This window comes from Spea bombifrons, chromosome 3 (genome assembly GCF_027358695.1).
Source record: "Spea bombifrons isolate aSpeBom1 chromosome 3, aSpeBom1.2.pri, whole genome shotgun sequence".
NCBI classification, from domain to species: Eukaryota; Metazoa; Chordata; class Amphibia; order Anura; family Pelobatidae; genus Spea; species Spea bombifrons.
Genome location: NC_071089.1, coordinates 74,514,390 through 74,757,694, shown reverse-complemented (window position 1 = coordinate 74,757,694; position 243,305 = coordinate 74,514,390). Strand labels below are relative to the sequence as shown.

Sequence of the window (243,305 nt, the reverse complement as noted above, 5' to 3'; positions counted from 1 at the left end):
CCTGCAAAAATAGTCCTATTTTATGTTAAATGTATATTGGGGTTTATTTTGCTGTCCTGTCTCTACTGAGACCAGGAATCATACCTAAGTACACTTCCTGCACATGCCGAGAGGTACTCCTATTGTTGTTGATGGAAAGTGATCTACCAGTTAAACCAACTGAAGTATCAGCAAACACTGATATTGAGCTAGAATGCATGTGATTGGCTGCTGCTACTGCCACTGATTTAAATGGGAGCTCAGTTTCAATGGAATGTCTACAGAACATGTGCAATAAGTGTGCATTGTTTAGCTGGTTAAAAAAGGTTGAGATACACAAACTCCTCTTACACACACAGTAACATACTTGCACACACACTAACAAATTAATATACATATACATGCAGTAAAATACATACACAAACTAACATGTACTTACACACACAGTAATATACTAACATACTTAAACACATACAGAGTAACATATTTTCACACACGCTAAGATACTTAAACATACTAACACACACATTAACTAACATACTTACACACATATACAATAACATACTTACACACAGTATTATACTTACAAGCTCACAGTAACATACACACACATACAGTAACATACACACACACTAACATATTTATTTCTCCTTACACACACACAACCTACTCTTGTTGGCTCAGTAGGCCATGCCAGTTCTGCTTCCTCTAGGTCCTCACAAGCTATGTCTGAGCACTGAGAAATTACGTCATATTCCTGGGGTTATGTCCGGGGGATTGGTACACATGGCGCTAGTGGCCCGCTGGAGACTCTCACACTAGTGTCTCTACTACAGCGGGGTCACATGACCCTACTGGGTGCTATATCCAAATGGGTATCCTCTCGCTTTCCTGTACCGTGTGGTCCCACGTGGAGCATTGAGTACTTGCCTGAAATAATTATAGAAACATAATAATATAATAGAATTTTAATAATTATTATTGCGCTCACATAGTTTTCTCACTCCTATAGATAACAGTGGTAAAGTCAAATGAAGATCCTAGTTGTCAGGACAGTCATAGTAATCCAATACTGTAGATAGTTTAGGTCGGCTACACTGAGTGTAAACACATATGGCAGCATCAATACTTTTAAGTTCTCTGTATTTTTAACGTATGATTTTAGCTCATAAGATCTGGGTAGTAGTTTTTTATTTTATTTTACATTTTAAAAAACATAATTTCTGCATAGCAGTTCTTTCAATATCTGGGTAGGGAGAGTGATGTAAGATCTGCCCCATTATATTCCCAGTTCACTCTTCCCTGAATCCTCTCCCTACCCACCTACAGCTAGCCATGTCTTCTTACAGCTGTCCTCATCTGCACAACTCTGATCCCTCAGAATTCCAATATGAAGTGGGAGATACAGGGCAAATACCAGTATCAGCCTTTTCAAACTGTGTATGCAATACGTTGTTGGCAAAGTGGCACATTGCTGCCATGCTAACCTATTGTGTAAAAAAACATTGCAAGATCAGCTGCATGCTATGTAGGCATACAATCCTGATCCCTATTAACACTTAATGGTTGTAATAACACAAGTGCCCCTCCACCACAGTCTAACATAAAAACATTGTCAGCCAGGTGGTGTCAGTTTATATTATGCTTTAAGAATCCATGCCACACCTTGGAAATGTTTGAAGTCAAGACCCAACACAGAGTGTTGTAATGCAATGTCATATACCAACTCCCCACAGTTAGCATTCTTGTTCAAATTCAACAATGGGATACTTTTCTTGTTTAGTTTTTAAGTGTTTTTATGTGAATGCACATAGACAACCTCCGCAGCTGCTGCTGGCCGGTACTTCCGCCAGGGCTTCTATGGTGGAGCATCAGAAGGCCATGTCACGCCAGTGCTCCATCATAGAAGTCTCGGCAGAAGTGCCGGCAGCAGCGGAGGTTGTCTACATGCAGGGGGGATCCAGGTCCCCTGCAGCGTTGTAGGGGACCTGGATCTTAAGTCTTGTAGTCCCAGAAAAAATCCTTGTCTTATAATTGAGCAAATACGGTACATCTGGCTAGGTTAACCCTCCCAATGCCAGACCCCTGCATTAGCCCAACACAGGCTCTGTATGACAAATATATTATTGAAATTGGTCGTGCACTATATTTTAAACCTTTCAAACTTGTAACTATGTGCTCTCCTTTAACAATGAAATATATTCTGGTGTAATCGTGAATCCTCCACAGACGTCTCTTGGCTTCAAACATTCCCAACGTGTGGCATGGATTGTTGAATCATAATATAAACTGGCACCCTTGCTGACAATGTAGCTCTAGAGATATATTTATTGGGTAACCCTGGCTTCACTCAAACCAGAAAACTCTGTGAAGTTGTTCCAACGCTCTGTCTGTATTATTTAGAATTGGGTGATTTTTTATAAAATGCTATGCAGCAACAATAATACTACAGTATGAGTCCTCTGTGTATTTTATTTGCGGATTCACTGGCTACTGAAGATCAAAGACATACATGTTTTTTTTTTTAGTTGATGTAGTGAGTTACTTTTAAACTGGAAATGTCCAAATGAAAATATATCCTATTCTATGTTCAAGAGCTGGTACTTTTAAGCTTAAACATCTGTAAACGAGAAACAGAATGTCTCAATTCCTAGAACTCTACTCTAACATATATCAGATGCTGAAAATGTATGAAGAATGGGTGAAATTGGTTCATAAAGAAATACTGAGCACTGTTTCCACTGAAGTATCTGTTTTTTGGATCCAATGTGAGTTCTTGGTAAACTAAAGGATTATGGTGACAATCCTATGGCACTCATGTAACTGTTTTGGCCTTTCAAGTTGTGCCAGTCACAAAGTTGCAAAAGCAGCTTGAGGTCAATTTATTACAGAAGTGACATTGCAGTGGCTTAAAAGACTGAAATGTGAACAGAAAATAAACATTGTGCTGTTTTATGTTTTTATGCTTCTGTCATTAATTCAGTGGCGCACACATTATTCCTCTTTTTAGAACTGTTGCGAGTTCTACAAGCTCACAATTCACATTTAACATATAAAACAATTAATTATAATAATCTTGCCACCCTTGTAAAAAAATAATCAAAGATATTTTAAAAGACCTGAAATGTACCTGTCACCGATAGCTTTGTGAAACCTCCTAGCATAGCTCAGTGTACTAAATAGCAGATGCTAAAAGCATTAACACAAGGCAAATAAATACGCTTAATAAGATTTCAGTTACATTGGGAGCAAAGGATGGATGTCTGAAAAGAATTGTTTATGAAATAATTTAAAGGCGAAATCCCATTAAAAGTATTTTTCACCTTGAGCATAAAATACATGTGTTTATACAGTAATGTAGGTTATCACACAAATAACAAAAACCTAGTCTCTGCTTCAATAAACTTTCTTAATCTGCAGAATGCCATCGTTATCATTCGTGTGACGCGCTGTTCAAACACTACACTGAGCTAATACTTTATGGCAATGCTGATGAAGTCCATTCATCTACAGATCTTCATTGGTCAGGGTGTTCAACTTGGTGATAGACTAAGCTGTTAAAGTGTTTACTACAAGACATTAGAGGCAAAGAATGGGAACCAGAGAGTAAGACTTTGAATTACCTTTATCGAACATCTTTTGACAAGGGACATGTAACATCTGGAGATTCCCTGAGATTATTTTACTTTTGTAGAGTGTAAAGTTTTCCTCCGTTTTATGTCTGTTTATTTTATGTTCTCTTTTATCATTATTTTTGTAACTGTGACCATTTTCGCTCAGATTAAAACTAAATCAATCAGTTCTTTCTTTGTACTCCAATTTTGACCTCATAGCTTTTGGGCATAGCCAGAGATATCACGTTATCGTTTTAAGAATTTTGGAGTTTTATCTTTTTTTTTTTTTTTTTTACTAAATTGGGTTTTCTATAGTTTGAGTAGTTCAGAGGGTTCCCAAAGCCTTAATTAGAACTAGGTGGGGGCAGGGAATAAAGTTTTGGGGTCATGAGGTGAACGGGTTAAGGTGTAGTTGCTCTGGACCCTGTGGTGAGAACAGCAAGTAAACCTGCAGACTGTTTTTTTTTTCCCATTAACCCTTTCATGCCCTCATTTCCCCTTAATGATACGGTGAGAGGTGACAGACAAGTGCTGCTGTTTTTTGGGGGCATTCATGCTATGTTGACAAGGTATTATAGCTCCATACCTCCTGTTATCAAATGTTTCATCCATCCTTGGCATTTAGGATCTTGTTACATATTGATGGTGCACTATAATGTCTAACTCATTAATGTACGTTTTTATTTCACATAGAATGTCTATTATTGGTGCTATGTTTTTGTGACTCAACACTTTACCAGTAAAATAATGTTAAAAGCAGATATATTGGATTCAATTATATGCCAAAGAGATATCTAACTACAGTAATTAAATACCAATCCTCATATAGAATGCAATAAAAAAATATATATATATTATTTCCGTCCAAAGTGTCCCTCAGAGGGACAGTCCCTGTTTTTTGGAGCTCAGGAGTTATTTGTGTATCACAGTGTAATACTGTCCTGAGTGTCAAAAAATATATATAGAATTGTGAATATAGTCCAATTCTGAAAATAAAAATTAATTTTTGAGATATACTGTAATTGTTGCTATACACTTTTTACATGTTATTTACTGTTTCTGAAAGCACACTTTACATAGTTTGAAGGAAAATTCAGTTCTAACTGTGAAAGCAATTCCTTCATCCCCTGACTCCCATATTTGAACCTTCTTCTTATAATCTGTTCTTTTATGAGTAGAATTATGATACAATCTTAATTGACTCAGGAGTTGGTGGCCTTTCTCAGACAAGAATTATTGCTCTTAACCAAAGGCCAATGCCTTCCTTGTCTGTGACCAGGCTTGTAGAACTCATTGGTGCCTATAGGGCCTATAATGAAATTTTACTGCAAAGCTTGAGCTGCTTACTCCTGTAGCCAAGTACTGCATCTCACTACCATTATAGAGAAAACTACTAATCTTGTGTCTGGTATTTATGTCATGCTCTTCAACTCAACAAGACAAAAAGTTCATGTTACGGTCAGGTAGACGAGGGATCCAACAATGCAGGTAAGCACAGCTAAAGAAAGTCCAGAACACAATCCGAGGTCGAGGGCAACAGCAGGCAGCAAGGTCAAAAACAATCCGAGGTCAGGGCAGGTAGATCAGGTGCAAAACGGTAAACAGGTCCGGGTTCGTAGGCAGGCAGAGAAGAATCGTGGTCGTTTAAACAGGCAAGGGTTCGGTACACAAAGCAGAGATCAAACTAGAAGAAGACCAATAGCACACCCAACGCTAGAGAACGTTTAGAACGGGCAAAGACAAGGCAAACGAATGGGGTTTAAATAGGAAAGGTAACACTCACGTCATCAGCCGCGCCGTAGAGCGTGTCGCGCCCTAAATTGATATTAGGTGCCATATCCGGTTTCCCGGCGTGTGCGCGTGGCGACGTGCCTGGAGCGTGAGCGGGTGGCGCGCTCGATGAAGAAGGACCACAAGCCCCTCGAGTACCCGCGGTAGCACCGGAGGCGGAACCACCGACGTCGGGGGACCCAGCGGCCAAGGTGAGTGCAGCGGCAGCGCGTGTAACCCGTCGGCAACCCGCGTGCGGGACGGAGGTGGGGTTGCCGACGCCCGGCGAGCCGGCGGTAGCAGCCGGAGAGGGAGTCGCGGCAGCGCGCGTGACAGTACCCCCCCCTCCAGGAGCGCGCACCGAGCGCGACGGAGCGGGACGAAGGGGGCAAAGAGCATGAAAGCGAGCGACGCAGCGGGGAGCGTGAACAAAGCGAGCAGGCACCCACGTCCGCTCCTCAGGACCGTACCCCTTCCAGGCAACAAGGTACTGGATACCATTCCGCACGCGACGGGAATCGAGGATCCGCTCGACGACGTACTCGTCATGGCCCCGGACGACAAGCGGAGCAGGAGGCTGGAAAGGAACGGAGTGACGGTTGGAGACGCAAGGCTTGAGCAGGGAGACGTGAAAGGACCGAGGAATCCGCATGGTAGGGGGGAGGTCAAGGGACACGGACACGTCGTTAAGACGTTTACTGATGCGAAAGGGCCCGATGTAACGGGGACCCAAGGACCTGGATGGTTGACGCAAGCGGATGTTGCGAGTCGACAACCACACCCTGTCACCCACTTTGTAATCCGGGGGAGATGATCGTTTGGCGTCAGTCGCTCGCTTACAGCGATGCTGTGCATTGGAGAGAACATTGCGAAGGGAACTCCAATGTTTCCGCATGTCAGTCACTCGACGGTCGACCGCCGGCACAGCAGAGGAGGAACGAGAAGACGGAGGAGGCAGGATCACCGGGTGGTAACCCAATGCCGCAAAGAACGGGGTACTGCCGATGGATTCGTGCAGGGACCCGTTGTACGTCATCTCAGCGAGCGGGAGAAGAGATGCCCAGTTGTCTTGTCGTACATTGCTGTACATCCTCAGGTATTGCTTGAGGGTTTGGTTCGTTCTTTCCGTTTGCCCATTGGTCTCTGGGTGGTAGGCAGACGACAAGTGGTGTTGTATGCCGAGCTTACGGCAAAGGTGTTTCCAATAGCTGGATACGAACTGCGTGCCTCGATCGGACACCATGTGTAGAGGAAGACCGTGTATGCGGACAATGTCTTTGATGAAGATGTCGGCCAGTTGCATAGAGGTAGGCAGGCGCGGCAAAGGGATAAAGTGAGCCTGCTTGGAGAAGCGGTCAACAACCACCAGGATGGTGGTGTTTCCTTGGGACCTAGGTAGATCCACAACAAAGTCCAGAGAGACGTGTGTCCAGGGAGCTGTAGGAACGGGAAGTGGATGCAGGAGGCTCTGTGGACGCGTCCGGGGGGACTTCTGTCGTGCACATGTATGACAGGCAGCGAGATAAGACCGGATATCCCTGGCCAGGGACGGCCACCAGAAGGAACGACGGATGAGGAACATCGTTTTCCGGAAGCCAGAGTGACCCGCCAGCAGGGAATCGTGAGCCCAGCGAAGGACGTCCGTGCGATATTTGGGAGGCACATGGAGACGACCTGGAGGAGGACGTTCATTGGCCGGGATGGTCCTTTGGGACATACGGATTCGGCTCATCGTGTGGGTAGATAAGCTGGCGATGAGCCGCGTGGAGGGTATGATGGGGTCGTCGCAGCGCCGATCGTGTTGATAATCGAATTGACGGGATAGAGCGTCAGCTTTGATGTTCTTGGTTCCTGGCCTGTAGGTGATGTAGAAGTTGAAACGTGTGAAAAAGAGCGACCACCGTGCCTGGCGAGGACATAACCGTTTAGCACTTTCAATGTACGCAAGGTTCTTGTGGTCTGTCACAACGACCACAGGTTGTTCGGTACCTTCTAGTAAGTGACGCCACTCCTCAAATGCCATTTTGATGGCCAGAAGCTCACGGTTGCCGACGTCATAGTTTTGTTCGGCTGCGGAAAAACGCTTGGAGAAGAAGGCACAGGGATGGTATTTCGTGGTTTGTTCTTTGCGTTGTGACAATATAGCCCCGGCACCGGTTTCAGAGGCATCGACTTCCAGGAGATACTGTTTTGTTGGGTCCGGACGTAGAAGGACAGGAGCCGAGATGAAGGCTTGTTTCAGGTTCTCAAACGCCTTTCTGGCTTCTTGAGTCCAGAGGGTTGGGTCAACCCCCTTTTTTGTCATGGCGGTGATGGGAGCCGCTATGGCGGAGTAATTCCGGATGAAGCGCCGGTAGTAATTAGCAAAGCCAAGAAACCGTTGGATGGCTTTGAGAGTACGAGGGAGAGGCCATGCTGTGATGGCCTCGAGTTTAGCCGGATCCATATGGAGACCGTCGGAAGAGACTATATATCCAAGGAAGGGCAGACTGGTTTTCTCAAAGGCGCATTTCTCGGCCTTGGCGTACAGACCGTTCTCCCGTAGTCTCTGTAACACGGCCCTCAGATGATGTCGATGGGTTTCAAGCGTAGGAGAGTACACGAGGATATCGTCTAAGTACACGATGACGTGGGACAGGAGCATATCCCTGAAAACGTCATTGACGAAGGTCTGAAATATAGCAGGAGCGTTACATAACCCGAAGGGCATAACGGTGTATTCGTAATGCCCGAATCTGGTGTTGAACGCCGTCTTCCATTCGTCTCCAGACTTGACACGGATTAAATTGTACGCACCCCTGAGATCCAACTTGGTGAAGATCTTTGCTCCTTTTAGGAGGTCATAGATCTCTGTGATGAGGGGAAGCGGGTAACGATTTTTTATAGTGATGCGATTTAATCCTCGGTAGTCGATGCATGGCCGCAATGAGCCTTCCTTTTTGGCCACGAAGAAAAACCCGGCACCAGCAGGGGATGAGGACGGACGAATGAAGCCTTTTTCCAGGCTTTCTTTGATGTACTGTTCTAAAGCCTTGTTCTCCGGTTCAGACAGCGGATAGGTGCGGCCCCGTGGTGGATCGGAGCCTGGCAACAGGTTGATGGCGCAATCGTAGGCCCGATGTGGAGGTAGTCTCTCCGCGTCTTTTTTGGAGAACACATCCAAATAGTCCCAGTAGTGTCTTGGAACGAGAGACCTGGGGTCAGTAGGAGCGATCTCGAGTATGAGATTAAGGCGTCGACAGGGTATGATGCAGTGGTTGTGACACTGGTGGCTCCATGATAAGATCTCGCCTCTTTGCCAGTCTATGATCGGGTTGTGGTGACGGAGCCACGGATATCCCAGGATAAGAGGGGCGTGAGGTGATTTGATTAACTCAAACGTGAGTCGTTCCTGGTGTGTGGCCCCTACTTGCAGGGTCAATGGTTCGGTCTCTTGAGTGACGATCCCTGTTCCCAAAAGAGAGCCGTCGACAGAAGCCACCAGAGAGGGTGCTTCCTTGGTGCGGAGTGGTATGCGATGTGTCAGTGCCCATTGCTGGTCCATAAAAACGCCAGCTGCTCCGGAGTCAAGGAAGGCCCTTGTGGCCACGGAGTGGTTCTCCCAACAGAGCGTTATGGGTACTGTCATGCGTGTTTTGGGAGGAATAGGGAAACGGCATGCACTTAGGGAGCTTCCTCCTGTGATCCCTAAGCGTTCTCTTTTACCGGTCTGAGAGGACAGGTAGGCAACAGGTGATCGGCTTGACCGCAATAGAGACAGAGTCCTTGTATTCTTCTGTATCTTTTCTCGGCCTCGGAGAGTTTGCGGACGGTTCCTATTTCCATGGGCTCATCCGAAGCGGAAACGGACGGAAGAGGAGACGAAGAAGATCTTGTGGGGCCTGGAGTGTAGGACCCCGGTCTTTTTCCTCTGTTGTGTTCTGATGTCCTTTCCTGGATTCGTTTGTCCACCCTGAGACAGAGGGCGATGTACTCTTCGAGATCCATAGGTGTGTCGTGGTACACTAGGGCGTCTTTGATCTTTTCGTTGAGCCCTTTTCTGTAGGCGGCCTTGAGGGCGCCTTCTTCCCAATTGGTCTCATGGGCTAGGGTGCGAAACTCCACAGTGTATTGGGCCAAGGTTTTACGGCCTTGCTGGAGGTCAAGCAGAGAGGACTCAGCGGTCTCCTTACGACCCGGAGCATCAAAAACAGTTCGTATGGCTTCCATAAAAGCGGGACAGTCCTCAAGCAGATAGGATTCTTGCTCCACCAGAGGCGAGGCCCATAGCAATGCATCACCCTTAAGTAGGGATATGATAAATGATACCCTCTTGGATGATGTTTGGAACGCCTGGGGATGGTTTCGGAAGTGGAGCATACACTGGTTGAGGAAACCGCGACATTCCTTCGGGTCCCCGGAATACTTCTCGGGTAGCGGGAACCTAGCAACAGCCCCCATGCCCTCGTGGGAGGCCTCCCTATGAACCGACGGGAGGGCGGTCAGAGAACGCAGAAGATCGGTCATGGCGTCGACCTTTTGTTCCAGCGTTTGGAGCTGTGTAGACTGTGCGGCAAGACGCTGGTCTTGGAGATCCTGTCGGGCTTGCAGCCGTGCCATATCCGCGGGATCCATGTGTTGGCCCGTTCTACTGTTACGGTCAGGTAGACGAGGGATCCAACAATGCAGGTAAGCACAGCTAAAGAAAGTCCAGAACACAATCCGAGGTCGAGGGCAACAGCAGGCAGCAAGGTCAAAAACAATCCGAGGTCAGGGCAGGTAGATCAGGTGCAAAACGGTAAACAGGTCCGGGTTCGTAGGCAGGCAGAGAAGAATCGTGGTCGTTTAAACAGGCAAGGGTTCGGTACACAAAGCAGAGATCAAACTAGAAGAAGAACAATAGCACACCCAACGCTAGAGAACGTTTAGAACGGGCAAAGACAAGGCAAACGAATGGGGTTTAAATAGGAAAGGTAACACTCACGTCATCAGCCGCGCCGTAGAGCGTGTCGCGCCCTAAATTGATATTAGGTGCGATATCTGGAACCACCACCAGATGGCGCACTTCCGCCGGTTTCCCGGCGTGTGCGCGTGGCGACGTGCCTGGAGCGTGAGCGGGTGCGCGCGCCCGACGAAGAAGGACCACAAGCCCCTCGAGTACCCGCGGTAGCACCGGAGGCGGAACCACCGACGTCGGGGGACCCAGCGGCCAAGGTGAGTGCAGCGGCAGCGCGTGTAACCCGTCGGCAACCCGCGTGCGGGACGGAGGTGGGGTTGCCGACGCCCGGCGAGCCGGCGGTAGCAGCCGGAGAGGGAGTCGCGGCAGCGCGCGTGACAGTTCATCTATAAAATGCACTCTAAAGATGAAAGATATGAGTTAATGACCCTCATTGATACCCCTGGATCGACTGTTCCCCTATATTTTAAGGAGCATGACAACAACTGCCAGTTGCAAATTCTTGTATCATCCTCTAGATATTTCTCAGCCTAGAAAATGGGATTAACCTATTAATATTTTTTTGGACCAAGTAATGTAACTGTATATTATATACCACTAGTATTGGCAATGCATGCTGTCTCCATCTCTCAAAAGAATAGACTCATCGAAGTGTGTTCTGGACTGTTAAGTCTATGAGTTGCAGTCTCAGTGCAGCGAAAACAAACCACTTTGTTAATCTCTCCCTTGGTATCCATCTGAAATCAATCTCTTCCTCTACATCTCTGCATATATATATAAAAAATGGAGATCTTGATAACAGTGGTTACTAACCTCCATTATGTTTATTTATAAAATGCATCAGACAGAAGTTTGCATCTGCTGTTTGACTAATTGATGGGCATCTTAACTATTTTATTTATTGTATTGTTAATATAAATTTAAAAATAGGTTGTGGATTAGATAAAAATTATAATTTTTATTCAAGAAATCCTCATATACAAAACTAACTTCTAAATTTGAAGCAGTCACTTTTTTATTTTTTACAGTTTCATTAAAATCTTGTGCAACTTTGAAATTCGTAACTGCTTGCAAACTACTACTGCTAAAGCAAAGGCCTTTCCTGCAAATTGCCCACTTACCTACTTCTCGTACAGAGTCTGACTTGTGCAGGTGTGCGTATCTATATACAGTGTGTATATATATATATATATATATATATATATATATGTATATGTGTATGTGTGTGTATGTAGCTTATATCCTCTCAGCCCAGAGCATTGTTGTCTAACTCACTCATCCAAGCTGCATAAACATATACGGTTGGCGACAACTGGCGTGCCTGGCACATCATGACTTTAAACAGATGTAGAAAGGAATCTGCGATCGCTTTCAACACCCAAATGGTGTTGTTGTAATGGCAGCAGGGGCAATGACAGTCACACTTGTGACCACCACTGCAAGAGATTTTGCCTCTCACAAGATGGCGATGTCCTTTAAAAAATAAACAGGTTTAGAAGACCCTCCAGAGAACGCTGAGCCCAGCTTTCTAATCACAATGTGATTAGTAAAATACATTTTTAAAAAAAAGAAACAAAGTCCTAAAATGTATGTGTGTATATGTATATATATATATATATATATATATATATACTATATAAAAGTTTATTTTGATGAGCTAGTCCTAATATTAGCTCTTTATCTTCACAAAAAATATAAAAAAAATTGAGTGTGGCATATACCAGGAGCTGTAAATTTATAACTAATGCAGAGCGTGTGTGGAAAAAAAATACTACTGCAAACTTTGAAAAAGGCTGGTGGTAAATGTGTGCAGGGAGTACCAGCATTTGAAATACCCTGGGGTGTCTAGTTTTCAAATATATATGGTGAATTGAATTAGCCGACTTCAAAGATGCCCCAAATAACACATGAGTGCAGGGTGGCCACATGTCAATATTCCAATTTGAAAAATGCACATTTCACAAATGTGTCTTTTAGCCCACAAACAAGCCAACAAACCCACGTAGGGGGTGTCACTGTACCCAGGAAATAATGCAGAACACATATTGTGGTGGTGTTTGGCTGTGGCATATACCAGGAGATGTAAAATGTGTGTGGGGAAAAAAACACACAAAAAATACTACTGCAAATTATGATAAAGTTTAGTGGTGATGTGTGTGCATGGAAAGAGTTAAAATGCCAGCATTTGAAATCCCTTGGAGTATATAGTTTTCATTTGGTGTTAATTTCATTTCCAGGTCAAAGTTGAGATGGTCTAAAAATCTCAGAATAGCCCTGGATGATAATAGTTGGAATAAGGCCTGCTTGGAGACAATACATGCAACTCATTTTTTTAAATTTACAGGAATTATATTTATAGTATCCAGTGGTGCCCCAGAGATTATACAATTAAACTAATAAATAAACTAATAAAATGAGTCCAAGTCTGAAAGAAACATGCTGAGGATGTGGTATCATACTGCAAGGTACCATGCTGCATATTTGGGGGCAATACGAAAGAGTATGGTGTTGGCATAAAGCCTTTGAAATAATTTCTAGTACAGTAGGAATCAAACTTCTTCCCCACATCACCTTACTACAGCTGGCTATAGAACCTTTGAATCGAAATGAACAATTTTTAGCTATTCACATTCTATTGGCTATTTAACTAGTAATCGCTAGGAAATGGAGATAGGATTCAGAGATTATGTGGACTCACGTTAAGAATCAGTTTTCAGATGGAAAGGGGTTTTTCTTCAACACAATCAATTTACAAAGATATAAACAGATCTGGAATTGGTGGATATCATGGCTTAATAAAGAGGTATGAGAGCGGTACGCCTTACAGCAAAATCTAAATCTTTTTATTTTCCTTTCCTTTTTTTGCCCAATTTGCAATTTGTTATGCTAATGTACTATTTCTTTCTATACTTAGGATATTTTATACTTTCTAAAGAAAAAAAAAAGTATAAAAAAGGAAAATTCTACCTTTGAAATCAGGAGGACTGAATGTGTAGCAACTAGCAGGGGGAGGCAAATGAATGCAAGGGGATTCTGCAGAATGACACCAATCCATTCTAAAGGGATCACTGAGTTATCATATGCATTAAAGTGCAAATGATGGCCTTAGTGTCCCTTTAACTTCTACCCATAATTTTAATAATGCCATAGCATCACAAATATTCCTTCTTATCAAGAACAAATGCAAGCTATAGACACTATATACTTAATATATACTTTGTGTTATATGTGTAGCTCTATTTAGCGTACCAAAAAAGAAATATGTTCTGTTAAGGGCTTGGAAATTCAAGAACACAAAATTGTCTTTGAAACTTAGCCCACTGTCAATTGAGTTATGTTTAAACATCCCCTTATGTTTCTGTAAACCATACTCATGAAGCATAAACAATATCGTTTGAAAAGCAAACCATGCTCCTATACGTGTATACAATATAGCAAGCCTTTTGTAATCATCTTTTGGTCTGTGGGGGATTAGTGTGTTTAATGTATCTCCGTTGCTGCACTATATCATTGTTACAGAAGATACAGTTTACCAGTTTCTTTACTAAATATTTGAACTGATCTTAAGGAAAAAGGAAGTATGACGTGTGGCTCCCATTTATCATCTATGATGGAACTACGTGAGGCCACACTGTTTGTTTAATAAAAAAAAAGTATTTACCGTCGTTTTGTCGTTATTATTTGTTATAAATGTCACTATGGGTTTTACATCTTTGTTTATGGTTTTCTTTTTATGCAATATAAAAATAGACGAATTAAAATGTAGTTTTAGACAATTAAAATGCAGAATGTTTTTGATGTTTTCATTGATTTTCCAAGTATGCTAAGTTTTTAAATACATTTTAAAAAACCAAAACACTTTAAATGTTAAATGACTGTAAGAACAACATGATTTGGGGGCAGGGCTGGACTGGCCTACTGGGATTTCAGGAGAATTTCAGGTAGGTTGTCTGCCCTGGGCTGCCTTGGGGCTACTGCGTAATATCGCTGCCACCGCGGCCACGAGAGAGCAGAAATCTGTGCATGCAGATAAACAAAACTTCATTCTTCACTGTCAGCAGCTGGCTCGTCTGTCCAGTTAAACTACAGGATATATGTTAATGTGGAGGTGGGGGGCTGAGGCAATTATATATTTCAATATTATATTTTTATGTGGGGAGTAGGAACTGTAAAAGGAGGAGGCTACTAGAGTGAGGGAATCATATTTTGTAATATTATATATTTATTTTGGTGGGTTATAGTGGGGGGTAGAGATTATAGGTGGGGTAGAATGATAGCGGGAGGGAGCATATGATTATCTGTATATGAATAGTTACTTGGTGCAAACATGGACTACCCTTTATGCCCAGCCTGGAAGCCATTTGGCTTGCTGAGCATCATAGGAACTGTAGTCTTCAGATGACATTGTTGATACTCTGTAGACATACAACTAGACATAACTGAGCTTTGCCATGCCTGTGGCCCATGTTTTGATGCAATGCTCTGTCCAGTTAATCTATATTCTGTATGTAAGAAAGTTCTTCTTTCTTTTCCCTGGATTGCTTACTTCGGATGAAGCTAGAAAGTATTATTTAGCTTTATAACCTCTAAATATTTATGCACTATTTGCACTATTTGCACTTTTTACACTATTACACTATATTTTGCACTATTACTGCTGTTTATGAGTAGTTTATAAAACTTTATATATGTTAATACAGTTTTGAAATGGTTTGTGTTTTTCATACTTTGAAGTAAAGTCATTTGATTATTCTTCATTTTGTCAAAATTTGTTCAATCCAATGGATCTATATGCATGGTATAATTGTCTACCGTGATATTACAAACAAGAGGGGGGTCTACATAAAGAGCTTTTTGGGGGGCAAAGTTCGAAATGCAATCTAACCACCATTCCACTCCATGGACTGCTATTGCTAATTGATCCACTTTTACCACTTCCCACCGGAATTTGCACTTTATATATAAAGCTCTATTTGCTTTTATGTCTGTCTTTCAATGTACTTTACAATGCATGGTTTTCCCTTTAATGGACAAAAAAACAATGGTGTTATGCTATAGGGCTGGTATAATGACACAATGCTATAGGGTGGTATGCAATTATTTCCAGGGCTGTTTGGGGAGGGGTATTTAAAACACAAACACTTATTTTTTTGCCAAAAATTGACCACTTGTTTATGTTTCTTGTGAAGTTATCCCAAATCTGAACAGAAAAATAATAATAGACTGTAGGTTTGCAAGAGCAGGAGCACCTTTTGCTAATATTCTCTGTCCCCTTTTACTAATGGTTGTGTGCAGTCTGCTCTAAAATAAAATTTAAAAAACTTTTACAACATTGTTTAAAAACAGTTTACCACTTTTTCATGCTTTCATTTCAGAAAGAATATAGAGACAGGCAGTTTCTGCTCAGTGAGGTCACATGACTCGTTATGTAGACAGCAGTAAAAATAATAACATTAGGAACAAGATTTTTCCCTAGACAGTGTGACTGCATCCATTTCTGTAGATTTCCTAGCTCTGTTCACAGACTTTTAAGACGTTTATAATAAAGGGACATACTAGTCATCATATACACTTTAATGCAGAATTCACATATATACGCTTGCCTCTTTTCCCGGCCCCCTAACTGTGCGGGAGATGTGTTCGGCCGTGGCCAGCCATAGATCTCTGTGGCAGCTAGCCATATGATGAGGCTTCCAGACCCACCCCAGGGCATGCAACATACTGGCATATTTTTCTGACATCTCAGCAGGCCAGTCTAGCTTTGGCTACAGCTTAACAGTATTTAAGTGTGCATAGTAATACATGTGTGAAATGATCTATGGAATACTGTATGTGGATGTTTGAAATGTGGTTAAATAGCCAGTGCTACTCGATACATCGAACTTTAGACCCACGATTTAACTGTTATTAGAAATCCAATAATACAATACTTCAATAATCTGTCTTTAACAGTACAAAAATCATACAATGCAACAGTAACGTATGCCTACTAGAATTTTTGTATAATGTGTGCTTCAATAGAACTCCGCTACAATCATCCAGTATGGGTTAATGTTTGCTTTGGCAGTAAAGTAGTAGAATCATATCACAAGGTATAAAGAAGCCATAGCTGCACATTTACGTAACAAAAGATTCATTTTGTTAAGAGCATGTGACCCCTTTTCTGTTTTAATTTAGCTTTTGATCTTTGCATATACATTTAAACTAATCTACAGTAGGATTTATGTTGCCATGTTCTTTTTATAAAGATTCAAGGCCATATTATACATGAATATAAAATCAGGCCTGGCACTTTTTCTTGCTAATTCCGATAGCTGTCATGTAATATGAACTCCACTGCGATGACTGAATCTTCTTCGGGTACACCAATGTCATCTTTTCACTCTGTCCTCGGTAATTTGAATCACAAATTATATTAGCTATTCATTTATGTAAGGGAAAGTCCGGACAGAAAGGCAAAGAATGATTACGGAGCACAGTTCTTTAATTTCTTACATTTTGCAAAAAGTTTCAAAAATTCTTTAATGCTTCTGGACTCATACCAGAGAAGTTATCACATTTTAAGCTATCACTGAACATTTTATTGGGTTTTGTAACAAGTATGCTATATTATATACAAAGTCATGTGTGATGCCACTGATGCGCCATTCACATAAGGCGGGGCTGTGACTCTTCTCAATGGGCCGCAATGTCATGGTCTCTGGGTCAGTCCCAAGTATCAAGCTGCATAAAGGAAAACCAAAAGAAGAGCATGTGTCTGTGTGATGATGAGCAATAGAGAGTTCCAATAAATTATGTTGTTTTTCATCTCTCGCTGTCAGAGACACAAACAAAAAGTTGGGAGAACACACAGATAAAGGGTTAAACCAGGGGAAAAAATAACTTAAGAAGAAAAGGGCATTCATATTCTAGGGGTAGAAAGGAGGTAGGTGGGTTTAAGCCTGAGCCAGATGAGCATTACTGTTATTTCTGCTATGCTGACCATTAAAGGAGCTGCATTAACACTTGCTGAAGTGACCCTGCTGAAAATCTCCACCGGAGTCACAGTTTAAATTGTAAACTTTGTCCCAAAAATCCACAATGAACCTAATGTTGTTAATATTTGCTTTCAGGGAGAAAAGGGTTTTCCTGGAGCTGATGGACATCCTGGCCTAAATGGCACTAAGGTAGGAATACTTTGCACAGCCTGAAATGCAATTTCAAACACTTAACCAAGTAATTGGAATGTAATACTATATGCATATGTGATCCATGTTATCATCTTAGATATGCGTGAGAATTAAAACCCCAAGGCTATGACTATAATTGGAAATAATATCTATTTTCCTACTTGGAATTGTGAGGCCATTATACATCAAACTTCGTTTGACATTCAGGTGGAAAACCACTTAAAATTTACCTTATTTCTTTCCTTTTGAATTTTCATACTGCCTTTTACCAAATATATGACTGTTACACCAATGCACGTTCTGCCTATATTTAGAATGATGTATGACTCAGGAAATTGGTTTCTTGAGACACGGAGAAAAATATTCTGTTGCCTATTTAAATGACCAAAAAAAATCTGAATTACATACTTAATGTTTAATAATAATGAGGCCAATTTAGCTTTTAATTAATACGCCAAGCACTCATTATTTTTAGTTAGAAACCTAGAATTTTACACATCTAGTTTGCCCATTTTTCCTGCTCTAAAGACTCAGACTTTAATCAGTCCTTAATTTCGTCTTAGATTCAGGATAGCTTGAGCCATAGATGTTAAAATGCTTCTACCACTATTGCTGGGGGCTATTCCAGTTGTCTACCATCTCTTAGTAAAGAAAAACTGTCTCACATTACAGCTAAACGTCTGACCCTCTAGCTTTAGATTATGACATCTTGTACTATAATTTCCTTTTAAATAAAAACTTCCATTCTGTACTTTGTTAAATCCCTTCAACTGTTTAAGCTCACAAGAACAGGGTCCTCCTCTGTACCAGCATGTTTTAACGTCTGTTAATGTTGCTGTTATTTTAAATTGTCTTTCTTAAATATTTCCACTCTCTTCTATTGTATCAAATTCTAGCTCCAAGCTTAAGATCCTTTCTTTCCTGATAATTTTTATCCTGCAAACCATTCACCATTTTAGTAGTCCTCCACTGAAGTCTCTTCAGAATGTCAATATCCTTCTGGATATGGGGCCTGAAGAACTCCACACAATAGTCTAGGCAAGGTCGTAGATCTATAAACTGGGACCTAACTGCTACTAATGCCTCTAGCTATACAACCTACATGTTTTTTCAGTGCTTACTTTTAACAAGTCCTCAGAAATAATTACACCCAAGTCCCTATCTTCTGCTTATTTTATTTCCAGTATTTCTGCTGGCTTAACTGGACGTTATTGACTTTGATCATTTTAAGATTATTTAGTGACAACAAAATACAAATGAAAAAAAGGTCAACAGTGCCAGATGTTGGCCATACTTATTCACTTATTCACATATTCTTAAATGGAACATATTCCCAAAAAGAACTGCCTTGAAGACAATGCATATTTTCCTAAGAATAATATCATGCGAATATGTAAACTGTGTGTATTAAAAACAAACAAGTAGACACAACAAAGCAATATTTTATTTTTCCAGTCAATTGTTGACATGTGGAATAAATGTATTTTTTTGTACAATATGCTTTTAACTCAAAAAATGCACGGCATTACAGCAGTGACCTTTTCACCAAACGCTTTTTTCAGTGCAATCAGCCTAACTGGGAACTCACTGGGTTTGACTAGGAGCCTATGAGTGGTGTTTTTGTGTTACATGACTTGATACCAGAAGAAATATGAATGAGGCACAATAATATGACATTAAAGAATATTTTCTAGAAGTGGTTTGGGCATACAAAAGTACTATAATTTATAATTCTAATGTTGCATTCAGTTACAATGCCTAATTCAGCACAGCAGGAACAGCACCCTTCATTCTGACCTAGATGCTGGAAAACTTTCACTTTCACTATATTAATTATATTATATTGCAGTTTGTACACACAACATTGTGGGTAAGCTAAGCACTAGACATGTGCATTCAGATATGTAGAAATTTTAACGAATTTTGCCAATTTAGTCAATTTGTACAAATCTCCAAAAATGAGGAGGGACAAATTAAAATAAAACAAACAGTATGAATTTTCATTTGAATGTCATTGGTTCTTTCACTCTCATTCACACTCTCTCACATTCTCATTTACTCTCTCTCACACTCTCTCTGAATGTCTTCCTACCCTCTCTGCCAACTGCTTCCGTGTCCCTGTTTCCTTGTGGCACAGCTCCACTTCTTTTGTATATTCTTATATATTCTTGTTCTTACTTTTTTGTTCACTTTTCCTTGTGTCTGCTTTCTTTGTCCGCTTTTGCGTGGACATGGCCTCTCAGTGAACTCCCAAAAAGGGGAGGAGCCTCTTGACACACGCTCTCCCCCAAATCTATGTTCCTTTTTAATGTAATTCACCCTGAGAAATGCCCAAAAAATCTTTCAATTTACAATTTTTACAATCTCAAAAAAAAATATCAATATTTGAAGTTGCAAAAGAGGGACACTTTGGTTTTATAGGGTTTGTTAGGGTCACTTATAGACTGCAACTCTATAAACTAGCTCTTTATATAATTTTAATAAGGCATTTAGACAAAGAATTGTGTATTTTATCTACGTAATAAAATTATACTTCTGCTATATATCCATAGTTGTGCATAGCTATAAAACACTAGGCTACATTCATACCTAACGGCATTCACAGTGGCCCTTAAAAAAGAGGGGCATCTGAAGAGGAAGAAGGAATGCATCCTTCCTAGAGAGAGACACTTCGGAGATATGAAGTAAAGTTTTCCAAAACAAGAGTAACTATATTTTTTACTTATGTGAGCTTTTGAACACATTTGGGTTATGAGGCTTTTGAATTCTATTTATTTCATTTTATTTTTTTCATTATTAGCATTTTGCAATTTTGCAGACTATTTCAGACATTTGCCTGTAACATATACCTTATTTTATCCTGTTTAAAAAACTAAACAAGCCCTGTCAACTTTTACGTGATCATTTGTATTACAATCAATAACGCCTAGTGTAAACTTATTAGATGTCCTTCTCATAATATAGAGAATAATACAGAGAATTAGAAGTGCCCTTTCAGAAAAAGATGCATTTCATTTAATCTTACTTTCAGTTTTTGAAAGGTTGAATGGTTTGTTCAAATGTTATTTTAGAAGATGGTAATGCAATATATTGGGAAAAAAAGGGAGTTTGTATAGACAAAACAGGAGTTACTTGAGTAATTATTTGAACCACCTGCCGGCCCAATCCAATAACAAACTACAATGGTTAATGAATGTAGCTCCAGGTCTGATTATTATTGAGTGATTAATTTTTCGAAAGGGTTATATAATAAACAGAAATCAAATTGCAGTGGAAACATTAACTTTAATCCATTAATAAAATGCTTCACACTTGTGATACTTGCACAGTACCGATAATCCTGACTCTGAAAGTCACTATAGACTTTAAATGCACATAGAGCTTAATAGTAGTACCATATTACATTAAAAATGAAGATAAAGATTTCTTACAAGTACATTTTAGACGATATTAATAAAGTTGAAGCAATCTTGAGATTGCAAATCCCAAATCCCATTAAATACCATAATACAGGCATGAGAAGAGTCAATACATAGAAAGTTTGAAGCAGAAGAGTTATGAAGCAGCTAGTAAAGAAGTTTATGTCGTTTTGTAGGTGCTTCTGTCTCGATAGACAGTGTAGTATTTTACAAATGTAGATCTTCTCTCTTTTCATTATACCCGGAGACCATTGCCTCTTGAAACCGTATCTAGCTGCTTTAAAAATATGCCTGTTTGGCTATCACATTTTATTCTGTATCATCTTCTGTCACCTCCGGTGTCATAGTGTCTAAGGATCTGGGTGTTGTGCAACTTGTTTTTTTCAGGACTTGTAGTAACTGTGAGAATATAATGCCATCTGCCACTGGTACATACCTCTATTAATAATGATAAATTAATACATGGATCAATTAAAGTAAATATTAACTCTAAAATTTGATTTTAATAGTAGTGCTTACAGGAACAATCATGTCATTTGTGTACATGGTTACTCCAGCTATTAAAGAATTAAAGTTCCTGCGCATCCCAATCACCTACAGAGTATTTTTGCCCCTTTTAGAGATATGGCACATTAACCTCTCTATTAACGGCAGTAAAGTTCATCTATTCAACTCAATTGGGGTACTTCCAGGGCATGCACAATGAGGTCTAGCTAGATCCCCCCCCCCCCAGAATCATTGCTAAGCAAGCACTGGCACTGATAGCACAATCTTCAGAAATGCATTTGCAGCAGAGACCACACAATAATTTAAACAGACCCCTTAGCTATCATCTTAGACAATAGCTCCAATATGAAGTATAAAGTATAAATCAGTAGAAAGGGTAAACATAACTTTTAACATTTTACTTATTTTGCTTATCTATGAGATTGAAGCAACCACTGTTCATTTGTTATTAATTCATTTCAGATGCAAATACTACATACTGTATCTGAATGCATGTCGGTGCAAGTAAGAGCTGTCTCTTTTAAATAAGGTTATACAAATGATCTGGAATTATGCAATTATTTATATGATGCAAAATCTGTTCTGAAGGACAGATGTCCCACAGATGAAACAATAATACAAGCTGACTCTGCCAAGAGAAAGACTACGTAATATCTGGTTTGGACATGGTAGAAAAACAATTGGGCTCCATTTACAGGATTAGGATTTCCAGATGCATCAAGTTCCCCTTATTATTTACACACAAAATCCTCCTTAGCATAGCACGTTTTGCAGGTGTTTAAAATTTAATAGGAAATAAAATTGCAGCTACTATTAGTCTGGCAATTATTCAAAATTGCCCTTCATATTGTATTTCCTTGGAAATAATGACAGAATTAAATACCAAATAGATATGTTCTAGTTCCAGATAAAATGTTTTAGAATAGCTTTTGTTTCACCTGGAAGTACATTCATGGCCAAATGTAAAGAAAAATGTTTCCTTGAACACAGTTGCAAGTGTTATGAATGCATGTTAGGATAAGGAAATTAGATAGTATTAACATACTAAGCATTTCAATGTATAAATATTTGGGAGAAAATGACAGATGTACTAATAACAGCGGCAAGCATACAGCAAACAAAACCTTAAAAAGTAGAAATGTCATTTAAACACCTTTTATTTATAAATGATTTATTATCCCCACTACTCACTTTTGTATAATAATAATATTACAACTAGGACAAATGAGCAGATTATGTTCCTTATTTCATATCTAATTCTATGTTTAGAGTTTGTTTCCATGTTTAATTAGAATATTGCTGGCTTGGACCTAACACAAATCAAGCCTGCAAACCCCAGGTAAATGAAAATAGTATGGAAAATATAAAAGTAGATTTTGGTGTGCCAAATGGGAGTGCCATTCTATGGAATGGAGCTCCACTGTTCTTGTGGGGTTTAGATGTTGCATTGATGTTAGCACCAACCGTAGAAAAAAGCTTTGCTTAAAGAGATAAATACATGGATGGATCTGACTCACTAAAACAACACAATATATAAAATGGAAATGTATTGTTTGCCATATCACACACATGCATATCTGTTGTATCTACTTGCATAGACATAAGGATGTTTTCAAGAATAAACTCATTAGATCTGCTTTATAGAGCTGTAACTGAGATGATCTAGAGCCAAGAGGGTAGAGATGTCTTCATTCTTTCTAAAGCAGCAACGCCAGCCAATAAATGCACAGGTTGTGGAGAACAATTGGGGTATATTCCATTCTTTGGCATAACAATTGTATCTCCATTCCATATTTCCTCCACAAGACCGCCATGTTTGGTTTGGTTCGGTTCTGTTTGGTTCAGTTGCTTGTTCAATTATTGTTCAATTGACTCGTATTTGTTTCTATATAACTGAAAACACTGTCTGATACACTGGTTCTTTCTTTTGTCATTGTGCAACTAATATATGTACAAGCATACTTTTTCATTACATCAAAAAATAATAAAACTTAATAGTAGTAGAAAAAAAATGCTGCTTCGATGTGTAGTATCTAGTTCTGTCCAACATACATTAGCCAAAAGGGACTTCATGGAAAGAACGTAAATGAACAGAAAAAAAGAACCAGTAAGAGTATTTTCCTGTTGCCCAAGTACTGAAATCTGAGCCATCCCACTGATCCCAGTGTCGTTTCCCATCCATATGGTCATACAACAACAGTAAACATAAAGCAATGCCAACTTTGAATACAAATATTCAACATTTGCACACAAAGAATTTCTAATGATCGTAATGCAAGTCCATTATGTCTTTATTTGTCCTTGTGTATTGAAATATTTTTTTTTACAAGCAGTACACATCCAGAATGTTATTAATTAAGAAAATGTCCCTTCCGGAGCTCCACATGTAAATCTATTTAGATCAGTTGAAGCAGAACATCACTCTGTGTTGCATACCTTCTGTTCACTGCCTGCAATCTCCTTAGTACAGTTTCTCGGCATCTTGTAATGTGTTAATCTTCATGAACCATGCATTAGGAACAAAGCAATAATCTCATTGCATAACAGAAAACACAATTTACTTAAACAAAGACAAATAAATCTTCTTACACGGGTAATCTGTGAAACAAATAATATCACATGTAAGCGCATCATCTGGAATCTTTCTATAAATCCTGTTCTGGACATAATATCCAACCTTTATTGGATCAATTTTAGATCATATTCTCCTCGAATAAGGTCCAATGCAAACCTGTTTGATGATAGAACGAACACTCACTTAAAAATAATAGGGGATCCTCAGCACAAATGCATGTTAACAAACATATTAGTATTGCCTATGAGTTTTGTTGTATAGCCTAAGAAAACTAAATGTTATTTATTGGGCCAGCATAAAAAAAGATATAAGGTTACTTAAACCTCAAATTTTTTTTTGAAAAAACCTCTTCAGGGCCTGAAATCTTATATAACTTTCTATATTTTTTAACTGAAGATTTAAGATAATACTCTTATTAAGACTGAGGCCCTCATCAAAACATAAAATGTATTTCTTTTTTAAAACCAAAGAAAATGTTGCAAAAAGAAGCAATCCAAAAATATCACTAGTGACACAAAACAAAATAAAAACATTAATATAGCAGTTCAGTCTATATACACAATATATATATATATATATATATATATATATATATATATTTGAACATTTTTCCATGGTCCCATAAGTTTTTAAGGTTCTTATTTAATGAGATTAAAACTGCTAAATTGTGAGTTGTACATTAGCATGAAACTAGAAAATTCTAATTAACGTCTACAACAAGTTCACAAAACTCTTAGCAGTTGTCAAAGTGTTGGATGCATTTGAACACACACTTATTAAACATACAAGCCAAAAAGTTTTATAGCATAGCTAAATTGTATGCTTATATCTAAAAATCCACATAGTTATTAGATGCTATAATTCTTAAAAAAAACTACAATTTTCACTTCTAGTCTAATCACAAATACATTTAGAAATGCTCATCGTAATTAGCCTTTGTAGAGTATTTGATGGGCTTTCATGTGAACTCTGACAACATAATGAAGTTTGTAGGGATACTGGGTAGAACAAGGAGGGAGTAGAAGTGGGAAATATGGCTCTAGTAAAGGAGACTAGGAAGATGCATCTACATATTTATTTAACCTTTCTGCGGTCTTGTTTTTAAGAGTTATCCAATTAGTTTTTTTATATGCCTTGTACGACTGTTTTATAAAAGCTTTAAATATAATATGTGGCTTAGTATGACAATTGTGACTGAAAATGATCTTTGAGGCTGAGAGTGGGTGCTGAGGTTAGGAGAGTATTAGAAGAGTGATCTGTGTGGCTAAGAGTGATTTGTAGAGCTGGTGGAGTGTGATTTATGAGGCTGAAAGTGGTTTGTATGGTTGAGTTGTTTGAGTAGTGTGTGTCATAAAGTTTGATGTTTGTAGCTGTGTGTGAAAGTTAAATAATTATGTAGTAGTCCACCCTACAATTCTTAGATTTATAAAAAAAAAGATTGCAATATGACCCCGACATGCAAAACGTCACATACACTTTGGCCAAGCTTCTATCAGTACTATGTTGGAGTGAGGCCAGATCATGGAGGCAAAATTTCATGTTGACATGGTTTTTTTCAGGCCTAGTGAGTAACTGAGGTTGGGGAAATGAGAAAGCATCCGTATAAAGAGACTATGTCCTTGTGCGAAGAAAAATGTACAACCTTTCTGAGCACGAAATATTTGACTTTATATAACAAAATTATGTTATATACAATTGCATCACAATAAACAATTGCATCACACACACACACTTGCATACACTCCCTCTGTCTCACTCCTTGTTGTTTTGTGGCATTTCCTCAGCACTTGCCCCTTCTCCCTATTTGTCAGTCACACACATGATCCAACTGGGCAGTGTCCTTCCCTCCTTCCAACATCATTGTGTAAAGGATGGTTCAGATATAGCAGCAAAGCAAGACATCTAATCTGTCCGCATCGCAACAATGCTGGACGCACGACTAAATTAGTATCTGTCTCCCTTCTTTCAGGGCACCTTCACTGCGACCACACTTTCTAGTGTGATGGTGAGCATACTGCTAGGGTCTTATGTGCAAGGATGTGACACCCTACACCAGTTTTAGCAATGCACAGGTGCTCCCGGCTAACGGATCCCCCAGACATACTCCAACACACCCAGAGGTGGAGACATATCAATTATCCCATTAATTAAAGGCTTTACATGCTTTATTTTTTACATTCCTAAAACAGCAACTATGCAGGTTGTAAAAGTAAAATTGATACGTGTTATCTCTCTGAATATTTATGAATAATTCTATTTCTTTTTAGGTTTCACTGCTTCAACGGGTCATTAGTTTAGATAGGTCGTACGTATCTATACCGAGGTTAGGTCTTTTAGAAAGGTGGTATTGTTCGCTCACTTTAGAAATAACGAAAATAGATGAAATATAAAGTCAGCACTTTGAAACTGGTGACACCCAATGTTAAAGTTCTTGATACCTCTTAAAATGATTACAATCTTTAAATGAGTTTAAGAGATTTAACAGAGAGAGAAAAATAATAGCTCAGGTGACATACTTCAAGTGAAATGAAATGGCAAAGTTCTCCAACCACCTATTTCAACTAGGCATTCCATAATCTATCCTTCAGTAAAATAGGGTCAGTATACCATTACAGCGAACCTTCCCATTAGAGATACCAAAAGGGGGTTATGTGTAAAGAAGACAAGATTGCTAATTGATCTAAAATATATAAGAACCTTGTTGGCTTAGATACTCGGCAATTAAGAAGAAATATAATAAATGCACATATATCATGAAATTAAAAGTATTATTATTTTTATTATTCAGCCTAGGTAGATAGTACTGGGTAGTGTACATAGTAATTCATTGTCTATGTCAGTAATAATTCCATACACTTAGTATAATATTCTCTGCACGTTTTTCAGAACACACAGTCCTCTAGTTTAAACATGTGAATAAAATATTTAAAACTGTCTATTGTGGAGCAAAGTCATTGATATATACCCATCCGTGTGATGTACCTCAATAACTTCCCAAACCTTTTAATGCATTATTCTATCTATTTATATTATATCTATAAAAGACTTGGGACACAGTAAAATGTATAAGAAAAAGACAAATCAATAAAAAATAAAAGTTATTGATTTAACATTAATCCAATAAAACGCTATAAAATTGTCATCACAAAAATTAAACATTAAAATAAATGATATGCAAGAAATAATGTGACCAGTCGTAATTTGGTCCTTCAGCAAAATGAGTCCATAAAAGGATAAAGCTCCTAAAACATCAAATGAATTGCCATCCTATCCTATTTAAACTAGAATAGCACAGCTTGATTATTGTACATGTTATCTTAAAATTCTGTAACATTATTGAAACACTTAGGCAATTCAGCTTTAAGTACCACACATAAGGCACCCTGGTACAAATTACTGCGTGTGAGGCAGTTCCATTTTATTGGTTGCCATGGTGTTTGCACCACTTTTCACCACATTGCCCCATAATTGGCCCGAAAAGTTTGTGTGCCAGTTATTTGTGTCTCTGATCTATCTTTTTAACAAATGTAGCGCCGATATAATTTTCCACCAAGGTGGTGGACTTTGTCCGTAGCAGCACTAGCAGAAAATATTTACCATTTGAGTAATTTTGGACTCCACCTACCTACATAATTTTCGCTAGAAAGCACTTTTAGTATGAAATAAAAATGATTTATTCCTATATAAATGTATACTTCTATAGAATATAGTATAAAACTATTCCTATGAGCTCCGCTGTCACAAGTCGACCTCTGAATGTACTAGGAAACCTTATCAACCAAAAAATGGAGAATTATGCAACCGTGCAGACAGCTGTTTGAAAGTGCAGAACTATTTTCTAGCTTTACAATTTGCACACCCCAAGGCTTTAAGCACGACTCTCAGATGTAGCACATGCTGCTGTATCAGTGTACTGTTTGGCAAATCACACAAAGCGTTTTCTGAAGTAGTTCAGATTCATGTCATGGCCACACTCAATGATTTGGATTAAGTGTCTTTTTGTGGTTCCAAAAGCAAATCAAGGAATTTGTAATATAACATAATTAATATTTACTGCAATGGGCAAACTATTTGCTGTGCAAACAAATAACATCCAAAAAAAGTATTATTATATGACCATATGAATCTGCATACATGGGATAGGCATAAAGCTGTTGTCAACCAAGGACTGTTGGGCTAAATGGACTGTCTGACTATATGCTGTCAAACTCTATGTTTCTCATATTTTATTTTTAGCCTTTTTTTAATGTTCATTTTTTTTACATTTTCATTTCTCTACAAATCTATACAAGTGTATACAGCATATTTGCTGTGATTTTATTTCTCCTCAGTTGAAAAAGAATGAATCATTCATTTTGTGTTGAGAGCTGCCACCTTTATCGTATGTATCACATCAAAGCCTCACCCTAAAGTTTGATAATAGCTCTACAGAGGAGCTGTTCAGCTGGATGACAGCAAAGGCAGTTTTATATAATTTTGCTATCAAGTCAATGCAACAAACAGTGTTCTGTTTCAATCTTGCTCTGATGTGTATCTTAACCACTTACAACGATTACAACTTTGTCTCAATAAAGCCAAATCCAATTTGAATCAGGTTCTGGTCCTGTCAACTAATTTAATGCACTTGTACTACTAAAGTGTACCTTTTACAATAATGTCAGGAGTCAATAGGAAACAAATGATTACATGAGTAATTACAATGATTTTTATAGCACATTTTTAACAAATATTTTACTTTTGTAACATAGGGTGAAAATGGTCATGATGGCAGCAAAGGAGAAATGGGAGAAATGGTATGTTTTCTCGTTGCATGTTCTTCCTTACTAATATGTTTATAGCATATGCCGTTGTTAGAGTATTTCCAGACAGTATTTCTTGTGCAGTACTGCTATACTGGGTCACATTACTTCCTCTAGTAATCACATAAAGTACCTGTTAGGGTCATTTTGCAGCATGGTTCTGTCAATTAAAAAAACGAGGCCATTCTCTCCTTCATGCAGCTCCTGAACTGTGTTCTTTACAGACTCACTAAGCCCAAGTAAAGCTCTGGTTGGATCATGCTGTACCTGGTATAATCAACCTAAATTTTAGAACACATATCAATGTTAATTTGATCCAGAATCCAGAAGAAGATTGGCTAATCAGCCTGGAGTACATTTTCCTTTTTTCAGGACCGCCATTGGAGGTTTTTGTGCCTAGTTTCAAGCTAGAACCTGTACCCCCTACCTGCAATGATCAAATATTGCTAATCCTCAAGTTTCCCTCCATGAGAAAAAAAAAACAGTCCAATCTATGCACAAGGTTCCACACCTTAAAGAGGAAAATAAGTATGGCAGTGGATGCCCAAAGATAATGTTGTCTTTGGCTTAAATTGATACAGTTTTTTGGGGCCAACATAGTATAAGATGTTACAAAACAGAGCAAGAATTCAACACATACCCAGTGCTAGCCATTCAGAATACACCTATCTAAGGCATAAATATTGGGGATTCCATCACACTATATCCTGATAAATTGCTTGGCCCACCACTACGTCAAAGTACCCCAAGTTTGGCGAGTCCTAATTTTTCATGGCTCCATAGCTTACCAAGGAGCTGAATCAGCGGGACTGCACTGCAGTTGAACAGAAACAAGACTCAAGCAATTAAAAGAAGTGGTTGGTATAACTAATATGCTAATCAAATTGTTCAGGCTACCATACTACTTATAAAGTTTAATCATCTCAAATGCTGTATTAAACATGAACCCCTTTGCGTCCTTATGACAAGTTAACTCGCTGATATATTTTTGTGGTCAGCAGTGGTTTTCTACTTGACAAGCAAAGTATGTGAATAGAATCTGCACAGTGTTGTGGAGCTATTAATCTGGAATATGAGTGTAGCAGGGCATATTACTATTACTGCTTTTGGCAATATAGAAAACGTCATTTATGGCACATTTATTTTGAAACTAACACAAACTCATAATAATATTCATGGTTTTTAAAAAGGAATGTGTAAAAAAGTCAACTCTCTTATGTTGCCTTGTAAATTTCTTACGGAATGTAGGAATTTAGCGGAACTCAAAATTATACTCATAATATAATCCATTGCTACACCATTTGCTGTGCGTATGGCCTTCAGAAACACCAACAAGACTAAACCATTTTATTTGGGTTCATTCAATAATTAGTTGATCTAATTAGACCAAAACCTCTGGGAGACTCCACTAAAATTTAGTAGAACCGAGCTTTGTAAGCTAATGAAACAGAAGCCCTGCATAGCTTCTCCTAAATTAAGCTCCTCAACAAAATGAAGTGAATTGCTCTCAGCTAGTTTTAAAGTTAAGTTTAATATTTGTTAGTTTTACATTTGACCAAAATGGATTTACCCTCTTCCAAGTTCCAGCTATTTAACGTGTTTGCCAGTACTTGCCATTAAGTGAATAAACTACTACACCAATTCTCCAGTATGTCTTAACAATTGATGGTGTACGTTTGTTATATGGATTTAAATGGACACTTGGAATAATTTAAACTTTGTGGTTATAGATACAAAGCTGATATGAAAGCTATTATTGCATGTTAGGTGTACCCCTTTGCTAATCTGCTGAAGGTAAAACAACTTTGAGTTGCTAATCTCCATGGCAACCGTATTAATTACATAGCAGATGACATGGTAATAGGAAACCAGCGATATAAACCAATACATTATAAACCACAGATGTGACGCAAGTGCCAGAGATAAAATGACCGCTTATTAAATCTTAAAAGAGGCTAAAATGGTGTGGTGGCAAGAAACAAGTAATGGAATCTGAGATGTCACAATAACACCATAGATCAGAGCGAACTATGCAGCAGTTCACCATTTATCAACTTCATATGAATACTACAAAAGTAACTCAATTGCATTTTGAGCCGTCATGGATGGAAATGAATTCACGTATTTATATTTTATTTTATGCTCATGGCGAATTTCTACTACCGGAACTGCTATCTTTCATAGGAATGCAAATTCCAATATCCATATTAAACCATAAAGAGAGAAGTTATATAAAGTGACTCGGTTTCTACACCTCTCTAGAGGGACCCAAAGCTCCAGGCAAGATAATTCCAGTTTCAAGAGGTTTCATGGCGTGATCGTCTGCATTTCTGAAAATAGCCCTTTTTCTTTCTTTCTGTAGTATCTGCTAAGCTTTGCAAATAGGTTTTGATTTCTTGAGATGGGTACCTTTCTTCAGCCTGGAATGACTTGTTAATTATCTACAAGTGCCTGAGCAGCTGTGTCAAATTTTTGGGAGATTCAAGACCCGTTGGCTGATGTCATGGTTTTAAGTGTGCAGTTGCTGCTGACATTCTTATTCATATTATTGAGAAGCGGTGTCATGGTTTAGTTTGAGACAAGGTGCCTTTATCAAATTATCTTGACTAAGATTGGTATTATCATATGTTCAACTCTTTGTCTATGGATAAAGTAAAAGAAAGAATGAATACAATTGTAATCATTTGAAATAGTTTAATATTTATTCTAGTGTTCTAGTTTAAATTATGTATGTATGTATGCTTAAATGAATAGTAAAATGTCTACCTAAATGTGTTAGATTAATAGATTAATCTTGACAGTACTGTCTTTTTTTAACAGGCCTATTCCTTTATGATTCAATGAATAGCTAAAATAATCCCTGTTTTATCTAACAATTAAGGAGTAGTAGGCCCATCTAATCTAATATCTATAACAAATGGTTAATTCACAAGGTGCCACAAAATAAAATTCAGAGGTTCGTGGTGCATTGTACAAAGCAAGCTTATAAAAATATTTTGTTAAATACCCATGTCATGTAACAGAGTTTACCCAAACCTAAAACTTCAAAATGATAAAAAAATTACATATACCTAAAAAAAATGGAATGAAATAAAAACCATTGTGTTTTAATAAATCTCCCCTTTTATTATATTTATTATATTTTATTTCTTTTATTATATCTATAAATAATTTTAAGATTATAACTTGCTCTCATAAGCATAACTTGGAATATGGTCAGGAGATGAGTTATTTTATATTCTTCTCTGATTTAATGATATACTACACATGCATTCCAATTATTGATTTTCTCAATTATATATCACAATTGAAAACCTTTCCTGTACTACGGCCAGTTACAATGAGTCTGCTGGCTGGCAAAGTATGGTTTACAAAAAACAAAAAACTGTCTGCGCTTCTTACCCTAATAAAGTTGGCAACAAATATATAAACATAATATAAATGAGAGGTTTTGGTTATATGAATTGGCCAAAGCATAATTAAGCTCACCCGCCACGTCACCCGAAGCGCAGACAGTTTTTGTTTTTTGTATACATGTACAGCCAATACACTGTTTTTGCAGCATGCTTACACCTGTTTGGTAGGCCTCGTATTATACATTTGTATTATTTGAGCCTGAGACTAGCTTAGCGCACCGACATTTTTTCTTTTCCCTGTTTGCAAAGTATGGTTTACACAAGGACTGTTATCAGAACCATCTGGTTGCCATACAATACACCACAGTATCACAGTGTTAATATTTGAAAGAAACCTAGAGTCAGCTCAAGTCGAAAGCTGACAGGTAGTTCTATAAGGTTGCTAACGAGATACGTTTTAAAAAGGAAACAACTTTCCTACCTTATAGTTACATAGTTATATAGGCTGAAAAAAGACATGCGTCCATCAAGTTCAGCCTTCAGATTTCTCATTGGATCAATAAGCTGTTTCCCCATAATTAAAGATTATATCCCCGAACATTATGTTTTTCCAGGTATCCATCCAGTTGCAGTTTAAGCGTCTGTACAGACTCTGATAAAACTACCTCTGCAGGCAGAGAATTCCACATCCTTATTGTCCTTACTGTAAAAAACCCTTTCCTCTGCTTTAGTCTAAATCTCCTTTCTTCCAGTCTGAACGCATGACCACGTGTCCTATGCATAGTCCTGTTTATGAACAGATTTCCACACAATGGTTTGTATTGGCCCCAAATATATTTATATAATGTTATCATATCCCCTATGAAGTGCCGTTTTTCTAAACTAAACAGATTTACATTTGTTAACCTTTCTTCATAACTATAGTGCTCCATTCCTTTTATTAATTTTGTAGCCCGCCTCTGCACCCTTTCTAGTGCTATAACCCTTCTTTGGAATAGGTGCCCAAAATTGCACAGCATACTCAAGGTGCGGCATTACCATTGATTTATACAGAGGCAAAATTATATTTTTATCCCTCCTTGTACTCAAAGTGTAGTTAAATAAAAGTTTAAAGTGAATCAGAATGTCAAAATAATATGTACATTACATTAAAAGCTGCCATAACACTGGTATGAAATTGTTTCCTGATTTTCATTTTGGATAAAGTAGTATGCTATTATTTTCGCACATTTCCAAATCATTAAACATAGAATATTGGGAGGCTGGCCTGGAAGGGCTACTATATTTAACATAAAGGAACAGGCATGTCAAGCAAAGAATGATGACATAACTGATCCTTTAGATGCTTATGTATTTGTCTATCTATCTATCTATCTATCTATCTATCTATCTATCTAGCTATCTATTACACTTCATTAAGTGTTTAATAGTAAATGCTGTTTAGTTGTATTTCAAGGAGTATATCTTGAAGGTCTAAAGTGAAACTTTACATCTTTTTCTAAGTTGACCAATAAAAGATATAATTTTTTTAAATTTGATCACTCATCTCAGAAGAAATATAAGAACTCAGAGATCCATATCAATGAAACAGAACAACAGAATGGCGGGCTAAAAAAAATAAACTTGTAATGCAGGCGTTTTACCGTATCAGCCCCGTAAACAACAATTTATGCATGATTTGTGCAGACTAACATTATGTAACAACTATATGCGAAAATACCATATTTGAATGACCGATTAATATGAATTTATACCTCCTATAATTATTGCATAAAACAATAATTGTAAGTAAACAGCCTAAGCCTGTAATTAGCAAATTCTACACAATGGAGAAAGTATTGAATATTAGTTTTGCTATTATTAAAATATCAGCTGTTATGACCCTTTCACAAAATATTTCCCAGTTGCCTTTTATTTATTTTTACATTTACCTTATAAAGACCAACATCAACACCATGCAGTGCAAATAAAGCTTAGAAAGTCTTTTATGTTTGAAAATGTCAGCCACCTACCGAGTCTCGCTTCTCAAAAAACCATTATATGTCAGTTTCTGATAACAAAACGATGTGGCATCTTAAGTCTGTCTTAAATTTTCCTATGATGACAGGTAAGCAACATATCATGTTACAGTTCCTTCCCCATACACCCTGTTTTCCAGTACCTTAATTGTATTACAGCTTGGTATTTTATAGTCTCTAGGTGTTCTTTAGTCATGCACAGTTTTTCTTCAGGAAAAGCGCAAAGCATGTGTTTTTACTAACGCTTTTCTTACAGCTGATAGAAGTTTTTCATTTCTTATAAATAGTGCTCATTTATGTTGCAGACAGCTATTGTCTGTCTCCTGTTTCACAAATAGACACCGCAGAGCCTCGAGAAGCATTGTATTAAAATATTTTATACCACAGTTCCTTAAAAATAGATGTCCTGTTAAATATCTATATATTCAACTTAATAAAAAATATACAGTAATGTATGTTCTGTGATTGATCTTATTTCATTTTGCTCCAATAAACTCCCTTCATCTGCAGATCTGGAGGCTGCCATTGTAGTTGGTCATGTGACCACACTGAGCCGATTCTTAGTGTTAGTATGAGTCTTAATGTCTGGCTGGGTGATTAGGCTGAGGCATTTAGGTTTAGCGCAAGGCTTTATGATAAGGAGTAAGGGTATTTGTCTTGTGAAACTAGAACACAAACAAATGGCTAAAATGGCATTGTCTGAAAACATTATATTATGCAAAAATTATTTAAAAAGACAATAGTACAATATTTTATAAAGCATATTTTTAGCTAGTAATACCAAATTTCTAATTTTAACAGTAATACATGTTCTATTGTAAAAAAAATGGAATTGATGAGTAGACATCTCAAGTGGCTCTCCCGTACTAATGTATAATTTAGTATATATATATATATATATATATATATATAAAAAAAAGAAATAACTAGTTTGCTACTTGTTACTTGACATTGAATATAAGTATCTCCTGAGTATGTTACAAGCTTACTCTGCCTACTCTAATTCAATGTCACAACGCCACCGTAACAATGACGTCCAGTACAAGGTACACACTTGACACTGTTATTGTCCATGGGATGTGAACAGAACATTTGTGGTTGAGTTTTTCAGCAGTGCAGCTGAGGTAGTGCTCTACAGCCGAATCTCAGTGGATAATAGCTAATACACAACGTCTGTCTTTATTTTTTTATAAGAACATTTATATTGAAGAGAGACAGCAAACAATATATAGATAGATGTGCCGTGGATCTTCCAGACATAATGACGTCCTTCTTAAAAATACATAATACATTTTTTTTAGAATAGTTAAATATGTCATGTTTGTCACAAATATGTTCTGTACAGTAAAGATCACTTCTTATAGCAATACTAATTTGACTTAAAATGAACATTACTGATTTGTATATTGCCATAAATGAGCTGGTAGAAAATGTCAGCCAGTGTGATGGCCACCAGAAGGGGCGTTGGAGAAGTGGGGGGTCTTATTTTGTTTTCTTCTCCTATTTTACTTGGATTTTACTTAAAAGCACTAGTGTGTCTTGGATAACAAGGCATGTCTCATTTCTTTCTATGTTGATTACCACAGTAATAGTAAAAATAAAGCCAAAATCCTGCTATTACATCCCTACTCTGATGCACAAAAAATCTCAAAGGAAAGAAAAACTAATAATAAAATGTAACTTTTACTAATAAATGTTAAACTCTTAAGAGAAATCAATGAATGCCTGTAGTAGAGTAGTGTAAATGCCCACCTAAAAGTTAAGTGATATCTAGTGTATTCTGAATCCTATCTATAATACCTTTTTACTAATGTAACTCCCTAATCTCCTAGTCGTGCAGTTTAGGTGGACAGTATAGTTGTCCATTTATAATACACTATTATAGGCATTCATTGATTTCTAGACGTGTGCACCAAAAACGATTCAAACTAATTTCTTAGTTTAGTTTTTTAGTCCATTGTTTCCGGACAACATTTTTTTTTCCTGCCCTTTTGGTTGACACAAAATTCAGAGGGTGTTTTTCATTCAAAAATGAAATTTGTTGTCACTCATCCTCATCCACAATAAAAGAAGAGGCAAGGCAAGAGGCTGAGCTATGAGAAAGGAAGTAGGGACACAGACGCAGTTGACAGAGTAGTTAAGGAGACATTCAGAGAAAGCGTGAGGGAGCGTGAGGGAGCGTGAGAGCGCGTGCGCAAGAGTGGAAAAAAAACCCTCCTTGTTTTTTGGACATTTTTTCGTATTGGCAATTTTCCATGAAATTTGCATGACTCTAAACTGACAAATCTATTGATTTCCCATAATTAAACTTTTTAATATGTTTTAGTAAAAGTTAAGTTTTATTATTAGTGTTTTTTTTTCCTTTAAAAAAAATAGGCATTGCAACTGTAGCTAAAAGGGGCTTTTACAACAGAGGAGGTGGGATATGGACATGTTATTGATATGGACATGTTATCAAGGAGAATGTTCTTGGGTATATAAAGGACATTCAAATCCCACATGCCTACTGATTTCTAAAAGTGACCTTAACATGCTATGGCATGCCTAAGGACCATAAACATTAATAAAGAATGTATTTTTTTCAAAGTGACCTTAACATTGTAAAAGGCAAAAGTATTTCAATCGATCTTGTATGTTCTGTATGACTGTCTGTTTTATAGAAACTGGTAGCAAGTTCCATCTAGCACTACAGTGCTATAAATATGTACATTACCATCACACAATGATTACAACACAAATGTGTTTCATATGCATTTTTATTTACAATTGCATATTATAATGTAGCTACATCATTGTAATGTTTAGAATGTCATTTTTATTATCACATCAAATTTTGTCACACAGCTCACCCTTGTAACAACCATTTAATTTTGGGACCATAAAAAATGAGAATTATTATTCTCATCAGTATTTTCTCAAAATGACCTTGCACATCTATCTTTAAGGAATTTGTCACACGTATAAATCATTTTATAGCCGTGTCAGGGATATGCCACTTATTGCAGAACTGGATCACATATTAATAGAGAACAGGTTTTATTATGAACTTTAATAATGCCACTGCCTACTGGGCTAGAGGAGCAAGAAATGATCTTAAAACATCACTGCATAATTTTGTCCACTTTTTACAGACTTGTCATTTTCTTTCCTTATTCGGTTACCTGTCTTTCTTGCTTTAATTTACTGAATGTTTATATGGCTTTTTTTTAAACTTTTTTTTTTTTATTGTATCTCTTTTTATTCCTATTCATATGTTCTTTAAAGAAACAGTCAAGCCCCCCCCCCAAATTGTATTTTTATTGTTAATGAATGACACATTGCATTTATATGGCACCAACAGATGTCATAACACAGTTGCAATAAGGGACAATGAAAATAGAAATAAGAAATGAAAATTGATTGGGATTATATGAGATTATTTTCAATAATATTACCACATATTGGCATTTTGCATGGACTCCAAATTAGTATCCAAATTAGCTCATTATCTGTGTCAGGAGCAGGCTGGTCCAAAGGTCAGTTGTCTTCAGGCTGGTCCAAATTCTTGAGAAAGGGCCAATCCGAATTGGGGTGGTTTACTGGAGGAGATGGGAGCGTAGTCAAGAAATGCGACTTTACATGACCATGCAGCTCTAAAGACCGCTAGGTGTGTGTTAGTTACAGGAGGGGCAAGGGCTGGAGAATACTTTACTTTACTCATATCCCCTGAGGCCAGAAGGTGTCAGCTCTCCCATGATTTGTGTGATTTTTCAAACAAATACCTAAGTTAAACAGCGTCTCAGTTTTTACCTGGCGTATCAAATAAATCGAATCCAAAGCATGTGTGTCACAGTTAGGTAATTTGCGTTGTGATTGCCTTGCTAGATTCTGGTTTACAATGAGGTTCTCTTTCATTAAGCTGGCAACTATTTTTTAAGGCTAGCTAATTTAGCTACATGCAGCTTAAGTAGTCACAAGTCACTTGACACCTATGTGGGTTATTTTTCATTAAAACATGGTATATATTTCTAGCAGCTGATTAGTCCACCAAATGACGAGAATTCTGAGAAATATCTTTTGTACAGTTAGCAGCATGATCCGGTATATTCATAAATTATCAAACTGAGACGGAGATGATTGCAGACTCTTAATTTATATGCCCACTGTTTCTTCTCAAGTTTACTGTTCCAATGAATAAGAGATATACAACCTGTTAAACTTGCCGCCATTATATATCATACTAATGATCTAATGGTCTACGGGCCATTATCAATGAAACATCAAGCTTTTATTATCATGCATTTTCAAGTATTTACTTTATTTCCAGGGTGAAAAGGGCGAGAAGGGAGAAATTGGTCCTGCTGGTCTTCATGGAAAAGACGTAAGTACAATTTAATTATATGATCCTCTTCCAATATGGAGAAAACATAATTTTAATACTAATTATTATAATTATTTGGCCTCTACATCATAGGTGAAAAAAGTAAAAGATATGAATTGTGTAGCGTTTAAATGTTTTGTAGTGCAAATACAGCCAGCTTCTGGATGGCAGATACAGCGAGTATCAATTGGATTACATGCCACAGTGATGAGTAGTCTATTTACACTGAAGAATATAATGACAGATTGAATTATACAGAGTGTTGAGTTTGCTGAGGTTAGTTTAGGGTGCCGGATTGTGAACTATGCCTCAATAATCAATGACAGGCATTACCATCTGCTAAGTAAATTGTTCTCATACCAAGAGGCATAGGCAGCATGTATTTTAAAACAAGCTTCCAATTTGGATAGCATTAGACCAATGTGCGGAAAAAGTCAATGTCACACTTTTTAGTACAGAACTATAAAAAATATTTCAACAATAAAATCAGATTTGAGTTATGCAGCAGCATGTCACTGAGTTAGTCTCAAACTTAAAGCATGTTTGTGCATTGTATCTCTGTTATCACCTGAAATCCCCTTATAAACATTATACCGTTGAAAATGTCGGCTGTCCTCTCATTTAAAGTGATAAAATGTATAACTGCCCATTGGGGGGAAAAAACAATAATTGTCATCTACCCTCCTGAATTGTAAATGGCACGTCAGAAATTTTAATAGTTTGATAATTTTTTTCATGTGGTTAGAACAAAGCACTACCAACATGTACATGCTTAACTGATATGGTGGCATGGACTATAAGTGCAACAGTCTCCTACTGTGAAATAATTCAAACATGTATGGGACATACATATACAGAAAAAAGGTTGGAATACAGCACTCAGTTGTGAGATGGTGCAAGAGCCAGGGTACCACCAAGTCCTTCAATAAATCCAAAATAAAGAAGCAGAGGCTCAAATTGTAAGGTGAGTTTATTTCACACAGGCAACGTTTCAACACACAGGTCTTTCTCAAGCTTGACATACATATGGCTATCCAGTATTTAAGGGAGATCAAGCACTGATTAAGATTTGCTTCTTTACATCAGGATACATGGGCCCGAATGTTTGGTATCTGACGTCAAACGCTATGTTTTTATATAAAAAGAGGTCAAGAAGTTAGCCCTACTTAAACATTCCTTCTGCTTGATAAATCTGGCAATGAGAGATACATTTGGTATACATTGCTGAAAATACAGGATATTGGATAAATAAAATATTTATTTGAAGGTTGCATTAGGTCAAAAACCAATGTTTCCAATCAGGTTTTTCTAGAGCTTCCTAGAGTCATGGAAAACCAAGTATATTCTTTAAATGACTTTGAGGATCTCCAAGTCAGCTCCCTTGTGTAACAATCAACAATAAATACTTGATAATTCTGATGTACAGTATCCAGTTTTATCCGTTAACTTATAAACTCTGTTAACTTGGCCACACAGGAAATTATAGCATTAAGAATATTTTCTTGGTTGACTATTAAGTTACAGGGAAACAAGCCAAGATTTATCTGTGTTATGTTATATTGTATGATGTAATACATCTTCATGCTGAGTGGTTCTATGTGGTTGATTAATCATACACGGTTCTATTGGAGACAGAATGATAAATCAACCCCATAGAACGTTATAGCAAGAAGTCATATGATGCATTTTGGGGTGAAACTGCTCAGCCTAAAAACTTCAAGATATATGGTTAAAGTCATCCAATGGCATTTTGTTTTCTTGTGAGATAAATATGTTAGCGTTGTTCATTTATTGGGCTGATTAATCAGTGTAATTTGTTTGTTTAATCAGCCTGTTTGGGTAGAAATGCTTGCATTTCTCCTCACCTGTGAGAAATAAAGATGACTTCACCCATCATCACTCATCATCGTGAATCAGTCCTGAAAAAGGTATCTGGTGTGTCTGAGCATTTCAATGCTATAGGAAGTGTAAGTGAATCTATTTTAGTTAAAAAGAGGTCTTCAAAATAGCGTACTTTCAACAGTATCAGCAGGGATAATTTAAAAACAAGGCAAAATTCCCGTTGTGCCAGTGTTCCTAGGCATCAAGCAATTAAAGCCTGTATTGGAGGCCGTGAGCCACCTACTTGTAGATTCAAAGAGGGCGAATATGGGACCCAACCAATCTGAATAAAAATGAATTGTTTCCTGCAGAACATAGTCCAGTTGTTAGTTTAGTAGATAAATATACTTAGTTTCCATCTTCAGCTCTTAGGGTGTTGTTATATGACATATTATATAATTATTATTCCCATATTCAGATTGCTATGAGTTGGAGATATAAGATTTGCATGTTCAAATATAAGTTAAATAAAAACAGAAAAATCTTTTTATATGTGCAACCACGCTTATATAAAGCACACACAGCACATGTTAAAATTCTAATGCAGACAAATGATACAAAGCATGTAACTATTTACAAGGGAGACAAGACACTTGCACACAGTGGATAGCAAATATACTTTAAGGCCAAATGTGTACTAAGTATGTTAAATCACACATACGTAGAAAATGTAATTTGCAGGAGTGGAAAAGGGATAATGAAGTGTGTAATCCACATTATAATTAAATAGAGTAATCCACATGGGACATTAACCTTAGTATTTCGATAATTTGTGATCTAAATGAGTTCCTTCCTGTGTATAAAAATACATTTTCTGTCTCAATGCATGAGGGAAATGCTGCCAGCGCGGCACGTCACACCATGGCCCCATTAAAGAGATGTCGGCTTTGGCTCCATCAGCCTTTCCTTTAATCTGGCCCTGTCTCTGTGTGATAAAATGTAACCAGCGATCTATCTATACGGTACACCGGCCATGGAAAGAGGGAATGTTTTATACATGCATGTAAAAATAATACCTACATACATTTTTATTTGAAGAGACCCTAACATGGGAAATGACACATCATTTTTATTCTTTCTTTTTTATACTTATTATTTCTTTATAAAAAAACAAAGCAGTTTGTTGTATTTGGTAGAACACAAAAAAATTAAGCAGACGTTACATTTAAACATAAATAAATATGAAAATATAAATGGCTAATTGGGATTTCTATGATGCTGTAAATACCTTTTAATGGCATTTAAAGCAAAACACTAGTTGCATTAGAAATATAAATGACCTTTACACTTGAAGAGGGTTTTTGGGGACAATGGGGGTGACAAATATAAACAAGAGGTTGTTTCTTTGTCAATCATCATAGTCTTTTACTTTTACACAAAAACAGAAAAAAGCACAAAACCCAATTATCCTACTTTAAGCAAATTGTATTGTCCAATAAACATTTTCTTTAAGAGTATTCATCTGCTTATAACATGGGACATATGACTCCGGGTACAACATAATAGGAATAAATACATTTTCATTATCTAAATTGCTTTTATAAAGACATACAAAGTTCAAAATGTTATTAAACTATTTTAAACAAAAGGATTATGAGGACGGAAAGTGAGAACAAGCATGCAATCACTTAATCTACGTAACCTTGTGTTACAGGTACAGAAAGGCCATTTAATTGTGTTATCCTATAGTGTCAAACGGCTGGTCTACATCTCTAAAACATTTCCAATGGGATCTGTGGCACATTTACACATCTTTTGTCTTCGCTCATATATCTTGGTTTGAATTACATATGGTTTGGTGCCAGTTGGATAAAGCATGTGTCTTTAACTGTGTTTCTCTATTGTTGTAGTAATCTAATCTAAGAGTAATGAATGGCACAATCATGTGTAACTGCGAACACTGACAGAGTGTGCACTAAAGAATAAAGGAAACCAGATCTCGCAGTGTACAGCAGTGATCTCAGCTGGTGGCAGCTGTTATACTCTATCTGGGATTTGAGATGCTTAACACCCGCAAACGGAAATTTAACAGTTCATAAAACGAGTAAAAAAAAATAATAGAATGGATATCATGTATTTTGCAATAATTAAAACAGATATTTTGTATTCATACTGGAAAGGCAATTGGAGGAATATATTGTCATGCAATAACTATTCTCTACAAAGTATATGGTTTCTAAATTACTGATCCAATTATTAAGGGAATGAATTAGACACATCATTAAAGTAGCAGCACCAGTCCACTGTATGGAGGCCAACAGGAAGTTTGCAGCTCGTTAAATTAAGAAACTCAATTTAGAGATGTTAAAATATGGATGGAGAGACGTGGGTGTTGGTGTAAATTATTATCCTTATTATGTTATTGTTATTGCAAACTATGCAAGACTTAAATAAAAGCTTCTTTGTTTTTAGAGTATACAAGACTGGCTCTACATTGACTAGACCTCTATGGGCATAAATATGTTGATTGGGGGTTGTGCTTTTTATTGGTGTGTATGTGTGTTTTTTACCGATGTTTAGCTTCTAAATGACATATAAAGTAATGCTGCCTAAATAAATAACTAAATTTAGACAGCCAACTGATGGCCTGATAAAGATTTATAAAGTATAACGTTGAAGTAGAACTAAAGTCTTGAGACAACCCAAGAAGTAATCGTCAAATTTATTGCTAGGTTCAGTGCTAGAGATCTACATAAAATGAAACATGTCATAAAATGTCAGAAGACAATTTTCCATGCAATTCTCTATATATGTAAAGTAAAAAAAAAGATGTAATATTTTTAATAAATATGTGCAGTGAGCTTGATGAGCTTGAAGAAGATTTTGTGCAAGTAGCAACTAGCAAGGCTGCAGACTCCTGCACGTATTCGTTAAATGCATTGCATCAAAATAACTTAAAGAAAGAACGCCTTTTCATACCAAGTGCTCACAACACAGTGTGAAACCAATTCTTATTATAGCTGATAGTTATATTTTCACATAAACGCTGAATTTGCATGGGCATTATAATTATATTTGGTTTGGAATGGTATGCTAGAGATTAATACATGAACGCCTCTAGCTATGTGTTAATGCATTATTGATTTTAAAGGTCCTTAAAAGTATTATTCAGAATGGTGGAAATCAAAAAAAAATGAAATCAATATTTGTGTATCATATGCGTGAAAATACTGCATATAATCAAAAGCAAGATAAAATGTATTATGTCTATAACAGTCCTACTCTGAATCTATAATTTGGTACAAGTAATGTCGCACTTTGATCTTTAATCAATTGTTGTATCAGTTCCCTTATTTGCACAAAAAATTCTGTTATGCCTATAGGCGTCATGTTTAATTTGTCAAGACAAATTAGGTTTAACCTTTAGAGTGCCAACAATATATGAGACGTGAGCAAGCTGAGCACAGTATGCCAAGCACATATCTCATCTGTGGTGAATTCTTACCCTTCTTCATAGCGCTTACCAAAATGATGTTTCTTGAGTCTTGTGAGATGGAGCAGACTCCTTCAGTTCTACACTACTGTGGTCATATAGAAGACTCCCAACTGGTGCTTTTGCTAGCAGAATGCTATGTTTGATATCCCTGCTTGAATGCAAGTGACTCAGTTAGGTGTATCTTTAAATAACAAGTCAAGGTTTCCTTGAGAACCGGTATTAGAGTTATTTAGTTAAAATATTTGGTGAGTAACTACGTAGAATATGGGCTTTTGGAGGGTTAAAATTCCAAGGGTCTCAGGGTTATCTCATTGAGAAAGTTCCCAGATATGGGCATAAGCGTTTGCTTGAGGAACAGTTGTCATTGCTGAACTGTCATTGACCTATCTGCAGCATCTCAGTAAAGTAGAAACAAAAACTTTGATCATACACGCAGGGATTTGTGTAAGGGAACAGGTAGCTTAGCGTATTTCTAGGTTCCCAAAGACCTCTTCATGTTGTTAGCTGCTTAATTGCCTGATCCCTGCTTACATTCAAAGAACAGCCAATAAATACATTTTAAAAAAAAATTAAAAAAACCCCACATACTTATACTTACATATATTTGAATTAACATTTAATAACAAAAAAGGTCAGGCGAGTTTTATGTCCTAAAACTCCTATGATCCAGGATGATAAAGAAGGTCATAGGAGCTGTAAATCCCACAAAACCAGGCGCCCCAGTGGTGCAGAAAGGGTAAAATAAAAACATTTTATTTTCATACTAGATTTTTGTTTATGGCTTAAAACACTAATCTTCTGTGTGTTTACCCTGCAATTTGTTGTTTATTTTCCCCTTTATGGGTTCACTATGAGGGTTACAGCTTACTTTATTTATTTGGTGTGGCATACTAGAATATAATGTGAAAATGTGTTTATTTGTTTTCTTTTTTTCCATTTTGTCATTATACCATCGCTGTCCTATGTTTCCTTATACAAAGTGAAAGGTTGTCACCAAAACATTCCATTCTCCTCATTACATTAAGGGGTTAAACCTTTAGAATACAAATTTGAAAAATTAAGAAATGCTAAAATTATGTTATTAATAAACAAACAATGCCAGTTGATCGTTTACCCGTGTCTGAAAAACAAAAATCCTCTTTCCATTTTTTCATCCGTGCAATCAGCATCCTTGTACCTATTAAAGTCACCATGTTGATAAATAATGCAAGATATATATGGGGGAAGCCTTGCTATTTAAAATATTTTAGATCAACAAAGGATCAAAAATCCAATTTACCTCGTGAAGTATTTTCTGAGCTTGTTAAAGGCCAAATAAGAGCTAAATCAGAACTATTTATTCCTTCACTAATTTAATTCAAGTGGGATTTAAAATCTCATAACTCTAAATGATGCTTCTTCCAGATGGTAAATTAATGTAATTTTAGCAAGAAGTGAAGTTGCACAGATATTTAGTATTTAGAACACTGGCTGATTTAATGTTCTGCACCCACCAATGCACAGATGATGCTTATCATTTTAGTGCCAGCCTGTCTCTATATTTCCATTCACTGTGATCTGTGGAATGAAGATTGGAGGGTACTGAACATCTAACTTGTTTTCATTACTATAAGCATGTTCATAATTCATCAGTTACATCTTCTGTTTGTAATTATATACTGTACTTGTACTCTTTCTTTTGCACAGGGCATGGATGGTGAACCGGGGTCTCAAGGGCCAATTGGTCCCAAGGGAGAGAAGGTAAGGCTATACATAACCACTAAATGATCTCAAAAAGTTATTGGTTTACCATGTATTTTTGTATTAAGTTACAGCTTATGGTTTAGGATCAAACGATGAGTATTCAATGTGCCCTATCAATATTTAGGTGCAGCTTAATTCTACATTTTTTATTATTCAAATATAAGGTTGAGTAACATCATGGGTAACTAATAATAAACTAACATCCTTAGACACAATGGTAGCACTAGCAGATTAAGCAGAACCAATTGGTCCATGGTGACTCATCAGAGGATGTGTGAGGTGTGACACAAAAATCATTATGCAGTATAGTTATATCATCATATATGAAAAGTAAACTTGTGATCAACGGTATTACTTTGCATCGTGTATTTCCATCACCCCCTTAAATCATATTACTTAGAGCCCCTAAGAACCTGGAGCTGTGAGCAGAGCCATCATCAGAAATCTTGGGGCCCATTACATGCTTAAAGCTGGGGCCCCATGCCCCCCCTCAACATGGGGATTGTTGGCTTAAGACGGGGTAGGCTGGTGCCAGCTGTTCATGTTATGTTATGTCTGTCCCCGGAAAATGAGGTCATATTCCTGTGTTCAGACTCAACGTGCCTAGCGGTATATCCATGGGGATGGTTGGGGTTCGTGGAGCTGGTGCTAGGGCTCCCTCCTTTACACCAGTGTCCCTACTAACGTGGTTTTTTACCTGATTCATGTTACGTGATTCATGTTACGTGACCCCTCTGACACTCAGGTAAGGGAGCTGGCTGTACCTACTGATGGCACCCCTGGCTGTAAAAGGCAGCTAAAACAAATTATTTATATTACATTAAGTGTATATACTGTACATTTCTACATTTGCACTTCACAAAGTTGGGGATGGATATCACAAGATATTTCTCAATGGGTCTATAATCACAATCACTTATACCAAAATGGATAAGGGCGATTAGTTACTTTATTGAAGAGATGTGAGTCACAGTCATTATTATCAACTAATTATACGACAGAGACACTGAAGTGGTGAGGAATATTGTAATTTTACTACCATTATCACTAGTATCATCTGAAACTGAGTTTGGATATTTGATTGATTTTGGCAAAACGTGAAGCTCATACACTGGTCTTAGATGCTGTCCGCTCATAATTTCTGCGTCTGTGTGTTCGGGCCAGTGGAGTTATTGAGTTTTATTTATATTTGATTTTGTTTTCAGGGTGAAATGGGCCCCCCAGGACCTGCTACCGTACCTGTAAGTATATATACTGTAGTACCTGAAATGCTTTATAAACAGATTATAAACAGATTATACTTTGTAAAACAGAACACAACCGATTTAAAGGACATTTAGGGAGCACGTTGCTATTTTAAACTAGATTTGTCCTTAGGTTTCCCTTTCCATAGGCCTAGAGGAAGCAAAAATGGCTTTTCTTCCTGGCATACACTTTAGACCTACATTGTTTAAAGATTAAATAAATATTTACTCGTATTTTTATAACCAACAATTTTTACCTCTAAACAATGAGTATAAACACTCATTGATTGGAAGAGTACATGCTGATATTTTAAATTGGTTAAACAGAACCATGCTTTGGTTGTTGTAGGAACAGCTGTTGGAGGTAACAAACAGTATTTCATCCCCTATCCGTAATATTCACTTGGGATCCTCATTTGCGGATCAAAGTGACACTTGAAGGGGGCTAACGTTCTAGCTGGCATGCAATGATAATAGTAATGATGGCAAAACATTAACCTAGGGATTGTACGAGGGGATTATATAATAAAAAAAAAAAACTTTTTTAATGGAATAAAGGCATACCGACTTCCAAACTCCGGATACAAGGACCTCCTATAAATTGTGCTACAAATATATGTTTCATATGGTTTTCTTTTGGGTTTTAACTCATTGTTGTAATATAAAGTGGGAAACATGTAAATAAATGAGCTTATATGCCTAAGGCTTGTGTAGGGAGATACTGAAAAATAGTTTTTTCCTTTGGTACCAGGGAGTAACAATATGGTTGAGGGTTCAGATCCTAATATATCGTGGTTAATTTGTTCAACATATGCGACAAAATAAAATCCCAGCTGACACCTCTGCATCTGTTTTTTCACCCAGAAATCACGTTGTTTTTCTTATTCTGGTAATACAACCTCTAAAATATGCTGAAATAGTTCATCTTTACTATTTAAGTGCCTGAGGGGAGTTCGACAAATTACCACGGCTCTGCTCGCCCCTTAGGCACTCAAAAGGTTAATGTACAGTTAATATCATTGGCTAGTAACATGTTTGTTGTAAAAGGCATATTGACTTCATTAGACGGTTCTCATTCTCTCATGTACCTAATTATTGATTCTGCTAAGGAAATCTAACTGGTCTATAATGTTTGGCCCTTGTTGGAAATCTCTGTCCACAGAATTTGCTGTAGGGAGTAATCTCAGACAATCCCAGAGTTAATTAAGGCAAAGATTGTATGAGCTCAATGCACAGATCTGCCACAGAGTTTTAATTGCTCTGCAGGGACAGATCAAACTACTCATTATTCAGTTATTGTTATAGAGATGCTGCTGCATTTTATTTTTTAAATTGCTTCACGAAGACAGGTGAGGAGAGGATACCGCACAGTGGGACATAGATGTGAAGGGGAAAATACAAACTTTCAAAATAAAAAAAGTTGCTTTGAAGTTTGGTTGGGAGAAGCAATTGTTCTTAACCTTTTTATTGCTACAGCAAGTATAGAATGCTTATTGGTATAACCTTGTTTAAAAAAAAATAGCTGAAAATGGTCTTTTTATTCAGGTGCTTTCATTTAGTGCTTTTCTCCGCTTGCTGTTGTAATGCGTCAATGTGTGTGAAGTTATGACGCTTGAGAATTCATTAGGTCTATCCCAGATGTTCCGGGTATGGCCGGTGATTACGATGCCCTAGGGTTAGCCTTCTTACTAGCCCAACCCAAATCTAACCCAACTCTAACCCATTTCTGCCCCACTATGTAGATGGCATCGGAGACCTCCAGGCCGACGTACATGGGGAGCTTATTCGGTCGGCTAATCCGTTACTGTATCATAAATGTGCATTCAGTTTTGCAAAAACCCTTGTAAAAATAAGTCATGAACTTTCATAATTAGCAATTTGCAGCCCTGCATAAAATCATTCATATTTTATGTAAATCCTGAGCTGATAGAGGACCTTAATATCATACATATTTTATATGTTGTGATTCAGATCATGGGGATCACAGGATAATATGCTGTATTATGTAATATATAGGTTTTAACAGTAAAATGCAGTTACTCTTTTATACCAAGAGCTGCCCATCAGTAAACCACCTGATTTATTTTTAGTCAATATTATTGTGTTCATAATGCTATTAATCAATAACAATTTCACCATGATTTATTTAAGATTTACAAGTTAATTAATTGGGACCACTTCTTATAATTGTTTTGATCATTAATCAACAAATCATTTTAAATGGATCTATTTACAAGGGGGTGTGTTTATGAGTAATGTAGCGATTGTCAGACTTTTCAAATCACCTTGTCATGTCAGTCTCCATGGTCCACCTCTTTAGCCTGGATGATAAAACACATAAAATACAGTTTTGATTTAAGTAAAAAATACTTTTTACACCTTTCTATCGTTCTGCTGCTGAAAAACATGTATGAAGGTAGTGTGTACCGTCACCTATAACCCAATAAAACACAGGCCACAGCATAAGTTCTCACCTCCCCCCTTGTCCAAACAACAACAATGCTAACTTCCGCTGACCCACACCAATGCTAACCACCAGCAGACCATACCTTTGGTGGGCACGTCCAAGGTCAGTGGTGGCTGGAGGTTGAACCAGGGCCTGCCTTAACTGATTAGCCACCTTGCATTGTATTGAAGCGGAATTCCAAGACATGATTTGATAATGTGGCACTCATCTTCAATAGATTTTAGAGTTGCCACATGGAATCTGCAATTGAGGTCTGTTCTGCAAAAGCACATATATTGATCAATTTTGCAGCTTAATGGGCCAGTCAGAGGAGATCCTCTTATCTCTCTAACCAAACCATGATGCCCTCTGCGGGCAAAAGTGGGAATGTGGGTGAGAAGCCATGGGACAATAAACAAAACAATTAGAAGATGGTTATATATAACTGGCATGTGTCACCTTTCTCAAAGAAACATTATTTTCAATTGTTTTGTAAACTGAGATTTTGGCAGTTAGCCGGCCACGTACTTTGGTGATGGCAGCCATAATGACATATCACAAGATTTTCATGCATATTCACCATTAAAAATATAAAAAAGGTAGATCAGTTCAGGGCAGAAAGTATTTAGTTACTTAGCAGGAAAAAAATAAGACTGTTTACCTGCTGTTGGTATAAAACCATTTCTAGGATATCTCTTTGGGTTTCAATATAAACCCTAGTAACTTGGGAATGAAGGACAGGCATGGAGTGATAGACATTAGTAACCAACTAACTAAGTAACTAACACTGATTTTAGATTGATCACGAACAGTGTTTCTTAAATAAAGAGAGACTGAAAAATATCAAGTGTAACAATAACTATATATATATATATATATATATATATATATATATATATATATATAAACTTTAAAGCTTTCCCTTTTTGGGACATGTGCCGCTATTCAATGCAGTTGCGACTTCTATTTATCTTTGTAGGTACACTTGCAGTATGTATAAATGTTTCAACTTGTACAAGATAATGGGTTCCTACCATCTTTTCTAGAGAAATCGCTTAATGATTTCTTACAGAAGCAATTTCTCTTTGGTCCCTTGAGAATAATATGCCATGTTTTAACTCAAGAACATGATGACATTACTCTAGTAGTCTGCTATAAAACCTGTAACAGATTCATCAATGGAACCACCTTCCACAGCATGCAATGGATATCACTGATATTTGTCGACGTGTTGCCAGCTTTAAAATATAGAATGACGAAAGGTAGTTAGATAGGTGGAAGCTATTCTTTAAATGCTCTGATGTGAGAAGTATTCCACCCGTTCTGCCAGTGCTTGTCTAGGACCTACTTATTCACTTTGCTCTGAGAATTTTCAGAGTAGCCAAAGCTTCTGAGCATTCAGTGCCAGGCACATCTTAAGTGATTTTGATTATTCTGAGCAGTGTTAAACCTTAAGACAGGAAAATGTCAAAACACATTAAAGGTGGCATAAAATATTTCATTTATTATCAGCAACACTTTAATACAGTGAGACTTCTTATTTGACCAATGATTGTCACTATTCAGGTGTACTATGCTATTCAGCTTAGTGACCTACCTGGTATACTTAGTGCAGGAGTTCATATGTAATGGAAAAACTCATGAACCTTCCCCATTCTTAACTGCTTTACTGCTATAGTGAATATAGAATACATATAATTACGGCTTCCAGAGGTGATTTTATCAGATAAATAAAAAGTAACAGTCTTTTCATTATGGAGTGCCATCATGCATTAGAAATACCATAAATATCCTTTAAATGACTGTGCTAACTTCTGTTGGCATACAATATATATGATTAACAAAAAAATGTATATAATATGTATCACAAGTATATGATAATCTTTAAAAATAGGGTATTCCAAGTATTTGTCTTCATTCACTTTTAGTATGTAATCATGTACCTTCTTTTACTTTTTTAGATTATTACTGCAGGCATTAAAGGGGAGATGGTAAGACAACAAAATCTATCTGTCAATCAATCTATCTATCTGTGTATATATCTATCTGTCTATATGTACAATTGTATTTTCATTGACAGGGTGCTACTGGACCACCTGGACCCCCAGGAAAGGAGGGCCAAAGGGTGAGTAATTAGAAATAGTGAACAAGAACAAATTTTCTGTTAATTAAAACATCCTTCATTTCATTGATTTGCTTCCCAATACCACTAAATCAATTGTATGTATCATATAAATATCCCATCTTATCACAAAACAAAGGCATTTTATTTTAGAGGAAATTAGTCTATATTTAACAGTAACGTCAGTATATTTTGTAATAAGCAAATATATAAAACATGATAAAAACCTGTAAGTTACTAACTTTACACAATGAAATATTGCTTCCATGAACTGATAAACCTACCAACTTTGAATATTATGAACAGTTACTAAGACATACAGCTCAGTATAAACAAGATATGTTATGTATATTGTATATGCCAATAAACATAAACTGATTTCACTACACCTAAATATATATATATATATATATATATATATATATATAACTGGTGAAGTTGATGTATTTTTTTTTGAACATTGGTGTTTTACCACTAAAGACACATTTGGATGTTGCATAAAGGTATTGCTTGCAATGCTTAAAGTTGTGGTGGTTGATTTATTAGGCAGAAAAACTTTTTTGTGCGCCTTTTCATTCTCAAATACGTTTTTTTAGATGACTGACTCAGTGTCCCAAACAGCTTGTATATTACCACAATTGCACATTTTTATTTCTTGCCAGTGACATCTTAGTGAATCTTACCTTTGTTGCCTCAATATAAAAATAACACTAGATCATCCATCTCACTGCTAATGAAGAATAAGTAACTATTGCACAGTATTACATACATAACAATGTAATACACAATAAAAATGTTGAGTAATACACTTGTGCATTCGGATTTATACAAATTGCAAATCTATTGAATTTTGTTATATTTGGTGATTTGTACGAAAACAAGGCCAGACCCCCAGACACACACGAATCGGATCAAAACGAAGCAAAAAGCTGGGACCAAATTTAGTGGGCCCACATTCACTCTCACTCTCTCATACTTTTATTCTTGTTCACTCTCTCTCACCCTCTCTAAATGATTCCGCTCCTACATCTTCTTCCGCATCTTCTATCTTCCTGTCATTTTGCCCTAACTTGAACTCAGTGTAATATGGCGGTGCACCCGGGGACGTCCTCTCCCGATCTGCTAATTGGGGGAGAGAACGTCACTGTAAGTACCATCATTTTGCCCTAACTTGAACTCAAGCAATATGGCGGCGCTTCCGGTGACCTTCCCTTTCTCCAATTGGAGGAGTAGTTCACGACACTGGAAGCACCGCTATTTTGGCAGAAATTCCCTTCTGTTTGTATTGACGGAGATGTGGACGAAGATAGAAGATTTAACGGAGAAGATAAAAGATGGAAGATGAAGAAGAAGATGTAGAAGTGGTCGGCAGAAGCGAAAGTGGTCACCAGAGAAAGTAGGGAAAAGTTTAGAGAGCATGAGTGATAGAGTGAATAGGATGAGAGGGTGAGAGAGTCAGAGAGAGGGTGAGAGAGTCAGAGAGAGGTTGAGAGATTGCCAAATTAAAAATGTCCCTGAACCAAAAGGAACGTAATTGGTTGCCCAAAAATGAATGGGCCAAAAGGAACCGAAAAAATTATCCGAATCATTTTTGGGCCATTTTCACATGTCTAATGAGTAATTTCTGCATACAAGATTTAAAAAAAAATGTGCTTTCCAACTAGTGAAAATATCATGTATTACTAGTTTTTGATAGATTGTCGATAGAGAAAGGCACATTCGTATTTTTTGTTTAGTTGGTTTGGAAACCTGCTTTTTCTTTATGATTACATTAGTTTGATAGAACAAAGTGAAAATGTGAGTGTAATGAACCTTGCCTTGCATCCAGGACAGTACAGAGACCATAGCAGATGTGTTTGGTCCATATACAGCAAAGCAATCTATGGTTTTCACCGGTGCTGTGATGGTATGCTGAGCATTCCTTATACTAGACATTGCCACCAACAGAAGTGAGGCAGGTTCCTCCCCTGTATTCACTCATGATGATACATGATGATGACAAATTGGTACATCATATTAGAGCCTGGAATGGAGTTTGCACAGGTGTCCCTACCCAGTTAATTAGGTATAGACAGCTGCTAGCATGGTTGCTACCTTGGATTATCCCATGAAATATATATGTGCTTCATGCAATCATCTTGAGTCATTACATGGTACTGTGTACAAAACACATATTCATTGCTATTTCAGCCGACAGGTGAAAGTAGTGACAGGGTTCAGTATATTGGGACTATGCAGATATGGTCCGAATGCCTGCACAAGTATTAATCAGTTGGTAAAATTGGAAAAAATAAACCTGAATCCCATTAGAATTCTGGTTTAATATAACCATGCTTATCCCATAAGACTGAAGAAAATGCAGTATATAGGTTAGTTTTAATTAGATACACTCAGTCTTTTCATTTATGACTCACATTTCCTTGAGCAGACAGTGCCTGGTTCACACATCCCAAGTTCTCAACTATGTAATTTTCATTACTCTAGGGCAGCGAATAGCTCAATTTTACATTTTTGCATTGGTTTTAATTGATAGTGAACTGCCTTCAGCTAACAAGGCTAATGGATCTTAGAACCAATTTATGCATCTCTTGGTCTAATGAAAGCCTATGGAATTAATTTCACATCGACATCCCGTATGAAATAAGACATATGGTAACTATAACTTGTTTTCTTAGCATTCCTTATGTTTTTTTACTCTGATTTTGTACAGCCCAAACACTTTAATAAAGCCAGCTGTACATAAAAACAGATACATTGTGGGATAATACATCTGCCACGAATAAGACTGTATCATCACATTAAAATTGTGAAGATGCATTAATAACAGAAAGCAAAAGGCAAGGTTGCACCTACCGTATTGGCTCGAATATAGGCCGCACTTTTTTCCCCCACTTTAAGTTTTTAAAGTGGGGGTGCGGCCTATATTCGGGCTCTAGCGCCCGACGCCCGGGACATGCAGTCCCGGGCGCCGGGCAGGCAGCGGGGTTAGGATACAGATCCCCCGCAGCGGTGCAGGGGACCTGCATCCTTCTCCCCGATACGCTCAGACAGCCTCCCCTGCCAGCACTTCCCACGGGGGGGGGGGTGCCGGCACGGGAGGTTATCTAAGCGTTTTACCTCTGCCCACCCCCGACTTACCGGAGCAGACTCCCGGGTGTCTTGCGGGGCCGGCGGGAGACATTTACGCAATACGCGCATGCAACTTCCGGTACCGGAAGTTGCATACGCGTATTGCGTAGATGTCCCTCGCCGGCCCCGCAAGACACCCGGGAGTCTGCTCCGGTAAGTCGAGGAGGGGGGGGCGGAGGGCGACAGCGGCAGCGTATCGCGGGGAGGGAGGACAGCGGCAGCGTATCGCGGGGAGGGAGGACAGCGGCAGCGTATCGCGGGGAGGGAGGACAGCGGCAGCGGATCTCGGGGAGGGAGGACAGCGGCAGCGGATCTCGGGGAGGGAGGACAGCGGCAGCGTATCGCGGGGAGGGAGGACAGCGGCAGCGTATCTCGGGGAGGGAGGACAGTGGCAGCGTATCTCGGGGAGGGAGGACAGTGGCAGCATATCTCGGGGGGGGGGGGCAGAGTGGCAGCATGTTTTTTTTGGTGCTTTTTTAAAGAAAAAAAACTTTTTCTTTAAAAAAGCACCAAACTTTTAGGGTGCGGCCTATATACGGGGGCGGCCTATATCCGAGCCAATACGGTATTTTGTACTTTAATGTTTTCCACATGGTTTTGGGCAGTGTTTTAATACCACAATATCAAATATAAACTAAGAATGTCTTCATTTCTATTTCGGCATCTGAATTGCATATATGCACAAATATATTAGTATCGCCACATGCCTTTTGAGTAAACAAAATACAATGGATTTCCAAAGCAAAGCTTGAGATAAAAGGGCTTAGAATTAATGTATAATTACATGTGAACATGTATTGTGAGTTTTTTTATTTATTTAAACAATTAGGACTTTTTTATGAAAACTTCTTGTTTTCTGTCTTGAAGGGGAAAGATGGATATTCTCAATTTCCTTTACTAGCCTATGCAGATGTTTGTTGGTACTATAGATTAGCAGCTATAGCATCTTCTCTGCATCTACTTGTACTACTTTCTCATCCGTGCCATATTTCTCATAAGCAATGTAAATACATCAAATTTTAATCATAAAAAAAACATTAGTAAACCTAGAGAACAGAAGTGCGCACCTTTAATATGTTGTTTGCACATTCCCCAGCACTGATCCACAAAATATATGATGAACTCCAACAATATTTAAAGAACAAAAGAGTCATAAATAAGGAAATAGTAATTAAGTAAGCAAAGACATGAATTGAAGAGCTCAATAATCCACCAGTTAATTACAAATCAGTTTATTGGTTAAATCATGTAAAAACACACTGGCAGAGGGCAGGACCTCAATCATATTTTATTTGTTAAAAAAAAAACATCATGGTGATAAAACTATTCCCATCATTACAGAAATCAATCTAAAATCAAGTTAATTTCCCTCTTCCCTATATTTTCTCATGTAATGTTGCCACACAAATTACATATTTTTTACAATATTTATACATATATAATACATATAAAAATATTTATTGGAAACAAAATATTTAAATGGAGGAGGAAAATGTAAAGAAATCTGCTACAAATAATTCAGAATTAATGTTTAGCAATGTCCCCAAGTACAGTAATAAAATTATAAGAGTTTTGTGGTTTATGTGGATGAAAATAGTCCGTAACACACTAATTTTTTATTACTATTATTACTTTTATTATTATTATTATTATTATTATTATTATTATTGTTATTATACACCATCATTTTCTACAACACCACACAATGGATACTCTTCAGAACTTAATACCAAACATAGATTTTTAACAGGCTTCTGGCTTATATAAGTTTTCAGCATTTTCCCGAAATGCCTTTGGGACTATAATTTCTTTCCTCACCAATAAAATGTGAAATGTGCTCAGCCACTTGTCTCAATAACATTCAAAGCTTATTAACAGTGTTGGTTAGGCCCATCTGTTCATCAACATCATTTTTCTAAGGAACACATGCACTTAAACATTTCTTCAACTCATCTATATTGGTAAACGAGTAGCCAGCTGGTCACCAACTCACAGAGTAATACTCTGGAGCCCATCATTATTATACACAGCTGTGCCTGATTAATTTTAAATCTCATATAATCAAACCATAGCAAACCCTTTAGTGATTGTAGCCATCACCTAGTAGTTGGTGGTTGATAACGGTAAGAATGTACAAACACCTTAGTATTATGCTGCATTTTGCACTTACCAGTATGTATAAAGATTTATCAAAAGGTGTATTATACAACCAACAGACATTGTTGCGCTTTTTATGTGCAGTGTAAGGAATAACATGTAGTAGATTTTTAGTGCCAGAATGAAAAACATTTATGTCAATCTATAAAAAAGGTTGCCTAAGTACTTTTTTTACATTGTGTACAGTGTCGGACTGGGATGATAGAATGGCCCTGGCACTAAGTCCAATAGCCGCCTGATAACGTAGGTGCGGCCAATGGCTAGATATGCGCATCCACATGCCATGTTTTTCTATACATGTTGCGTACACCTTGGCAAATGCATCCACTGGCCACACACTAAAGCAGTATGTGTGTGGCGCTGTTGGCCACTAGCCCACAGGTCATTTACCCACAGGCCTGATTGTGTACAATTTAAAGACAAGTGTATACAACGTAATTAACAAATGTTAGAGCTACTGTCTTATTAATATAACCTAATAGGATATATATTATGTTTTGAGCTTCTTTATTTTTTATTTTTATTAGTTTCTGTATCAACATCTGTCATCCACGTAGCTCAAACTACATGAGCAGCTAGGGCCAACAAAAATGAAGCCTGTGCTAATCTCCTCTTCTAAGAATATGGCTGATGCACAGAAGAAAAAAAAAGGAATTAAAATCTATACAAATGAAAAAAAGAATTATGGCATGTATAAAAATGCAACTGTAAGCAATCTACTAGTCTGGTCTAGTGAACACATTATATGTTAATTATACTGCATAATGAATATTTTAGTGACAATTTAATCAAGTAGCTTTAATAAATTAACTTAGGTTGAAAAAAGATTATCAAATAGCTGTTGTTGAAACTGTGGAGTTCCTGTAAAGTGCCTCTTTTTGGCCAATCACAATTTATATATTGTATTTATGTCTGTGTTCTATCACTGAAGGTTTGCAAATTGAAACACTCTTACCATTTTCTCATTAATAACACTGGGGAGATTCTGATGCTATTCGATTAGGCCTCGGTAAAGATGATGTATTCCCCATGAGCCTTTGATAACACAAATTTAATCACTTAGAGTATATACAAAATTAAAATTATGACAGGCTGAAATAGACTCTTGGAAAGACATTTAAAATGATCTCCTAATGGTAAGAGTGAATGTGATCCTGAAATAAAAAAGTAACCTTGGTATTATCTTCATGATAGGAAAAAAAAACAATCTGCTACATATCTTTTCAGATTTGTAAACTAACACATTTGTATTTTGGTTGACAGATCACTAGCCTATACAGAATTTTTATGTTCATTTTCTGTGATAAATTGGTATTTGTATGTTTAGGACTATGTGATGAGAATGCTGTCACACGGATATATAGAGTAAGATGTGCATTAACACTGAGAGCAACAAACAAAATGTCTGCCTCTGCCATGGGAGCTGCATGAGAGCTTAATATTTTCTAATAAGGTAAATAGGTGAGGCATGGATATTTATAACATCTGGTAAAACTGGTGAGGATATTGGTAGGGAAAAGAAAAAATGTAGGTGCACTAAGCTAGTCTCAGGCTCAAATAATACAAATGTATAATATGAGGCCTAGCAAACAGTGTGAGCATGCTGCAAATACAGTGTGTTGGCTGTACCTCTCGTTTATATTATGTTTATATATTTGTTGCCAACTTTATTAGGGTGAGAAGAGCAGACAGTTTTTGAGGATATTGGTAGCCCAGATGGAGGGTGGTTGCTTCTAAGAGGCCTCTTAGTGAAGAAGTATGTGAATATAGCAAGGTACACAAAACAAAATTCTCCAACTGAACTAAAGTCATATGTTGAATATCTCAACGTTGAAGCAGATACCACAAATATAGGTAAAATAATACAGTCTGGATTAGACATTACTTCCCTACAAAGAGATTTGGGTAAATTAGAGAAATGACAGAAGTGACAGATGAGGTTTAATGTTGACAAATGCAACGTTATTCTTATAATCAAGGGATGTTGACTAATTTGTGTGGGTACATCAAACACGAACAAAGGAATCCTAATTAAATCTACATATGGTAAAAAGGGCAAAAAGGGCTCCAGTCATTAAGGTGTCAAAAAACCTGTCCTGAAGGGGTTAATATGAGGAGGCTAGAGAAGTTGAATTTGTTTACACTAGAAAATAGGTCTCGTAGAAAGAAATGACATCATTATACAAAGACATAGAGTGGTAATACCAGCTGCTCTCTGATGACCCATTCATCAGTAGGACTTTAAGCAGCAAGGTGTTCTTGACAGTAAAAACAAGATGTGGAATTCACTACCCACTTAGACTAGTGTATCAAATTCAGTAGATGCTTTTAAATATGGGTTGGTTGATTTTTGTAGTGAAGGAGAATACACAGGGATATAATTGGTTATAAGGACATGATTTGTTATGGCTTGATGATCTAGTGAGAAATCAGATTGCCCTTTTAGAGTCAAGGACCATTTTTTCCCCTTGTTGAGGCACAATTGGAAATTATTTTAATGAGGTTTTTTTGGTCTTCTTCTGTATCAACAGCAAGGTTAAACTTAATGGACCCATGTCTTTTTTCAACCTAAATTACTATTTAATGTTTAATATGAAAACATATTACAAAAAGAGTTGGGCTGAAAATGAGTTATCACGTACCTTATTTTCTCCATTTGATCTCACAAGTAAGCATATTAAAATCACACTAATTAAGATATTTCTACAAAATTTCTCTATGCATGTTTACATATTCCCCTTGTTACTAACCACACAACAGCTGTTTAGGTATTAATGTAATTTATCATAGGCCAAGCATGATGCAAACGTACCTTTTTTTATTTACCGTATGTTTTTACATTAAAATTACATTGGGATACACTTTTTATTAGTGTATTATAAGGAAAAATATATTTCCTAAATCTCTCTAGTTCAGAGCTTTGATGGGCTAAGCAAACCGTATCAACATTGTTTTACCTTAACCCCTTAAGGACCATGCTGTGTTTTACCTTTTGTACCATTGGGACCGAGGCTGTTTTAACACTTTTGCAGTGTTCGTGTTTAGATGTAATTTTCTCCTCACTCATTTAGTGAACCCACACAAATTATATGTTGGTTTTTTTCAGGGCAAGAAGGGCTTTCTTCAGATACCATTGTTTTGATCATATTATCTAATTTCCCATAAAAAAAATAATAAAATATGATGAAAAAATGTAAAAAAAAACCCCCACATTTTCTTTTACCCAAAAAATCTTTTACTCATCTAAAAAAGCTAATGAAAAAACCTACTAAATATATTCTACTATTTCCACTTTGTAAAGGAAACTCACTTTATACTCACTTGGTGTAAGGGGCGTGGTCACCTATATATATTCTACTATTTGTCCTGAGTTTAGAAATAGCCAATGTTTTTATGTTTTTTTTGCTTTTTTCTGCACGTTATGGAGCATTAAGTACAAGTAGTGTTTTGCTATTTCAAAACCATTTTTTCCAAATCTGGTAATTCTTCCCCCATGTGCCATTTCGGGTATCTTTGAAGCCGGCCAACGTAATTTACCCCATCAAATCATATATTTTTGAAAACTAGACAGCCCAAGGTATTTAAAATTTTAACTCTTTCCATGCACTAATTCTAACACCAGCCTTTGTCAAACTTTGTGGTAGTAATTTATTTTGTGTTTTTTATCGCTAAAATTGCTCTTCAGGTATGGATTTACAGCTCCTGGTATACGACACTTTCAAACAACATCGTTGATCACTTTCTAAGCTTGTTTAAGTCTCATGACGTGTCAGGCACATCATAGGTCTTTAAGTGACCGTTTTGCATGACGCGCCTGACCCGGCAATGGACATTAAGGTATTAAAAACAGCAATAAGGTGAAAGTGCGCTAATATAAACACACCAACATAAAGTGTAACCAGAGAGGAAAATACTTAGCTTAATAACACAATCTATGATCCAGGAAAATAGAAAGCACAAAAATCCCCAAAACAATATATAGTGTAGGATATCCAATCAAAATGAATGGATATCCACAATAAACCAATAGAGAGCTCACTCACTTTTTGAAGAGCAGTATGATGCTCTCTAGATGTGCATGTTTCAAACACCTGTGCTAAATATCACATGGATGTAGCATCTCCAAACAGCCAATGATATCTTCATGGAACACGCAAGTACGAGAGTAGGCAGTGCATCAATAAAATGTAAAAAGTAATAACAAAGTAGTAAAATTATTTTACATTAAAGCAAGGAACAATCAGCCTCCAAAGTCCTCAGTATGATACAGTGGTACCTTGCCTCTGGAAAATGAAATGCCCCCCCAAAAAACACCTGCAGACTCCTCATGTATTGTGGATATTCATAAATTTTTTTTTTAACACTTAAAGTTTATTGGTTTTACAATAGACCATGCCAGGACAAAATCAGCAAAGGTACATAGATTGGAAATTAACAATGGCAATGAGAACCAAAATACACGGAACCAAGGTTCCCAAACACTCTCAATACATCCTCGTAACAAGCCATATGACATGTGAAAAGAAAAAGAATAATAACATACAATAGAAAGCACAGACAGAAATAAAAAAAAAAAAAAAAAAACACCACATAAAACGAAGACAAGGACACACAAAAGGGAAAAACACACCAAAGGAGAGACAAGGAGGGGGGGGGACAAGGATAGGAAACCAAGAACTAGGCCGCAACCAGTCGTTGATACGCCTGAACTATGAATCCGCAGTAGCCTTGAGAAACCAAGGCGTACGGAGTGACCCCAGTATGAAGCCCGAAGGGGTATGACCAAATTTATTTTGATAGAACGTAAGCCAGGCTTCCCAAGTCTCCTCAAAAATATGTGGTGTGTTACCAGCAAAATGAGCCGCCCTCTCATATTGGCAAGTCGTAGTAAGAGAATAAAGGACATCATGTATGGAGGGGGGGGATACAGACTTCCATTTCTTGGCGATACTAATTTTCGCAGCAATAAGCACATGCGCCAGCAGCTTCCGACGAGGGCCAGAGAGGTCATCCGGAAACATGTCCAGGAGCGCCAGTTCAATCGACCGAGGGACCTGACAGGAGAGAAGGTGAGCACCAAGATCAAAGACGTCCGTCCAGTAGCCACGCAGGACAGGGCAGTCCCACCAGATATGTGACATCGAACCCCTGGCACCGCATTGACGCCAGCACAGTGGAGAAACCGTCGGGAAAATGGACGCCAACGTGGTGGGTACATAGTACCAGCGAAACAAGATCTTCCTATTAGTCTCAAAGTGGGTTACATTTTTGGAGACACCACGGATCGTGGACAGAGCCTGAAACCAGTCGGAGACATCAAATGTGCGACCCAATTCGCGTTCCCACGCGACCATATAAGGGAGCTTAACATCCGTACCAGGATTCAGCAGAGCCAGGTAACAGAGCGAGATGGCCTTGGAGACCAGTGGAGCCCGAAGGCACATTTTGACGACAGGCGTAGCCGGAGCATGTGACACAGACTTCTGCAGAACAGAGCGGAGCTGAAGGTATTTGAAGAAATCCTGTCTCATGAGACCAAACTCAGCACACAAGTCCTGGAAGGAGCGGACGTGCGATGATGTAAAAAGCTGTGAAATTGACCGGACACCATGCCGGATCCAGGCATCCAGGGACGTTTGCGGCAGGAGAGCCTTCACGGCAGAGAGCGGAGCATATCGGGAAAGCAGCGGTGGAAAACGGAGAGAGAGTCTATGTTTATCCCACAGAGCAATGGATCGTTTCGTAGTAGGTAAGGCGTCCGCCAACGACGGCCGCAGCGACTGAGGGAGCCACAGAAGATCTCCAATGCCGTATGGACGAGCATAAAGGTTCTCCAGATCAACCCAGGCCACCCGGGAAGCATCCGAGAAGAGCAGCAGAGCCTGAGCCAGATGGGCAGCCAAATAGTAGAGCTGAACATTCGGAACACCTAAACCTCCAGAGAACTTGGGTCGCTGCAGGAGCTTCGTAGATATCCTCGGACGTTTGTGAGACCAAATAAAGGCAATAAGCCGGGACCGAATGGAACGCAGGAAGGCAGCCGGGAGGACCACAGGGAGCGTCCGGAAAAAATACAGGAGTTTAGGTAACGCATTCATTTTAAACGCCGTGATACGCCCCAGCCAGGAAACCTCCAGCTTCGACCACCGATTAAGGTCCTCTTGTATCCGGTTCCAGAGGGGGAGAAAATTATGCTTAAACAAAGTAGAAGTGCACTTGGTGATACGAATCCCCAGGTAAGGAAGAAAATCCGAACGCCAATCGTATGGAAAGGAGGACGAAAGCGTAGTCACCAACGAAGAGGGATATCCAATATTAAGGGCCTGGGATTTGCTCCAATTAATTTTATAATAGGAAACTGCACTGAAGGAGTCCAGCAAAGCATGCAACCGCGGCAGCGAAGTCAAAGGTTCCGTGACTGTCAGGAGCACGTCATCCGCGTACAAACTGATTTTAAACTCCTTAGCACGGGCAGAGAAACCCTTGATCTCAGGATCTTCACGGATTGCGATCGCCAAAGGTTCCATAGCCAACGCAAAGAGAAGCGGAGAGAGAGGGCATCCTTGACGTGTACCATTACATATGCGAAAAGATTTAGAAAGGAATCCAGAGGAACACACCTTGGCCGAAGGGCTGCTGTAGAGAAGAAGGACCGCGTTGATGAACGCCACTGGAAAATTAAAGGCCTCTAGGGTAGCTCTCATATATCCCCAGTGGAGGCGGTCAAACGCCTTCTCCGCATCCAGGGAGAGGAGAAGGCACGGCGATTTAGTAGCATTAGCCAGATGGACAATATTGACAATCTTGTGGGTATTGTCCGACGGCTGGCGGCCCACAACGAATCCAACTTGGTCATTTGAAATCAGCGATGGGAGAAGGCCATTCAACCGCAGGGCTAAGAACCGGGAAAAGAGCTTGGTGTCCGTGTTCAACAGCGATATTGGCCTGTAGTTGGCACAGCTGGTGGGAGATTTACCCGGCTTGGGAATGGTAACAATCTGCGCCTCCGTCATTTCACGCGGTACAGACGATGCAGACAGAAGATGACTAAACAGAGAGCAGAGACGCGGGGCCAGTATGCCACGAAATTTCTGATAATACGAATTTGGAAGGCCGTCTGGCCCAGGCGCCTTATGAGGCTTAAGCCCCTGGAGAACTGCCTCTATTTCCTCAATCGATGGAGGAGCAACAAGAGAGTCCCAATGCGTAGTTGACAAAGCAGGGATAGGGAGCGACCGTAGAAAGGCAGCAATGGAGGCCTGCGACGGCTGGGCAGTATGTGGCTGGGAGTGCAGATTATACAAAGAGTCGTAATAGTCCGCAAAACTATCCCCGATATCTTTGGGGTTATAAAGCCGTCGACCATCAGGAGCCTGGAGATACTGCGCCGAAACCTGGGCCGAGCGCTGAGTAAGCTTTTTAGCAAGCAAAGAGTCCGCCTTATTGCCCTTAGCGTAATAGGTCTGCTGGAGCCTGCGGAGCATATATTCAGTGCGTTGTAGTTGAAGACGGAGGATATCCGATTTAACAGCCAGAAGTTGACGGTAGGTATCCTCAGACCACGACATCTTATTAGACAGCTCCAGCGCTGTGAGACGCTGTGTCAGATCAGAAATGGAGTGCGCATAGTCCCGCTTGCGCCGAGACGCCAATTTAATGAAACAGCCCCGAACAACAGCTTTATGGGCCAGCCACAGAGTGGTAGGAGCAACGTCGGGAGTATCGTTGAGCTGAAAATAATCCACAAGAGAATCAGAAACTGCTGTAGAAACATCGGAATGCTGTAGCAAACTTTCATTCAGCCGCCACCTAGAGGAAGCCACACTCCGGGGAAACAGGTCAAAGGAAGTCCATATAGGAGCATGGTCAGACCATGTTATAGAGCCTATGTCCGCTTGTGTGATTGTTTGCAAGGTAAGTTTATCCACAAGAATCAAGTCAATTCTGGAGTAACTGGCGTGTGCCGCCGAGTAGAACGAATAATCTCTGTCGAGGGGATGGGTAACCCTCCAGGAGTCAAACAACAAATGCTGGTGCAACAAGTCCTGGAAACGAGAGCTTTGAATGGTCAGAGACTTCAAATATTTGGACGACATCTTAGCAGAAGAGTCAAGAGACGGGATCGGTAGCAAATTAAAATCCCCTCCAACAAAAATCCGGCCAGCAGCAACTCTACGTAACTTGGTGAAGACACGGTCCAGGAAGGAGAGCTGATGAGTATTAGGAGCGTAGACATTGAGGAACGTGCACACCGAACCATTGAGAGTGCCATGGAGGATGAGAAAGCGACCTTGAGGGTCACAGATTTTCGAAAGGAGTTGGAACTGGACATCTCTGCGAAATAAAATAGCCACTCCGAGTTTCTTGGAAGTAGAGGAAGCGTGGAAGTCTAAGGGGTAGTATTTAGAGGTCAAACGAGGAGTCCTTGATTTGAGGAGATGAGTTTCTTGAACCATAACTACAGAGGCGTTACGTGATCTCGCTTCCTGGAGAAGCATATGACGTTTATGGATAGTATTAAGGCCCTTAGCGTTGATCGAGAGCAGCGTAATAGAAGACATAGTCAACAGAAGGCAGGAGAACAGGGAAAACAGAGGAAGACACACACAACAACACACACAAAGGGGAGAACTAACAGGACAGAAGACAAAAAGAGACAAGGGGAAAAAAAAACTATACAATCGAGTTTTAGGCCAGAATCGTGACAACCGAGACTAAGCCACAATTTATTCCCACCGAAAAGCAGAGGGGTTCGGAGGAAAAGAAGGACATACAGAGGGCGAGGAAACATCAGCCCATGGTAACCATATGAGAAAGAAAACAAAAACAAAAAAAAAAAAAACAAAAAAAAAAAGGAAGGTGCAGGTAAGTAATCACACATGAATCAAGGCCACAAGGAGCCAACATATATGCGGATACGTGGTGAGGGGGCCAAAGATGGGCGGCCACACAAAAAAAAAAAAAAAAAAAAAACCAAAGAGTGTGGACCTATGGTGGTGTACCAACCCTTAGAATGCTGGTACGAAGAATAATCAACGAGGGGGGGTAACCTCTACACTAAGGGAGTGGCAAGTCAGCATGAGGGGCACCAATCATGGACAAGCCAAAAAGCACCTGTGTACAAGCATGTGTGCATGGGCGTACGGATGCGTGGGTAAGCAATCCTAGCCATATTGGGGTGAAAAGCTGCCAGACATGTAGTGAACCCCTATAAAGCAGGCAATAAAAATGAACGAGGGGGCAACCTCTGCACCAACAAGGCACTAAGTCCGCACGGGGGGCCCCAATCATGGACAAGCCAAGAAGCACCTGAGTACATGTATGTGTGCGTGTGCGTGTGGATGAGTGGGTAAACAATCCCATACTGGGTGGTAATCCCTGCACTAACAGAGTGCCAAGTCAGCATGGGGGGTCTCAATCATGGACAAGCCAAGAGGTACACGTGTAAATGTATGTGAGTGTGAGCGTGTGGGTGCGGGGATAAGCAATCCCATACTGGTGAATAAGCTCTGCACTAACAGAGTGCCAAGGCAGCATGGGGGACCTAATCGTGGACAAGCCAAGAAGTACCTGTGTACACGTATGTGTGCGTGTGCGTGTGGATGCGCGGGCAAGCAATCCCCTACTGGGTGATAAACACCGCACTAACAGAGTGTTAAGTCAGCATGGGGGGGACCTAATCCTGGACAAGCCCAGAAATACATGTGTACAGGTACGTGTGCGTGTGCGTGAGCGTGTGGATGCGGGGGTAAGTAATCCCATACTGGGGTGGAAAGCTAGCAGACATGGAGTTAACCCCCATAAGGCAGACGATAATAAGCAGTCGTGTGGAAACCTCTGCAACAGAGTGCCATTGCAACGTGGGGGGCCCTAATCACAAATAAACCGAGTGGCACATGTGGACATATACGTGCGTGTGTGTGTAAATGTGGGAAAAGAACCTCTCCCACTTAGGGGTGCAGAACCGTCAAACAGGTAGGGAACCCCCACCGTGCTAGAGTGCCAAGTAACATGCGCAGGAGCAACTTCTGCAATGCTGGAGTGGAAACCTACAGGTAGCCAACCTCCGCCATGCCAGAATACTACCGCCCAGCTTAAACAACCCTGCATCATGGAAATGCAGCAGACAGGTGTACGTATGGATTGCTACTGTGTCCGTGTGTGTGTGGAGTGTACCTTGGACAGGCTGCAATTCAAGTCCCCTTATTACGTGGGCAACAGCTGCAGTACAGTAGTGAAACATACAGTTATGTATACCAGCATAACAAATGCAACAAAAATAAACATGTAAACAGCGAGATGTAATACACCTCCACAAAGAGGTAGACCGGTCCGAGAGCCCGTTAGAAAGAAAAAAAACAAACACAAACACCGGAGCCCAGACAGACCATTCACTCCAAAACGAAGGAGCCCTGCAAGTCCCATAACAGCAGACAGTCCATACCAGCCAGGAGATGGAAAAATCAGGTGGCCTGAGATGACACGGTAGGCTGAGAGCTAGAAGGGCCACGGGTAAAGCGGCGTCGATCCTTGCGTTTCCCCGGCGAAACTAATTCCCATTCGGTTGAGAGACCGCGAGCCGGAGCATGTTCCGGAGGCATAGCAGCAACAGACGAGCCATCAACCACAATGCCCCAACGCTGCAGAAGCTGGAGTCCCTCAGCGGGAGACTGGACGGTAGAATGGATCCCATTCCTGGACACCAAGAGCTTGACCGGGAACCCCCACCTGTAAGGTATGTTGTTGGTGCGTAGTGCAGAGGTGATCGGTGCGAAGGAGCGTCTCTTAGAGAGGGTAGCAGCAGAAAGATCAGCATAGAGATGAAGGTCGGCATAAGGCTCAGGTAAGGTAGGGAAGGCACGGGCACATCTCAGGAGAGCCTCTTTAGCGTGGAAATAATGGAGACGAATAATAACATCCCGAGGAATGTGTGATGGCAGAGACTTGGGTTTGGGGATGCGATGGATGCGGTCGAGGAGAAAGTCCGAGGGGGGAACATCAGGTAGCAGAGAGCAAAAAAAGGTAGAGACATACTCCGGTAGGGCAGCCATAGACACCTCTTCCGAGATCCCCCGAATGCGAAGATTGTTCCGACGGGAACGGTCCTCCAGGTCAGCAATCTTGCTGTGCATCGTCTGAACTTGGTCTTCCACAGTGTTATGCCGGTCCACCAGATCATTAAAGGCGGAGGCGAAGTCCTCAAACCGTCCCTCCAAGTGATCCGTTCTGGAACCCAATTGCTGCAGATCTGATTTAATGTCGGACAACATGTCCTTAATCTCTGAAGTCATCGCCACCCTCATACTATCCAGCATATTCTGCAAAAGGTGAGTGGTAACAGGAGCATCCACTGCTTCATCATCTTCCTCCAACTCTGGCTGGGAAGCTGGGAGTGGCGGGCCATCGCCATCTTGGTCAGAGAAAGGCGGCCTAGCCCGTTTCGGAAAATATTGCTGGAGCTTCTGCGTGGATCTCTTCGGGTGTTTAGAGGCCATGGAAACGAACCCCCAAGATGTCCGGAACAAAATAAACCAAACCAAATAAAAAAAAAGAGAAAAAAAAAAATCGCAAATAGGCTATGTACGGCTGATATTTCGTCGGAGCTCTAGTGAAAGACGGCCATGCGGTTAGGCTGCCAGACCATGCCCCCTCGGATATTCATAAATTTTGATTGGCTGCACTACATTGTGTATATATATATATATATATATATATATATATATATATATATAAAAAAAAAAATTTTGCTTTATATGTTCATATACTATATTATTAAGCAAAGTATTTTCCCCTCTGATTATGCTGTATGTTAGTGTGTATATATTAGCTTTTGATATAATGAGTATTATATTTGACCAGGTCTGTGGGGTTATTAATATTTACATAAGACCATTTACCCCAGCTGAGTAGTTTAGCACTATGATTTTTCCAGATATGGGAATTGGCATACATTTTACATCTCTTTCATCCACGCTCATTTACAAGTTGTCACTCCCACATGCGCATTAAAGGTAGATATAGCCATAAATTGGCATGGCGGTGAAATGATAGACATCTATGATGAAGTATACAAGCTCTAAGATAAAAATGAAGAAAAAAACACAGTATTTTCTTCAGAAACGTTCCTTAAATTTCACCTGTTTCTGTAATTACTTCCATTTCCAATTGTTATAATCTCAGTAAACACGTTACATGTTATTTATTTGGAAAAAAAAGTGATATTACATGTTATTTATATGTTAAAAAGTCACATTATTCTTCTGACTTTGTAATATCCCTGCTGTTATCTAGGATGTAAAATTCTCCAGTTATTAACATTACCAAGCTTATGACAAGATTAGTTGTGACTTATGTAACAACATTGATAATCTTAAGGACTTTAATTAATTTGGGCTAAATATAAAATGCCATGTTAAAGTCTCATTAGAAAAGCATTTGCTTCTCATTATTATCGTCTTCTAGTAAGATTAAGGGTATATCATAATACACCTGCTTAACATTACATTACTCTGATCAGCCAAGTGCAGACCTGCAATAAAGTAAAGCTGAGAGATCATAGCACCCGTTAATATTAAGTACAAGTCAGCACCACATATCTCATTTAATTTGTGTTGTGTAATATCACAGAGCAGTTCTAAATTACATTGATGCTATGAAGTGGATTAGGCTCACTAATTTTTGCAGATCATTTTTCACATCATCCACATACATCCGCCATTAAGTCAATGGTCAATACATGGCCATAGGTATTGTAGGTGGCAACTACTGTTTTCACTTTGTAGGATCCTCCATTCTTGTACTATATGTGTTCTTTTTTGCTAGTAAACGAATGTCAGTCTGATTGCCTGACCATGGGACGGTAAGGACTATAGATTATATATTATGGCAAAACACTATAAAAGCAGCTTCCTGGTGTTACAGAATACCCATGCAGTGGCTCAACTTTCGCATGGTCTCAGAGGTGTTTCTTCAGTAAAGAAAGAGTTTTCAGGAGAGTTGTGTTTCAGCTCCTTGACTTCACTATACATTATGAAGAGTCAATCTCAGTGAGAATCTACTAAGGGAAGAGCTTGGCTGGCCCTGTGTAATGTATAGTTAAATCCATGACATTTCTTTAAAGTCTTCTAATCCATTTAATTTTGCATTATACAGGGCAGCTCAGCCCTTCAAGCTGGAGAAACTTCCCAGTGTTGGCTATTTATAATGAATAGTGAAGCAAGAGATGCTAAAACTCTCCTGCCAGCTCCCACTTCAGTGAATAAACCCTTCATATGTTTACATAGGTTAGGATAACTGGCAACCAGGGCATAAATCCTACTACCTTGAGTGTTGACAACAATGCCTATTATAATAAGGTGAAGAAAATGCAAGTAATTACATTTCAGTAAATGATTTATACCAGCATAAAATGTTTCCAACTATTACATTTTAAGAAATTCCAGTATAATTTTTGTTACCCTTTCTTGCTAAGGATTTTGCCCATCTTTACGTTTGATATACCAGAATCCACAGGATAATGAAAGCTTCAAACGAACTTAAGTCAAGCAATTGTATATGCTTGTGAAATTGTATAAGAAGAGATCAAAGAATTACATAAGAATTATTTCAAAGAATAATGTGCACACATCATTATTTTCTACTGTCACCTTCAAATCAGTCTTCCAAGATGATATGCATTTGTCACAACATTTCTGACACTCTCGGAAGCATTGCTGACAATCTTCAAGTACAAAGTGACTAACCTCATATTATTCTAAGACGGTTGGAATGTCCTCAGATCCCTTTCCACCTATGTCTTATAACCAGCATAACCTCTTTTGGAGACCCTCATATACTACTCAACTGTGAAACTTTTAATGGTTAGGGAATTTTGGAACATATTTTGCAGAAACTCGATACAAAGGTATCCTGTTTAAATTGACAGATATGATCTACAGTACTTGATTTGCAGTTCAACGGCAATTTCTAGTTAAATCATTCAACCATTTCACCTTAGCAACCACTTCATCACTGCATGATGTCAGGTCACCCTGAACCTATGTAATTTTGAATGATTTTTAACTAGGCAGCTCTTAAAATTTGAAGGATTCCTGTTCCGCTCTTTGTACACATACATTTTTCCTCTTTTGTGTCCATTTTTATTACAACAGAGGTAAGCAATACCTTTGTCACTGAATATGTCTATAACTCTGGTAAATTTATAGGGATTTTTTTAGGTTAATATTTCTCCTTTGTACATATTTCTGTACAGGTCACTGATTCTCTTTCACCATCTGTCTTTTATAACAGTTGAAGACCCCAGGTCCCCTCATCACCCTGACCAGACTGACCAAGTTATGCAAGCTGCAGCTTTGCAGTATGTCAATTAGACCAATATGCTGAAAATCATTATTCTTCCATACCCCAACATTTCAGCTTCCCAAATCTAGACACGTTAGTTGGGTAGTTAGAGCTAGGCACAGTCAGGAGATTGAATGTGGTTTGGTCCAGTGCAGGACCATGTATGTACTTTATAACCTAGAGACGTATTAAAGAAGAACACCAGGATATGATGTTACGGATTCATTGTGTCACAAGGAAGCCACGTGGGAGCTGTAAGTGGAGTCTCTGCTGTTCCCTGTTCACCCTTTGGTCCCTACAATTGTGCGGCGGATCAACAGGACAGTGTGACAGTGCTCGTAACTTGTGGCTGTCCCATTTAAATCAAGGCTGTTTGTGAGGTAAGCAGTTCAAAAGATATACAAAAGAAGGTTTGTTTTTAACATTTTAAACAAACCTACAGTAAAATTGCAATATTGCTGATGCAGGTGTATCTTATTGGCAAGCCACCTGTCACTTTTGCTTCCAGTTCTTGTTAATGGACCACATTATAGTGAGAAACAGTTACACTTCCTGCATCAGGTCTCACATCAGATTAATTACAAGGTATTAACTGATATTAACAACGCAGTTATTCATCTTAATAGTTTTTTCCCCATAAACGTAAATAATACCACAGCTTGAATAGTCGGTTCAGATCATTAGAACAGTTGAAATAAAACATGTCCAATTGCCTATGTGTAATGAGTACATAATTCCCATGTAAATAAGACTTAACATGGTCAGTTGCTTGCCTTCCTTGCTTGAAAACAGAAAAAAAATGGTGCAGGGCTAGCCAACCTGTACTTCTCCAGCTGTTTGCAGTCTATAGCACTATAGACACTTGACCTTAGAAGAACTGTACTACAGGAGAAGTAAAAATAAAATGAGAATATTTCTTTTAATTTCGCCATTCAAAAGGATATTACCCCCAGACAGACTAGAAGAAAGGCAGTCACCAAAGCCTCATGATAGGCATTTGACTAAATGTCATGTGGCACTGACAGAGATGTTACCTTAAAGATACTCATTTTAAAAAAATCTTTATTTGTATGATTCATATTACATGCAAAAGTTTAAGTGATCAAAGTGAGCACAGAATAGGTGGAACATGAGTGATTTGGAAGTGCAGAGAAAGAAGAACCTGACCCAGAGAAGCATAGACCAATGGAAACAAGTCTTCTCCCAGAGATTCCCAAGCATGATGATCAGAAGTTTGTTTGCAATATAAACATATCTACATGAGTATATGCAGGGCCGGCCCGACAATGGAGCCGAGCGGGGCAACCCAGCCCTTTTTTTTTTTTTTTTTTTTTAAAGCGAAAGAAAGAGAAAGGGGCGCCGAGTGGTCAGTACCCGCTCGGCGCCCCTCTCTCCTCCGGCGCTCAGCATTACAAGCCGGCACCGAGACCGAACAGGGAGACTCGCCGCAGGACTGCTGAAAAGTAAGTACAGGGGGGGGCAGGGGGGGCGGAAGGGTAGATAAGGGGGGGGCGGCATTTTAAAATTCGCCCCAGGCGGCATTTTGCCTTGGGCCGGCCCTGAGTATATGTAATATGCGTATTTTCTTACATTATTTCAAAACACGTTGGCTGAAGGGGGCTATTATGTAGCCGTCTCCCAGGTATGAGTGTCCGCATGCTATGTTTCTAAACTCATAATGTGCGACCTTCTGTATCCAGCTGGTGGACGCACACTACACCACCCAACCTGCCGCTCACGTGACAGTAAAGGTTGGTGGGGGTGTTCTCAGCTTTTGCCTGTGGTGCCAGATGGGCCCGCCTCTGTAAAACTACTGCTACCTTCCCATGTTAGTGTTTCTTTTATCAGTGCTGCAGAAACATTAAGGTATGTGAACAATAGTATAGGCTTTCAATTGTAAAAAAAATGTTTTCTAGTCCAAGTCATTTAGAATTTAAGTAGTCTTTTATTATATATATATATCCATCTCGATTCATTTACCTACCACATGGGATCATATAATTTATGAGAAAATGTTACGCTGTACTCACATTGCAAAAGTAATGGCAGGTCTATATTTTAGATACATTTTAAAACTGGCATAGTATTTAATTAAGTGTTCCAATATATATACTTTGCAAAAAGGAGAAGAAAAAAAAATAATAATATAGATGAAGAGGTGATTAAACTTTTGGACAGCCTGTAATTTTCCTAATTAAAACTTGCATTAACCGTTTAGTGGTATGTCATTATAGACTTGTAAACATTATTTTGGAATCATGGATTCTAACAGTACATGTGTTTGATTTGTGTAGTTTACTACTTTGACACCCAACAATGAAGAAACATGTCTCTAATTACAACTATCAATCACATTTGAAATTATGGAGCACTCCATAATTTGGAGAATTATTTACCCTTCCATGCAGACACAGACTCTATCTCGGTAATTAAGGATGTTACATTCTTTGTAACACAATGCAAAGCAATACCAAGAAGCAATATATCTGCCAAATTGGAACAAGCTTTCAGACTCCATGATGTAGACCCCAGGATTGTTTCATGATATTACTGGTTGATGAGCAAGTTTTAATGGTGTGTGAGTGAGATGATAAATATAGCTTATATGTCATGCTTAATAATTAAGATATTAGGCTCAGTAATAGGAAGAACATGTTTCTGCTCTCATTTACTTTGAATTTTGTTTGATATTCTGCTATATGTTCACTATATTATACCTAACACAAGGTCAGACTTTTTTTAAATTAAATATGGATATGACATATATTACTGTAGGTTCTACTTGTTTAAATCAAAGTATTAGTTCAATCATGAGAGGTAATGAAAATCCTATGTTGGGGGAATTGTAAAAGAGTTGTGTATAATGTCAACATTTCTCTTCATTTTGAAGCAGGATTTTAAACATGTACAAATCACCAACCATGTGAGAATTAAAAAGGTTTAGGCTCTTTCGGCATATGCATATGTTGCTATGACAACACATTCTTAATTTAAAAAGCAAGGCCTTCAGGAGTACTAATCCAAAACATTCTAGCATTTAAAAAAAAATAAAACACTATTCACCGCTATTTACTTTAGAAAGATGAACAATTAATTTAGATAGGGGAGGAAAGGCATTATGCTGAAGAAAATAAAGAAATTGCCTAAATGCCAAGGAAGTAGCTATTATTTCACAAAAGTCAGTGGCTTGAAATATCTAGATTACAATGAACACATGTAAAGGAAAGGTCTAATTTTATTATAACACCTGAGGCTATTGTTATGCCTTCTTCTCCTTTGATCAAAATATCATATTTCAAATTTACAAACAGTGCATCCTTTTTCATATAAATGCCATTTTATAGAATGTATCTTACACGTCTATGCTACAACTGTATTAAAAGGAGAGTGTCCCTGATAACCTCGACAAGGTATGCATTCTTTAAAAATTAAAACGCACTTACCTTTGAGAGAAGCTGCAGCTCCCCTACTCCTTGGTCTGATGATTCCATGACTGATGTGACTTAGTCTTCAAAGCCCAAGGTATCGTGAATTCTTTGTTATGTGAAGTAGGTGACTGGTGACTGCTCTGTTTAAGACCACAGAGGACCCCAGGTCTCTATATTCCTGATATCCCCATTGGTGATATGTAGCCTTTCCCTTCCCTCCCTGGTAAAACCAAAGGAGGGCCCGATCTTCTAGGTCTACCCTGCACAAACAGACCACAGAAGACTGCAAGGGGATGTAGGTGCCAGGTGATCAACTCACACACGTGACCAAAAAAACAAGTTTTCAGGGACTCACCAACTATCCTTCTCATAACATGAAAAATATAAATTACAATTTTTATGGTAAGCGTCTGTATTGTGGCTATGCCTCTACTTTATTGTAGTCACTCAGTCAGCATCTGTTCCACCATCACTAATTTCTTTTTTTATCTTCAAGACTGGTAAAACCTCAACCCCCAACAAATGCCCACTAAATTCCTACTTAATACTTCTGTGTCTTCCACATCTGAACATTGTGAAAGTATATGATTCTGGTGAACAAAAACTGCCATGTGTCTAGTTAAGAGCTTACTATTAAGTGTATGTATAAGATTGTATTCTTTTAATGTGTGTGTGAACATGTATCATTTGTATTGATTGCACATAAGGAAGATGAGCTATATACCCACAGTGCCACTTTTTTAAGCGTTGCCACAGAAGCCGAAATATTGATTTAGTGGTAGTTTAAGAACTATGCATGTATGAAAGTGTTCCTTGAATAGAGATCTGACACCTCTTGTTTCCCCCATGCTATGCATTTTCCAAAACCACTTAGCCTCCACGTGTTTGTGCCATTGGCATGGACAGTTGCCCATAGGGCTCAATCCTGGAACCTGGAAACTATGCAAAACATGGGATCTGTGTATTTAAATATCAACAGCATAATTCTTAATGGAGTATAAAACAGCTGAAAAATGCTTATGGCTTATTTCCCCAGAAATTAAAGTAATAAAATGCTACTATTTATATGCTTTTACTTTTCCAGTTAATTAGCAGAATTACAATGCTCTAGTAAACCATCACAAAACAAAGTATTTTCTCCCGTGACTCGTCTATCTAAACGGATTTTGTATTTAAGCTGCTAACTTTTATATAAAAAAACTATAAAGCATCACGCATCCAATTACAGTCAAAGGGCACAATAAGTATTCTTGTTGCAGGCAAGTTGTATGTTTATTGTGGCTGTCATTATAAATATGGCGAGCCTCACCCTTTCCGTAATGTATTAAAAACACATCAAGAGATTAGAAATGTATTCAACACTGCAGAGTTTAATTTTCACGATTGCTTCAGTTAGTCTCTCAACATTCCCCTCTCTCAAACGTGTAGTCTCAAATCCTTTAAACGAAGTAGCAAGGGGCATTGCAAGCTGTTATCAAGCTCTTCAGGGCAGAAAATCATTGTGCCAGCAAAATTCCATTTGCAGCATTGTGTACACTCAAATTCTATAAGAGAAGAAAAGGAATAAACAAACATTATTAATTTATTTTGTGATAGAACTGAAGCAACACAATAATAATAATAGATACTGGGCTCATTCTAATAAGATTTTTTGTTTCTGGACTACAATAACTGTTTGGTTCAATAATCATCAATTAGTATATATATTTAATAGGTATGTATTCATATTCATTAGATATATTAGATTATTAGATATCAGATTGTAAGATATTTTTTGTGTGTTTGTATATAAGTGCTAGCCCATAGTCACGTATCTCTGACCCTCTAGTATTGTTCTGCGCAGTGGGGATCGTGGGCCGGTTAGCTGTGACATCGATTGAGGTCTTTGTTTTTGCAGCACTGACCTTAGTCATAGCTCTTATCTGTCCGCATCAGAACCGATTGAACCTGAGAGCGTGTCCACCAACTTCTGAGATTGTGCAACCCCGATTTGTGGTTGTGCAGCAGTTCTTATATGGTCTAAAAGTTCAGAAAGGCCTCTCAAACCTCTTACAGATCCACGACAGGGTAAGCTCTGATGGTAGCTAGGCTTCTATACAGATTCTATATGGCTAAACAAAATAAGTTATATTAACTGGAATACATCCAACAGATGCTAAAGAACTAACATACAATATTGCTGGCTAGTAGAGCTACAACTCAGTCCTTAATTTGCAGCTAATGTGAAAGTATCTAGTAGTTTACAGTGAACCTCTAAGATTGTTCACCAGGTATAAAGAACCCATACCTATTATTAAGATCTTTATCAACCTGTCAAGAAGATCACAACTCATGGCAAGACAGGATGGAAGTAGAACAAAACTAGCTAACACGCTTCATCAGGGGCAAGCATGTTTTCAACCTACCCATATTGTCAATTTCCCAGTATTGATTATGATTGAACTGTAGGTGACTTCAAGTAACTAAAGCCACTTGTGACATTTTATTAACAAATCTGCACTTTTCACTTAGATCGGACTACAAGTAAATCCTGCCCTTGTCAAACTATTCCTTGTTCACACAGAGGAGGTATTATTTGAAAAAATAAATCGTATTATGTCTTAATGAACAATCATATTTTATCTGTCTTTGCTGATAATTAAAATCCTATATGTAATCTCTAAATTATTCTTTCTGGAATGCTTACTAATTAACAAGAGATATTCCTAGTCATCATTATGCCAAAAAGTACAAAGAATTAATGATATGGAAAATAGATAGGTGTGAAAACTTGAAGAAAATAACCTTATATCTGCTTCTGGGCAAAGGTAATAATATCTAATCAAAAACAAAGAAAAATTGAATATATTTTTCAAACTAAAAAATCAATAAATGTCTGCTCATTTTAGTGATCTATAGTATCAATTATTATTTTTAGACAATGAAATGAAAATCAACAACAATAAATTATTATATTGTAAAAATGCCTTCACAAATAGACATGCTAATAGTTTGTTTTTATCATTTAAGAAAATTAAGTGAACAGAAACAAAAACTAATTAAAGACAAAGTATCAATTTTTCTAGGTACACTTGCAGGTTGGTTGTTCCCAACATCTTGGAGAACTAACCACAATCTGTGGATTTAGGAAACCACAGTTTCTTCTATCACTTCAAGTAAACCCATAGAGACTCCATGAAGTTGAGATCGGGGCTCTGTGTGGGCCATATCATTACTCCCAGGACTACTACCGTATTTGCTCGATTATAAGACGACCCCGATTATAAGACGACCCCCCAAAATCAAAATATTAATTTAGGAAAAAAACAAAAAGCCTGAATATAAGACGACCCTATAGGAAAAAAAGTTTTACCAGTAAATATTAATTCATGTAAATATATTTTTTAAATTTCCTTTTATTTGCCAACCTGCCCCCCCCAGTTATGCCACTCTGCCCCCAGAAATGCTTTATACCCCCCTATTTGCCACTCTGCCCCATGATATGCCTTATACCCCTATATGCCACTCTGGCATATAGGGGGTTAAAAGGCATATCATGGGGCTGAGTGGCATATAGGGGGTTAAAATGCATTTCTGGAGGTATATATGCATATCATGGGGCTGAGTGGCATATAGGGGGTTAAAATGCATTTCTGGAGGTCCAGAAATGCATTTTAACCCCCTATATGCCACTCAGCCCCATGATATGCCTTTTAACCCAGCATGTACTGGCTGCCTTGGCTTGATAGGAGTGTGATTGCTGCTAACAGCAATCACACTCCTATCAAGCCAAGGCAGCCAGTACATGCTGGAACCTGGGGATGATAGTAGTGGGATTACAGCCTCCCTATGCCATGCTACAACCCCCACCCCCCTTACACATCCATGCTATCACACACAAACACACATTCACAAACATTTAAATACTCATTCATTCCATTAATCACACATACTTCACACATTAATCACACATACTTACCCAAAAACCCTCCCCCACCCCCTTACCTGAACTGCAGATCTCTCACTCGAAGACTTCTGCAAGGGACCGGCTGTACGAGCAACTGCTCTGGCCCCGCCCCCAGAGGAGGGAGGGGGAGATAGAGTTCTGTGAGGAAGCTACAAGCTTCCTGTCCTCCTGCTTCTAACTGAAGAGACGCTGCTCGCGACCGGTAAGCAGCATGGCCCCAGCCATTTTTTTGGGGTCTGATTAGAAGACGACCCCGATTATAAGACGAGGGGTATTTTTCAGAGCATTTGCTCTGGAAAAAACCTCGTCTTATAATCGAGCAAATACGGTACTTCTTCTTTGTGCTGATCCCCAAGTCCATTTGTAGAAATGCGCCCCAAACTTGCAAGGGACCTCTATCTTGCTTCACTGTTGCATGCTAATTCATTCTTATACCGCTCTCCAACCCTTCAGCGAACAGCCTGCCTTCTGCTGCAGACAAATATTTTATATGTTGACTCTCCAGACTAGACCACTTGCTACTATTTTTCTGCACCCGGTTCCTGTGTTTTTGTGAATAGTCTCTTAGCCTTCTTTACATGTTGAAGGTATGGCTTTTTGACCTCAAGTCTTCCTTGAAGATCACTTCTGACCAGATGGTTGTACACACTTATGTTAACACACACTTACACATTCATGCTAACAAAAAACACACATAAACATTCATGCTTACACACAAACCTTTACCCATACACATTTAATCCACAAACATACACATACAAATGCTCACACTCATACATGTGCTCACACAGACAATTAAACATACACAATTATGCTAACACACACACATGTCACCAGCAAGAAGACAACGTGTGTACGTGGCCTGCCTTCCAATGAATCCACACTCTGTAGAGTCTCACATTTTAGGTGACTTGTATCTGGAACTGGTATGTGAGGTAGTTTTATTGACATGATTTCTTTAACCCAAAGTGTCATTCTTCTATATGATATCTTCTATATTCTACATTGGTTTTCCACTATAAATATTTTATTTCAGTTTATTCTTTACTTTGACCTGTGATTAACACAATCAAGTCAAAATGTGGGCAGTTTGCATAAAATAATTTTAAATGGTTTGACCCCTTATTGTATGCTTCCATCAGAGAAATGTAGGTCAGCTCGTTGAGTCCAGTTACCTATTGGACTTATCTAATTAGCATGTCATTGACCAATTAACATTTTTTTATGTACTAAGTACTATTTTCTGATAAACACACTAAACACCTGACCTTACTAAGTAATGTGCTTGTCAAGGTTATTTGCCATGAAGCATTCCACTGCAGAATTAGGTTAGAATCAGAGTTAATATTTACAAAAAAAAGACTAAATATACATTTAAAGGCTGATTCTAAGAACAATAAGAAATAAAACTAAAGTATAGTAATAACACGTCAGAACAACCCTTTTCTGAAGACCTTTGCAATTTCCCCCATGACATTGATTGCCATTTTTTTTTTCTATAGCAATTAATCATTATTAGTTGTGACGGTACTGGATAATACATATGCTCAATTACATTCTACATCACTGACGAAAGTATTTTGTATTAAAGCCGTTTTGTACAAAACAGGGTTCTCTGGGGAAACTCTTGTGGAAAAAATCTGCCTCTGAGTTTCCTCAGCAGAATGTCTTTTGATAGACATCATTTTTCAGGACATTCATGTGCACGGTGATGTCTTTTGTGTGTTGTCTTGCTTTGTAGGCAGTTTGCTGTGCCCAACTTAAAAAAAAAACATTACCATAAAACACATTTCCTACTGAAAGAAAGAAAGAATAGAATAGAATAGAAGTAAGCACAAATGTAGGGTTTATATAATAGGCAATAGACATACCTGGGAAATTCTCACAGTAGGCTACCCGGAACTCTTCCTTTTCTTGAGAAGTGGCTTCGTGAAGGAAGGAGCTAGCCATATGTGGAGGTGCGGCTAGTCATGCATGAGATGGGCTATCCCCAGGCAGCCTTGAGTGGAAGGGCAGTGGGTATAACCAAACACCACACACCTTACATAGAGAAAGAGGCGTGTGACTAGGAGACACAATGAAGCAAAGCTTCATCCAGAAATGATCTGTAGACATGGCAGTAGATGAACGCAAGTACTATCAAATCCGTAGCATTCCTAGGTATGACAGTAGATGAATTTCCTAGTACTACTAATCTTAAAATGTTTCCTGGAGAAATATATACAAACAGCCTACTGATTGATAGCACAACCCAATTAAATGGATGTAACTGTATTATATATTTACAATATTATCACGGTAATTTAACCTGATTGACAATTTTCATGTGCTCTAAATCTAACAGCATAATTAAACTTTGTTTTTGGCCAAAAAAAAGGAAATGATGGTGGTCTTGTAAATGTAAGGTGACCAAATGATCATCAGTCTCCAGTAGGTCCTTGGAAGTACTTCTAGAACCATATTAAAACCTCGTTGTAAAGTGTATTTCATAGTCATACTCATTATAATCCTTATCAGCAAATTTGCTTCATTAAATTTCATTACATTACATTAAATAATGTTATATAGAATGTAATGGAAAAAGAGGATCAGTCTAAATATAACTTGAGACGTATGACACTCACCATATTTTATCCGCATCCATTTAAGATTCAAATAAACGATTTAGTAACTCTGATTCACCAGCGTGGAATATACGACCAAAGCACTCATTCATGCACCTTGTTCCATTCGCTATTAACATATTTATGCTGTGAGATCCCACAGTGACTGTAATCTCCTTTCTCTCTGGGACAGTGACTCACTTTTATCTGGAAGATATTCATGGTTCTATTCATTCCATATTTTTAAATGTTTGTGGCCTCTGACATTAACTACTAGTAACAAAAAATCTGCTTTCAATGAATGTAATGTTTAATATCCTCTCAGCAGCCTTTGTTAGTGAGCGACTATTCTCTGATCACAAACACATAACTGTTGAAGCAGAAACACAACACAAATTCTCAACTGCAGAATTTAGAGCTCAAAAGGCATTTTTCTTCCTTTGATCAGTTTTTTTTTTCATGCATGATATCGTAGCCTAAGGGGAATCAAATAAAGATTATTTAAAAGCAGAGTGTCCCCTGGAAGATATGTATAGCCTTGTTTTAGATGTATCTAAAATTGTGTCTTTGGATGTATGTGTAAAATCTACCATGGGATTCCCTTCTTTTTAAAAACAAGATATTTTGAAAATGTCTATCGAAAAGTATTCTAATGGTGAAATATAATTCTTCTGCTCGAATTGGTAACTTTTGTGGATCCCTGTTGTTTTTCTATCATTTGTTTTCCAAGGCAGAAGGATGAAAAAATAAATCTCCTATTGTCCTATTAAGTGACTTCAATAATTTTGTGAGAGGCTATAATTTTACTTTGAAATATCTCTGTTTTATAATGGTTTAAAAATAGATTTGTGGATTCTACTACTTTGCATTCTTTGAAGGATGCAATACTATTTGTCATGGATAAAAGAGAGAAGATTATTTCAACTAGAAGAACTTTGAAATGCTTTCTAAAACAACACATAGATTGGCAATAACACCATCATGTAAATGAAAGACAAATATCTGCCAAAGTAAAAAGATAAAAACAAATACAGCAAATGCTTGAATATATAGTAAAGAAACTCACTAGTTTCCAAAATACAGCCTTTATACTAACCAAAACCTCAGATTTTTTATTCTTATTATGATTTTTTTTATTTAATAAAAATCAGAACACATACGCATATCTGTCTGGGTCCAACCCAGATGTTATGGTTGTACATGACTTTAATCTCTGTATGGAGAAAGTGGTATTTGACCACTATCTTCTGTTTTTTTACGTTTTTGTCACACTAATGTTTTCAGATCATCAAACTAATTTTAATATTAGACAAAGATAACCTGAGTAAAGACAAAATGCAGTTTTTAAATGATGATTTCATGAGTAGAAGGGAAAAGGCTATACAACTCTACCTGGCCCTATTTGAAAAATTAATCCCCCCCTTAGTTACTAAATCAACCATTTAACCAAATTTAATTGGGTTAAGTTTCACTAGACAGACCCAGGCACGATTACTGTCACCCATTTTGAATCTAAACATCAGTTACATAAAATTGTCTTGCAGTGAAATAGGCTAAGAAATCTCTAACAGCAACACATGATGCAGTGATCTAAAGGCTAACAGTCTGAGAAGGGTTGCATAGTCATTTCTAATGTTTCGGGACTGCAGTTCTATTATCTACAAATCGGGAAAGCTTGTAACATTTTATGTTGAACCTTCCCAAGAGTGGCCAGCTACAAGAGTCTGGGGTTCTTAAAAGAAGGGGCTAAATTATGTATATGCATGTTCAACCAATACCACCCAAGAATTGAGCCCCAAGGATGGAATGGCCAATGATATACAAACAGCCAGGCGTCAGGATACAAAACTCGAAGTCAGGTTGCGAGCCAGAAGGTCTGGAGTTAAAGAAACTTGCATAGTCCAAAAGGGAGAGCCAAAGGTCAGGTACACCAGGTAATCAAATGGTTAAAGAAGGGAAAATACTAAGCTACTTAACAGAAAATACTGAGCAGAGGGCTTTTATGTTTAAATTTGGCTCCCTCTGATGACATTATTCCGTACAGCCACACCTCCTGGGAGAAGCCTGCATCAGCTGTGAAGCAGAGTGGAGATCTGTGTGCCCAGATGATGGGTTACCTGTCCATAAGAATCATGGTGCGTGTCAGTAGCATAGGTGCTTTATGGAAAAAAAGCAGTTCACAGTTGTTCAAGAAGCATAGAAACGTCTATTTGTCTCTACTGCATCTTGCTGGGATTCAAAGACCTGGGGTTTAAATACCCGCAAGGCATCCGATGGAGTAGGTATAGGGGCTTGAGGGGAAGGTGTAAGAGTTTCTGCCCGTTACTTTAAGTCGCCACCTCGTTATGTAGAGCCCCGTACTGCATCTGAATATCCACCATCATTTGGGCTAGCTTCTCCATCTTTTGGGACATATCAGTAAGGGTATGCAGACTAGTTTAATCGAGAGGAAATAATGTAATTCCTCGGGTGTAATGTAAAGCCTCGAGGCAAGGATTGCAGCCCCTGCTCTATTGAAGAAAGAGACTAGTCAAGTGCAACAGAGGTATGTTTGCATGCATGTATGCATCGAAGGACAACCAAGATCTGTCTCTTGTATTGAAGGTGGAGCCAGAAACCCCTTTCCCCCATCCTGAGGTCAAAGTCACACTTTTTCAGTATACACAAGGTTTTACTTTATATTCATCTTATTTTTTTTTTTTTCATTTCAGTTTTCTTAGTCTTTTTCTTCAGGTTTTGGTATTTCTCATACCTGTATTGTTTTAGCAAAACTGCACATTCTTGTTTTAATCTAACGCATACAATTTGATGACAGGTAAGAGCCATTCGACCCATCTAGTCTGCCCATTTTTTCTGATGTAAAAACCCATACCTAAAATAGTCCTTGTGCCGATCTTAAATTCAGGATAGCTTTATGCCTTTCCTATGCATTTTTAAGTTTTCTCACTTTTCCTCTATATACTTTAGTCGGAATGTCTGGTTGGATGGTCAAGACTATTGTTTATTACAGTCAGTGTTATAAGTAGTCATAGTCTTTGTCTAGTAGTTTGGCCTAAGATAACATACACAAAAGTCATACAGTGTTTGTAGACCTCATCGATGTTTCTTGTAACTAGAGGGAGTTTTGTGATGTCCTCCGTCATTATTAATTATTTTAATTTAGAATTCATTTATAAATCATTTCTTAATGTTTTATTTTTATTTATTTTACTTTTGGGATGCCTTCCTCTTCTATTGTCACATTTCCCTTACTGCTGATCATACAGTGCTCAAGTAGCAGGTCTCTGCACCCCTGCATTCTTGATCATACTATGTGTGACAAACTGCAGGGTGATAATTGACTTGATTCTCAACATTGTTTTCAGAGGAAAGGCAGAGGTTAGTGCTGACAAAATCATAGCCGGTTACCCCAAATATGACGGCGACCGTCAATGTCATTATATGCATAAAAGTCTCCGAGAAGCCAGCAATTACCCCACCACAATCAGCAAGGGTCGTCTCTGTCATTGACATATAAAAGTGTCACGTAGCTTTAAGCTTCATTCGTCCTTAAGAGGTTAAAGTGGCAGTCATTTACAGTTTGAAGGAATCACTGGAAACATACCCTAATGCTTTACTAACTGCACTCTCTGATCATGCACGGTCGGATCCCACCTAAAATATCTATATTTCTAAACTAAGATCATTAATAATTAAAGGCTTTAATTAACAAAATAGCAAGACCGACTAGCAAGTATGTATACTTTTTTGTATGAGAACTAAATTTAGTTCTTCAGAGAATATTGAATCAGCCTCTAATTCCTTTGAAATCTAGTCTCAGAGTCCAGACACATTAATCATCAATACTTCCTGCTGACCTGATGCTACATGTCCTTCCTCTTTTACAATTAGTTCTTATTGAACAATGCTTACGGCTACTGCTATATATTTTGTGTCAGCATCGGCGCTGTCATCTGAAGACACAATCGCATTTAGTCATTACTTGTGCACTGTAGAGCCTTCCTGAAATCCTAAATTTCAAAATGCAGTATATGATAAAATTTAATTGGCTACTCAATCTTGGAAGAGATAAAACCAACATGAATGATCAGCCTCTAAAATGTTCCCCATAAAAAAAGTATGGCCTCTAATATGGTGAGCGTCTAATACATATAAATACTATGTCAGTTATTTTAGAGTGATGAAAGGCTTAAAGATGTATTTTTGTAGAAAAAAGTATGGAAACATTTATATAAAAATGTGATACCAATGCACAATATTGTAAGTAATACCCCCTGTACCGTATATATATATATATATATATATATATATATATATATATATATTACACAGGGTATAGTACATTAATTACACTTACAATAATATTTTATTATTACTACTTATCTTAGCTTAAGAGGAAAGGAAATCTCCAAAGGTTAAATGAATCACTGCCAGTTTCCATCTTTTTTTCTGTTTGTCTGAGTTAATCAGTTATATTCATCTAAGTTGCCAACAAGGCGGTGACGTAGAATAACTTTGCAGTATAGGTAGCTGAGTTTAATACAGTGAAAAAATGTAATCATACATGGTATGAGCAGGGCCTGATTAACGTAGGGGCTGATGGAGCTCCAGGCCTGTACCTGAAAATAGGCCCAGTCAGGGCCAGACTGACTGGGCCTATGCGTGGCCGATGTGGCAAAAGGGACAGCTAAACATCTTACGTGTTTTGCACCAAACACTGGCTCTTAATGATAGGCACTCCCTACTCGAGAACACTGTGGAGTATGAGTGCTCTCAATTAGATTGTGTCTAACAAAAGCAAGGCCTATGGGCCTGCATGTTTAACTGCAATAATACGGCTGAAGAAGACGTTCAGTGTTTAGTATGCGTTCCACTGTGTTGCTTTGTGTGGCAAATAATTCTTCATGAAGTTTGGGAGAAAATGCAAAGACTGAGCATTTCACACAAACATCTTTACACATTATGACAAAGTGAAAAATAGATGTCAAATGACTCACAATTCTCTGTCAGTCACTCCAATGATCCGTGTCCTTATTTCCTTATTTGCAAAAAGAACATGTTTTAATATCATGCCTAATGGATTTAAACTGAAAAAAATGAATAATGTTTCCTATATCATGAATATGTAATAATTTAACGGGTAGTTATGCAAGTAGGTGTGTGAGTCATTTTATGAAGTTTTATAATGGCATTTGTTATGAAATATATTGTCAGGCTTTTCTGAAAATAAGGCTTTTTTGTGAAAATAATACTTTTAAGGACAAGAAGATTTTTTTGTGAGAATACCCATTATTACACCTACTTAGATTTATTTTATATTAAGCATATTTATCAACCATTTATGAATGTATTTCTGTATGTTACAAAGAACAATGTAGGTTCCTAGCACGTTTGTATTTTGAATGTTTAGAATATTGTAGGCACTATTTTTATTAGTGTGGTTATTATAAATATGATTTTATTTTTAGGGGTCTTTTCTGAAAGTTTATATGTGAAATTGTAAATTGTTGATAGCAGATTATTACATAGTTACATAGTTACATAGTTACATAGGCTGAAAAAAGACATGCGTCCATGAAGTTCAGCCTTTCCTATATCTGTTAATTTGTTGCTGTTTGATTAGACTTGTACATTCCGTTTCGTACAGATTGCAAATTCACTGAATTTTGGTCGCAAAAAGCTCTAAATTTCCATGGGTCCATATTCACTCACACTCTCACTCACTCTCTCACACTTGCACTCTCGTTCACTTTCTCTCTCTCTCTCTCTCTCTCTCTCTCTCACCACTTCTTTTTCTGCATCTTCTTCTGCATCTTCTACTTTTATATCTTTTTTTTTCCTCTATCTTCTCTCTTCTCTTCTCTCTCTTCCATACTATCTTTAATCTTCAATCCCTAATCTGGTATTTTCTTTTTTTCGTCCACATCTCCGTGGACATAACCCGTCAATTTACAGGTCCATCTCTGGAAATGGGCAGGGGGCTTGACCACCAGCTCTACCGGAAAAGCCACCTCACGGCACAAGGCAAAGTGCTGCAAGGTGGCCTTGTGGGAGCTCCAATAGAGGTATATGCTGCAACAGCACAGACCTCCATTGATTGTACAGCTCCCTGGGCCATGTAAGGGAGATCAGAGGATCTCTCCAATCAGCCCGTGATCCCCACTACTTGCAAAAGTAGGACAAAAGCAGTGGGGCAGCTACCTAGGACAGCCAGACAGTGGCCAAAAATTGGGGATATCCCATGAATACTTGGACAGCTGGGTGGTTTGATGCTATTTCTAGGCATCCTATTGGGAGTTTGATGTAGTAGAACACCGTGATATACCCAGAAATTACTCTGAGCTCTAAACAAAGAGGAAAATCTTTAGATAAAATAGGGAGAGACTCCTAAAGTGAGACACTTGGGAGGTATGAGTATAGCTGTAACTGGAATCATTTGGACGCAGTGTGAAATATGTGTTAATGATTGAGAACACATTGTAAATATGAAGTGTTTAAGATATAACTTTAACAGACTCCTGTGGGTTTCTGTTCAAACCAAAAATCTATAAAAAGATTTAACATGCAAATCAATGTTTAAAAATAAACAATCAGACATTATAGGCCAGGTTTGGAATTACTCATCACTAAGTACCCGTGTAACTGGCAACATTGAAGTCATGTCTATGTGAGCCTTAATGTTACAGTGTTGCAGTTTCGTGTCCTGCGGTTATCCAGTTTCACTGCATATTAACTTAAACCTGCAGTCTGCCTGAAGTGCTTATCCTTCCGCATACCATTAATACAGAATTAAGTTTAATCCTCACATTGTACAGATTATTTCCATCCTTTTTCCTGCCAATAAAGTCTACGCCAGCTTTCAGTATTAAACGAGAGAAAAGGATATATTGCCTAAGCTTCTTATGTCTGCAAACAACATTTAAATCATTTTCCATTTCCAAAAGATATGTGCATATCAGTTCCCTAATTTAGTTGTCAATGAGCTCAAAATAGTAACGCTTGTAAAAGCTGCCTGGACAATTTAAAAATAGAGCCCTGGAAAAGTCAACACAGAAAGTGAACAAGCTTTCACAGCTATGTGATTTATTTGCTTCACAATGTAGCCAGTCTGCTTGCAGAGAAATGGATACAGCACTCAGTTATTTTACAGTCATCCAGCCCAGTGTCTGTATAAAAGAGGAAGCCAACAGGAAGATATCCATACTTTTATGAATTACATCTCACATGGCCCACAGTCAGAATTTGGCTAGATGTAGATTGTTGTGTTGGAGTTCAACAGAAGCTAAATCATGCAGTCACTTGGAGACTTGGTTAATTCACAAAGCCATGAGTTGATGCAAAATGTGCTATTCATGTCCTACGAAGGCCAAGCTCCCATTACCTTCTACTGCAAGATTGATAGAGGTGGCCCTTCCTAATGCATTGCTAAAATCTTAAATCATTCCCAAAGATCTGATTTAATAATGCATTACATACCAGAAAAAAACCCATAAGGGAAGAGACTTTCATAAAAAAAATCTTGTACCTGAGATGTTATCAAAATTCCCCTGCAAAAGGCTCTCCAGGACCTCGATAGGTGGCGTTCCTTTGATCTATCCTGGTTAGGGCGTATATCTTCTGTTAAAATGATGCTTCTGCCGCGGCTATTATACACCTTTAGAGCAGTTCCGACCACTGTCCCTCGTAAATTTTTGCATCAAATACAAGGGGTTTTGAATTCTTTTATTAATTTTAAAGGTAACTCCCGCATCTCCAGGCAGGCGTTCTATTCTCCCAGGTTTAAGGGGGGTCTGGGAGCTCCAGATATTCTCTCCTACTACCATGCAACTATCCTGGCGCAATCGACTCTATTTCACTATCGAGGTAATCTGCCTCAATGGGTAGCCCTTGAAAACGCCTATGTCCATCCTTATTCGGTTGCCCAACTTTTATGGTTGCCTTCTCCTTACCGCCCGTCGCTTCCAGCGCTCCCTCCCACCACATTATGTACGCTTCACATTTGGTCTCATCTGGCTAAACGTAATTCGGCTTTATTGCACATCACTAGGGCTACTCCGCTCTCCTCCCTTGAGTTATTGATTCCAAATTTGAATCTAGCCCGTTGGTATACTGCCCGCTCCTTCAAAGTGGGGGACCTCTTTGATAAAGGTTTTTTCCGAACCTTTTTAGATCTTAGTTCAACTTACGAGCTTCCCTCCTCCGAGTTTTACAAGTATCTGCAGGTCAGACACCTGCTGCAATCTCGAACGTCCTCGTTAACTGTTGACGTTTTCTCATCTGATCCAATCGTTCATTTATGTTCGAGGTCCTCCCCCCCTCGAGGTGTGATTTCTATTTGCTACAGTTCGCTCCTAACCCATTTATGGGACAATAAATTACCACATATGCTAACATGGGAACGTGAGTTAGGTGTCTCCTTCCCTCTTGAGATGTGGCTTGACTCGGAGGAGGCGATGCGTGGGGTGTCACATTGTAGTAACCATATTGAGCTACAAAAGAAAATAGTTTGTAGGTGGTACCTCACCCCGGCTCGGCTGTCACATATGTTTCCGTCCTGCTCGCCTTTTTGTTGGCGTGGTTGCCCGGACAGGGGAACCATGCTTCATGTGTGGTGGCTGTGTCCCCCTGTTTATCAACTTTGGAGGCGACTGATCCATATTTTGGAATCCACACTACACATACACCTCCCCTTTACACCACAATTAGTGTTATTCCACATGTTTCCAGATGACATTTCTGTTTGTGTTAGGAAATTGGTGATTCATTTCTTTTTAACTTTAAAATTAATGATAGCCCGTAATTGGAAGTCGGCCACACTCCCGAGACTCGTTGATATACTCCATCATCTGGAACACACGCACCTCCTAGAAAAATTGTCATTCCAGAATGATCAACGAATGCCTTTGTTTGATAATGTGTGGGCTCCTTGGACGCAGGTCCAGCTTTCCCCACTGTGGCAGAGATGATTGTTGCGGTTTTTCTGTGTGATCGTGCCCGGTCCTTCCTTTCTTCTGTATCAGCTTACCATATGGTTCTCCCGACGACTGGTCTTATTTTGGTCGTGTAGTAGTAATATTCTACTAGAGCACTATTTTGTTTTCATTTTTCTTTTTTTTTGATTTCTTTTCTTTTTGTTCTGATGTCTGTTCTCCCTGTTGGGCTCCCATAGCCGTAAGGCTCCTTCGTCGAGTCTCATGCCACTGCTGCGACTGTTTTCTTGTTGCTTTTGTGCATTTCTGCATACTTACCACTTGTGCCTCTTTATTGGGACTGTTGCCAATGTATTACATTGTTTTATTTCCTGTACTATCAATGTTGCTATTGGATTTTTCATGTGTACGCTGTTCTGCAACTTTGTCTCGACGGACTTAAAATTTCAAATTAAAAAATCCAATAAAAAACTTTAAATTTAAAAAAAAAAATTCCCCTGCAAAATCAGATTATTTGTTTATCCACTAAAGAATTTAGTTAGCATTAGAGTTGTGGTGTTAACTAATTATAAAAGGGCCAACCCTTGGAAACTTCTTCTGCAAGAAGGACACATCATGCCCTGCATAATGTTTAGTTAGGGCATAGTAAGTGAGCTGAAACCACAACTCATCTGGAAACTCAGTTTTAAGCCCATTTGGTGAATAAACCCATAGGTCCCAATTTGGTGTTAGCATGAAGCATTCATTCATATTATCACAGTAAAACTCAACTTGGCAAAACTCGCAATAATGCATGTCTGATTGAGACCAGAATCTATTTAAGTAAATAGAGAATTAACTCACTAACATAGAAACATAGAAACATAGAAACATAGAAAGTGACGGCAGATAAGAGCCAGAAGGCCCATCCAGTCTGCCCAACCTCTGAGTACTCTCCTTTAGTACTTGCCCTTATCCTATATCTAGCTTGGCATTATGCCTATCCCATGCTTGCTTAAATGACTGTATTAACATCTACCACTTCCACTGGGAGGCTATTCCATGCGTCCACTACCCTTTCCGTAAAGTAATATTTTCTGATGTTACCATTAAACCTTTGCCCCTCTAGTTTATGCTTGTGTCCTCTTGTTGCGGTTTTATTTCTTCTTTTAAATAAACTTTCTTCCTTTACTTTGTTGATTCCCTTTAAGTATTTAAATGTTTCTATCATATCCCCCCTGTCCCGTCTTTTTTCCAGGCTATATAGGTTAAGATCCTTTAACCTGTCCTGGTAAGGTTTATTTTGTAATCCATAAACCATTTTAGGTTTATTTTAGCATTACCTGCTGCTCTACTGCATTGTCTGCCTACCTTTAAATCCTCAGAAATAATTACCCCTAAATCCCTTTCCTCACACGTTGAGGTTAGGACAGTACCAAATAGTCTATACTCTGCCCTTGGGTTTTTATGCCCCAGGTGCATTACTTTGCATTTATCCACGTTAAATGCCAATTGCCACAGCTCTGACCATTTTTCCAGCTTACCTAGATCGTTTGCCATTTGGCTTCTTCCTCCAGGAACATCAACCCTGTTGCAAATTTTTGTGTCGTCGGCAAATAAACATACCTTTCCATCAACACCATCTGCAATATCACTAATGAAAATATTAAAGAGAATGGGTCCAAGTACAGATCCCTGAGGTATCCCACTGGTAACAAGACCTTGTTCTGAATATACGCCATTGACTACAACCCTCTGTTTTCTGTCACTCATCCACTCCTTAATCCATTCAACAACATTGGGATCTAAACCCAGAGATTGCAGTTTAGTTAATAGTTGCTTGGCTAGCAACAGGTATCTATTGAGTACTAACCTAGCTTTTTATAGTCATGTAATATATACAGCATTCTATGGGCCATTGTATTGGGATATAATATGTATAAATACTTTAGGAAAGAAGGACCCTGACCCATAGAGCTTACAGTCTAAAAGAATGTAGATATGTTTGCTAAACCATTGGACTCCCTGTTAAACATTTGCACAGATGAGTTAAGGGCAAAAAAAAAAAATAAGAAAGGAAAACAATAAATGAAGAGTGCATTAAAAAGCAGTAGGTATCTATTACTCATACAAAATGTATTAATTTAATTGTTCCTTTTTAAAATAGAAGGAAATGCACAATGATTTCATTTTAATGACTATTCAAGCAAGGAATAAATGTGCACATAACAAACAATTTCATGCTATTATTTGGAAATCGTGATTTCCTGAAATATAGCTGTTTCCTGTTTGTTAAAATGTGCAAATTAGTCTTTTATGATTGTCTTTTCAAACATCAGACCTTAATGCATAAGTGACATTACTATGTGAATGATGGCCCACATTTAAATGAAATTCCCACCAAAAATAAGTCCTAGTTTCTACATGATGTATTTTGTTATCTGTATCATTATACATATGTGTTCTAGCTTTGTTACCTTTACCCAATCTACAAGACAAACACACAAACTCCTTTTCTTACTGCCTTATGGTAAACAGTCATATGTTTTAGTCACCCAGATCTAGACACTTTAATATGGAGAAATATAATTGAATTGGATGTACAGGACTTTGTTAGCATTGCCATAAAGTGTCGAGTCAGTGTTGTATTTGAGACAACAAAGACAGCCCTACAGATAGCAAAATGAAGTAAAACCATTTTTTGTCAATGCTAACCTACATTACTGTATATATATTTTCTGCTCAAGGGGAAACATTGTTTTCCATTAAACTCTACCATTAAGTACCCTATTATCTCTCTTTTTTGTTCAGTCTTCTACTCCTAGTGATGAGGCAGCAATCAGAGGTAAAAGATAAGTTCTGTTAAGATGCTATTTTGTAGAGATTGCATTATAACAATATGTCCCGGCTTAGCTGCCTCCATGGGAGCGTTTGTCAAGTCAACAAGGTTGTCTGTTTATCCATGGCACTCTTGAATGCATGGTGGCTTGTTCTTCTAGGCTTCTAAGAATCTGTCTAGCTCTGACTGAAGGTTAAAAAAAGACCATTAAGTGGATAGAAAGATGTCTGCTATAAAAAGAAACTTCACATAATAGTTTTGTCTTAGTGCCGAATACTGTAAATAATTATTGAATCCATTCCCTAAGGTAGGTGAAGACATTTCCCCATCAGCTGTCAGTCACTACTTGATTGTGATCTTATAATACACATGTCATATAGATTCCATTTTTAAAACTCATTGGTAAATCTGTGGAATCAGTTTGGATCCTGGAACTTTTTGCTGTACATGTGTTGGAAAGTTTTTACACCATGATACCTTCTGCTGTGAAGTTTATTATAAGTAATATAATATTGGAGAAATTATTTTACTCATACCTCCTGCACTTAAAATGTCCCAAATGGGACAGTTTTTTTGGAGGTGCCAAGAGGTTGGTGAGTTGTATTTAGAGGAGCTCAGGCAGGAGTATTCACCTACATTATTGAAGTAGAACCCTGTGATATGAAATCATGCATCTTCCCTGTAACTAAACCACATGCACATACTAACATACAAACGTCTTCTCTTACTCAATCACTCTAACATGCACATACACCACTTCCTTGCACCACTGACACCCACACACACATTCTAACACCAAATACGAACATACAATACTAACATACAATTTCACACCCTATATAGTGACACACATACACTCAACACTATACACTCACACACAAACATTTTTACACCATTTACTAACACATACTATTATGCCAAAAAATAACACAGTCTCCAACATCATACACTAACACACACTCACCCTAACTCCAAACATTTACACACACATACATATACACGCATTCTTTCTCCTATCATCGATGCAACCTGCAGAGCTTTCCCGTCCGCTCCTCTTCTCCCATTATCAGTGGAGCACACACAGCTCTCCCCACCACTCCCACTCATACAGATGAGAACTCCTGCGGCACCCACCTTAACAAGCCCCTGTGTTTCTACAAAGGGTGATCGTTTCTGAAATTCTGGTGTTAAAAAATGTACAGTTGTGAAGTAGTGTGTGATCTTCGTGTAACTGTTCTTGGCCTATGTAAATTCTTCATAAAGTCCATTAAGTTCTTCTGAAACTTCAAAACAATTTTTTTCTTAATTGGCGACTAATTTCTTATAGAGTCTTGACTAGAGTAATCAGGATGTGTGAAATAGATGTACAAATTGCAGCCAAAACTAATGTGTATTCATTTTTAAGCCATTGCGGGATCCACAGTAGGATGGAAGATAATGTTTTCTTTTGAAATTCTACAATGTGCCAGTGGGACATAAGTGCTAGAGTGATAAATTCTTTTTAATGATGAGCCATTTATCCAAAATTTACCTACGGCTACTTTATCTTGGGGCAGTTTATCATGCATTTACATATGGCAAAAAGAAACAAGTCTAGTTGTATTTTTTGATTGGGCACCTGTAACCACTCATTTCTTCCAACCCACATTAACATTAAAAGTGTTTTTTTCCTGACTACGTTTATTATATTTATTCTTATTGTTTTCATAATAAGCACTAGATTGCGGTTTTAGTCAATTCCCACTGAGATTTTTTTTTTTCAAATAGATGTTTAGAAAAATGACTTCCATCAACAATTAGAACAAAGGGACGTATATTTCTGCCTCCAAAGTTTGAGAAAGATAATAGTCCAACCGTTGCTTTCATCACAGATTGTTTCATAGAATAATATAAGAAATTTGTTCATTATCAGTGCAGACAAGTTCCAACACATTGGGTTTACAGGAACTTTTGAATTTTAGTACACATTGTTCCAGGCTATTTAATGTTTTTTTTTTCCGAAGTATAGAAGCGCTTGGCTTCTCTTCCTTTATACAAGAAATGACCTTCATTTATGAATAACTGCAATTTTCCTGCAGTGTTTAAAGTTCAAATATTCAGTGTAAGCTATTTACCAGTTTATTATCCAAGTGACATGATAAGTTTTTCAGATGTTTTAAATTCCCCAAGTATAACAGTACACGGTGGGCAAGGTCTTTCTTTATGCAGATTATATAAAGGAAGTTTAGGATTAGTTTTGTTTTCTGTGGCCGTTTTACTGAGCCCCATGTATATTGCAGTTTTCCATATAACATTTAACCATTTACAAGTCAGTAGGATGTGCTACACTGAGGCCCATTTCACACCTTGGAAAAATAAAAGGCATGGAATAGAAATATTATTATTCCAAAAAGTAGAGATACTGTAAATGGATTCCCTCTTAGGGAAAGTTTCTGGCACAAGGAAGAAACCTGACTCGAACTGACTCGAGGTGGTATTGTTTTCCATCCACTATTTAACAAAAACAATTGGAACGGTGATATGTTGCCACATATGTAACTGGTAACTGTACAATACCTTTTACATGAATGCCATCCATTATTGCCACAACTTGCATACATTCACTGTGACACGATATTCTGTCGGAATGCAGCTACCCAACTATTATGATGGCTTCCTGCAATTCCTACTGAAAATTGAACTAGCCAGATTTCAGGAAACTTGAGGGCACGCATATATTTTAGAGTATCCTAAAAGGCAGAACAAATGCCCAACCTCATATTATGGCACGGAGGACTAGCAAGACACAGGTTGATCGACAACCATTCCTATTTCTGAAGATGCATGAATTATATTATTTGCCTTGTTTTTGATCTATTGGATAAGGCAATGGATGTTTTTCTTTTCTCATTAAAATCTATGATATAGACCTTATTAATATGAGACCGATCCATGACATGTCTGTTTTTTACTGCACAAGGGTGCCTGTTGTACGCTTTAGTGTGTATGTGGCTGGGGTTGTTTAACCATGAATTATATTTGTATTATATCATATTATGCAATATTCTTTGAATGCCTCTCTCTCAGTTATTTATATCACATTCCTCCCTAGGCATTTCCAAAGGACTTGACAGGTTTGAGAACATTGCCATGTCATTGTTTCGTGCACTACCCCTTATCCGACCAGAACCTATTTTTTTTTTTACCACCTGTCTCAAGCAAAATACAAATATCTGTTCACATTTACTAGTCTATAGCACAGCCAAGTATTGATGGTTATGAAGTTGTAGTGAAGGGCAGTGTGAGAGTAAATCTCCCAGGCAAAGTGATGATCAAGTACTTAACTGTATGCATAATGCATCAAAATCTTTACAAGGCAAAGTAAAAACATTTTACGGTTGATCGGTAGGGGAGTAGATGTTTTGTGGGATACCTGATGTTTAATCTCACATTTTCTGGATCATAACTCTTCCCTGCAAACAAAAAAAAAGTTATTCTATGAAAAGAAATTAAGTTGGCATGACATTTTTGTTATCTGAAACACGCAAAGAATGCCTTGATCAATTATACATATATTAGCGTGGTGTTGGTATGCTGTGGAGGGCACTTTCTGATCCACTACATCTTCATCTTTTTAGTGATGTTTTGTCAGGGAATAAACGCATTCTCATATGCTGTAGTGGTCCCCTACAGAGATTTTGAAAGGTTTAGATTTCTTTATGAGTTTTCAGGTGCTACATATTTTGCATTTGAATTTAAATCAGCCAGCGTTTTGGGCGGAAAGTTAATGGGGGGTGAAATTGCACACGTTACAGCCTTTCCTTGTCCTGCTCTTTCATAGATAAGGAAACCTTCTGCCATTTCATCCGTTGTAAATGTGTATTTATATTTGTGCCTATTGCTTTATTCATGCTGTACCATACTATTTTTTATAGGAGTCACAGGTTCTTTCAAAATAATACCAGATTAAATGCCAAACGTTCTTCAAATAAAGACAATATACATTCCTGATAAAATGCAGTGGTGGTATTGAAAATATGTCTTCAAGTATGGATTTAAAGGTGGATGAGGTCATAGTAGTTGATGTGAGAAGGGTAAGTAATACCTTCACAGGGCAATAGGATAAGCAATATGGTAATCCAAGTGGGTACAGGAAAGGAAAATAAATTGACAATGAGATGAAAATGTAAAGAAATAGGTATTAAAATGCACTGCAGCTATATTGCGATCACCCAGGCACTGAGAAGAGGAAGAATAATCTGTTGGAAAACTGAAGTGAGGTGTAAGTCTTATTGTGCTATTCTTTTATGATTCCAGGCTACCAGGGCCAGTGAAATACATGAATGTACATGTTACATAGTGCCCTTTAATTCATACCTATGTGGAGCCATCAGAGGAGGTCAATGTAGGCACAACGTTCATAACTTGATCTGCCATGACAGCTATAACAAATCAGCAGGTTAAAGTAAACTTCTGTAAGTGTTAAATCCATATAATTACTTCTGTTATTATTATTTTCCATATAATTAAGTCTTTCATCTTTCCAGGGAATGAACCATAACACAATACAATTGAACAAAATAAATATAAAACAAATTACATGAATTATTATCTATTTCCAGTTTATTGATTGTTAAATTGCATATAGGGCACATAGTTGTTGTTCAGTTAACTCGTGCGCTAGTGCTATTTCATGCGTGGTTCAGCCAAGAACAGGTGACAATAATCATAATAGGATAGTAAGCATATCTAAAGTTAACGTTTCTATAAATATATAACAATGCTTTTAGAAATGAGTGTCAGTAGTTTGTGGATATGATTAACATAAAAAGTGTTAAGGTATTTTTCTTTGGCTAATTATTAAAAAATATAGGAAACTGATATAATATATATATATATATATATATATATATATATATATATATATATATATATATATATATATATATATATTGTGACATTCATGTAGGATTGGTGGTGGAAGGGAGGTATGTTTCTCCTAGATTCCTTTCCTATGTGTAGTAACACCAGAGTCTTCCACCTTCTAGGTGATTAATTTAGGTGAATGAGAGGGCGGATATAAAAGGGAAGCCAGGAGGGCAGGTAGCTCTCTGGCTGAGGACACAGAAAGCCTGTCTGTGGAAGAGACATTTGAGTAAAGTGAGTAAAGGTTGCTGGACATATTATTGTTAAGTTGGCAGAGAGAAGCTCTCCAGCTGGTAGTGAGGGACATCCTCTGTATAGTAAGTGCTGGACAGGCAAGGTATTTCTTTTGTTGCTGTGTTGTTATATTTTTTGTCTTTGCAACCTTTCTAATAAACCTGACCCCGTGTCTGATTGCACAAACCTACTGCTGTTTGCCTGGTGTGAATGAAGACGGGCACTTGCCCCTTGACCTCAGCGAGGGGCGATCCCAGACCTACCTCACAATATATATATATATATATATATATATATGGAACATCCAGTGCTATGCTATACTAGATATATATATATATATACATGATATGAACAAAAGCATTGGAACACCTGACTATTACACCAACAGGGACTTTGATGACATTGCATTCTAAATACTTAAACATTAACATGTAGTCGGTCCCCCTTTGCAGCTGTAACAGCTTCCACTCTTCTGGGAAGGCTTTCCACAAGATTTTGGAGAGTTTCTGTGCAAATTTATGCCCGTTCATCCAGTGGAGCATTTGTGAGGTCAGCCACTGATGTTGGACGAGAAGGCTTGGCTCGCAATCTCCGTTCCAGCTCATCCCAAAGGTGTTTGATGGGGTTGAGGTCAGGGCTCTGTGCGGGTCAGTCAAGTTCTTCCACACCAAACTCATCCAACCATGCCTTTTTGGATCTTAGGATACAGTTATAAATTAGTGCCCACCACCTTGACACATGGCAGAACTGATGCCAGTGAGGCGAGATAGACAGGGGGAGAGAAACAAGAAACACAATAGAAACAGAATATCCAGTACAAAACATAAAAAAATTGAAAATGCAATCCTCATCCTGATTGATGAGCTGATTTATTATTGTTACAAGATTTTAAACCTGAAAATAGAAAAAACGTATCTAGTCTAAAATAAAAATACAACATAAAATAATGTGAATTGGCAGAGTAGTTTTGTTTAAATAAGTGCATTTTCCTAGAGGCATGATTAATTGCCCAGTGTATTTGGTTGAAATGGTACAATCTATTTGAGTGTTGTCAGAAGAGGCTGTGATGGCTCCAATCCTAGAAAGTATGTTTACTTGAATTTAGAGAAATGCCTTGATTATCCCATGTTAAATCCAGTGTAATTCCATGCCACAAATCACTTGTATATAGGAAATTTCACTTGTTGTATGGTGTCTCACAGTGAAAACTGCTATAATTAGTATTTTTCTGTATATAGTAATGTTACATATTTTGGAATCCGCTGTGTTTTTTTTACATGATTACACATTCATTTAATGTGTATGCATTTAAACTTTTCTTTTTTTTTTTACATTGTATATATTTTGCATGGGAAAAGTGAATACATACATTTAAAAAAAAATCTGTCAATCAACAGCAAAAGCAAACATTTTTTCCCAATGTTTATCACTTGTAGCCCAAATGAAATAAAGATGCTTATGAGAAGAAGATGGTTTTTAGACAATCAGCATAGTGATCTGATTACATGCTGATGATTATATGATTGTAAACCCGTATATAAAAAGTCTTATGGCGTTGTTGTGGACATATAACCACACATCCATACAGGGTTCTAGACATGGTTTCTTAGGTCATGAGTTTTACTCCAACTAAAATTGGAGACCTAGATGTTATTTTTATTAACCAAAGCTTGTTTTGGAACAAAAAAAAATGACAAGAACATAGGTTGAACCATGAGAAATTGAAGAGTCTTTGAGGATGATGAGAACTTTAGTTAAACAATAGGTAAAAGGTTACTGTGCTATCCTGACAATGTTTGGGAGCCTATCATTATAAAATTCCCAAGTCTCATTTTGTGCTACACACTTTTCTAGTATCCATTACTCCATAGAATATCAGTTAATGTCTAGGATCTCAGGTTATCAGAATCTCTGCCCGTTTCCCAGCTTCATCGAATTCCTCAGTGTTTTGCACTCATCACATACTTTGGTCATTTTGTTCAGAAAGAAGAAAAGATCCATGATTGAGTTTATCTATTGCGCTATGCTGTGTCCTCTGTGTAATGGAACATGAGCAGATAACTGATAAAGCAGTAAGGCCGTATGGCACGCTGCATAATACTACAGCTTCCTTTCGGGTTTAATGGCATGCACGAGTAACTGATAACGCCGGGGGCATGGCTGTACATATGTAATTTATCTCAGATTTATCCCTTCCCTGTCAGTGAACCAATTTCTGTAGTGCTGCTGGAAAGCAGCTTGTGTCAGACGAAGGGCGGACGCTCCGTCTGCAGGTAGTTACTTTTGATGCTCAGTGTGAGGATAATAGGTTCTCTCTGAAATAATGGAGTTGAGTTCTTACTTGTAAAACTTGGAACAGATGACCAAATTGAAGGATGATTATTGCCATAAGGGAAAAGGTTTTATGTTTATTAAAGGATTTCTGCTCAGATACAAAATGTTAGACTTGTAACTGGATATTTGCGACTCTTCTTTCCTTGGTATAAACCTAACTTTTTTAATTATAATAATTGTTCATAGACACACAGCATACCTAATGTAATATATAGTAGAGGGAAACTAACTTATATTTTGGATTTATTATTCATTTTATAATTACGTGAAAAACAATGGCTCAAATGCCAAAGGGTTAGTCATCCTTCTCACTTCCATCTTGGCCTGTTTTGCCAAGAGCTCTTGGATGTAGATGTATTGGTATTTGTTAACCCACATAGAACAGGCAGTAAACACAAGCAGTAATTACTGTGTGTAATTAATTGATCCTTATTCTGTTAAATATGAATCTTTTTACTTGATATAGTCAATATATATTTATCATTATGAGCAGGTATCCTAATAGAATCAGAAGATCTTTGAATGTGTTGCGCAACAGAAACAGGACTAGGCTGTAGGCATATGAAGTTGAGAACAAAACTTACTTTATAGAGAGGAACAGCCTCCCAGCAGAAGTGACAGAGTTTAATTCAGTGGAAGGATTTAAACATGCGTGGGATAGGCATATGGCTTTCCTGAATCTATGATGAGACAATAGACTTAGAATTTAGATTTGAGTCTTTACATCAGGAAAGGCAGGTAGAGTAGATGGGCTTAATGGCTCTTCTCTGCTGTCACATTTTATGTTTCTATTTTGGTGTGCTTCAACACAGTATTCTTAAAATGAATCTTAAACAGAATTACGTTGCTAGCCTCACTAGTGTCATTAACCCATACGTTATATTTATTTTTCAAAGATCTTAGTCTGTTCTCAAAAAAAAAAACCACAATACCGCAAAACTCCTACAAATGAAGACTACAGCTATATATCATGGAAAAGTACAAGTACATATACATGAATTTTGCCTTAGCTTTCCACATTGTGTCTTCAATTTGCTTTTTCAATTCCAGTATTCTGCTGCAGTTCCCTGGTTTTATTTCATTTACACTTGCAATATCAAGAAATAGACTGTCAAGGGCTAGAGTTTTCATCTATTTCAATGCATTATACCTCTTATACTAATCAAAGACCCTTGAACGTCAAGATTCTAATATTTAATGTAATTTGTAATGGTTTATACCACAATGAAAATGAGGGCTAAAGGTAAATTGATTCTGGTTCTGTAGACCATACATGTTAATGTTTAGTGTTTCCAGAGACATTATAGAGAAATAGGTAGTGATATATATATATATATATATATATATATATATATATATATAGTTCCAATCAAAATTATCCACCCCATTGCAAAACAGGTTTATTGTCAAAATTTGCAGACTTTCAGTTGTTTGCAATGAACAAATCAAATAAAAGCAATTGAAAGAGTTCAACACAACAAATGCTTCGAGTGGATTCATATATATATAAGCCACAGAAGTTTTGGGATTCAGCTATGTTGAGCGATGAAACAAAACTGTAACTTTTCAGCCCGATGGATCAGCAATATGTCTGGAGGAAGAAGAATTAAGCATATCCTGAAAATACATTCTGCCTCCATTAAGCATGGTGGTGGCTCGTGATGCTCTGGGACAGCTTTGCATCCTCTGGCACTGGAAACCTGCAGCATGTGGAAGGCAAGATGGATTTTTGAAGTATCAGGAAATCCTAGGAGAAAATATCATGCCAACTGAGTAAACTGAGTAAGCTGGAGCTTGGGTGTCATTGGACCATCCAACAGGACAATGATCAGACATGGACCCCATAGAACATCCCTGGTGGGATTTGTAGAAGGCAGTTGCAGCACACAAACCCAAGAATATTACTGATCTGGAGGCCATTGCTCATGAGGAATGGATTAAAATTCCTCAGGAACTCTGCCAGAAGCTGGCGTCTGGCTATGTATCTTGTTTGTAGTAGATCATAAAAACAAATGGGTGCTCTACTAAGTATTAAAGATGCTTGCCATGAAGGGGTTCAATAATTTTGAAACTGGAGACGTCATTATAAGTTGCAATTTCTGTTGAATTTTGTTGTTTTGCGCTATTTTATTTTTGTTCATTGCAAACGGTACAAGTGTGTACATTTTGACAATAACCTTGATTTGCAATGGGGCAAAATAATTTTGACTGCAACTTACTGTATATATATTGTATAACATTATATATATATATATATATATATATGTGTGTGTGTGTCTCAATAAACACTAGCAGACATTGGTTTAAATAAAGGACATAACATTGTATTTAAATATAAAGTTTATAAGTTATATGGGCAGAGTAAAAACATATTTACTATTTTGCCTGATCATGTAATTTACTTTTGTGATTCTAATATACTTGAGGATCTATTAACAAAAGGGTTAATCTGGCTCAAAAAAGATGATTAGTTAATTCTCAGGTCTTCATTCATCTCCGGTCGCACTGGACAGACTCAGACATCATAAGAAACCCATGGGTTGAAAATTCAAATTTTGGAAACTAAACCAAGCACCGATGCCCACAGTTTGGGTGCCCTATGAGTTAGTAAGTTAATGAACAGATGCCCTGATTGTAATGGCACGCTTATGAATGCTTACACTTACTCCACAATTGATTGTAAAATATCCATACACTATCCATAGCCACATTTTTGGAAAACCATACTTAAACTTACTATCAAAAATGTTTTTATCATGGAGAAAAACTACTCTACGTATTCGGTTAACCAGAATCTGCATATTCATCAGCTGGGCTTTCTTGTCGCAGATGGACAGGCTAATTGAAATCTCCAAAACAATTACTACAAGGAGAGCGAACATTTTGTACTCACTATAACAAATTGTAAAATAATGCACTTATAGAATATATATTTTTTTTTTAACCAAATCATTTATTTTAAATGATATGAGAAAAAAAACCCATACAAAAATAAAATAGATCTTTCTCTGCTAGCACCTAAAATGCATTGATCAAGCTCAAGAAACTGCAACATACTAATAATGTCACCATCTGCGTTATGCCGAAGTCTGATATGAGAGTAGAAGACATCAGCTGAAAAATGTTCCTCTCGCTCACTTCTGATCAAAGATTTTCACGCAGCCGTCAAGCTCTTCAGTTTCTGGTCTAGTTGTTAGAGAATGTGAGCCAGTGACAGATTACTATAGTTAAGATATGCAGCCATCAATAACCCTGGGGTATTTTATTTCAGTTCATGATAGCATGGAAAATGAGACCGGTGAAATACAGGCTGAATGCATGTTAAATCAGGTAGACGCATCTTAAATAGGTTCCATTTAATATAATTATGACACCGCTCACAAGTGACGCTTAGTGCAGTCTCCAGGATAAATATTGTTTATTTGATCATTACCAGTATATAAAAGCTATTATATCGAAACCTAATCAATAAAAGTTGAGTTTAAAAAATAGCACAAAAACCATATGTCAATAAAGCATATTTTTCACGATGCATATGTATTCTTCACAATAGTTATCAAGAGCTGTCCAGGAGCTATTATAACTGATTGATGTTGCAATTGCTTTTACAAGGTTTAATACCCAGGCTGTTTTTTTTTTATCTTCTTCTAAAGAGGCACTACAATCAATCTTGTTTCTTTCTTTCTGTTTTTTTAATAAATTGATTCATCCCATAACACCGAATCTGAGTTACTATGTTTTATTTCTTGTTATTTCTCAGGGAAGGCGAGGTAAACCAGGCCCCCCTGGCATCCCAGGACCACCGGGACTTCCGGTAAGTACAGCGCTTTGTTATATTATTACATTGCTAACCACTGACACGTATATCTGCAGTTATTTCATTTCGCCGCATTTCCATGGAGAGATCCGAAAACTAGGGAAATGTGTTCAGGCTTTAATACTGCTATAAATCTGTGTTAGGAAAATTAAGGGTTCATAAAGGATCCCAGAGCTACAATATGTAATATTGTATATGTTTATGTATTGTGCGTGCATATGGCATATCTATCAACATGGGAAATGGTCAAAGTGGGACACTTTTGCTTTAAGGTGCTTGGTTAGTTATGTTACTAGGGGGTAGTAAGACTTGTTATGAGACGTTGTATTTTATGTAAACAAATTACAAACACCCCTTTGGCTTTTTAGGGCCGTTAAACACTGTTATAAAGTCATACCTATCAAATATGGGACATAACGGGAGGAAAGAGAAATTTGGGTGTAAACTAGGGACTGTCTCTAATAAAGAATGCCTGGGAGGTATGTTTGTTAGTATACTACGCTAACATGAAAATACTACACATAATGACATATTGGGAAAAAGAGATAGAAACTCTCTGAATCTTGTTCTTGAAACATTAATTTATAAAATGTGGTCTAAGGCTGTAAACGTTTGAATGTCCTACATGTCTATCTATCAATGTATCTCGCTCTCTCTTTCTCTATGTAAAACATTTATGAAAATGAGCAGGTCTAATATGTTGTACTTGAACAAAAGTGAAACTGGGGCACATTTTCCTTGCCGGCGTGGTGTCTTAGTTGCAAAAAAGCATCTGTCTAAAGCATGAATAAGCTCATTTACCTACCTATAAATTTAAACCCGTATCAATCCGGTTCTCCAAAATCTGGAAGCTCAAAATGAAGATATTTAATCCTGGTAGGCATGTGTTTCTACTAAAAAGGGGGAAAAAACTGCACACTATACTAAATCCTTAAGTCCAAAACAAAGCTGACTCTAGAAATGGAATAAATATGCAGCGTTCTAAAACCAACCGCAGAGAAACACAAATGTCTTTGTTAAAGATTGTATATCAGTATGTTATATTCATTTTGTTTTTAAAGTGCACACTAAAAAATTGCAAAGTATTGCTGCTGGCGGTATAACTCAAACTGATAAAGAACATTTTTTCCGATATTGTAATATTCTTCTAAAACCAGATAAATTTAACTTTTTAAAACTTTTTTTAACTGCAAACAGTCTGCATTTTAAGAAATTATATCACTTCTGTTATATCAGATATATAATGTACCGTAAGTTATATAATATACTATTAATGAAAATAAACATATTAAATAAAAAATACTACTCTGCCCCAGCCAACTCATTACTCACTACCACGTTACCATCCTCTCTAGGTCCTCTTAAGGATGTGTGGTAGTATAACTGGTTACAAAGTAGATTGTGTACTTTCCCAACTAGTCCATTACGTAAGCAGTGTATTAGGGAACCGTATTGTCAATATGGTGATTGGCCCCATTTTTGCAACAGAGAAGTTTCTGTCCCGAGGACCTGTCGAAATACACCTTTGACTTAATTTAAAGAAGGGTCTAGGCTATCCGTATGGGACATGCATCTACTAAAGCTAAAAAGTTTTCTTGTAAAACATATATTTTCTAAAGTGGACATGTGAGGCTGTCAACTAGGTCCAGTACAGGTTTGTCATATTATGTATACATTCTACTAGTCAAAACTTTATATGTATGTGACCAGTGGCCAGTGGCATATTCTGCCCTGAGGCAACTAGGCCTGGAGAGGAGCCTGATGGTCTTTTTGAGTGACCAGCTACCCATTGATTGCTGAGTTTTCTGCATCCTCTCCTTTCTGACATAAATCTAAACTCACAATATGTTGTAAAGCCACAAAGAGGATTATGGTTGCACACACAGCCCACCCGGAGTCCAGGTTTGTAGTTTTTTTCTAAATGGCATTAGCACCCGATAGCACAGAAAAAAAACAACAGAAAGTGTTCAGCTAACAACAAACTCATTCATGTTATCCTGATACTTGAACAATAAAAAGGGATAACCGAGAGGTGGTCTTTGATGTCCAACCAGCCATATGGGATTTCCTTTCCGTTTAGGATACTAGATATACATCATGGGAGATGCAGTTTGTCAACATCTGAAAGCTACCTATTTTGGGGTTTAGCTAGAAAGCGTTTCAGGCATTAGAATGAAGAAATGAGTTAAACAGCATATATTCATGGATATATGATAGATAACATGATTTAAAAAAAAAGAAAAAAGCATTACCACATATTAGCATCAGGAGATATTGCACAGCTTTTTAAACAAGGACAGACTGTAGAGGTTGACATAGGCTAAATGAGGCAGTATTTAAGATGGGATAACATTTTTATCTAATTAATTTGAAAGATAAAGGACTGCCTGAGTTGAACAGAAAAAAAGGATTATGCCCAAGCTTAGACTATGAAATAACAGGAAGAGCCACTAGGCTATGTGTGAGATTAATTTATTAAAGAATTATGAGAAGAAATCTGCAAATATTGGATGTAATTGTCAGTACATGAAGAATTCGTATCTACATTTAAAAGTTAGAACATTATTAAGGGAAAGCAGACAGGCATGGCATTCCTATGGCACAAAGTGAATCCTAGTATGTTGCCCATTAACTTTGCACAGTATATCAGTAGTAATCACTTCTGTTTTTATATATTATTTATATATTATATCAAAAATCATATAAAGGTTCCAACTAATATTAACTGTCCCCTCATAGTTCAGCAGGCTGGTCATTATGTGACACCAAGTGAGCTCATCCACCACCCTCATATTAAATGTAATATGGTCAATGTATTTTCTCTATTTTCTCTATTAGGTGAAACATAGTATTGACTTACTTACATGCTATTACATTACGACTGTGACAAACATAGGGGTAGCTAAACAATAGCTCTCCAGCTCTTAAAGAATTACTCCTATAATGTTTAGCTAAGCTCCAAAATAAAAGCCTCTTGGGCAGAGTTGGGGGAGCCTACTATAATGTTATATGGTATAACACAACATTGTGGGGCCCTCACAAGATGGTTAGGGGCCGCTCCCCATGTATGGATCTTGTTTTTAATCTAAATCTGAATATTGTGCAGCAAATACATGCAATTTTGCTCAAAATATGAACCAATACTATTATAACAAACAAATTGACATACTCAGTAATAAAAAAATGTATTAAAACATTACCTTGAGAGCCCTCTAAGACGTACCCCCCAATCACATGGGAAGCATGGGATTTGAGTTGAGCTAACCCACCACCAACATATTCTCATAATATGATACTTAGAATTTCCTGCACACTGTCTGATCCATCATGCAGGAAGTGACATCATATCCATTTCCTGCATGCTGAGTCAGTCTGCATAAAGGTAGAGATACACAGGCAAGCTGTTTGAAGGCTAAGACAAGCTATTTGGGGAAAAAAGAGGGCTCAGGCAAACTGGAAACAAAGGTGCTACAGACAGGCTGTTTGGGGGCTCAAATGGCACAGACAAGTTGTGATTTTAGCACATTTTCTACATCAGAAGGGGTTCAAACTAGTGAACCCCACTTTAAAAGAACAAATCCATGAGTGCATTTATTTTGAAGTTGAGAAACCCACATAAATCTCAGATCACATTAATGGCAGGGTAATATACCTATCCTACGATTGAGTAACATGCACTTCTCTTGTATAAGTACTTAATGCCTCTTGCCTAACATGCATAGAAGTGAACTTATCCCTAGACTCTTCATGTATTAGGCCTTGAGTAGCCCATCATAAATATTCTGTGTGGTGACTCACAAATGGTTGCAAACAGATGCTCTATAACATTGCTTATTAAAAGCGTGGCTTGTACAAACGTTTTTATTTATCACCTGTATTCAAGCAGGGCTTTCAACTGTAATATATAATTGCAAAGAGAGGCCAGATGGAATGCTTGGCAGATGATACTAATTTGGAGTAGAATATCAAAGAGTCAGCTCTGATTGCGTGGCCTTGAGAATGTACTTATACACTTTGTGATGGGCTAGTAAAATAAACACAAACAAAATATTTTTCCACTGATATTTTTAGTCTCTTTCCATAATATACAACAATGTTCATTTCCAGCTCACTCATTGGCCCTATTAATCACATGTGATCCCTACACTGACTCGAATCATAATTACACTTATCACTTTGCTCATAAAATCACAGAAGCCCAATTATGGGCCTAATTTGTCACCATGGCAACTTCATAGGCTTGTATTTAATGCCATTCACTTATTTCTAATAATGCTTCTCAAGTAAGTTTCGCTGCTTGCCACCAAGCAAAACCTTGTGCCAATTTCCAATGACACATCCATGATTATGTGGTAGCTTTCATTCCCTGTGTAGGTTCATTTGGAAAAGAATCCAACGCAATATTTGAGGTTTCTGGTAACGTGAGCAATGTCAATGTATCAGTCCATCTTTTATCTTATTCTTTCAAGTTTTTTCTCATTGACATCAAGAGAGTTTGTTCATCATGATTCATATAATGTAGTGTTCTCGAGCTGATGTGAAACTGACAGGCTGATAGTTCTCTGCAGAGATGCTGTATAATGTGTCACTTCCAGGTTACCTACAATGCTAAATGCTGCAGGCATTGTTCATCTTATCAAACTATCAACAAAAAAAACACACAAAAAAACAAATAAAAGGCAGAGATCCTTTTTCTTATTCTCTTCAGCTACAGTACAATACAATCTATGATCACGTTTTCTAATAAAACCCTCTACTCCATTACTGTAGTAGTGTTTGCATAACGCTTAAAGTGAAGTTATTGCTTTTGAGCCCCAAAGTGCTCTTGTAATTATTGGTGTCCATATTGTGCTCCTATTCCATTGCCAATGCTTTGCTGGGCTTGCTACATTTCAATGAATTGTAATCCAAATTCAGAACAATAAACTCAGCTGCGTTGTTAATATTATGTGGTCAGCAGCTCCCTCTAGTGTCTAATTTACCGCTTCTGCATTCTGTTCACCTAAATCCATATTGAACATTGACAGTGTTTTAGTCAGACATTAAAGATAGCAGGCTCTAATATGGAATACATCACACATAGTTAACACGAGCATGGTATGAAATATCAAGTAGGTAACCTTAGTATATTTAGAAATCGGTCGCTATCATGTCAGAAGGAACAGTTACAGTTTTCTGATGAATCTATGTAAATTAAATCTTTGCATGTTTTTACCAGATTTAGGCATAATAAGATAGATTTATAAAAAATAGGGTAGTTGCCAAAGCAATCCCATTTACAAAAAGCTCTCAAGCCAGGTAAAATTAAAAACCAAATGCATTATGTTTCCTAAAATTAAATCTGTGGCTATAACACCTTTGTGTTATGACAAGGCATTTATTTTTGTTCCATATGATTTAACGTAAGTTATTGTTGATCTGTAGGTGCCTTCCTCTAACATACACACACACTTAACAATACATTGTTCATGTTGACCTTTTTAGATAGGGCTGACCTAAGGATTTCCAGTTCTCAAGGCTCCTTTCTGCATGCACTAGCTTGGTATATAGAGGAAACATATTGGTTGTGCATGCCTACCAGCACATCTTCCTTATCTGCCATGTTGATCACCTCTGTGGTCGGACCAGCCACGACTGGACTTATTCAAAGTATCTAGAAAATAAGTTTAACTCAGCAGAAGTTGGCGCAAGGTGTAGTAATTCCCATGTAATTAACCACCTAGGATGTTGGACCAGCTTGACTGTAATAATGGTAGAATCTCTTAGTATGTTTAACCAAGCCAGGTTGAACTTAGTTTAGAGTAGGTCCAGTTGATGAACTTGGGGAATCTAGTGGGTTAGCATTTTAAGTAAATAAATCCCTTAGAGTACTTAGTCTGATAGACAGGGGCATACATAATAACACTGGGTGCCCTGATACCATTGTATCATACAAGTTCTTCCTATCCCCAATGCTTATCTTTCCATGTAGTGCAATGCAGCTATTTTGGACCCTTCTTAAGGAAGTACTGAGTATATGGTACCCAGATTGCAGGTATCTTTTTTTTTCATTTCTTCTCTTTGCTACAAGAGATAACTGATGTGTTATAAATGTTTTTAATGCAGATCCCATACTGGAATGTATACAAGTAACATGGTGGACTACATTTTCCCTGCTATTGGTTGCCCATTTTGGCCCATTTGTAAAACCTTCTTGGCTTGCACAGCAGTGGGTAAAAGCAGACCACATGAAAGTGTATATGTTTTATGCTAAGTGTGTTTCCAAGGAGACAAAAAAATAGAGTACAAGAACCAATAAAATAGGAAAGATTTGTTCTTGTTAAGGATTTCACAGTTATGAAGCAGAACGTTGTACTACCAAAAATAAAAAAAACAACAAAATTAATGCATACCACGAACATCTGTTTAAACAGATTCTGATTTGATGTCACTAATGCAAGGTAGGGAACATTTAAATTACACATAACTGTACAAAAAAATACAATAGATACAGCACAACCCACAAGTGTCCTACAATGATTTGTAAGCCAAGTGTTCATAGCATGACAATGTTATGCCGCCACTAAAGGTGAATTTCTATGTTAGCTGTTGCTCCTATCATGAAGCTTGGTCCATTTGTAGCTTTAAATCAAAGCCAGTGTGCGAGACCAGTGCCAGAAAACATACTTAAGGACGGCTTTTTGTCACTCATCTTTGGCTTAGCCACATAGGTCTGCTTCCGTCTTCAGACCCGGCAAGCTGAAATGTTTCTCAGGACATCATATGTGTATCAGTTAAATTCATATAGACAAAAAGATCCCACTGCCTAAACCCACAAGCAACAGTTACCAGATTCTCTACATTAAATTCCCAACATTTACAACAGACACCCATTTTTAATTGCTATTTATCTGCATATGCAACAAGACACATTCAGTGCTGTCATTGTAAACCATATAAAAGCTGACCTCAATGAAAAACTATTCCATAGCAACACAAAAAAAACACTCTGGCTTTGCTTTAGTTAATATTCCATTAACACCTTTCCAAATCTCTAGTAATATAATAAAACAAAATCATTGCTGATGATTTTACGTTACAATAAATCTCCAATATTTTCATTTCTCCTTGATTCCAGCACATAATCGGTAATTGTGTTGTGTCGCGTTGGCTGCTTTCCCAGCAGAAGAACGGAGTGCATGAGAAGTGTTAACTGGGTACCAAGTGAAGATTTGCCAGTGGGATGCATACAGCAATGGCTAGTGTCCTGGTTGTCTAGCAACTCCAACGTGTCTGTAATTATCTTCCCTCTGCAGCACCGAAGTCTTTAAATACAGACACTTTAAGCCATTGCTCAATGCAGTAATAGCTTGTCCCAACAAGCTCTCTGTGAAAACAAGCAAAGGCAGACAGATAATACACAGAGCTAATTGTCACCTTAGATTCTACTGCACACAGCCAATCAACATCTGAGGATAATATGGCTACTACCTGAGAAAATGACATTGCCAATTCATGACTAGTGTCAGGCTAACTCACAATATCTAAGCAGCTTCCCCCAGTCAGAGAGTTCCCTGGAAATCACATATTACATTTTTTTTTTTACTTCTCAAACTTTTAACCATACTAGAGATCCTTCAATGTTGTGGCATGTATTGGTGCCATCATATCTGGAAAATTGTTAATGCAAACCGGGAGCATGATCATCACAGACAATTTTTGTGTGAATATGATTCTGGGTAACATACATTTTGTCCTTTGGCATTAGTATAAAATAAGAACCGGCATTAACCCAGCATATTATTAACAGCGCATCAGTGCCCACATGGCAGGCATGGTGCTCCCACCCATCAACCCATGAAACTTTGCACACTAGCATTGACAAGGTTAACAACACACGCATAGAATGTTTGCACTCCAGCGTTAAAGAGGTTAACTAAACACAGACAGGAGCAGTTTGAGAAAGCCAGATGTTCCTTATTATTATATTGATGTGCTAGATGCTGTTTGCATAGTTATAGTGTAACTGTTACATTACCTGCACCCTGCATTCTCTTTAAAGGCCCACTTCAGCCACCATATGTACTTTAATGCACATAATAGATGGGTGGTCGCTTTGATTTTTTCTTAATGCCTCCTTTGCAAATGGCTGATACCCCCATATGCATGTGTCCCTTTCTCCACCGCCAGCCATTTTCTCGTTTAGTCGAACACATCTCCTTGCATATGATATACTTACTTCCCGTCGGTACTGGCTAGTTGAACACTGCAGGGGTCTATTCAGACCTCCAAGTGCAGAAAACGTTATCAATGATTTCAAGGAGCCAATCAACAAGAATAGTCATACCACAGAGCGCTCTAATACACAGTCTTCTTTAGTGGGGATGTCAGAGACCGTAAACTGTCATTGAGGAAACCATGCTGTTAGCACACAACCTTCTCCCTGCTAAAATTGACTCTTTATATCCAACTGGCAACCAATATGGCCCTTAAGCAAAATTGTCAAGCCAGTCAAATGCTGGCCACTTGGCATCCCTAGAAAAGAGCAAGGAAAATTTAGCTCTTGTAACATTAATGCCATATTGTAAAATAAATATAAAGCTTCACAACTTCTACCAATAATATTACCGGCCAGTCCGAGCCTGCTTCTTTGTAAGAGCTGTAAAAAAAAAAAAGCTTAATTCCTAAAATAAAAACCTGCATAATTAAATACTGGAAAATATTTGTACTGTTCTGATTTTTGGCATTTTATCAGAATACTCTAGTAATCCGGCAACCAATTAAATGAGTCACATCTGTGAACACCATTCTCTTTCATTGTCAGGGTGTAAACAAAAAATATATTATAACATTAATGAATAATATCTAATCTGTTATAAAACAGAATTCATTGCGTTTCAGCATCTCGTAAACAATAGAATAAAGTTTTATAGGTTTTAAACTGTGAATTATTACAAAGCTGACACATTTAATACAGCTCTAAATAATTAAAAAAAAAACATATGTGGCAGCAAATATTATGTTTTACTATAATGTGTCTGGCAAATACGGCAGCAAGAAGACATTAAGTTCCCCATGTATAAACTCCATGCTTCTGTTCTCTTATTTAGTAATCTCAGGACGCGATCCAAAAACAAACAGGCTTAGCTTCAATGAATTCCATTCTTCACCAAGAAGAAGCTTTGACAACTGGGTAACAAAGTGACATGCATAAATGTCATCAGAAGCAGCCTTCAATGCTGCATCCTATTCAAGCCAAAAGCTTATGAAGAGAAAAAAAAAAGCAGGTGAAAATGCTGCAGGAAATTGTCAGATTTGCAGACTGGAATTTGCTCTGGCATCTTTATAAAGTACTTGGTGCTGAGTTTGGAAATGAATCAAGGCCTCTGAAAAATAGCCTCGGAGAATGTCCAGTCATATGTTCTGTTATTGAAAGGATCATGCTTGTGAGATATGACTTAATGTGCGCTGTAAAATGAGTAAAAAAAAACAAAGAAAAATAACGGAACTCTCAAGAAATCTGCATATCACTGCTTTAGCAAAAACACACACTGCTTGTAGCATTTTCCTCTACACAAAAGCTATATTTTAAATAATAAAGATGATACTACCCTAGCAGAGAATACTCATAAATAAACTTGGAGGCTTTTTCAAGAGAACTGACTTTTAGTAAGTCATCATTACCTGATGTAACATCAACATGATGTTCTATCATTCCCTGTAGGAACCCAATCTCATTTATATATACCCAACTGATCTACAGTACCTGAAAGCAATCTGTTATGATGCAAAACGATCTACTCCAAATGTAGCACCTTTCCCCACAATTGCTTGTTTTGCTTGTTTTCTGTGGTCCCTTATTGTGTGTTGGACCTTAATGAAGAAATTCCTCAATTTGGCTTGCTTGTTGAAGTCTAACCTCCAACAGAGGATCTACTATAGATGCAGATTAAATGGCTACTTAGACTTAGCCTCTTCCATTGTTTATGTGCAAATAAATCCTTAGTTTGGGTTAAAGATGAACCAGTTTCACTTAGGGCTCTACAAAAACAAGAGCCATGGCCACCCTTGACCCACCAAGTGATTTCCAGAGTCCCCCTTGTTAGAGACAATTATGTGCTATAATAAGTTATAACAAAATAGTTCTCGTGTGGTAGGTATAGAGACCACAAGGCACTCTGGGGAAGAATAGAGATACCAAATAAAAACACTAAATAACCACAGGTCCTGATTTGCACAATGAGGGTGCAATTGCTGATGTGGTGTTATACCAAGCAAGGTCTAAAAGTCTTTGCATTAGAATAAAGAACACCTCTACAACTACAATGTGCTCTTTTCATAAAAATCTACCTAATTTACCTAAAATTAATAGGCTACAGTATTGTAAAGCCTGAAGCTCATTACTAGACCACTATTAACAACTTTTTTGTGTTGTTAAGCAAAACTGTAACATATTAACAGCACAACCTCCTTTGCATCTACAGATGTACAACATTACATTAATGACATTGAATATTTGTGTCCTAATGACAAATACAAGTGTAATTTTTCCCCTGTACATGTTTGATTTCATAAATCAAGTTAATCACATATCATCTCGTTTTTACAACCACTACCAGTAAAGTCTTAAATCAACTCTGATGCTTTTACTTGGGAGACACAGCTCTGAAGCCAACTGAAATGTTACATTAAGTCCTTGAACATCTGATGGGTGATCAGTCCAGTACTGGAACATGTGGGAAACTATTTCCGACTAATAAAATCCTTAAATAATAAATATGTCTTATAAGGTAACACCAGTTGAATTAAAACACCAACTAAAAAATATATTTTTATACTCGTCTATGCGGATTTGGTGGATGACTTGTGAGTGTGCAGTGTTGCTGACCCATTGGATTTGGAGGTGAAAGATTTTATACAAGGAATTAAAGTATATTTCACTGTTGATTGGATTTGCAGCCCAGCTGTTGGGTAATGTGTTGTCACAAGTTTTGTCTGTTAACAGCGACACTGCTTGTGTATATAAGTTTTCTCTTATCGTGACAAAAAATTCCACATAACTATAAAGCCGCTACAGTGTTATAAAATAGAAGGATAACACTTATCAATCTGAGAATCAATGTACAGCATGTCATTTTGTGCTGATTGGTTGGCATAATAACTCATTCATAATGCAATCCTATTGACATGAAATATCCTATTCAAAATGAACCTTGATGACCTAATAATGATTAATTACCTAACCTTTTACATCATTTTGCCAGTAAAATGCTACAGTGTGAATGTTAAGATTGGGGGTTTTTTTTTACATTGAAAAATTAAGAGAAGGCTCGTATTGTGAATAGTGAGTAAAGTGTTGATTTGACTTTTAATGGGGAAAGTTGTTTTACAAGTCTTGGGGAACATTCGGGTGATTTTTAGGAAACCCTAGATGAGCAATCACATTCTTCTTAGAGATAAGTGGATTCTGTCTCATGCTAGCCCAGTATTATTCTGATAGTGGAGTCATGAATACACACCTTTGGTAAGGTGAGGGAGACATGCAGATCCCAATATGGTTTTTTTAGGATTCTTTTGAATTGATTTTTTGAGGGATTTTGGCAGGGTGGAACATGTAAAATCATACTGTTCCAATCCTTTTCTATTTGGTCAGTATCCCTAAATCTTTGCTCAAAACAAGGGTTTTATATGGAAGGGAGCTACCTGGTGGGCCACCAGACACCAGAAGTTTCACAAGTTGATCCTGAAGCCACCCTGCTGCCTCAACACCTCCCTGGTGCAAGAAACCAGTTTCTATACATCAGCCAGTGTGCTGGACAAAAAAAAGAGCAAAAGAGGGTGGCATTAATAAAACCTCCTCGCTCCATCTATCTGACCTCCCCTATCCTGGGCTTCCCCTGCCTCACATTCCTAAATTAATCTTAACTTGCCAAGCAAACTCCCTGCTGAGCCTGGTCATGCAGGTCTTGCACCCATTAGGTGCCAGCATGACCCCCCCAAAAAATACCATTTGAGTTAAATACAGGGAGATGTTAACATTTCTCCCCTGAAGGTTAAATGTTTAATTATGTAGGACATCGCAACATCATTTTTCCTCTCAGGGGGTTTCTATACACATTATATATATATATAAAAATGATTTGACCTTAATCAATATGAAAGGTATGCAACAATGCACAAAATCACACAGGAGGTAAATATTTCAGCTGTAGCTGAATATGTATATATTCATTTTTTATTATATTTACTCAAGATTAGCCGGCATTCCATCACTCATCATTCCCATGATATTTTTGCTCGGTTCTTGGAAGCAGTCCATTTGCACACTTAAGACATTTTGATTTTACACATGAATGTAATTGTTGTCTGTCTGTCAGAATGCTCCCTTGTTTTATCTAGCTTCGGGCAAAGCAGACTTGTGTATTAATATATTCTGCTTGCCATTTGTTCTTTTGGGTTAAATACATACCTAATGGGTTAGAAAGAAACCTGAATATGAATCAGTTGCAGAATCGTAAAATGAACCCTCACTGATTGATTTTGACTATCATTTATTACCGATAAACTAACATTTCTTGGATGATAATTTAGTAGGAAGTCACTTTTTCAAGTGTTTTTGTTTTCCTTTTGCCTTTTGTTACACTATTTCATATATATATATATATATATATATATATATATATATATATATATATATATTCCATGTGGTAACACACTCCATTAACAAAGATAATGTGAGCTGTCTCACACACCATGTGACAAATGCATACCTTTCAGAAAAGCAGTCATTCTTTTTGGTTTCTTCATGTGAAAGACTCCAGACAACACTGTCTTTGTTAAGTCTCTTCTAGTGTCCGAGTAACTCTCATGCTTATGTTTCTGTACTTACAAAATTCATGAAGTGGGCATAAGAAAACAGATATATGGGCAAATATAAATTTTATGTATTATCTTTATACACTGTATGTTGTGTAAGATGTTGCATTGGTTTGATGTGCTTTGTATAGTGTATTACTGAACATGCCTTTGGGGTGATATTTGCAAGGTGAGTGTATACTCAGGCTCCCTGGGAATTTAATAGCAGTGGCAGAGATAGGTCATCGTTAGCTGTGATAAGGCCAGCCTGGCCACAGATAAGTGGGCAAGATGCAACAAAGTAGGTGAACCAATGAGTAGGAGAGTCTTTAACACTGCTGCCCACCTGAAGGTAGAAAGAATAGCACCACAAGCTCAAAAATAATATTCGGTAACAAGAACGTCAGGGTAACATCTGCCAGGCTTGCAGGTATGGTTTGTACACAGTACCAATTTCTTCTGTATTAGCATATGACTATTCTAATTCTAAGACTAGACCAAGGACTGAGTAAGGTTTGAGTATTTATAGCTGGACAAAAACCGAGACTACATGATCTCAATGGTACACACCTGTCATCAAATTCAAGGTTTCTGGTTTTCTGTTCATTTTTCTGTTTTTCTTGAAACCATTAAGTCGGTGTTTTACCTCTATTGAAATGGGCTGTAGTATGGAATATTATTCCAAGTTCAATTGGGTTGATTTGTGTGTTAATTAGGGTAATCAGATGTTTTTTGAGGGACAGTAGCCTCTTGAATCCCACTGAGCTTAAAGGCAAAGTATATTTTAAAACAGTGCTATTTTTTTTCTAATTGCATTAAATTTCATAAAAGTTGTTTAATATAGTCAATGTCACCGTGCAAATCCAATGTAGCTTGATTCTATGTAAAAAAAAAAAAAAAAAAAAAGCTGGCCAACAGTTTGAGAAGCTGTCATTCCTGAGCCTGATTCGTGATGCTTCAAATGCTTAGCTGACAAACCTATATCACTCTCTCCGTATTCTATGCTTGGTTACTTACCAAGTCACCAATCATGTTCTGCACAGCATGGATAGTTTGCATATATATAAGAGCACATGTTGAGTTATCCATTAAATTATGCACAGCATACACTGATAAAAAATACCGGTAATGATAAAAACTAGATCGCTGGCCTTTAAGGTATGTCATTTTCTTACATCTGCTCAGTCATTTAATGAAATCTGCATGGGAATTGCATATAAATATGGATAGCTAAATCACTCAATAAAACGTATGAAACGGAGGTTCAATCTGAGCCTACATGTTAACTCTCCTAAAACATCTGTATACATACAGCAAGACTTCCCATATGCACACGTTCAATATATATATATATATATATATATATATATATAAAGATTTTTTTTATATACATATTATAGCTTTATATAAATATTCCTTTATGTCATGAATATTTAGTAATGCATTTTAATTTATTTCACCTCATTACTAATATTTGTACAAGCTAACATTTTTATTGATTAGTCGCAATAGGTCATTTAAGACATGCAATTATGTATTTTAAGACATTATTTTGAGAGTGTTGTTTTACTAGTACTACTTGAAATTCTGTACTTCGTTCAAGAACTTTAATACCCTAGGAATCCTGATTGGATCAACATGATAACTGCATATCCAATTAGAATGCCTATGGTTTTAATTTGCTTGACCTTATGTAGATAATTTGCACTATTCCTTTCTTTCCTTTCTTTCTATGCCCAGTTTCCAGGAACCATTTTTAAATCAACCTGTTTCTATACAGAAGTAAAGATTGTGAACCTAATCTATCATATGCTGTTTTGTATAATTTTACAATCATTTTGATTTGTTTGTGATCGTTGTTGAGTGATCCTTCCCCATATATGTATGTTTTGAATCTAATTGGCTATGTTATTAAAAGTGTGAAATTAGTTCTCACTTATGTGCACTTATATGATGGAGCAAAACACAATTTTGCTCAAAATTACAGCCATTGATATGTTAGCAAACAATGTGTGTATATGTGTGTGTGTATGTGTATGTGTGTGTGTGTATGTGTATGTGTATATGTGTGTGCGTATGCGTGTGTGTGCACCGTGATGAAATGTTACAGATGTAATTTACAAAAGACTAGGACCAACTTATGCACCAGGAAATTTTGTCTGATCAAACCTGATCTAACGCGGAGCTGTCATAATCAATAACATTTTTTTTGAGGGAGGGCTGGTTATGGGTTAGCCCCCCCCCGAAAAAGATAGTTAATATTGCCTATTTAAAAGCAGATCTAAAGTAGATTTTAAAGTAGATCTAACAAAAAAAACAGTTGCTCTAACCTGATCTAACAATGATCAATGATCTAAAATGGGGGGCTAACCCGGGGGAGGTGGATTTATAGTATTCTTTGTACCTTCAACTCCATCTATGATATTTTATAGGAATTTTTTTTTGGTTCTGCAAAAAACGTTATTTTTTTTTTTTACCTTCGAGATGGAGACAGCTAAACAAAATAACAAGTTCAACTAAAATTACATCCTTGCTAAAAGTTGTTTTTGATAAAAAAGATTTTAGGCTCGTATTATATAACCTTTAAAAACACAAAAAATATTTGGTTTAGATCTTTAAAACTAAAGAGACGTTTCATTACAGAAGTAGGTAAAAAAAACCTTCCAGATGAACCTTTGTCCCTATTTATTTTGTTATAAGAGCTTTATATATCTATATATGAAATCATGATATAATAAAAAATGAATTTAAGTAGTTTATGTGTATTATCAAACACCGAACAGTCAATTATGATATCTTTTTCACAAAATTAGCCTTTGCATTTGCATATGATTATAAGACATACAGACAATTAAAGAAAAAAAGAAAAGCTAATAACTGACCTATATAGTTATAGTTATACCTATATATATTTGTAATTTGGTCAAATGAAATATATTTTTTTCTCACAAAAAGATGTTATAGTCAATACGTTACTTTTATTCAGGTTCTTTTGTTTTAAAGCTTATAATTATTAACACACTCACACTCACTCTAGCACCATACACTTACGTTTACTAGGTCTCTAACACTATTCACTAACATACACAATAACAACATATGACAACCCACTAGCAACATCTGCTAACACTCATACATTCACTCATTCAGTCACTCTAATATCACATACACCATAACAGACAGATTCACAGTTCACTGTGTGACCAAATGTATGTGGACATACCGCCTAATGAGTTGTTTGAGCCACACCTATTGCCAATAAGTGTATAAACTGAAGCACTTAGTTCTTCAATGTTTGTCTATGGAATTTACATGCCTAAGTGTTATTAAACGTTACACCGTCATAGGATGTAACCTTTGCTGTAAGTCAGTTTGCTATTATTATGAAGTCAAAATGTCTAGGAGTCATAACAGCTCAGCCACAATGCGTGGCACATACTCCATAAAATTTCCTATCCTCTGTAGCATCACTCCAAAGAGGCAAAAGGCACTCAAAATCTGCATACTATAGAACCAGTCAGCATCAGCAAAGAAGGTATAAATCTTTTTTTTTCAAAACTGCAACATCAGAACAAGCACTGTGCACAGGGAGCTTCATGAAATGGATTTCCATGACTGAGCAGCTGCAAGCAAGCCGAAGATTACTGTGCACAATGCCAAGCGTCAGCTGGAGTGGTGTAAAGCACTCCACTACTGGACTCTGGAGCAGTAAGAAAGTGTTCTCTGGTGTGATGAATCACATTTCACTGGAAGTATGATAGACAAATCTGAAGTTGTCAGATGCCAGGAAAATGCTACCTACCAGAATGTATAGTGCCTACTGTAAAGTTCGGTGGAGGGGGCATAATGGTCTGGGGCTGTTTTTTTAAGGTTTGCGCTAGGCCTCTTAATTCAAATGATGGGTAATGTTAATGCTACAGCAAACAAAAACATTTTACACAATTGCATGCTTCTAAACTTGTGGCACCAGTTTGGGAGAGTCCCTTTGCTGTACCAGCATGACTGTGCCTCAAAGCAAGGTCCATAATTTGATTAGTTTGGTGTGCAGGAACGCTAGTGGCCTGCACACAGCCCTGACCTTAACCCCACAGAGCCTTTGTGATGTATTGGAATGTGAATTGTGAGCTATGACTTCTCATCCAAAATTGGGGTGTTATAGCTATAAAGGGGAGGGGGCTACTCCATATTAATGGACAATTGTTTTGGAATGGTTGTCCAAGCTCATATAGGTGTCGACATACTTTTTGGGCATATAATGTATCTCTCTCTCTCACACACACTCATTCATGGAATTCATACCAATGTCTGCCCCCTTTTTAAAATAGATTTCTTGAAGTCAAACTTAAATTCCTTAAACAAGTCCAAAATACAGTAATTTTCAGCAAACAAAAAATGAATTTGCATTTTTTTTTTTTTTTTTTTTATATTTTCCTGGGTTTCAGAAACCCTTTTTTTAACACACCCAATCACCCCTACACATACAGTCTAACACAACAACACGCCAAACACACATGTACACCACTTACACAACACACTCTAAGCCACACAGATGCAGATACATGTTTTCAGATTTTCGTACCTCCCGCGAGCGAGGTGTTGCAGTACTACTACCGGGTCACTTAATATTACATTACGGTGCCTTAGTTAGTGCTGAGTACCCACCTTTGGACACCCCTGGTCTATTTGAATTTGGTGTGCGGGAACGCTAGTGGCCTGCACACAGCCCTGACCTTAACCCAACAGAGCCTTTGTGATGTATTGGAATGTGAATTGTGAGCCATGACTTCTCATCCAAAATTGTGGTGTTATAGCTATAAAGGGGAGGGGGCTACTCCATATTAATGGACAATTGTTTTGGAATGGTTGTCCAAGCTCATATAGGTGTCGACATACTTTTTGGGCATATAATGTATCTCTCTCTCTCACACACACTCATTCATGGAATTCATACCAATGTCTGCCCCCTTTTTAAAATAGATTTCTTGAAGTCAAACTTAAATTCCTTAAACAAGTCCAAAATACAGTAATTTTCAGCAAACAAAAAATGAAATTGCATTTTTATTTTATTTTTTAATATTTTCCTGGGTTTCCGAAACCCTTTTTTTAACACACCCAATCACCCCTACACATACAGTCTAACACAACAACACGCCAAACACACATGTACACCACTTACACAACACACTCTAAGCCACACAGATGCAGATACATGTTTTCAGATTTTCGTACCTCCCGCGAGCGAGGTGTTGCAGTACTACTACCGGGTCACTTAATATTACATTACGGTGCCTTGGTTAGTGCTGAGTACCCACCTTTGGACACCCCTGGTCTATTTGAATTTACTTTATTACTGGTCAACTATGAATCGATAGAGAAATCATATCATATACAGGGTACTATTTTAGGAAACATTCCAAAGTGTTTATTCCATTCTTCTTGCCATTGTATATACTCAGACACATATATATCAAATACATATATTTTACTCTTCATGCATTCCTTATTGATTTCATCCAGAATGTTTTCCATCTTTAGGGTTGCACTTCTTCATGCTTTGTTATAGATATGGATTACACCTAAATTGGTTGCTAAGGGAAATGTCCTTCAAGCCTTTTGTGTTTAGTAATATTTTTCTAGTAATAAAGTTATAAAGCATTTTTGGAAGAATAAATAACACTAGGCAGTATTCCATCTCATAGCAGCTTTAAAGCACTTATGTCGTACCTGACTTGCATAAATTGCATGCCCTAAGCATGCGCTTTGTTGTAGCAAGCTGCTAATTGGTTATTGCAAAAGGGTCTGTGTTGACTGGATGCAGTATATGGCTGCTTTGGCTTTAGAAATGTTGGCAATGCTTGTAGGGCTCTCCTGTACTAAGGCCTAGTAATTATTGGCATGGGCAATATTTCTGTTTGTTTTAGTAGGAGAACACCATCAATGTACACAGTGCTGATATTACTCTATGGCTGACAGTCCTCTAGAGAACGGTAGCTAAAGATCATCATGTCACCTTTCCATTTGTTACCTTAGCTCAGGAAGTTAAATACAGACCTTCAACAGTTAGTCTGCTTCAAGGACAAAAACAGCTCATGAGTGCCTTTGCCCCCAAGCAGCTCATCAATGCCATCCTAACCCCCAAACATTCCAACTCGGAAGTTTCTGTACAACTCTTCAAATATGTAAACATATAGTCATAATCCCCAATTAGCCTCAGCTAATAACTTTAAGTATTTAACAAAATAATGGTCCTAGCTTACTAGGACTGGGTCACCCGGAAATGCTGATGCAGGCGTAAACAATCTTAAGAGCGCTTACCAGCCTCCTCCCTGCACAGTAGCAAAACCGATACAAACTCCCTAGAGCCATCCCATGGGGAGTCCTTCTTGTAACCATCCGGCTAATGCCACCCGAGTTGCTATACCTCAAATAACCAACTCCTGCATTGATGCCAGACCCCAAAGGAACCCCTGCCACACCAAGAACAAAACAAAAACAAGGTAGGGCGGGTGAGAACATGTAGGATTTCTGAAAACTGATGCACTCTGAGACAATCATTAGCTTGTTACCCTAACCATTGGGCTAACACCACAGCCAAGCGAGACACTGGGTGGTTTTTTAGCCAGCCCAGTCATGCTGCCTTTACGTGTAAGGCCCCTCCAGGTCAATACTTTACTGTGTACACTAACAGCGGGTAACCATTGGGCTTACACCACAGCCGAGCGAGACACTGGGTGATTTATAGCCAGCCCAGTCATGCTGCCTTTACGTGTAAGGCCCCTCCAGGTCAATACTTTACTGTGTACACTAACAGCGGGTAACCATTGGGCTAACACAACAGCCAAGCTAGATATTGGGTGATTTATAGCCAGCCCAGTAATGCTGGCTTTACGTGTAAGGCCTCTCCAGGTCAATGCTTTCCTGTGCCACTGTATAGTGGATGACTGGCTCCACAGAGCACTGTTTACTTAATGGCTTTGCTGAGGAGAGCAGACAGTTTGAAACTGGCTTATTTCCACTATGAAGGTCGGTGCCTGGGCAGCATAGCTTCTGTAACACTGTTGCCCTGAGCTCAACGTCAATTAGAGGGCCTCTTTAGGGTCATTTATCAAGGCCTCTTTAAGCATAGGGAAAGATCAGAATGTTGTGAGAGTAAAATTGTGATTTCTGCAACTGAAGAAGAGACCTCTGAGGTCCCTAAAGCTTGTGTGACTTTACATGTTTTTATATGGTGACGATTTCAACAAAAGTCTCTTTTTACTTTTTACCGACCTGTTTTTAAAAAATATATAAACATAAAACATTATGTTTCATTGGATCTATACTACAACTTTTAAGAATTTGGTGGAAGCATATTCAGTCAATAGAGGCATTCATAGTTCATGATATACCGTGATACTGTGTAAAAAGAATACAAAAAAGCCTTTGTTTATAACAACCTCTGGGCTCCAATGTAGTTTTGTTTGTATGTAAAAGTTGTAAATGAAACTGCTGCTACGATAAATGTGTTCAGGAAACAATAGTACCGGTAAATACAATTTTTACAAATTAGCAACCGTATAAATTTTCTTTTCCCAAGTCGCCATATGAGTGATGTGTATAAAACTTGTACAGCTTCAATGCTTATTTCAGCTTAAAAGCAACTTGAGAAAGCCTCTAGTATTGTATTGCTAAATATGTTTGTTTACTCAAGAGCGTTTCCTACCATAGAATATAGATCAATGTAAGATGGTTTCTCTTTGTTCACCTTTCCATCTTGTGAACATCAAAGTGCTGGGAAACACTATTCCTACCTTCAGATTTTTGCTTCACGGCCAAGCAAAGTTGCCAATGCGCTCCCTAGTTAATTAGATGCCTGCTTTTACCACATTACATAAAAGAAATGGACAACAGAAGCCGCTAGCTTGGTCTTGAAAATGTAAAGAATGAAATTTAATTATGCATCATTCGATTATTTTTTCGAACAAGCATTTTCCTTTTACAGAATAGTACTAATTCATCGAAACAACACCTGAAAGATATATACTGTTTTTTTTACGTTTAAAACGAAGATAACAGTAGTACTGAATAACATTGACATTTTTTTTTATATACATTCTTTGTTGGTAAGGCTGACTGGGACAATAGACTAACACTAGGTATTGCACCTAGGTGACTCTGCTTTGTTTATCATAACTCAGCTATTTAATCCAACCAGCCGACACACACACACAGTTATTGGTTGTCTTGTGTTGTCTTTGGGTTCTTCCTCGCATTCATGATCAAGGTGCCTTGGCTTTGACTGTGTACTCTTATATATGAACACATGTAAAGGCCAGAGATCTCCTTTGGACTATTGACTTCACGACATGATCATGTATCACATGTTTACATAAAGCCAAGTGCTCAATTTAAAGTTAATCTTGAGTGCCCCATCCAGGTACTATTAATACCAAAGCAACTGATTTAATCTCTCTATCACAAGATATTATGCTAAAAAACTCATATTTATTTCTTAAAGAGTTCATTTTTTGAGGCAATCATTTGATAATGTATAGCCGAAAATTAATGTTTTGTTTATTGCATGTTCCAAAATGTACCCAATGACAATTCTTCTCATAATATTATTCTTAGAAGTGTTTATGACCATAATAATATTCTCACGGCTCCGATGCATTATAGCAAGTGAAAACATGATGTGAATTTAAATGTTCAGCATAGCTTTTACAATTAATTTCATTTTTGTGTGTGTTACTTTCTGTGGTGCTGAATTATTAAAGTCAATAACTTATTTAATTGGTTATTGTAGCTAGAAGTTATTTCAAGATTAGGTCATGAAGTACTTTTTTATGCATGATGTACAAGTGTTGTCATGCTTAATCATGAAATTGGACCTGAGCTGAACTGGCTTTGTGGCGGCAATGTAATTATACGTCTGGCCGTGGACGCCAATGAAGCTGCAGGAGCAAAATACATTTAGACCGTTGTCGCGGCTATGTAAGTTTTTGAGGGGCAAAGATGGCACAGGCAGGCAGTTTGGAAGCAGAGATAGCACAGGCAGACTGGGAATTGAAAACCTGTTTTGCAATTATGGAACGGTCAGGTTGTTTGGGGGAACTGAAAAGCTGTTTGGGGGCAAAGATGGCACATACAGGCTGTTTTGGGACACTGGCAGGTTGTTTGAGGGCAAAGATGACACAGACGTGATGTTGGGAAACTAAGATGCTACAAGCAGGCTGTTTGGTTGCAAAGATGGCAGTAACAAGCTGTTTGGGGGCAAAAATGACACAGGCAAGCTGTTTGGGTGGCAAACATGGCACCAACAAGCTGTTTGGAGGGAAAGATGACAGACACTCTGTGTGCAAAGATGACATAGACACGCTGTTTGACAGATGTCAATCATAAGCTGTTTTGGGGTCAGCGGTGGCACTCACAACTGTTTGGGGACAATGGTGGCATTGTGGGAGTTGCTTTGTGAAGTCAGTGGGACCCGGAGCAATTTTTGCACCTGGGCCCTGTGGTTTCCAGTTACACCTATGTGTTAAATTGTAAAGATTAATGAAAATTATTGTTGAATGAATATGGAGGAGCATGCTAAGGGAAGGGTATTAAGATGGTGGGGAAATAAAGGATGGGTATAGAGAGGATGATAAGTTATGTTAGGAAGCATGAAGATGGAGGGGGGGGGTGAATGTGGTACAATATGGGAAGATAATGGTACCGGATAGAAATGATGGTGGGGAGAAATATGATGATGGGGTTAGGAATATGGTGGTTGGGGGATAATGATCGTGGTTGGGTATTGGAATGAATTAGGATGTTGCAGGTATTATAATGGTCAGCTCTACACTAACACATACATTCGGCCCCTCTAACACGGTAAACATGCATACATATACACATACTCACTAATACTTTACACATATAGTTTTAGAGTTACCCCTATTCTAAACAAAATATGGGGGCAGAATCCAACAAATGCAGTGTGCCTAAAAATGACACCGTGAAATATCACGGCTGGTATTCAATTATTTCCAGGACTGGTTTTAATTTCCAGTCCAGAATTGGACATGTTATGGCTAAAAAATGCCTATATTTTTTTTTACATTATTAAAAAAGTGAGCTTGATGTTTAAAACATAGAACATCATGTTAGCTACCTTGGTAGTCAGGTCATTAATAATGTAGACATATTTGGGTTCTGCTAATTTTAGCTTAGCACATAGTGGCTGGACAGGTTTTTGAATTTGCAAACCAATTTTTACAGTACCAAGCTTGAATTGTAATGGGGGTTTTATGTGATCAATTGTAATATGTCGAATAAGTAACAATGCTCGGATGAAGGCCAACAGTTCTTGGGACAGTTTTTATTATAATACAGCTCTTTCCAGTGTATATTTCAATACAGTTATTGTAAGAGCTAAAAGTAATCCAAGCTATGGACAAGTGTGTAAAGGTTTTCATAAACAGGATCTACAGAGCAAGATAGACGTGCATGAAGATGTTTGGGACAACTTACCTGCCGTGTTGCTTAAAAAAATGTGTTCATGTGTATTGTATTAAGCGTTGTGTAAACTGTTGGCGCTATATAAATAAAAGATAATAATAATAATAATAATAAGTGTACCTAGAAGAGTTGATGCTGCTTTGAATGCAATGGGTGGTCAAAATATTGATTTTATTTAGATTTATTTTATTCTGTTCACTCACTTTGCACTTTGTTACATCATAAAAATAAACTGTTGTCTAATTGATAGCATTTTTACTCTACAGCTTTTTTTCACACCATATACAGTATATATATACCGTATTGGCTCGAATATAGGCCGCACTTTTTTCCCCCACTTTAAGTTTTTAAAGTGGGGGTGCGGCCTATATTCGGGGTCTAGCGCCCGACGCCCGGGACATGCAGTCCCGGGCGCCAGGCAGGCAGCGGGGTTAGGATACAGATCCCCCGCAGTGGTGCAGGGGACCTGCATCCTTCTCCCCGATACGCTCAGACAGCCTCCCCTGCCAGCACTTCCCACGGGGGGGGGTGCCGGCACGGGAGGTTATCTAAGCGTTTTACCTCTGCCCACCCCCGACTTACCGGAGCAGACTCCCGGGTGTCTTGCGGGGCCGGCGGGAGACATTTACGCAATACGCAAATGCAACTTCCGGTAACGGTACCGGAAGTTGCATACGCGTATTGCGTAGATGTCCCTCGCCGGCCCTGAAGACACCCGGGAGTCTGCTCCGGTAAGTCGAGGAGGGGGGGCAGAGGAGGACAGCGGCAGCGTATCGCGGGGAGGGAGGACAGCGGCAGCGTATCGCGGGGAGGGAGGGAGGGCAGCGTATCGCAGGGAGGGAGGGCAGCGTATCGCGGGGAGGGAGGGCAGCGGATCTCGGGGAGGGAGGGCAGCGGATCTCGGGGAGGGAGGGCAGCGGATCTCGGGGAGGGAGGGCAGCGGATCGCGGGGAGGGAGCGCAGCGGATCGCGGGGAGGGAGGACAGCGGCAGCGTATCGCGGGGAGGGAGGACAGTGGCAGCATATCTCGGGGGGGAGGACAGTGGTAGCATATCTCGGGGAGGGAGGACAGTGGCAGCATATCTCGGGGGGAGGACAGTGGCAGCATGTTTTTTTTGGTGCTTTTTTAAAGAAAAAAAACTTTTTCTTTAAAAAAGCACCAAACTTTTAGGGTGCGGCCTATATACGGGGGCGGCCTATATCCGAGCCAATACGGTATATATATATATATATATATATATATATATATATATTTATATATAATATATCTATGCCTGCACCGGGAATTTATCCCTGTCATCTGGAGAGAAAGATAACACACACATCTATTATATATGTGTGTGTTATCTTATAGAAGAATCTGAATTTTTTAAAATGAGTAGTTTGGATATTATATATTATTATACGTATAGAATTGCACATAAGGTATATTTGCCAAGTATCAAAACAAACTTCTGCAGAATTATTTTTATAATGTTTTTGCAAAAATCTTACAAGATTGGCCATTTCGGACTAGCACAGCATGAATAATGAGTTATCAGATGTGTGGAAGTAACTTGCTGATGGCATTTATACAGACACTGGTAATATCTTGTTCACTGTACTGACTTAAATAGCACGGTGTCCCTACTGTTTCTCTGAGAGCAAGCCTTTGGAGGTGCTTGCTTTCATCGTCTGTGCAAACTGTTTCCAAGTCAAACTAATTCAGTCTCTCTCTGAACACTTTCTACAACTTTATAATTTGAAAGTAATACATCTTCTTTTATACTGGTCTGCTGACTTTTTGTTTAAAGAACTATTGAGGGCTTGTAAGTCACAAAAAGATACCTATAATATTTTTCACACACACATATATATATATATATATATATATATATATATATGTATGTATGTCTGTTTGGTAAAAATGCTGCTGCCCGCATTCCTGGTCTCATTAAGTAATTGCTTAAGGGTGATTTTGTGATATGGGTTATGTGTCATGTTCAGCCTGCTCTTCAGTAGGAAGCAGATGTAGGGAAGCAGTTTTATTGACTGCTTAGATCACTGGGAAGTGTAAGAATGTCTTTGTTCCCCCAGGTTTATAGTTGGGTCCAGTAGTTTATTCTGACCTGTGAAGGGCAGATTGCCCAAGTGTCCTTTGTCACTGGGTGAGCTAGTAAAGGTTCTTTGGGTCCTTATTAATGTAAGACACCCATGTGAGAAGATAAAGGACAAATGGACAAATTGTATTTATTTTTACCACAAACAAGCTTTGAACACATTCCCTCCGGATGTATGTAATAGTTATGTTACATGGGGGCAATTAAGGTGTTTACTTCCAAGCTACAGTGTAAGCGAGTATGTTATTGCTAATGCATTTAATTACATTGAGACATAATGTATTTCAGCAGACACAGGAGTATCTGAAAAGTATATTTCATGTAATATCTACTGGATTGATTAGTTTGGATGTAACTAAAATCCCTATTTTAATTTTGTTTGGGTTAGATTAGTTTGAGTGTGGCAAGCCACGCGTTGTCTATTTTTTTTAATGTGTTACCATCATTTGTAATCTCTGGTATGTTTATACGGTATGTATGGACCCGCAGCTGCAGTCCTGCATACATTACCCAAAGAGCCGCCTCATAGTTCTCAGCTTTAGAGACTCTCAACGTGGCCACGTGGCAGCTCACTGGGCCGATTAGGGGAGATTAGAGAACCCCTCCAACTAGCCTGTGATCCCCGCTGCCAGCAAAAGCAAAACCGTGCCTGAAAATCGGGTCTCAGCCTAACCAGAAAGGCTGAAAGGTTGAAAATGAAAAGTGCCAATATTACAAAATGTCTAGTGTTAAATGTCTATAGATAGAAATTATACACACATTATGTAATACAGTATACAGAGATTATACAGGGTGTTATATTTATTTCCTGTACCTGTAGAGCGTATAATGCTATCTTTATTAAATATGTATCGCCTTTTTAGCCCGTAGCCTTGTTATTTAGCATGGATCTAATTCATCTGGTAGGCAAATCTAATATATATTAGTTGGCAGTGGCAAAAGTGACAACCTCGATGCATATTTCTCCGTATAGTTATTAACTACTCAGTGACACTTATCACTCACAACATAAAGAAAAATTATAATATCTGCCAGTTTGGCAAGAAAAAAAATCATCCTAAACTAAGGTGACATGAATTGCCTACAGGGCTGTGTAAATGAAATTGGCTTTCAATATACATTGTTTTCTGCTTAAACAGCAACCTCAACCTTCCCTTTACACAACCAGCCATATATCCCCTAAAGCATTACCATTCCAATATCACACAAATATACTTAACAACATAAAGAAGTAGGTGCCATAGAAGACAGTCTATAGCAAGAAAAAATATTTGAGAAATTACAAATTTTATATTTTACATGTCCTTGTTACCATTTGTGTGGACAGTGTAGCAGAATGTGATGGCACTATACAAATATAACATTAACGTATATAAAAGTAAAACATGACAGACGCCAACAAACTTAGATTTGAGGCTACATTCACTTTTAACAGAATAAATTGCCTGAGAGACACTTGCATTCTATCTGAATGTGACGTGTGAGTGATTTTGATGTGAGAATTATGTTAAAAATGTAAGGAAACTTTAAAAAAAATATAATAAAAATGAAAGATACATGAATGGTGACAGCAGAAGATAACCAATTAACCCATTACCCTGCCCTTTTTGAATCACTTTTTTACGATTCATTCCTTGGAAAAGCCTGAATCATCCCCTAAAGTTATGATCTTAGATCATCTTAAAGTACAGAGAAGTTCCACACCCTTGAAAATGTATTGGAATTGATCTGGTGATAATAGATTTTTCTTTGTGAAATTGCATGCTATTCTTCACATATATATAGTCCTTTTAAATAACTTGAAGGGCTTTGCTTTAAGTAGACCTTTAAGCATTGGTATTTCCATATCATGTCCAAAGATTATTAAACAAAACCCACTTACGCTGTGGGAAATGAAAGGTGCCTATGGTAAGTGCCTTGGTGCCATCACATTTATCAGGCTATTGGAAAACACATTTTAGAATATTCCATTTTCCTTTGCAGCTACAAATATTTAATCAGTAAATCAATGGCCAACTTGAAACCTAGTGGATATGTGCAAACCTTTCCGTTAACAGCACAGTTAAGATATTGTCATCTTCCATTATTAGGAATGTGCTGCTTGTTCATTTGAACACATCGGGAAGCAGATAAACAGTTTTGCGGAGGAAATTTTCGAAATAAAGGATAAGTTAATGATAGTAATATTACATGAGGGATATAATTGGTAAAATGAGTTCATACAAAGTGTGTCGAAAGAAGAAAATCCCTTAGATTTTTGCCTTTTTTTTTCTTTGGAAAAAGTTTGGTAAAGTTTACAGTCTATGCAACAAACATAATTATTGGGACCCTGTCCCTTTTCTATTGGGTGCTAGCCTCACCCTATGCTTGGCTAGCCCTGCCTCTTCAATGTGGTCATGTCTTCTTCCTGCCTCCTATATAAAGCAGGAGAGGGAGAGCTCTGAGTGGGCGGAAATGAGAAGGTCTCAGTTTTGCCTGTATCCAAGTAATTTAACTATATTACATATAAGTTGGATATGTAAAATGATGTAGATATGGCTGTGATCCAGTTTTATCTTTATCCCTGATAACCTTCAGAATAGCCTGAAAAAAATTGTCAATTTTAGCCTCACTCCATAACCATATTATAACATATGCTATATGTTTGTTAGCAAACAATACACTTCTAGCCAAACATATTTGATATAAGAATACGTGTAATTTATTTGCTTATCTCTAGTTGTGTATAAACCATGTCTGCCTGTGGGGAATGCATTAATGGACATTGATCTACCTGCAGAGGTTTTTGACATTCTGCTCTGTTGAGAGACACTTCTGAGTCCATGTGCTGCATACCCCTTCCATTTTAACAAAATCAGAATAATTCAGAACAACTAAATGTCGAACGCAAAAAAGAAAAAGCTGGAGGTGATGACCGAAAAGTGAGCTTTCTATATGGGAAATGTGTCAGATCCATCACCTTTCCCCTCAGGGCCTGAATGAGCAATAATCCTTATCATTTATACATGCTGTACATGGTGACCTATCTTTTTTATATAGGTATTGATTTTTGTTCTTTGCTTTTCGTTTTATGGTTTTTCCTTCCATTATATAGATTTTTAACATTTTTCAGTATCACTTGTCATATAAGGGTGTTTTGGGATTTTTTTATTCCTTATTTTTTGTGTAAGCTATTACATCATTTGCAGTTCATTTAACTAAATAAACCTTTGTATCAGTGATGATTAAATATTAAATAAAAATAAATGGTGATTAAAATAACAAATATTTGTGTTTGTTATAAAAGAGCAACAACCAATAAGAATCTCAAATTTAATGTGTAGGGTCAGTAAACTGAATGCTAATGCTTCAAAAAATGAAAGTAAAATGTTTAAGAAAGAAAAAAAAATTAGACTAATTTAGGGAGTTTTAGTGACTGTAATGATGGGAAAGGTTGTTTTAATGTGAAGTCTTCTAGAAGAACAGTATCCTTACCCCCAACTCTTAACATGTCCTAGAACCTCCGGTTCATCTCCAGCAACTTACTTGTGGTTCCAAATTAGAAGAAGGAAGCTGGTTTTACAGAATAACTTTGCAGAAAATCTCAAATATTACACCTCTTTAAAATGCCTGAAAACGTATGCCTCGCAGTGACATTTTCTGGCCTAGGGAGGCAGGTCCAGGGGATGACCTGGTATTTCCTTTACATAGGGCAAAATGGGGACAGCCCAAGTTCCCACCTATCTTAATCCCTTGGAAATGCACTCAGCTCAGACAGAGCAAACTGCATAAAGAAAGGACTTTGCAAGAGGAAGATGGAGGGATGAAAATCAGTGAGAGCAGGAGAGAGATAAAAAAATAAGGGTTGTGAGACAGGGACAGCTGTGGCAGAATATAGTGTTAAAGAATGTGTGTATATGGACACCAATCTGTGGTGGGGGATATTTCTCTTCCCACTTTCCAGCTGTTCCGGACACTGCAGAGACGGACACCTGGGTAGTCATGTAGGTTGCCCGTGGTACAAGTGACAGCACTTATATAAGGAAGGTAACCTCAAGCAAGTTGAAAAACAGCTGGGTATAGCTTTATAGGGCAAACTATTAATACACTGTTTGTTAAATATGTACTGTTACATGAATATAAATAAATGAATAGGAATTGCAGAAAATGTGCAGCAGGTTCATGATGTTATTGTCAGTGGGGGCCCCACAAGTCATCCTGGGCCCAACATCCCACTAGGGATAGCTCTTGATCCAAAACAGTGGGGCAGATTGTCGTGTGCCGCTGCTTGATAGGCCAGCTAGAAAGGAAATCTCTGATCTCTCCAACTGGCCCATTGATACTATGGAAGACAATGCCAAGCGGGCACAGCCCCCGTACAATACATTAAAGGGTGCTATGCAACTTTAAGACGCAGAGCACTGGGATATGACACTTTGTACCTGTATAGCAGTAATTGTTAATGGTCTTCAGGACATATTTGAAAATCACAGTTTATTTTTCCTAGTGAAACAATTTCTAAATAAATAAAGGAATGCACAGCTTCCTAGTGGTTCAGCGTGCTTATATTTCCAAATCGTTCATTTTGTTAGCTAAGCCTGTGTCAGTTGACTGCAGGTATGATAGTGAAGCTATGTACTTATAGCTGAAATGTAATTTTTTTTCAGAAAACTATATTGCAATGTTTTGTGTGCTTTATCTGCTCTTGATATGGCTGAGCGTTTGTCAGTGTTACTAATATTAATAGTAATACAGCACTAGAAATGAACATCTGGAAACTGCTGGATAATAATCTGTTTCCATAGATTCTCGTCTTAAAGAGCGTCCCTAGTAATGCAACAGTACAGTGTTTGTTTTAAGTTCTTTAACTACTTTTTCTACTTTTTTGGTAGTTTTACTGTGTATTTTTTGAACCATGAGTCCCTCTTCCGAATTCACTGTACTCACACGTTATATATGTTTTGTTGAACAAGTAGTGCTGTGTTTTTATAATATTTAATAACATAATTTTCACAGTTTTGCATAAAATTATTTCCACACAATTAAAAATTACCCCAAAGATATGTAAAGTTTTAAGTTTAAAATATGGTCCATATAAACCAACACCTCCATACAAAGTTGATGTTATGGGGAATCTATGGGGCCAAAGCAATACCACTTTGGGGTATAAAATATCCTCTCTGCTACTAACCGCTTCCTGCAGCCTCTTCCCAACCCATCCAACTCACCTCCCGGCCCCTCCCTGCCTTCACTACTCTTACCTGCTCCCTCCAGAATCCCTCTGCTCTAAACCACCATTTCCCATGGAACTCTTCTCTGACATGCCCTTTCCTGTGGATGTTGGGCCATTTCCATTGCCCAGAGATCCTGTAGACTCACAGGATCTGTAGAGAGTGCAATCAGGTTTCCTGCCATAATAACTCGCTTGGTGGTTACACAATGTGCATAGACAAGAATCAGAGGATTCCCTATTGAATTTCCCTGATTGCTGTACAGGGGAAACCGGAGCTATACAGGAGAACACCCTAATTTCTGTACAAGGGAAACTGACACAAAAACAAGGTTTCACCTGTGTCAATTGAGCACAAAAGACACCCACTGAGATCTCTAGAGAGTGTGCACTGCCCTTTGATAGAGATCAGTGTAAAAATAAGTTAAAGAAAAATTGTTGCCAGATAATGTGTACAAGGCATCTGACAGGGCATCCAATAAAATATGGGGAAGGTTCCAAGTCATTAGACTAAGGAAAGGAAAGTCAGGAGAATATATGTGAGTTGAGGGGGTGATGGGATGGGAGAGAGCAAACAGGAGTGAGAGAAGGGAGAGAGAAAAAGGAAGCAGAGAAAAGATGGGGAAAGAGGGAAATCTGGAGAGAGAGAAGGAGGGAAACAGAGATGCAAAAAGAAGAGAGAAAGGGTGAAAGAAAAATATTTTGGCTGTGTCACTTCAATGATGGGTTCATATGCTAGTATGCATAGAATAGTCAATGCCAATCAAAGATTAACTACCAATGTTAATTATTAGTTTGTATCTTTTATACATTTAATGATTATGATAATATGCTTTAGTCTATAAATACAGGATCAGAGGCTTGGGTACAATGTTACATTTCAGTTGGAAGGCCTGTTGTGTTTGCAAGCCTCCAGAACATGGTTAGACATGCCATTTTGATTTACATAGGTTTGATTTCACGTATTTATTTTCTAAAATTGTATGGGGTGTTTCTAAATAGGCAACATATTCATAAGAGGTAAGCAACTGGTTTTCTTTAGCATTTATTAACCATGAAGAAGAGCCACATATTTCAAACTCTAGTAAACTAATCAAGTATCTTATCCTTCAATGAGTTTTCAATGACTTTTCCAGCTGTCCATTAGTTACAGTTCTTGACTCACACAGACGCCAAAAAATGATGTATAGAAACCATAACATTGTGTGTACAAGGCTTGGTACGTTCATCCCCTGCAGAAATAAGTGCTCTAATGTTACGGGATTCTTTCCTGGTTCCATTTCTTTCATACCCACCACATCTGCTGATCTAAATTACTATAGCTCTTTAAGCTACTTTGAATAAACTTATGAGAACAGACTTTGGCTGCCGTAGGGATTCAAGTGATAGATGGAATAGTTTGGTTGGATACTTTCAGCATTTCAGTATTTTTTTTTCACATCAAATGTCACGTTTTCACTAGAAATAGCTTCACTAAATAATGAAGACAGGATAACATTGTGAAAACGGTAGTGATAATAAATATGTAAGTAAAATAATAGTAATAATAGTAAAACAGCCCAATTTATTCAGACACGTTCAAGTGACCAAACTCCAGTGGTTGCCTTGCTCCAAATGTAATATTTCTAATATCTAGTTTGGATTAAACAACATTTTGAGCTTATGTCTAAAAATTAATTCTGGTGCAAAGAGATTGCCACTATAACAATTAAAGGAATCCTACAATCAGCAATAGGAATTCCATTGGTTACATTGGTGGGAAGACTACTTTTCAAACTTTGCACTTGGATCAACTTTTACAGTATAAATAAAACCCTTGTCCCTAAATAAGAAAGGGATGTATAGAAGGAAGAAAAATGATTAATGTCTTTTCTCACTTAAAATTGTACGCTTTTTATGCAAAACTACAGGGGGGGGATTTGCACTATGAAATGAAAAAAGTTTCTCAAGTTTTTATCACTATTTCATTTTTTGAATTTAATATCACTGGCCCCTAAATCTGTAGTGTCCATACAAATTACCCGATTTTAAATAAAATAAATTGGTGCAAGCAATATAGGCTGTTCTAAAATGTACATTTATGTGTAATATTGAATTTGTAGCATAGTATTTTAAATAATAGAGCTTTGATTGTGACTTGCTGTGCTTGATTGATTGGTAGGAAGCATGGGTCATTGTCATCATGCATGCACAATGATTTGGAGAGCTGTTAAGAACAAGGCAATTTAAAGTCTTGTAACAAAATGAGATAAATCAAAGGAGATGCAGCATGTGTAAAGAATAATTGGGCATGTTTCTTTTGAACCTTCAGAAAAGTTGTTCATGAGCGAACAAAAAAAATCTAACTAGTGCCAAAGTGGTTTAATGACAAGCCTACCATTTCGTAATATCATTTCCAGAAGAGAATTTTTGTCATGTTTGTGAAAAAAAGAAAGCCCAGTTAAAAATAAAAGACAAAGAAGAAACATAATTTGCCGTAATTAAAATACAAAATTCTCTTGAATCATATTATTTTAACTCCTTTCAAAGCCCTTAATGAAATACCTTTAAGTATATAATAGCGGACTTTAAACCCTTTATTACGGCAATGTTATGTTTAAAAATCTCAATGGTTCCCACAGCAAGGGAGCCTCGGCTGAGGGAACCATTGCAGTTACACGTAAACCTGAGACTTCATGTTAGTCTCTTATTGTTTCACTTTCCCCTCAACCACCGACAAGATTATAGGCTTGCAATAGCAGGGCCCTCTTCTCCTTTTCTACTAGTTTGTTATTGTGTGTGATTTTAAATTATTCCTCTGATTGTAACAGCGCTATGGAATTTGCTGGCCCTATCCAAATAAATGTAATTATGGAAGCCTTGTGTTTCCAATGAAAGGCTCTGATCACAGGGCAATAAATGCTGCTGATCAAAAAGCACCTTCTCATGCTGTGTGTCGTGAAACAAAGCAACAACCGGTGCATGAGGCCAGCAGTCTAACATGGGTGCTTGCTGCCATGCACCATGGTAGATATTTATACCTAGATATTGTCATTTTAGGATTTATACTATCTACTTATACATAAAAAAGCTAGCTGACATGCAGGAACACAAAATGTCTGATCACTGCCATCATGTAGCCATAAAAAAACCCTTCCTTCCTTCAAATAGATTTTAGAAAATGCTAGTAATAAACCATGTAAAAGACAGGTACCACGAACATTTGATTGCAATTGTTGCCCCAAGGGTGGCACAACCGGTTATTAGATTTAGGACAGCAATGACTTTTATTACTTTTTCACATGGGTGATATAGGTTTTAATTATCTCTTTACCTTCAATAAATGAAATGATTATTGAAAAGCTGCAGCTTGTGTTTACCCACGTTGTCTTTGGATGATCTGAAACTTTTATATTTGACAAATAAGGAAAAATAGAAGAGAGAATTTGTAAGGGGCAAGTACTTCCACAGCTCTTATATATATATATTAGTAACAAATGGGCAGATGAGCTTTTGTGGGTAACAACTGCAATCACTCTCAGCCATATTGATGATGGGAGGTGAAGTCCACAAAAACAGGCAACTAGGGTTGCACCCGTGGGATTTGTTTTCTGAAAATGAAAAGTATAACCTTTAGTGAAGAAAGAGTGAATCAATGTACGTTATTTTTGGAGTGCATTCTTAAGAAATGAAAATGCCTAAACCTCCAGCTGAATTTTGAAGCAAATGCACTTTATATATTAGTAAAGTATATTTTTTAAAGTATCTAGTGATATTTTTAGAACCTAACATTGTGCGGTGGTGACCTTGCAAGCATGTGCATCCTACCACAATAATTTAAATCACTTACTGGTATATGAATACATTCACTAATGCCACAAATATAGTTTGAGCAAACTAAATATTTTGTAGGGTTTTTTTTAACCCCTTCATGACTGGACTGGTTTTCAGTTTTGTACCCTTCGTGACAATGGCTGTTTTAACACATAAGCTGTTTGAGGGCAATGATGTCACAAACAATCTGTTTGGGGCAAAGATGGTATAGGTAGAGTGGTTGGGTGTTAGGATGGCACTGATAAACTGCTTTGGGACAAAGGTGGCACCCGCAAGCTGTTTGGGGGGGGCAAAGTACACAACAAAAAGTTATTACCACAAACTTTGACAAAGCCTGGTATGGGATTTAGTGCAAGGAAAGTGTTAAAATACCCTGGAGTGTCTATTTTTCAAGAATATATGATTTGATTGGGTAAGTTGAATTGGCCAGCTTCAAAGATGTCCAATATAGGACAGGAGGGCAAGGTGATCAGATATCTAAATTCAAAGTAGAAAAATACTGATATAATTATAAATGTATAATTAAATAATTGAATTAATTACTTAAAAATAAATTACACTTAAAAAAAAACGTTATGGTTGCAGTATAGGTCCAAACTAGTTTGTTTTTCTTTAATACAGAATGGTTGCATGCTCCATTGTGCTTAAATGGAACTGTACTTGAAAGCATATTCTCCGGGTGATTTCACATGTAGAGGCAAAGTTTTAATAAAACATTCTTACCCTAACAGAGCTTCAGATATGTGTGAGCTTCAGACTTAGTTTAGAAAAGGAAACACTTTCATGTTAATGAACCTTAGTTGTTTTCATTACCCTAATGGATTCCAAGGTGCCATTTGCTAAAACTATTGTCCAAAACTTATTGTAGTACAATATCTTCCAAACAAGCACAATGTTCCTGTATTATTTTCCATTCAATATAGTTTACCTTTAATTAAGTGGCAAAATGCTTAAATAGATTTTAAAATATTGAGTTTAATTTATGTAATGGATACACAATTACTTTATATTTAGAAAAAAAAGAGCAGCACAAATGCAAACCAGTGTGCAAACCCACTGTATATACCTTTGTATATTTTTAATTAAAATGGTATAGACAGTCTCTTTCACTCAGACTGTTGTTATCTAATGAAACATCCATCACATCTTCAACACTGATAGCAATCTCAGTGTCCTAGTTGAAAGAAATTATGCCCAAAAGGCTATAGAACCAAAATATGTCATATTTAACTATTAAAGAGGCGGCTATACTGCGACTTTCCAGCAAAATCATTATAGCCTTCAGGTGAGAAATATTGAACTCGATGGGAGATAAGAACCATTCAGTCCATCTGGTCTGCCCATTTTCCCTGATGTAGAGACTCAGACCTTAATCAGTCCTTGCTCTTATCTTATCACATACACCTACCTAGAAGCCCGTGGCAATTTTGTCAGTCAGGAGCAGGGCCATCCATGTCTCCATCTGTCAATGTAGTGAGAAAGTACTAAAGTCATGTAAACCCCGACCAGAATTCTGTGTGTCTACATATCCATGCACGTGCTACCAGTTTTTCCCCATTTGTGGCTGATTTTAGAGCTGAACATGTTGACACTGTATTAATGCCATTATCATAAAAGCCTTCTCATAGATAAGCTAAGTCAGATATAACAGCTCTGCAAAATACCATGTGGCCATGTTAAAAGAAAACCAAAAAAAGGTAATGCACTTTAAAGAGTTTAACACAGGTCTCTGCAAGTTTAAGGTGCTATAGGTAGCTCTACCAAAAAGATGGTTTCTAGCACCCTAGCCAAACTATTCCCTTGGTGCCCCCTCATTGAGGCAAATGCTTCTTAATATTCAGTAGGCGGAAACCTTGTGGTGGCTCCCTCTAGCAAAGCACTTTTGGCAGCCGTGTAGTTTGCCCTTATAGTAGTGCTGGTCCTGTACTGGATTCATGGAGATATCACACTTACCAGAGACCCCTAACAGAATTACCACCTGGGCAGATCTCCCATAGGACAATGGAAAAACAATATTATGAGCACACCTGAGAAACACTCAAAACTGTTGGAAGAGGTTCAATACCATCAAATACTTAAGTTGCAAATTAATAGAGCTCTCATTTGCTACAGGGAATGTATAAGCCACTTAAATTGAAAAAAAAAATGTGATGTCTGCAAACAAATGCAAAATTGCTAAAATTACGGTTCCATTAAACAGTTAAATTACTTACAGTAGTGCCACTTTTTTGTCGGTAAAGCCCCAAAAAGTTTTAAATGTCTATTAGTCAATAGTACCAATTAAATAGAAGTTGTAAAATGTAACTTTTCAATGCTGGTACTTTACAAAAAAATGCTCTTTCATTCATAAAAAGAAACACTCTATGCATAAATACTGGTTTTGACAGGATCTTAACACATAAAATGTTTAACCTTAGGACACCATTATGGCTGTAAGAGACCTTCACTAATAAATCAATTGAGTGCATCTGACTGAATGGCAATAATTTTGTAGATGGATGAGAGTTGCCCATTTATCTGTCTTCTCTCCGAATTTACTGGGTCGCAATGATGCATTGATTTGAGGTACAATAGTACTCTGCTCACCCCATTGAACGGCTTAAGACAAGACTAAGAACTGATTAAGGGCAGAATAAATGGGCCAAATAGTTCTTATCTGCTGTCAAATTCTGTATTTCTACAAACAAACACTATTTGTGGTGTACTTAGGGTGTTGAATAGCAATCCATGCATTTTCGAATGCCAATTAAGGCTTAGATGGGTCAATGGATTGAGACCAATATTTCCTTCTTTTTAGCCCTGTAATTCCATTTTCCTGAGCAGCCTCAAACATCTTTTAATTGTAACTTTTAATTTCTTTAAATACAAGTTGTAATGATACTTTGATTGGAGAGAATAAGTCCATCTCTTTTCTTGCTTGAGTTTCTTATTCAGGGTAAACTGAGATAGGCATGAGTTCCTTATTAAAGGTTAATTGGGATAGGCATGTAGAGTCTACCTTCTTTTTTATAACAGATATTGATTTGAACAGAATGTTCAGCTATTATGTGTTAGCTAAATGACATTTTTCTTTCTTTCCCTATGAGTTCTCTTTCTTGGCAGATGAGCTTGTGTGCTTTTGCCAAAATACAGTACGTCATGTTTATTTTGCTTCTGTAAGTCCGAATTGTTAGGTTATGCACTAATTGTTATGTCCTGTTTACCGATTGTACAGCGCTGCGGAATATGATGGATCTTTATAAATCAATAGATAACAATAATGTTAGCTTTGCATTTCAGTACTGGTTATTTGTTCTTCTCAGGTTGGGTGACATGCCATCGCAAGACAAGTGCTTTGGGGATTCCTTCCACTATTTTGAACCAAGGATTTCAGAAGTGCTATTTATCCTACTTATACTTTTTGCTTTTATGATCAGTGAAGCATCTTCTCAAATATAAGGCTACAGAAATATTTTCAACCTCTTTAAATATAATCAAATGTTACAATAACATTGCCGTATGACTGCTTTGTTAATTGCATGTCCATTTGCTTCCATTATTAGCACTTCGTTGAAACCTTTCACTTAGATTTGACTAAATGGTTTTGTAATATTTTTCATGTTTTACTAACATAATAAATACTTATATTTTTTTTTTTCATTAGAGTCAACATGGTTCCAGTGGATATGTTCCAGAAAAGGGGGAAAAGGTAAATTTTATATGAATGATGAATGTTCTTTAGTATGTGTCTTTAATCGCTGTGTTGTTTTTGCTAAGAGTCACTAATAAATGCTGATTTTAGAATTACAGGGCTAAAAAAAGGAAATATTGGTCTCAAACCATTGACCCATCTAAACCTTAATTTTTAATAGCTTATTCTTGCTGTCAGTTCTATGCGTGTTCCACATTTGTGTATGTGTGTATACAATGATGTTGTAAATGAGTGCAGAAATAAAAGTTATAGATACAACTGTTCTGTGATCACAATGCCTTTTACAGATCAAGAACTTGAACTACTAGGAGAGGTGGCACTACCATATCATATTAAGCCTAAGCGGCACTTCAGTGCATATGTGGGGAGGGAGTGAAACACCAAATCTTCAAATTGGAATATTATCATAAAGTGTCTTTTTCTTTAACCCCTTAAGGACCAGGCTGTGTTTTACCTTTTGTACCATTGGGACCGAGGCTGTTTTAACACTTTTGCGGTGTTCGTGTTTAGATGTAATTTTCTCTTCACTCATTTAGTGAACCCACACAAATTATATGTTGTTTTTTTCAGGACAAGGAGGGCTTTCTTCAGATACCATTGTTTTAATCATATTATCTAATTTCCCATAAAAAAATAATAAAATATGATGAAAAATGTAAACAAAAAACACATTTTCTGACTTTTACCCCAAAAATCTTTTACTCATCCAAAAAAGCTAATGAAAAAACCTACTAAATATATTCTACTATTTGTCCTGAGTTTAGAAATACCCAATGTTTTTATGTTTTTTTGCTTTTTTCTGCCTGTTATGGAGCATTAAGTACAGGTAGCGTTTTGCTATTTCAAAACCATTTTTTCCAAATCTGGTAATTCCTCCCCCCATGTGCCATTTCGGGTATCTTTGAAGCCGGCCAATGCAATTTACCCCATCAAATCATATATCTTTGAAAACTAGACACCCCAAGGTATTTCAAATGCTAGTATTTTAACCCTTTCCATGCATGAGATTCTACCACCAGCCTTTGCCACACTTTGTGTTACTATTTTTTTGGTATTTTTTTTTACACAAATTGTACTTTGGGTATACATTCATAGCTCCAGGTATACGTCACTATCAAACAACACCCTAATATGTGTTCAATAACATCTCTCGAGTACAGTGATACCACCCATGCATGGGTTTGACTGCTGTTTGGGGATAAAAGGCCACATTTGGGAAGTGCGCTTTTTTTCCCCTATTTTGGTCAGTCTGTGCCTATGCCCTATCTTTGAGCCTGGCCACTACAATTTACCTCATAAAACCATATATTTTTAAAAACTAGACACCCCAAGGTACTTAAAATGGTAGTATTTAACCCTTTCCATGCATCAGATTCTACCACCAGCCTTTGACACACTTTGTGGTAGTATTTTTTTTTTGTATTTTTTTCACACAAATTGTACTTTGGGTATAAATTTATAGCTCCAGGTATACGTCACTATCAAACAACACCCTAATATGTGTTCAGGAACATCTCCCGAGTTCAGTCATACCCCACATGTATGGGTTTGTCTGGTGTTTGAGGTTAAAATGCCACATTTTGGAAGTGCGCTTTTTTTTCCCCCCATTTCGGTCAGTCTGTGCCTATGCCCTATCTTTGAGCCCGGCCACTTCAATTTACCCCATCAAACCATTCATTTTTTTAAAGTAGACACCCCTTGGGTATTTGAAATGCTTTTTATTTAAATTTTTCCACGTCAGGATTTTTGGGAAGATACAGCGCTAATTTTAGCCCTTGCTGATAATAATAAACTTTATTTTTTTATTTTATTTATTTTACTCTTTTCGGACTTTTTTTTTACATTTTGCTGGAACTGGATAGTTCCTCTAAAGCATAATAATTTTTAAATGTTACCATGTTTTTTTTAAGCTTTTTCTTATTTTCCTTTTTTTTAAATTTTTTTTATTTTTTTTTTTAATATTTTACTAATCACATAGTGATTAGAAAGCTGGGCTCCATTGACTTGTATGGTTGAATGCAGTACCTGTATTCAACCTGCAAGTGGAGCCAGAGTTCTCTAGAGGGTCTGGAGACCGTCTAGCCAACTTTTAAACCTTTATTATTTTTTTTCCCGGGCCGCCGCCATCTTGCGGATGGTGAAGACTGCGTGCAGCTGCGGCTGTGACCGCTCTCCGGAGCGGTCACAGTCCATCAAGAGGTAAGTGTTTGGTGTCGCTGGATGCCTCCTGATCGAGGCATTCCAGCGACACCATTGAAGTTTAGGAGGTGATCGTTGATCGCCTCCTAAACGCTTTTAAAACGGGCATCCGCCGCCATACAATGTATGGCGGCTGTTGACGCCCCGGGGAGGGGCCAGACATGGCCCATCATGCCGATCTCGGTGTTGCTGAATGCCTCGACATCGAGGCATTACAGCAACACCGTTTAAGCTTAGAAAGTGATCGTTGATCACTTTCTAAGCTTGTTTAAGTCTGATGACGTGTCAGGTACGTCATAGGTCGTTAAGTGACCGTTTTGCATGACGTTCCTGACCCGGCAATGGACGTTAAGGGGTTAAAAAAAAAAGTCATCATCAGCATTGTGTCCCAGTCCCAACCATCAAATGCACTTTAATGCATTTGATAGCTGCATGGGCCATTGACATGGCTAAATGCCATGCAGGACATTTGTTCGACCTATAGCTGCCGCTGATTGCTAGTCTGGTGAAGCGATAAACTGTATATTAAAAATAAACCAAACTACAGAGTGCTACAATTTAGACTTGTGCATTCAGATTGTACTCGTAACAAAATTTGCCAATATTTCGGAGCGAGAGTGAGTGACTAAAAATTTTGTTTACGAAAGGGAAAAGCCCTTCAAAAGGGCAGGAATTTGTCCAAATCATTTTTGGTCCATGAACGCAAGTCGACTAGTCCATTAAACTTTGTCCATTAAACTTATCATCCCATGTCTCTCCACATGTAGCCTTGGAAGGGCATTGTCTCCGCTCATTAAAATAGTAGGCAAAAAACATTAAGATAGGAAGGGGCAGGTGGCATTGCTCAATTCCTCCTCTACGATCTGATGTTTCATGCCACTGTGCTAGCTTTTCTTTTTTTATGTTGGGTATCATTGTACCATTGCATCTATAGTATATGGTACATTTTTATATTATACATGTGCCTCCCTGACTTGTGTAATATATCTTAAATAAATGAAGCATTAATGAGGCATACACCTGTAACATATATTTACTATAACATCATGTTAAAATGACACAAGTATTTTAATAGCTAATAATATAGAATAAAATATGTTCTTTATAAGTGTACCAATTTGATTTAAAGTACAAACTCTATTATACATATGATTATGTTTTTACACAATAATTTGTGCAATATGTAGAAGACAAAAAGAATATACACAACAAAACAAGCCATATTCTAGATGTATAATAAACATGACTCTTTTTTTGTGCTGAAACATGACTCTGTATAGGAGATGCTACTTATAAAAGTGTCATATTAAATATTTCTGCTTTTTTTCCACTGAAACTTGTCATTCCAAAGCACTTGAACCAAGGATTTCATTTACATCTTGAAATTATCATAGTAAGCTAGTTTTGATAAATTGTTTTCCAAACATTTTGTCTTTCATACCGTTCTAAACAGAAGTGTAGAGACGTGTCAGCAAACTAATTTATTTTACATGAAAAAATAAAGTGGTTGTCCAACTCTATGAATTACTTTTTTGCTACTTTTATTTCTCGCGCGCTGTAATAGAAATGCTATTTAGACTGTGTTTTAAGTGCCATAATTCATCCTAGATTTGTTTTATTACAAATGCTTTCAAAACAAATATAGATAGATAGATAGATAGATAGATAGATAGATAGATAGATAGATAGAACTCAGCTCAGTCATGTATTATTCCTCTCTTTGGAAAAGAAAAGGTGTCGGTGCGCTAAGCTAGTCTCAGGCTCAAAGAATACCAATGTGTAATACGAGGCCTACCAAACAGGTGTAAGCATGTTGCAAGAAACAGTGTATTAGCTGTACAATGTATACAAGAAACAAAAACTGTCTGCGCTTTTTGGTTTTGGTAGCAGTATAAACTGCTTTGTGTGCCCACTATGTAGGAGGTGAGAGTAGGTTCTCACCCTATTGAGAGTGTGCCTTGACGTGGCGGGTGAGCTTAATTATGCTTTGGCCAATACATATAACCAAAACCTCTCATTTATATTATGTTTATATATTTGTTGCCAACTTTATTAGGGTAAGAAGCGCAGACAGTTTTTGTTTCTTATTCCTCTCTTTGCCAGCTGGACTTTGGTCTTGAGGCCAGCCAACTTGCATAGCTATGAAATATTGGTAGATCGATACAAAGACAGACACAGTAGATAGACATGCTGTTTTATAATTTGAAACACAATGTACCTTAATAAATGACATGATTTACATAAAAATATAGGCAAGTGGGAGCTTTGCCAGTTTGGAGAATACATTTGCAGATGCCCATGAGACAAAAATTGAATTATACAAAGAACATATTATCAATTATGTAATAACATTGAAGAATATGTATTTATTATTAATATTATTATTATTATTATTATTAAATTGATGGCTCAAAACACATATTGCATTGTGGTTCTCAATTGTTTGGAAATTCCCACATTCTCATGCAAATTCGGGTCCATTGTGAAAAATTCCCCTTTAAATCTTTATCTTGGGTCTGGATTTAAAAACACTGTAAGAGAAATAAATGCAGAAACACACACAGTTGAGAAGAATTGTCTTTTTTTTTTTATCTGTCTTATCTGCATTACATTTACTGCCTGTTTTCTAACAAATGTATAGCTGGAATAGATAATAATTTGTTCAATGCAAGGGCTTGATTATTATTTAATGTGTCGTTTACTCTAGCCTCGTGTAGTAAACTCATCCTTATTATAGAAATTACAGTGCTTATCATCTCTGCTCCAATTCTACAGGAAAGCATTAGTTTTATGAGCTTTTCTAAAATATAAGCTTGTGGACACTTGGTAAATGTTGTATTTTGGTGCTAGGCTCACTCCAGTTGTTTTCTTACTGTTTTTATTTGTAGGGGGACATCGGTCCAAGAGGATTGCCTTGCCTGCCAGGATTGGTAATTATATAACAGTGCAAATTAGGTTTCAAATTGTACAGCATGTGAAGCAATTGCCATAAAATCCATAAGGTTTAGTGCCTAGCCAGCAGAGAGGCAAGAACAAAGCTAATAAATACAGGGAAATGGCTTTCTGTAAAATCATTATTTTCAAACAAAATAGCCTTGTGTGGATGCTGATCTGCATGGTTCGTGATTATAAAAATCATATAAAAAGAATCTATGATCTTCTTTCTTAAGAAGTACACAGCGGTAATGTGCTGTTGTCAGAATTTATAATAATAAATGCAATGGCATTTGAGTCCACGCACAAGTAAAACCAATATACTCATCGTCTGTTAGTAAATATTTGCACGTGTTTTTAAGCTGAATGATTTCTGATTGATTGGAAAGCCAGTTAACAAAATCCTAAAGTTCTGTATGCAGTACTGAAATGTCTGTTCCAGTAATCAAGCAGCCCCTTATTCTACTATTATAAATTAACTAATACCCTTCCCGTAAATATCACAACATATTGTTTTACTCAATGTCAACTAGAATAGCCTGAACAGGTAATCTGATTTCATTTATTTTCAATGGAACTTAATCCTCTTTAAGGAACAAGATAGTAGACTATATAGACTATATAGACCACATACATTCTACAACACCCGATTTTCTTTTTTAGCCCCTGTCTGGTTAGAGATTATTTGAGGCTTTGTGGATCATCAACGCCCTATGAGTGGCTAAAGTTGAGGGGGGATGTGTTTTAGTTTATTGGTTAACCTGTCAGCTGTCAATGTTCTCTCTCCAATATCCCCATACCTGTAGCTCCCCCGTGGCATTATATGGAGGCAGAGCTAGACATGTCAGAGGCAAGGCTAGCCATGCATGGAGGTGGGCTAGCCCCAGATAACCTTAAATAAGTTAAGGGTTAAGAGGGGAAGTAGTGGGTTGTGGGCATAGCCAAGTGGTGCTCTCCTGCCAAGAGAAAGTGACCTGGAGACCTAGGTAGATTATGAATGATACAGAAACTGTGAAAGCACTGCTTCACCTGGAGAGTCCAGGTCAAGGAATGAATATCATTCCGATATGTCAACTTAGTTTAGATTTTTGGTGGTTCTTCTGTAGACTTAACGCTAGACAATAAACTGTATGTTTCTGTGAATCTAGCAAATTTTCACAACTGAGCTTTAATAGACACAAATGTGAACAAAAATAAATACGGAACATACATTGTTACCTATAGTGATCTTAAAATAATAAATCTGTGTACCTGAAAATCAAAAGACATACAGAGATCTTTAAACTAATATATTAAAAGATAGCTGAAATACAATGCTGGCTGTGAGGGGCTGCTCCAGAACGATGCCAGTTTCGGTGCTTACAGTCACGCTGGGACCTCAGTGTTGGCAGGAACGATATGTTAAGCCTATCTGTATTTCATGCAATTTCCATCTGGTGTGAATTCCCAGACAAAACACATTACCGAGATCTCTTCTGTTTAAAATGAGTTTATTAGGTCTAGTATCCAGTTTGATGGTCAGGCTTATTTAGAGACGCCGCGTAAATTGGTCTCTGTGGATATATCATTGGATAATAATTACAAAATGATATGAGCCTTGACTGAACTGCACAACTTGTGAATTTCATAAAAAATTAGCAAAAGTTTTTTTTTTCCTTCAACAAATACAGAGCAAAGTCCTGTTAGTAATTAGTAACCCATCAAATTATTTTAGAGTACTTAATACACATAATTCAGTGAGTTATACCTATTTTCTGATCATTCCAGGCATCTTGGCATAAAAAACTAAGTTTGATTAGTTTGTGTACATTTTTTTCTAAAAAGAAGCACATATATGTAAAGGCATATTTAACATTATATTTACATATATGAGGTTTTTTTTTTAGTGTACTAAGGTACCCCCAATCCCTTTACGTAAGATTATATCCTATACTATCTGCCTAGCACTGATGTCGTCTTTATCCATTTGACATGGATGCTGAAGAGTTAAAATTCTGTCCATTTTATTTATTTCCATAAAAAGGCCTAAAAGCTCTTAATCCGGCCCTGCGTACAACCCCAGTAAACCTCTACTGCTGAAAGATCTTAGCTGGCCCTGTATGATGCATAGCATACCCACTGAATTATGCATTGTACAGGACCAACTCAGCCTTTCTTACTGGAGCAGCTTGTCGGCTCTTCATGAATGAATAGTGAAGAGAGTTAAAACCCCAACTGCTCTTGTCAACTTCCCTTTAGAAAATAAACTATTGGAGAAAATGTAATCGTTTGTTCTGCAGGGACACCAGGATGACGGAATTTATTGGCCTACTCTGTTGACTTCACCTAAACATAAAACAAATGAAATTTGTAAATGAACATTCATGGTCTGCCAGGTAGGGGACATGTTCTGAGCAAGGACAACCACATGTAAGAATTTCCACAAGAAGTGGTAGAACAGTACACAGTAATTTATCCTTAGCCCTTTAACCAGATTCTTCCAGGATGCATAACCACTGGACAACGGGGTCACTCGTAATTTATTCAGAATCCATTCCAAATATAGGGTGGATAAAATATGCGGTGCACTACTGTATACTGTTATTTTAGGGTCAGTTATTAAATGTGAACCATACACCTAAATGTGATGTAACACAGGATTATCAAATGATAATTACACTTATAGTATAAGATTTAATTTTAGTTTCTATTCACAGGTTGATTGTGCCTCAAAGGGGGAAAAGGGTGATCCCGTAAGTATGTCTCAGAACCTGTATGCTAATTGTGTTGTTCAACTGAATATTTGTATAACCCTTTTTTACATTCAACCAACAATCTATTTTTATTCTTTATATTTCTTAAACAAACATTCACATCTGTGACTTTCAAAATCAGTATTCCAGTAGTAGTGACATATTTAAGGTGAATAAATGTGCGAAGATTACTTTGGGTATCACTCGTGGACCACATAATGTCTCCTTAAACAAAAGTTAAAATCTAGAACAAATGCATTAGGCTCACAAAGACAAGACTGTACATGGAGATCTAGAATTCTACTATGCTAGGTGTTTGCTAGGAAGCATGCAATAAATACCCAAAACAACATTTTATGTAATATTTTGAAGAGATAACAGTTATTTACATCTAGGCTGTTAATGTAGGCATTGTAAAGTAATTAAGAACCACCATATAATTGAAAGCATTCTAACCTGTTAATCAGAATATTTACCGAGTGCCCTGGCCGTTGTGACATCAGAACACATCTTCACCCACCATCCATGGTCAGTGAGATGGTATAATGGTATAACGGTGTCACAGTCCCATCTCCTCCATTTCGTGTTGTGGTGTTACAAGGTCCGTAGCAATCCTGGCAATACAGGACTTTGTAACAATAGGGCTTCTATTGAAACTGACCTCACTGCATCAAAACTATTGGCAACTATGATGCGTTTATTATCCTTTTTGTATAAGCGTCTGAATTGGTAAACAATGGTAAACATTTTAAATTCCTGCTCATAACTAATTTATGTGAAACATGAAAAATAACACTAGAATGCCTGTATTTATGTTGAAATATTCAATGCGATAGCCCAACAAAAGCTACCATTATCTCCGATTGAAGAAAACCACATGCAAATAGGTGTCATTATTCAGAACATTATAGAAGGTGTCAGTGGCTAAATATTCGTTTTTCATATTCATGTTTCTAGACAATCATTTGAAACCATTCCTTGTTTATAATAACAAATTTTTATATATTTCATTCCCTTTAGTTAAGTTTATGTATCAAATGTATTTATATGTGGTAATCATAGTTTCTTCATTTCTAGTTATGCAGTATAATGCAAGCTGTATTAACAGAAATCACTTTGTGCTGCAATGCATATTGTTAACTCTCCAACATCTTTGCTTCAAATTAAGTTATTCTGAATAAATGTTTGTATATATTTTTTAGGGTGAAATTGGAATTAAGGGCGAGCAAGGAGCAAAGGTGATATATTGATTTTTGTTTTACTTTATCTAAGTTTATACATGCATTTTACACTTTACTTTTTTCTTTGTCTTAAATAAGGTTTATGCCATCATTTTAATATAATTTATGAGCAGTAATTGTTCTTAAAATATTTAGTGTCTCAATTGTGTATGAGGCAGAGTGTCAAGTGTCTACATTAACCAGACCAGGAACCTTTCAAAATGTTTCACACATTTTTTGAAACCCAAGATCACGAAGACGAAGACGAATACTCAATTATTACATCAGTGTTGCCTTTGAAAAGTGTAGACAACATTGTCAACACCTTAAACATAACTCTGCAGGGTTATTTGAAAGAACCATTGATATAACATGTTTAATTTCCCAGGCAGGGTCATCAAGTGTCAGCATTAACCAGACCAGGAACATACCGATATGTTTCACACATTCTTTGATTCTAGAAACCCAGATCCTGAAGACCTAAAACACCCATTCGTTGCATCAATGTTGCCTTTGAAAACTGTAGACAACATTGTCAACACCCTAAACATAACTCTGCAGGGTAATTTAAACGAACCATTGATGTAACATGTTTAATATCCCACAGTGTAGACAAATAGCCACTCTTTCTCTGTTATGACTATTATTATTATTATTATTATTATTATTATTATTATTATTATTATTTTATATGATCTGGAATTTTGCCTAGAGTGAAAGTCTAGACTGCTGCATACTTTAACCATAGCATATCTCCCTATGTTTCAAATGGCAAAAGACAGACACTTTTTTCCAGAGCTGTGGCTAGGGGTAAATCTTTTCATAAATACTTTTTATGTGACTTTGCAATCTATTATTAGCTATTTATGTTATGAGTACAGCATCTAGAAAAAAATTTGTAAACCGAATTTTAGCTCTATAGAACGCTAAGATAACGCTGATACACAGAAAACATTCCAAGCTCCTAGAACATAGATGTAGAGGGATTTCCCCCCCCCCAAATCAACTGACATGATTAGGGTTATTTACTAAGGAAGATACATAACATTAGTTTTACTTATTTACTTATTATTTTAATGTATATGCATAAAGACCAGTTAAATTATTTAGTACATTCATTCTCCTTTCGCTCCCCTCTGCTTTTCCCAATTTCAAATAAAATCCTAATTTGTATCCTGTTTACCCTGTGTGCTGACAAAATCACACTGTTATCAACCTTTCAGTAGTTTTAAATTAATGTATTATAATATATTATAAGATCCATCCCAAACCCATTTTCAGTATTTCATTCAATTTACTTCCGTGATTGCCACTATCTTTCACTAACTTGTACTCCCACCAGCTGGCTATTGTCACTCCAGTCCGATCACAATTCTTCTGCCAGGGTCATCCGGCTGGATCACTGGCTTCCCATTTTTACTACACTCCAAGAACATCCTTTATAGTATTTGCATATTGCACAGAATAACATCCAAAATCGTTGTCCTTTGTATGCATTTGGTATAATTTCTTGCATCAATGCTTTTCGTTGCGTTATGTTTCCCGTTAAAGTGATACCATGATAATTTATATACTAAGTCACAGATATTTTGTGTACACCACAACTGCCAAAGCAAAAATGGGAGTAAAACTGGGCCAATGTGCAAAATATGGAGAAATCTCTATAGAAACCAGTGGAATGCTCCAGTGTTTTTGTATAGAATGGATAAAAGGAAAATATAAGCATACATTTCCAGATGATCCATTAGTAACCCACAAGCAACCTTGGACGTGATCTTCTAGGATGCATTTCCGGAATCTCCATTATCATAACAGCTGCTAGAATCTGGCATAAGTAGTTAGATAGAAATCAATATTTTGTAGAAGTCCAGAGACTTTAAAAAAGATCCTTGTTCATTTTGAGTTTACTTGCGTAGTAGCCAAATATATTATTAAGGTTTAAGACCTATTTACCAAGTAGATCTGAGTTTTTAATTACTGCTTAAGGTCAGTTGACTTTGGTACCATTTAATTTAACATCTTTATGATATTCTGCTCATTTTGTTTTCCAGTGGCTTGAGGGGATGTTAGGGTGTAACAAATACCAGGGATATACAGTACATCTATACATCTATAGTGTCTGTGCACTTCACATTGGTTTCTCATAAAAGACTCTCATTGGCAGTGGCAGCGAAGAGGCCCAATGCCGCTAGATGCTTATTTTTATCCTCAGGAGTGCGTGAGAAGGGACTTGCCAACAACAATCGGAAAAATATAAACAGATATTTTTGCAAGCTAGCTACCAAATAAGAAAATAAAAGAAAACGGCATAGCTTGTAGCTCTGTTTAAAATTTATAAGAGCAAAATAATGATAGTTTTTCTCTGAATTCCTTCTAAGGGTGAACATGGAGATCCAGGATTACCAGGATTTGCTGGAGAACCGGGCCCACAGGTATCGTTTCATTTGCCACTGTGTTGTTTTCTTTCACAGTAAGGTAATTACTGAAATCCAGGGATCACAGAAGCCACGTAATTACTTCTGCAGAAAATCCAATAACTCGTTCATAGACTCTTACCATAAGATGTCGGTATTAAAGGCCGTACACGCAATTGTTTGTTAGGAGTCTGTTTTTTTGCATGCTATTTTTCAAGATTAACACATAAATAAATAAGAGTCTTTTTGGCAGGGTAGCATCAACCCTATGACATAGGCTTTTTTTATTAGAAAAAAAAAACTTGGCTCAATTGTAGCAATTTTAATAAAATAATTGTAAGTTTATTTTTGTGATTATAATTTAGGGTACAAAAGGAGAACCAGGACCTATTGGACCACAAGGAGCACCAGGGAAAGTGGTATGTGTAGTTATATGTGATGGATCACAGGTAATTGTGATCGTTTAGGTGTTTGTGATCTTTTTCTTTTTCTCTTTTTTTCTCTTGTTGCTTGTTGATAAAAGCAGTGTCTATTTATAGCAATTACAAACGTCAGGGAAGCATTACCGGCCCACTTACTTAGTCATAATAAAACAGATCGTCATTAGGAGCTTTAAAATAAGGTATCTTTTGACAGAGGAGGTTAGAGCAGCAATTAGAGCTAAAGTCTAATTTAGCTATGCGTAATAGTAATAAAAATAACAGCACGTCAGTTTTAAAAAAATGTCACCACAATGATCTTAAAAAGTTCTCAAAACAGTAATACCTGCAGACATCCTAAACTTTTAATATGTGCCTCTAAGGCCCTTGGATTTGGCAGTTAGGAGGTCATTTTTAACTTTAGTAAGGGCGGTCTCAGTAGAGTGTCGAGGGCAAAAACCAGATTCAAGAGGGTCAAGTAGGGAGTTGGAGTCAAGAAACTTGGTTAATTGGGTATGAACAATTCTGTTAAGAAGCTTAGAGATGAGAGAAAGTAGGGAGATGAGACGGTAATTGGACAGATCAGTCAAGGGAGGGCTTTTTAAAGGGGTAATGGTAGCATGATTGAAGGCAGATGGGACAGATCCAGTAGTGAGGTAGACGTTGAAGATGGGAGCTAGGGTAGGAACAAGAGTAGATGAAAGAGACTGGGTGAGATGGGAAGGGATCAGGTCAAGGGGTCATGTGGTTGGACAGAAGAAGAGAACGTACCTCCTCCTCAGTGACAGCAGATGTAATGTAATTTAGGGAGAAGAGGTCAGTGGGTAGGAGGGCGCATAGTCGGAGGGTGAGGGCAGGGTGGTGACTGCACAGATATGCCATATCTGATAGTATCGATTTTAGTATTGAAGTATGTGGCAAAGTCAGAGGGATTAAGGTTAGTGGAAGGGGAAGTAGCGATAGGTTGAAGAAGGGAATTGAAAGTACTAAAGAGTCGTTTAGGGTTATGAGACAGGCAGGAGATGAGGGAGGTGAAGTAGGTTTCTTTAGCAAGGTTGAGAGCAGAGTAGTAGGAACGTAGCATAAATTTGTAGTGCAGAAAGTCAGCCATGGAATGAGACTTTCGCCAACTACGCTCAGCAGTGTGGGAACAACGTCATAGGTGTCGGTTACAGTCGTGTACCAGGGTTGGAAATTTGAGCGTCGTGAGGAGCGAGTAGTAACTGGGGCTACATCCTCAAGAGCAGATGTGAGAGTGGAGTTATAGAGAAAGGTAGCGTTGTTAGGGCAAGACATGTTAGTGATAGGAGAGAGGAGAGGGAGTAAATTGGTTGCGAACTTCTGAAGGTTAATAGAGCTGAGGTCTCTGGTTAGGCAAGGATAGGGTGCAGGGGAGTGAGTAGGAGGCAAGGTCAGAGAGCAGGAAAGTAAGTGGTGGTCAGAGAGGGGGGAAGGAGAATTAGAGAAGTTATTGAGAGAGCACATGCTAGAAAAATAAGGTCCAAGGTGTGACCATCATCATGAGTAGGGAAGCTAATATGTTGTGTGAGATCAGAGAGAATGCTGGCAGTGAGGAGAGGTGGGTGAAAGGGAGGAGGTGAAGTTGAAAAGTGCTTGGGATGAGAGAATGGGAGAAGAAAGTAATGATGGTGCAATACAGACATAGTGTGGAGCTGCTGGTGGCTGGAGAGAGATAACTGTTTTGCTAACAACAGAGGAAAGAGAGAGGAGGAACATGGTATTTGGAGAAAAATTGTGATGGGAATGGAATGATGGTGGAGCAAACACAATAAGTAATAGGCAGCACTTGATGACAGACTATGCAAGCAGCTTCCAACATTTCCCAACTAACCCAACTATATGAATATACTGTAGCATTTCAGAAACATTATAACAATCATTTGCTTTCCCAAGTATTACAAGTTCCCCTTCAGGTACTTTTGTAGTCTTGCTTATCTCTGTTCATGTATGTATTCAAAACTGCAATCCATTCCATGCGTCAAAGCCAGATCTATTTACTGTTGATGTTGACCTCTGCATTGGTTGTCTACTTAACCCATTCTTGACTCTTAGGCTTCACACTTGCTAATGTCACACATTCAATTTGTTGGTTTTACTCCATTGCAACTACCTAAGGACTTGGCCTGGATTTCTTTTGTGGTAACCTCCGATTAACACTGAAATGATGTCAGTGCTTGTTTTGTGTCTGTAGTTGGTTTAGTGAAGTTTTACTCCATCCATGCTGTGTCTACCATATGTTGAAAGCAGCAGTAGTATAATTTCTCGAGGTCACAATCTGGCTTTCAGTGGAAATGAACAGGCTATATACACAAATAAAGACTTTGTGGCTACATTTTAATAGCTTTTCCCACCCAACATCATTCTATGGAGTTAGTTGTTTATGGTTTCTGTGAGGTATCAAGTGTCTGCAGTTTTCTCCAGCTTCCTGATTTTTCAGAAAAATGATACCCCTTGATCCTCCAACACCAGATTTGGAGTGGAATGTCTGGTTAATGACAGCCATGTATTCTTTTAGGATATTTCTGCTTTGTAATGATACCTCTGCTCTGTTAGCCATTTTGTTTAGTATATTGAAAGGGAATTTGTGTAGGTCGTTGTTGTCACTCTTGTTCTCTGGCTGAGGCAACACAAGAGTTGCTTATATGTATATGTTTACGTTAATACAGCAGTCTGGTAAAATAATACACGTAATTAGCAGAAAACAAATCCATTTATGTATCAGAAACCAAATCCAAGAACACTCTTGCTAATAACATTTTATTTTATCCAATAAACATAATGTTTAGCAATGATTTGGTCCCTGGACTTTACTAAGATATATAATTTGCAAAGACAAATGCTTGCCAAGTTTAAGGTGTTCAAGCTATACACCTTTTTTTGCATTTTGCTGGAAAGAGGTAAAACCAACCTGAATAATTACACATTTGTGATTAACAACTGAACATGGGTAGCATTTGCATACGTGAATTGGAGATGTACTGTAAAGCCCACTTGAATTCATGCACAGTGTAAAGGGGTGGGCTGTCCCGGGGTAGGGGAGCGAAAGCCCAGACTGGCCCTTTGTGAACAATCTCGGGGAGAGAGAATGCTGGCAGGGAGGTAAGGGGGGGTACAAGAGGGGAGGGTGAGTGTGTGTGACTGTAATGGAGTGCATATGAATGTATGTATTTATGTATGTTAAAATGAGAACGTATGTATAAGTGTGTGTTAACATGAATGTGTAAGCGTTCGTTTGCTAGCATGGATGTGTATTAGCATGGATATGTATGTGTTTGTTAACAAGAATGTGTAAGTCTGTCAGAATGAACGTGTAAATGTGGTTTAGTGAGCATGAGTAAGTGTATGTTAGTTTAAGTATGTGTATGTTTTTTAGCGTGAGTGTATAAGTTTGTGTAAGTGTATGTATGTGTGGCAGTGCATATGTTGCGGAGGTAAGGGGCCTATGGGGCCACGTGGTTTTACTTGCCTCCAGGCCAGGAGAGAGAGAGAGAGAGAGAGAGAGAGAGGAGAGAAAGAGAGAGAGAAAAGAGAGAGAAAGGGAGAGACCATAGTTTTAATTAGAAGGTAAAAAAAATTATAGACTAGTCTTAAAACCTTAGTATGGAAAATTGAAATTTACAGTGATCCACAAATATGGCTTGTAGGTAAACATACAGAGTAGTAAAAATCTCTTACAACAGAATAAATCAGTGTTTGTTGTGGTTGTGCTTACATAATTAAAACAATGTTTACCAACAACAACCATAATATCAAATAATTGTATGCATATTAACTACTAAAACATTTTTTGGAAACAGGGATTACCTGGAGAACATGGTATTCCTGGCAAACAAGGCATTAAAGGAGAAAAGGTACATATTTCTAGATTTTCTTTGTTTTCTTTCTTTTAAGCCTAACAATGTCCACTTGAATACATTTCAGCATTCTTATTTGCATTTTCTGTTTCACTTGTAAAAAAATACATTTGTATTTCACATACATTTCTCAACTGTTTCTTGCCAAGACAATCTTGATTAAAATGCACCATTAGATATATGAAATGGTGCAAAATCATAACCTCCAGAAGGGAATCATATAAAGAAAGAAAAATATTATCAAAGCAGAAAACAGCAGGGTGTGATTTACATAATACGAGTACAAATATATACCTGCTTGGAACACAATGTGCTCCTAACTACAATTTTCATGTGTCATTGGTAGTTCATTAGTTTATGAACTTACCAAAATTAATAGTTGATAGACAGTGACAGAGTATAGTGACATGTAACTTTCTAAAAAAATATTTATTTTGAATTGTGTTTGAAAACTTCTTAAACCTTCCAGACTGGACTTGGGAAACATGAACACTGCTTAGAAACATCTAAATAGTTTCATACTTAGACTCTCATCAAGGTCATTAAATATTACTTTTGGACATGCATCCTTTAAACATGGATGATATATGAAGGACAGATTAATACTATAGGGATTGCAAATATCCAAATGATAATAGGATAGTTACATGATCCCATACTCCTTTAAGTATTGCCCTTCGGTTATTACTATATTCCATGTATTACTATATTATATGATATAGAGCACCAGTTGAATGTGTTGCTTAAAAAGGGAAGGCAAAAAATACTAACATTAAAACTGATATTTGACAATTAACACACGTTAAGGCACACTGGTAAAGAAGCAGAAGAGGGGTCTACTCTTTTATGTCACAGGAAGTTCAAATGGACATGCAAAATTACATCACTTGAGCAATTTTTGTTATGCTACTCATTTCACACAATGAGTTTAAAGCATTTTAACCTACAGTATATAGTGATCTCAATTTACAATCATCAGTTTAGTGTTATTGATACTTTTGTGTTTTGTTTTGTATATTTTAGACGTATTTGGACTATTTGTTTTTTTATGCTTCATGGTAGACCACCATTTTGTTACACATAATTTATTCTATAAAGAACTGTTAACTCAGCAAGATTATTGTTAATTTTATTATGTGACAGAAAATGGCTGGGGGGAACCTAGTTCGCAATTAAATTATTTGCATTTTCCTGACCTAAAAACAGAATTTGCAATAGGTTGATCTAGAGTGTTTTTTTTTTATTATTATTCCATAGGGGGAGTCTGGGGGCATTGACGGAATCCCTGGGCCTCCAGGTCCAAAAGGAGAGACAGGACCACCTGGAATTGGTTTACCTGGGGCACCAGTAAGATTATCTAGTCTTGATATACAATTTGTTTCCAACAATTCTTATTTCTGAGATTCATGCACTGCTTTCTTGACATGCCTGAAAGGCCATTTTCTACTTGTTGCTGACATTTCCTTTAATGTCACTATACCCATAATGCAGATGGGGACAGAAAGAGTTCCGGAACCATAATTGTTTCAGAGCTTTTCTCTATTGCTGTATTAGGCGGGCGAGTAATATTTTAATTTTGTGTTATCTAAAATGAGCACAAAACAAAACAGAACGTTTTTCCTCCTAATCCATCTCTCTTCGTATTGCTGACTGCACATTAATTATTTTTTTAAATTATTTATGACTAACCATAAATAATATAGATTATTGGTATAAATGGGGTGAGAGGTCAGAAAACATGGTTTAACAAAAGTGAGATGGATGAGTGGCATCTAGTTCATGGTGGTATCTTGTCGATAACATTTTAATTTTGGATGCAATATTCAATTTTTGCAATTTTATTAGAATTATACTTGAATTAGTTTTGGTCTGAACAAATGTGATGGTTTTTTATAATGAACAACTTTTGTACTTTCTGAGCTATCTCAAGAACATTATAATTATAATTTATTTTAGGGGCCTAGTGGTATAACTGGAACAACAGGCCCCAGAGGTCCTAAGGTAAGTCATTATTTTATTAACAGATACTTTATATAACTTTTTATAAATATATAACTGCTAAGGTGAGCTTTAAATCTTTTAGAATATTCAGGGACCTAATACATTTATAAGCATATAAGTATATTTTTTGGGGGTCATCACAATCATATTCCTGACCTTGCTAAATGTCAGACGGTAGCATGAAATTATATACAGTCCTGTGAAATGTAATGTTAATTATTATACAAAACCAAAGTGCTTCTAAGCCACATGTTTAAAGTTCTGTGTGATAGCCTCTATTGCTCTATAAATCATGGGTTTATGTGAAAAAAGAATAGAAATGTTATATATACCAACACATGTTTGGCTTGATCTCGTTGCTTCAGGATATTATCATGACTGTATGATGAAGTATGTCAAATACAGTATATTTCCTACTTTAATCTGTTTGAAATAGGCCTACCTCTGTCTCAGAGGTTTTAGAAGCATACTGGTAGGCTATCATCATTATGGGCAAAAGATAAAGTGCAGCGCTCAGTTTGTAATAATTCTATATTAATAGTGTTATGCAATACTTGAACATGTCCGTCCTTACAAAATAACACCCATCGTGCATAAAAAAAAAAAAAAAAAAAACCAGGTATACTTAGATTCAAATCACATGTGATGTCTTCTATGAGACTCTCAGCAGGTTCACATGAAAAATAAAAGAAACATATAGATAATAGTATAATATTGTTTATACAAAAGATATTAACCTTCCTATAAGATTGGTACTCACAATCTTTTGAGCAACCAAGTTTGCTCAAACTATAGGGCGTCTGTGTAGGAATATCATAGGATCCAATAGTTTCTGGAAAACAGCAGCTTGTGGTGTTCCACTCAATGTTGTTGTTCCTCAATGAGTATCAGCTCAAGATATACAGGAGGTCAAAATGAAGAGGAGGATTTGAAAGTAAAAACAGCAATTTATTAGTAGTAAAATCTAAAAAATTATATGCTTGCAACAAGCAAACAAAGTTCCATGCTTTGCCTGTGTAGTTTGTGCTACTTCCAGGTGGGCGTGTCGCCAATTTGCATAACGCGTTTCACCCAATCAGGCTTCCTCAGATGCATACCAGTCCCTCCTCTTCATTATCCTTATATGCTCTGCTGCATTAGATCTGCCAGGTGGAATCCCTTTAAGTGCAGCTGATGTTTAAATCCAATATTATTAGAATGCATTATGTATAAAAGTTTGTCCATATTTAGCACTCATATTAAAGTGTCCATAAGTCTTTTTTGTTTTTTTTTGTTTTTTTTTATGCACGATGGGTGTTATTTTGTAAGGACGGACATGTTCAAGTATTGCATAACACTATTAATATAGAATTATTACAAACTGAGCGCTGCACTTTATCTTTTGCTTGTTTTATTGTCACGTAGGGGTTAAGTGTCAAGTGCTGGCAGCTATTTATACTCACTTTATATATCAAAATATTTATTAGAAGCGCCGATATTCACTTTATTTTTGTATATCATCATTATGGAAACAATAATCATACAAAGATACATTGGCATGACAAGACATCATAATATATACTGTCATATCAGTATGAAGATAAAAAGTGACTAACGGTAGCCATTTAATAGGGAGAAAGAGGATTGCCTGGTGTTCAAGGACCACCTGGAGAGGTTGGACCTCCAGGTATTGACACAGAAGGGCCTCAGGTAAGACTATATCATATATAAATACTTCATCAACTTTACTAAATCATGATGCAATGTATAGCTCTTTATAGAAAGTGACAGTGTATGGTAGTTAACTATGGTCGTCATGTCTTAATATTCATAGGGTCCTCGTGGTCCATCTGGAGAACCAGGTATCCAGGTAAATATTAAGCCTAGTTTAACAATTTTGTCACTTCTTAATTTGTCACTTTAGATAGTCACATTGTAAAATGTTCACAATTATGTCTTAAAGTAAGGAGACCGTATTCCATTTGCCATTGTTGCATTGCTTAATCAATTAAGTATTTAAAAACTGTAATTTTGATTAGGGTCCACGTGGACTTCCAGGAGTGCCGGGTCTTCCCGGAGCAGATGTGAGTACATTATATAATGCCTAACTTAAGTTCATCATAAATAGATCATAAATCATAAATAGAAGAAAATAATAGTTTAGTATACATTAATCAATGTGTGTTGGTGTGTGTTTTTTATATTTTCTTATTTGGGAGGTTGTTTACAGTAGGGTGGGGCACCTGTGTTGTCAAACCCACTGATCCCTGCATGTTGTCACAGAACGATTAGCAGAATTCTCTCCTCCCCAGACAGACTACCAGCATTTAAGTGTAAACGTGAAGCATGTATCTTTAACAGAAGGCTTGAGTGTTCCCTTGAACTTGTGAGACTTCCCCTGGAGGAGATAAGGCAATGCTGCCCGTCAGCTAAATAGCCTCATTTTACTAAGAAAAAACCTTCTTAGTGATCCCTGAAAGTCATAGTTTTTGTATCACTACATTGGAGAAACCTAGCTGGCCTCCCGACATCCTTATGCATGACCAGCTCAGCTTCTTACAAGAGACACCTATAGTGAACTCGGGAAATGGAAACCACAACTCCATTGCAAACGACTGCCACTGCACACATATGCAAACCTTTTCTTTTAAAAAGTTTTTTCTGAATCTAAAGCTACTAACATGACAATGTATCAGAGTGTTGTGTTTATGCTTGCAGGGTATTCCAGGCAGAGATGGAAGGCCCGGACCACCAGGTCTCCCAGGTGACCCAGTATGTGTACATATGTAGATTGCTAATATACACTGGAGTGATATCATTAACAGATGCAAGTTAGACCATTTACAAAGTTAAGTCCTTTGTGAATGAGTTACATGTCTTGGGTTCAGAGTGATAATAATGTAAAAGCTTTGAGGGCACATGGTCATATTTACTTGGAGTTTTGTTGCACTAAGTGTCGCCCCACAGCGGTCTTGAGTTTATCTAACTCACCACATTTGGGTGTATATTTTTATAATGCCCACTGTCGACAGTTTATGTAGTTGGCTGAAGAAACGTTCCTTTTTCTGTTAGAATTTTGCCACACAGCAGTTACCTCCTTAACAGTTTTGATTCAAGCAGCAAATAAAAAAGTGTGTTATTTGATAAGCATATAAGCTGTGACTTTCCTGGAATCAGATTATACATTTGTTCTGTTACATAATTCTTACATTAATACATTTTTAGGATATACACAAAATGTACTGTTTCATTTAATTACCAAATAAATGTGCTAATACAGTAATAATAACATTTTGTTCATTAATATTATTTTATTGTTATCATTTTAGATCGCCCTTCCACTTTTGGGTGATATTGGAGCAATACTTAAGGTAACTATGTGTCATTAGCATACATAAAGATTGAGCAGTCATAACCATTTTGATATAGAATACTAATCTCTGCCAATTTGTATATATATATATATATATATATATATATATATATATATATATATATATATATATATACATATACATATTAAATTCACTAAGTAATATATTTTAAAAAGATATGCTTACCTAACAGTTGCCAGAGCTGACCTGGGAGCTCTGTGCATGTGCCCTCACCCAGACAGCCTTCTGTTCTATCTCAGATCCGTGCTCGCCAACCCTTCTGTAGTATGGTACAAAGGATTGTGGGAGTTTTTCTCTCTATGCCGGAATTGATGGGTGGGGGGTGTTAATCATTGAAATAGCTTTTTTTCTAAAAGATGTCCTATTAAATTGGGTAGCACAATGCACTGTTCAACGTTTATACCTATAAAAGGACACCTAGTAATTTGTCAATGACAGGTGCACTTTAACAAAAATTATAACTTTCAGCATCGCAGCTATGATGCAAATGTCATAAATGATGACAGAACAGAGAAAATGTATAGTGAGAGAAGATATGGAAATGAGATGGAGCAAAATGAGAAGTGATGTTGAGCTTGTTACCGCAGCATTGGGAAAATTAAAACAATATAAACAAATTGATTTAGTTGTAAGCGACAGCCATAGTGTTTTCAAATGCTTTTCTTAAATGTGCTTTTCTAATCAACCTTCTCTTATCTTTTTCCTGTAGAATGTATGCAGTCAATGCAACGTTGGTGGGCCTGGCAGTACAGGAATCAAAGGAGAGAAAGGTGTCACTGGAGATCCTGGTCTTGATGGTGTGAAGGTAAGGTTATCAGTAGGGCGCATGATTCTAGAAAAGTGGTCATTAATGTAATCTAGATCAGATTCAGAAATCCATCAAGTTCAATCTTATTGAAGAAGATGAAAAAAAAACCACATTGGAGTGATTCACAATTGTGCTTAAAAAAGAAAATCCTCCCTGACTCCAAAATGTTAATCTGATGGATCAACAAGCGATAATTAATTATGCCCTTATTTATCTTTATATACCTGTATATTCTTCTTTGCTAAAAAAGAATCATCCCTCTCATATTTCTCAATGTTTCTCAATACCCATCTTATACATGAAAACATCTTACTGGCCTTTGCTCCAGCTGACAGACACTGACCACCATTGCTAAATTACAATACCATTATTCCCAAACCCTTCACATTTAATGATTTCAACAATGCCTCCTCGTTTAAGATATGATTTGCAAAGATGCAATTTTGTTATCATTTTTATAGGAAGAAGAAAAATGTATTAGTTGGTGCTGGTCAATCTCAATGATTTTTTAGAGCATTTAAACATTGAGAACCACGATTCTCAGCTTTAGGTGACATATTAACACACATTTATTTTCAAATATTTGCTTGTGTGAAATATTTGGTTTGCAAGAAATACCATTTTTGGGAGAAATTTTGCTTAGTGGTTAGGTATTGTTATGACTTGGTGTTTACTGTCATAAATAAGAAAGCAGATAATGTCTTATGCAGAGTTTTTGTCTCCTGGATTTATGGCACAGCTAATGTACAGTTTGCACAGAAAAGATGTTATGAGATCCACAGTGTGTCTAGCCTAGGGAGACAAAGTTATTAAATAACTGTGTTCTGATGATCAAATGCTTTGATGCCTGATCTATCGAGAATTCAGCCTACAAAGTGAATTTGATTGAAGTTATCTCTAAAGGTCCAGACGGGCAATCTGGTGCCTGACAGTGCCTCCCCAAAGAGTTTCTCAGTGCCAACCTTATCTCCAACAGCTTCCCAATGCCAACATTGTCCCCCAACAGCTTCCCAGTGCCAACTTTGTACCAAAACACAGCTTCCTAGTGCCAACTTTTTCCCTTAACAGCTTCCAGGTGCCAACCTTGTTCCCTAACAGCTTCCCAGTGCCATCCTTGCCCCCATCCCAGTTTGCCAGCTTACCTGGCTGAGCCTTTATTGGTCCCTTCACACAACCTGTAATCTTGCTTGTTTTGTGGCTGCCACGCCAGTGCCGCTCACAAACTGTACCTCTGTCTGAAAACGAATTGAGTTTAATAATTTTCAATTTTCAGTGCCATTCGGGAGCTCTCATTCCGTGACAATAAAGTCCCATTGCGGGATTGTCCCGGGCAATCCTGGACATGTGGTCAACCTACCAAGCAGGCAATTTCACATTTTATCAACCAATGACCTTTAAGTACTAGGCCAATTTTAATCCTGATCTGCCCCTGTATATATATATATGTACTGTATGTATCCCATATCTGTTCACATAATATTACAGAAGTGTTTTGTAAGTACATTTACAGATATCAATGATACCAGTGCAAAAATGGTAAGAAATGCTTAGGAGAACAATACTTTTTGTTCCACAGTTTGAACAAGTGTGGAATGTATTATTATATTCTACCATTCATCTGGCATTTTTAAATCAGTTGCTAGGGTGAAAAAAAATCAATTAATCCTGTGACAAACTCTGCATAACAACTAAAAAATGCCAGCCGCTGAAATGTATTGAACTTTCTCAATAAGGCATATTTTATAACTGAGCAATTTTGCAATCAACTGATTCAACTCCTTTTCATTTTAATGTGTACAATGGCTGCTAGATAAATTAACAGAGCAATGCTTTTTGGGTAGGTATAAGCTATTTATTTGGGTAGGAGGGGATACATTAGGTCATGTAGTAAATCAGTTTTGATGTAATTTTCAACATCACTAAGCAATATGTATTGGAGTATTAATTGCACAAATATATTTTGATACCAACTGAGTAGTATGCATTCATTATAAATGTACCCTTTATGAATCCTAATAGAGAATGGTTCTAACATACTAATCTTATTTACACATCAGATAGCGTATCAATCATTCAAGTATATATGTGTGTATGTTTGTAGAAGAGCTAGGTAGATATGTTTAAAGATCTTGGAAGTCTGTATTTCCCAGGATTGCTCCAAAGAAAGCTGTTTAGGTCCGCATTAGCACATGCCTTTTAATGCCACCAGCCACGGAGAATGCTCTATGCCGTACTTTACAATATGAGTCAATATTAGGGTTGCCAAGATTCAAAATGAAAAAGAACTGGTCTCAACAATGCCAAATTTGTAAATTAGTAGAGCTCTACCATGCACCTACCCAGCATTTTTTATATCATGCCATCACACTTCACTCCTGCTGTAAACTGTAAACACAATGAAGTTTGGCACTGCAGAATCTGTGAGAGTGTGAGTGAATGAGGCACCGGACAATGAATTTTGTTTCCAAATTAAAAATGCTCCCCGATTTTTGTCCAAACCGAATGGGCAGGTAACATTTTTTGTTGCCAGAAAACTAATGGGCCAAAAGACGAACAGAATTTTTTGTTTCTGAACCATTTGCACGTCTGAATTGTTTTCGAGCATTTGCACATGTCTGCCAGCTATGCTGCCTTCTACTGTCAGAGGAGAGACCAAGAATAACAGAATAACACCTTCTCCCTGTGAAAAAACATCTTACTATAGAGCCAGTCAGGATATTCAACTGAAAAATTATTATTTATGATTTTATTAAGTAAAAATTTGACACCAAGTATGGAAAAACTGATGAAAGCCGATCATTGTGACCTATACTAATTCCACGTTTCATTGTGGAATTCCTGAAAATATTAATTGTAAGATAATCAAAACTGATCAGTTTATTTTTGAATGTGTGTATCTTAGGGTGACCCTGGCCCAAGAGGTCCATCAGGAATACCTGGTAAAGAAGGACCAAAGGTAAGATAATGGCTACTAACCATATGCCTAATACCTGCTTGGGCGCTATAAGAGAGCTGTCACTTCATAGACAGAAAGCTTTCACTTTTTTGTTTTCTGTTCTATTTTTTACAGTATAATAACATGAATGGGATTTTAGGTGGTTAGTGCCTTGCTTAAGGTACATTTCATACAATATGTGTTTCTGTCCTTACAAAGCTTCCATTTCTTATTCATCCGCTATGTTTATCATGCAGATCTGTATCCTAGACCTTGTGAATCATGATGTTCTGAGTCTAATATTATCCTCTTTATCTAACTCAAAGCTATGATCAGAATGTTAAAATGTCTGTTTCAAATGTTTACCATTCTCCGTAGCAAACAAGATCTAGCACTCAGTAGATTAAATAGAAAAGTGTATAAAAATACATAATTTTTGGTCCATGGATTTTATGTGTATGAATACTGTATGACAGATTCACTAGTAACTCTGCATGCTCCTAAAATGAATTGTACAGTTCATTTGAAGCAATGCAGTTAGCAGAGCTTGAAATGAAATACAAAGATTACTCTTTTGTCTGATTTTGTATTTATGCTTTTTAATAGGGTGTAAAAGGTGAACGTGGCTTTCCAGGCCTAATTGGAGAGAAAGGTGACCAGGTAAGATGCTATACAAATTTGATTTCTTTAAGTAACAAATGGCATATTATGCTGACCAAAGTGCAAAATTCTCTGTACAACATTCTAAATGAGGTACTGTATTACGCTACATTACATTAGATTGATAGAGTGGCAGCATATTCTGTAGCGGAAGGACACCACTTACCAACAACATTCAAATTGACAATACCAAAAAAGAACAATTACATTGACATAAAAAAGACATAGTGGTACAGAAGGAAGAGAGGTATCTGATCTTGCAAGCTTACAATCTGTTTTAACATACTATTTGTCATGCAAAACGAGTAATATATTCAGTTGTAACAACAATGTCATCTTTGATGAAAAGTGGGTAGTGTTTTGTAGAGTAGCATTTCTATAGGTGTTTAGGTAGCATATGGGGGTAACATAGGTTTGGGGGGTCCCTTTGTGTTTGGGTTTCCAAGGCTTCTTGGTGTACTAGAAATAACCGCAAACACCGTGATATTTCGTGATATTGTCATTCCTGGAGTAGAAAACGTTCTGATAATAAAATGCTGAATATAAGCATTTGTATTATAAATGTTCTCCAACACACAAATTTCTAAACAAATAAATATAAACTGATTTGTTCAGCATGATACCTTCTTTTGCATGTTACGGATGCATTTCTTGGGAAAATACTAAAATTGTGAATTTATTTTTAGGGTTTGCATGGTACGCCAGGGTTACCCGGATCTGCAGGACCTCCTGGACCCCCAGTAAGTTCATCTATCACAGCTTAGATTTGTAACAGAATTCAATTGAACAACTTACACAGTTCATATTACACAGTATACAGAACATGTTATTAAAGTTGAATGTGTTATGAAGATATAAGGGAGGGTAAGAAGAAATTACATGGGTAATTGCAGAGACCAAAGTACCTCAAGACTGAGGTATAACGTGGTTCAAATTGGATGATTTTTTTATTTGCAGTTCTTATACCATATATACCATACTATATACCATACCATATACAATTCTACAAAATGTTCAATAATTTAGTATGTAATTTTTCCAGCATTAAATTGAAAACAACAGTGCACCTAAATGTGAGCTGAATGACAGCTGAGTGTCCCCATTAAATGATTTGCTATTATTAATATGACTAGTAGTATGACTATACAAGACCGATGGCAGTACCATTTTTTATTTCAGGGGACTATGTCTCTTATAAAGATAGATGAGCAGTTGGGTAGACTGGATGGGCCGAATGGTTCTTATCTGCCGTCACTTTCTATGTTTCTATAGATGGAAAATCTGTCCATGCTTGAAAATGGGCAGAAGATAGGACTTTCCAACCTGGGGAAATTCTCAAGAGAAAAAACTTTATTCCCACATTTGAGTTTCCAATGACCTATAGGTAATCCTATATCACAACACATTAAATGTATCAGGGAATGACGTCTGTGGCATGATGCCCATGTTCTGCTAGTCATTGATTCTAAAGCAGTTGCTACAAGAGCTTTTCACTGCAACTTCCACAGAACTGATGTTTTAATATTTTGAACACTTGAGCTGTTAGTGTCAGGTCAACAAGCGAAGTGTGGAAATGGCAATGTGGAGGTCAATTGGTCTGATTCTCTTTGAAAAGGTAGTTCAAGATAATCCGATTTATATACCATATGTGATTAGGTTACTTCTCTGCGTGTTATATGTGTTATCTGCAAGTGCTGCATGCCTGTGCGCAGAGAATATAGGATATTTTATGTAGGACATTTACAGGGTATATGATGGCCTCCAATTCTTCATATTCTATGACTCAAGCAACAACCTCATGAGCTCTTAAGTTACACTTTATGGACAAATGTATTGGCACAACGGACCATTAGACCAACAGGGACTTTTATGGCATTGCATTCTAAATACATAGACATTAATATGTAGTTGGTCCCCCAAGAACTTCCACTCTTCTGTGAAAGTTTTCCACAAGTTTTTGTAGTGTTTATGTGGGTATTATTGCCCATTCATCCAGTAGAGTATATGTGAGGTCAGGCACTGATGTTGGATGAGAAAGTCTGGCTCACAATCTCAGTTCCAGTTCATCCCAAAGGTGTTCAAGGAGGTTGAGGATAGGGCCCTTTGCGGGCCAGTCAAGTTCTTTCACACCAAATTCATCCAACTATGTCTTTTATGGACTTTGCTTTGTGCACCAGGGCATAGTCATGCTGGAATAGAAAAGGGCCTTCCCAAAACGCTTCCCACGGAGTTGGAAGCATAGCATTGTCCTAAGTGTCTTGGTATGTCCCGTTTAGGGAAGAAAAAAATGACTGTCATGCTGTAGTCAAGTGATAAACGCCTCATTATGTGATCTCCATTGATAAGAACAAGAAACAAAGTAGGTTTTAAAATGCAGCTTTTGATAATTGTAGACCATGGAATTAGATACGCCTGAACAGCTCAGCGTGAATTTCTCATATAACTATTTATTTCAAGGGTGGATGAAAAGCAAATGCAAACCAAATGATCAATGGTTTCTGATAATTAACTTGGCACTTTACTGAACAATGTTCACGTTATGCTATTAAAGCAAATACTAATTAATTTCTTCTTTAATGTGTTTAATTCAAATGATAAGAGGGCTGTGATAAATCAGAATTTTTAATGCAATATGGCTTGCTTTGTCTTGATGTTCTTTCTATTCAAGACCTCAATTTAGTAGAGTGTCAATGGTAGGCACTAGGCAACGTTTATTCTAGGAAACAATGGAATTATCAAATGTCTTGTACAATTAAGCCAGGACAAGCAATTTAATTTACTGGTACACTTTGTCTTGGTAGGGTTTGCACGCATTCTTGGCAATCGTGGGGTAGAATTTAGTTGTGCAATATTAAAGCTGTCATAAGACACAGGATGAAGGGAGCAGATAAATGTATAATATTCTTAAATATCTTGATCACAAGGGTTGGTTGGTTGGTTGGTTGAGAAAGGTGGTTAACAAACTCACTAAGGAAAAATGTTTGTGTAGGCGATATAAAAGATGTATTTTTTCAAGCAGGCCTCATTTAGCTTTAAGCCACTGGCTGGGCAACCTCTATAATCACCAAGCTGTTGTTAAACTGAAACATGGTACAAAACATGGTACATATAGGGAGACCTTAAATATACAATGTTGTTTAAAATCCCACAAAGTACTGTGAAGTCTGAAGCTGTTGTATGTTGAATTTTGTTTAAAATCCTTCCTATTTCAGTTGATAAGGTTACTTTTTTTTACAATGTGGCTCTTGGTTGATTTGATTTGAGGAATACTGAGCGGTTTATTGTCTGTCTTATCAGAGCAGACCGATTGCTGATATGGAGTGATAGGTTTTGTGAGCTCCTTCGTAGCCCTTGTAACTCGGTCACATCTACACATAGTCATTGCAGTGATACATTTCTCGGTGACGAATGGTTAAAAGAAAAGAAATTATTTTAGTTAACAAGTAAGCTGAAATCTTCAAGTAGAATATGATATAGTGACACGAAAAGCATTAATTTTAAAGCGTTTTAACCATTTACACTTCAAAGAAGCAATTAATGTCTCTAACCCTTCTGCTAATTAAATGGTTAATGCTATGAAACACATTCATTTTGTCAAAAACAAATAGCGAGAATATTTGAGATAAATAGTAGTAATAATAACCTTCAAATGTCAGGTCCAGGAATCCTGGAAATCAGAAAACCATTGAGATTATAATTTGCATTTCAATTTAAACTACCGGTACAGTAGCTGCCAGCAGCAACTATGTCTGCCAATTCTGTTTCTTTCTTTAACTACAAACATGGCAATAAGTACAAAAGTTTATTTGAAATGTTGTCTTCTGACAAAAAGTTATATCTAGGTCTAAATGCTGTGTTAACGTTTAAATAATCCTCAATTTCATTTTAAGAAATTTTGGAACATGTGGCCCTCTTCTTCTCTCTTACTATTAGCGCACATTATAAAAAAGTCATTGTCAACTCAATGGTATGTGTTACGGTGTATTGTTGTACTGTTCTGTATATTATTTTCTACCTACATGCAGCTAAATACTTTTAACTTTAATAATAAATATTAGGTTTTATTGAAATGATTGAGCTGATTTCTCATCAGTGAAGCCCGCTATTTTGCATTGTGTTTCTGCTCTTGTCTCTTAGTTGGCAGATACAGTAGCTTCAGGGGCTCTAGCACAGTGGCTATTAGAGATAGGGGCTTAGACCTATAGGGCAGAATGATCTGTGAATGCATTGCTTTATGACATAAAGTAGCAATCACATATCCACAAACAGTGTTTTAATGTATGGAGTTGATGGAGCAGGGTTTCCTATTTTGCAATGGATTCCAGGGCATTGGCCATTTGTTCTAACAACAAATTATCCCTGATGACATGGGCATTACATAGCATCAACTTGGTCATGCGTTCCTCACTGGTTGGCAACTCCAGACTGAGTGTCTGCTGCATGGTATCCTTCTGCCCAGACACCTCAGGAACATTTTTTAAGATAAGCACAGCTGACACAACAAGGATATGCTTGATGGGTGTTGATGACCCTGATCTAAGACTGCTGTGACACTGTCACTAAATCATTTGTCAGGCTCATAGATCCCATGAGATTATTGTGGACTCATGATCCACCTCCTGAGAACGTTATGTTCCTAGGATAAATGTTTATTAGTAATCACCCATTCCTCTCTGATGCTTTGCAAATGTTTCCTCCTTTGCTGTCACTTTCCCTTGCTATCTGTGACTGTATTTCACAGTTAAATTCTGTTCTGTGAAGTTTTGTCACAGCATTGACAGTGGTGAATATGTGCCTCCAGATGGCATTCTCCTGGGTACAAAAACTACCTGTCAATGAATATGTCAAAATGAATATACACACTTTGTGTAATGCTGCATGTATCATACCCTGTGCCATTTGTGATCTTGCACAATATTGCCTCCCTTTAGTGTATCTACTCATGATATAGGAATATCTCGTAAACTGATTCTTGGGCTTTCAGGGCTTTGATGGCATTGTGCGTACATGCAGAAGGAACACAATAGATGTTTTGTATAAAGGACATTTCCAAAAATGTCAAAATGTCTTGCTTATCCAGAACCAGAATTTTTTCTAAACCTGAAATAGAATAGCTTAACTTTCCGTCAAACTACTACTGTATTAGTTCTTATATCTACTGCTCTCTGAATTGATGAGACCAACACATAGTGGGAAAGATCTGGGATCCACAGGAACCAAAGCACAAGGGCGAACCTCCTTTCAAAGGATAGTTCCAGTAGGCACATTCTAAATGCAACTTGCTGAGCAGATCCAAGAAGCTTAACCATCAGGTATCTGTACCTCATCCAAGGTTATGTAGTCATAATCCAGGTGTTAAATGTGAAACATTCAATTGATTTTTATAGTATTTTTTCAAATGTCCCACTGTTGCTACAGGTTTTTTATGACCAATTCTTCATTGTTAATGAGGGAAAGGTACTAAAGAAAGTAATTTTCTAGTTCTGTATATTATATGCAGAATGTTATTAGCACCACAAAAATAAGACAATATTAAGTTCAAATAAAAATATAAAAAGAATAATAATTCCGACAGACAGCGTAATGCTATGTTATCGCTGCTAATAGAAATTCTTGTTTAAAATTCATAGTAATTAAAAGCTCCAGAAAAGAAAATGTATTTAACATTTGTGCTGTGAACCTAAAAAATGATTTCCCGTAAACACACCAGCACTGCGGTTGGTGCTTTCTGCAGACATTCCCAGTGGCATAAAAGTCACTGCCAAAGTTCGGTTCTCTTCTGTTGGTTGAGAGTACATACGTTTTACAGATATTTATGGAAGCTAAAAATGCTAATGATATGCACATTTCAATTCAAGCAATAAAACGAACTTTTCACTGTATCAACATACAACAGGTAGGGGTCTTTACATTTGATCATCCAAGGTGAAGAAATAAACCAGGCACCGCATTGTACTCTCTCAATCGGTGAGGCTTATCAGTAATGTGCAGCTGTTTTATCAGTCAGAAAAGGAAGATGCGTCTTGGAAAACTTAATTGGGTTAGACTGACCTCGAAAAAGTTCAACTTTTCAGAACAAATTGGTTGTGCAAAAGCTTTTTATTCTTGTTTACCATCCCAATTTACTTGATTTTTACAGGGGCAGTTCGGGAGACCTGGACATCCAGGGACTGCAGGACCCAAAGGAGAAAAGGTACAAGTACTAATTGACTGTTATAAGAGGTGCAAAAGGGAGCATGAGCATAACTCCACTATGTGATGTATTTTATTCAGGTTTAGTGATTTCTATAAAAATACTTTTTTAGTTTAAGGTAGGGAAGACATATATTTATATTTGTAGCAATATTTTGAACCTTTTAACCTTGGGTCTATGTGTATATATAAAAACAGGGTTTTAACTCATCTATGTACATATATTTACTTGCCTGTGTGTGTAGGGGGTTATTTTTACAACGTTGATTGCCATTGTACCAAAAAATACAAATACAGCACAAAATAATCCCCTATATGTTGTTTTTCTGTTTCAACATTTACATCGAACATCATAGACTGTTTTAAAGACAATACATATATTTTTGTACATAGAATTTCCTGACTTTTCTGATGAGGGTATAATGTATCCTTGCCTGGCTGCTTACCTTATAGCTTTTGTAATCTTCTGTTTAACCAGTGTAGATGTGAGAAGTATGACGTGAAAAATGTTATAAATGGACAAAACACAGCATTTTGCCAAGAGATTTGTTTTTATTTTCCCTCACAAATAAGCTTTCACATAGTGTATTAAAAATGCTATCACAATTTTATTGTTAAAGATCAAATTTACTTAAGGTAGCATGTCCACTATAATATGAATACATAATATTATAACAAATGTCAGCCTGTGTCTAAATTCTAGAACTTGACAATTAAACTCCCTCTATATACTAATCAGGATTTCTTTCGAACATTGTGAGTTTCTCCTTTTAGATGACTGGAAAACACATATGGCTGGATAGTGCTCTTCCGAGAATTGTTTCTCTGGTTGATTTATATAGTAGTACATCTGGCTACAGAACACATAGAGAGACAGAGACAATGAGAATGTCTTGGTACCCCAAAGCCACTGATATCATGAACGGTATCATTAAAAGAGTTACTGTAAGCTCCAATTTCGAACGGAACAGCTGCTGGGCTATCAGCATTTTGATGAGTAAATTCACAACTAAAATCTGCATATGAAACTGATTAAATACCAGCCGTATAGCTTGAACCGCAATAATGCAGAAATAAACAAGATCTGTTTTTTAAGACATATTTTGTTTAATAACACTTTTGTTTTCCAAATAATAAGGTCATTTTTTCAAATGATTTAGCCTAATGTTTATTTTCTCTAAAATCCTAGGGTAGCGAAGGGCCCACTGGGAAACCTGGACCGCCTGGACCCCCTGTGAGTGGTTTTATGTTGCAATTATTGTTTATTATTTTTTAGATTTCACACCATAGTTTTGCCATGTCTACCGTTCATCAGTTCCATTAAATGCTTCAATTAATTTGACTCCATCCCTTAGTTGGTGGTGAAGGCATTAATAGTTTGTTGGTGCATTGTCTGGGTGACTGCAATATAATGAGTAAAGGTTGACATACATGGACACTAAAGTAGCACTGGGTGGGCCAGCGTGTGCTTAAGCCACGTTTAAGCCTCTTGCCTAGTCTGCCTTGCTTTCAAGCCAGAGCTGGAACTAGTTTAAGTGTACCCTTACCTATTACCAGCCATTACCCTTTGCCTGTATGGAGGGCACATTGACCAGTCTCTTGTGTTGGCTCCATCTGCCTAAAATGACAAGAACATTATAGTACATGGATCATATCTTCTCCAACATCTCAAGTGCATACAAGAGTTCATCCCTCGTGCCCTTCTTTAAGAAGCTTAACACAACTTTTTGATTCACCATATTAAAGTTAATCAAGTGAACCTTGATTACTAAGGTGTCCTGCTTAGTGAGTTAAGTTTTATACCATGTACCACCCTCTGAAGTGTGTTTTGTACTATTCCACCTGCATGTTGAGTAAACTTTGAACGTGGCAATCAATACCAGATTTAGAGTGTATATACACCTGTATTTAAATAGATTGATAGATGGATCAATGGAGAGGGAGATAGGGGAAGAGAGAGAGTGGGAGACCACAAACTATTTTCTGTGCTTGAAAGGTATACACAGCTTATGAAACTTCATTATTTTGTCGCTGCATGCAGCTGGTACAGCACATGAAGATCCATAAATTAGCACTCATGCAACAATCATGATGAAGATCATAAGCCAGTTTTATTAAAGCATAATTTCACTTGAAAGCTCTTAGTTTCTTAATTATAATATTGTTCTTTCACAGCTCTTGAATACGCCATGTACTTATATACAAACCGCAAAATGTTTTTGTTTTTAACATTAAAGGTGTTCTATGGTTTCTTAAAAGTACATTTACCCCTGTTGTCAAACATCCAAAATAGCTGTGTTCTTTTATTTTGACACGTTAATAAACCCTTTTCAGTGAGTAATTCATTCAACAGCGTGAAAAGCCAGCCTTCTAGTTTGTCTTAATTGCTAGCTCTTCAGTCTACCATAATAGCCAAGTCACTCTGTTTGAATTGCAGATCACACTGGGTAGTTTAATCTTAGTGTCATAGGGACCCTTATGAAACTAAACAGTAAAGGCTAGTCTTGTCATTAAATTGTTACTTTCTGATGTTCTGAAATCAAAATTTACATTCAAACCAATGGCTTGGTCATTTTATGTATTTTACTTAATAGTTTATCCCCAGGCACACTTTTCTATGACATACAGTTAACCTATAAGTACCCAGCAAATACCATTAAAAAACACATAGGGCTTTAATATTGGGGATTCCATCACACTATATGGCCATATATTGCTTAGGACACAACTACATCAAAGTATCCCAAATTTGGCAAGTCCTATCTAATTTATTATGGCTATAGTGCTTATCAAGGAGCTGAATCAGTGGGACTGCACTGCATTTTAACCCTAATGAGACCCTCAAGCAATTTAGATTTAGATTGGTGGTTTTTTTGAATGGTATTCACTAGATATGAGCTGAATTCTTGCTTATTCTTGTACTTATTGTACATTATTATTCTAGCAGCAACCCAGGAATCTGAATGTGTATGCCTTCTATGCTTTTTGGGTTATACAATTATCCTGTAAGCCAATATGAAATGTACAACACATATATATATTTATACTTACCTTTTTTATAATAGCTGGGACAATATTACCTTAGCTGCCTATTGAGAAGTATCACAGATCCATTTAAATGGAGAACAAAATTCTCCCTATGGAAAAAAACAAAACAGAAGACAGTTGCTGGAATTAAAATAAGCGCGCCAGCTGGTGTTTTATAACTTGCATATTGTTAATTCTTTGGTTAAATATGTGCTTTGTTCATGGCTAATTATTCTCCGTGCTTTGCTAAGCCCTTACACCTCCACCTTGTATTCTCCCCGCATCTCACACTGGATTTATGCTAGGCATGTAGGAAGTAGAAAAGGCAAACATCTCAGAGGATCTGAAATGCGTATGAGCTTTTATCATACTTTGTTCAAAAGAATAAAGCATACTCCAAACTTTGACATGAAGTTCAATATAGATTATCTAGTAGATTTTTGTCAGTGAGCACTGTGGGGTTTTTATCCAACAAAATAATCCTTAACACTGGGATAACTCTTCATTGTATTTATGGGTTCAAAAGAGTTTGTGTTTATTGCCTATATCCAGCTAGTGTTCAAACTTGACCACTAAAGTGTCTAGAGTTAATATTGTGTGTTTTTCATCGAGACAAATATCTAAAAGCAGTTTCAAGTAATGAAAGAAAGGAACCTAAGAGTAAATTAAACTATTGCAGTCCGATGTGATAAAAAAGAAGCAGTTTGGTTTCGATCTGTCATCTCGCAAGTATCTTAGAAGACTGCTCATGAAATCAACTTTTAACTGAGCTGTGTTATGATGCCACTGGTCCCGAGACCTGAGTTTGGCCAGAGACTCTCGAGGCATATGCCAACTTTTCCTTACTGTTTCTAAAACTTTTAAGAAACATCACAACAATTAGACTTATGTATAAAATGGGGATTTGCTATGGTGGTAAGTCAATACTGTCTCCTGACATTGTGGGAAACACCCCCATTTCAAGGGGAAATGGGTGGGGAGTGAGGCCTGTCAAGATCCCGCTACCCAGGGTATTCAAGTGTTGACCTGGAGAACCAGAGAAGCGGCGCTTCTCCTGGAATTATTCCGGTGAAACCCAGAGAGTTCCAAGATATGATTATGACAACTGACAGGTGAAGTGAACCACACTGATAATTTTGTTATTATGGTACCTGTCAGTGGGTAGGATCTATTAGGCAGCAAGTTAACATTTAGCCTTCAAAGTGTTAGAAGCAGGAAAAATGGTCAAGCGTAAGGATCTGAGGGACTTTGAAAAGGGCCAAATTGTGATGGGTAGACAACTGGGCCGCAGCATCTCCAAAACTGCAACTCTTGTGGGGTGTTCCAGGCCTGCAGTGGTCAGTACCTATCAAAAGTGATCCAAGGAAGGAAAAGCAGTGAACCGAGGACGAGGTCATCTGCGGCCAAGTTTCATTGATGCACGTGGGGGACGAAGGCTGGCCTGTGTGGTCAAATCCAGCAGACGAGCTACTGTGCTAAAATTGCTGAAAAAGTCGATGCTGTTTCAGAAAGGTGCCAGAACACACAGTGCATTGCAGTTTGTTGCGTGTGGGGCTGCGTAGCCGCATGCTGACCCCTGTCCATTGCCGACAACCGCCTACAATGAGCATGTGCGCATAAGAACTGGACCATGGAGCAATGGAAGAAGGTGGCCTGGTCTAGTGAATAACGTTTTCTTTTTCATCGTGTGGATGGCCGGGTACGTCGCTTACCTGGAGAATACATGGCACCAAGATGCGTCCATGGAGGCCCCGCCTTGCAACTGACCGGACTTAAAGGATCTGCTTCTAATGTCTTGGTGCCAGATACCGCAGCACACCTTGAAAGGGCTAGTGGAGTACATGGCTCAATAGGTCACAGCTGTTTTGCCAGCAAAAGGGGACCTGTGCAATTTTAGGCAGGTGGTCATAATGTTATGGCTGATCGATGTACATCACATATAGTAAAATAATACGTCACCTTTGCAGGCTAAGTGCAAATATGTGTTACAGCAAATAAAGCCAATGAAAGCAGTGCCCTACTCAAGATCCTAAATCTCCAAGATATTTTCTTTCGATGTGGAGACAATTCCCCTTTATCATAACAAATAATTTTAAATGTTTAATACCAAAGATGACTTCTATTGTCAGAGTTATCAAGTGACGTTTGAGGATATGTGATGCATCAACCCATAACATAATGAATTTTGTTGGTGCACGTAAAAGGGAACCTCAGAAGAGCAAGGCAAAGAAAAGAAATCGAATCATATCTACAATAAAACAACTAATTTATTTTGTTTTGTAAAGTGTAACATTTTTTGATAATATTGAATTACATTTTGCATTAAACTGCAAATGGAAGATTTAAACTGCTAAAAGTAGAACTTTTATGAAGAAAACACATTAGCAAATACAACTTAAGCAGTCTTTTGCTTTAATAATTTTTAAAATAGGTCAGCGGTTATTTTAGTAATAAATTTAACATACCTGTCATAGAACTCATTACAGTGTGATCATTTGGAGAGCTCATCAAAACCTCCTCCACACACCTATTATAAAAAAGATAGAACCAAACTCTGGTCTGGTGAGATAGTCAAAATATAAAGTTTTACCTTGAAATTCAATATTGTGATTCTCTTTTCTACATAAATTACTATGTAAAAAAAAACCCAAAATAAGTTTAGGATTTATTTTTGTTTTACTCTTATGACTAATGTATTTTTAGGTAGCACATGTGCAATGTAATGTAACAGCGCTACCGATTCTGCCGGTGCTCCAATCTACTTTACAAATACCCTGACTCCTTATAATACTGAATTGAATAAAATGGCTAGGTCTTAATCACCTAGTGGACACTTTAATGAATGAAAGTCTATGGATCAAAACAGACTTCCTTAGCAATGCAATAAAGAATCAGTTGATTTTGATAATTCTGCAAATAAAAAGGGGTTTTTTTTTGGAACAAAATGATTCTCCATTATTAAAACTGTGGCTGCTGTGTATTCACAAAATCAGCTTTTTGCAGAAGTTTGCAGTAGCATTGAACATGTATGAAGGCTCAACCTGAGAAGGGCTAAGGTGGTCCTGTATAATGCATAGGTAATATGGGAAGAGATATTACTACACATTATGCAGGGCCATCTCATCTAATTTTGCAGTAGAAACTCCTGGTGTTGGTTATACACCTTGTGTAATTACAAAATGTAAAAACGCATTATATGCCAAAAATATATCGAGACAGTAAAACTAATAAAATGTCTAAGAATCTTTGAACATTAAAGGGGATGTTCATTTCCATTCTATATATATTTTTTTTATTGTTGTAATTTAATGCATCGTAGATAAGGTGTTGTCTTCATAGTTCGTTGGGGTTTTTTTACCACCATAGCTGTGCTTAATGTGCTGTCTCACCTACCTATCAGGAGCTAAGAGATACAATAACATTGAAAAATATTCCTCTATCAAACGGACTCTATTCTGTTTATCTACATTTCTCTTCTTCTATGAAAACTGTTTTAGGAAGACTAGAGGCAGAAGACTAATAACTTACAGTTGCTTGGTTGACTTTAGATAAAAGCAAGAAAAATGGCTTGGATCTGCAAAACGTGCCAGATAGTCTTAACCATATAATCTGTTGCGCAGTATCCTGACATATTCTTACAAACAATTCCATTCTCTTGGACGTAAGAAATTCATCTTTGAAGTTTGGGGTGTATAATATTCATACTTACATTTTTAAAGTACCAAACAGTTGGGTGCATCTTTTTTACCCAAAGCCAATTTGTTCATGTATCAATAACAGAAAGAATCAAAGTTGTGCTGCATGTTCTAGATTGGCGGTGGCAGGTTGCCAGCACCTGAAAGAGAAAGGAGCCATCCAGAGGCTTACGTGACGTGCATAACAGAGGCACATCAAGAGATTAAAAAAAACCAAGACCTGCACAAATGTCTGCAAGTCAAGTAATCAATCAAACCCATTGTGTAGTGAAGAAATAAAATAATGCATTTTAGGCATGTATTATGCCTTATGAATGTAAATGTCTTTTTGTAATGTATTGCTTACAATATCATATGTTAAAGGAGCAACTCCATCCAAAATTTATATAATGATTTGCTAGCAGCATGTACAATGGTAAGAAAAGGTGAAGTCTTTGAAATTACCAGAATTTTTGTATAAATCTTAAAATATGATATTCATCATTATTGTATTGTTCTTATTGTCCATATGGAATACATCATTCAAACATTTACAGTGTGGGTTGGTAAAAGTATGTGGACCCCTAGGCTAATCACTTCAACAAAAGCTAATTGGAGTCAGAATTTAACATCACTGTTCATCTGAAGTTTGTCAAAGAGCACGTTTACACTCTACAATGCTAGTGGGGAAATGTTTTGTGGACTGATGCAACTAAGGTTGAATTGTTTGAGTAAAAAATGCAGCACTATGTATGGCATAAAAAGGACACTGCGTCATGATTTTGGGCTGTTTTGCTGCCTTAGTGCCTGGACAGTTTGCCATCATCAAGGGGACAATGAATTCCAAGTTTATCAAGGTATCATAAAGCATAATGTCAGGGTGGCTGTCCACCAGCTGAAGCTCAGTAGAAGTTGTATAATGCAGAAAGATACTGACCCTAAACATCAAAGTAAATCTACTACAGCAGACCCCAGACCTTAACCCATAAAGGAGATGTGGAATGACCTCAAGAGAGCCGTTCACACCAGACATCCTAGGAAGATGGCTGAGCTTTAGCAGTTATTTAAAGAAGAAAGGCCAAAAATTCCTCCTGAGCATTGTGCAGGTCTGCGCTACAACTATCGGAAGCGTTTGTTTAAGGTTATTGCTGCCAAAGGAAGTTTGACCAGTTATTAAATCCAAGAGTTCACTTACTTTTTCCAGCAACACTATGAATGTGTAATGGATGTGTTTAATATGACATGAAAGATTATTATTGTTTGTGTGTTATGTGCTTAAGCACATTGTGTTTGTCTATACTTGTAACTTAGATGTAGATGACACCACATTTAATGAATTAATGCAAAAAACACAGGTATTCCAAAGGGTTCATTTACTTTTTCTTGCCTCTGTATATAACACTCATATTTTCAACAAATTTCACAGGAGTCATGTAAAACAGATAGAAAGCACTAAAATGTTTAGATACCTTTTGTCACAGCAGCAGAAAATCTGTTGGCGCTTTGTCATTGCATTAATTAAGGCAATTATAACTGTTCTGCCTACATTTATGTTAGAACATTCAGTTACTGTTAAAATGAAAGTATATTTTTATAAAAAGCCATGGTTCCACTTTATGTGCACGGTACTCAATCTACAGTATTTTGTGATTCAAGAACTGCTCTTTTGTAAACAGCAATGGGGCGCTTGGTTTCCAGACTAAACTTTTATTCTTATATTGAATGTGAAACCACTTCTACTTAACACCATTTTTGACACTAACATAGAAAAATTAGCTCTGTAAGGAACAATAGGCATATAAACCCAGTCGTGCGGTTTTGTACACTTGAGCTTTAATGTTTAAAAATTCTGTGCTTTATTACATTAAGGCTACATGTTTATAAGTGTTCTGCCATCAGCTATGCCAAAGCATATATCGAAAAAGCTATCCTTAAAATATCTGCCTTTTTTTAAATTTTGTCACAGATGACCACATGGCAGTTTGTGGGAATCCAACATAGCCTTTCAACATTTTGATATTTTTATTTATTTTCTCAGAACTTTAGTTCAAAGAACACATTTTCAGTTTCTTAATATGTGTGTCTCCGTATGTATAAAAACTTACAGCTACTGAACAAATATTAAAATTGATTCGGTTAGAACAAACATACCAGAGAGGTTTGCACACACACACACATAAATAATGAGAAAAAAGCCCTATAGATGTACATTTCATCATAGATGCCAACATTTGGTTAAAAAAAAGAAATTCCAGCTCAACTTCAATTACATACTTTTACATAAATTCACCATGCTTACTTTTTCAAAGCCCCACCTGCTCTACCCAACCTGCATAATTTAGCTCCACCTACTTCCATCACCATTATTTGTATTTTGTTGCTTTTACACTCTTACTTACTTTTACTCACTCTCACTCACTCTCTCATGCTCTCTCAAGCTCTAACTCTCTCGATCTAATCCATGCTCTCTGACACGCTCACTCACTTGTTCACTTTCTCTCACGCTTTCTCACTTGCACTCTCTCACTCTCATTCCTGCTCTCTTACATTCCCACACATTCCCACACTAACAGACTCTCTCACTTTCTCTTCTATTCATACTCTCATACTCACTCTAACTCTTATTTCTCTCACTTAGTCCTATTCAGGCTCTCTCACACTCTGTCACACTCTCAATCATGATCTCACACTCTCACTCATGCACTTTAACACTCTCACACTCTTTCAATCATGCTCTCACTAACGCACTCACACTCACAATCACATACTCATTCTCTAACACTCAATCTTACTCAATTTCTCTCACACTGTCACTCATGCTGTCTCGCTGTCTTGACTTTTTCATCTCCAACATCGCTTTCACTTAAGCCAATGAGTGCCTGTTCAATTTCTTCCATGAGATCAATGTTTGCGTACGTGAACAGCCACAACATTTAGGGCTAGTATCTTACATTCCAATTAGAGAATGTATTCAAACATCTGATGTGACCACAGTGAATGTTAATATAAGAAGACATATTTATGACATACAGGCTTCAAGCACACCAGCCTACTAGACACACCTAGTTGAAAACTACATAAAAATTCTACCTTTATGGTCTGCATCGAGGATTTTATATACTCCTTTCTTTCATCGACTGAGTTCACAACCAATTTTATTTGTAAATGCCATTTGTTCCCACGGTCATGTACATTTCTATGAGGTCAAAAAAGGGTAAACAAATCCCTTCTAAATGTGACCAATGCTTTTTTTCTGGGAATATATCAACAATAGCAAGTAACAGTATATAACATGTAACAATTTATATTTTCTTCCAAAGGGTATGCCACTTACAGAAAGAAATGGAATGGGGAGTCTTTATAAGTTACAGGTGTGTTGCTTTATCTGCATGCCTAAATCAATAAATTAACTTTTTGTTTATGATATAAATAACATATTTATGTATTCTGTAGGGAGCTGCTTCTGCTAATTACCCTGGTCCACCTGGTCCTCCTGTAAGTATGTCCCTTCTGTAATTGACACTGATTTAAGGTTATCCAAAATGTTCTTACTAGACCTTCCTTTGGGCCAATTTAGCTCAATTTAAAATGAATATATTATATAGGGCATTAATACACTGTGCAACATTACTGCTCCCCACAAGTAACTGGCTTGAAGCAAACCGGAGGAGTTAATCTCCTGATTCATGCACCCATAATTTACGGGATTGGGACAACTTTAAGTAATTAATGAATATGGAGAACTTTAAGAGGGACAGATACATCATATTTTAATCAGTTCATGTTTTACATATTTTTATGCCTTGCATTTTAACGTTCATTTTACCTATTCTGTCATTCATCCTATCTCAGTACCTACCTACTTTGTTTACCTTGTCGTACCTACTTTCCATGAATGTCTTACTATTCTTTATTACTTTTTTCATCTTTTAATTTCCCCATTTTCCCCAATCTTTCTCCAACTTTCCTAAATCTTGAACTTTCTTTGTGCTTTTCTTACTCCTGTTCACAACCATTTCTACTTTGGTTTGACCCAAAAGATTGCTCTTGTTCTAATATTGTAAGAATATTCATGTTACTGATATACTATATAAAATACAAAATTAAGATGGACATTTTGCAACCTTTTGAAATAATGAAGTTTTTTTTTCTAAAAATAGCCATGTGCTTATCTCTTAATAATTTTGATGTTTGCATGTAGGGTCCAAAAGGCGACCAAGGTCCTGTGGTAAGTAATGAACAATAAAATCCCCTTAACCTCAAGAAACACAGTCCTAACATGATTGCTCCTTCTTGTCTGAGACAAATTCTAAAAAACCCTCCCCCATAGGGGAAATTTTAAAGTTTGAGCTCATTTCTCCCCACTAACACGTTTGTCAATTACATACTATTTGAATGATATAATCACACATTACAAATGCACTGCAAGAAGATACATCCTAAAATATGCTTATGAATTAGCAATGAATGAACGCTACCATTTATAAGGAAGGCAATATAAATAGTAATCAAAAAGAGTAAGCAGAATGATATTCCTGTATCCAAAAAGGTCCCTTATACCCCTTATAGGATTTAATGTTTTTGAAATATATGAATAAAATAATAATAGTATCTCCAATATTTTTTAAATACTATTCCCAATGCAATATGTACTGTTGAGGCTAATAGCTGTTCAAGTCACAACATTAAGAATATGAATGTGCTGTATTTTAATTACAATGAAGCAACGCATATTTGTCTACTTTAAACAGGCAATTTTTTTCCGCAAACCATAAGTTTACTATGATAAAAGCCGATAGGCTGGCGTAAATGAAAAACTGTACCATTTTTAACAATGGAATTGCTTCTAGCACACATAAGTTGCATGCTAACCATCTGATCAGCAAGTGCGCATCTCTAACTCATTTAAAAATGGCAACTCAGAGGCGCACGGTGCTCTGGCATATTAAAATGAAAAATCTGTGCAATTGAACACACAGGCAAGCAAAGCATAAAAATAATTAAAAGAACACTTACAGTTTGACGATCTGTTATTCTAGTCTCACTGCTACTGATAGGTTTATTTTAGTACCACAGTCTCTGTCTCCAGCAAACTCAGAGCTTCACACGCACCTTTTATATATAACATAAAAATGATACATTAAGTTTTTGCACAGAACCGTTAAGGGTGAGACATAACACACAGTGCACTGAAACAAGACCTTTTCACTATATATATATATATATATATATATATATATATATATATTTCCCAACTCTCTGTCCCCCGGGGGTTAATTTTGACCCGCCTTTAAAATGTTAGCACTTTAAATGGGTAAAACTCTCCTTTACTTGCATCATTCACTGAAACGGTCTTAATTGTACATTTATAGCTATTTAAACCCTTCCTCTTTCGCTTACAAGCAGGAGGCTTGTAGAGTTGATTTAACTTTACAATATTTTCTTGTGAAAATAAATAGGAAAAAATTAGCCTTTAACGATTGCTTTGCTTAGGAAGAGATAAAAGTAAATTCACGCTTCATAGCATTTCCTATATTCCTTGTCTAGAGGTGCATGTGATCACATCATAATTCAAACAGGTTTGATGCCCTCTTATCCCACGCTTTAGGTAATGCATTATTACTGTGTTTTATTATACCTATTTGTCCTGGAGAAAAGTGAATCCTTTATACCTTTTATAACTTTTATTAGACCTATGTAGAAATTATTCATAAATGGTGTTGCACACGATCATAAATTTTGCATCTTCAGGATATGTGTTTACATAAAAGCTAGGATTTTACAGAAAATAGATTTTAATTCTGATAACCTTTACAAGCTACCTACAATTACAGGAACATACAGAGAGATCAAACAGTCAAACAGCTGTCGACATATAAAAATTACTTCTTTCGCTTTGTGGACTGTATTAACCTATGAATGCCAGACAGATGGGTGCTGCACAGTACTCTCCTTTAGTATTGCAAATAACATGTAACAGATGTACTGTTTAGTTGTAAATGTCAACCCAGTGATGTCTAACTTTTTAATATAGTGCAAAATAAACCTACTTAATGGTTTTTAATGATACAATTGATATACAAGATGTGTATGGCATGGAAGCAGCTATGTAAACATCCTATCTCCAAGGTTATGTTGTCGACTGCAAGGAGGGAGCGAGAAGAAGCTATACAAGTGATCGGTTAGATACTTTTTAGATACTGCTAGTTCTACCATACTGAGACTATGATCTCAGCTTCTATAAGATAACATTAGGCCATGATGCCATCGGGGTTAGCCTCTAGTTACAATAGAGATCCTTAGGGTCTGCACTGAAGACAGCTGTGAAAAAAAAGTTAAAGAATGTTAAAAAACACACCATGTACCTAACCCAGTACAAATATAAAATTAGAACACTCTTAATTATAATACTTAATTATAATTATATATTTAACACAAGCAGTGGGATTAATGGTAGAACTAACTTGTAGTACAATAAAGGCAGAAAGCTCAAGTTTTGGGAGCTTTGGTCACAACATGGTTAAAGTGAATATCTCCACAAATAATTATACTGTTTGACAAATAATAAGCTATAGATAGTTTCAATTAATTATTATTATAGTATAATGATGTCACACAATATAACATATGACCAAACTTGGGAAGATAGCCACCCTTCCAGAAAACATTCCAGAAGACTAGCCATAGGAAGTTCCCATGTATGCCTTTGACCGTCAGGGCAGAATAGCAGCAGTACATAGACCTTAGAAGGCCTTTAGTTGGACCAAAACATCGTAACGTTATGTGTTAAATAACATAAGCCTTTTGTCTCATATCGTAAAATAATCTGTTATTCCAGGGTGAGCCAGGTCCAATGGGAATGCCAGGCTTGGAAGGTCTTCCAGGGGAGAAGGTATGACAATGATATCCTTACACTACTCCTACACATCACCATTTGTATTCCTCTATCTGCTTTACCGCTATCTCATGATGATACATATTTTCAATCATGGAATCAGTGAAGTATTTTTAGCAGGTGCTCACGTGCTTATTTATATTGTTATTTATTTTCAGTGATTCAAACTGCACTGGATGTGCACTGTCTTTGAAGCAGCCAAAATATAAGCCCGTTTCTATATTTCTAGAACATAAATCTTTCACTATGTTTAGACTAAAAGGCAGAAAAACCCTCAGTAACTCATTTCCATATTTCCATAATCATAATACAGGTTGGTATATGCTTTGCATACAAATAAGCTACATGCCTCCATGACTTTGATATAAACAGATGGATAGGTACAATTATCCATGAGAGTAAATCCATCATTATACATATGTGTGAACACTTAGATACAGAATTGATTTCATTTCTATGCAGTCTTAAAGGCGTTATCTATGAGGATTGAAAGTCTCAGTGCTCTGCCAGTAGAAGCAATTGAGGAGGTAAATGCGTTAATTGTATTTTAAATAATGCCACGGTGCATTATGTTTTACTTAAGAAACATTCACCTTGAAACAATGCATTTTGAGTAATGGTAAAGCCAGCCTTCTGTTTTGTTACATATGGATGAAAATTATACTGTTATATCATAATGGGGAAGGGATTTAGCCAAGTTGGTGATTTTCCAAGAAACCTGTGAAGTCTCAACTAAGTTCCGTTTCATAGAGAGGCAAGTATGCCTTTAATATTTGGAAACATTTAACAAAACAGAAAGATGGTTTTTAATTTACCAAAATAGACATGATGAGGAGAACAATCATGAAATTGGCACACTTCTGCAACGACATGTACCGCCAAGGAAGTTGGCTATTGAAGAAATGTGTTAGGAAGGCTTGCATATTAGATAAACAGAAGCCGAGGGACGTCTCTTTTGCAGCTGAAGTGTTGCAAACTAAAGCCAGGTCTTGTGTGGAGAGTACCAGAAGTAGTGATAAGACATAGAAGACTGCATGTAAAAGAGGAGGAAAATGTACTCACCAGAAACTGTGCAATATATCATTCCGATAAATGGACACAGTGCTAAAATAGTTGGAGGAGCTAGGGGTCCACGGTGGCCTTGCTTCTCTGTGGCCAAGTACTGGTACCCCCCCCGATGGCAGCCCTGATACACATATGCCTATTCTTTGCATGTTCAAAAGAGCTTATGTATCATTAACTATAAACCATATACTATAGGCATTGCAAAACATCAGTATACATTTAAGATCAGTGCAATGTGCAGTCTTATTTTATACCGTGTACATTTCTTTGTATTGTTATTAATAATTCTTTTTTCCCCGGCCATTTGGACGTGTCTCTGTGAACATTCCTTGTGATGCAAGCAATATACTGTCTATAACTTTTGACACAACAGTTATACATAATGTTTAAAATATATTATTCTATTGATTGTTATAAGAAAGAAAATGACCTATAGGCTTAAAAGCACCAGGGATGTTTCCATGTAAACTGCTCTAGGGTATTCTGAATGTAAACATGGTGCTCTCATCCCGGAAGACAGGAGACAATATGAGTCCCTCGATACCTTCCAAATCAAAAGAATATTTAAAATTGGTAGGCAGTGGAACTCAGTTTGGGATAAAGTTGGGGTATATTATTACTTCAATAAGTTTAAAGGTATGATGCGCAAAGGTATTTTGTCTCTAATGGATTCAGTATAAACATTAACCTCGGTCTAGCTAATTTACTGTTGTAATGCTATTTAAACTGATTTCTACTTATCCAGATTTGTAATTGGATAGACACAGTCCTAAAGGCAATGGAAGCTAGATAAAATACAAAGAGAGTGATCAAGTCATAACCATTGGCATTGTGAATTGATTCAAGATCGCCTTCCTTCCCTTGATGTTCACGTATTCATATGCAGTAATGTATACCTATCTGTGAGAAGAGAAATGCATAACAGAGGAATCAGACTTGGGAGATAAGAAGTGTCAGATGGATTAGCTAATTAATTATATTCCAGACTAAGCATTGACAAAATGCACAAGACAAGCAGCTGTTCTCTGAGCCATGAATATATCATTTGTCTCCCCCATTTCATAAATAAAGCATGCACTAGATTACTAAACATGACTGTTTGTGTATTTTCTGTCCTAGGGAGATCGAGGACAAATTGGTCCACCAGGAATTCCCGGGACGCCAGTAAGTGCTTTTGGTAATGCTGTAATTTGAATGGTGAACTATGCTGAATATGTGTATAGATTACAATCATTATACTGCGTTTATAGCAAGCTTGCAGGGTTAGCCCTTCATAATGCATAGTTAAATCTATCTAATATCTGTCTAATATCTCCTCAATTCAACCCTTAGTGAATAAGGCGCGACCCTTTTGTAAAGATATGTTTAAATAGAGGGATAAATAATTTTATGCATAGCAATGATTAAGCTTGTGATTGCCCATCTATTGACATGCTTACTAATGTCCTTATCTTGACCTCATTTACATAAAAATATTCTAGAAACCATTAGCAAATTTTGAATTATCTGGAATGTTATTAATCTTTCACTTTGAGCCAGGCAAACATGTCTGCAAACACTTCATATGTAAATGTTTTCACCCAAGTAATGGAGCCTTTTGGAGAGTACAGCTTTTGACAACCATATATTGATACATTCTCTTTTTTTTAGAATAACATTCTATCATTACCTGCAAACGTTACATTCTATTGATTCCGTTTATTAAATGCCAGTAATTTGACTAAGGCCGTTTTGAAGAATCCATTAAAGGCACTCATTTTCTTTTTGACACTACATTTTATCTTATAGTTTGACAACAGCAACTTTAAAGTGGGCATAGTGCATATTTATTCTGTAGTCTGTCTGTATTGCTCACGGGAACTTCATTGTTCTTCTCCCTAAAAAAAAAACAAGCAAGCATGAGAAGCTTTCGTGAAGTCCATGGCCAAGGAAACAGAGGGCACACATCTGTGTTGCCTTTTCATGAAAAAACAAAGACCGTCTCTCCCAATCAACCTTATGAAGCTATAATTGAATTGGATTTTGTCATTCTCTTTACTGGAAAAGAAAATTTGTATTTAATTATGAGAGTCTTCACATGACATACTGTAACTGAAATTACCCTACTTCATTTCTGCTTGCTGTATTCGAGATGATGGATGAGGGTAATCCCGATGATTCTTATCAGTGGGATAATAGTATTCACTTGAGGCCTTAATGCTGTATCTGGTTCAACCTCTAGCCCAGAGCATACAGACATCAACATGGCATATTTTATAAATGCTAAAATGCATGTAATAGAGTCAGAGTAAAAGCAATATGAAATGATAATCCTGACGAAGAAAAGAATAAGCTTAATTAAACTATCTACATGGATTGATTATTAGATGTGGCCTTCATTAGAATCCCCACCTGATGTTCCCTGTGGCCATTTAGCTCATCACCTGGTAGTGCTCACTCCCCTCAACCTCCTCACGAGTCAGTGCTCACTCCCCCTCTGCTGAACAGGCGTTGGGAGCATGGCATCTACACTCTGTCCCCAGGTAGGGACCCCACACTCTCTGGCATAGAATCAGCCCCCGATGTAGAGACAACAGCTTCAGTTCCTCGATTCCTATTTCCCAAATGGCATAATAAAGAAGAGAGAAGTCCAACAACATGTTTTATGTGTATTGTTACCATCATTTTAGATCCCAAGAGCCAGGTAGTCATGGCTTGTGATATTTTACAGCTGGCACATAACCTAGAAATCATGTCTCGTAAGCTTTTTTTAGAGGGTTCTATACTTTACTAATGCTTCACTTTTTAAAGATTTTCATTTGTTTCATTTTACACCATACTACTATTTTCTGTTCACTCAATGGTGCTTGCACTACAACTCTTTCTTCTATTTAACCAGGCTTCCATTCAGAGTCCAAATGTCCAAATATATATATATATCCACAGAAATGCTAATAAAACACCCAATTCGTTCTAGTTTTTTGTTAACAAGACAGCTGCAGTGAAAGCCAACAACAAATGCAACTTGCCTTACGTAGCATAACGCCATTTGATTAAAACATCTTTCTTCATTTTAACAGGGGAGAAACGGAGCTGCTGGTCCACCAGGAATTCCAGGTGAACCAGTAAGTATGCATATTAAATCTGCTTTGCTACAGAACATTCTAGAGAACAGAGAAGACAGACATTTCAAAGCTCAGAGAACTGTCACTGCTGATATCAATGTGGAAACTGTACCTCCCAGAGGTACAAAGTATAGGTGATTTGAGACTCCCGGGGAAATAGAGACACGTTTCTAACAGAGCTACAGAGGAGAGGCCCAAGGGAACAAAGCCATATGTTTATGCTTGTGATGCATGCTCATAGAGCTAGGCTACACCATGAATATCGCAAGCAAATAAATAGTTATTTATTTCAGCAATTCTGGAAACACAAAGTTTATGTTAAGTGCTGTGTCTTAATTAACCCCTTTGCTGTGAAAGAAGTCAAAGACTCAATTTTCACCTTGCAAAATGCATTTTGTAAGCTTAAAATGGAATCATTAAGAAATAGCGTTGCCCCCTGGTAATTCATAATATAACATGGTTAAATTGAAATACAAAAACACAATTATACACTTGTTCACCACGTGTGAGCAGTTTAGTAAATGAAAATATTTTAATGAGTTTTAAGAAGACTGCCTGTGGTGCATTTAGGTTGTGATAATAATGTTAGCCATTTACATTAGCCCATTCCTCCACAAAGGGTATGATAAAAAGACTTTTGTGTAATTGCTTGCTCTCGCGCCATTTAAGGGTTAAGTTGACTGGGTGCATGCCATGGTGATAATTCTGAGAAAAATTAATAAATGAATGAAATCATTAAGAAAAAAATGTTGTTTCTGTAAATGTACTTTGAAGAAACTTGGCAGCTAAAGTTGAAATACATAAATCCAGTCCCAAATTTAGTAGATTACCTGGGAAGGATGTTATTCAAAGGGTAGAAAGGATTCTGTCTAATCTGCCACAGATATCTGTGTATGTGTCCCATCCTTTTAAACATGCATCGTCTGAGCTTTGGGAGTTATGACCCACCTATAAAATCATGTTGGACATCCCATTTCAAAACCATGCGCATTAATATGGAGTTGGTTGCTCATTTGTGGCTATAGCACCTTCCACTCTTCCGCAAATGCTTTCCACAGAATTTTGGGGTATGTCTGTGGAAATGTGTGCCCATTTGGCCAGTAGAGCATTTCTGAAGTAAAGCACTGCTGTTAGATGAGAAGGCTTGGCTCACAGTCATCCTTCCAATTCATCCCAAAGATGTTCGGGTATTAAGGTCAGGGATCTGTGCAGCCAACCTGACTTCCTCCACACTAAACTCGTCTCTATGGACCTTGCTTTGTGTAAAGGGACAGAGCCATGCTAGAACAGGAAAGGGCCTTCCACAAACTGGTGCCACAAAGTTGGAAGCATAGAATTGTCTAAAATGTCTTTGTATGCTTTAGCATTAACAGTACTCTTCAATGGTACTAAGGGGCCTAGAACATTATGCCTTTTGCACCAAACATTATGTATTTTCAGTAGGTAGTGTTCTCCTGTTATCAGCCAAACCCCGATTCATCCATAAGACTTCTAGATAGTGAAGCATGATTCATCCAGTAAACACATTTCCACTGCTCCACCCGACACTTGGCGTTATGCATAGTGATTTCCAGCATGGCTGCAGACGAAAAATGTTCATGAAAAACCATTTCATGAAATTCCTGATGAACAGTGGGAATGGGATGTAATCATTGCAGACGTGGCCTTTGACTGCCCCACAGGCACATATACACACATATTGCCGTCCCTTGGGCACATCATTTTATATGTTTGTCAATCTGTCTTTCATGTCCCAGCAGTGTGTGTCCAAGTTGGTCATATGATAAAGGCACGTTGTCCACTGCACAAAGTTAACCCGTGTCTTAGTTCTTAAAACTCAGTCCACTATGAATAAACCCATTTGACAGAATCTGTGTCACACCACTAAAAGGCATCACTGTGATATCCTCAGCAGCAGTCAGTGTGCTCTTTTAGGTCTGTGGGCCATGCACCTGCTGCACTTGTCATAGTTCAGTCAACATATATTATATTTCTTTTACATACATTTGTTGTCCGGAGTTTGGTCTCCAAATAAACACAAAAAAATAAAAGAATACTGTTTGCTTTTAACAGTCACTTTTTGTCATTGACTTTTCCTAATAGAGAATTCTGACATATTCATGTCAATGAAGACCATCCAAAAAGCTGTAGGATAATGTCATTTGCACAGCGGTGACATCTTGGCTTCCTTTGTAAAATAGAATGGCGACTGTGCAATAAAATATCCAAGTAAATTACATGTATCGAGCCAGGAAAACAAAGTGGTTTATGATGCAGTCTGTTCTGGAATGGATTCCCGCTGTTAGTCTAGGGAGTCCTTTGGACAAATGTTAGTGCTTTCATACCACGTTACACTTGAGTGCCGAGAAATGTCTGATTTCGCTTGGTTTTGAAGTACAATAATTGGCACTAATTTTTATAGTGAGCATAATGACTTAAAACTGATATTAGTTTATTAGAGCCAAAACAATGGTTTTATCTTGATGACTTCCGTCCCCCTTTTTTGGTCTTATTCACACAATAACCTGCCAGTACCTTTGGAGTTTTTGTATGTAGATCTTTGCAATTGGATTTAACAGTTGCAAATACTGATGCATCCTAGCACTCAAATGGTTGTGTTCCTTAATAAAGATAAAACCGCAACAAGAGGACACAAGCATAAACTAGAGGGGCAAAGGTTTAATGGTAACATCAGAAAATATTACTTTACGGAAAGGGTAGTGGACGCATGGAATAGCCTCCCAGTGGAAGTGGTAGATGTTAATACAGTAAAGTCATTTAAGCAAGCATGGGATAGGCATAATGCCAAGCTAGATATAGGATAAGGGCAAGTACTAAAGGAGAGTACTCAGAGGTTGGGCAGACTGGATGGGCCTTCTGGCTCTTATCTGCCGTCACTTTCTATGTTTCTATGTTTCTATGTTTCTATTTCATTTATGGCAACAGACCGTTGAGCCTTTTATTGTTAACCCACCAAATGCAAAACAAATGACACCTACCAAGCAGTCCTGCAAAAAAATATTTTTCAAAGGCATTTATCATGAGTTTAGCAATAGGAATGCTAGGATTAAGCATCACGAAGAGTGTGTACATTATTGGAAGTCCAGCAGTGCTTTTCTCCATAATTCCGCATTTTTACATTTGCCGTATTAGTAATGAGTTTTAATAGGGGTCTTCACTTAGATTTGTTTCTAAGCTTAATGGGACGAGGAAGAGACTTTAGCATATTCATAACCTGTCCAGCTGATTTCTCAACTTGACTCTCTATGGGCTTTAATGTAGATTCAACTCATTGACTGTCAGCTTTCAACAAATTTAAATCGCAAAAGCTGTTTTTAAGTCATTTTCTTTTAACTCAACGTGAGAAATGTTGATGCCAAGATGGCTCAAGCCTTTAAAAAAAGTCTCTAATTATTATGTTATATATCTGTTCCATGTGTCTTATGGTGCTTTAACATAATGCTGGATTAAGCATTTAGTGTGGTGGCCAAAGAGGTCTCACACTCAGTATTCTACAGGTGATTGTCTTCTAATAAAACCAGATCTGTTAGTCCACCAAGTTTTAGCTTAATTATCAATACTACAGTATCTATATACTGATTTCCTTTAATAGTTTAAAATATGATAAGCAGAATATTGTGACAAAAAAAGTATTTTACATGAATGTGTACACAAGTCATACGTTAATATAATTGATCTTATTCCATCTTTTAGGGTGATCGAGGCCCAATAGGAGATATTGGTTTCCCTGGTCCTGAAGGACCTGCAGGACCACCGGTGAGTATTTGTTCTTGAAGCTGGCAGAAGTATTGACTAGCTTTTAATGAGAGTAATTCATCGTAATTCTAAATGCCTTTTTACTAACTAATAAATGACACTTATTGTATTAAAAGTGAGAAATAATTACCCAATAAGGTGACCTATATCATATCCATTTGCATTTGCTATTTGTTTTAAGTCTTCATTAAGCTATTAAACAGACCTGTTTACATCTTGGCAAATCAAAAATGATCCTCTAAAACCATCATTTTTATTTTGATGATATGGGAAAGGGCCAAATTATCTCACTAATTCTATGGTCTCTCTTTACTATAGTTTTACATGTAACCCCCTTACTGTTTCTATCCATTTCGCATACCTAACAAGTATCCCTCTATAGAAGGATCAGTCCCTCTTTAGAGCCAAAATCTGACTGCTGCACTTCCGTCACAATGTCTTTGGAGGCACACGTTTATCAAAGTGTTCTGCAGCTATAAAAGTGATTATTATGTGTATTTAAATAAAATACAATTAGTAAATAAAATGCCTCCTTCTTCTAAATGCTTTCCTCAGTTCCATGTAATCACATAAGTGGTCTGTGTAAACTCCTGGTTCTAGTCACACCTCTATCCACCCCCCCCCCAAACATAAATGGCCCCCTATGCCCATTTCAAATGTTGGTAGGTATGATTTATAAGGCTCCTTTATTACTTGGATTACAACTGCCTATCAATGTGCATAAGACTTGTGTCAGGATCTAAATACACAAATATCACAAATAAAAAAGCAAATATCTCCCTTACGAAAAAATTACTGCCGTTTTTCTGAAGTAATACTGCAGTTGTTTGGACATGAAAAAACCACAATATGGCACTTTTACTGCAGTATTACTGCACATTTACTGCAGTTTTACAAATGCAATAAAGCTGTAGTATATTGAAGTGCAACTGTAGGTTTGCAATAAAAAAAGTGCAGTAAATGTGCAGTAAAACTGCAGTACAGTGAAGTACAAATGCAGTAAAACTGCAGTAAATGTGCAGTAATACTGCAGTAAAAGTGCAGTATTGCAGTTTTTTCATGTCCAAAAAACTGCAGTATTACTTCAGAAAAACTGCAGTAATTTTTTGTAAGGGCTGATTTGGGAGAAAAATTCATCTTCCCTGCAATTGAAACAGCAATTACAAAATGTCGCATTATGGACTTTCTGTGCTTTATTATCCTCCTTTAAGTGACTCATTTCTTAAAAGAGAAAATATGCCCTTGTATTCTCTCAATTGTATGATCATGATCTTTTTCTACACACAGAACTGTGCCATGGTAACCACCCACATACAACAACATTTCCAAAGACTTGCTTGTCTCAAAAATGTATTTTTTAAAAACTTAAAACTAGCGCAGAAATCTGTTGACAAAAGTAAAGCTCTCATTTTAGTCATAAAGGTTATACGGTACAAAGCATCCGACATCGTGGGCTCTGCCGGGAACTGCTGGCTCCTGGTTTTGCGGTCATTGTGTCCTACATTTCAGGACAGCTTTTACCACATCAGGTCTTGCTGATCTGGGTAGCCGCCCCACTTTCCTAATTTTGGAGACAATAGGCATCACTGACCAGTTGGAGAGATCCTCTGATTTCCTCTGTCTGGCACAGGGAGCTGTAATCAATTTAGGTGGGTGTGCTATTGCAGTACAGGCCTCAATTACAGCTCCCAATGTCGCCATGGATGGCCATGGTCATTCCCTGCCTCTAGCAACAACCCTAACAACAGTGTCTGAAATTTGGACACCTGAAGTTTTGGGGTGCTTGCTGTATTATTCCTTTCTATAATTGCTTGCCATAGTGTGACAGGTTAAAGAGTTCAATGAGAGTCGCCACTTTCTGATATATTCATACTATTGACTATACAACTGTCCATTTTCAGTGTTATTTTTTGTTCTAGATTAAAAGATTCAGAAATCATAATTAATCATGCAAATCTTAATCAACAATTGATCTTTTTGTAAACTGTTACAATTTATTTACTTTAAAAGCGGCTTGAGAAAATTGGCAAAAAACAGTATTATTGATAATGCAATATTTTAAGTTCACGTCAATAAAGTCAACTAAGGTTATTCCAATTTTTATATTTTGTCTTGTAACACAATATCTATAATTAGTCATACTTTTTTTTGTTGCTGTTTCTTTTTCTAGAAGATTAGCGAGAAACATGTTCACATTTCAGTTTAAAGTTGTTTTTTTCATTGCTATTTTTAAAATCATTTCATATGTATATTCTGCCTGACGTACTCATTCATTTTCAGAAATCCACCCCTCTGTGGAAACAGCGCTGGGTTTGCTTCATTACCTATCATCTTGGTCTATGTGGGTCATTTGTTTTGCGGTTAAAACAAACCAGCTTGCATGCTCGTGTTATAGACATTGTATGAAAAAAACATTATTTTGTGGAGCATGGATCAATATCACATTTCAATTAGGCACCACAAAGCAACACGCTATGCGAAGCTGAGAGCCAGGTGCACAAATTGCACAAAAACACTGCAGATGGGATATATATAAATATATATATATATATATATATATATATATATTTCTTTTTTCTTTTGATTAGTCTTACGTAGTGAAACAGCCTTAACATTGACAAATTGGTCCCTTGCTGTTTCAAATTATGTCACAAATAGGTTCTCTGAAATTAGAGTCATTTACATGGGCCTTTTTTAAAACTAGCAACTCCCAGCCACAATGAAGCCTCCTGGACTAGAGACTTGGCAGGTAGCCCAGCTCTTTGTTTCTAATCTGTGTTTGGTGTTATCTGACATCCTGTCACCTATGAAAGTTGGTAACATTGTCTATTTCCTATGGACTCTTGGCGAGGGCATGTGGTGTTTTGTTTTTACTGGAAATATATACAGAAATTATCAGTACAATTGCATTATAGTGCCCATCTGAAAAAGACATTCTGGTTGAATCTGCTGTTGAACAGGAAACACTGTCAATTGTCAATGCCATATTTTATTATGGGAATCTGTTTTCCCATAATTTGTATGACTACAGACCACCCGCAGCAATCTTTAGTTTTGACATCTTTGTAATGATGATGTAAGATCACATTTAATAGTTCCTGTTCTTCTTATCTAAAGGTGCTGCCCCAAAATAGGCAAAATATAGATTAAACAACAGTTTTGCTCCAATACATTTTTCAAAATAAATGTCATGTTCTTCTATAAAGCATTTTTTATGTCATCTGAATGTTTAATTTCAGATGCTGTGTCTATTGCACTTGTTCTCAAGTATAGAATTTTGCACTAACTTGGCTCTCAAAACATTAGACTGCAAGGAAATATTAAAATGACTCAGTATTATTCTTTCTATTTGTATGCATAAGAAGCATCTCCAAGAAGGTTTATCTCTAGTGGATTCTGTAGCTGAAAAATTGTGCAGAGCTTAACATTGGTGTGATGAAGTCACTGCCACTTAACCATTGAAAGCTATAAAACTCAGGGACCTTACATTTCTTATTTAGTCTACAAGCGTATCAATTGATGATTTAATAGGAGAAACTTGCAACGAACTTTGATTCCACGGTATTCTGGCTCTTACACACATTCCCTTTATAGCTTTAAAATGTGGGAACATTTTTATCTCATATCCAATACTACCATCTAGTGTCCAGTTCCGTGTATATGGAACATTGTTTTCCTATATGACACATAATTAGTTTTTTTAAAGATGTATATATATGTATGCTTATTAACCCTATGTAGATATACATATAGATTGTGAGAACAGAGGAGAAGCAAATAGCCCACCCAATTTGCCCTTTCTTACTTATTTATTCTTTTAGATAGCATTATGTGCATCCCAAGCTATCTTTAGTCTATTCCATATGCCTATTACATTTTCTATAAAGATGAACTTTTCTCACTACCACTACTTTATATCATGTCCTTTATTCCGTGACATGAAACTATATGTTTTAACAATATTGCTACTTTATTTTCTGTAGCTATCTCTCAGTTTCATAGATAAATGTATGGTACCATGTCATGTTTATTTTTAAGAATGAAGCCTTACGTCAAGGTGACTGGAGGGATTCTAACTTGCATCATCTTCTTTTTGCTTGTTTGCATTTTCCCAGATCTGGAAAGCTATTAAATCACTGCCGGTAGTTACTTAGTTACTCTGTGACACTTTACAGATCATCCTATCCTAATTAAAGACCACGTTAGTATTAGTGAAGATCTGCTGTGGGGGTTGGATTGAGGATTGAGGGTAATTTTGTATTTTGCTTGTTACAAAGAAGTATCAAGGTTTAAATGCCCAAGGAAGGGCAGGACTCCTTAAAATATTGCAAGTCTCATTTTGGTTAGTTTCACACAAAAAAAGCTTATGTGCCTTTACAATATTTATCTGGATGTTTAGAATAAATCGAGGAGAATGTGGGTGGTTTATATTGACTATGAGCTGTCTTTGGTACTACCTCTTTATGCTGCTTTTGCACATTATCCTTATATGCATGAGAACAGGTAACTCCTCATTCCATTTCACATACAGCTGAAATGATGTCTGCTGTGAATAAAGAAGTCACAGCAGATGAACGAGCTCTAAAGAGGGAACACTTGTATGTATGAGAAGCAGGTTTAAAAAAGCAACAGTTTCATCATGTAAGAAGATAGATGGCTATAACTGTGCTTAAACCCTCGGACCCCAAGTCAGCCATGGCATTCCTCCTCCCTCTCCCTTAACCATAAAATATATTTTCTGTCCCCCAGCCCCTCCCTCACCTTCCAACTTCTCTGACCAAGATCATGCAACTCATCATAAATATAAAATAGACATTATCATGGTGCCGATTTTATCATGATTTTATTACTGTACGCCAACTCTTTCTCTGCCACATGCAACCCTTAACTGCTTCAGTCCTGTTACCTATGCTGAGGTTTCTGATGTCCTCCGACCTCACCACCTTCTCCCGTTACATTGTTCCCTCACATCTCCTACAGCCTCCTTCTGGCATTGTTACACCAAGCATAAAACCAAAAAATATATATATATGGAATTGTTTTTAAACAAATAAGCCAGTTAACCAATTACTAGTAAATATTTTTTCATGAACGCATATCTCAGTACATTTTATCCATAAATAAAGAAATCCCTATAGTTTCTGTGGTGCATTACATTGCCAGCTGTGATCTTAATAAACAGTCCCCACTGTAGGTATCTTCAAAGGCAACATTAATAATAAACAGATGTTTTAAAGAATATGCTCTCTGTCAACAAAGCCACTAATGAGTTATGAAAAAAAGAGCATTTTTTATTTTGCTAACTCTTTAATATTCTTTTTTTGAATAATAAATTCAAAAAAAAACAAAGAAAAAGGTAGTGGATATGGTGAATATAGATCCCTTACAATAGTATTTGAAGTTCATGCTACTCCATAGCAGGAAAGGTATACAGTTGTGCTCAAAAGTTTCCGTACATTGTCAGAAACTGTGAAATGTCATGTACTTAAGGCTAGTGATCATATGAAGCCATTTATTATCACATAGTTGTTTGACTCCTTTTTAAATCATAATGATAACAGATATCACTCAAATGGCCCTGATCAAAAGTTTACATACCCTTGAATGTTTGGCCTTGTTACTTACACAAGGTGACACAGGTTAAAATTGCAACTAAAGTTTAATTTCCCACACCTGTGGCTTTTTAAATTGCAATTAGTATCTGCGTATAACTAGTCAATGAATGCGTTAGCTCTCACGTGGATGCACTGAGCAGGCTAGATACTGAGCCATGGGGAGCAGAAAAAAACCGTCAGAAGACCTGCGTAACAAGGTAATGGAACTTTATAAAGATAGAAAAGAAAGCACCCAGATCCCCACCAACATGTGTATAAAAGTGCTATAAATATATAATACTTCCCAGTGTCTGTGACTGCCCTAATATCACTCTTCCTCAGAGTGCAACAATACGAATAAATCCAAAGTTGGGGTGCAATGACATAGAAGGGAAAAAAATAAAATTGTGTAATATAGTTAGGTAAAAAGGTGAATATGTAGAGGTGTAAGTACCACTCACAAATAAAGTAGAGATATCAAGCCCATCTGGTGATTCTTTAGAAAAATCTCTTTAATATCTTCCTAAAACTCTAAAAATTGATAAAACAGACTGCAATAGTGATAGTAACTCTGATCATGGATCACAGGAAGTGGAATTGCACTTACAATTGGGTTAAGCGCAAATGGCAATAACCGTGTATAGTAGATTTAATGTCCCTTGATCCTCTCAGAGTCCACAGCACAGTCCAGTAAAAAAAATGTCTTCCGGGCACACCCTCTCCTGTGTTTCTCCAATCAGAAGTTTACAGGGATGCCAGAATAATGAAGACAGATTCACTGAGAAAGAAACACTTCTGCATCTCTCTTTCTCTGCTAATGTATCTGCTTTATTCTGGCCTCTCTGGGCACTTTTGCAAAAAAGGGGCAGCCATTCCCCAGTTCCACCAATTGGGGCGGAGGGTATGCCTGGACGCTCTTATGGGGAAGTTCACCAGTAAGCCAGGTCACCGGAGAAGCAAACTAAGAAAGAAGACAACGAACAAGAAGATGCAAGAGAAGAAACCAGGCTGCAGGGTAAAGAGAAAGGGACATGGAAGTGGTTGGCAGAGATAGTAGGGAGACATTCAGAGAGAGTGTGAGAGAACATGAATGAGAGTGTGAGAGAGTGGGTGAGAGTGCTAAAAAGTGGGACTGAGAGTGAAAGAACCAACACAGTTTAAACGAAAATTTGGAGCTCTTTGTTTAGTCTTCGTTTGTTTTGTTGGGGGTCCCTACTCATTTTCAGAGATTCGTAAAATAGAAATGCGTACGAAGTCTAATAAGAGGTAATGGGATAATGGTAAGAGAATGTTCTTATGGTATGGTTGGGTGATTCAAATACTCTTTCTTTCACTTTATCTTGATTCATATTAGTAAAGTGTGTGTCAATACTCAGTGTAACTTATTGTTTATTGTTTTTATTCTTTCATATATGGGGCTATAAGCTAAACTGGATTGGAGACATATCAAAAAGCAGCATCTAAACGATATGTGATGATTGATACATGGTGGTTGCCCATTGAGCGGTGTTTGTATCAGCTCTTGAACTCCCAGACTTTGATAAATAAGCTCCCATAATCACCCTTACTGGGTACACAGTATGTGCTTTTTCAAACCTTGATGAGGAAAGAGAACTGATGATCTAAAACTCATGTGCCGCTATGCTATGCAATTCAAGTAGTAAAATCTCATATATCATTTCTAGGGAAGAAACGGAAATGATGGATTACCAGGTTCACTGGTGAGTCATGTTTAATTTCATTGCTTGTAATAACTTCAGTGAACAAACAATAACATTTCTGTTTGCAGTGTTCTATTTTTTATCTTTCCAATAAATTACGCCTGGTACTTTTTTTCAGGGAGCTCCTGGACGACCAGGTGACAGAGGTCCAAAAGGAGAGCGGGTATGTATTCCTTTTCTCTTTCCTTCCTTCCTTCTTTCTTTCTTTTCTTCTCTCTTTTTAATTTCTTCTTTCTTTCTGACTTTCTTTTCTTTTAGATTTTTCTTTTTCGCTTTCTTTTCATTTCACTTTTTCATTCCTCTTTATTTTACTTTTAAAATTTACTCTTTCATTCCCCTTTATTTTCATTTTCTGGTACCTTTATCTTTTATTATAACTAGTCGTAGTATGATCTAGCCTAGGGGTAGCCAACAGATTGTTATGCAGCTGTTGAGAAATCCACCAACACGCTTGTTATGACATAGTCAAACACCATTTCCTTTAGTATGGTTAATTACGGGAATTGAAATTTCAATTGTAAAGCTACCTGTTGGCTGATGTAGCTAGTAATATAGACTATTAAATCATGTTAATATTCTGTTCCACTTCCACTTATATAATTTATTTATTTGCCATTATTTATAAACATCATGATTTCAATGTAAATGTATAGTAATGTTCACCACAAACATTTATATATAAGTGTCATTTATATGTTTGTTTTCTGTAAATATGTATAATTCCCTCATTCACTGGACAGACATGCCTAACAAAGCTATATTATTCCAAGTATGGCTGTGCCTATCATAAAAGGCAACACAGCTTCACTTAGTTAAAAGTTCAGAGGTAAGTTTTGACCTTTGCAAAATCCCATTCCTTCAGAAGCTGTCAAAAATACATTCCTATAAAAATGTAAAACATGATTTAAAGCCTTTTTATTACTGTAGTTTTCTCATGATTTTGGTTGTGTCTCTTTTATGTTTGAGATGTCTGATTTCTTTTTTTTTTATTGACAATGATGCTGGTAGGGATGCATGCTCCAAATTAGAAAGCTTAGTGACTCCCTGGGCTCCAATTCGTGACTCATTAATTCATGACATTGAACACACTGATGCATGTGTAATTAGCAGTGTTTGTGTATCCCTAGCGGGAATGGTTCTGTTACCCTTTGTGCACGGTAGTCCCCTTGATAGGGTTACTTTGAGTAGCTATTAGTGGAAATTGCAACAGGTGATGTTTGATATATATATTTGTAACGTCTTGTTTGAGATACATTTATTGTTGTCCTAGTTTAAGAGTTGATTCTGTGTCAAATCTTCATAATTCTAAAAATAAATAGAATGTACTGCAACCTCTATATAATGACACAATTAATTGATTCGTTAATAATCAAGAATGTGCTAGGGATTTGTTGGGTAGGTTTGTCACAAATCATCTTCATCAAAACACGAGTCATAGTGTCATTTGCTTGGGTTATGTCTATTAACAGAAAATATTATTCATTTACAGACAGAAATACTGTATATAAACCAGAACACTGAGGCTTGGTTATGTCTTTATGTTGCTAAATATCTAGGATGCACTGGTAAAACTTGAATATATAGAAGCTCAGTAGAAAGAAATTTGAGGACCTCTCCACTTGCATAGTCCTCATTGACCTAGACTCAGGTCTCTTGATTCAACACAGCAGGAGCTTGACAGCAAGCATTATTGTATGTTCTTTACACAACTGCTGCTCTTCTTAGATCTGCCACTGGGCCTGCCAATGCTGAAGACCTAGCTGAATATGCAAAGTTGAGATGGTGAGCCGAACCAACTAATTGTTAGTAAAAATACAAGTCAGTGAATGGAGAATTACCATTATTTTCTGTTCTGAGGTGCAACCCTAAATAGATTCACAAGAAAACAGAACCATATTAAGACATCATAACCAAAGTGATAAGGATTCATTAAGTACCTCATTAAATATGTTCAAAGGAATATGGTGTAATCGTTCTTAAACACCATTTTCCCAACAGGATGCCCGTGCTTAATGATTTATTAATTTTGATTTGGCTTTTTTGTGGATGGCACAAGGCAGAAAAAACACAAAACTACCCAGCTTGTCAGATTAGCAAACTGTATATATATATAGAGCCAGTTTTTCATAATAAGCAATGCAGTGGGTTTGTTGATTTTATTTAGAAGAGAGATTTAACCATGTGAATCTTTCACATCTTAAAATATCTTTCCCCCCTAATGTTCTAGCAAGTAGGCAACAGAAGATATATATTTGCTTCGGGGCTTAATATGCTACATGCTGAAGTGTTAAGATTATACAGAGATTTACAAGTAATTCTTCCAGGTGCCAATACATATTTTCTACTGTTTCAACTTGTAAAATGTTCATATTGTGCCAGTTTTATAAAATCCCCATAAGTGTTGTTTGATACCCATCTCTGTGTGATCTTTACTTTTTTTTAAAAGGAAGATGACTATATCTGCAAGCTACAGAAACCTTTTCCTATGTGCTCCATTGCATCAGTACTATACAACCCTTCATCGTTGTTATTATTTTTATTATTGTATATATTGATTTTATTGAAGTTGTATGTCCATCCAGAACCAAATCTTACTGTTATTTTGCTGCTGGATAGCAATTCGGAAACTATTCGCAAGTAAAATCTGACAAAACATAAAACCATGAAACTGGTTTTTTTTGTTTGTTTTTTTTTAGTTTTATATTTTACTGAGCTCTGTAATAACAAAGTTGTTGATGGAATGTAACGTTCCATAAAGACAGAATGAGCAATAGATCAGCAGACCTAGAGCACAATGTTCCATGCGGGACATAAAACACCAGAAAGGCTCAAACCAAAAGCTTTCTTTAAGTGCCTTCAAAGTTTAATGAAAAAAATGTTTCACTGATAATTAAGGGCTTTTGAACCAAAAGGTGGTAATTTTGTTATAATGATGCATTTCATTATATGTTATAATGTACATGGTGAAACATTCCTGATTATGAAAAAAACGTACTTATTGCTCTAATCTAATGTATTCAATATATGTAAATAAATATATACATTTTAATATAGTTTATCATGTTCAACTATGTTTTCCCTTCTGTATGTAGTTAGTATATAATCTCAATTAAAAATAGGAAATTAATACATGCACTTATTTCTATATAATCATGCATAATACAGTGGATATTTGTAAATTATCCATTCGGATTCTCCATCTTTCTGTATACATATGCTTGCGATTCTGCACAGTATATATTTTTAAGAGTGCTGTCATTTGTATTCTGAGCTGGAGAACAACCCTTGGGAATCTTACAACATTCCCTGCATCACTGCACCAGATAAGTGTACTAAGGAATTGGAACCTTGAGTAACTCTTGTACACTTTAAATATCAGACAGTTAAGGATAAATCTAGCACTTGTAGTGTTAAAAAAAAAAATTCAGGAAATTTAATTTTGCTTGTAGAGTTTCCAAGTTCAATCACGAAAATGAAATTGCTCTTGAAATGCTATGGATTGAGCAAGTCAATACAAATTCTGCATTATCGTTTGGGGAATGCTATTGAACTATCCTATTAGATGATTGCTAGTGTTATCTTTGAAAGTCCAGTAAGCAACAACTTTGGTAAATATCTTGGAAACCAGTTGTTCCCAGAGCTAATTATAGCATAGTACAGTTCAAGATGATCCCCTAGTTCAGATTATGTGACAAGATAAATAACACTGTGAAATTTTAACGTTAAGCAAAGGATTCTACACTACACTGCTTATTAGTACTGTGTTTGTCCATTGTTTTGTTAAGCGTGTACCGAAGAATAATGACGCACAGGAAAAATGATTAATTGCACGTCACAAAACACAGACGCATAGTTCTTCTATGAGAGAATTGCTTTTTTTAACACATATTTAGATTTTTTTGTTTTGTTGTTTAAACTTTGTAGCCCATAAAACTAAACTTATACGTCTGGAATTGTGTATTATTTCAGCTCTGCTTATTGTACTTTTCATTATTACATATGTCATTAAAATGTATTTTTCATTATTTCTATTTTAAGGGGGATCCAGGTATTCCTGGTGACCAAGGTCCACAAGGAGAAAGAGGAAAACCTGGTCTCAGTGGTGAAAAAGGTGATAAGGGATCTGTTGGGTCACATGGACTACCTGGTGACAAAGGAGAACCAGGAACACCAGGAAATGATGGACGTCCAGGACCCCGAGGCCTTCCTGGAACATCTGCTACATGGGTAAATGTTGTTTTGAAGCTAGACAGTAAACCCTTTCAATGCTGACCACCCACGTGATACATAGCTGACAAAGTGGACACAGCATGTAAACAACGTACTTGCCAAAGAGTAAACCAGTAAATCCTTTCCTTCAGTGTAATGGGGCTGTCCCAGCAAAAGTTTAGTATGTTCAAGCTTAAACATGATGGGTATTCAATTGTAAAGAGAATACTACAAATTAATAACAGACTGATCAACAGCTTCTCCAAATCTGACAAAAAAAAGTTAATGTAAAATCTGATTCTTGCCATTAGGCAGGGGATCGTCCATGGAGCAGACAGCCTAATATGGCTGCTTGCTACCATGGTAACAAATGCAATAAGTAAGGTAAAAGGCAACATGCTGCCATCTGATTTTTGAGAACAGAATTGCTAATCCCTGGTAAAGTATGAAGATGTTCATTAGACTATTTATTAGGTTTATTTAGATATAAATATTGCTAATTATGAAAACTCCCCTAAGGAAAAATGTGTCCTATTTGTGTTCAAAGGGTTAAATAAGTTACTACACATTGAAATAAATACACTTATATGGAAATTAAGGTCTGTGTCGGTAAAGTTTTTCCCCTTAAGAATAAATGTTTTAAATAATTGCATATTCTTTCTATGTCCAGTGTGCACACCTTGTATGCTTAACGGCTTGGATATACTTCTTTATTGTAAAATGACCCAGCCTATGTGTTCATAAATATTTTGTTTTCTGTTACCGATTCTTTTGAAGATAAGCTTCACAATACCGTAATGTTCCATTCTGTCTTAAAGCTAGTGTATTTATTGATCAAGATGATGTGGGAGTTTACAGGTGCTGTCCTGCATACTCTGCTAAATGTAACACTCTTGTAACTAAATGCAGTATTAGAAACCTCATCCCTGGTACTGTTGACTGCTGAATGTAAAAGTTTGTTTTATCCATACATTTTGCTTTACATATGTGACTCAAAAGCAGGTACTGATAGGATGTTCTGAATAGTGGAGTTCAGATAATCTTAACAATTTTAATAAAAAGTTAGATTTTTGTTTAGCAAGGGAGGGCAATGGGCATCAAACACTCTCTAAGACAAAACTGGCATTAGTTTAAAAATGTGTTTGTCTCCATTTAAATCAGTATAGACAGGCATGACTTGGAAAGGTTGAACTTGATGCACTTGTGTTTTTTTTTTCAACCTCATTACAACTTTGTAACTGTGTTAAAATATTGTGTTTTTTTGTATATGATTAAAGTTTAAGAGGAAGCCAACGTAGTAGATCTGCTAGTATGTATTTGTTTAACAAAACTGACAAATAATGGTTTAAACACATGGAGCCAGTCAAGATGTAGAACAAGGCAAAATCAATTTTACGTCTATGAAGTAATTGGCAAAAATTAGCATAACTACTCTTTCTTCCATACGTATTGGCATGTTCGACATCAACTTGCCTATTTACACCAAGGGGAAACATGCCTTGGTAGTCACTGACCTTGCATGTTATTAAATCTTGTATCAGTGATCGGTAAATGTTTATATCTGCATTTACAGATATTATTGATCTGGTCATCTACTTAAGAAAATACATCAAATGGTCAGGATATGTTGATAATAATGACTAGCAAGGTTCATCATTTTTTTAAAAACTCATTTGTGGCAACATGAAGACTGCATTATTTGTGTTTTTGTCTTCATCCTGCCTTTACTCCTTTTCAGTAAACTCGTCTGTCAACAAAAGAACGCAATGTCATACACCCATCCTTAGACACTGTACAATACTTGGGAAAAGTGGCTCACTCTACAGAGCAGTGTTTTAATCCCTGATATAAAAAAGTTCTAACAACACCATAAATAACCGCACTCAACAGTAGAAGCCACAATAGATGAAAATGTATCATCCAAAGATACAAGTGGAAACATTAATTTAAAATGTCCCGGATGTTCATAACACTGTTTTCGTTGTTCTAAAAATATACTTTCTTCGCTGTAACATTAATAGTACATCAAACTCCTTGTGCAAATAGATTTTTCCTCTCTTCTTCTGCAGCTTTGACAATAAACTTCTGGCCATTCTGCTATGGAAAATCTAAAGCAAACTGTAATAGGAAATTAAATTCCTTTCTTTGACAGTAACGTTTTCCATCATTAACCATTATGTGCATATTATACGTCTCCATAATATTTCTTTTCAACAAAGTACACTTCTGCACTCCCTGGCTCTATAAGCACAAGAAGATCAATACAATATAGTATAATTTAGGATCTCGCTATGGCTCAGGTATATCATCTGTAGTTATTAACTAGGTTTTTTGGTTACCATGTTATGCACTTCTAACACGAAATATTTTTGAGAAAAACACATTTTACATGTACTGTGGTGTCCATGTTTTTTATATTTATGGCTCTCATATAACGGTTCTTCTCAGTTCCTTGTGGCTGCATAGTCTGTGTATCTCAGTTACCTTTGTATTTTAACTATTTTCACTTTTCAATCTTGAAAGGAGGGCATTATTGAATTCAATAAACAAAACTAGCAACGACAATATAAAAATCCTGGCAGACTGTAGGAACCTTGCATTCATCTACTGTAAGTGCTCTTTGATTTGCAAGCAGAAATAAATAATATGGCTTAAATTCTGCAGGATATATTATATTGTAAAATTCAACATCTACTTAACAAATGAGAAGAGTGGATTTGAGATCCATTATTTCATTAAAATATGCTTTAACCCCTTAAGGACAATAGGGGTTATTACTCGTAGTATATTGCGGGACAATGGCTCTTTTAACGTTTTTCAGTGTTACTGTTTAGCTGTGATTTTCTTCTTTCTCATTTCGTGCTCCCACACATATTATATATTGTTTTTTCCAGGACAAACAGGGCTTTCTTTAGATACAATTCATTTTATCATATCATCTAATTTACTATAAAAAAAAAATGATAAAATATGGGGATTTTTTGTTAAAAAATTACTTTTTCTCACTTTTTAAACAGAAAACTTTTACTCATCTGCAAAAACTAATGAAAAAACCTGCTAAATAGATTCTACTATTTGTCCTGAGTTTAGAAATACCCAATGTTTTTATGTTTTTTTGCTTTTTTCTGCACGTTATGGGGCAATAAGTACAGGTAGCGTTTTGCCATTTCAAAACCCTTTTTTCCAAATCTGGTAATTCTTCCCCCCATGTGCCATTTTGGGTATCTTTGAAGCCGGCCGATGCAATTTACCCCATCAAATCATATATTTTTAAAAACTAGACACCCCAAGGTATCTGAAATGCTGGTATTTTAACCCTTTCCATGCACTAATTTTACCACCACCCTTTGTGAAACTTTATGGTAGTAAATTTTATTTGTATTTTTTTCACACATATACACCCGATACTGAGGCATGTCAGCAACACAGTTTATGCTTAGGAAGCGATTCCGATCGCTTCCTAAGCAGTTTTAGCCGGGCGCCGCCGCCAAGGGCTGACCTCCCCGAATCCACGGTCAGCCTCACTTGTGAGGCTTCCGTGGATGCTGCAAAGCCGCCGATGCAGCTATTTAACGGCAGCCCGTACATGTACGGGCATTGTCGTTAACACGTTGCACGGCAACCCCGTACATGTACGGGGATTGTCGTTAAGGGGTTAATCTAACTCGACTTTCCAGAGCAAAAAATATAAATAAATTAAAAAAGATATTTTGAATATCTTGCAGCATGCCGCGCAAAATGCATTTTGTTTTTGCAGTCTGAATGAACAATTCTATGACAGAATAACCTGTTTTGTTGGCTGCAATCAACAAACATAATGCCATCTACTACCAGGTCATTTCTGTGTTAATCCAGTTCTAGGTGCCTGCTAAAAAAAAAGAGAGGAAACATACATTAATCTGTCTGTATTTTCCTTTCCCCAATAGCATCATTGGTTGCTATGGTAATCTTTTTTCTGATACGTGGATTTGTATTGGTTATTTCAATGGCACCTAGAGGCATTCTCATGTAAATGACATCTTGGAAGTACAAGCACACTATTTAGAATGGAGGCTTTTGTAAAACACAGCTGCGACATGTTTTGGCAGTGTAAAGAAGGGATAATGCATTTACTTTTTATCGGAGATAAACATTTTCCTTTCCTCTTATCTTCGTAGAGTGAGATGACCTTCAGAGCTCTGTCGAGAGACTAAAAAGTCCAGAGGTTGCCAATATTTTTTAGGTTTTTTTTTAATGTATTTTCTACAACTTGTTAACAGACTACTGCAGATCAAAAATAGAACTTGCATTGGGAATACAGTTGATGAATGAGGAAAAGATAAATCTTTTCCCAGAATGCATTAGAGATATGCAATGCCCCTGCTTGTTTGCTGAACAGAAAGACACATATGTTATTTTTGAATTTTTCTATTTTATTTTTTTTGGAAAATACGGAATTAATGGAATTGGGGTATTTAATACAGGTAATTCCTTTGTGAATGCGGCAAGTTAGAAATGTATACTGATATCTGGGGTGCCTTTGCATTTTTTGACAATTAACATAGCCTGGAGGTGTTTAAAGTCCACTCAATAAGGACCACAGACACACAGAGTGCATCTGAATTTTCAGATGTGTTGCTATATACAGTGCTTTCAATGGTGACAGCGGGGTTTATCTTCTCTCTAACATCTAAAATTAGAGGTGCGTGAAAAATTTCACCCATATTACGAAAATTCTCACGCCTTCTGCATGTGACATGACATTCCCATTAAAATATAAATAATCACATTTTTCATGCAAAGGTGACATGTAATCTTAAAGATTTAGGAAGAATGTTTGCTCTTCCAGTCAATAAATAAAAATATCCAAGTATTTTCATAGTAAAGCATATATAGAATAAATATAATTGAAAGCCCATCATTAAGAGTACAAGCGTCTGCTTTTGTAGGCTTGAGAAATAATATCTTTCTATTGCAATATCAACAATTTTTGACTCCTTCGAAGAAAGTCGAATTTTTGATGGAATTTTGATGTACACGAATAGCACCGTCTTTGTCCTTTGTGTTTACTAGACTCTTTTTATGCTAAAAATGTTTCATTCCTATTTATCAGAACAGGATCCTTTTCTAGTACTCGGTTGGCTGACATCTTACGTAGGGCCCTGACACAGAAAATGGCAGTGTTGACGTTTTCTTGATGGAGTGCCATCTCTTCAAAACAGCACCATGCCATCTCGCATTTAAAGATTTATTGCACTTTGTACTGTACTTTTGTTTCAATTATGCAAATAGCTAAAATAACTTTTCTTCCCAGACAGAGAATGTTTCATTTCAAGAAATGAAAAAATATATTAGAGAAGAAGTTTTGCGTATTTTTGAAGGTAAGAAGAACCTGGTGTGAAAAATGAATGGCTAATATAAGCTACCTATCATTGCATCCCTTATTCATGTTGCTCCTATCCTGTGCCATTAGTTTGTGCATCTGTCAGATTATCTGTAAATTATTACCCACTCCAATGTGTGTTTTTTTATTTTCAGTGGGGATTTGCGAAAACTATAAAGGAGAAAGTGTATTGAGGGTACTAGATAATCTGCATTGTATATATTTCTAAGGGTTGTTGTACTCACGGGTGTACAAACCTTGCTAATTTGGCATCTTGGGAAAAGAAAAAGTGTCGGTGCGCTAAGCTAGTCTCAGGCTCAAATAATACAAACGTGTAATACGAGGCCTACCAAACCCTAATAAAGTTGGCAACAAATATATAAACATAATATAAATGAGAGGTTTTGGTTATATGAATTGGCCAAAGCATAATTAAGCTCACCCGCCACGTCAAGGCACACTCTCAATAGGGTGAGAACCTACTCTCACCTCCTACATAGTGGGCACACAAAGCAGTTTATACTGCTACCAAAACCTTTTTTCACACATTTGTATTATTTGAGCCTGAGACTAGCTTAGCGCACCGACATTTCTTTTTTTCCCTGTGTGCACATATTTGAGGTTGTTGGCTCCTCATCAGTCTGGTTGTAGCTTGCTGTCCAGGGGTTAATAGGGAGGAGGTTTAATTGCACCTCCCCCAATACATTAATAAGGTTTTGGTAGCAGTATTAACTGCTTTGTGTGCCCACTATGTAGAGGTGAGAGTAGGTTCTCACCCTATTGAGAGTGTGCCTTGACGTGGCGGGTGAGCTTAATTATGCTTTGGCCAATTCATATAACCAAAACCTCTCATTTATATTATGTTTATATATTTGTTGCCAACTTTATTAGGGTAAGAAGCGCAGACAGTTTTTGTTTCTTGTATAATTTGGCATCTTATAGGGTTCACAGCAGTTATGATTGTGAAGGGGCTCCTTTACCTGCAAGTTAAGGTATTTTCTATTTGGAATCACAATTAGGCACCAGAAATAGCATGTTTTATTGATAGCGTAACAGTCCGTCGGTCCCTATACCGGAGTCTGTTTTCCTAGATGCTCTGGGCTTGCAGATAATGGAGTCATACTCAATTGGTCAGGAGTCTGATGCAAAAGGGAATCTATCAAAAGATCATATCTGACATAATAATGTTCTCTGAGAACGTTCTAAAAGGTTCTGCCTATAATGGTTGTGTGTAACAGCTTACACGCCTAAAGCCTGTACATAATGTATGCATTTTCGAGTATTACCCCAAAATCTCCACATCCTTAGCATTTCTTGCAGTACATACATTCAAAGGGTACGGCAAAACTAGCATTTTTAGACAAACCGAAGCATTAAGTAAAGAGGGCCCTGCTCGTAAACAGTAGCTCCTGGCATTACACGCGTGTGATAAAAAACATGGGCAAGCTAAATCCTGATTTTGCTGCTACACTCCATGTCTACGTTATCAATGTTAGTGTGATCTCTGCTACATGCTAGAACTGGGAATTCCTTTTTCTAATGTACTGTCCATTGAATATGGATTCTTGTGCCACAAACTATTTTTAAAAGCTTTCAATTGCAGCTCATTTGTGTAGTTTCTGAATCTTGTTGCGCGGTACTAATTGACAACTCCGGTAGCACATTAAAGAAGTAACTCAATAATGCTGAGCCAAGTGCTAAACAGTTATCTCTAAAAGCATTTTAATAGCAGGTAATTACTGCTTCAGGCATTGATTTAATGAATGTTGCGCAAAACCGGTTTTGAGTAAATTAACAGAAATCAATTGCTCTCATACCTGACTGTAGCCAGCCAACAAACTAAATTTAAAAATGACATCCTTGTAATGACATTCTCGTCATATCAGCCACTGAGATGTTTATGCAGTGGTGAGAAAGCAACAGTTTTGTGTGGCCGATGCCCCAATAATCTCTGAGCCAAATGAGCACATGTTCTACGTAATCTTTTAGCAGAGTCACTGCAGGAGGGATCACATGCGCGATCCCTACCGCTAGTCACACATACTGTCATCAGGAAAACAGAGCTACAGATCACTATGCAAGTAGCAGACAGGGAGATCAAATTCACATGAGGGGGAATCAAAATAGTTGGAAAAAAAAAAAGTTTTTTTTAATTTTTTTTAATTAAAAATATAAACGTCTCCAACCAGATTGAAACCCTCTAATAGTAATAGTGTGGGTCTTATTAGTATATTGTGATATGTATGAATATGAATTCAAAAGAAAGCCACACTTGTTCTGAAACAATGCTACTCCATGATGATATTTTGCAGTTGATACTCATTCTCATCATTGTTCATGACATCATTACACTATAGTTCATTGAGTTGGACGGCATCCAAAATTGACACATACCTCTGCACCATTTGGGTTTAAATAGATTGGATTTGGGTTTAAATAGATTGCATTTAAAACATCATAATAATTGGAATATAAATAAACCATCAAATTAGTCCGCTGTTAAAATAGTTTGACATATTTAAGTTATATGGATCTTTCCTATATTTTTTTTATGAAGAACTATAATTCTCATGTTCCCAAAAGTCAGACCTTCAGAATAAATTGGGGGCTGGGTTATTATTACTTTAATGTAACTCTCTAGTAATGAATATGAAGAATGCAGGTTGGGACATAGGCGTCCTTAGAAAATTCTTCAGGGGGAGCATCATTTTATTATTATTATTATACCCTAAAGCACAGACATGCAAAAGGTTTAGAAACCTGATGCAAAATCTTAATAGAAGGATTACTCTGCTATTGTCTGATTTGAGTGTTGAAATTTCTAATCTGTTTTTATGTTAACATTATCGAACCACATTATTCCCACACACATGATCAAGGTACTACATCTAAATGATATTAAAAACATGTGGAATCTGCATTTGCACAATTAAAATAAATGACAAATGTACTTAGTATTAAAAAAGTATTAACTTAAATATATTAACATAAATACATGAAATATATACACTCTTTTGTTAAGTCGATGGTTTGCCAAATTGTCAATAGTTTTTACCAATTTTTGCATGGTCATCATGCACAAACCCAATATGCGATCATCTACCACTGTCAACCTCAACTAGGTTTTCACCCTTCACATTGTGCTAAACAACTTTTCCACTCTACAAGTGGCCACTGGTAATGGAAGAGCAATTGCTTGCAGGAATGATGGAAGTCAATCTGTGTGGTTTAGCAAATGCAAAAGTCCATCGTCAATTGGTTTATCCTTGGTTGACCAGATCCCAATAGTTTGCAATTGTGTTCAAGCAAATAAGGAAGCTCACTGTGCTTGAGGAACATTGCAATTGATATGCATCATAATGTGTTATATCTGAAGCTATAGTGACTTACAAGTGTAATTGCTTAAAAACCTTTCCAAAGTTTGAGCTAATATTCTCTAGTATTTAGCTGTCCACCGTGTTTCACTCAGCAATGGTACGTTGGGAATCAAAGCTCTTTTTTTGGACTTTCACGGAAAAACTTGATGATGGCTTTCGCTGTCCCAATAGAATTCTGTATATAAGCAACAGCATTCAGGTCAATAACAACCAAATTCAGTTTATGTGCAACACAGTGAGCAAAAGCATCTTTAGGAAATGTTCTTTTTTTATGGCTTGAACGCTACCTTCCTTTCCTGCCTTTCCATCCATTATATCATTGGCTGTTTAATCATAATTTAGAAGACGTAGCAATAATCCTATTTGTAATTGAGATAGCATCCACTTTTTTTAAGGGTGCAAACCCAAGGAATTCTACTGTGATGACAGCTATGGTCCTATTTGTGTCTACAAAACCTACTCCAAGTGACATTTATTCTTTTCTGGTTAGGTCAGCACTTTCATCAGTATATATTTGACATATTGGCTTAGGATACTAGATCTTATCTTAATGTCACCTTATACGATGTAATCAATTCATTTTCAACTGAAACTGACGCATAACCTGCATTACCTGGCACATTTTCCAGATGATTCTTTAGGGCCACATCTCCAGCTTCAATGTAAAATTGGTAGAGACTTTTCAGTTGTACTTTTTTCCCACATGAAGCAATGTCATGTGTACCACAAAATAAGATGGTGGACAGAATTGGAAATATTTTTTTCTGATTTTCTGCATCTTGCCACTATTCACAGCACTGTCTATTTGGCAAGCAATGCTTGTTTCCATTACTTTTCTGAACGAGTTGCATCCACTTGTTTTATGTATAGAAGTTGAAGCATGGTTGCGTGCCCTTTCATGGAAGTCTTAATATGTAGGAGAAACTTAGTATTTACAGGAACATCAACACGGCTACATTCTGTTGGAGATGAGACTGGACCTGCAAAACTGTTTGTGCTTGGTTCTGCCTCCTGTACACTATGTCTAGATTATTTTCTTGCTTCCTTATCAGATTCAATTTCAACCAATATTGATTTTTTTTTTTACTTTGCAGATGTCAATTTCTAAAAAGAAATTGGATAATTAAACACATCACCAGGATGTATTCAATAAACTATGAGATGTAGATGAGCTGCAGGGAATTGAAGAATCCCTTCAAATTTCTCCTGCAAGGACAATACCAGATTTCACTTGCCACAGCGCCAGATTTCACTCACAGTATTTGCCACAGCACAAGATTGCACCCACAGCACCAGATTACATCAGCAACACTTGCCATAGCACCAGATATAAACCCTCAGCAGCTAGTGTAGCGCTAGATGGCATCCACATAACCAGTTACAATCCCACATCACCAGGTAAAATCCCACAACACCCAATATGACCCCACGGCAGCAGATATAAACCCACAGAACCAGATAAAGATCCATAGTACCAGATATAACCCCACAGCACCAAATACCACACCATAGCACAAATTGTAAACTATGCCATCTGAATACAGGCAGCAAGCACAAGAGAATGGAGAAATGTTTTTAAAGGGCAGGTGAAAATCCCCTTCTCCCCTCTGCAGATCCCCATGGGTGGGGAAAACCAAGTAAACACATCATTATTTATAAGAATTAGTACAAAAAAAAACAAATTGGATCTGGACTGTCAAAAATGAAATTTCTGTTTTGCTTTAAGCCTTTTTTCTTTCTTTTTTTTCTTTTCTTCCTTCGCATCTATTTTTAAAAGTAATTTACATCCATGCACTACTCATATCACAATAACAAGGCTGTGAGGAATATGGAAACATTGTGTATCTCTCATTGATGGACACATTTTATCCCAAATTGTCGTGTAAACTATAACTAATTAAAAAAATCTCCATTCTCCTACCTATAAAGATAAGTTGGTATCTAGAATTTACCAATTGTGTTTTTTTTCCTGTAGAAAGAATGATTGAGTTGCTGAAAACACCAGCCGCGCTGCTTGCTGCTGAAGGTCATGGTAAACCAGGTCCACCAGGAAATGATGGATTACCAGGACCTCGTGGAGATCCTGGACCACCAGGTCCCCAAGGTAAAAACTAAAACAATATTAATTATTTTTATTGTCAATACATATCTCTAAAGTACAATTTTAGCAAATAATGATAGTACTGGTATTTGTTTTTTGAGTGATAACAGTTTTATAAGATATACATTCATGCATATATCTATGTAATTCCATAATAACATAGTCTCGTTTTTTTCTCTAAATGTTCCATTTACTGGGTGCACAGAAACAAACAAACGAGAATGTTTTTCAAAATGCTTCAGAATATATTAAACCTGCTGCTTTTAAACAATTAATTTTGTAAAAATAATAAATACTGATTTACATTAACATAAAGCATTCATGCTTTGTTAAAAAAGCCAAACTAATCCAAGATTCATGTCAATGATGAAAACACAGTGATTAGATAGATAAATTACAAATTACAAACTGTGTGTTGCATTACCCCAGCATAAGATAGGTCTAAATATTATAATACTGGTGTGTTTGTATGACTGATAGATATCTTTTTCCGTGATATTAGTTATTTTTGCATTACTGTTACTTGACTGAACACATATTTCATATTCTCTTTATAATTACAAAAAGGTAATACATGTTATTTTATATTTATTGTATGTAGGGGTCCTGGTCTCCACAATGCTTGTGGTAGATCTTTCCTTCATTCTGCAATACAGAGACAAGGAGTGTCCAGGGGGGGGGCTTCAGTATGGGGTCATGGACATCAGCAGTCTTGCACTGGCCAACAGGCGGCTATATATATATATATATATATATATATATATATATATATATATATATATATATATATATATATATATATATATATATATATATATATATAGTATATTCGTATTGTCATATGCATTGGTTTATAAAAGGAGTTTCATGTCCAGTGCCTTATAGAGGCTGGAGTCTTGTCCAAGACACTGGGGGTGTAATGGAAATAAAAATATCTGAATCATGTTAATACAGTATTAAGGAATACCCTCATTCAATGAAAATAGATTGGTGACATATTACAAAAAAAATTGAAGGACGACAATTTTAGTAGTCACTTTATAGGTGGTTCCTATTTATTATTTTTTGTTAGTTTGGTCTTCTATGGCATCAGAATAAGACAAACTCGAATGAAGGCAAGAAAAAAAAATCCAAACTGTGAAGATGATACTTGAGAAGTCTAACTGTGAGAAGAAAATAAAACACCTGTTGAACCAATACATAAAATCCACTGATTGGAAAGTGAAAAGTGGAACGGCCCCAGGAGACAATGTGAAGACAGAAGTAGCAAACAGAATGGACTAGATTTGTCATTTTGTGCAGTGCTAAATATGTTTGCAAATACTTAGACTGTGAAATCTTTTCATGTTTTCCACTCTATATTATGCTGGATTATCCAATATCTAGGTGTTCAATGGATCAATCAGAGCGAAACATATATTAGCAATGTCTACTGTTTTATAACATAGCTTTAAAGTAAAAAGAAAAACAATTATAGCAAATTATATACTTGCCTAGATGCATAAACATTGCTAAATCACATAGATCTAGAAATAAAACTCTTGCTCTTTTTTGGTGAATGTAGCTTTAATATTTTATAGGTAGTAGCAGTGAACATGCATACATAAACTTTGCTTCGATGAGTTCTTCACATTTCTAGCTTAAAAAAAAACATAAAAAAGGAAATGCTGCTATCACATTATGTATACCCGGAGTCTCTGGGTCAATTTCTTCCTTCTCCGGGCAGTGGAGCAGCACTTGACGTTTTTAGCTATGGCCATTGTCTTTCGATTAAATACATTAAAATGCAATTTTACCATATCTAAAATTGGTAATTTTAAACTAAAATGTATTTTATATATAAAAATACAAACATATTGAGTGTCTGTTAAAATAATCTGATTTTATATGTTAGCTGCATATTTAAGTTATAACTAGAAATATGAATTTAGCAGCCAGGTTTGAAAACACTTTTTCAGCAAAGAACAATGCTTTAATAGCAATATTTTTCTGTTTGAGTGGCAAACTATAAATATATTTTTGAACTTATATTGACTCATAGCATGAAAATTAAAAATAAAGGACTGACAATTTCCATAGGTACAAAGTAAGAGGAGAACTTTAAGTTTTGAAGGACCTTTGGTGGTCCCAGATGTGCAGTAGGGTATGTTGACAAACCTAGGCATTTCTCCAAAACTAGAGTGTTTCAGCACACCTAAATCACTATATATTGTAAAGTGTCTACCTCTGTGAGCTTCTCCTGCAAGAATAGCTGAGATGGCCCTGCATAATATAGAGCTAGCATGGAACATTTTCTTTCATCTCAAGCTTACAGGGTTGTGCCTCAAAGCACCTTCAAAGCTCTAGTGACCCGCGAGGCAAGGAAACAATGAACTTTTGAATTTTTGGCCAAACATTTGATACCTCATAGACTTCAGTAATCTATATGCAATTGTACTAATTTAAATGAATCGTATTAAGGGACCGTCATTCAAATACAATATACCTCTTAGGTTTCTTTATTTACTTTAAAGGTTGTGTTGTATTGTAACTATAAATGTTCAAGATTATTAAACCACCAGTCTTTAATGAAGGTAAAAAAAAAAAAACAATGTGAATAATTTTCATGTTATATGGGTCTAATTATATGAAATAAAGTGATATTTTAGAACAACAAATATATTGTTTGGAGGTGTATTTACTAAACCCACTGTGATTTTCTCACCATCTGCATGTAAAAGCTTTTTAACAGAATGCTAACATGTTGCATGCAAGATTTTATATACTACATTTTTACGTTTCTACGTTTGGTTTTACACCTAAACATAAAATTCCATGAACATGAGCAAAAACATTTTATGAAATATGTCTTATGAATTACCTTTAGGTTGAATAATGTAAAATGTCATATATGTGAAGAGTAAATACACTTTTTACAGCATGTTACCTGTGGGGCATTCTGGCCCAGGCTAAGTCTAGAGTAGAGGGCAGCTGCTCTTCTACCACATTATGAGGGATCTAATCATATCATTGGGTGATAAGATTCCACAGGTAACTGTTTACTTAATGAGCTGCTTGGGGAAATCAGAAATGTTCCTTATTACCCACCTACATGACACTATGGCACATCTTCCATAACATGTAGGACATCAGTACCACTCATCCTAAAGAGGCTTGATATTCTGGCTTTTGGTAGATAGGACAGAAATGTGGCATGGCTATCCTGTGTAGGGCCTAGGGCAGCCCCCATCTTAGACCACTGAGTTTAATACATAAGTACCTGAGGGTATGTTGTCATTTGATACATTCTTATATATGTTTCTATAATTTATATGATGCATCTGTATGTGTACATAATTTATGTCAACTATCAGAGGAAAATCTGACTTTTTGTTTTTACATTTTCCTTAATATTCATCTGAACTGCAGTGGGTTGGCTAAGTAAATTATTGTTATTGTTATTCATTGTTTCATATAGCGCCATCGTATTCAGCAGCTCTGTACAGTGGGTAAATGGACATAACAAGTAGTGCATCATATAATAAATTGAATTTATGGGGGGGGGGGTGATGAGGGCTTTGCTCAAATGAGCTTCCAGTCTAAGATTTTTCCGTTATATATATTTAACTATGTATTGGTATAATGTTGTTGTGAAGGCGATATTTCCTTAAGGAATGTGGGTGAGCAGTGTGACAAAGAACATAAGCAAGCATGAATACATTTTTATACCGTCAAGGTCAGATTTTCTAAAACAAAAGATGTACGTTTTCTCTATATGCAAATCATATTTGTATATACTACAAACTAGGAGGAAATTGGGTTTCTGCACCAAACAAATGATTCCTTTCCATACGAGCCGATTTTTTTTTATTCTAGTTTTGTTACTTATCTGTGTCATTCTCTTGAATTATTAAGCAGCCATGTGAAAATCTAATCTTTATTTTTCAGATGTTCTGACAATAGTTTGATACTATATATATTTTTTTTTAAACAAGCTTTTTACAAAAGGTCTATATCTTAGAGGGCAAACTTTTAAAATAAAAATATCTACCAGATTTTATTGTAGACAAATATGATATGATGAATGAGAGTGCGTTTTGCCATTCCTTTGCTGGAACATTAGAAGGCATATGAAACTGTTGCTCAGAATAATTCGGACGTATACTGAAAAGTGATAATAATAATGACTAATTCCTAAAGTACTCATGAAAGCTGCTCTAGTTATTTTGAATTGGTTTGTATATTAATGAATAATAAGGATCATGACATAGTTATCTTGGTGCACAAATGGAGCCCTTCCAAGTCTACCTAATTTGATTCTAATGACATCCGTACAGTTTTATTACCAAGCATACACATTTTATTACCAAGCATGTTAGTATACCTGTGACTCATATTTTAGCAAAATTGTGTTTATTTGCTCCATAATACAAATGCACATAAGTGGGAACTAATTTCACATTACACCACTGATCTACATGACTTATTTATCTGACATTTAACCTACTTTCACAATGCCTTTTTTTAATTATTTAAAGCATGTTGAGACCCTTTTTCATTTTACCACAAATCAGAATGCACATTATTTAATTATTTGAGTGAGAATAATATATTTGAGTCTCATTTAATGCCTCTTTTCGCTCACTCTGCTGAAACCAGAAAGCATTGGTATGTAAACTTCTTGCCCATGGTCAGTAGCTCTCCCATTAAAATCACACAGATGAGCAGCAAATTGTATGCATGTTAGCAAAATGTAAGCATTCAGATAGCATACAAGTGATTGGCTGCTGTTACTCCTATTGACTTTTAAGAGTTCCTGTTGAGTAGGGTGTGCTACTATGTACAGTGGGGCAAAAAAGTATTTACTCAGCCACCAATTGTGCAAGTCCTCCCACCTAAAAAGATGAGAGAGGCCTGTAATTTTCACCATAGGTACACTTCAACTATGAGAGACAGAATGAGGGGAAAGAATACAGGAAATCACATTGTAGGATTTCTAATGAATTCATTGGTAAATTCCTCGGTAAAATAAGTATTTGGTCACCTACAAACAAGCAAGATATCTGGCTCTCACAGACCTGTAACATCTTCTTTAAGAGTCTCCTCTGTCCTCCACTCGTTACTTGTATTAATGGCACCTGTTTGAACTTGTTATCAGTATAAAAGACACCTGTCCACTACCTCAAACAGTCACACTCCAAACCCCACTATGGCCAAGACCAAAGAGCTGTCGAAGGACACCAGAAACAAAATTGTAGACCTGCACCAGGCTGGGAAGACTGAATCTGCAATAGGCAAGCAGCTTGGTGTGAAGAAATCAACTGTGGGAGCAATTATTCGAAAATGGAAGACATACAGGACCACTGATAATCTCCCTCGATCTGGGGATCCACGCAAGATCTCACCCCATGGTGTCAAAATGATCATAAGAACGGTGAGCAAAAATCCCAGAACCACACGGGGGGACCTAGTGAATGACCTGCAGAGAGCTGGGACCAAAGTAACAAAGGCATACCATCAGTAACACACTACGCCGCAAGGGACTCAAATCATGCAGTGCCAGACGAGTCCCCCTGCTTAAGCCAGTACATGTCCTGGCCCGTCTGAAGTTTGCTAGAGAGCATTTGGATGATCCAGAAGAAGATTGGGCGAATGTCATATGGTCAGATGAAACCAAGGTAGAACTTTTTGGTAGAAACTCAACTAGTCGTGTTTGGAAGAGAAAGAATGCTGAGCTGCATCCAAAGAACACCATACCTAAGGTGAAGCATAGGGGTGGAAACATCATGCTTTGGGGCTGTTGTTCTGCAAAGGGACCAGGACGACTGATCCGTGTAAAGAAAAGAATGAATGGGGCCATGTATCGTGAGATTTTGAGTGGAAACCTCCTTCCATCAGCAAGGGCATTGAAGATGAAACGTGGCTGGGTCTTTCAGCATGACGATCCCAAACACACCGCCCGGGCAACGAAGGAGTGGCTTCGTAAGCAGCATTTCAAGGTCCTGGAGTGGCCTAGCCCAGTGTTGCCCAGCGACAGCCCCAAAACATCACTGCTCTAGAGGAGATCTGCATGGAGGAATGGTCCAAAATACCAGCAACAATGTGTGAAAACCTTGTGAAGACTTACAGAAAACGTTTGACCTCTGTCATTGCCAACAAAGGGTATATAACAAAGTATTGATATGAACTTTTGTTATTGACCAAATACTTATTTTCCGCCATTATTTGCAAATAAATTCTTTAAAAATCAGACAATGTGATTTATGGACTTTGTTGTCTCATTCTGTCTCTCATAGTTGAAGTGTACCTATGGTGAAAATTACAGGCCTCTCTCATCTTTGTAAGTAGGAGAACTTGCATAATTGGTGGCTGACTAAATACTTTTTTGCCCCACTGTATGTGCAAGAAGCATACCATGGTACGCTTGCAGATTTCAGAAGAGAAGTACAGGGAGGAGTCAAATGAGTAACAATAACTTAAAAATTGCCTGCACATGCATACATGCACACTGGAATTCAGTATGTATTGAACATGAATATAGTGCTGGAATGCTCCTTTAATTTGGATACTAAGAGATCTCAATATATGTAGCTTGGAGGAGAGAAAGGGGATGTGCTGGAAACATTTAAATATTTAAAGGGATTCAACAGGATGAAAAGTTTATTTCTAAGAAAGGATGAATGTCAGGACAAGCGGTCATAGCCTAAAACTAGAGGTATTTAATTAAGTTTTAATTTACTGAGCGAGTGGTAGAAAAGTCGAACAGCCTCCAAGCACAACTGGTAGAGGTTACCTTCCGTTAATGAATGCATTAAGGGAATTTAAACATGCATGGGACATAGAAGTATTCTAAATATAAGGAAACATCAAAGATTGATTAAGGTTTGAGTCTTACATAGAAATAATGGGCAGAGTAATTATTTTATGTCAAATTTTATGTTTCTGTATTACTGTATGGAAAATACTCTTAGATAAAGGTTTACAATATCAACAGTTACACATTTTATCACAGCCTTGTGTTCCTTTTGCCCATGATTTTAGAATCAATGGTAACTGGATGATTAATAATAATAATAATAATAATAATAATAAATAATAATAATAAAAGATACTTTAAATAATTATACACATACAAAATACAAACACATGACACTTGAAAACAGATGTATGTTTTTTTCCACAAGCAAAACAATAGAGAAAACAGCTGTGTTTTGAATTCTACATGAAAAACGTTCAACTTGAATGTCAATCATCTGCTGGAATATTACAGAAGCTTCAAGTATTAAGTATGGTTTAAGTATCTTCTGAACATTTGCATAAGGCACACATATATCATATATATTCCACAGCATAAAGGGATGTACATATCCCTCAAACATTAATGCTGTACTTAACTGCTTAATATAAAATCATTCTTGCTTCCCAGGACATGACTGCACTGGGAATACAGTCTCTGGTGTTGCAAGTTTCCCCTGACAGAAATCTGCCAGAGCATATTTTACTTCTAGTTACATGAATTGACTGCGCCGCATGGTCACTCACCGCCTTTCACTTTCAATTTTCATCCGTTCGCTGAACAAGTGCTCTAAAGGCCGGCAACTTTACTTTTTCATGTTGAAACAAAAAAAAAAAAGCTTATAGAGACTTTAATCACAGTGAAATCTTCTGATGTTCTGACATTCTCTAAACCTACAAAATATTACTACATGAAAAAAACTGCAGGGATTAACAGGTCACATTGTTGGTGCAAATTCAAGTGCTAGGGTTAATTCAAAGTGAATATGGTATTAGTGTGAAGAATGATGAAAGAGAGGCTTTAAAGGTTGATACAGCGTTTTGTTGGCTGTTTATTACTGTATTGGACAGGCAGTCTATATCGTGCTGGTTCATGTAGCTAAAGCCTGAATTTCAGTATGAACTCTCTGAGCTTCATGTGGACATTGTCGAAATCAGACCTTATTACTTGGTAGACGAGTCATTGTGTTTTTATCCCAGGGGAGTGCCTTATTCCACACAGACCCCACTCTCTGTGTCGTTGAAGTCCATTTAGGAGAGAGTCCCACCCTATGAACAGATAGCTCCACCTCTGTAATGTGGACATACCCATACTTCCTATATAAAGCAATGGATGGAGGGCTCTGAGGGACCAGCCCTGGGAAGAGCCTATAGTAATATCATATTTTAACATTTCATATTGTCAAGGAGGTAGTTATGGAGATGTGGTCTGTAAGAAATCATTGTTATGCTTTTATTATGTTCTACACACTTAAGGCCTGAATGCAACTTGAGTGCTAGGAACATATGTTATCAATTATGTGACGTAGCTTAAAGGGTCTTCTGTGGAATATCGGTGTATCCTATGACTGCTCCAATAGGATTCCTTAAATTCATATATTGCCCATAAATAGTAGGAACTCATACCCTAACTGAAGGTAAAGGGGTATAAATACTCATGGTTACAAGGGCAAGGTCTCTTTATCCTGCATCTCACCAAGAATACTGAGCCTACAGTACCTAAGACCAACATGTGTACTGAATGTATACTACTTGTATCGAATAAACATACTTAAGAAGACTTAGAAGCTGTGGTCTAGATTGCTGTCTGGTCACTGGAAAAGTTTAGATATTTAAGACAAAGAATATCTAACATGGTCACTCTTGAAACTAGTGGGCAAGCCTTTACCACTTTAACTTATATAACATTAAGAACTCTTGATATGGTATTTGCTACACAGCTCTCCCGGCTCAAGTCCAACCTTTTCAACCATAGCTTTAGCATCTTTTTTCTCTGGCACTTCTCCCCTACAAATCTATGTTGAGGTGCCTCAATGTTCTTAATAAATGAATAACTTCTTTTAGCAATAAAATGTGCCTATAAAATGTTAATATAGCTTTCCTCTTCAGGTATCCCAACCCTTCTTCTAACTTGTCTTAAAGACATTTTCTCTGAAACTGCATCATGGGTGTTTTCACACCACCTAAAGTTCAATATCTCAAATACTGAGCTAAGACAGAGCTATTAGTCACCCCCCTTATCCTCTATCCTCAATTCCTGGTATGTCCATAATCTAATGAATAGCCCAAGTTCATTTGCTTTGGTGTTATACTTGACTTTACCCCTTACATTCAGTCACTCATCAAATCCTGCTGCTTCACGTGGAAAATATCTCTCAAATTAATCCTCTCCTTACACAAAATACAACTTAAATTTCTAATAAATTCCCACCCCATTACTGCAACTCTCTACTAATTGGCCTCCACCACTACTACCTTTTACCATTCCAGTACATTCTGAATACCTCTGCCACACTATTCGTCTTTAAGGACAGTTCAAGGGTCTAACTTCATCCAGTTACTCTAGGATCAAGTGGATAAATATGGTGGCCATATGTTCCTGTCTATTCTTTTTGACAATTCCCCCCTATCCCGGAGAGTTCTCACACAATGTGTATCTGTTTATTGTGAAATAAAATTGTATTAGCTCTACAAACATGCCAATGTGAATTGGGTAATAAATGTGATACTTCGTTTTCGAGGCCATAGTAGTCCTAACACTGCATATAATGCATTGATAATGAAAGAAAGGAGAAAAGGAGTGAAGCAGAGGAAAAGATGTGGAGGAAGAATAATTGTTTGTTAGCATTTAGTTTGTTCTTACTTACTCTAGCTCTGATTTCCCAATCATGGCGAATTGGCTGAACGGAACAAAGAAACTGTAGTTGACCCAGAGATAATGTAGAAAAACCCAGAAATGCATCTGTAAAATGTTTGTATGCATCCATTAAAATAGTCTAGTAGTAATATGTTAAAAGGACTTAATGCTTATTGAGAGTGATGCATGGATGCTTTACCTATGTCATTTGCTTACGATACAACATCATCTAGATGTTGTGAGGGGGCTCAAGCACAGTCATGTTATCTTAAACTGCAATGACATTTCATAATTTACTGCTATGATGTCCGTATAGATTAATAGTAACTTTTACCATCATTTTGCATAGCACTGGAAGGCTCTTCCCCAATGCAGGGAAAAGAAAATGTTATATCCATAAAATGCACATTTTTTGCCTGTATTTTTGCATATTTGCCTTAAAGCAGCCGGTGTGCAGCCTGTGTGCTCAGCTTTAAAAATGCTATTGTTTTGGGGAGAGTCTAGCCAATGTATTTTCTGGGCATCTTCTTACTTAGCATACCTTAATCATGCATCTGGGATACTAGTAGCTCTTTTTTGGATAAAACAAAAGCTCCCAATGTAGCAGCAGTTTGACCTCTGTTAATTGCACACTCTTGCTTTAGCTTTTTGTGTTGGCTGCTTTGTTAGTATGTGGAGTCTGGGTAAGCAGCATTCATTGCACGCAGTCTTCATCTATTATTTTCTTCTTCTGTTTAAAGGTTTACGAGGACAGAAAGGAGAGAGAGGCGAATTTGGAATTGGTCTTCCTGGGAGTCCTGGCCCTGCAGGCCCTACAGGTAATCTCAAGATACGATCATTAGCAGCTGTGCCTGCGAAAAATAAAGCTGAATCCATATTACCTGCAACAGTATAAAAAAGACAGGGAATCTAATTCCAGTTTTAAAAAGATACAATTTTAAATGTACATGTTGTGATTGCCATAAGTAAATTTCATTGTGTTTGGCGAGGCACAGAGAGGTAAACGAATCATGTTTAAAAATAGTGTAATATTTACTGATGTGGGCAGCACAACATTTGGAAAACAAAGCTTAACTATTATCTGTGGATTAATGTACAGTGTAACTGTCTTGGTGAGTTGGCTATTACAGAACGCTTTTAAACAGAGGTTCTCAAAGGATTTTTGAAGCGGTTGCTAGTGTGGCCACAACATGTGTGGATAGCCACAATAGCACATCATGTGCACACAGTGAGACATACAACAAACAAAGGATACAGCATATAGCAAATGTACATCATATTACAATTTAAGCATTCCAGAAATTATTCTAAACATGCACTCAACATAGTCCTTGGCAGTCTCTCCCACACTCACTTTAAACGGCATGCACTGCATCATTTTAAGGACAGGCAGTACCCAAGAAGGACTTTCCATCATTCTGGGGACCTTAGCTTGGGACCTTTGGCTCAACACCGACTCCATACCTTATATACGAACATTTATATGCAGAGACACATACCTACTGTTCTACCATACACATGCTAACATCATACACTAACACATTATAACACCATATGCTGACATACATACTCACACCAGAGGTGGACAGCTGGCCTACGGGCAAGAGGCAATTCCATCCTGTTTCAGTCTAAAATTCTTAAAAAAATAGAGGAGGAACACGGCGGGGTCACGTAAAGCAATGTTACATGACCTTGTGGTAAAAGCAAGGCTGCTCACACACTGTGTGTGAAATCTGCTAGAAAGAAGCCTCTGAGCAAGGTAAAAGCAAAAGGGAGTGAGTAAGAGATTGAGAGGGCAGGGGAGTTAGGGAGGGAGAGAGTGAGTGTGCATATGTTAGAATGAGTGTGTATGTGTAAGTGTGCGATGGCATGAGAGTGTAAATGTGTGTTAGGGTGTGTGATAGTGGTACTCTTGCCGTTGGCGTTGTACTGTGAAGAGAGCCAGTGCGTAGCCTGTGAAGTATTTGCTTTCCTACTGTGTCACCAGCAACTGTAATCTCAGACAGCCCAAGAGGCCTCCTTATCATTCATTAGATTTTTTTCTTGGCTGAGCAGGCATCCACTTAACAAGTTATATCCATATCTAAATAAAAAAAATTCAATGCTCTATGACCTACAACGAAAAAATTTGCATTAATATTAAGCATCAATCTCAATCTTCTGTCCATGTTAATAATGTGTATATTGGAGCTATACAGTATGTTAATGCAAGGTGATACATTATACATTATTTTGTATACACAGGTATCCCAGGTCCTCCTGGTTCTCCAGGTCCCGCAGGACCTCCTGGTCCCCTAGGCTCAGGTGGAAGATGTAACCCTGTGGATTGCTTCTATCCCACTTCCCATGGTCGACCACGACTGAACGGAAAATGATCTGTTTTCCCCTGGTGCAAGTTAACCATAACCAGTTAATGGTGAATGTTGAGAAAACATTGTGGGGTGGTGCCCATGGATTACTGAATGCCATCTCAGCATGAGTGGAGTTGTACGAGAGAAGTCTATCGAAGCAGTGGTCATCCCTTATATATCGGAGTATACTGAATTTACAGTGTTCATTCAAACTTCTATTGGACTCTACAACACTCTTGGTACCCTTTAGGCCAAGAAATTAGCAATTACCGTCTTATTTCCCACATTGTATGGCGTTTATAAACAAAGAACCTTTTTTTATTTTTTTTTTACAGTTAAATTCTAAAAATGTATAGATGGTACGTGAAATGGAACAAAACATGTTCCACATGTTGTCTTTTATGATATCAATGTGTGTCTGATCTGTGGTATGTTTTTAGCAGGTCATAATATTCTTGCTTGTATCTGTAAAGAAACCCAAATATATTTTCAGAGGGGAGGAGAGGTAGTGAGGGTGGGACAGTAATTATTGCATATCTGCAACGGCGCAGACGAAAAAGTCAATGATTCTTGGCCTCTGATCTTTTTTCTTGAAGGCCAAAATGAAAACAAGCTTATTATACTATTATTTTTTGGCCTTTGTAGCACTCTGCATAAATGTCTTCTGTAACTCGCTATTTATAAATTAATGAGAGATTTTGAAAAATTAAGCAGCCTACGGACAGAACTTTCTGCTAGAGGTCTCTAACACCAGTAGGCTTATAAATAAAATAGATTGTTGCTTAAATTTAAAATTATATAATAATTCTAATCATTTCAAAGGACTAGTTCATTTCCTGTTAAGCAAAGAGTTGCATTACAGGGAAACTGGTATAATATTTGGTGATATATTGCTTGTATTGCACATTACCAATCACACTGCAGAAGTCTTAAGCTATTGACCCATGCATAGTTTTCATTAGCTCTACAGTCTGGGGACAGTCAGGATATCTGGGTTCAATGTAGAAGCTCTGCCCACCACTGCCCCATTTCATGAAATTGAAGGCCAGTTCTACCCCTTGTACAACTGTATCCCAATCTCCCCGACTTGGGACTAGCCCACCACATATAAAGGGCATGATGGGAAGAGCTCCAATGGAAGATCCCAGGAAAGGTGCATCAAAGTGGTGATTCAGTGTGAGTGACATGTTGCCAAGATGGCTTGCATTCGTTCTACCCAGTGCTGTGTTCCAATTTCAATTTCTTATTTAGAATTAATATCATGGTTCCAAAACATCAACAGTAACAATATATATATATATATATATATATATATATATATAACTTTAACAAGTATCTTTTATACTTTGCTAAAGTGTGAGGATGCATATTATTTGCGCTATTATATGGATTTAAGGATTGCTATTTGAATAATTTATTTTGGATCTATTGTGGCAGAGAAATTAATTTAATTTACATTTTCAATATTGATGGCGCTATCCAAAGATTAGTAAATACATATCAAAGCACCATATGGATCAAGAAACATAAGAAATAGGAGAGTTGCTTAAATTCCCCATACGAGTTTGCAGTAATAAAAATAATTGTTGTGCAGTTCTATTAATCTGTAAAGGGATGGGGTTAGGATGTGTCAGTTCAAATAATAATTCCAGAAAGCATATTACTGATATATCATCCCAAATGAAGTGTATGGGATGCACTTAAAATAGATCTTTATTTTGGGGTAGTACAACAGTAAAGAACTCTATGGGCAAATCTATTGTAATGCTAGTTATTCTCATCCCTGGGGATATGGATAACAGCATTAAGAGGTCTTGGGGTACTGATGGATAGATATGCACATATATGCACTCTTAAAATCAACGCAGTAACTGCACCAAGATGGTTAGATATTGTATATTCTCCGAGATTGGATTTAGTGCATGGGTCAGATATAGTTTTTTTTTTTTTCAGATTCCAAAGTGTGTTAATAATATTGTTTTATATTTTTTGCATTGTTTACTTGAGATTATTACTTACAGTAATAAGAGAAAGGTGCTGTTTTATTTACACATTTTGCATGTTTGCAGGGAATGAGTATGTACAAAATAGATAACACCTTACTTTTGTATATATTGAGATTTTTTTAGTTTTTGAAACTTCGTATATTTTAGAAGAGTTTGTATTTTTATTTCTTTAATTTAGAAGAAAAAAAGAGCGGCATATGAGTGCAGCTGACACGATAAATAGAAGCTGAGTCCGCTGAAAGGCTGCTCCCCTGAGCACAGGGATATTTGAGTCCTGTTCAGTTATATAAGATGATCTTTTCTGCAACAGTGGGAAGCTAAGCAGCAGCATATTACAGACCTGACAGAAAATGATATGCTGATTTTTACAGCCGAGATACCTTTCAGTTTCTATTCATCCAGATTTAAATGATATTATCCAAAATATTTATTTTGGGTGTTTTAAACAAAATATAAGCATTCTTGTGTTTTCTAATGTGTTTTTAAAATGTTGCATAAATCCTTAAAGTGACACCCTACCAATTTTTGTTATTCATTTTATGAGATTATTTCAAAAATATTGTGATGATTTCTTTTTTTTTATAGATCAATTTTTTTGCATAATATAATGTTTCCAGGCAGCTATGTATTAGTCAGTTGTATGTATTTAGATTTGGCCAAGTTTTTAGGCAGACACCCTGACCCCTTATCATAATGACGTGTAGTAAACAATAGAATGGCTCAGTCTCAGTCACCCTTATGGGATCGACTCAGAGTGGTGACTGAACAGTGAAAGTGGCCCAAAATATCAGGATTGGCAACCATGAATATTTATTGGAACAGAATGAGATGAACCCAATGTTTTTGTCAATGCCCACCTACAGCATATTACTGTATACGGCACTTTATTTTTGGCTTGTGAAGAATGCATCACTTTTCTTGCGCTGCCTATAAACTTTTTCAAGTTTGAAATGTATTTTCAGGCCTGTTTACTAAGCTTCTAAACAAAACGCTGTGTCTACATGACTTCTTGTTCTAGTGGGGTTTATGTTGCCCCCCACATTCAAAAGCAGGGCATGGGCTGATTTCAAATTTAATATTGGAGTATTACACTGGTTTAGGTATATGTAAATATAAATTTAGCATCTCACAACTTAACTGTAGTCCTTGTTTTAATATTAGCTGCATACACCTTGTGTAGCTTGCATAGCTCACCCTGTGTTGATCTGCTGTGGTATGCATTGGCTGACTACCAGATCATCCTCTTGGGGGTAATAGATCCATAGCTCATAGATAATTGCATTTTGACTAACTTTTCTTGGGCTAGATTATATTACCTGACCTAAAGTGTGTAATTTTTTTTTTTTATCCCAATAATTTTTAATTGATATTTGATTACAATTTTTAATATGTAATGAAATTCATACCTTTATTTATAATAATGGGACAAAAAAAGCATAGGTTCCCTCAATGGAAGCACATTATTTTCTTATTTCAACCCTTTAAATGTTGTATCATTGTTCCACAGTAACATGCTTTCTGTCTTCCCTTGCCCTTTGCTAAACATGTATTTATTTTGCTGGTTGCGGAATACATTTCATTGTGTTATTACTGTTTTTAAAAAATGGTAAATATTTATCAGTCATATTTTATTCTGTTAATGCATTATACTTCACAGGAAACATTATTTAATACTATAGATAATAATATATCTAATAATATAATGGCAGAAACATTAAAGGTTACACTTGCATTAAAGTGCCTATGATGGCTGGAGCGGATCTCTATTTAGTTTAGTTTATCACAAAGAGATAATTGTAGTTGACCATTATTGGAAAAAAAGACAGAGGGAGCCTCAACTAATGAATGATCGCATCCAAGACTTTTTCCTAATACCCACAATCTTCGTCCAAGCTTTGTTCTCGCATATAAAACCTCCATTTGTCTTTTACTTATCATTGTCTCATCAATCTCCTTGTGTTTTCTCATCTTCGAGTCCTCCCTTTTATGCCCCGTTTTTGCTTAATCGGCCCACTTGACCTCCCCGTGGACTCCACTTTCTCCTCTCCCTGCCTCACATTTCAGAGGTGCAGAATTGGAATGTAGAGGCTTCCTTTCCTCTTCCAGCATAGAGTCCGGATACAACACAATCATGGGCAGTAATTCCACCAATATACCCATTATGAGTGGAACAATAGGCTAGCTGGGCTCTTTTGCCACCAAGCCTATGGAATTCACTGCTGACGCCGGGGGGGCAGCATTTTAAACTTCGCCGACGCCATTATCTACCCTAACCCCCCCCCTGTTTAAAGGTACTTACCTTTAAACAGTCCTGCGGCGAGTCTCCCTGCTCTGCCACGGTGCCGGCTTGTAATGCTGAGCGCTGGAAATTGACGTCACTTCCGGCGCTCGGCATTACAAACCGGCACCGGGACTGAACAGGGAGACTCGCCGCAGAGGAGAGAGAGAGGCGCCGAGCGGGTAAGCGAAAACCACTCGGCGCCCCTCTCTCCCTCTTCCGCTTAAAAAAAAAAAACGATAAAGCGCTTGGGGCGGCAAAAATTGCCCCAGTCGGCTCCATTGTAGGGCCGGCCCTGTATATATCTTAATCACCACAACGTTTCACCTATACAATTATAATTGAATGACTCTTATAAAGGATAACGTTTTATTAACTTATTTTACCAAATATTCCATCAGAACTTAATCGCACTTTGCTGCATGTGTATGATATGATTAGTCGATATCATATAAAAATATAGTCTGTTCTGAGTTGGACACAATACTTTCATAGAAACCTGATTCTCTGAATATTTTCTCTATATATAGCTACAAGATAATCTACATGAACCAAATAATTATAGCTTAACTAGGGACTATTATCTTATGAAGATCGTCATTACCCAACGACGCTAGGAAAAGTTATAAAGAAGTATTTGCTACCATCAACTAAAAATACTTTAACAGCCTTCCTTTGTATTTATCAACCACAGTAACTATGGTTACGTTGTCACTTTTTGTTTTCCGACCACGAAAGAAAAGACAGCATTGTGTTTTCCTGAGATGACTCATGCATTTACTGTGCAATTTCATGCTAAATAATTTAAAAAGGACAATTATGATACGCCAAACCGATGTTAAGAATAGATTCTCTTTTGACCAGTAAACAACCATAACTTAAATTATGAGGCAGTATAAAAGCGATCCAGAGCAGGTGGTTGATACTTCTGTGTCTACGCGGTAATGAATGGAGAGGGTGAACCTCCCAAGCATCTGAAACAACTGCATTAGCAACAGTACGGTCTCCTCTACAAAGTGATTAGGGTCAGGGCTGGTAACCACGAGGCCTCCCTGGCATTTTAAGGCCTGTAGCTGCCTGATGATGTGGCATGCAGCCTGACATACCGAGACGATGGTCTGGGCCTGATTAGGGCCTTGTGAATAATCTCAAGATTATTCAACCCTTAATAAATACACTGTTATACAGCACCTAGAAAGCATTTTCCCCATGAACAATGGAAGTGAAAACAATGGCCAGCTCATGTTTGTTGGTGACAGATTTCAATCTTTCAAAAGTAACTAACAATGGATACATGCAAAAGAAATGTGTGACGGAAATAAAACCATCACCTAATTGAGTTAATTCTTTAAGTATAGATGTGTCGCACAATGGGAACATTACTGCATTATTATTTTTAAGTGTATAAAACCAAAGCATAAGCCACAGTGTCGCATTGTTAAATGAAAAGCATAGCAATAATAAGTCATTTTGTTCCAGGAAAAGTACGTTTATTCTATGCTCGTATGCATTCATATATACAGGGTTTTCTGAGAAATCAATTGTTGATCGTATTTGCGGTAATACTTCTACAGCAAACATCCATATCATCCACACCACGGAAAGCTTAACATATGAAATACTTGCAATATGTTGCATTTCAGCTGCTTCTCCAGCCTTTTTTACTTCCTACACTGGTTTACAGAAAACTACCTCCTACTTGTTTATTTAAAGACATTTAATTAATTACACCATAGGGAAAATCCATTAACTGGAAAACGAACACACACACGTTAAAGCTCTCTAAAAACCTTGCTCTCAGATTGCTCAAAGCCAAATCCGTTTTATGGATAGAGGAATAGATATAGGTTCATTGGATTACATTGACATTGAAACGAAAGTGCTGAGATTCCTAGAATCTTATTGGTTATTGGTGTTCGGCGTACGCCATATAAATCATCTTTTAAATGGCAGATTAGGCTTGAAAGCTATGGTAGATTTTATATTTTGTACTACATTTTAATGGAACTCTTATTTTCTAAAAGGTTGCAAATGTAGAGCATGCAAGACAATTTGTATGTGGTTCCAGTCGTGTACAGGTCATGAGAAAAAAAATATATTTTATTGGTGGGATCCATACGTCATTCATAACGTAGATGTATGGCGGCATCAGAATTTCTTCTCTTTTTAATGGTAAATTTGCATATGGTGCCACGCATTAAAAAACTAGGCAGAGCAAAACCTGTTCATATTATAATAATTCTGGCCTGATGTATAGATCACTTTTAATGCAAACAGATTTCTGAGCATTATGAGGGTTGTCGTCCTGTACAGCTGGAGTGCCAAAGTTTGTCTATATCTGCTACCGCACAAATTGCCTCGACATATACTGTATTTTTGGTTCTTTTATATATATATATTTACGCATTATGTTGTGACTTTTTGTTTTGTTTTGTGACCTCTTTCCCGCCAAAAAGGACTTTTATGTTTTCGGTGGTCACACAGCATGTTTTTTGTTTTTTTTTACCTACCCGTCAATGTTTATTTTTACTGAGGTGTGTGTGTGTGTTTTACTTATTTTTATTGACACTTTCATATAGTTTCTTAATATGAACACCACTGATCTTTAACAGACGCTGGGAATTGAAATTTAAAGAGTTGTTTTTATAGGAGATTTAATACAAGTTTTCAATCATGCAACTTTATTGGATGCAGAACAATTTTAGATTAACGGATGCGTTTGTATTTTAAATACCGAAATGGTTTATGTGCGTTGGGTGTCTCGGTTATAAAGAGGCCTCTTTACTGAGTACCGTATTATCAGAAAGCAACTTTATTGCCAGATGTTAATGCTGTAACATCCACTTGTGTAAAGTTAGCTGATTGAAGTAATATTGCATTGGCTATACCTCTAGCTGATTTATCGGATGCACTGGTATTTTAATACTCCTGTTAAATCATGAGTGAAAGTGCCAAACTGTGATTTAAAATTTGTTCTGTTATTTTTATGTATTTCTTGTAGCCTACAAAGATTTGTAAAATATGGTCAAGCATTTACAATCATTTTACTTCAACGCAATGCAATAAAAATGTTACAAACGTAATGTCTTTATTGTTTTTCCTCTTTACTGTGGGCTGTGTGTAAAACTATTTGGAATATAAATGTGCGTGTTTGTTTTTGTATCCGGGGCATTATTCAGCCTACAAATTATTGCAGAGCTTTATGTACCCTGAAGTTTGAAAAAGAACATGATTTTTGTTATTAAATAAAAAGTCTTTTTTTTTTTTTTTTTTTTTGCAATATCCCCCTTGACCTGCTCTAAAAAGCTGTAAGGTAGTAAGATAATGAGGAAAAATGCGAATTGTTAGTTATGAGCTCAGGGTAAGTTTACAAGAGATAGTTTTGTGCAAAAATTAATGAGGTCAATTTGTACATAAAAGAATAATCCGGCTTCCAAGTGTTAATGTTCAACGAGTTACCAAATAAATTAATTTGCCATTGAAATTGTGATTTGATTAAGAGAAATAAGCATGTGCGGGTCACACACAGCAGTCTGTAGTCTAATGTAAAACTAGATCATGCAAGCAAAAGTAATTTATCATTCCAATATCTTATGCATCGGTCTGACTCTGCTTGAGAGTGTGTTGGCATTTAAAGGGACAGTTTAATGTCACAGACAGCTTCACCCAAGTAGAATGGATATTAAAGTATTTTGTGTTAATTTTAAAAGGCAACAATTTGTGGAAAAGTTCTAGAGTTTTTAGCTCCCTGCCTCCTCTGTAGAACGATGATTTGCTCCACTGATTGGCTGATTTAAGCAGCCAATCAGTGGCAGGAAATCGATTCCATTGTAATCAATTGGAACACTTTCTGTGCGTGTGCACAGGGGACTTGTGAGACTCCTCCAGCGATCATTGCCAACCTAGCACTGACTGGTGGCAAGTAAATCACATAAGGAGATGTGTTGAGTCGAACACATCTTCTACACAGCAAAGAGCTGGAGGATGGGAAAAGTGCAAATGCATATTGGGAGGTCACCATGTAAATTTATTTAAGTAGTCACCCCCCAATATTTATTTGCACTCAGCGATCATGTACATTAAAGTCCAGTTCACCATTTTGCCACTCTTGCAAGAATAGTAGAAGTATTGGCACGATGTATAGTCAAGTCAGTGAGTTAAAATGGCAACACACCTGCAAATTCCTAGCTTAGTGTATAAATCACATTAATAATGAGGCACTCCATTATGTTATTTAGAAAAGTAGTCTCACGGTTATTTATCAAGAGGTATATTCACAAGTCTGTTCGTTTTGTTATCAGCATTCACGTCTCTACAAGAGTTGGGTACAATTGGAATATGAATGTTTCAGGTGATAGAACTGCTTTAACTGACAACTTTCAATCTCTAAATAAAATTATTTTTGGAAGAATTTTCACTCCCGTTGTAAGAACCAGTTTAGTTGCCTAAATTATCATTTTCCATGATAACAGTTTTCCGCTACTTCATTGCTTGTAGTAGGCTCTTACTGTTTCTCTAAAATTGACAATTTAATTGAATGGACAGATTTCCATAGATGCAGATAGAGTCTATTTCATAAACAACAGTATCACCAACTATTACATGAAATAAAATTTACTATACATTTTCATCTTGGTTAATTTTATTTCTGTCTATGGGAGAATTGTTACTCTGTTAGGTAGCCATATCTAGCCCTCAAAAGACCCTATTTTTGGGGGGGGAGGGGGCAGGGTATCTAACAGAAGAACAGAAAATCATGAACATACTTTGAATCAGTGCTCAATTAATATAGGACAGTAGCTCATACTAGTATAGGACAGTTGCTGTGAATTTTCCTAAAGGTGCTGTTCCACTTAGACAAAAAAAACTGAACAACATGACAAGTAAGCGATATGGTAGGCAATATTTTACATGATTAATAAAATATTTCTGGGTTTGGACATTGAACACTACTAAAAATAATAATTACAATGCTGATTTCTGTTACAAAAGTGTTAACTATGAGTGGCAGATATGTGTGTGTTTTAATGCAATATGTCAAATAAAATTACCGTGGTATGGGTTTTTTTACAAGCAAATGTCCCATGTTCATTTTGTGCCTGGATTCGTCTACCAATTACATGGTTATAGTTGTCATATTGTCTCCAGCTTGATTGTTACTTGGAAAGGAAACATGTACTGTTTATTTATTTATGCCTGCAAATCAGCATTTTTAGAAAGTAGTTGTTTCAATTTAATCAGCCCTTCCTATCCTTTGAGGACAAAAGCAACTGCCTTTAGTTGTAATGCGGTAGTTAGACCATTTTATGATTCTTAGGAGAACATTGCCATCTGCTGGAGCAGAATGCCAGATCCTGCATTGGAGAAAATCGATCTACTCATTTTCTGCAGATTTTCTTTCAATTTTTTATATAACATAATGAAAATAGGTGAAATATTATAAAGCATCATTTTATTTCTTTCTTTTTGTACTGACACATTTTGTCTGCATGTCGATTACTTGACTTAATGTAAAAATGTGAAGTTTCCATTACCACACGCTATTACATCTTGTTAAATATAGTAGAACCTTTCTGTGAGCAACATCTATTTTGTGCTTAGTAAATGTATACAAGTTTGGTTCTACTAAAGATGTGTGTGAACCCAAATCCTGCATTTTACAAATCAATACAATGAAACAAAAAACTAAAGCCCACGGGGGCCAGAATGGACTAGAGTTGGCCCTGACAGAGTGCTGAGCAGGGCTAGGCTAAGGCAGGAAGTCTGGAATTTAGGGGAGAGGTTTTGGTAGGGGGGTATTTAAGGTTGATGGTAACGGGTAGGATGCCCTTTTGTGTAACCTCACCTGGTGTTGTTTGTTCCACCCTCCCCTTGTGTGGTTGAGTTTTTGGGGCAGTCCCTTGTGTGGTTGAGTTTTTGGGGGTGGTGTGGCTGCATTAGTCACAGTCGTGGGCGATAGCATGCCAGGTATCCAAGGGGTTAATGTGGTAGTATGATCATTGGTGGTCATAACTGGTGGGAGGTTCCTTGCAGGGAGTGGTGCTTGGAACCTCAGGTCTGGGTTGGGGAATCGAGGTATGAACCCTCCCAAAATTTGTGTTTGTGGTATGGTACCTGGATAACTTGGTAAACTAGGATGGTTTTGGTGAAGTCATTGTCTCTGTTAATGCATGTATGTTTATTATTGCAGGCTCTCAAACCATATTGTGTGTTGATTTTTTTTTTAATTGGGTAACTGAGTCAAGCCTGGGCCGTGGGTCATATATGCTATAAAGGATACCTATATATTCTATTTTAAGAGGAAATTAATTTTTTGGAACCTAAATTTCTTGAAAGTCATCATAATATGTATAGAAATAGCAGATATTTTGTTTATAAGGGATTGTCACCTAGATCATACGGACTCTGGGCATCAACTTAGTGACATAGCTCCCAAGTGTCCTTCTTTGAGAAGGACTCTTTGGGACCCACATCCTGCTGTCCCTCTTTCGTATACTGATGGCAATCTTTTCTGGGAGCTTAGAATGTTTGCTTTGAGTGTATGACAGTGTTCTGCAGACCTAAATGTCACAATAATGTGTTTAGAAACTGTAGAAAAGCATGTGGAATAAAGAGTAACCTGCACCACAAACACTAAACTGAAACTTTTTTTAGCATTGGATAATGTTTTCTCGTCATTATTTTGAATAAAATAATAGACACAATTGTGTTTTGTATAAGTATAAGATGGACCCAACAAGTAAATATCTGTAATAAATTAAATTAATAAACTAAACAGTGGAATCTATGGAATTCTTAACTTGTAGTCAAGAGTGGTAAATGTGTTTTGTGGGGTGCCTAATTTAATATTTTAGGAATCCATTACAAATAATTGTAATTATAAACAATCTAAAACACTGCACATTTTTATGGTGAATCTGAATCTCATTGGCATAGCATGTCTCTACATATTAAAGTGAACTATAAAATGATCTCTGAAAGCCAATGTAAAACCCATTCTTTTAATTTCAGTTCATTTAGTCTTGCACTGTCTATGCCATATAAAAGTTTGCTACTATTATTTTTGGGGGGCAAATGGGGGGTAGGTTCTTGACACTAGGCTTGCCTTGCTTGTATTCCCTATTGAAATTAAGGTGTTATTTATGTACTAAGTCTAACTGAAGTTATATAAATGAACTTGTTGTGTCAGGTAAATAGATCCTAAACACTGGAATAGGTTTGTGCCGCCGAAGTTACTTTCCTATGGATAAAAACAGGCCTCTTGACATAACAGGGAAACTAAGAACTTCATGTCAAAAAGATCTCTTATGATTTGCTTTCATGTTATCTGGTGACGGAAACATTTTATTCCTCCCACACACTGCAGCATTTCTGACATCTCCCTCATTAGCTTATGCTGGCATTGTTGGATCAAGTCATGGAAAACTGATGCTGTCCATGGGCCCTCAAGCTTTCATAAAATATGTTCAAATTATAACCATGGTTTTAGAAGTGAATGAGATGATTAGCACTCAAATTATCGAATAAATCAAACACTAAAAAGGTTCTGCCAGCTTTCTTTCTTTTACAAAGGATATCAATTAACTGTACAATGTCAGCATGCAAACTCTAGTAACCTAGAGGAACCTTTTCTCACGTTTTCCAGAAATCATCTGTATAGCAAAGTTAGGCATAAATATATACGTGCAATTTTCTTTTACTTCTGTTTTAATTTCTAGTTTACAAGATCTTGTGGTAAACAGTCGAGTAAACTGTGGGACCAGCTAAATAATGAAAGTCATCATTAACAGGACCTTATTCGCTCTGCTTGTGAGTAGGAAATGTTACCCAAATTCTGCATGACTTCCTACAATGATGACTTGACTGATTTGCAGACAAAATTTATTTGCACAATATAAAAAAAACTCAACTTTTCTTCTATGCTACACCCTGGCTTCCATTCACAAATCATCATGGTGGGCTTGCTGGCAAATGAGTTGAGTTACTCACACCAACTTGACTGATTTAGCTAAAATTTGGTAGCTCATCATTTATGAAATTTTACTTTGTTGCAAACACAGTTCAAGTCTACATGAAAATGTGAAAATGAAAGGGAAGCAGTGCTCATGTGAGGGCAAGCGTGTACTGTTTGGGGTACTAAAGGACTAAATTCCATTTACAAAGCATCTATTTTGGGAAAGCATTTTCTTGAGCCTCGATAAATGTTTTAAGTATATTTCAGAATCACTAAAAGAAAATGTTCTGTTCACCATAAGCATACCATAATGATTAGAACATATAACAGTTACACAATCTTCAGGCTTTTAGGTGACAAATCAAATAAATTCGGCCCCACATTCTAAAATTAGCCTTTGGGGTGAAAATATATTATTTAGGAGAGCCATGTTGCGCAAATTGCTTTCATAACATTATTGCATCATTTACCTCTAAATTCATTTTGTCTGCTAGGTTAGATGGACCATAGAAAATTGGAAAGCCTAATAATATATGAAGACACTCTGAAATACTGTCACAACAACTGTCAAACATTATGAGTAAAGGTGATTGAAGAAAAATTAAGGGAAACACCTGAGACTAATAGAATCCCCTGCTGTTGGGTTTGAATAACTGTTAGCGGAGCTAATTAAATGTGTAATCTAGGGGGAAAATGTTATGAAAACCTTTTAGCCATTTCAAGATAAAGCAGCCTTTTCATTGAATAGAACAGCATTCAAAGAGCGTAACATCAAACATTAGCCTTTTAGGTGTTCAGAGGGACAAAAGAACTTGGGGTTGTTCCTTGACCGTAATTGAGCAAATCTCCATTTTCTACAGTCTCGTGCATAGGGGAAGGAGCAGAAGACAAGGAGAGGGACTGACCATGTCGTCATGGATGAAGTGGGAGAAGAGTGGAGGTTACTGTTGTCCTTTCTGGATATTACACCTCATCATCTATAGGATAGGGAATGAGCCAATGGGCATAAGCTACCTCTGCTCACATTATTAACTGATTAATACCTATCTCCTGTGTACAACAATTGTGCAAAGTGAAGCAGATGCAGTTTCCCGCTTAACTTTTGAGGTATTTCTTTTTCCAGATTTGCCATTTTGATTGTTTTTGCAGTTTAGTTTTTTTTATGTTTTTGCATCTCAATAACAGTGAAATGTTGAGTTTAAAAAAAAAACTAAGTTCTTATTTGTTGGAAAAAGAGTAGTCTCAAAATTCTAAAAAAAAAATGTTAAAAATT

The 243,305-nt window shown here is 37.1% G+C and overlaps 1 protein-coding gene across 1 annotated transcript; it reads left to right on the top strand.

The window, feature by feature from the left end:
- Nucleotides 1-37,594: 37,594 nt before the first annotated feature.
- On the top strand, nt 37,595-231,074 carry COL19A1 (collagen type XIX alpha 1 chain). The gene is made up of 41 exons (XM_053460355.1): nt 37,595-37,657; nt 38,449-38,502; nt 45,506-45,559; nt 46,768-46,803; nt 51,214-51,243; nt 51,333-51,377; nt 103,959-104,012; nt 142,096-142,140; nt 147,231-147,272; nt 149,973-150,008; nt 151,211-151,246; nt 153,607-153,660; nt 154,008-154,061; nt 157,880-157,933; nt 159,194-159,283; nt 159,893-159,937; nt 161,549-161,626; nt 161,751-161,786; nt 161,956-162,000; nt 162,635-162,688; nt 163,246-163,287; nt 164,021-164,116; nt 167,022-167,075; nt 167,661-167,714; nt 168,401-168,454; nt 173,854-173,907; nt 175,096-175,140; nt 183,928-183,978; nt 184,061-184,102; nt 184,809-184,835; nt 187,446-187,499; nt 189,687-189,731; nt 191,627-191,671; nt 195,386-195,448; nt 202,728-202,763; nt 202,882-202,926; nt 206,802-206,990; nt 212,266-212,332; nt 217,687-217,815; nt 228,184-228,261; nt 229,688-231,074. Exons 1-41 carry the CDS (start codon nt 37,595-37,597, stop codon nt 229,816-229,818), a joined length of 2,406 nt encoding a protein of 801 aa, XP_053316330.1. The 3' UTR covers nt 229,819-231,074.
- The last annotated feature ends 12,231 nt before the right edge of the window (nt 231,075-243,305 follow it).

Coding starts and splice junctions, on each gene's coding strand:
- COL19A1 (XM_053460355.1), top strand. CDS start 37,595: ATGGACTCCAAATTAGTATCCAAATTAGCTCATTATCTGTGTCAGGAG. Junction 183,979..184,060: donor GGAGTCTTTATAAGTTACAG/GTGTGTTGCTTT, acceptor TGTATTCTGTAG/GGAGCTGCTTCTGCTAATTA. Junction 184,836..187,445: donor AAGGCGACCAAGGTCCTGTG/GTAAGTAATGAA, acceptor CTGTTATTCCAG/GGTGAGCCAGGTCCAATGGG.